The 244908-nt window shown below is 42.3% G+C and overlaps 1 protein-coding gene and 1 long non-coding RNA gene across 10 annotated transcripts; both read left to right on the top strand.

Annotated features, from left to right (window-relative positions):
• Positions 1-1351: 1351 nt before the first annotated feature.
• On the top strand, positions 1352-205896 carry MTHFD1L (methylenetetrahydrofolate dehydrogenase (NADP+ dependent) 1 like). Of its 9 annotated transcripts, none has more exons than XM_082405462.1 (28): positions 1352-4409; positions 9324-9408; positions 10576-10626; positions 10731-10784; positions 14984-15108; positions 17139-17239; positions 18661-18797; positions 33690-33801; positions 39889-39977; positions 41467-41564; positions 44282-44455; positions 59488-59624; positions 61103-61149; positions 63419-63526; positions 64410-64484; positions 66075-66177; positions 77308-77384; positions 83558-83698; positions 86138-86206; positions 90749-90860; positions 121910-122049; positions 127387-127428; positions 128498-128598; positions 129148-129325; positions 152467-152574; positions 154694-154846; positions 197251-197371; positions 205530-205896. In XM_082405462.1, exons 1-27 carry the CDS (start codon positions 4201-4203, stop codon positions 197338-197340), a joined length of 2916 nt encoding a protein of 971 aa, XP_082261588.1. In that variant the 5' UTR covers positions 1352-4200; the 3' UTR covers positions 197341-197371; positions 205530-205896. The 9 variants fall into 9 exon arrangements, 6 of the variants coding, with proteins under 6 accessions (XP_082261588.1, XP_082261589.1, XP_082261590.1 ...); XM_082405463.1 differs by lacking the exon at positions 205530-205896 and adding an exon at positions 203148-203521; XM_082405464.1 differs by lacking the exons at positions 197251-197371; positions 205530-205896 and adding an exon at positions 165818-176207.
• On the top strand, positions 44462-50947 carry LOC309634960. The gene is made up of 2 exons (XR_014248531.1): positions 44462-47854; positions 48229-50947. It is a non-coding gene; the product is annotated as an uncharacterized lncRNA (long non-coding RNA).
• Positions 205897-244908: the final 39012 nt, after the last annotated feature.

Genomic DNA, 244908 nt, shown 5'->3' with positions numbered 1-244908 from the left:
GGGTGGGGCCCAAGAGGGAGTTGAAGGTGAGCAGAGGACAGAGGCCTCCATGGTCATCCACGTGAGGACCTGAATCGGTTGAGTAAAATACTTGAACTGGCTTGATCAGCACAGGCATTTGCTGTCCTAGACCTTAAAGTGATTTCTTAAAATTACATATAAGATGACAGTTAATCATATCCTAATGGGACAGACCGTTGTTGACCATCAGTGTCAACACCTCAAATTTTTTAAGATTAGAAAGTATGTTAATTCAGTTAAAAAAACCAGAAAACAAAAAAACCACATGGCTTCTAGGTGAACTTTATTATACTTTTTTTTTGGCCCTGCTGCGCAGCTTGCGGGGATCTTAGTTCCCCAACCAGGGATTGAACCCAGGCCCCGCCTCGGCAGTGAAAGCGCCAAGTCCTAACCACTGGACCGCCAGGGAATTCCCTATTATGTGAGATCTAATTAAAAGAGATAGAGTATCGCTTTAAAGGTGTGGATTGCCCTAAGCTTTTGGTGACGACTGAAAACAGCCTCCAAAGTGCCTTCTTCAAGATGGCTTTGTAGCACATCTATATGGCCTGAGTCATTTCCATATTAGGGATTCCAGTAACAAATTGGTTTTGGTGGCTCACCCTTCCCAATCAATTTAGCTTAGGTGTACAGTTTTAAACTTGATCTTTTCTATTCAAACCTTTCTTCCATACAGAATAGTTCATGAGGTGTTGGGAAGTCTTCTTTGGGGCCCACTGTGCCATGCTGAGCCATGCAATTCACAAAAATGCCACACTTTTCCGTGCAATTCAGTATGATTGGAAGGGTTGCCTTTTTATATGAAGTTGTGGCTGTGTTGTTTCTTCTCCACTTCCCTGTGCTGTTTCTTCTCCACTTAACATTTTTAGCAGTTATAAATTTTCTGAGAACTGCTTCTGCAAAAGGTTACAGGTAAATATTGCCACCACAGGTGTGGCCCCGACTGACCATCCTATCCCTCCCCCAGCACATAGAAAGCCTTCAACACACAGCTACTGAACAAGCGAACGAAAGAATGTTATTTCTCACACCAAAACTGGAAACAATACAAACAACATCAGGAAAAGGTAAAATAAATTATGGTCTATCCACAATATAGATTGGGTTATAATATATAGCCACTATAAGTCATGATTTCGAGTACTATCCCTTCCCAATTTCATGAAAACAGATACAGCAAGTGAAGAAGAGACCTATATATATAATATGGTCACAGTCTTGTAAAACAAGTTAAAATAAAATTAAGAGATCAAAATGAACAGTTATGACTTGGCTATAGTATTGTGGGTGATTTTATTTTTTACTTTATGCTTTTCTCTATATACATTATAAATAAATAGTATATATATTTGAAAAACACACTCAGCTCCAGCATCGGATCCTCTGGTGTTTTCTCTGATGCTCCTCCATAAACAGTTAAGCATTTCATTTTCATCACCTCAGAAAACAACCCTGTACCTATCAGCTCTAACCTCCAATCCCTCTATTTCCCCTGCCCCCAGCCATAAGCAAACCCTAGTATTTTATGTCTCTATAAATTTGCCTATTCTGGACATTTCATATAAACAGGATCATATAATATGTGGTGTCCACAGTCTTTTTAAACATCACTATGGTTGGCACTCATCAGATGGACTGACAAATTGTCACTACTCTGGTGGAGTTACTGTTGGAAACTCCTGAGGGTAGAGACTGGATAAGTTAAAAAAAAAAAAAAAAACAACTTTTTTTTTTTTGAGCAGTTTTAGGTTCACAGCAAATTTAAGAGGAAGGTATGGAGATTTCCCATAAACTCCCTGTGGACTGGGTGATTTTCATCTTCATGGCCAGTGGCCTGTGTTCAGCAGTGTCCAATGAGTGCCCATTGAATGAGTGGTCCCCAATTTATAATGAGACAAGCCTCTAAGGGTTTTATGACTTGCCCAAGATTATCAGGACAGTAGGTGAACGGGCCATTCAAGTCTCCTTTCTGATGTTTATATGCTTGTGTAACCAAGCAGGACACTATGGGGCATTCCCAGGACAGGTCCCCCTGACCCCCCAATGTCCTCCACCTGCCTCTTGCTTGTAGAAAAATTTTAACCTCCTAAACCTTCCTCAAGTTCCAAAGAATAAACTTAATCAGAGAAGTGAGAAAGTGCAGAAACAAAGCAAAACAGTCAAGCAAGACAAAATCATAATAGTTTAGTCATTAGACAAATTCAAGGACCCTTAGTCCCTCCTCAAGGGCTATAGATAATATTCTGAACCATATCCTTTGAGCTGTTCTGTAGATACTGAACCCCCCACTAGGGATGTTCATGGGCTGATCATGCATTCAAAACCCTCTTCCTCACCCTGTCTTTAAAAACCTTTCCCTGAAAACCACTGGGGAATTTAGGTCTTCTGAGCATTAGCTGCCAATGCTCCTTGCATGGCACCTGCAGTAAACCCTGCACTTTCCTTCACCACAACCTGGTGTCAGTAGATTGGCTTTACTGCACCCTGGCGAGTGGACCCAAGTTTAGTTTGATAACACTTGTACAAGACATAACTTCTGTGATTTTGTTTCCTCTTGTGTAAAAAGGTGGTAATGAAACCGTGCACCTCAGACTGGGACTTGAACCCCTGTGCCAGGACTTGAACCCGGCCAAAACCCAGGCTGGAACTTGAACCCACACGGCCGGGACTCGAACCCAGCCAAACCCCACAGTCTTCCAACTGAGATCACACACCTGGTTTCAGGACGTAATGAAGTTCAGGTTCTTGATGTCTCATCCCACAAAGAATTCAGTGAGAGACAAAGTGATAGGTAAGAAGTGGATTTATTTAGAGAGAAACACACCCCATACACAGAGTGTGGGCCATTCCGGAAGGTGAGAAAGGCACCAGGGTATGGGGTTGTCAGTTTTTATAGGGGTGGGTAATTTCATAGGCTAATGAGTGGGAGGAGTATTCCAGCTATTTTAGGAAGGGGCGGAGACTTCCAGGAAGTGGGCCACCGCCCACTTTTTGATCCTTCTGGTCGGTCTTGTAACTGTCATGGCGCCTGTGGGTGTGTCATTCAGCTTGCTGATGTGTTACAGTGAGCCCATACTGAGGCTCAAGATCTAGTGGAAGTTGATTTGTCTGCCATCTTGGACCCATTTGGTTCTAATCAGTTTACGTCATGTCCTTGGGCTATGTCATTCTTTCAAAGGTTTTGCCCTGCCCCTTCCCTCCTGTTTCAGTAATATCTACCTCACAGGTTTGTGAAATGTTAGCTATTGCTGTACCCTCATGTGTGAGATGTGGCAATCAGCCTTACAATGAAAAATATAGACAGTAGCATGCGATTAAGACATGATCAATGAAGGCAGGCAAACCAAACTGACCTCTCTGGACCCAGTTTCCTCGAGGCTGAAAATCAGGACAAAACACATTACTGTTTTTTAGGATTAAATTCAGTGTCTCTCCAGAACCTCCTACAGGGTTTAGCTGATGGAAAGCCAGTGTTTATAATTTGTAGTTTTATTCCCACTTTACTTGGGAATTATAAACCTGATAAGATTATAAACAATGTATTTCGTTTTGAGGCAGCTAAGCTTCACAGAGGTTAAGTAACTTGCCTACGGCTACAAAGTCAGCTTTTGAACTCCAAGGCCCACACGGTGTTCACTGTTCGGCCGCCTCCAGCCTGATAAATCCAATCCCTGGTAGCTAAACCAATTGCCCTTCCAGGAAGCAAACTGCCACTCGAGGGCAGGATGTTATTGGCAGCCTAGGCGGAGGAAGAAGGTACTGTCTCAGGACAGGGCGGGAGCCCCATCCTCACGCCCCACCCTCCTCTGATATTTACCCCTAGCCAAATTTCGAGTCTGTGTTTGGAAGTGCCAGAAAGTGCCCGTCCCTGACGTCAGGCAACTCGAACAGCAGCCCCGCGCCCCACAGGCCCCCGCCTTCCCAACGTCACGGCCACTGAGCGCAGTGCCCCCTAGGGGCTCCTCTCCGCTGAGGAAGAATAGCCAGGACCTTCCTGCCACTGGCCCGTTACCGGCCGGGTCCGGTTCTCCCGCCTGGCGCCCGCCCCGCCACCCCCAGGAGGGACGTGAGCCGCTGCGTCTCTGAGCTCAGCCGCCGCATCTCCGCGTCGCGGGAAAACCCGCGGCCTCCCGCTTCCGCCGCCTCGCCGCGTTCCCGCTGCACTGCCCGCGCCTCGCCATGAGCGCGCGCCTGCCGCTCGTCCTGCGCCGGCTCGGCCGCCTGCAGCCCCCCGGCCCGCCGCGCCGCCTCCGAGAGCTTTGTCGCGCCAGCAGCGGCGGGGGCGGCGGGGAGGGCCTGCTCGGGCAGCGGCGGCTGCGGGACACCCAAGCCGGGAGCAGCCGGGGCCCGGGCAGCCGGGCGCCCCCAGCGCGGGACTCCATCGTCCGGTGAGTGTACGGCGCTAGCCGCCGCCCAGGTCCCCGGCGGCCGGGGGAGACCCAGGAGGTGGGGCGGCCGGAGCTCTCGAGTCTCGGCCAGGGCCCGGGGGCCTCCGTGGGGGCTTCGCTGAGCACGGGGTCGCGAGTGTTTGGTGCCAACTTTTAGGGGTGACGGCAGCTGGTGGGGGACGGGCACCGAGAGGGCGGGCTGGGCGCGCCGGAGGACGGAGACGCTCGGGGCCGGCCCAGGTCGGAGGGGCGGGGGGTCGGGAGGGCGTGGGCATCCGCGGCGGGTGCTGAGCAGCTCAGACCGCGCGCCTCGCTCCACGTGCACCTCCCGCCGCCTGCTCTGATGCAGCCGCTCCGGGCGCGGCCTGGGCAGGAAAGGGGCGGTGCGGCGAGGGCTGGAGCCCCGAGGGGGAGGGGCGCCCGCTCCCGCCCGCCTGCTGGTCGGATCCGGGGTGGGGGCCAGGGCGCTGCGGGCTTGCGGGGCTGCGGCGGCTGCACCCCGAGCCCAGCGATCGGCGCCTGTCTGCTCAGGGGCTCCGCCTCCGGGAGGCTGGCTGCGGGCGGCGTACAGTGACTGCGGTGAGGTCTGCGCTCCCAAAACGCCGCAGCCTTATGCGCGTGGGAGGGCTGCGGCCCGGCCCACCCAGTGACGCGCGGAGGGCGGCCGGAGAAGTCGGGGCCGGCTCGTTCCCAGCGTCGCTGCACCGTGGGTACGGAATGCCCAGCGCAGCCTTATTTCCAAAGTTCTCTCCCGAGCCAGAGGCGAACTCTGCCTGGGAGCCCCGGGCCGGCCTTCCGCTGTCCCCACCGGAGACGTTCGCGGGTCCCCCTCCACCCCCGTACCCACCCGCCTTGATCCTCACACACACCCTAGCCGCTTCTCCTAGCCCTTCGGTGGGAGCGAGGGGAAGTAGAGCCTTGTCTACCTCTTTCTGGAGAAGTGTGTTAGCTGGGGACCCAGAGGGTGTAGAGTGAAGCGCTCAGGACATGCCTGGGGGTCGCGGGAAAGCCCTTTCTTCCCTTCCGTAACTAGAATTCCTAGTTCCAGGATGCCATGTTACGGAGCGAGCTCTTCACGTCCATCCACTGGCCTCATCCTCTTATGTTTTCCTTCTAGCCTTCATTCTGAAATGAATTTACCTTTTTACTCCCTCTGTTTCCAAGGCGCTTCATGATGTGGCCCATGACTCCAAGGACTCTTTAGTTTACCTTGTCTTCTCTCCGGACGTCGCGGTTAGGTCTCTTCTGGTCATTAGATTTTTTTTTTTTAATTAATTTATTTTTATGGCTGTGTTGGGTCTTCGTTTCTGTGCAAGGGCTTTCTCTAGTTGTGGCAAGCGGGGGCCACTCTTCATCGCGGTGCGCGGGCCTCTCACCATCGCGGCCTCTCTTGTTGCGGAGCACAGGCTCCAGACGCACAGGCTCAGTAGTTGTGGCTCACGGGCCCAGTCGCTCCGCGGCACGTGGGATCTTCCCAGACCAGGGCTCGAACCCGTGTCCCCTGCATTGGCAGGCAGATTCTCAACCACTGCGCCACCAGGGAACCCCCCGGTCATTAGATTTTAAGCAGTGTACAGCTGAGCTCATCTTAAGGGGTTACCAAACCGAACTGGGGTACCCTCGCCAGATGTGCAGCAAACCCAGTCTACTGACACCGGGTTGTGACGTAGGCAAGTACAGTGTTTGTTGCAGGGTACCAAGCAGGGAAGTAGGGGACAAGCCTCAGATCCACTCCAACTTGGTCTTTGAGATAGAGGTTTTGGGGTTTTTTTGTTTGTTTGTTTGCCGAGCCACGGGGCATGTGGGATCTTCCCCGACCAGGGATCGAACCAGTGCCCTCTGCGTTGGGGGCGGGGAGTCAACCGCTGGACCACAAGGGAAGTCCGACATTTCTTTTGGCAGTCGGGATGTCTCTGGTTTATGCTTCTCTAGCCGGGTGGTCCTTGGCCAGAGGTCTGTTAGCTCATCTTGCCCTGGAGAAACAGCTTGAGTTTGTAGTTAATGAAGATATCTATGATAGCATTTTAGTATATTAACGATGTTACGAACAACAGCAATTTTAGTCATCTGACTCCGGTTGGTTGATTATTGCTCATTTAGCACAGGATTAAGGGGACAAGAAAAGGAATAAAGTTTTGGATAGAGAGATTAATCATAAACTGGATAAGAAGTTTTAGGGGGATTTGGTTTCAGGGTAAGGGTCCAAAGACAGTATAGGATGCAGAAATCACCTTCCAACTAGAAGTTGAGGAGGCAACTTTTCTCACCCAGGGCAGAAAAACCTCTGATGAGAAACATCTTTGCTACCTCTTAGACTTCTTGAGCCTGGTAACTCCTTGCTTGCTTTGCTTGGCACTGTAAGAATAATGGAAGAATAAGGAGTAACCCCAAAGAATGAAATGTTACACATGTAACAAGTTGTGGGAGAATTAGCCAACTTTATGAGCTGAGTTGGTGACAGGTGTCAGCTTCTACAGTCGTGTGCCCTTCATTTTATTGAGGGGTAGGTGCTACAAGTGTTTCTGGGAAAATTGCTTTTGGAAGGAGTGTTTTTAGTGTTCAAGTGTAGCTTTGAGGCCCAGAAGAACGCTGTACAATTATAAGAACAAAGGTAGAGCCCTTGTAGTACACCTGCTCTACAGATGAGGAAGCGGGTTCCTTAGTGGCTCAATGAATTGCCCGCGCTAGTCAACCAGAGGCCTGAGCACTGGTCCTCGGCTGTTTCCACTGAGTGCTTCGGGGCCACCCAGACTCCTTGTTGAAAGCACACATTCCCAGGCCCCATGCAGACTTAGGGAGTTCAACTTTCTGGGCTGAGTCACAAAGCCTTTCTCTTTACCAAGCTTTCCAGGTGACCCTTATACACATTGCCAAGAACCACGTGGGACCCGCACTCCAGTGCCTTCCCACACTAGCCAGAAATGAGGACCCAGTATGGCCCAAATTCGCAGCCAAGAAAGGCAGAGAATCTGCATACAGCATGTGGTCCTCAGCCGCATGTTGTTGGACAGAAGATTCTTGCTCATTTATAAGGTGATTTGTGAACTTTCACATATAGTCTGGTTTATCAACACAACAATACAGTTGTTTCACTGGAAATCAAGTTGCTTTATCCCAAGTGTTTAAAAACAAACCAAAACCTTCCTGGGTTGTACACAGCTGCATGCCCATTTACTCTCTCTTCTAGCCCAGCTGACTGTGGGAAGGCTCCTCCTGGTTGAGTTTTGAAGCCTTTAAACGTTTTCTGAGCACCCTTCTCTCCTCATCCACCTACAAGAGCAGTGCCTGCCAGCTACATTCGTCAAATTCTTCTCTAAAACTGGGAGGAGTTTTGCCCCTGGCCATTTTGCCTTTTCCCTTTGCTCATGGCCATTTATTGCTGATGGGATCTGGCTGGAAGTTCCCCTTGCATTTTTTGAAAGCTGTTGTGCATGCAAGACCCTGATGGAGACAAGAGATGATACTTAAAGGTGGTCTTAAGCACTGAAGCATGGGTACTGCCTTGGCTAAGCCTTTTGTCTCTTATTATGAGAGGAAAAAGAGCCAACTTTCTTTTTTAAATTTTTTATTTAATATTTTTTAATTAAAAATTTTTATTGAAATATAGTCGATTTACAATGTTGTGTTCCAGGTATACAGCAAAGTGATTCAGTTATACATAAATGTCTATATGTATATAGATATATGTATAGATATATCTTTTTCAGGTTCTTTTCCATTATAGGCTGTTACAGGATACTGAATATAGTTCCCTGTGCTATATAGTAGGTCCTTGTTGTTTGTCTATTTTATATATAGTAATGTATATCTGTTAATCCCAGACTCCTAATTTATCCCTTCCCCCTCTTCCCCTTTGGTAACCATAAGATTGTTTTCTATGTCTGTGGGTCTGTTTCTGTTTTGTAAATAAGTTCATTTGTAAGAGCCAACTTTTTTTTTTTTTTAATACATTTATTTATTTATTTATTTATTTATTTATTTATTTATGGCTGTGTTGGGTCTTCGTTGCTGCGCGTGGGCTTTCTCTAGTTGCAGCGAGCGGGGGCTACTCTTTGTTGCAGTGTGTGGGCTTCTCATTGCGGTGGCTTCTCTTGTTGCAGAGCACGGGCTCTAGGCACGCGGGCTCAGTAGTTGTGGCACACGGGCTTAGTTGCTCTGCGGCATGTGGGATCTTCCTGGGCCAGGGCTCGAACCCGTGTTTCCTGCATTGGCAGGTAGATTCTCAACCACTGTGCCACCAGTGAAGTCCATTATCTCTCTTTTAGAGAAAATATATTTATATGGCACATTTCATCTAATGAGCCATATTAAGGAGAAAAAAATTAAAAAAAGAAAATTACTGCTAACATCTAGTTTGTTTACCTCTGCTTATTTTGAAAATTAGAGATTGTCATGTTCTATGCTGGATTTTTTTTTTTTTAATAAATTTATTTTATTTATTTTTGGCTGCATTGGGTCTTCATTGCTGCACACGGGCTTTCTATAGTTGCAGTGAGCGGGGTCTACTCTTCGTTGCGGTGCGCGGGCTTCCCATTGCAGTGTCTTCTCGTTGCGAAGCACAGGCTCTAGGCATGTGGGCTTCAGTAGTTGTGGCGCACAGGCTCAGTAGTTGTGGCGCACGGGCTTGGTTGTTCCGCGGCATGTGGGATCTTCCCGCAGCAGGGCTTGAACCCGTGTCCCCTGCAGTGGCAGGCGGATTCTTAACCACTGCGCCAATAGGGAAGCCCTACGCCAGGTATTTCATGATTGTTCTCCTCCCCCTACCTCCACCTTTTCCACACTTGGAGGAGCCCGTCCTTGTGCTGTCTAATTAGTTTCATTTAGAGTAGCAGACCTTCTAAGAACATGTGTTGTATCCATCCTTTCTAGTCATTAACCTAGACCTGACTATGTTGTTTTTCTTTCTCAATGCAGAGAAGTCATTCAGAATTCGAAAGAAGTTCTGAGTTTACTGCAAGGAAAAAACCCTGCCTTTAAGCCGGTTCTTGCTATTATTCAGGTAAGCTGAGAATGTGGTTCTGTCCTGCTATTTTAGGATGTCTTTTAATTTAGAAGACAGTTGTACACAGGTCACCAGCTGCACTTCTTGTCACAGAAGTCCCACTCGGGCTTAGGGGAGGGAGGAGAAAGCTCAGGTGGAAATGTTGTCGTTTCCCCCTTTATCTGCTCATTTTGCTGCTTCAGGGTTACAGGTTAGGTACCACTCTGTTTGAGTCTGTCTCCTTTTGGTGCGGATAGCTTCCAGAGGTCAGGAGGTAGGCGCTCACGTAAGTTGCATTACACAGGATATATTGTGGTCCATTATAAATGCTGATCAGATGTGATTTGAGTGGGATGGGAAAAAACATTCCCCTTTGTTTCTGTGGAAGGCAGATGCTTGCCGAGACATGGTATTTGGTGATCTTACTACTCAGTCTTTTAAAGCCTACGATGAGTCTGAGGGGCCAAAAGCCATGGCATGGCAGAAGGACTTGGAGTTCCATGTCTATGTTCTGGCCACGGCCCCTTCATTGCCAGCTGCAGTTGGCACTGTTTGCCACCCTTATTGGCACACCCAGATGATGCAGGTGCAGGGAAGTGGTGCGCTGAGCCAAGCCTGTAAGGTCACACAGCCCAGCAGTTGAACTGCCTCTGTTGTTTTTGGTGCATGCTTAATGTATCAGAATAGCAGCCTCTAGTTTCATCAGTGCTGTAATTTCAAGACTGGAGAGCTATGCTCAAGTCACTTTGGGGTCTGCATTCTTTGGGGTCTGTTTCCGCACCCCCTACAAAGATAAGCAAGTGAGACGAGTAGGAAGAAAAGCAAAACAAGAGCCTGGCCTCCTGGAATTCTGCTCATTGGTAGCTTTTCACCCAAGGGCAAGTCATAAACACCCGTCTTAGGCGTCCTCACTTAGAAAGGAATGCTGCCTATGTGGCTGTATATGCCCTATGAGGAGTATTATTTTCAAAAGTGATATATCTTCAAGCCTGAGAAACTGACATGTTAATAAGTACCAGCCCTTAGTCCCCTTTTATGAGCAGTAAGATTCTTTTTCTGCATTTCCCTTGTCATCTTTGTAGTCAGGTAATGTATAATCACAAAATTAGTCTTTGTATTTTGTTTTGTACCTTTTCAAGATATTTTTATGTTGTTACATTCTCCTTCTTGCTCTCCTTCCCCAAGGCAGGTGATGATAACTTGATGCAGGAAATAAACCAGAACTTGGCTGAGGAGGTAGGATTGTTGGTTTTTTGAATGATTTTAAAAATTCATTTTAATTTTAGGATGATAGATTCATTTTCTCTCAGTGACAAAATCGCCCTATGTTCTCTTTGCAGGCTGGTCTGAACATCACTCACATCTGCCTTCCTGCAGATAGCGGTGAAGATGAGGTAATACGGCAGCACACTTAACCCTTATTTTGTGTTCCTCTTCAGTCCTAATAGACCTCTTAACGTCTCTTAGTTGTGGTTGGAACTGAGCCAGCCTTTTCTTAGGGCTGAACTTTTAGAGGGAAGAGTTCACTTTTTCCACTAGTGTAGATGCTGCTTGATCTATCTGCCCCATACCATGTTTCTTTTTTTTTTAATTGAAGTATAGTTGATTTATAACGTTGTATTTGTTTCTGGTGTATAGCAAAGTGACTCAGTTATACATATATATTTATATATTCTTTTCCATTATGGTTTATTACCATATTGAATATAGTTCCCTGTGCTATACAGGATGACCTCTTTGTTTATCACCTTACCATGTGTTACTGTTGACAATGTGACCTATGATGTGGGGACTTCGGTTGTGTTTCTTCAGCTGTAGCAACAGCGTCGTCTAGTGGAAATTATCAGTGTCTGGAGGACTAGTTCTGGTTTGCAGTGTCCTGACAGGTTGTTTGACCTTGCTTGGACCATTCTTTGGTTTCTCTGGGTCTCAGTTGCCCTGTCGATAAAATAAAGGAGAAGATCTTTTTCAGGCTAACCTTGTGTGAATCCCTCAGTGGTTTTGGGGCAGCTGATGAAAAACCACCATAGGGTTCTTTCGCTGCTATTGTATGTGCTTTAGTTGTTTCCACCAGCAGGGAAGACCAGTCCTCATAAGTGTCATCTCAAGCCTGGGAGAAGCAGTCACCTCTATAAGTAGGGCCTGGGAAACTGGACCATGGGCCATCCTGGTGTCTCCTCCTTCTGTGGCTAGGTTTTCTTCAGACTGGCTATGGCAGTGATGAAAACCTTAAGTAATCTGGAATAACACAGAAGTTTTTTGTATGTGAATATAAAGTTTAGAAGTAGGCAGTCCCTGGCTGGTGTGGTGGCATCACTGAGTCGTTAGGGACTCAGGCTCCTTGGATCTTGCTGCGCTGTGGTCTTTGTTGTGCTGCCTCATCCAAGATGGCAGATTCAGCACTACAGATCACATCCACATTCCAGCCAGTGTCAAAGAGAAAATAAATCCAGACTCAGTGAGGAGAGACATAATCTGAAAGGATTATTGCAAGGTGGGGAAAGGGACTGCCCACTCTGTCTGTAAGCTCGACACACCTTTGAGAGGTAAGCAAAAGGCTTCTCTTCTATAGGGAGGAAAGAACCCAGTGTGAGAAAAGTGGGATGAAAGGGTGGCTTGATGGGATAGCAGATTAGAGAATGTTTTACCCTGAGGCCAGCCTGTTCTCCCGGGGAGGTGGGGTGGTGGTAGAGCTGTTGACCAATCAGACCGAGGGTAGGTCAAAGTTTAGGAACCTGGGGGGAAGGAAAGAAGCTTACCCGAAGTTTGATGAACAGGCATTTTGTGCTGATGGATCAGTGGAGACAAGCAGTTCAAGTAAATCATTTATGAACAAAGAGTAGAACTTTGTGGGGTCTGTAGACTAGGGAGCATTGGATGGTCTTGTCAGAATCATATGGGGAAGGTGGTTCTTTGCAGTACACGAAGGATGGGGGCATTTCTTAACCATCCCTGTTTTCCAGGATCACAGGGCTTAGTTCAGCAAGTTCTTATCACCAGCAAGAAAAAGGAGGGGCTAAGACCAAAGTCAGGGTCCCAGTCTTTCTTCTGAAAGTCACAATTCTGCTTCCATTCCACTGGCCTGAGCCTAATTGCTTGGCCTTTTTTGCAAGGGAGGCGAGAAATGTGGTCTTTATACCAAGTGGCCTTAGATCATTTCTTAGCACAGCTAAAAATTAAGAGTTCATTACTAAGAAAGAATAGAAATTGGATATTGGGCAAACAGTTTCTACCACACTTGCCATTGTAGGATATTACAAATATTGACACGTGTCCTACCAGTACTAACAAAGTGCAGAGAAATTTGTTTTCCCTTTGCAGAAGGACACTCATTTTCTGCAGTAGCATTTGCATGTTCTTAGATTGTTTTGCCACTGGTATTGATAGCCCTTGACTTTTTTTTCCCCCTTGGCTTATTTAATTTTTTTCATTCAAATGTTTTTTTTTTTTCAGTTTGTCACAATATTTTCTTTTACATTCTTATTGGAGTATAGTTGCTTTACAGTACTGTGTTAGTTTATACTGTACAGCAAAGTGAATCAGCTATATGTATACATATATCCCCTCTTTTTTGGATTTCCTTCTCCTTTAGGTTCCCCTTGGCTTATTTTTTTGACAAGGAGTCACTTATTCACTCTTTTTCTTTGAAATAAATGGGAATTTATATGATGGTGTTATTATGTTGGAAAAGAGTAAGGATCTTAATTTATTAAGATTTTGTCGTTGTTACCTCTAACTACCAAATCCTAGTTAGAGGTAACAATAGTACCCTCACTTCATTCTGGCTGGGCTGTGTGTATAGATGCCACCCCCTCTGACCACCCCCTACCCATCATCACTCCATATCAATTTCAGAGATTATACTATTATTATTGTTGTTATATTTTTTTGTAATTTTATTTTATTTATTTATTTATTTTTTTGGCTGCATTGGGTCTTTGTTGCTGTGCACGGGCTTTCTCTCTAGTTGCAGCGAGCGGGGGCTACGCTTTGTTGCGGTGCACGGGCTTCTCATTGCTATGGCTTCTCTTGTTGTGGAGCACGGGCCCTAGGCAAGTGGGCTTCAGTAGTTGCAGCACGCGAGCTCAGTAGTTGTGTCTCACAGGCTCTAGAGCGCGGGCTCAGTAGTTGTGGCACACGGGCTTAGTTGCTCCGAGGCATGTGGGACCTTCCCGGACCAGGGATTGAACCCGTGTCCCCTGCATTGGCAGGTGGATGCTTAACCACTATGCCACCAGGGAAGTCCCTGTTGTTGTTGTTATTGGTCTTGTCTTCTGTACTAGAATATAAGCTCCATGAGGGCAGATATTTTTTTACAACTGTATTTCCTTTACTCAGAACTGGTACAAGGTAGATATTCAAAACATTCAACATTTGTTGAATGAATGACAGAATGATGAATATTAAATGAAACAGAATTTTCTTTCTGAGTTTTCTGAATATATCAAATAGCTTTTTCTTCTCTTACCAGCTAGAAATACCATCATGATTTTTGCTAGATAGTAAAACAGAAATGGTAAACCAACACTTCTCATAGTGAGATCCACATCTACGAGCTAGAATCTCTCTTAATTATGAACAAGTAACATTGCTCAGTGAAATCCTGGCATAAAATAAAGGTAAACAGAGAGGCCAGAGCATTGCTTATTTAAAGACATACCTGGCCATTCAATAACGGTTATATTAGCTTCCCAAACTGCTTTGGTCTTTTTCATAAAGAGCAAATTATTTTAGTGTTTCCTGTAAAATGGAGCTATCTGTGCTTAGAGGTTTTCTGTCATAAGCCTTTGGAAATGCTTTCTACATGCCATTCTGGTCCAGAGAACAGGAGGGCCTGAGTGTCATGATTAGTAAGCTTTGGTTAAGCACAGTGTGCTTGAAACACAGGCTTCTCTGGGCCAGGTTGGAATGCTCGAGGTTCCTGAGTCCTGGCCTCCCTGAAAGTTGGCATTACATTGGACTCAAATCTGATTGTGGACAGGGAATTGTCTTTTGCTGATCTCAACTTTATTCACTGTTGAGCTTTGGTTTTGTTTTGTTCTGTTCTGGCAGAGAATAGAGCGGTAAGAAAGACTTGAAGTCACTAAAAAATTCAGCCAAGCTTTTTTTTTTTTAATTAATTAATTAATTAGTTTATTTATTTATTTATGGCTGTGTTGGGTCTTTGTTTCTGTGTGAGGGCTTTCTCTAGTTGTGGCAAGCAGGGGCCACTCTTGATCGTGGTGCGCGGGCCTCTCACTATCGCGGCCTCTCTTGTTGCGGAGCACAGGCTCCAGACGCGCAGGCTCAGCAATTATGGCTCACGGGCCCAGCCGCTCTGCGGCATGTGGGATCTTCCCAGACCAGGGCTCGAACCCGTGTCCCCTGCATTGGCAGGCAGACTCTCAACCACTGCGCCACCAGGGAAGCCCCAGCCAAGCTTTTATAAAAGTGGTTAGAAGGAACGTAGACTTCTTCATTCCACTTTACACCAGGTCTTCAACAAGGAGAAAAAAGAAACTAAAACAGATGCATTTTTATGAATCTATTTTTTACATAAAGCATCTTTTCTTGGGTCTTATTTTTGCAAAACTGACTTTAGTTTTCACTTCAGATTATAGATGAGATCCTGAAGATTAATGAAGACACCAGAGTACATGGCCTTGCCCTTCAGATCTCCGAGACCTCATTTAGCGACAAAATCCTCAATGCCTTGAAACCAGAAAAAGATGTGGATGGGTGAGAACATATAAAAGAAAACAATCGACTCATTGCTAAACTAGTTTTTCTACTGTGAATTTTTTAAAATTCTGCTCTTTCAACTATGTCAGTAATTGAGCCATGAATGAAATCATTTTAAATATTTCAGGAGTTGGAGGGCTTGTAAAATTATGCTTAAGAAAGTACGTATTTGAGAAAATACACTTGCCCTTTTGTAGTGCTTGGGTGCCATTTTGGCCAAGTCATACTCATTTGAGAAGTTCCTGTCTGACCTACAGAGTCCTTAGCCAGCTCTCCTCTTCTGATAGCTTTTCCTTTTCCTTGATAAACCAGAGAAAAAACCCAGGGACCTGCTTCACCACAGTAGCACATTCTGCCTTAGTCCCAGGCCAGCAGAGAAAAACAAAGCAAGCACTTACATTCATAACGTGAGGTTTTATTTGAAAGTTGAGGGGAAAACTATGAATATCAGGTGCTCTGATATTGGTCTTGACTCATGTCATGACGTAAGTTTCATGGGACAAGGAACACTGACCATCCCTATGGGAGTTCATGATGTTTCCTGGAAGTTAAAAGCCTCATCTTCCTACATGGAAATGAGAAATTTTTGTATCGTGACCAAAAAGAACATGATATATTTAGCATTCCAGGGTCGTAAGCAAATTTATAACGTTAGTCTTGTAGGGACTGGATTGAGTGACCACCACCTCACTGACATTCCCAGGTTCCCCCATTATCCTAGCCTCCTGTTGTGACTTAGGGCAGACTCAAACGTGGGTAGAAAATTGTCATGAAAATCTCCGATCCTATAGCAGACAAACCATAAAGGGGGAAGAGGCTCTAGTCAATTAGAAAACATCCAGAATCCCCGGGTATCAGGGTGTAGTTTCCAGTCTTTCATAAAAAGAGAGAATTATGCAAAACTTTTCCAAGTATCTCCATTTTGTTACTAACCTGTATTGAGACCATCAATTTAAGCTCACTAGTTAGGGACTATTTTGTCCTGGGTTTGACCGAGGAGGAACACAGAAGGCATTGAAAGGATATGGTCCCTCATTTTTTTCCTTGATCTCCTTAAGGAGATAAGTACCGATGTCAAGTGGGGATCAGTCTTGCTAGGTCACCCCTGATTTCTAGGATTGGTTCTGGACTTTGATGTTGATGGAGATGTAGATTTCCTCAGGATGAAGTGGCTGCAGGACCTTGGCATTGCGCACGTCCGGGGCCACCACTGCATGTAGTCCATTGAACGGAGCTCTGCAGCGCTGTGCAGTGAAGCCCCACGTGGCCTCCAGCTGCGGTCCTGCTGTCCAGGCAGAGCCAGCACGCCCAGTGTCATCCTGAGTCATAGGGACCACATCGGCGTTGCCTGAGGGGCTGCTCTAGAAGCTAATGACCTCTATTCCTGCCCGCTCTTTCATTTCTATTTAATAATTTAATATATCCTACCTATCTGTCGATGAAAATTCAATTAACTATCAAGTTAAGAAGGAAAAAAGGGAACTTAATTCAAGCCAAACCGAGGATTATAACCCAGGAAACAGATTCTCAGGAAGCTCTGAGAACTGTTCCACCTGTTAGAAGTCGAAGGCACAGTCATATACATTTCTGAGAGAAAGGATTGCACATCAAAATGACGTACTGATGTTTTACATAAAGTTCATCAAGGATATATAGTCCAGGTAAGCATGTACAAAGTGAGCAGCAAGTCACCATGACCCCCTACAGAGCTGGGAAAGAACAATGTTCTTTTAAGAAGTTACATCGCTAGTGTCAGAAGAAAAAAATAAGCAGGCATTCTCATCTTTGAGGAGCTCTGGTTAATGTTTAACCCAGATACACACTGCACATGAGGGAGGGAAGAGGCCCAAACAAACACACAGAGAGAATTTTATATGTAATTTTTTCTTGTCCTGCCTTAAAAGATAAATGTTATTTCATCATATCAAATATTGACTTGGATGTTATTTGGGATTAATACATGTGAATTACAGATGAGTGAGTTTTGGCCAAGCTTGACTTACTTGTTCTCTTATTTTTGGATTCAGAGTAACGGATGTAAACCTGGGGAAGTTGGTACGTGGGGATGCCCATGAGTGTTTTGTTTCACCTGTGGCCAGAGCTGTAATTGAACTTCTTGAAAAGTCAGGTATGATGCTCCTTCAGAAATGTTGCTATTTTCTATTTTTTGTTATTTATGTGAATTTTTAGTAAGGATTTGTTTCTGGAAGATACTTATTGAAACACAGAAGCGATATTCAGTGTCAGCTTTATTTTTCTCATCTTTTAGGAGATATGAATGACTGGCAAATTTTTCTAATAGGATTAACTGTATTATAATTTTAAAGAGAAATTTGTAAAGATGAATGATTAACCTGTGTTTTCTCAGTTTCTCTTATGAAACCCTCAAAATAACCACAATGAAAAATGTTTCAAGTTTCAACTTCTCAAATCTGTCAATATGTAAACCTAGATAAGTTTTATATTTAAAACTTAAATGAAGAAGCTGTCAGATATAGTTTAGGGTATAGAAACCTAGATTAGGATCTATCAGTGAGCAGTATCTCTTTCAATAATCAGTATTTAATTTTTTCTGTACACCAGCTTGAGTGAAAAGGAGACAATGCCCCTCCCCTACACCCAAACATGAAATGATTGAACAGAAATTCCAAAATATATACCAAAGTTCTATTAGAAGATTAACTTTCAAGATATACCTTTAGGACATTAGCCATTAAGCTCAAATCTCTGAGATAATCCATATAGACAGTGTTTTTCCATCATATGGATAATTAGGATGATGAGTCTAGGTCACTCTACCATAAAGTTTGCAAAGAAGGAATAAGTTACGGCTTATAGTCATTGTAGGTTTGGGGCTCAGAGGGCCAAGTTTTAAAAGGCTATTTTTTTGCAGCCAATTAAGCCCAACCCTGCTCTTTCCCCCGTGGGAGCCCCGTGTGCAATGGCTGCAAACAGCAGCCTCCTTGGTAGTGCACACAGCCTCTTGCCTGTATGGGTTGCCCTAAGGGACTTCGAGACAGCCCTTTCCAGTGGACATTCATGTCTGCCATGCTGTCCCGAGTCTGGGCTCCAGACAGGTATGTGCGGTGCCCTTGGAAAGCCCCAGGGCACAGTGGCCTGGGTCCACGTTGGCCAAATCGTAATGTCCATCCGCACCAAGCTGCAGAACAAGGAGCATGTGATGGAGGCCCTGCACAGGCCGAGTTCAAGTTCCCTGGCCGCCAGAAGATTCACATCTCCAAGAAGTGGGGATATACTAAGTTTAATGCAGATGAATATGAAAACATGGTGGTAGAAAAGTGGCTCATCCCAGATAGCTGTGGGATCAAATACATCCCTAATCGTGGTCCCCTGGACAAATGGTGGGCCCTACACTCATGAGAACATAGGCGCTGTCCCCTCCTTACTCAGGCCCACCAGTAAATACTGCTTTCCTGTCCAAAAATCAAATTAAATTAAAATAAAAGCTATTTTTCCTTACATTAAAGCTGTATGGGAGGAAGACTTTGAAGTTTTGATTATAATACTGAATTTCCATTTGGTGGGTAGGTGTCAACTTAGATGGAAAGAAGATCTTGGTAATAGGAGCCCATGGGTCTTTGGAAGCCACCCTGCAATGCCTGTTCCAGAGAAAAGGGTCCATGACAATGAGCTCCCAGTGGAAAACACCTCAGCTTCAAAGCAAGGTAAGCATCTTCCATGTTGGAAACATATCCTTCAATGCCTATATTAGAAAAGGAGGACTGAAATGCATAGGCTGATCGTTTAACATAAAAAGTTAGAGAAAAAAACAGCAGAAAATCTCAAAGGATGAAAACAAAAGAGCAGAGATTACTGAAATAGAAAACAAATATGTAATATGAGAGATTATTAGCAAAGCCAAAAGGTGGTTCTTGGAAAAGTCTAGTAAAATAGACACACCACTAGCCAAAATAATTAAGACAAAAAGAGAGAACACCAGCAATGTTAGGAACGAACAAGGGGACATAACCACAGAAGCAAAAATTATTTTTTAAGAAGGAGAATATGAACAACTTTATGCTGATAAATTTGAAAAATTGTATGGAATGAAAACTTTCCTAGAAACTGTAACTTACAAAATGGATTCAAGTAAAATTGAGTAGTCTTATATACATTGAAGACATTGAATCAGTCTACCCTGCAAACAAGCAAACAAAAAAGGCACTAGGTCATTTTACAAATGAGTTACCACAGTAAAGAACATTTTCTCTGGAGAATAGAAAAAGAACATTTCCTAACTCATTGTATGAGTGCCCAGTGCAGAAAATGACAAGATGCTAAAGGATAATTACAGGCCAATTTCATCTATGAACATAGATGAAATAATCGTTAGCAAAATAGAAAACCAAATCCAGTATCCCATTGGGACTATCATAGGATTGCAGGGGGGTCTAACATTAAAATCTGTTAAAAGTATTAATGTAATTCACCACATTATCAGATTAAAAGCTATACTGTCACCACAGTAGATGCAGAAAAATCACTAGATAAAATCAAATGTTCATTATGATTTTTTCCTGAAAAAAAATTAGACTAGGAATTTAAGGAAATTCCTTAACAAGATAAAACATCTATAAAAACTTAGAGTGAAAAATCTCATTTAACAGTGTAATATTAGAAACATTTTCTTAAATTAGCAAAGACAAGGGTGCCTGTTATTAGTACTCCTAACCAGCATTGTGTGGGAATTCCTAAACAATGCAGTAATATGAAGAAAGAAAGGAAGAAAATTCATAGTGATCGGAAAGGAAGACACCAAACTGTCATCAATCCTGGGTAATATGATTACATAAAAAGTCCAAAAGAACCTATTAAAATATCAGAATTAGTAAGAGTTCATCTGGGTTCTTGGATATAAGATCAACATGCAAAAATCAATTGCATTTCTAAACACTACTCCCCACAGTTAGAAAATTAAATTTTAAAGAAATACAATTTATGATAACAATGAGAATATAAGGTATCTAGGAATATATTGAACAAAAGTTATTTCTGACCTTTAGAAAGAAATTATATAATTTTGATGAATGTCATTAAGAAGACCCAGTTAAAAGCAGAGATACCATATTCACGGATAAGAAGACTCATCTTTTTTTTTTTAATTTTTTTATTATTTATTTATTTATTTATGGCTGTGTTGGGTCTTCGTTTCTGTGCGAGGGCTTTCTCTATTGCGGCAAGTGGGGGCCACTCTTCATCGCGGTGCGCGGGCCTCTCACTATCGCGGCCACTCTTGTTGTGGAGCACAGGCTCCAGACGCGCAGGCTCAGTAGTTGTGGCTCACGGGCCTAGTTGCTCCGCGGCATGTGGGATCTTCCCAGACCAGGGCTCGAACCCGTGTCCCCTGCATTGGCAGGCAGATTCTCAACCACTGCGCCACCAGGGAAGCCCCAAAAAGACTCATCTTAAAGATACTAATTCTCCCCAAATCAATCTATAAATTTGAATCAGAATCCTGACATAATATTATTGTGTAGACGTTGACAAGCTGATTCCATTTACATGGAAGCACAAGGACAAAAACAAGACAATTTTGAAGAAAACTAGAGCTGTAAATATCAACAAGAAGAATTTTTAAAAACAGCATTCATTGGAAAACAAGTTGCAGAAGGCTGTATTTCATCTAACACCATTTATATAGGGTTTTTTGTTTGTTTGTTTTTGTTTTTTTTTAAAAGCAGATTCCCAGTTACCCTCTTTTTTTAAAATTTATTTTATTTTTGGCTGTGTTGGGTCTTTGTTGCTGTGCGTGGGCTTTTTTTTTTTTTATGTGCACTTTATTATTATTATTATTTTTTTAACATCTTTATTGGAGTATAATTGCTTTACAATGGTGTGTTAGTTTCTGCTTTATAACAAAGTGAATCAGTTATACATATACATATGTTCCCATATCTCTTCCCTCTTGCGTCTCCCTCCCTCCCACCCTCCCTATCCCACCCCTCTAGGTGGTCACAAACCACCGAGCTGATCTCCGTGTGCTATGCGGCTGCTTCCCACTAGCTATCTATTTTACGTTGGGTAGTGTATATATGTCCATGCCACTCTCTCACTTCGTCCCAGCTTACCCTTTCCCCCTCCCCATATCCTCAAGTCCATTCTCTAGTAGGTCTGTGTCTTTATTCCCGTCTTATCCCTAGGTTCTTCATGACCTTTTTTTTTTTTTTTTTTCTTAGATTCCATATATATGTGTTAGCATACGGTATTTGTTTTTCTCTTTCTGACTTACTTCACTCTGTATGACAGACTCTAGGTCCATCCACCTCACTACAGATAACTCAGTTTCGTTTCTTTTTATGGCTGAGTAATATTCCATTGTATATGTGTGCCACATCTTCTTTATCCATTCATCTGTTGATGGACACTTAGGTTGCTTCCATGTCCTGGCTATTGTAAATAGAGCTGCAATGAACATTTTGGTACATGACTGTTTTTGAATTATGGTTTTCTCAGGGTATATGCCCAGTAGTGGGATTGCTGGGTCGTATGGTAGTTCTATCTGTAGTTTTTTAAGGAACCTCCATACTGTTCTCCATAGTGGCTGTATCAATTTACCTTCTCACCAACAGTGCAAGAGTGTTCCCTTTTCTCCACACCCTCTCCAGCATTTATTGTTTCTAGATGTTTTGATGATGGCCATTCTGACCGGTGTGAGATGATATCTCATTGTAGTTTTGATTTCCATTTCTCTAACGATTAATGATGTTGAGCATTCTTTCATGTGTTTGTTGGCAATCTGTATATCTTCTTTGGAGAAATGTCTATTTAGGTCTTCTGCCCATTTTTGGATTGGGTTGTTTGTTTTTTTGTTATTGAGCTGCATGAGCTGCTTGTAAATTTTGGAGATTAATCCTTTGTCACTTGCTTCCTTTGCAAATATTTTCTCCCATTCTGAGGGTTGTCTTTTGGTCTTGTTTATGGTTTCCTTTGCTGTGCAAAAGCTTTTTTTTTTTAAGTTGCGGTGAGCGGGGGCTACTCTTCACTGCCGTGTGCGGGCATCTCATTGCGGTGGCCTCTCTCGTCACGGAGCACTGGCTCTAGGCGTGCGGGCTCTAGAGCGCAGGCTCAGTAGCTGTGGCTCACAGGCCTAGCTGCTCTGCGGCATGTGGGATCTTCCTGAACCAGGGCTCGAACCTGTGTCCCCTGCATTGGCAGGCAGATTCCTAACCACTGTGCCACCAGGGAAGCCCTATGTAGGGTTTTAAATCAATACCGCGTATATATTTTTAGGGCTGCATACATATAAAGTAAAAGTATAAAGAAAGGAGTGGAAACTGTGAACCAGATCAGGAAAACCATGACAGAACAAAGATGTGCAGGTAGGTAAGAGGAGACTAGGGGACCTTCCCTTGTGTTGGTCATGCCTTTCCTTAAACTAGGCAGTGGGCGGGATGTCCAGGTGTGTTATGTTATTCTTTTACATTTTTGTGTCTGAAATAGTTAATAAAGTTTTTAATTTCAAAAACTGACAATGAATTTCACAAATTTCAAGCAAAGTGAAGTTAAATTAAAAGTGCATTAAGTACAATAAATTACTAAAATCTAAAAATACCTGTTCTTCACTTCGCAGTGTGAGGATGGAAACAAACAAGTTGTAGTCCTGTCCAGGGGAGACGGGCCTCTCGACTGAGATATGTAATTTTTCAGTGGCAGGTGGATCTGCTGTACGTAATTCCTTCTTGTTTTAAAATAGCCCAGCAGCATGGTCTTGCAATTAAACTCAAACCTATGTGCTTTTTTAGTGGTCACCACGTGGTGGCAGCCTATTCAAGAAAATTCAAGGACAGTGTTTCACACTTTAGAGGCCAGGATTTTAGGTTGGGAAGCTTAGTAGAAGAGGACAGTAAACTTGCCCTGAACTGAACAGCTGTGACGAAAAAGAGAAAAATGCCTTCATTGGCAATTCATTGTTTTCGCAGCTGTCACAGATACTTTTGCTAGTTGTATCTGTATTTTTGAACAACAAAGACATCTTTCAAAGTGCCTTTTTTTATTATGGAAATAAATCACCTTGACTCTTTTGGATAAAGCTCACCCTAACTTTGAGAAGATGATTTCGAGGCTTTATTCTCTAGAGAATCTAGAAATTGAATAACATTCTTGTTCCCGCATGTCTAAGAAGGCTCTTTTCAATAGCTGACATTGCACACACATTTTGTTTTCTTAAGTCCTTGGCACTTAACAGTGGCACCACTGTGAATCTTATAGGCCGTCAACTTCCACTCTTTTTATTGCTTCAACTTTATAGCCAAAAATAGGGAAGGATTCAGGGCTCCCTATACTTGGCTTTAAAGTTCATTTGGTCTCTGGTGTTTGGCCCTCTCTACCTGGCTTACTTACTTACAACAGGCTCCCCTCACACCACAGGATAAAGGCTGTATCTTTCCATTTTTTGGTGCTAGCAGCCAACTTCACTAGTCACCTACCTCCCGCTGATATGCCTCCGTGCTTCTGCCTGACATTTGACTTTTCACTATTCCTGTATTTTATTTCTAAAACACAGGCCATTCCTGGGCCTGGTTTCAGAGGGTCAGTGCGCCCTCTGCAGACCACAGTGATGGCACTTAACGTGGTGCAAAGAACACCAAGACACACGTTAGTGTCCTAGGACACCTGAAAGGGACAGGCTGTGTCCACCCTTGGAAAACCTTCACTGTGAGAATCCTTGAAAGTATACATTTAACAACAGATTTGGATTTTTGTTTTCTGATTCCATCAACAATGCATTTTAAGATTATAGTGCATTATAAGTGCATCTTAACATTGCATTTTAAGATTATGGCCCATTTAGCTTCTCATTATCAACAATGCTAAGTATCAGGGAGAGAAAAGAGCAAGCAAAGGATTATAGCTATTAGGTCACAGGACGTTATCTTTGAAAAGCATTTCTTACCTGCTTATTTGTACCTGACATGGGACAAGACCCCCTGTTGGCCATCTGGTGGCAGATTTCCAAAACCAGGGGGGTGAGGGTTTGGGAATCAGGGGGTGACTGTAACACTGGAGTCCTGTCCACCACCTCCTAACTACATGTAGCCTTTCAAGTTTGGGATGACCTTGAAGCAGTCGCAGCCTGCTGCAACCAGTAGGAACTGTCTTTGAAGGTCTGGAGTCAGAGACATTTGTGTTCTCGGGAAGCAATAAAACATAGGCATTGGTGGAGACAGCTCTGGATTCAAGCCTTATCTGTTGTTTAACCTCTCTGAGCCTGTCTCCTTATGTGGAGAATGGGGATCATAATACTCCCTGCCTCATGGGGCTGCTGTGAGAATTCAATGATCACATAAGTTTGCTTAGCACAGGATCCCTGGTAGTAGCTTGGCTGTTATTGATGGTGAGTCAGGAAGGACACTGGCAAGTTTCACCATACGGATGTGCAATTGATCCTCAGTGTGGAAATGGAAAGGCCAGTGGGTCATCACATTGTAAGGAGGTACTAAAAACTCAGGACCCAGGGTTCCTCATTGGAGGAAAAGTAAGAGACAGTGTCCCTGAGAGAGTGGGTGCCCAGCTTTGGCCAGTCCGGGCTCTCCCTCTGGTCCTCACCTCCAGGGCTGTGGACCTCTTCCTTCCCTGATGCCTGTGTTACCCAGAAGCCGCTCCACTTCAGAGCATGTCTCCTGGGGATTCCTGGTTTACCAATCACTCCTTCCAGGAATAGTAGTCCTTCCTACGATTTTGAGGAGTAGTTACATTGAGTTACAGTCAAATAGAAATGGATCCCTTCTCTAACAGCCTGCCTAGATCTAAAGATAGTCTTTGGATACTGATTACGCATAAAATCTCATGGAGTCTGAACATGAGAATTGAGATTTGCCTTTTTAGAGAAGTACAGAAAAGAGAGTTGACTTCTGTATTTGGTAGCTTGATAGTTTATGCCCCTCTGAGTGTATGACTGAAAATCAAGAATAGGTTTCCTGCTTTGTTCTGCAGCATCAAAACAAAGGTGCATGCTGCTTTGAGATGCATTCTGCATTTACGGTGGGAGAGGGGAAGAGTGTCTGGGCACTGATCCAGATTAGCTGCACAGCTTGGAGCATCAGCTGTTGGTACCCCAAAGCACTGGGTGTGATGTTTCTGGGTCCAGATAAGGAATCGCCCTCCTTCCTCCGCCCAAACGAAGGCCCCTCACTCAGCTCCCCAGGCTCCTGGAGTGGAATGACACCCTTATGTAGGAGGGGACAGCCATCCGCCCTGTGAGAATTGGCCTAGATTTGGAGATGTCCTCTTCCTCACCCCAAGGAGTTCACTCTGGTACCAAAAGCAAATGTTCTGCATTTAGTATTTATGAGGCGGAGTGGTACCCCTCTCCAGGTAAGAGAGGCTGGCAGGCACCCCGGGGCTGTGCTCACACGCCCTCACTTGCTCCACTGGCTGGAAAACCTCTTCTGAATCTGCAGTCGGGCGCAGCTGGAAGATGATGGCAAAACGGCCTCCAGCTGCAACGAATCAGGTCAATCCCAGCTGCGTGTATAAGAAATAACCCCGGAATAAGAGAACCGTTGTATTTTGTTTGTCTCAGGGGATCTTGTTTCTCCTGAGCACAGAGATCGTCAAAACTAGCACTAACAGAAGAAGGAAAAAATACAGGTCTTTCACACTTGAAGGGTCAAAGTAGGCTGTTTTCTTGAGCAAAGCTAAATTATCACAAAGTCATTTCCGCTTTAAATTCGGTACATAGCATGGCTTACAAAAGGCCTTAAAAAGGGAATTGGAAAATTCTAAATATATGTGTATTATACATATGAGATCTTGAAAAAGTAATCTATTTTCCAGAGACTGTGGGGAAAACCCTAGCTTTTGTTTTTTGGCCGAGCCACGTGGCTTACAGGATCTTAGTTCCCTGACCAGGGATCGAACCCGGGCCAACGGCAGTGAAAGCGCCAAGTCCTAACCAGTGGACCGCCAGGGAATTCCTGGAAAACCCTAGCTTTTAAACTGGACTAGATTGGCAAGTTACACGAGTTTTTTTTTTCTTTTTTATATTTATAATTTTTAATGCATTTGTCTTTTAAATCGGGTAGGAAATTATAAGTGTAGTTTCAAACCAAAAATACAAGAATACTGGCTTTTCTGGAGATCTTCATTTCTTCACACAGCTTGGAGTTATGACTAGTGTCTTTTCACTTCTTGTAGAGCAGGTCTAATGGTAACGAACTCCCTCCACTTTGTTTAATATGCAAATGTATTCATTTCTCCCTTTTTTTTTTTTTGAAGTACAGTTTTGCTGGATATAGAATTCTCAGTTGACAGATCTTTTTTTCTTCAGGCACTTTAAATATGTCATCCCACTGCCTTCTGGCCTCCAAGATTTCTGATGAGCATGATAATTCTTTTTCACCAGAGAGGCTACACTTAAACCAGTAACATACGGTAACAGCAGTAAGGAGAGCTAATAATCATTGAGTTAGTGGCTACTATGAACCAGGACTGTCCCTCACTTGTGTTATCTCGTTGATTCTGCAGCCATCCTATTCGGCAGGACTCTCACTCTTCCCATATCATAGATGAGGAAACTGAGGCTCGGAGAAGTAAAGAGACTATGCAAATGTACATAATTTAAAAATGATAGAGGTGGCAGTACAGCCAGTATTTTTAGCCACTATCCCATGTCAGCTCGTATTCCAGATAATCACAAAACCCAATCTTTAAAAGTACCTTTAAAGTCTAATCTTTAAAACCCAAAAGTATCTGACAGCTCGCATGGGGAACATCAGCGGGACCAAGGCCCAAGACATTAGACTTGGGTTGAGTTCACCATTGTTTCATTCCCACAGTTAATAGTCCCACAGATATCTTCCTAAGATAAGGAAGCCAGTTGCTCCCTGAGCCCTGGGCTTCTCACCACCCCTCCAGGGGCACCCTTCAGAAGGGATGTGTCCACCCTCTCGAGAGGGCAGGGTGGGGGGCACCCTGGTCCGGTGTGTGGACACGCAGTACAGCCTCATTGATGTGAATCCCTCCCCCCACCCCACCCCCCTGTAGTGGCTGGGTGGAGAAGATAGATACCACCGACCCCGGGGCACCACAGATCTTGTGCCAAGCAAATACCAAGGCTACTGCGTAATGTGTGATTAAGTGACCTGGATCGTGTAGCCCCCTGAGTTTCTTTGACAGATTTTTCAGTGTTCATGGACTGAAAATGCCTTTGGATGTCAGCTCCCATTCTTCTCACTCTTGCTTCTGCCTGATCATTGTCTGGCTTATCAGCACCAGAGAAGGAGGTGAATAGAATTTTTTAAAAAGCCCCCAAATCAGGCCATTTATATTTAGCAGCATTGAGAAAGGGATCTGAGAGAGTCTCTTGAAACTTGGCGTGAGATCCGAAGGGGGCGTGTGAAGTCTCAGATGGTTCAAGGCAGGTACTGCACGAAGGAAGTGCTCCAGGCTGTGTCCTGCAGAGATCAGGCCAGTGACATCACCTCCCGTCCCCCTGCAGACGGTCCCTGCTTGCCTGTCCGCACCATCGGCAGAGCCTGGCTCTGTCTTTTACCCCCTCCTCTCCAGTGTAAATGCTTCCTAAGGGTGTAGAATTAGAATACTCTAGTTGGTAGGTCTTAACATAATCTATAATGATAAAGCACCTTACATTTGTGTACAGATTTCGTTTTCAAAGTCTTTTCATATTCTAGCTCACTAGCGTTATATCCTGAAAGCAAGGTGTTACGTGTGGTGCCTTGACCCTGGTTGTCAGTGAAAAGGAGCAGAGCCTGGATATGAATCCGGGTCTTATAAACCCCACCTGCCACGCTCTTCCCTCTGCACCTCAATTCCTCTCTGTCAAGTGCAGCTTCTTCACTTCTCCAAGGAGGCAACTGAGGCCAGAGAGTTACTCAGGGGAAGTGGGATGCAGAAATCCTATGTGCAGCCCAGGGTTCAGGATTGGAAAGCACAAGTATGGTGGGAAATGCGGCGCAACGCTGAATTTCCCACAGTCACATCAATTCACCTTAACTTCAACACGGCATAACCATAAATCATAAGGCTGTCCTGCCTCTGTGAAGTGCGGCTTGCCTCTCGTGGATCTGGGGACCATAACTTGGTCTTTTCCACATTTTTGTGCTACGTGGTTCTGAGTCTTTGTCATATTAGATTATCTCTCATCACACATACACACACGCACAGACACACACACACACACAGACAGGTGTGAGCTCACGTGCTCTCTCTCTCTCTCTGTGTCTCAGCCCTACTTTTTAGTTTTATTTCTTCCTAGGGTGTGAGAAAGGGAATTATTCTTGATGAATCAAAGTATATCCATTACTGGATTTGAGGTTGCATTTTCCTTTTATCATCCATCATAATTTATGTGAGAATCAAGTAAACTTGAAGAGGGATTAACTGTCTTTTCTGTAACATTTGGGACACAACTGGCTATCTTTGATACACTCTTCTCATACGTTGAGCAGTAAATATGTTGAATGATGAGGTAAGACATGAACTTCTTAGAAAAAGGAAGGTCATTTATTAACCTTTGGGGGAAAAATTGGGGAGATAAGTGCTGTGATCATACTCCCAAATTATCCATTTGGCTTGTAGTCATTCTGATTTATGAAATGGGTCTTAATTTTAAAAGCCAGTAATGTCCTACTGATCACAGATGAGAGTGGAAAAAAGAAACATAGGCAATTCCAGAAAGGAAAAAAAATCTCTGGGATGAGATCACTTGCTGAAGTGGGGGAGGTACCTTTTGCTGAGACTCATTCTCTTATCTTGCCAAAGTATTACAACAGCTGAATGAACATGGTTTGACATTCTTATTTTAGAGTGTTTACACAGTTATTTTGCTGGTCTCATTTGATAGTATGCTTAATATTGCAAGAAAATATGTATATTTATCCATGGGTACAAAGCAAGAATCCTTTGGTAGATATTCAGTTAATTCGAATAAAAAGTTAGACATTCTAAGTTTGAATAATTTATGGATAAACAGGGACTCTGCTCATGAAAAACTCTGCCTCAGTGAAATCTCCATAGGCAGGGAACACACTGGACTCAAAGGGCAAGAGTTTACCCAGGCATGGTTGCCAATACCCATGTCTATAATAAAGTCACTGATGAGTTCCTAATTGCCAAAAACGGAGTTTTTTTGCTTTTAGCTTGCTTAGCCATTAGGCGTCATTGGAACCGGCTGACCACACCCTTTCCCCTTAGCAGCCTGCTTGAAGGCACCCAGTCCTCCTTCCTGTGTCTGGGGTCGCACCAGAGTCATGTCATTTATTCCCTTCTTTTGTCATTTAAGATGAGTGCTCCCAAGGGATGCATTAAACACCTTTTTCTCCCTATTCTCCCTGTTTCCCTCGGGGATCTTGTCCAAGCTGCTAGTTTTAACTATGTCTATAATGCTGGCAGGTCCCAGCCTGCACCCCCATCCTCCTTGACCTTCCTCGGTTCCAGGCATCTAGCTTCCCACCAGACCTGCCCTCCGCCTGCTGCAGTGTAATGCTTTCCCTCTCAGCCACTCCGATCCCTCTCAGTCCCGCCTCCAGAGTAATCTTCCTAAAACACAGCTGATGGTGTGAGGGCCACCAGAGTAGCCCGGTCTGACAACTACTTATCTGTTATCAAGAAAAGGCCAGCAAATTCTGGAATTTGGCATTTATTGAAAGAAAGTGACATTTAATAAAAAAGAAAAACACTTCACTCTTTTTAGGACTTTGCCATGAGATAGCCACGGGGCCTCCACGCCACATGAGATTTCACAGACACGCCCTGTCATTGCAGAGCACTGTGAAGACTCTTCTGCGGAACATGATGTGATCTGTAAAGCCACTCACCCGGCTTCCACTAACCACAAAGTGTCCCAGCTCATTGAAAGTGAAAGAATGAGGGCCGGGTCACCTCCCACCCTCCCTCCCTCGGGGCCCCTCCCTGTACTTAACTGTGTGTGACAGCTGCCGGATGTCCCTGTCACACAGGGACTGCCGGATGTTAAACACTAGCAAAGTTTTAAAGTATTTTACCAACTGTGTGGGCAAAAGAAGTAGAAATCGAATGTTTAATTGTTTCTTTTCTGTATTCCAGTGGTTTGCCCTGCGCCTCCATCTTGAAGATCCCCAGCTCTCAAATCCTGTAGGCAGGGATTTTTATATTCTGATCCTCAGCAACCTCAGTGTCTGCCCCAGGCGGCACTTGAGAGATGGCAGGTGAATGAGTATATTCACTAAAGAATCCTGGATCTCTTTTATTCTCTTCAGTCACTGTAATTTGAGAAGCGTGTCTTTGCTGGAGAAAGTACCTATTTTTTTTTTTTAAGTATTGTTCTTCATTTTGAACTTTATTTTCTGAATTGTGTTGATAACTTTTGAAGGATGTAGAAGCAGGTTTGATAGGTCTCAGGTAATTCAGTCACGATGCTTCAGGACATAGCTCCAAACCTTTTTTTTTTTTAACCTGTCCTACCTTTTGTAGGCATGCAGATCTCATGCCTGAGATTCATATATGCCCTTTCAAAACCGTTGATAGCATAAGTCCTGTCTTCTAACTAGGAAGGTGGGGCTGTCCTTTCTGGAGTTTCCATTTTAAAATGCATTTCATTTGCTAAATACAAAGTTGTGAGGTTCCTTATAACTCTGCAAGTCCTATCTGTCCTCCATCTCCCCCTCCGTATTCTGAGACCTGTCCCCCACCCACACTCCCTGAAAAATCAGTGACTTCAGAAAAGTAGTTTTCATGGTATCTAAACCCTCTGCATTCCCACGTGCTCCACACTAAATGCCTGCATATCTGTGTCTTGCGATTGTTTTAACATTTGGTCTTCTGCCTGGGGAGTGGGCGGTTCGCTGAAAGCTGCTTCCACTCAAGTCTCAGCAGAGAAGGCAATATTTTGTTATGAGTAAAGTTTCAAGCCAGGCTTTGGCCAGGGTCCTTCCCATTAGGGAGGAAGAAAGTAGAAACAGCCAGTGAGATGATAATTCTCCTTGAATCATTAAAAACCTCGCCTGGGTCTCCGTGGGTTATTTATTGATTTAAGCATCTAGCACTTTTCCTTTCCAGAAAGATTAGCATCTCCGATGCGATCACGGCTGGGGGAGGAGATTTTGGCCTTTTCTCTGTGGGATCAACTGCCCCCCCCAGTTGCTTGTTAGCACAGCCCGCTTTCGAGCTGAGTCTAGGTACACAGTTAAGGGGTCGGAATGAGATTTCCGAGATTTATTGGTAATGAAAAGAACAGGTTGTACCGAAGACACCACATGTAGGAAACTAAGTGCTCTTAGGGGACTCAATTAAACCTGTGATCCTTGGCTTTTTCCAAAATGAACATTGCAGTCTTGTACATATTAACTTCCTTTTTGTAGATGTTTTAACATGTTCTGTTTTTGCCGCCGTCGAGTGTGGAAAATGCAGCGAAATGGCGTTTCTTATCCGCTGATCATTTGCCACACGCTAAGCATCTGTGTTTCAGGTCTTACTGTGGTTGAGTGTCTGCAGTGGTAAAGGAACACAGATATTTTCTTATCAGATGTTTAAAATCCTCTTTCCGTAAGAACACATTTTTCCCCTAAATATAACATCACCTGCAAGTCTAGCTGCCTTTCAGCTCTATCTGTACAGAACCCATGGGACATTAACGCACTAGATTGCTGGGAATGTTGGCTGTAAACCTCTTAATTCGGGTTCACAGTACTGTGACTTGGGCATTAAAAAAGTGGTTTTTCCAGTAGGGACCTCTTTTTGAATGTGACTAATACAGACTCACAGAGATACCATTTTAACGTATTCCTCTTCCTGTGCCTTAATAAAGGGCGGTGCTGAAAAGCAGTGAGCACCTTCGGGCCTCGTTAGCGGTACTCACTGAATTGCTCTCCCCTATTTGCATGATCCAGCTGATCAAGTGTTCCTGGGATGTTAACCTGTAAGAGTTGGCTTTATCGGCTCGTTGAAAAGACGTGCATTTAAATTTTCACCATGCTTCTCCTCTATCACGGGAGCTCGGAGCTGCTCTAGATCTTGTCTTTTTTGTTCCCAAGATTCCTGAGACTTTAGCTGATGCAGCCTCTTGCCCAAACAGTGTTATGGACTCGGGCTGAGGAGCTGGCCTGGTCCTTCCCCACGATCTTCAGCCATCAGCACGTGCAAGCTGAGAGCGGATGAGGACCACTGGAGCCCGTTCACTCCCTGGGCTGTTGGGTGGTTGGGTGAGGGTAGTGGCACTGGGGGAGTTTTTGTGTTTTGTCTTCCGTTCCTGTTTGTTTGATTCTGAAGAGTCTGCAGTCAGTTGCAGGGCATTGAAGTCTGTGGAAAAAGCAATGGGGGAGGGGCCATCAGCGCTACGGAGTGGAGGGCTGTCAGCTTCCCTCTCTTTCTGCCTCATAGAGTATTGAGTATTCCAAGGCTGGGTTTGCTAGGGAGACAGGACATACCATAGGGGTACTTACACTCCCTGAGCCTCAGTTTTACTTGTCCATTAAATGGGTATAATGACATCAACCTCACGTATTTGTGAGCTGACATGCGCAGTTGTTGGTATTTTCCCCATGGGTCTAAGATTCCTTCTTCAGTCCTCTCCCTCCACATATGGATCCACTTTGAAGTCTTTGGTTGCTTAGTTGGTACTGGGACAGGTGGTCATTCTTCTGTTGAGGCCAGAGCCAACCTCTTACCCTACTTCATAACTGTCCTTCCAGACATGTTCCTCCTGTGCTGTGTTATCAAAGTACAAACAGGGCAGACATGTGAATGTCTTTTGTAGTAGTGGTTGCATTGTTTCCTTTTTCTTTAAGAAAAAAAAAAAAAAAAAACAGTTTGACAAGAGACTAACCAGGACCTCAAGGAAAATGAGATTCTTGCTTGAGCTCTTGAAAATCTGTCCATGGATCTAGTAAAAGTTCCATATGGGTCTAATTTTGATTATGCAGTTGTACAGGCCGGAAGGCTCCCTGCACTGGTCAGATCTTCAGGTGGCTTCATTGCGACCCGCACTGTCTCCCCCGTAAGTCAGGATGCTGCAGAAGTCAGGATGCTGTCCACCCCATTCGGCTTGCAGTCTCCTCCTCCCATCAGTGCAGCTTCCTTGGCCCCATCCTTTTTCTTGATATTATAGTTAGCGTTGAAAACATGTAAATGATAAGACTACACGTAGTATGTATGCTGAAGTAACTGCCCCGAAGAAATTTTTTTTTTTTAATAAGAGTAAACACTTTATTTTCTTTGTTGCCGTACAGATCACAACGACGGAATTGTCCTTCTCTGTCTCTCTTTTTTGTGGCCATGCCATGCGGCACGTGGGATCTTAGTTCCCCACATGCCACATCCCAGGGATCGAACCCGAGCCCCCCTGCAGTGGAAGCACCGAGTTTTAACCACTGGACTGCCAGGGAAGTCCCCATTGAAGAAATTTTTAAAGCTTCCTTTTTTTTCCTAGGATATGATGATCACATTTGGTTTGTACTAATATGAGCTACATTATTAAATTAGTAAAGTGATTCTGTCAGTGCATCCGTGTGGAACTGAACTCTGAAGATTGTTGTCTGTTACATTGAAGGCATTTGACGTTGATCGTCACGTCTTTATGCTACCGTTGAAAATGTGTGTGGTGTTTTTCTTTTTCTTTCTAGCTTCATGAGGCTGACATTGTGATCTTGGGCTCACCCAAGCCGGAAGAGATTCCCCTTTCTTGGATTCAACCAGGAACTACTGTTCTCAACTGTTCCCATGACTTTCTGTCAGGTAAATGTCTTCAAATTGGTGCCAGGCCACTGATCAAAATAGGTAAGATTGCTATGAGAAAAGTTAATCTTCTTCAGAAGAGTATATTCCTGAAATGATGGTTGCTGTCAGCACATGTGCACAGGTCATGTCATGTGCCTGCCTTTTGGGTTACTTGGTATGGGAACCATATTGTCGGGCAGAGAGCAGCCAAGATGCCAGCTGCAGTCAGGCCCTCTCCTCCTCCTCCTCCTCGTTCCGTTCTTCCCCCTCATCAGCACGTCCCCTGCTGACCTCCACCATCAAGCAGTCAAGTCGGTTGTGACCTAAAGTAGGAAATTTTTACATGTGTGAGGTAAACTAGAAACAGTGGTTTTCACAGTCTTACAAAAACCAGCAGAATCCTTTCTCCTAAAGCAGTCTTAGATGAACCTCAACACGTAAAAGCAGATGAAAACACAGCTACCAGAGGGATGGGAGTGGAGACTAGCTCCCCTGTGTTTGTAATTTCCCTTTGCAGTGACCCCCTCAAGCACTCCCTTGGAGCCACAAAGTCACTTCAGAACACTGTGAAAGTCACCCTTAGAAACAGAAGAGGTCTTAGGATAGGTGCTGATATTTGATGGTGTTTGCCAAGGGACCCAGGAACGTCCTGGACCACACATCAGGTCACCCTCAGGGTAGCTGAAGCTGTGCCAGCCCCAGGGCACTCAGCCCAGGGACCAGCAGGAGCTGGCCCAGCAGGGATACCCTTTTCTCATTCACAGAAAGACACTCGGGCTAAGAGAGCTTTAACACACCCAGCCCACCCCCTCAAGTCCCTGAGTGACATGTGTATGCAAGAGACAATTGCAGAGGGAGACAGAGAACCCTCTTTGTTACCCGTGGCCTCCAAATTTCAACATGTGGTAGGGGAGGCTATACTGAACTGTCCAGGAGGATGGCGTTTTTTTCCCTCAAAGCTGGTCAGAACTTGGGCCAAAAGGAGTAGAGGTCTCTACCGGTACCACACTGGAGTTCTAGACCTTGAAACTTAGGCAGCCCCGGAACACAGAGTGAAATAGAGAATAGTATCAAGGAGAAAATAAATGTAACTTCTGATCCAGTCACCTTGAGATAACCATTTTACACTTTTCCATTAAAAAAGCACTGAACTTAATTTTATTGAAATACAATGGAAAGAAAAGAAAGTAATATGCTAAAAGCTCTACTGAAATTCATTTAACTCTTTCTTCAAAAAGAGAAATAATGCACCTTCCTCTCTGGGAAATATAGCTCCTCCCAGAATCGACCAATCAGATTAAAAACCCCTTGGAGCTGAAGGGCTAGGGGGTTGTTTGGGGCGCTTTGAAAGGAAGATGCTCAGGAATTTCCCAAAATGCTCGTGTACTCAGTTCACAGATGAGCACACACATGAATAGAGCAATTAGAGGTACAATATAATACGAATGTGGGATTAATGGCTCTTTTTAGCATACAGAAAGCATGTACTAAATTACTTTTTTGAAATATATGTAATTTCTGGGTACAACTTCTTTTTTTTTTCCTGAAAAAAACAATGCCTAACCCATTAACAGTGGACATGCACGGTAGATTTGCTCAGAATCCTCGTTGGACTAGGATAGTCAGTTATGACTTTATTATTATTTTTTTTAATGAATGTTTCCTTGCTACAATGTTTACTTGCTGTTTTTTATTAGAGTTTATATGTTTAGGACGATTTTGGTACAATCCTGGCAGGAGATAGGAGAGTCTGCTTCAGTGTTCTTTGGGAATCCCCATGAGCCATATGTTTTATTGGTGAAACGGTGCCCCATTTCTGATGTTTCTTTTTAGAACTTTTATTTTTTAAAGGCATTTTAAAAACATTAGATTTAGATGTAGCAATTCTCTTGAGGGAAAAAAAATAAGACCAAGCATTATGTTTTAACAATTCTGTATGTAGACTGATTGCAGTTAGTTTATTTTCAATTTATCTGGTCCAGTAGTAGTGGTTTTATTGATTTTTGAATGCCCAGTGCCCAGAACAGTGCCAGACACGTAGGAAGGGGTCAGTAAATACTGAGTGAATAAACATGGACTCAGAATTGTACTCTAATTGATTGCACTTTTAAGTTAGTTGCAGATATAGAGACATTTCCTTGAACTTGCATCCCACTTAAAAACAGGGCTGACGGCACAAAAGCAGAGATGAAAAATGCTACACTGATTAAATGGATGAATGTTTTCCAGTCGGTACTATTTATAATAGCATTACATTTCTCAATTGTCAAAAGTTTTTTTGTTTTGTTTTGGTTTTGCTGCGTTGGGTCTTCATTGCTGCGCGCAGGCTTTCTCTAGTTGCGGCGAGCAGGGGCTACTCTTAGTTGAGGTGCACGGGCTTCTCACTGTGGTGGCTTCTCTTGTTGTGGAGCACGGGCTCTAGGTGCGCGGGCTTCAGTAGTTGCAGCATGTGGGCTCAGTAGTTGCGGCACTCGGGCTCTGGGGCAGGCTCAGTAGTTGTGGCACACGGGCTTAGTTGCTCCACGGCATGTGGGGTCTTCCCGGACCAGGGCTCGAACCGGTATCCCCTGCATTGGCAGGTGGATTCTCAACCACTGCGCCACCAGGGAAGTCCAAAACTTTTAATTTTAGCAACTTTAATTAGTATGAAATTTTAATCTATGAGTAAATTGGAGAAAGGCCTTTTCCCTCTCTTTTATATATAATTTTCCACTTTAAACAAATGAAGACCTTTTTCAAGCATTATTAAAAGGAAAGTTGCTTTTATTTAAACTTCAGAGAAAAAGAATTTTTAATATACTTATGACTGGGTGAAGGCAGGGCTTTATGATGAAATTTTCATAGTCATCTTAACGGTACAGGGTTCCCCTTCCCCCCCCTTGTAAAAATAGATAGGATATGGTGATTTATGATGAGGTAATTCTATAGAGGCATTTTATTGAATACCTAATCCCCAGAGAGATTTTCTTGATGGCTGATATCCCAGAAGCAGTGCTTGGAAAACAATTACACCTAACTTGTTGGATCTGTTCACTCTTCTATGGCATGAGTCTAATGTTTAGATTGAAAACAGGGACATAGCAGTGCTCAGTTTTCTAGCTATAAGCATAATTTTATTTTTTAAAAAATTATTTCAGATGAAGGAAGTGGGCTGTGATTTTGTAATGCTCTGCTTGCTAAAGGTCAGGATTCATCCTGAGCAAAACCACTGTGCACTCTAATATTCAAACTTATTTTCTGATGTACCAAATGGGACGAAGGAGAAACTGGTCTTAATACTTGGGCCCAGAGAACAGGATCAAAACAGCAACTTTACGCGTCAGAGTAGTTCACAGCGTCGTTTTAAGCAGACATAAGTCAGCAGGGAGCCCTGGGCTGCATCCCAGGACTCATGCTAATCAAAGTTGCTAAAATTCCCAGGGTGGCCTCGGAACAGCTCCTGTCAGAAAAGGATTGTCCTGATTTCCAGGGGAAGTATTGTAACACTTGAGCCTTAAATTTTCCGATTGTGGCGAGTTTGGATATTATAAGAAAACTTATAAATGAAAGGCCATCTTTTAAAGTGATTCACTGACTTGTCCCTGGAGGAAGGAACTGTGAGTTAATGGGGAGTGGTCAGTGGGAAGTGAAAAGACCCATCTGGTTTGGGACGGGAGCCCGGCTGGACCCACAGCCTGAGTGTGGACACCCCTGCGGGTGGGGCCCTGCTTCTACATAGGCAAGGGGGTGACGCAATGATTTCCTCCTGCAGTTCTCCTTAGCCCAGAAATTCATTACGAATGTAGTCCTGAGTCACTGAGTTACCATCTTAGTTGCTTCAATTCCTCCAGGTTCAGAACTCTCAATCCATATTAAGATCGCATTGATTCCTACTACAAAAGTGATACAGTGGTTATGATAGAAAATTTTTGAAGTATACAATAGAAAAGAAGAAAGTGAGTAACTTCTGACCCAGTCAACTTGAGATAACCATCTTAAGATTTTTTCCTATGAAAAAATTACACTCAGTTTTATTGGATGGAATATAGTAGAAGGAAAAGAAAATAACATACTAAAAGCATTGCTGGAATTCAGATAACTCTTCTTCAAAAAGAGAAATATTGCTCCCTACAAGATTATCCTACAGTTTGAAATATGAGTGTATGTGTCTTTTGTGTTGTGTTTTAAAGTCTTCATTCGTTTTAGCCATGTTCTATTTTATGCAAGACAGTGGCTAAGAGTATGGGAGAAATTATTCACTGTGTAATTCTGTAGGTGAAATAGTCTTCATTCACATGGGTATTTGTGATTTATTCCTGTAACATGCATTTATAAGTTGAGATCACATCCTAGAATGTAGCTTTTCCTTATTTCTCCATCATTTAAAGATAGAGGTAAGAAAGAGGGAAGCATATTTCTTTTCCTTAGTGGCTGGATAAGACCTTTAGATCAGATCTCTAGTGGTTCAAACAAAAGAAAACAAATCTCTCTCATTCTCTAGACTCTTGGCTTTTGCCTAAATATGATTTATAAAACTGAAGTGTTGCTAATCTTTAAACAACACCTGAGGGATATGATTTTCCAACACCCTTAATACATTTGACAATAGAACATCACAGAACACTTACTTTTGTTTCATGCTCTTTCTTGCAAAGAACTTCCAGGAAAATGGATAATTTAAAAGTAGAGTGGTCATGGACTTCCCTAGCGGCACAGTGGTTAAGAATCCGCCTGCCAATGCAGGGGACACGGGTTCGACACCTGGTCCAGGAAGATCCCACATGCCGCGGAGCACCTAAGCCCGTCCGCCACAACTACTGAGCCTGCGCTCTAGAGCCCGTGAGCCACAACTACTGAGCCCATGTGCCACAACTACTGAAGCCCGCGTGCCTAGAGCCCGTGCTCCGCAACATGAGAAGCCCTCGCACCACAAGGAAGAGTAGCCCCCACTCGCCGCAACTAGAGAAAGCCCGCACACAGCAACGAAGACCCAACGCAGCCAAAAATAAATACATAGTTAATTGATTTAAAAAAAAAAAGTGGAGTGGTCCAATATATACACTACCAAATGTAAAATAGATAGCTAGTGGGAAGCAGCTGCATAGCACAGGGAGATCAGCTCGGTGCTTTGTGTCCACCTAGAGAGGTGGGATAGGGAGGGTCAGAGGGAGACGCAAGAGGGAGGGGATATGGGGGTATATGTATACGTATAGCTGATTCACTTTGTTATAAAGCAGAAACTAACACACCATTGTAAAGCAATTATACTCCAATAAAGATGGTAAAAAAAAAAAATAGATAAATAGATAAATAAATAAATAAAAAGTAGAGTGGTCCGAAAAAGAAGAAAATAGTTTCTTACTTCAAAAAAGTTACTATTAGCAATGTTTCTCTTCTCTAAGAGAGGATGTAGACTAAAGCATTTTACGTGTGTTTACTTTTCATAAACTTCCTAAGTGCCAACCACAGTAGAATTCTTATAAAATGCCTCGCTCTTTTGAAATCCAGGTAATCCTCAAAATTAATGCCCTAAAATATAATTTCTCAGTTTTGATGGAAAATTGTCTCTGTCACTTTTATGACAGGGATTTAAAAAATTATCCAAGAAAGCCTGGTCGTTCACAGAACACTTTAACTGGGCTTGTCCTGTAGGTGTTTTAGGTCTCCTTTTTAATATAGCGTTGGCCAAAAAGTTCGTTCGGGTTTTTCCGTAAGATGTTATGGAAAAACCCAAACGAACTTTTTGGCCAACCCAATACTTTGTATTCACACATGAAATTGCTTTGATTTTTTAATTTATTGTTTAAACATGCATACAATGTGACAAGCACTTTACATTACCATATCACATTCAGTTCTCACAAAACTCTACAAGGTTGAACAACATTAATTAACAGGCCCAGAGTAACAACTGCTAGTAAGAGGTAGGGGCAAGATTTTAAGCCAGTCAACACTCTAAACATGAGGCCCAATTGAGAGCCCCAAGGCTGTGCCAGGACCTACCTGGTAACCTATCTGTAGCTGTGCCATGACATCCTAACTTCCTTGGTTGAAAACGAGAACATCGTTGAACGTCCTGTCATTTTACAAGGAACAATATGCTGAAAGTCTTTTTTTTTTTTCCAGGGAAGCTTGGATGCAGTTCTCCCGGTGTCCATGGTACTGGTCCCATCGCAGAAGATGTGAGTCTCCTTGCTGCCGCTCTGCGGATTCAGGTTTGTCTGACACAGCTATTTGAGAATTTTTGAGTTTGGAGCTTCAATGAATAGTTGCTAACATTTGGAAGTGTTTTCTGTTGAGCAGACACAGTGTCAAACACTTTACAAACATGGTGTCATTTAATTCTCACAACAATTCCTGTAAGATAGTGTGATTCCCATTTGATAGATGAGAAAATGGAGACTTGGAGAAATGGTCACATGACAAGTATGGGGCAGGGACCCACATCAGGGTCCTCTATTAGTTATCTATTGGTGTGTAATAAATTACCCCCCAGATTTAGCAATTTAAAACAACAAACATTTATTATCTCACAGTTTCTGTGGGTCACATATTTGGAGCCGCACAGCTGGATGGTTCTGGCTTGGAGTCTCTCATGTGGTTGAAATCAAGATGGCGGGGCTGTAGTCATCTGAAGGGCTTGACTGAGGCCAGAGGAGTCAAGATGGCGCCCTCACATGGCTGTTGGCATGTGGTATTTAGATCCTCTTTGGCTACGGGCAGGATGCCTTTGTTCCTCATCACCTGGATTTTTCCATGGGGCTGCTCACGATGTGGCAGCTGACTTCCCCCAGCATGAGGGATCAAAGGAGAGAGCAAGGAGGAAACTGCAGTAGGTTTTATGACCCACTCTCCAAAGTCACATGCCACCACTTCCTCTTTTCTTCTTTGCTAGAACTGAGCCACCAATCTAGTTCACAACCCAGGGAAAGGGAACTGGGCTCACCTCTTGAAGACAGGAGTGTTAAAGAGTTTGTGGACATCTTTTCGAACCACCGCTATCTGTGTGACCTAAAGCCCAAGATCTCCGGCTCCCCACTGCTGTGTGCTAGGCTGGTGCTGAAGCCTGCAGTGAGGGTGCCGGCCAGCAGAGGTGTTAAGTAGCGGTAGAGAAACCTGAGCCTCTAATTAAACAGAAGCAGGTTTTAGTTCATTTCTTTCTTAATACATGCAATACACAATTAAAAATTTTACTTCAAAATGGGGCGTAGTGCATTTCTGTAAGGCATCTGTTACATTGCAACTAAAGGCAAATATGTGTGTGTGTATGTAAATATATATATGCGTATCACCGATAATTCGGTTTGCTTGTTCTATTATATCAGCTGTAGAAGGATTATGCTTGCAGTGGTGCAAATTTTTGGTGAAGCTGGGCCTCCCAGCCAGCCAGGCGTGCATTCTCATATTTCCCTCATTTTTCTTCTCTGAGGTGATGCTGTAATTTTAATCCATGTACTTGATGACTTTAGTGAATACAAACGTTTTTAATAGTACTTGTATCTCACATTTTCTTTTTTAAGAAAGATCTGCACATTTAACTACATGTGAATAAAATTAGTCCTGATGTTCACTTGGATTACTGTGCAACTTTTACTCCTTTTCATGACAATATCCCTGAACAATATTCGATATTTTCATAGTTTAGATGTGTAACCTGTCAGCTTTTACTTTTCTGACATGCTTTCCTTCCTATCCCTATTGAAGAACATGGTTAGTAGCAGAAGGAGATGGTTCCGTGAGCAGCAGTACAGGAGGTGGAGACTTCACTGCTTGAAACTTCAGCCTCTGTCCCCCGTACCAAGGTATTCAGGTGATTTGTTTATACTGACATTGGCTCACCAAAGTGCCTTAGATGTCCAAAGTTACCCATTGGATGGGGGCACAACTTGTGGTGTTATGGCTTTGATGGTGGATAATTTTCTCTAATCAAATTGCTGCACTATTTTTTCTTTTTTTTTTTTTGGGCCGCGCTGTGCGGCCTGCAGGACCTTAGTTCCCCGACCAGGGGTCGAACCATGCCCCTGGCATTGGGAGCGTGAAGTCTTAACCACTGGACCGCCAGGGAAGTCCTGCTGTACTATTTTTTTCTGTCCTTTAATTCCTCCAAAATTAAATGATAATGAACATGTTGACCATATTCTATCAGTTCTAAGATGTAGATTTTTTAATTTCTGAAATCAGGATGCACCTTATTGTCAATGATGTACCCTGTATTCAATAGCAGTGTTTTTTCTTAAAATAATGGTATCTTAGATTTGGCAGAATACAGTAATGTAATATTTGGAATATGCTTTTCAGTGTTAGAAATGCCCAAACACACGTCAGCTTGGTCTTCAGGGCCTCGTAGGTTTCTACGCTGCGGGTAAATGACCAACCAAACCAAAGGCCATTAGACGTGGGACCGGAGCTCTGCCTTCTTCAGAACGTGGTGGTATCTGCTCTCTGACAGGACACTCTGGGAGGGTCCAGATGGATATTTTCTTCAGCGTGGTATTTAATGAAGTGTAAGCTACATATTCCCTCTGTATAAATTTGGAAATACAAACTGCAGGACAGTCTCAGCATGTGATTTTGGAACAATTCTCTAGATAAGCTATCTGAGCCAGGGAAATGCATTTTCCAGCCTCCTAGTGAATCCCCCATGGCCACCCCTCCTCCTGTGAATTGGCCCAATCCCCTTCCTACAGGGCGCCCGTAAGTCCAGCGCTTAACCAGGTGATGCCGTCTGCCAGCATGGAAAACACAGGACGTAGGAGATAACACCACCCGGAATTGACTCATTTTTCACCTGATAACCAGTTGCTTTTCAGAACTGACCTGTGTTTCCTTGGGCCACAGCCCAACACTAAGGTTCGATTATACCCACCAGGCTGGTGAAACCCTCCAAGCTATGTTTTCACGCCTCAAATAGACTAAACATCTTAGTCATCTTCTGTGTTCACTAATACATAAATTCCAAGAAATGTTCTTTGTAATATCAGCCCTGTAGTTGTGCAATCTGTTTCATAAAATAGTTTTTGAGGCTACTTATGTTGTTATAGAACCTTCATTTTTAAAGCTCAATGAGTAAATGCTACTTACAGAGAGCTAAAAAAACTTGAGAGGGACTCTGCCAAATTGTGTACAAATCCAAATAAATTCCCCTTGGGGGGAAAAGCCCCTAAATTGCTTAACCAAATTTGACTCCTACAGCCACTGGGGAAAGAAAGGCAGGCTGAATAGTTTATAAATCACTCAGAAAATCAAAATGATGTCACCATCACTCTTCAGCTAGTGAAGAGAAAACCGTGGAGGCTTTCCAAGAGTAGGCTCTTCAATTTAGGAGATTGTGGGAGGAGAGAAACAGAAAAAAAGGTGTAGCCAGGAAGGTGAAATGAAGTGGGAGCACGGACAGTGGAGGCTGGGGTGCAGTTGGCGGGGGGAGAATCAGAAAGGACAATGCAGGTGGACCCGGGGAAGGGGTTACCTAGCTGCAGGTGCAGAGCTCCGCCCACATCTGGGCAGAGGCACCCTTCCCCCTCTCCCGCTCTAGTGGGCATTGGAAGTGGGTTTACTGTTACCTCTTGCACCAGAGTCAGGCCCCATGGGGTCATGGGGGAGAACACAGGGTAGCATGAGGACTGAGAGATTGTCCGCAGTAGCAACAGAAAAAAATAGAGCAGGGGGCTGCCTACCAGTGGAGAGACCGCTGCGCCGCAAAATAGGGACCCCAGGGTGAATCAGGAAACTGCTGCATTGTCAGACATCAGCCCTCAAGACCAAGTCACAGACAGATGGATGGGCCAGACCCCCAGTAAGAGCAGCGGCTGAGCTCAGGAGCCCCAAAAGACTCTCTCTGAGAAGTCTTTTGGTTTGCATAGCACTCCTGTTAAGATGAGCAGCAGCATGCAGATCTTAACCAGTGAAATAGAATAGTTCAGTTGTTTGCCCAGCGACACTCTGGAGTTCCTAAGATTTCCTGTGTCTGAAGTTGAGCCTCGGGCACTAGCTCCATTTACCGACAGTTATGTAATTAATGAAATATTTTGAAATGTGATTTTTGACTTGAGAGGGAAAAATATGGACACAGATAAAACAAAAGAGTATTTCCACATTTTTGAATTGCCAAGAGACACATGTGGCTAGCCCAGTAATAAAGCATTATGCAACAACCCGTCCATTCCTGGTTAAAGAATTCAGCGATGACCCGTAAAAAACACTGGGCTCTATCCTGTAGTTATCTTTAGGGGTGGCCTTCGGACACATTGTAATAATCCATCTCCTTTCCTGTGGCAGAGGTGTATCCTGGCACCTGGGAAGAATTCTAGAATCTAGTTTTTAAGAGTTGCTTCTCTATCTAAAGCAATGTACCGTTTTCTTATGCACTTTAATTGTTAGCAGTTGTACTTAATCCTACTTGGGAAAAAAGACCACGAAGCCATTTGATCTAATTGTTGGCATGGTGTACGGCTGTTTTCTACTCTAGCAGCGACCACCTAAGCTGAGCAGACTCTCTTGCCTCTTATGTTTCCCCACCCAGTGATATCGAGATTTCAAGAGCACAGACTCCAAAAGCTGTGGATATCCTTGCCAAGGAGATAGGGTTGCTTGCAGATGAAATTGAAATCTATGGCAAAAGCAAAGCCAAAGTACGTTTGTCCCTGCTAGAAAGGTTAAAGGATCAAGCAGATGGAAAATACGTCTTAGTTGCTGGGTAAGACTACTTTTAAAATCTCTTTTACTAAGAAGACATTTATAAAACTCTCTTCCCTGTTTATATCTGTCACCACACCCCTCAAATCCATCCTCTTCTCCAGCTTGACATTATTTTGTCCATTTCACTTGGCAGTCCTTCATTTGACATGAGGTAAGTTTTTATTTTCAGTGTAAAGCAAATAAGTCTCCTCCACAGAATATAAAGTGTAACGAGTTCCTAATCCAGGACTTTGCTTTTTGTTTCTCATATTGTGTTTTGGTCACCCTGGTTCTGCCTTGGATTTTTCATTTCGCTTTTCATGATAAAAATTAAAATAAGAATTGAAAGTAAAATATTTTGAGCTGAATGGGTTGTTTTTCTACTTAGAAATAACATTGGAAAATGAACAGATCATTGTGTGAGACTTAGACTTTTCGATTAGTATCCTTAATATTTATGAATTTGCATTACAGAAACTCATTTCTCTTTCTTGCATTTCAGAATTAATATTGGGCCACTTACATTTATGTTGCTCGTTTTACAAAAGGCAAATGCACAGTTTTTGTGAAAAGGAGCATTTGCTTTATTTTGCCTCTTTTTTAAAAAAAGAAACACATTCACCAGCTGAAAAACAATAGAAAACAAGGGATTTCAAATATTTATTTAATGTGACCCAAGGGCACATCAGGAGACCATATAAATTCCTTTGTTGTCTTGAAATGTCATTACATTGACTTACTAATGATATATAAGCCAAGGCTTGGGGCACAAAACCCTATTTGTTAACAGAGACATTTTTGTAACTGGACTTGACTCATAGTTAACTTGGTTTTTATATATCTAATTATTTGTGTAAGTGCGTTATTTCTTTTTCTGGTTATGAAAGTCATGCATACTTGTAAAATTATTTGAAAAATACAGAAAGTAAAAACAAGAAAGTATAAACGGCTGTTCACATTTGAGACCATCTTGACACAGATGCAGTCTGTCATAAATGAGATCATTGTACACATGCTATTCTGTAAGCAACTTGATTATTAACAATATGTTGTATACCTAGCTCCATGTGAGTCAGGACAGAGCTATGTTATCATTTTGCATGACTACCTAACATGCCACTGCTCACATCCCTGATTCTTCAATGTGCTGGGGGATTGGGCTTGGGGGGAGTGGTAAAAATGCCTGGGATGAGGGTGGGTCCCATTCTACACATCTTCCCAGCACCAAGAAACGTAGCTGTGGCTCAGCCACTGATAGTAAAGCATGTTTCTAATTCTTCTTCAAGTGTATTAAGGCAGAAAAAAGGTTTGAAGATGACATAGAGATGTCCCACAATTTATTTAACCAATTCTCTATTGATGGGCTCTCAAATTGTTCCCCATCTTTGGCCATTACAAACAGCGCTGAAATTAACAACCATGGGCATGCATATTTGTGCATTTATCCAATGATCTGCTTAGGAAAAATCCCTAGAGATGAATTCAATTTTTCATACCTACAAATAAAGATAAAACTGCAAATAAAGCAAGATAACATCCATAATATCACCTCTTTAATGGTATAATAATTTCTTCATATCTCTTCCCCTTTTTCCTTTAGCCTCCCTCTACCCCCCCACCTCACCCCCCATCCCACCCCCCAGCTCCTCCTTCTCCATCTCCTTGTGTTACTGTTTTCTAAGAGGGATGGACAGCTAGAGTCATTCGGTGGCTGTGTTTTTAAGGAATTCATACCTTGCTGCAGCACCTCAGTTGCCTGTGGCTTAAACCTCTCTCAGACTTCCAGGTTCACTACCGCTGGATTCCCAATCCTAATGGGATCCTCTCCAGCCTAGGACCCCAGCCCTGATGTCCCCATAACTGAGCTGTAGGAAACCTCTTTGAGGGGAGATTTGGCCTCACCTGAGGCACCCTCTGGGGGCAGATCTGTGAAAGGAGCTGGCTGATGACAGGGAGTGGGTACTCCTGGGTCCCAGAGTTTGGAGCAAACATCTAGTCAGTCAGTGTTGCTTTTCTGGAAATGTGCTTCATGCAAGTTTGTTTACAGTGAGTAAATTAACTCTGAGACATAAAGAACTTCAGAAGCAAATTTAGCATCTTATCCACAGACTTGCTTCCCTTCTTCCAGGATTTAGGTGCTCTTGGTAGGTGGGTTTGCTGGTTTTCTCACCCTGTTTAAGGTAGGAAGAATTAGGAAAACTCAGGAGGATGTGGTCTCAGTTTACTAAGGAAGAATCATGCAGCCATTTTTCACATGGAATGGCTGTGATTTACTCTGTTTTGGGCTCGTCAGTATTGGAAATAAAAGCGCACATCTACACATGGTCCTGCCCTTCACTGGGAACACAGAATTGATACTTCTAAAACAAAACCTGTGTTGGTACTGTTATCAGATTCCTAACCTGAAGTCGTAACCTGGCCTCCAGCCACATGCCAGAGAGCGACCGCCAGCCTGGCCGCCTAGGATTGCCACTACGTGTTGGTCCCTACCCAGTAGAACATCGTTCCACTCTGTCTCTGCTGGCCTTTATGTGTGTAACTGAGCGGAAGAAGCCAGGCTGCCGTGTTATACATAGAAGCCAAAATTAAACCTGAATTCTCAAATACAGATTTAACCCCAGGACATCAACAGTTCTTTTTCTGAAATCGTGGTATAAATTCCCTTACATAACGAAGACCTATGAAGGAACAAAAATCAAATTGTGTTGCTTTCACCTGCATTGAAAAAGAAGCTGGGGCTTCCCTGGTGGCGCAGTGGTTAAGAATCTGCCTGCCAACACAAGGAACACGGGTTCGAGCCCTGGTCTGGGAAGACCCCCCATGCCGCGGAACAACTAAACCCGTGCGCCACAACTGCTGAGCCTGCGCTCTGAGCCCGCGAGCCACAACTACTGAGCCCGCGTGCCACAGCTACTGAAGCCCGTGCGCCTAGAGCCCATGCTCCACAACAAGAGAAGCCACTGCAGTGAGAAGCCCACACACTGCAACGAAGAGTAGCCTCCGCTTGCTGCAACTAGAGAAAGCCTGCATGCAGCAACAAAGACCCAATGCAGCCAAAAATAAATAAATAAAATAAATAAATTAAAAAAAAAAAAAGAAAAAGTGGCTGTGAGGGTAGGATTTTGAGATGTATATATGTATCTGTTTCAGAGCTTGGAGGTTTTTAGAAAAGACATATAACAGTGTATTCTATTAGAGAGGAATGAACTCCCCTCACCAACACAACAAGAGATATTTTTTAAGTGTGTAAACTGCCTTTGTTATCTAATCTTTTGATACCTGGATGTTTGAAATCACTTTAAAACAGCAAGACAATCGTTTATAATCTAAAATGACAACTTCATTTGAAATAAAATCACCTTTAATTTTTGTCAGGTCAGTTATGGAAAAGTGACATTATCAAGCCCTTATACACATGGTTGCAACTTCTTTTTTTTTAAAGAATCACATTGAAGTGAAACTTTGCTGGTTTTTTTGTTTGTTTGTTTTGTTTTGTTTTGTTTTTTAATTTTATTTATTTATTTATTTATTTATGGCTGCATGGGTCCTCGTTTCTGTGCGAGGGCTTTCTCTTGTTGCGGCAAGCGGGAGCCACTCCTCATCGCGGTGCGTGGGCCTCTCACCATCGCGGCCTCTCCCGCTGCAGAGCACAGGCTCCAGACGCGCAGGCTCAGTAATTGTGGCTCACGGGCCCAGTTGCTCCGTAGCATGTGGGATCTTCCCAGACCAGGGCTCGAACCCGTGTCCCCTGCATTGGCAGGCAGACTCTCAACCACTGCACCACCAGGGAAGCCCGCAACTTCTTAAGAAATATAAATTACCCATCCACATAATTCAAAGAGTCATGTACCACAATGTTTACTGCAGCACTATTTACGATAGCCATGACATGGAAGCAACCTGAGTGTCCATCAACAGATGAATGGATAAAGAAGATATAGCATGTATATACAATGGAATATTACTCAGCCATAAAAAGAAACGAAATTGAGTTATTTGTAATGAGGTGGATGGACCTAGAGACTGTCATACAGAGTGAAGAAAGTCAGAAAGAGAAAAACAAATACTGTATGCTAACACATATATGTGGAATCTAAAAAAAAAAAAATAAAGGTTCTGAAGAACCTAGGGGCAGGACAGGAGTAAAGATGCAGATGTAGAGAATGGACTTGAGGACAGGGGGAGGGGGAAGGATAAGCTGGGAGGAAGTGAGAGAGTGGCATGGACATATATACACTACCAAATGTAAAATAGATAGCTAGTGGGAAGCAGCAACATAGCACAGGGAGATCAGCTCGGTGCTTTGTGACCACCTAGAGGGTTATATGTATATGTATAGCTGATTCACTTTGTTATAAAGCAGAAACTAACACACCATTGTAAAGCAATTATAATTATACTCCAATAAAGATGTTAAAAAAAAACAACTCAAAAAAAAGCAGAACTCAAAAAAAAAAAGGATGTGGTGCATATATACAACAGAATATTACTCAGCCATAAAAAAGAACGAAATAATGCCATTCGCGGCGACATGGATGGACCTAGAGATTGTCATACTGAGTGAAGTAAGTCAGATGGAGAAAGACAAAAATCATATGATATCGCTTATATGTGACATCTAAAAAAAAATGGTACAGATGAACTTATTCGCAAAACAGAAATAGAGTCACAGATGTAGAAAACAAACTTGTGGTTACCAGGAGGGAAAGCGGGTGGGAGGGATAAATTGGGAGATTGGGATTGACACATAGACACTACTACATAAAAAATACATAAGTGATAAGGACCTACTGTATAGCACAGGGAGCTCTTCTCAATACTCTGTAATGACCTTCATGGGAAAAGAATCTTAAAAAGAGTGGTTATATGTATATGTATAACTGATTCACTTTGCTGTACAGTGGAAACTAACACAACATTGTAAATCAACTATACTCCAATAAAAATTTTTTTAAATAATAATAAAAAAATAGATGGCTAGTGGGAAGCAGCCACACAGCACAGGGAGATCAGCTCGGTGCTTTGTGACCACCTAGAGGGGTGGGATAGGGAGGGTGGGAGGGAGACCAAGAGGGAGAGGATATGGGGATATATGTATACATATAGCTGATTCACTTTGTTATACAGCAGCAACTAACACAACATTGTAAAGCAATTATACTCCAATAAAGATGTTAGAAAAAAAAAAGAAATATAAATTACCTGTCCATTAAATGAAGAATTTTTTCCTTTTTTCTGAAAGGTCTTTTTTTTAATCTGAAAATAATACTGACCCATTGAATAAAAATTAGCGTAAAGAAAAGTAAAAAGAAGGAGAAAACGAAATCTCTCATTACTCAGAAGTATTCAAAATTTTTATATTTCCTTCCAGGATTGTATCTCTGCATCTATCCTTTTTACACATTGAGATCATGCCATAAATACCATTTTGTGTCCTGCTTTTATCCCTGAATACTATAACATAAGTCTTCTCTCATGCTTTAGAAGAATTCAAATGCCCAAGTAATTTTTCAGTAAACCTAAATAACAAAATATTATTGCACATTTGAGTTCATGTATAAATGTGATTTGAATATATCAACAGTGGGATTAAAATATTAAAACCATGGGATTAAAAAAACCTTCTACTATTAATAACCCAAATGCAAAACAGATTAATTCATTTTAAAAAGCTATTCTTCAAACTTCAGAATTTCTTCTTCCGTCAGAGTCATCTGTATTTCATCAGCTACACTTCACATGGTATTTACACCTACACATCACTTTATTTGCTCTGCCTGACAAAATGAAAAGTATTGGGAATTGTTCAGGGAAATATGCCAAAAGAATCTTAGGGTCTCCTGAGTTTTACATATTTTCCTAGTTACACTAATGAAAAGGAATTTGTTTGAGAACTTGACTCGGAGTGCAGCTGCAGGGCATTGAAAGTGTATGCAGAATGGGTCTCCATCCGCCCTTTACTGATTTCCATGCAGAAGTTTTTAGAATTTCTCTGAATCGCTTGGACCCAGCAGTTAAAAAAGAAGCCCAAATTCAAAGTATGAATAGACTGAATTTCACATTAAAGGAAAATATTCCCATCACTATTTTTTTCTCTAGAGTGCCAAATACCTGATTTTATTTTATTTTTGTTTATTTTTTAATGTTACAAACCATTTTGGTCAGTGTAAAAATAACTTCTTTTGATTCCTCTAAGATTTCGATTTTCTGCCCTGTGCAACTATCTAAATATCTGTGAGCTTTTCTTCTATTTACATTAGTGGTAGAGCTGAACAAAGGTATTTACAAGCGGACAGGGACTTTGAACTATTTGCCTTAGTCAAGTGTGATGGGAAACAACCAAATGGACCATGGCTATCCTTTTTTTTTTTTTTTTTAAACAGACTTTATTATTTTTTTTTTAATGACTTAGGACAAGCTTTACTAATTGTTTTTTTTTTAACATCTTTATTGGAGTATAATTGCTTTACAATGGTGTGTTAGTTTCTGCTTTATAACAAAGTGAATCACCTATACATATACATATATCCCCATATCTCCTCCCTCTTGCATCTCCTTCCCACCCTCCTGATCCCACCCTCTAGGTGGTCACAAAGCACCAGGCTGATCTCCCTGTGCTATGCGGCTGCTTCCCACTAGTTATCTATTTTACATTTGATAGTGTATATATGTCCATGCCACTCTCTCACTTTGTCCCAGCTTACCCTTCCCACTCCCTGTGTCCTCAAGTCCATTCTCTACATCTACGTCTTTATTCCTCTCCTGCCCCTAGGTTCTTGAGAACCTTTTTTTTTTTTTTTTTTTAGATTCCATATATACATGTTACCATACGGTATTTGTTTTCTCTTTCTGACTTACTTCACTCTATATGACAGACTCTAGGTCCATCCATCTCACTACAAATAACTCAATTTCGTTTCTTTTTATGGCTGAGTAATATTCCATTGTATATATGTGCCACATTTTCTTTATCCATTCATCTGTCGATGGACACTTAGGTTGCTTCCATGTCTTGGCTATTGTAAATAGTGCTACAGTGAACATTGTGGTACATGACTGTTTTTGAATTATGGTTTTCTCAGGGTATATGCCCAGTAGTGGAATTGCTGGGTCGTATGGTAGTTCTATTTTTCGTTTTTTAAGGAACCTCCATACTGTTCTCCATACTGGCTGTATCAATTTACATTCCCACCAACAGTGCAAGAGGGTTCCCTTTTCACCACACCCCCTCCAGCATTTATTGTTTGTAGATTTTTTGATGATGGCCATTCTGACTGGTGTGAGGTGATATCTCACTGTAGTTTTGATTTGCATTTCTCTAATGATTAATGATGTTGAACATCCTTTCATGTGTTTGTTGGCAATCTGATATCTTCTTTGGAGAAATGTCTAAGTCTTCTTCCCATTTTTGGATTGGGTTGTTTGTTTTTTTGATATTGAGCTGCATGAGCTGCTTGTAAATTTTGGAGATTAATCCTTTGTCAGTTGCTTCATTTGCAAATATTTTCTCCCATTCTGAGGGTTGTCTTTTCGTCTTGTTTATGGTTTCCTTTGCTGTGCGAAAGCTTTGAAGTTTCATTAGGTCCCATTTGTTTATTTTTGTTTTTATTTCCATTTCTCTAGGAGCTGGGTCAAAAAGGATCTTGCTGTGATTTATGTCATAGAGTGTTCTGCCTGTTTTCCTCTAAGAGTTTTATAGTGTCTGGCCTTACATTTAGGTCTTTAATCCATTTTGAGTTTATTTTTGTGTATGGTGTTAGGGAGTGTTCTAATTTCATTCTTTTACATGTAGCTGTCCAGTTTTCCCAGCACCACTTATTGAAGAGGTTGTCTTTTCTCCATTGTATATTCTGGCCTCCTTTATCAAAAATAAGGTGACCATATGTGCGTGGGTTTATCTCTGGGTTTTCTATCCTGTTCCATTGATCTATATTTCTGTTTTTGTGCCAGTACCATCCTGTCTTGATTACTGTAGCTTTGTAGTATTGCCTGAAGTCTGGGAACCTGATTCCTCCGGCTCCGTTTTTCTTTTTCAAGATTGCTTTGGCTATTTGGGGTCTTTTGTGTTTCCATACAAATTGTGAAATTTTTTGTTCTAGTTCTGTGAAAAATGCCATTGGTACTTGGATAGGGATTGCACTGAATCTGTAGATTGCTTTGAGTAGTAGAGTCATTTTTACAATGTTGATTCTTCCAATAAAAGAATATGGTATATCTCTCCATCTGTTTGTATCATCTTTAGTTTCTTTCATCAGTGTCTTATCGTTTTCTGCATACAGGTCTTTTGTCTCCTTAGGTAGGTTTATTCCTAGGTATTTTATTCTTTTTGTTGAAATGGTAAGTGGAAGTGTTTCCTTAATTTCTCTTTCAGATATTTCATCATTAGTGTATAGGAATACAAGAGATTTCTGTGCATTACTTTTATATCCTGCTACTTTACCCAATTCATTGATTAGCTCTAGTAGTTTTCTGGTAGCATCTTTAGGATTCTCTATGTATAGTATCATGTCATCTGCAAACAGTGACAGCTTTACTTCTTCTTTTCTGACTTGGGTTCCTTTTATTTCTTTTCCTTCTCTAATTGATGTGGCTAAAACTTCCAAAACTATGTTGAATAATAGTGGTGAGAGTGGACAACCTTGTCTTGTTCCTGATCTTACAGGAAATGGTTTCAGTTTTTCACCACTGAGAATGTTGGCTGTGGGCTTGTCATATATGGCCTTTATTATGTCGAGGTAAGTTCCCTCTATGCCTGCTTTCTGTAGGGTTTTTATATAAATGGGTGTTGAATTTTGTCAAAAGCTTTTTCTGCATCTGTTGAGATGATCATAAGGTTTTTCTCCTTCAGTTGTTAATATGGTTTATCATACTGATTGATTTATATATATTGAAGAATCCTTGCATTCCTGGCATAAACCCCACTTGATCATGGTGTATGATCCTTTTAATGTGCTGTTGGATTCTGTTTGCTAGTACTCTGTTTAGGATTTTTGCATCTATGTTCATCAGTGATATTGGCCTGTAGTTTTCTTTCTTTGTGACATCTTTGTCTGGTTTTGGTATCAGGGTGATGGTGGCCTCGTAGAATGAATTTGGGAGTGTTCCTTCCTCTGCTATATTTTGGAAGAGTTTTAGAAGGATCGGTGTTAGCTCTTCTCTAAATGTTTGATAGAATTCACCTGTGAAGCCATCTGGTCCTGGGCTTTTGTTTGTTGGAAGATTTTTAATCACAGTCTCAATTCAGTGCCTGTGATTGGTTCTGTTTACATTTTCTATTTCTTCCTGGTTCAGTCTTGGAAGGTTGTGCTTTTCTAAGAATTTGTCCATTTCTTCCAGGTTGTCCATTATTGGCATACAGTTGCTTGTAGTAATCTCTCATGGTCCTTTGTATTTCTGCAATGTCAGTTGTTATTTCTCCTTTGTCATTTCTAATTCTATTGATATGAGTCTTCTCCCTTTTTTTCTTGATGAGTCTGACTAATGGTTTATCAACTTTGTTTATCTTCTCAAAAAACCAGCTTTTAGTTTTATTGATCTTTGCTATTGTTTCCTTCATTTCTTTTTCATTTATTTCTGATCTGATCTTCATGATTTCTTTCCTTCTGCTAACTTTGGGGTTTTTTTGTTCTTCTTTCTCTAATTGCTTTAGGTGTAAGGTTAGATTGTTTATTTGAGATGTTTCTTGTTTCTTGAGGTAGGATTTTATTGCTATAAACTTCCCTCTTAGAGCTGCTTTTGCTGTATCCCATAGGTTTTGGGTCATCGTGTTTTCATTGTCATTTGTTTCTAGGTATTTTTTGATTTCCTCTTTGATTTCTTCAGTGATCTGTTGGTTATTAAGTAGTGTATTGTGTAGCCTTCATGTGTTTGTATTTTTTACAGATTTTTTTCCTGTAATTGATATCTACTCTCATAGCATTGTGGTTGGAAAGGATACTTGATGAGATTTCAATTTTCTTAAATTTACCAAGGCTTGATTTGTGACCCAAGATATGATTTATCCTGGAGAATGTTCCATGAGCGCTTGAGAAGAAAGTGTACTCTGTTGTTTTTGGATGGAATGTCCTATAAATATCAATTAAGGCCATCTTGTTTAATGTATCATTTAAAGCTTGTGTTTCCTTATTTATTTTCATTTTGGAGGATCTGTCCATTGGTGTAAGTGGGGTGTTAAAGTCCCTTACTATGATTGTGTTACTGTCAATTTCCCCTTTTATGGCTGTTAGCATTTGCCTTATGTATTGAGGTGCTCCTATGTTGGGTGCATTATTATTTACAATTGTTATAGCTTCTTCTTGGATTGATCCCTTGATCATTATGTAGTGTCCTTCTTTGTCTGTTGTAAGCAGTCTTTATTTTATAGTCTATTTTGTCTGATAGCAGAATTGCTACTCCAGCTTTCTTTTGATTTCCATTTGCATGAAAAATCTTTTTCCATCCCCTCACTTTCAGTCTGTATGTGTCCCTAGGTCTGAAGTGGGTCTCTTGCAGACAGCATATATATGCGTGTTGTTTTTATACCCATTCAGCCAGTCTGTCTTTTGCTTGGAGCATTTAATCCATTTACATTTAAGGTAGTTATCGATATGTACGTTCCTATTACCATTTTCTTAATTGTTCTGGGTTTGTTTTTGTAGGTGTTTTCCTTCTCCTGTGTTTCCTTCCTAGAGAAGTTCCTTTAGCATTTGTTGTAAAGCTGGTTTGGTGGTGCTGAATTCTCTTAGCTTTTGCTTGTCTGTAGAGATTTTAATTTCTCCGTCTAATCTGAATGAGATCCTTGCTGGGTAGAGTAATCTTGGTTGTAGGTTTTACCCTTTCAGCACTTTAAATATGTCCTGCCACTTCCTTCTGGCTTGCAGAGTTTCTGCTGAAAGATCAGCTGTTAACCTTATGGGGATTCCCTTGTATATTATTTGTTGTTTTTCCCTTGCTGCTTTTAATATTTTTTCTTTGTATTTAATATTTGATAATTTGATTAATATGTGTCTTGGCGTGTTTCTCCTTGGATTTATCCTGTATGGGATTCTCTGTGCTTGCTGGACTTGGTTGACTATTTCCTTTCCCATATTAGGGAAGTTTTCTACTATAATCTCTTCAAATATTTTCTCAGACCCTTTCTTTTTTTCTTCTTCTTCTGGGACCCCTATAAGTCACATGTTGGTGCATTTAATGTTGTCCCAAAGGTCTCTGAGACTGTCCTCAATTGTTTTCATTCTTTTTTCTTTATTCTGCTCTGTGGTAGTTATTTCCACTATTTTATCTTCCAGGTCACTTATCCGTTCTGTCTCAGTTATTCTGTTATTGATTCCTTCTAGAGTATTTTTGATTTCATTTATTGTGTTGTTCATCATTGTTTGTTTGCTCTTTAGTTCTTCTAGGTCCTTGTTAAACATTTCTTGTATTTTCTCCATTCTATTTCCAAGATTTTGTATCATCTTTACTATCATTACTCTGAATTCTTTTTCAGGTGGACTGCCTATTTCCTCTTCATTTGTTTGGTCTGGTGGGTTTTTGCCTTGTGCCTTCATCTGCTGTGCATTTCTCTGTCTTCTCATTTTGCTTAACTTACTGTGTTTGGAGTCTCCTTTTCACAGGCTGCAGGTTCGTAGTTCCCGTTGTTTTTGGTGTCTGCCCCCAGTGGCTAAGGTTGGTTCAGTGGGTTGTGTAGGCTAGTGCCTGTGTTCTGGTGGATGAGGCTGGATCTTGTCTTTCTGGTGGGCAGTACCGCGTCCAGTGGTGTGTTTTGGGATGTCTGTGACCTTATTATGATTTTAGGCAGCCTCTCTGCTAATGGGTGGGGTTGTGTTCCTGTCTTGCTAGTTGTTTGGCATAGGGTATCCAGCACTGTAGCTTGCTGGTCATTGAGTGGAGCTGGGTCTTATCATTGAGTTGGAGATCTCTGAGAGAACTTTTGCCGTTTGATACTGTGTGGAGCCGGGAAGTCTCTGGTGAACCAATGTCCTGAAATTGGCTCTCCCACCTCAGAGACACAGGCCTGACACCTGGCTGGAGCACCAAGACCCTGTCAGCCACACGGTTCCAAGCTCCGGAAATCCACACTCCAGAGGCACTCCTTTCAACGTACTGCCTCTCCCCTTCCACGCAAGTCCTGGTTATCCATTTTTATTGTTAGTTTAAAAAGGTGTTAAAAGACCTTCCAAGCAAAGAGTGTTGGAGTTCATGGTTCGACCCATGGCTAATGGCAATAATACTGTCCAACAGGATTCTAGATTTTGAGAACGGATCGGTTTTATGACTTCTCTCTGCATAAGCAGTCTCTTTGACCTTTGAGCAAATGGTAAGCTTCTTTTAGTACGTGTCCAAGTTGTCACAGACAATTGATTCGTTCAATTCATTTTTACTGTAGTTGACAGTGAATAGCATTTGTCTTAGACAAGGTGTCATTCCTTTTTCTAATGTTTTTTGCTCATCTATGCCTGGACATGTGACAGAAACGCAATGGAAATAGTCCTTCACCTCAGCAAGCTTGTAGTCATAATGCCCCCTGAAAAGTTAGATAATAAGCACGAAATGAGTCCTGTGGGAAGTTGGAGGGAGCAGATAAATATCCTAGGAGAAGACGAGGAAGATAATGAGCAGAACCCACAGCTCCATTTCCATGAACTCCAGGCTCTTACAGAAAAAAAAAAATTAGGTTAACATGCTGCTCTTTCTTTCCTCAGTCAACTTGATAGTTTGGAATGTGAGCTAAGGATCGTGAGACGACAATTAAGCCAAATTTTGATGCCAAATGTAGGAATGAGGTGAAATAAAATTTTTATGGTAGCTCTCCTTTGATTGCTCCCCATAAATACTTCCTACTTTCTGATTTTCCCGAATTGTATCAGTTGGCAGAACGCTCCGCAGTCCTGTGTTTCTCATTAAGAGTTGGATGCTTAGCTGAAGTTTTTGGGAGGTCATCTCTGGGTGTGTCTGCTTTTGGCTCTCTCCAGCAGCATTGTGAGCGTATCCTTAGGGATGAAAATGTAATCCTTCATGTGACACATTTAAGTAAAGCCTCTATTCCTTTGCAAGAAGTAAATACCAGTACAGTACTTAATCCACCCTACATCTGACCTGCATTTTCTTTACGTAAGATCGTGATGCCTGTGGCTCTTGGTTGGAAGTGTACGTCACCGAGGAGCATTCCAGTGGGATCACTAGCTCCCTCCCAGTGGCCTCCTTGTTGCTAAATCCAGTGACCGCTTTTCACTGGACTGCATTTGAGTCTGTGGACGCTTCCATGGCTCCCTTCGGAGATTCCCCTGCCACACCTCTGCCTCCAGTCAGGGTTTCCCTAACTTAATACTGCTCCTTCTTAGTTTCCCTTTGCTCTCTTCTAGCTATTCCCCATGAGGCAATGTTCTTAACAATTCTGTCTTTATCCCTTTTGTACTCTGTTCACTCCACTGACTGATCGTCCCCATTCCCATGCTTTAAATTACTCATTATCGATAATGATTTCCATCCATAGAAATAACCTAGTGAAGTCAGATGACTTGCCTGGGTTTAATTTCCAGCTCTACTGCTTACTAATTGTGTGGCCTTGGGCAGGATACTTAAAATTCCTGTGCCTTAGTGTCCTCATTTATCAAATGAAGATTAACGCAACAAATATAAAGCACAGAACCTAGCATATTAACTACCCCAAACCCACCCTCACTTTTATCTGGCGAACGCTTATTCATTTGTCAGGTCTCAGCTTAGATGTTACTTCGGCCAGGAAGCCTTCCCTGCTGTCCCAAGTCTACTTAGATCGTCCTCCTATGGGCTCTCATAATATAGTGTAATTGCCCTGTTTCCTCTGTCTCAGTGTTTCTCACATTCATTGCAACTGCCGATTTATCTCTCCACGTCTCCCATCGGCCATAAGCTCTGTGAGGTCAGCAATGGAGTCCAGTGTGGTCATCACCGTGTCCCCGGGGTCTACTTACCTGGACACAGTGGTACTTAAGAAATATTTGCTGAAAGAGTGATTGATTGTATTGCTGTGGTGGACGGAGATAGTCGTATTACTTCTTTGTGGTCACACCGCTGGGTTTTATGGGTCAGAAAACTCTGTCATCAGTTTTGTTGTGGTTGAGTGTCCTAGACAATCTGGCTCACAGCATCTAACCCACAGAAGACTAAATTGTAAGGCAAAATAAGTTTTTAAACTTGTAACAGTGGTTAGAATATGCCAAGGAACAATTTCATGGGTCTTTACTTGGGAATGTAATATACGCCTGTCCCATTACTTAATTCTTTGATGTTGTGAGCCTCTGATGCTTGGCTTTGTAGGGTGTGTGCTCAACAGTGAGCTCCCAGGGCAGAGTTAACCTCCTTAGTGTGCTTAGGAGCTGTGGACTTATTCCTTCCAAATACTGGAAGGGTTGTTGTATGGGAAGGGAGAAGCTGAGTGTGTCTGTAGGAAGCTACAGGAATGCAGATATCTCCTCTTTAGGACAAAGAACTTGTCTAACTGTAAAAGCTATCAGGAAATGAACGGGCCACCCTGGAGGTAATGAGCCTCCAGGACAGCTTATGTTTAAACATGGCTGGACAAGCCCCGGACACTGATATCTAGAAGGAGATGGATGAATGGGGACATTAGAATCCCTTCTAAAATGAGAGTCTGGCCATGCCCCACCACCCACGGACCATTGACTTAGGCCTCGTGCCCACTTAATGCCCTCAGTAAATGGCCCTGGAAGAACAAATGCCAAATTATCCATCAGCAAGAAAATGACATCAGCTTAATTATTTAAATCATTTTGATGGATAATTCTTTGCCATTTCTTTAAGTTGATAGTGTTATTGGCACTACTGCTGAATAACTTTTCTTTCTTGGCACTCTTGGTAAAGGTATGTCTATATCTTGACTTTAGCTTAAGCGCGGCCTTTGTGACGTGGGTAGACCATAAAAAGATCCAAGGAGGTTGAATGATTCAGTGATTCTGGAGTGGCCTGGTCTCTACCGGTCTCCTCCGAGTTGGTTCTTGTACCACAGATTGATTGTGCATAGGTTGTCTAGAAAATATGAAATTTACTATTCTTTTTCCCCCAAACCAGGATCACACCCACCCCTCTTGGAGAAGGGAAAAGTACAGTTACCATTGGGCTCGTGCAGGCATTGACTGCGCACCTGAACATCAACTCCTTTGCCTGTCTGAGGCAGCCTTCTCAAGGACCGACTTTTGGAGTTAAAGGTAGCTTGTTTAACTAGTATATTTTTCAGAGCAAAATTTATCACCAACAAATGTGGAATTACAACTTACTAGATGAGCTGGTACATTTCATCTCTACGTGCACTCCCGCAGCCCTCCACCCCTCACCCGCCGCCCTGCACATTCAGTAGGTCGCCCCAACATGATCCTCCCGCAGAGAGAGCTTCAGGGGGAGGTCTCAGCGGAGCCCCTCCGGAAGCCGATTCCCTTGCTTCCCTTGAGCGATGGTTGGGCTCTCGCTCAGGACTCCAGCCTTGAGCAGAAGCCTTCCATTTCATCAGTACCTTCTTTGCCGAGCGGTTTTGAAACTCTGCTGTTCATATTGATGTTTTGTCATCCCAGCCAAGCTAAAAGGTCTTTCCATCCAAACCGTTCAGAGATCCCTTAGGTCAGCCCCAAGCCTCATGTCGTCGGAGTTGCTGCGTGGGCCCTGAGGAGCTCTGGAAGCTGGCTGTGGACCGGGAGATGTGATGAAATTCCTCTGTGGCTATGGTTGCGCTAAGATCTGGCACCTCCACAGTCACTAGTCTTTCTTCATGGATTTATTGTGAATCATTCTCCAGCTCACTTTATAATAGCCTTTACTGCTGCAATTACTGCTTGTTCTTGGTACTTTGTGGTTTTTAGCAGTATTATATTTATATTACTGTTACAAATATTAACAACTCCTAACTTTAAGTACTCTTAGAATGTCATACATTATGTAGTGCAGTGAACACTAGACGTGGGCAAGAAGGCTGGGGTTTTATTTGTGGCTGTGTCTCTTACCGCTGTGTGACCTTTAGCCAGTCATAACTTCTCTGAGCCGCATGTCATAACTTCTCTGAGCCGCATGTAATAACTTCTCTGAGCCGCGTATGTAAAAGTGTAAAAGGTATATAGTACTAGGCTTACCAGATTATCGGGAGGCAAAATAGTGTATAAAAATAAGGTCAACTGTAAAATGATGTGGACACAGAAGGTATCCTTGTTTTAGGATAGAGAAGTCTTTTTAATGTAATAACTCTACTATTTTGAGGGATAAGCAGCATGACAAATCATACATACTATTAACTAAAATAAACTGACAGAAGTCTGTAATGTGTAAGTCTGTTGATCAGGTAGATTTTATTTAGGAGTTTTTTGGTACTTTAAATGCATGTGCAATTGAGGTGAAAGCATAGCCACATAGATCTAATAATAAATTAACAAAAGAATCTCATGTTCGCTGTAATGACGTTTGCTGTATTCTGCTTACCCCCCTTTTAAACAAAGGGACCAAAGTCCTTAAATTATATAGTGGGATGTAGGGTGAACTTTCTTCACCTTCTGTTCTGCTTTGCCTGAGAGGTATTATTTCTCACTGCCTGTTTTTATTACATCTTGGGGGTACGTGCCTCCCTGTTGGGCTTGGGGGGCTGTGTCCCTGGGGCTCCTGTACTTGGCAACTCATTTCAAATGGTACCTGCTCTGTTGTTTAGGAGGAGCTGCAGGTGGCGGATACGCCCAGGTCATCCCTATGGAAGAGGTAAGATTCCAAGAGACATGTGTCTTGTGTCACTGTTTTTCCCTCCTTGGAACGTTTTCTCTGTGCTTCTATAAATACAGGCCCACAGTACTTTATCCTCGATCGCAAAGTTCTGAAGGCTCTGAAAACCGGAAATGTTTGCCTGACCCATTTGGGGGAAAACCTGACATTTACTGTTAATGAGCTACTTATGGATTTTGTCTATGCCGCTTGGTGTAAATATTCATATATTTTGCTGCAGAAATATTATTTTTAATTAATGGATGCTGACCTGGACCCTGCTTGGAATGTTTTATAAATAAATTATGTGTCCATCACACTACCTTTCTACATTCCAAAAAATTCTGAATCCCAAAACCCACCTCAAGGGTTCTGGATGAGAGGATGCAGAGCTCTATCTCCATCAATCATCTGTTATACTGCCAAATTCAGGAAGGCCTGGACTCTTCACTTCTGTGAACTGAGACTCCAGAATCAAATCCAGTCGCTCATCTGTATCCACAGGTTCCACATCCATGGTTTTGACCAACTGCAGCTTGAAAATACTCAGGAAAAAAAATTTTCCAGAAAGTTCCAAAAAGCAAAACTTGAATTTAATGCACGCTGGTAACTATTTTTGTAACATTCACATTGTATTGAGTATTATAAGTAGTCTAGTGATGATTTAGATTATACCGGAGGATGAGAGTATGTTATATGCAAATACTACACTATTTTACATAAGGGACTTTGAGGGTCTGTGGTTTTTGCTATCTGTGGGGTCCTGAAACCAATTCCCCATGGATACTGAGGGACAACCATAGTTCCAAAAAAAAATGGTCCAAATAGGCCAATGGTGTCAATTCGTATTTCTACAAGACCAGTTTCTACAACCTGTATTAACACTTCCTTGTCCCCTGGATTTAACCAGTGACCAGGTCTTGTCAGTGCCACTCTCCACATCAGCCTCTTGGTTCAGGTCCTGAGAAGTCTTCTTAAAGCCCATGTCCTTTTCTGTTGCCTGTGTTTCAGCAGTTACTCCATCACTCTCCGTCCAGCACAGCACGGCCACTCCCTGTGTGCTGCCGCTCTGGCTGTCTCTCCGCCCCCAGTGTCTCAGGTTCCCACGCCACCCTCCCTCTCTCCACCCTGTCAAACTCCTTGCCCTGTTGTCTCTTGGTTCCAAGCCTGGAATGGTCTTCCCTTCCTTTCCTGCCTTCCCTGCTCAGCTCACATTTCAAATGGTACCTGCTCCGTCGAGGTTCTGTTCCATCCCACAGATCCCCTTCTGCTCTGTGTTTACCTCCGTGTGGTTCCATTGGCCGTGAGGAGTTAGACCCCCTGGGCCCCAGCACTTAGCAGTGTGCCCAGCACGTAGGAGGTGCTCACTAGGAAATATTTGTTGATTTTGTTGAAGGAATAGGAAAGGTTTTTTTTTTTTACCCACAGAGATGTGAGCATCATGGAAGCTAGAGGGAAATTTTGGATAATTGTCAAATATTGGGGGTGGGAGTGAGAAAGAATAGTCAAGGCTTGGCTGAGAAAAATAGTCCCAGGCCTCACATCTGCAGGAGGATGAGTAACAGTCACAAGCCAGGAAGCTCCAGAGCCAGGGGGCCAGGTTGGGGATGGAGTGTAAGGAACGTGGCCTGGGGAACAGCTCAGGGTTGTGCCATCGAGTACTGAAAGGGCGCTGGTGACCTGCTGTCATATGGCATCACCTGCATGGCCCAAGTTGGGCCAAACTGAGGGACAGGGTAGTTAGAACTATCTGAAGAAGTTAGCAAATTACAAACATGCTGATTCTACAAATAGTAATCATGTGTGCACATAAGATTAGAAGAAAAATAACAGAAATAGAGAGTTGTGAGAGTGATACTTTTTTTCTTTTTCTCAGGCTGTCACATTCTGTATTATTCTATTGCTACTGTGTGTTTTATTCCCTGCCTTATTCCAAAGTATATTTGATATGGTACTATTTTCTTAATTATAAAACAGTACATGAAAAAAGAAAACCAAAATAAGGAATCCAATCATTAAGTCCATCAGAATTGTTTCACTCTTAACCTGAGAAAGGAAGAATTTGCAATAGAAAGTCTGTGCAAGTGTTCTTTGTTGTCAAGTGGAAGACTCTGACATTTTCTGATCTTCGGATTCAGGCTATATAAAACATATCCTAAGCATTGTAAGGGTATGTCATTAGCATAATATTTTGTTTATTCGGCAAGTCCTTCAGTACTGCAATGGTTGTTTGAAACAAGTAGGAAGGTGTTTTCGTTTCATTCTATAGTTCAACCTTCACCTGACTGGGGATATCCATGCCATCACCGCTGCTAATAACTTGTTGGCCGCTGCTATCGACACAAGGATTTTGCATGAAAATACTCAAACAGATAAGGTGAGAAAGGCTCCTTGTTGGCCATTTTGGGCATCTTTTCCTGGGATTCCTGGATTAAGGAATTCATGAAAAAACTTTTGGAGTCCGAAAGTTCTCTGAAATTCTATTCAAAATGTTGTGAATTGTATATATGTCCTTATTTCTTAAGGAGAGGATCTATACTTTGGTAAGATTCTCAAATGAGTTTATGACCACTACCAAGTTATTGGGAGAATTATGCTAGTTGCACTTTTTAAGCCAAGTTGTCTTCAAGACGAACCTTTACTTTTAAAGGTAATTGGTAGACAAGTTCTCTTAGTTTTGCCCATGGGTGTAATCTCTGGTCTCTGCTAAGGGGGTTGGAGAGATATCTTTTTAAGATTCTGATGTTACAGGCAGCTATCCTAGATGCCCTGCTAAACAGGTCAGACCCCCTTTTTGGGCCTCAGGGCTGTAGGGTCTGAGAGGTAAATCACACACCTGAAGGGGACAGACTACTAGATGCTAATTCCTCATAGACATAGGACATGGATAAAAATGGGAATTTCTGACACATTTTACAAAGGTCCTGACATTCTCCAATTAAACTAACTCCCTAGTGAGTTTTTGAAGCCAAAAATAAATATAGAGATAAATTTTAATTTGATAGTTATAAGGCCGTAGATCAAGAAATGTATTTTCATACAAGCTCTTTACAATGTGCATTATTGCAGATCTAGTCAGATTTATTAAAATGACAGAACTTCAGTCTAAATTGTTTACATTAACCAAGAATTTTAATAGGGTCTGTAATCTAAACAGTTTGGTTATAAATGTAATGAACTTTGTCATATTCTGTAAATTGTCCAAGTTCATGGTTGGTCCTTAAACTTTTGTGAGTTTTGTTTTTATTTTGCGTTTCTAGGCGCTGTATAATCGACTGGTTGCTTCAGTGAATGGTGTTAGAGAATTTTCAAAAATTCAACTTGCTCGGCTGAAAGTAAGTTTCTAGTTAATGGTTCTTTAAAAAGAAAATACCCTGGAAACATCAGAACCAGAAATTTTGAACTTGGTTTGATTTTGGTTTTCAGTTGCTTTTTTTGGATATTGAACTCTAAATAGACAGAACAATGTAACAGAGATTGCCCAGAACTAGATGCCTGAGGCCTTGATCCTGCACCAAAAAGCAGGTGGACAAATTAGTTCACCCTTATAGATGTCAGCTTCTTCATCTATAAAACGAGAGCACCGCTCTGCTGAGAACTCTAGTCAACTAACAAATGAGGATTTGCCAGGAGTCTTCCTTTCTCATGGCATTTCTTAATGTTCTAAGAAAGACTTTGAAAATTCATCTATTTCAGTTTTTATTGTAGCAAGATTCTAAGATTGTATTTGTGGATGTGCTCTTAATTCTTATCCATTTTACCATTTTCTAGTGCTGTTTGCTACTTAATGCCCTACTATCACATAGATTTTCCCTTTGCTTTTTTTCAGAGGTTAAAAAATAACTTTAATGGTATAATCTACAGCCACTGGTTGGTGAGAATTGGTTTAAAAAATTCATCCCCTGGCTTCTTACTGAACCAACTTCAGTTTGTTGAGAATAACGCACAATATGGTATCCTCAGCAGCTCCAACGTTTATAGTTTGTTTCCCAGATTCTTTTCTTATACTTTATCAAAAACCACTTTGTTAGAGTGTTTTCTTTATAGAAAGAGATGCTTTAAAAGTTTTAATTTCTTTTCTTGTGGAATTAGAAATAACTTGAAAACGTAGACATAATTGTTACTTAAATTATTGGTAGGGACTTCCCTGGTGGCACAGTGGTTAAGAATCTGCCTGCCAGTGCAAGGGATACAGGTTCGATCCCTGGTCTGGGAAGATCCCACATGCCTCGGAGCAGCAAAGCCCGTGTGCCACTACTACTGGGCCTGAGCTCTAGAGCCTGCGAGCCACAACTACTGAGCCTGCGCTCTAGAGCCTGCGAGCCACAACTACTGAGCCCGTGTGCCACAACTACTGAAGCCCACGCGCCTAGAGCCCATGCTCCACAACAAGAGAAGCCACTGCAACGAGAAGCCCGCACACTGCAACGAAGAGTAGCCCCCGCTCGCCACAACTAGAGAAAGCCTGCGCATAGCAACGAAGACCCAACACAGCCAAAAATAAAAATAAAATAAATAAATAAAAGAGGAAATTGTTAAAAAAAAATTATTGGTATTTGTATCTGAAAAGAGCAACTAGTGAACTGGAGCATCAGTTAGATGGAAGTTTTATGCCCCTTCTGTGCATGGCACGTGGTGACCACGTAGAGAGCCTCAGGCCATGACAGACAATACGGCACTTATTCTTTGCGTACTGTCACCTGTTTTTCAAAGGGTGTATTATTACAAATATCTGTGTCTCCCATTTTAGGAGGTGTTTGGACCCATTCATTTATGAGTTAGACTAACCTACCATTTACTTGAAGTTCAGCTTAGTTTTTAAAAAGGCTTTACTAGTCATGGAGAAGGTAAAAGTAGAGGGATAATTTGGTTCCATCTTGCTTTTTATTCCTTCTAAAACATATTTTGTTCTTCTTAATCATTAGAAACTGGGAATAAATAAAACTGATCCAAGCACTCTGACAGAAGAGGAAATGAGGAAATTTGCCCGTCTTGACATTGACCCCTCCACCATCACCTGGCAGAGAGGTAGGTGCTGGTGGCTAGATGGGGAGGGTGACGTGTCTTCCAGCTGGAGCTCTTCATAAACGCACAATTGTATTTCTTCCCACTGTCTTCCTAGCTTGTGTTACATAATCCCTCCATTTATTTCGGTCACTTATTTTACCAGCCTCTTCTCTCATCCTTGCCTCCTATTTAGGAGAAAAAGCTGTACCCTTAGCTCATCCCATTCACCCCATCTCTTCCAGATTTCCAAGGAAAATTACTTTTTTCCTGTCTCATCTGTGGCCTCCTGTATTCTCTTTGGAGGTAAAAATGTCTGTGTCTCTCCCCTTAATTGTCCTGCTGCCCTCTCTACCCGCCATTCTAATTTCTTCCTCTCTTCCTCACCACTAGCTCTAAGCAGCTTAGAAATTTGTATTTTCAGTGCAGAATCTTTTCTCTGAGTCTAGTGCTTCCAGCCACTTAGTAGAATCCCCTTCAGCACTTCAAATGTGGGGTAGAGGGACATCTGTCCTGACCTCCCTGTCTTCCTCTTGGCTGTGACACCCCTCACTTCTCCCGCACTGCCCTCCACAGGGGTGGGATAGTGGGGAAAAGCACTAAATGTGGAGTCAGGAGCGTTGAGTGGGTGTCTACCCCTCAGCCAGTCACATACCTATTCTGGGCCCCGGTCTCTTGGAGGTGGAAATGGAGGTGGTAATATATAATTACAGGCATGTGGTAATAGCACTTGATAAAACCTACCAAAGAGTTAGATGGTGTGTATTCCTTTTTTTTTTTTATTTTTTTATTTTTAGAATTAAATCACAACTGCTATTACTTTAGTACCAACTATGACAAGATTTTTTCCAACTTTTTTTTTTTTGAATTTTTGAATTTTATTTTATTTATTTTTTTATACAGCAGGTCCTTATTAGTCATCAATTTTATACACATCAGTGTATACATGTCAATCCCAATCGCCCAGTTCATCACAGCACCACCCTCACCCACCGCTGCTTTCCCCCCTTGGTGTCCATACGTTTGTTCTCTACATCTGTGTCTCAATTTCTGCCCTGCAAACCGGTTCATCTGTACCATTTTTCTAGGTTCCACATACATGCGTTAATATATGATATTTGTTTTTCTCTTTCTGACTTACTTCACTCTGTATGACAGTCTCTAGATCCATCCACGTCTCTACAAATGACCCAATTTCGTTCCTTTTTATGGCTGACTAACATTCCATTGTATATATGTACCACATCTTCTTTATCCATTCGTCTATCGATGGGCATTTAGGTGGCTTCCATGACCTGGCTATTGTAAATAGTGCTGCAGTGAACATTGGGGTGCATGTGTCTCTTTGAATTATGGTTTTCTCTGGGTATATGCCCAGTAGTGGGATTGCTGGATCATATGGTAATTCTATTTTTAGTTTTTTAAGGAACCTCCATACTGTTCTCCATAGTGGCTGTATCCATTTACATTCCCACCAACAATGCAAGAGGGTTCCCTTTTCTCCACAACTCCTCCAGCATTTGTTGTTTGTAGATTTTCTGATGATGCCCATTCTAACTGGTGTGAGGTGATACCTCATTGTAGTTTTGATTTGCATTTCTCTAATAATTAGTGATGTTGAGCAGCTTGTCATGTGCTTCTTGGCCATCTGTATGACTTCTTTAGAGAAATGTCTATTTAGGTCTTCTGCCCATTTTTGGATTGGGTTGTGTGTTTCTTTAATATTGAACTGCATGAGCTGTTTATATATTTTGGAGATTAATCCTTTGTTGATTCGTTTGCAAATATTTTCTCCCATTTTGAGGGTTGTCTTTTCGTCTTGTTTATGGTTTCCTTTGCTCTGCAAAAGCTTTGAAGTTTCATTAGGTCCCATTTGTTTATTTTTGTTTTTATTTCCATTACTCTAGGAGGTGGATCAAAAAAGATCTTGCTGTGATTTATGTCAAAGAGTATTCTTCCTATGTTTTCCTCTAAGAGTTTTATAGTGTCCGGTCTTCCATTTAGGTCTCAAATCCATTTTGAGTTTATTTTTGTGTATGGTGTTAAGGAGTGTTCTAATTTCATTCTTTTACATGTAGCTGTCCAGTTTTCCCAGCACCACTTATTGAAGAGACTGTCTTTTCTCCATTGTATATCCTTGCCACATTTGTCATAGATTAGTTGACCATAGGTGCGTGGGTTTACCTCTGGGCTTTCTATCTTGTTCCATTGATCTATGTTTCTGTTTTTGTGCCAGTACCATATTTTCTTGATTACTGTAGCTTTGTAGTATAGTCTGAAGTCAGGGAGTCTGATTCCTCCAGCTCCGTTTTTTTCCCTCAAGACTGCTTTGGCTATTCGGGGCCTTTTGTGTCTCCATACACATTTTAAGATTTTTTTGTTCTAGTTCCATAAAAAATGCCATTGGTAATTTGATAGGGATTGCATTGAAGCTGTAGATTGCTTTGGGTAGTATAGTCATTTTCACAGTATTGATTCTTCCAATCCAAGAACATGGTATATCTCTCCATCTGTTGGTATCATCTTTAATTTCTTTCATCAGTGTCTTATAGTTTTCTGCATACAGGTGTATTGTCTCCCTAGGTAGGTTTTTTTCCTAGGTATTTTATACTTTTTGTTGCAATGGTAAATGGGAGTGTTTCCATAATTTCTCTTTCAGATTTTTCATCATTAGTGTATAGGAATGCAAGAGATTTCTGTGCATTAATTTTGTATCCTGCAACTTTACCAAATTCATTGATTAGCTCTAGTAGTTTTCTAATGGCATCTTTAGGATTCTCTATATATAGTATCATGTCATCTGCAAACAGTGAGAGTTTTACTTTTTCTTTTCCAATTTGGATTCCTTTTATTTCTTTTTCTTCTCTGATTGCCGTGGCTAGGACTTCCAAAACTATGTTGAATAATAGTGGTGAGAGTGGACATCCTTGTTGTGTTCCTGATCTTAGAGGAAATGCTTTCAGTTTTTCACCATTGAGAATGATGTTTGCTGTGGGTTTGTCATATATGGCCCTTATTATGTCGAGGTAGGTTCCTTCTGTGCCCACTTTCTGGAGAGTTTTTATCAGAAATGGGTGTTGAATTTTGTCAAAAGCTTTTTCTGCATCTATTGAGATGATCATATGGTTTTTATTCTTCAGTTTGTTAGTATGGCGTATCACATTGATTGATTTGCTCATATTGAGGAATCCTTGCATCCCTGGGATAAATCCCACTTGATCATGGTGTATGATCCTTTGAATGTGTTGTTGGATTCTGTTTCCTAGTATTTTGTTGAGGATTTTTGCATCTATATTCATCAGTGATATTGGTCTGTAATTTTCTTTTCTTGTAGAATCTTTGTCTGGTTTTGGTATCAGGGTGATGGTGGCCTCATAGAATGAGTTTGGGAGTGTTCCTTCCTCTGCAATTTTTTGGAAGATTTTGAGAAGGATGGGTGTTAGCTCTTCTCTAAATGTTTGATAGAATTCACCTGTGAAGCCATCTGGTCCTGGACTTTTGTTTGTTGGAAGATTTTTAATCACAGTTTCAATTTTGTTACTTGTAATTGGTATGTTCATATTTTCTGTTTCTTCCTGGTTCAGTCTTGAGAGGTTATACCTTTCTAAGAATTTGTCCATTTCTTCCAGGTTGTTCATTTTATTGGCATAGAGTTGCTTGTAGTAGTCTCTTAGGATGCTTTGTATTTCTGCAGTGTCTGTTGTAACATCTCCTTTTTCATTTCTAATTTTATTGATTTGAGTCCCCTCCCTCTTTTTCTTGGTGAGTCTGGCTAATGGTTCATCAATTTTGTTTATTTTCTCAAAGAACCAGCTTTTAGTTTTATTGATCCTTGCTATTGTTTTCTTTGTTTCTATTTCATTTTTTTCTGCTCTGATCTTTATGATTTCTTTCCTTCTGCTAACTTTGGGTTTTGTTTGTTCTTCTTTCTCTAGTTCCTTTAGGTTGTAAGATTAGATTATTTATTTGAGACTTTTCTTGTTTCTTGAGGTAGGCTTGTATAGCTATAAACTTCCTGCTTAGAACTGCTTTTGCTGCATCCCATAGGTTTTGGATTGTCGTGTTTTCAATGTCATTTGTCTCTAGGTATTTTTTGATTTCCTCTTTGACTTCTTCAGTGATCTCTTGGTTATTTATGAACGTATTGTTTAGCCTCCATGTGTTTGTGTTTTTTACGTTTTTTCCCCTGTAATTCATTTCTAATCTCATAGCGTTGTGGTCAGAAAAGATGCTGGATATGATTTCAGTTTTCTTAAATTTACTGAGGCTTGATTTGTGACCCAAGATGTGATCTATCCTGGAGAATGTTCCGTGCGCACTTGAGAAGAAAGTGTAATCTGCTGTTTTTGGATGGAATGTCCTATAAATATCAATTAAATCTATCTGGTCTGTTGTGTCATTTAAAGCTTCTGTTTTCTTATTTATTTTCATTTTGGATGATCTGTCCATTGGTGTAAGTGAGGTGTTAAAGTCCCCCACTATTGTGTTACTGTCGATTTCCTCTTTTATAGCTGTTAGCAGTTGCCTTATGTATTGAGGTGCTCCTATGTTGGGTGCATATATATCTATAATTGTTATACCTTCTTCTTGGATTGATCCCTTGATCATTATGTAGTGTCCTTCCTTGTCTCTTGTAACATTCTTTATTTTAAAGTCTATTTTATCTGATATGAGTATTGCTACTGCAGCTTTCTTTTGATTTCCATTTGCATGGAATATCTTTTTCCATCCCCTCACTTTCAGTCTGTATGTGTCCCTAGGTCTGAAGTGGGTCTCTTGTAGACAGCATATATATGGGTCTTGTTTTTGTATCCATTCAGCCAGTCTATGTCTTTTGGGTGGAGCATTTAATCCATTCACGTTTAAGGTAATTATCGATATGTATGTTCCTATGACCATTTTCTTAATTGTTTTAGGTTTGTTTTTGTAGGTCCTTTTCTTCTCTTCTGTTTCCCACTTAGAGAAGGTCTGGTTCAGTCTCCCCTGGGGTCACTGCTCCTTCCCCTGGGTCCCAATGCGCACAGTACTTTGTGTGTGCCCTCCAAGAGTGGAGTCTCTGTTTCCCCCAGTCCTGTCAAAGTTCTGCAATCAAATCCCACTAGCCTTCAAAATCTGATTCTCTAGGAATTCCTCCTCCCTTTGCCAGACCCCCAGGTTGGGAACATGACGTGGGGCTCAGAACCTTCACTCCAGTGGGTGGACTTCTGTGGTATAAGTGTTCTCCAGTCTGTGAGTCACCCACCCAGCAGTTATGGGATTTGATTTTACTGTGATTGCGTCCCTCCTACCATCTCATTGTGGCTTCTCCTTTGTCTTTGGATGTGGGGTATCTTTTTTGGTGAGTTCCAGTGTCCTCCTGTCCATGATTGTCCAGCAGCTAGTTGTGATTCTGGTGTTCTCGCAAGAGGGAGTGAGAGCACGTCCTTCTACTCTGCCATCTTGGTTCCTAATTGATGGTGTGTATTCCTGATCCTTCCTGTGTTGTTCTTCTCAGACCTCCCCTCCCGCCACCTTTCCCCATTTCTACACACTTCCAGAACATTTTTATTATATGCTTGATTTATTACAGTTACCTTTTTTTTTTTAACATCTTTATTGGAGTATAATAGCTTTACAGTGGTGTGTTAGTTTCTGCTGTATAACAAAGTGAATCAGCCATACATATACATATATCCTCATATCTCCTCCCTCTGGCGTCTCCCTGCCACCCTACCTATCCCACCCCTCTAGATGGACACAGAGCACTGAGCTGATCTCCCTCTGCTATGCAGCTGCTCCCCACTAGCTATCTATTTTACGTTTGGTAGTGTATATGTGTCCATGCCACTCTCTCACTTCATCCCAGCTTACCCTTTCCCCTCCCCGTGTCCTCAAGTCCATTCTCTACACTGAAGTTACCTTTCAACACATTTTCTTGCTTCCATTTCCAACCCCCAATTCTGTAGGTTCATAGTGTAGAGAGAGATGTCTTGTCACCTCCTCGCTCAGAAGCCTCCAGCCGGTATGGTAAAATTGCCATCACATAGCATGGCCTTCAGGACCACCACCATAAAGCCCCACATACCTTTGCTTCCCGTCTGCTTTGTCCCTCTGCCCGCCCCTGCTCCACCCCATCTCCATGTCTGCCTTCCCAGACACACCTCAGGCCCCCTCGATCCACGAAACTTCCCTCCTGGGAATCCATTCAACCTGTTCACTAAGAATTTAGTGAGGTGGGGAAGCAAAGACCAGGGGACCAATCGTGGCTGTGCCATTTACGAGCCATGCAGCTGTGGACAAATGACTTACTTTCCTCATCTTTAAATGGAGTCGTAATAGCAGGCTTTCCCTTGTGCGGCTCTACTGCGACATGAGACTACTTTGCAAACCCTGAAGTGCCACCCAGATGATCACAGACGCCACTCTGGTATTAGTTGTGTGAAGTAGTTTTTCTGTGTATGTGTGTCTCTCAAACTCCTAAAGGAGAGTAAAATCTCTTTACAAACTTTTGAAGATTTTTTTTTTTTAATTGTAAAAGTGGTAACATTATACAGATTTTGGAAATATCTAAGAAGAATCAGAAACATCTTACTGTACTAATAAAACTACCACTCAAATTTTTTTTGTGTATCTATGTTTTGTGTATAACTTGAATTATAATTAGTGGTGTAGATTTTATATCCTACGAGTTTCATTTATATCATAATAAGCATGTTTTGTTATGTGATTTGTTAGTGATTTGTTAGTGATTTGTGGTAATGGTCATTTTAAATGATTCCAGAAAAGTCTTTTGTGGATGGATGAACCACAGCTTATTTAAGCACGCCTCTATTATTGAAAAGAACAAGATTATTTTTAATTACCGATATGAATATATTCAGCATTTTATTGGGAAGTCTACTACCTTTTTTTTTTTTGGCCGCATTGGGTCTTCATTGCTGTGCAGGGGCTTTCTCTAGTTGCGGCGAGCAGGGGCTACCGTTTGTTGCGGTGCACGGGCTTCTAGTTGTGGTGGCTTCTCTTGTTGTGGAGCACGGGCTCTAGGCATGCTGGCTCAGTAGTTGTGGCTCGTGGGCTCTAGACCACAGGCTTAGTAGTTGCGGCGCACGGACTTAGTTGCTCCGCGGCATGTGGGATCTTCCCTGACTAGGGCTCGAACTGGTGTCCCCTGCATTGTCAGGCGGATTCTTAACCACTGTGCCACCAGGGAAGTCCTAACTTTTTTTATAACTAGGATTAATTATTACTATACCATTATATCTGAAATGCATAGTCAGCTTTTTCAAGGCATTTGTGAGGTTGTGTTACTCTTAAAACATTTTTGTGAACAAAAAATTAATGCAGGTGGAAATCGGTGTATTTTTTTTAAATTTAATTATTTAATTTATTTATTTTTGTCTGCATTGGGTCTTCGTTGCTGCGTGCGGGCTTTCTCTAGTTGCAGCGAGCAGGGGCTACTCTTCATTGTGGTGTGTCGGCTTCTCATTGTGGTGGCTTCTCTTGTTGCGGAGCATGGGCTCTAGGCGCACGGGCTTCAGTAGTTGTGGCACGGGCTTCAGTAGTTGTGGCTCGCAGGCTCTAGAGCACAGGCTCAGTGGTTGTGGCGCACAGGCTTAGTTGCTCTGCGGCATGTGCGATCTTCCCGGACCAGGGCTCGAATCCGTGTCCCCTGCATTGGCAGGCAGATTCTTAACCACTGCACCACCAGGGAAGCCCTGGAAATCAGTGTATTTTAAACCTAGCATGGGGATATGCTAAAAAAGAAATTTTTACACAAGGGGCGTTCTTCCACATCTGCATTGTGGCTCCAGCTGAGGCAGCCACCAGAAATAGGGCCACGATTCATCCAGTGGGCCTTGGAAAAAGAAAGGTTACACAATCCCTCATATGTATCCAGGGCCACCTTGCAGATTGCTTTTTCCCCAAGAAGCATGAAAAGACTGACGCATACCGTGGTTGCAAATCACTTTTAATGTGAGTGATAATGTTAAAAAATTACTCCAGATAAATACTAGAATTGTATTATTGTTTAGGGCACTAAAGTGCTAGTTATTGCTGTAGACAAGCCACCTAGGTCAGAGGAGTTTGGAATGACATTTGATAGCTAGTTTGGCTCTTATTCCCATGAATTAATATAAGAAATAGGACTCTCCATCAAATAGATTGAGGTCATTTAATAGTAAGATTTTTTTGTTGTTCTTTTTTTTAAAGACAATATTGGCTCAGAGCTAGAAAGAGTATAGCCTTTGGGTGAGATTAGATGCTTTTATAATTTGATAACTAGAGAGGGGACACTCAGTGACCACATGGGGCTAAAAAACTCTTCTGAGACCATAGATGTCGCATATTTAATGCTCGCCTCTTCCCTTTTATCCTTTGTAAGAAATTTAACTCGTGGTTGTTTTCTCCTATGCTTCCTGTCACTAGCTTGAAGGCCTCATAAGTGCCTGTTAACAGGGTGGAACTGGGAGCCGATAGAGTATTCCAGAAACACATAGTATAAGCAAAAGAAACAGTGGACATCAAGTCATTTTATTGTTCCTCGAAGGAAGTGAACCCTGCTTTTCTGAGTATCAGAACCCCTGGGGCCTCACAGGCCGTTAGACCGAAGACCAAGAAGCCTCAGTCTCCAGGGAACTGACATCCAGTTACTAGTTCCCAGCACTCGCCTACAGCCTTGCAGGGAATCGGTACAGTTCTTCTGCCAAAGCCAAAGTAGTGGGCCTAGCCTCGATGTCCTACCCTGTAATTCCCAGTCGCTGAGCTGGTGCTGCCCCCTCTGCACACCTACCTGCACTCTCCATCTCTCCCCTTGCCAGTGAGTGCCTTCCATCAGAGAATGATGCCTTGTCCGTCTTTGTATCCCTGTACAGCTTGCACAGGACCTGCCACAAAGTTGGCCCTCAGTAAATAGCCCTGAAATGAATAAGTATGTTTCTCATTCCATCTTTAGCTCTATCACTTAGAGGGCAGGAATTCCGTATCACTAACTTAGCGTTACTTTCTGTTATCCATCTTTCTTGTGTAACAGAATTTAATCTTCACATTTCTCTTATGTATCACTGTCATTTCACACATGTCTTTCCATGGACATCAAAAGCCTGGTGAGATGCCCTGTTCTACCAGGGCTGTGCTAATAAACGCACAGGTGGCCTTCTGATGCCACTGATTATAGTTGATCTTACTAAGTTTTTTTTGGGGGGGGGGGCGGTTCTTGTTTGTGTTTTCTTTGCTAAATAAAAACCAGCTGAAATTCCAATAAAAAGATCACATTAAGATTGTGTATACTACACATGAGAGTAGGAAATATTTTTACTTTATATGATTCTGCACCATTGGTCTTGGGAATAAAGTACTAGCTAGTGGTAATAGTGAGAGGCATTCCTTTCTCTGTATGCCCTCTGCTTATGCCTTAAAGTCATAGAGAGGTTTCTGTGTGCTTGAGGAGGGTTGCCTGGGTGCCCGTATGGGTGTGCGGTAATGTGAATGTATATATGTATGTGTGAGAGAAAGGAGAGGGTTTGTTTGTTTTTGTTTTTTGGGGGTTTTTTTGGCTGCGTCGGGTCTTCGTTGCTGCGCACGGGCTTTCTCTAGTTGCGGCAAGCAGGGGCTGCTCTTCGTTGCAGTGCGCAGGCTTCTCATTGCGGTGGCTTCTCTTGTTGCAGAGCATGGGCTCTAGGCGCATGGGCTTCAGTAGTTGTGGCATGTGGGCTCAGTAGTTGTGTCGGCCCCCAGGCTTAGCTGCTCCGCGGCATGTGGGATCTTCCCAGACCAGGGATCAAACCCCTGTCCCCTACATTGGCAGGCGGATTCTTAACCACTGCGCCACCAGGGAAGTCCCGAGAGGGGAGTATTGTACGTAGAGAAAGAGGCCGGCAGCGAGTCAGGGAACAACAGAGGCAGGCAAGGTTGGCAGGTCTGTTCGTGCTTCGTGTGTGGAAGAAAACAGTCACAATTTCATCCTACAGATGCTTGTAATCCCCAAATACACAATTCCCGCCACCATTTTTGTCAGAGCCATATTAAACATTTAGTAAATTGGATCTAAGTTGTCAGTGTGGACGGCTTGCTATTTGATGCGGTATAAATTATTAGTGAAGTCTGTGTCCTTCTGGCTTTACTTTCTGGCATTGTAGATTCGGTTTTCACAAACAAAATGTAAATCAATGCAATTCATACAGGCCAGTGAAAAGAGTAAAGAGAATTGATACTTACTCGAATCATCATTGACTTCTCCCCCCACATATACTACTTTATTTATTTGGGGGTTTTTTTATGGTAAAATATACATAGCATATCATCTTAATCATAAGTGTGCAATTCATGGCATTAAATATATGCCACGAATGGCATATAGGCCAAGGCTTGGGATGGTTACACCATCACCACTAACTACACCCCAAACCTTTTCATCATCCTCAACAAAAACTCAACACTCCCTAAATCATAAGTCCTCACCTCCCCTCAGCCCCTGGTAATCACCATTCTACTCTCTGTCTCTATAAATTTGCCTATTCTAAGAACCCCATACAAGTGGAATCATACCGTATCTGGTTTATTTCATTATGCATAATGTTTTCAACGTCCGTCCATGTTGTATCATAATATATCAAACGTTCACTCATTTTATGGCTGTATAACATTCCATTGTATGTCTGTACCACATTTTGTTTGTCTATTCATTTGTCAGTGGACACTTCGCTGTTTCCACCTCTTGGCTGTTGTGAATAACGCTGCTATGATCATGGGTGTGCAATAGCTGCTTCCAGTTCTATTGGATATATACCTGGAAGTGGTGGGTCATGTGTTCGTTCAATGTTTAACCTTCAGAGAGGCTTAATTGGCTTCTTCTGGTGCCTCAGGTTTCAGTGTAAAAAGGACACTCCTTCAGAAATGCTTTTCCTTACTGCCCGTTCAAGACGGCACCCCACCCCAAACGCCTTTCCGACACACGCCGTCATATCCCCGCCTTGGTCTCCTGAAGGCACTTAGCGCTAGCTGGGTGATCCCTAGTTTATTTGACCCCTGTCTGTGCCCCTCCCACGGGGTCATCAGCTCAGGGAAGCCAGACCTGATCTCTTGCTCTCTGCTGCCTCTGCAGCACCCAGAACAATGCCAGACACACACTGGGCGGCCAGTCCCTGCTTGTTGATGCTCTGTTCTCTTCTCTTCCAGTCATGGATACAAATGACCGATTCCTACGAAAAATAACCATCGGGCAGGGAAGCACAGAGAAGGGCTATTCCCGGCAGGTAGGTGGTGTTTTCTTCAGGGAGGGCTCTGCTGTCGCACTTAAACCAGCCCAGAAGCTGGTTCCCCACATTTCTCCTCCTGTCCTTCCACCCGCCGTAACCAGTGGGCCCCTGATGAGTCAAGGTGTTTCTTGCAGTCCCTCAGCAGGACTGGGAAATCATCAGGAGACAGAAAGTCCCCAGTATTATTTTGCCATCCTTTTTCTGTGTGATTTTAGTTGTGTTTCTGGTAAGAGCCATTCAGGGTGTCCCTTGAATATACATTCTAACATGTTTTATTGCCAACCCACCCAGTTAGTACTATATCTGCATAACAACTGAAAAATGAAAATCTCAGACACATTACTCACGTTTCATAAACCAAAGAGCAAACACCCAGTTATTTGGCTTAATAGCCTGAGAAGTTGTTAAGGATAATGTCTTATTAGCCACATCCAGCAAATGTAGAAGATAAATTATGATGTCCACCTTCATTTTAATAGGTCTCCAGTGTGGGGTGATGGTGCTTAGTGAATATAAATTCATTCTATGATTTTTCAGCCAAGCCCAGCAGGCCTCTAAATTATTATTTTTTGTAGTAAACTTTATAGCTTAAGACACTTTTAGATTTATGGCCTTTACATTGTTAAGTTTTTATTAACCTAAAAAGAATCACTTTTACTATAGTATTCAGTCCTCATACCAAATAGACTTTTGGATCTTTTGAAATATTTGAATTAAAAAGTGAATCTGAACAACAAGGTCCTACCCTATAGCACAGGGAACTATTATTCAATACCCTGTGAGAAACCATAATGGAAAAGAATATAAAAAAGAATGTGTGTGTGTGTGTGTGTGTGTGTGTGTGTGTGTATAAAACTGAATCACTTTGCTGTACAGCAGAAATTAACACAACATTGTAAATCAACTATACTTCAACTTAAAAAAATTAAATTAAATTTTAAAAAGTGAATATGAGGATTGAATCAAGAAGACAGGCTAAGCCCCTACTCCATCCCTCCTCCAAATCCTGGAACTTGCACACACAAACAGATTTCAAATAGTCAATATCCTTGCTAGAAAACCAGAGTGATGGCCATACTCTTTGGGAAAGCTTCTGAAAGATAGGAAGATGGATTGGTGGAGAAAAGCACAAACCAAAATATGGTGGAAGTACTGGAGGGGGTCGCTAAATTCAAAGGCATTAGACACCCTACTTCTCAGATACAGGAGAGGGATGGGGACAGCTCCCAAAAAACTGGTGCACAGGCACCTTCCTGGGACACCTGTGTTGAGACACAGCCAGTGGATACATTGGTCTCAGCCTCAGGGCCCAGCCGTGGGGGGCGGCTTACATCAACGTCACAGATTTGCTTGTGTACCGTGCTTCCCGGCTGGCAGTGCAAGGAAAAGCAGTATATTGTGACACTTAGGAAAGGGCAGCCTTTTGTCATTTGCACAGTGGGCAACCTCAGGACGAATCCTGTGAGAGACTGCAGGACGGGAAGCCAAGGAGCCACATGTCCTATTTCCTACTGTCTTGAATGTCTAGAGACAGGGTGAGGTTGTCAGAAATCAGGTCCCCAGACAAGGAAAAGAGAGCATCAAAGCCAGGAATCGTCCGTATTAAAGGAAAACCCATATCATGAACATGGACACCAGACACAGCAAAGAGAAGCTTAGATGCCCTAGACAAGATTGCAGATCAGATAGGGGGGACTTTGAAGAGATTACCATCAGTATTCTCAGAGGCTTAAGGGAGCTGTCCTACAAGGATTGAGAATTAGCTGTTGTGGGGAAAAAAATGGGTTAAAATCTTGGAAATAAAAGTGTAGTGTCAAAATAAAAATCCAGTTAGTGGATTGAATAAGAATAGGGTTAACTGAATGAGAGAGGAAAGTTCAATCCAAGAAACTCTCTCAGAACATACTACCAAAAGGAAAACCATAGAAAATATAAAGGAAAAATCAAGAGACATACGAGACATACTGAGAAGTTCTAATACTCATCTCAAGTTACCGGTGAAAGTACCAGAGAATGTAGGGAAGAATGTATTCGAGGAAATAATAAAAAGGGGATTTATTGACTTTAAGCAAAATTTAGAATTTTCATATTAAAAGACTTAACAAGTGCTGAGCAGCATAAATGAAGTAGACTTACACCCAGACACATAATGTTGAAATTTCACAATGCTAAGGGTAAAAAAAAAAAAAAATTCCGAAGAGCTGCCAGAGAGGAAAAAAGTCTTGATGAGTCACAAAGGAGTAAGATTCAGATTGTCATCAGACTTCTCATTGACAGCACTGAATGCGAGGTGACACTGGGAACACTGATTTGGAGTTCTGAAGGAACAGGATTTTCAATCTAGAATCCTTGAGTAGAAAGAAAGAAAAATTTGGAACAGAAAATACAAAATAAGCTGGAATAAGTCAAACACAGTAGTTTGGCCTAGTAGAATTGGCACTGACATAAAAAGCAGAAACTCTAATGAATAGATAATTTTGACATAAATAAAAATTAAAATCTTCCATATGGAAAAATGATTTACAAAATCAGTAAAAGACCAGTAACAGTCTAGGAGAGGTTATTTGCAGTATAAATATAACAATGGGTTAAAGTGCCAAACATAAAAAGAATTTCCATAAATTAATACTCTAATCCTGCTCTCAGCAAGGCCTTCACTGGTCACCTTCTTTAAAACTGCCCCTGCCTGTCCCCAAGCTCCCTCTTTCTTTCCCTGCTATCCTTACTTATTTGTTTATTTTCTGCCTCCCCTCACTGAGATGTGAGTTTCATAAGGGCAGGGGTTTTGGTATGTTTTGTTCACTGCTGTATTCTCAGTGCATAGGACTTTGTTACATAGGAGTAGTAGGTGTTTAATAAATCTATACTAAAGAAATGAATAGGATAAGTAGAAGATAATAAGACTTATCTATGAGCTCGTTAAAACATAAATAAATTAATATTAAACGTTAGTGAGGATGCAAAGAAATAGAGACTTTTATACAGTATTGGTGAGAATATAAATTGTAAAGCCTTTTGGATGATAGTTTGTTAGTATTTAAAATTTGAAATGTCAGAACAATTCTAACTTCAGGACTACAGATTTTTTTTAAAAAGGGGGGGAGGGCTTCCCTGGTGGCGCAGTGGTTGAGAATCCTCCTGCCAATGCAGGGGACACGGGTTCGAGCCCTGGTCTGGGAAGATCCCACATGCCGTGGAGCAACTGGGCCCGTGAGCCACAATTACTGAGCCTGCGCGTCTGGAGCCTGTGCTCCGCAACAAGAGAGGCCACGATAGTGAGAGGCCTGCGCACCGCGATGAAGAGTGGCTCCCACTTGCCACAACTAGGGGAAGCCCTCGCACAGAAACGAAGACCCAACACAGCCAAAAATAAATAAATAAATAAATAATTTTTTAAAAAATTAAAAAAAAAAAGGGGGGGGGGATATTTACTCAGGTACAAAAAAAATCTATATATAGGATACTAATTGCAGCATTTTTTGTAATGGTGAACATTGGAAGCAATCCAGTGTTCATCGTTAGCGGTGATTACATATATTTGGTATATCCTTTTGCACAACAGAAACAGGTAGCCGTTGAAAATGATAAAGTATATATCGGGGGAGTGACATAGAGCTCTCATACAGATTGTGAAATTGAAAGTTTGTACATACAAACGTATGGACACCAAGGGGGGGAAAGTGGTGGTGGTGGTGGGGGTGATGGGATGAACTGGGAGATTGGGATTGACATGTATACACTGATATGTATAAAATAGATAGTAAGAACCTGCTGTATAAAAAATAAATAAAATAAAATTCAAAAAAATAATAAAATAAAATCTTGGAAAAGAAAAAAAACACACGTTGAAAGAAGTTGGACTAAAATGAATATAGTGTAATCCAGTTTATGTTAAGAAAAAGCCAGCATACGTCTTTATATGTGTAAAAACACATAAAATGGAAGCTGGAAAGCTGTTCACCTTCTGAAATCAGTGACTTCTGATTTCAGAAGAGGAATAGTAAGGAAGTTCTTTCACATTTTCTCTGCGTATTTTTGTACTCTATCTTGGCACTAGAGAGATGCAGGATTAACAATTGCTGTGATCTGAATGCCTATTTTGTGCCTTGTATTGGTAGGCCCATTACATACGTGAGCACATTTAGTTTGTAAATCTGGTTTGCAAATGAGAAAAGTTGCCATATTGTGTTAAGTGACTTGTCCAAGGTTATGTTCTATATTGCTTTATGCATACATATTGTTAAGTAAAAAGGGATTATATCTAAGAGGTTTAACTGCTTATTTTCACCTTAAAACTATTGAGGACATCTTTTTATGTCAGTAAATGTAGATCTATATCATCTTTTTTGGCTTGTGGGACCACACGGCTTGTGGGATCTTAGTTCCCCAACCAGGAATCGAACCCGGGCCTTTGGCAGTGAAAGTGCGGAGTCCAAATCACTGTACCGCCAGGGAATTCCCTATATCATCATTTTTTTAATGCCTATATAATGCCACATCTTGTAGATGTACCATAATAGACACAACCATTTCGCTGTTAATGGACACTTAGGGTGTTTGCAGTGTTGGGCTATCATAAATAAGCTGTAACATACACATGATAAACAGATCCATAATTGCAGAGCCAAAGGGGATTCGCATCCTTGTCAACATGGCTTTTTGTCTTTTGTCTAAATCTGTGATAAACAATAAGAATAATCTCATCTACACCTTTATGTGATTTAGAAGTATTTTATTTGCAAAACAAAAGTGAGCAGCCCTCTATTAGCTCTACCATTCAGGCATAAAATGAGTAACTATATATTGATCCTTGTTTCATTCTGATGTTGCTAGAGATGCAAAATTTTGAAATTGTAACGATTACAAATGAAGAACTTATGGGTGTTATACATTCCACTTATCACTTACACCGTTAATATTTTAAGAATATTTCTAGCCTCAGGTTTTGCACAGAAAGTCTCATCATTTTTAGTTATTTTTCATAGGTACTGTTTTTAATGGAACGGTGGTGTAGAAAGCCCTAAATTTCATACAATGAAAAACCACTTAGGTTTGGAATGGGTTATATTGAGAATGTAATAGTTGAGTATAGGTGCATTTGCCTTTCAGGTAATGTGTTTTCACTAAATCAATGACTACTGAAATCTCAACCAGGAAGTAGCCAGAAAGCTCCTTCTTTCCTTCACTTCCTTTCTTGTGGGTGCCGGAAATGGACAATAAAATATCTCCTGAGGTGATCCCTCCAGGGCACAGCCATTTTCTATGTAAGACTGAACTTGTCTGGCTCACATGCCCCTTGGGAAGGAGTGTCATGGAGTGGTTTTGTCCAGTGGCTGAATGCAGAGGGGGAGGCCACGCGCGGTCGTTGTGTCTCTTTTGGTTCCTGTCGGGTTGTGTCCAGCTTGGAATCAGAGCCAGGAGCGGGAATAGGAAGGCCAGGAACATTTCTTAGGAAGTAGCCGCTCTCCAGCATTCATGGCTGGACAATTCACGATCTGATGTGGCCAAGCCTCCGTGGACAGCTCAGAATTGATTCCACGTCACCTTATGACCGGGGGGATAACAGCAGTCGAGGGTCTCCTCACCGCTGTGCTGAGCTCGAAGTCTGGGAAACTGGCCTCAGAACCCGCTTTTTTCACGATCTGCTCCTCGCCTCTTTGCTGGGCAGACACATGCATCCCCCTTGACACACATAAACAACAGCAGGGGTAGGCAGCAGACTCTTGCTTTATTTTGCCGGTATGCATTGAATGCCTCCTGCATTTCACACTCAGGCCTCCAAGCTGGGGACGCAGGAGCAATCCCTCCCCAAAGGGTCCCTGCCTTCACGGCACTTACAGTCCACTGGTGGAGCCGTGCGTCCATCAGATCATCACGTTAATAATGACAAGGCTGAAACGTGCTACAGAAGCAAATCTCATAGCGCCGTGAGCTGCTGTAACGGGGGGGCCCAGCCAGACCGTGCTCAGCACAGCAAATGGAGGAAGGGGTGGCCTCCCTAGGGAGCACTGATCCCAGGACCGGGCATGTGCTGGCAACTTGTGCCTCTGAGAACGGCCCATCGAGGGTTAAACCCCGGGCCTGCAGGAATTGCTGCAGTACAGATCCCCATGGAAATGGCCATCCAGGTGGAGCTGCAGCTGACCAGTACCTTGGCTTTGCCTTTTCAGGCGCAGTTTGACATCGCCGTGGCCAGTGAGGTCATGGCAGTGCTGGCTCTGACTGACAGCCTCGCGGACATGAAGGAGCGACTGGACAGAATGGTGGTGGCCAGTGACAGCAACGGGCAGCCCGTGACGACAGGTGATTTGGTACGTCCATCTCAGAAGCTCCAGAGAGCTCGCTGCCCCTGTTCTTTTGTGATCAGGAGAAGGAAGGTTTTCTTCCTCTTACATCACTGGGTAACAGTGGGAACTCAGAGAGTTTCTGCGCACATTTTCCTGCTCACAATCCCGTTTGTCTTACAGCTTCATCGCGTTCTCACAGGCGTTTATAACATGCTTGTACCTGACTGCAACCAAAGCATATGAAATCTATCTCATGAGCTTTTCACGATCCTTTCCAGTCCTGATCTCTGCTCTGCCTGGGGTGCGGTCATCCTGCAGCCTGTGGCTTTTTTAAAAAAGTGTGATCTATGCTGGCTTTAAGTTGAGGGCAAATCACCTTTCCAAGGAATAAGAAGTGACTCCACCTTCATGAAAGGGAAGGTTAAGTTAAAAATGGCACATTTTTGCCTCCAGCCTGCTCCCTGGGCGCCCTGGCTTGTTTAATTTTGTGCCTTCGACTTGGGTTTCACATTATAAAAGCAGAGCTCCCCCTTAATCATTCTTACTCATGTAGCTTTCTGTTGCGTGGAATGATGCTTCTTAACAAAGCTTTCATGGTACCCTGGCACACCACCACCTTTCTTAGTGCTTTTTGTGATTTGGCATGCTAATCTTTTTTCCTTTTTTTAATAACCAACTTTACTGTTAATCCCCATCAATGGTGTAGCTATTTCATTTGCTTGTACGTGTTTATAAGCACATAGTACTTAGTACAACGTAGGCAGCCATTACTCTAAATTTAAGCTTACTTTCCCACATAGCGAGTCACGTACCATAATGGAATCTTAAATGCACACTGATGATTGAAAAACAGTTGTGAAAAGAAGACAGGCAAATTAATATTTTATTAATTCCAGGGCCTTGGGATATAATTTTAAACCTTTGCCAAAATGTCTTTGTTAACTTTTGGCTCTTTTGAAGAGATGAATCTGAATGACTCGAGTCATTGTCAAGTAGATTAAATAGATATATTTATATCAGCAGCCCATGGAATGCTTAGTATAAGGCTTAAAGAGAAAACTCAAACCCAGGTTGCTGTAAAAGTACTGCTTTTTAAAAATTATCGACATCTCAACATTTCTCTCTAAACTTGCGTATAATAGTTTCTGTATAAATATTTATCTGTATCTTCTTAATCTTAGGTATCAATAAATATGTGCCAGGAGTAGTTTGAAACTTTATCCACAAATATTTCCCTAAACTTACTCTTTTGGTTTGTAATAAAACTCTTGGATCTGGACCAAAAAAACCCAGAGTTAACTCTTTTTAGTTTTCTTTTGTGTTTCTTGTTTGCAGAAGGTACCTGATTTCTTCATATATTTATAATAGGAAGGTTACAGTTCTTGCAAGGTTTATTTTCTGCAATAAAGTAGAAAGTAAATTCAATTTTTAAAGAAATCTTCAATGATTAAATATTATAAAAATACAAAAATAGAAACTGATCATATACAAGAAACACTTAACATTGTTGGTGATAGAGGTAGAAGGAGAAAGTAATGAACGAATGCACCTTGGAGAGCTGAAGAGTCTCTAGATTCTACCACCTGATCTGTTAGGATCTGTTGCATGCCGTATTTATTTTTTCAGGGCCACGTTCACATGCATTTGCTCGTATTATGGCCTTCCAATAACTGACTAATCTGTTGAAAGGTACTTGCCCAGTGTCTTTAGAAAAGGTGGAAGGGAGTTTTTTAAAAAAAGCTTCCCCTTGTGGCCTTCTTTGGCACAAATAGTTTCCCCAGTAGCTCTCAGACTTCATCCCTGCTGTGTCTCTTCCTCTACCTCTTCTTTTCCAGGAATGGGATAGGGAGCTTCGAGAGAGCCCAGCTCAAGCATTATAGGATTGGAAGGAAGCAGCCACAATCTGTGTACAAGTGGCATCAGCTCCATTCTAGGCAGACATAGCACGAGAGACAGAAAAGGAGAAGCCTTTCCAATGCAACAGTGTTCTGAGTGCCTTCTGTTATCTGTGGGTTGAGAGGTCGAGAGAGGGTGGGAAGCCAGAATGGGTGCCTTTAGACACGTCCCTTTCCCTTTCTTCGTTCCCTCTGTGTAACAAGCCTTGTTTTTGTTCTTCATCTGATTTCTTGGGTCAACAGTGTAATCTCTGGTAATGAAAAATGATGTGCATAATTGCAAATTGAAAGGTATGGCAAGCCTCTTATTTCCATCACAGGAGGTTTTTTAAAAAAATGCAATGACTACTACTTCCCCATCACATCTTAGAAGGGTTGGCATCCATTCAGGTGGAGGAGAGATGGACAGAGGCAAGAGCGCTGTGTCACCTGTAGCTCAGAGGTGACGGCGGCCGGTGGGGATGCCCACGTAGGAGGTAGGATGGTGAGAAAAGGCTGAGAGACCCTTGTGCGAACGATTTTTTGTCAATAATCTGAATAAGTGGGCTTTTTTCTTCCTTTCCTTTAGGGAGTGACAGGTGCTTTGACTGTTCTGATGAAAGACGCGATAAAACCAAATCTGATGCAGACCCTAGAAGTAAGTGATTTTCTTTTCATAGACATTGTCGACAGAGTTGCATTAATTAGATTGCTTGTGCGTTCCCACACGTGAGCATTTCCAGCCAATGTGAGCCCATGAGGAGCATCAGAGTAACTGTTTGGTCATCCCCCCAAAAGTTCAGAGTTCTTTGATATGATTCATATCTTGGCTAATGAAGTACTAATTGACCAGAGGAGAAACTTAGAAACTCAGTGTCTGATATCTCAGTAACTTGTGTAGCCATGTTTATCACGTTTACATGATGTTTTCTATGTTGCTTTTTTTTTTTTTTGACTCAGCTTCTCATAATCCTTAAATTTGGGGAGTTTAGGTTTGTTGTCTTTTTTTTCTCCAAGCAAAACGCAGAGTATTCAATGAAATTAAACATACACACACACACACACACACACACACACACACACACACACACACATGAGTAATGCTGAGTAATGTTTTCCAGGAAAGTGTGCTGTGCTCCACTTTTTTAAGAAGGTCATTTTTTGTATATGGCTTGCTCAGTGGAGGCTGACACAGCCAATGCTTTTCCTTCTGGAGCGCTTGCTCTCTTGCTTTTGACGCCTTGCTTTCCTGGACCTTCTCAGTGGCCTCTCCTCCGTCTCTTTCACTGCCTTCTTCTCACTTCTCCAGCTGCGCTTTCCTCCAGTATCAGCCGTGTGATAACCCTTGAACTCTGGTTCTGAATCTCCTGACCTCAGCATTTCAGACTTGTAGGTATGGTTACCAAGAGCTGCTAGGGTGGGTAAAAGGCATTTCAAAGTTATGCATAAAAAAAGCATCTTTGATTCCTATCCACCTCCTACCTCCTCCCAACTCGTTCCATCCCCCAAACCTGGTCAGTGGTTCAAGCCCAAAACCCACCTTCTTGTCATTTTCTACATGGCACAAAATATTATCTGAGAGCCCCTATTTCTTTGTTTGTTTACTGTATTTCTCCTCCCACCAGGATGAGAGCAGGACTTTTTCCATCTTGTTCACCATCATATCGCCAGCTCCTAGAAAGTTCCTCACACATATTAAGTGCTCAGTAAACACTTGCTGAAGAATTAAATGGATATTTATTGTTTTTACTCCATTGCTCCTAAAAATATATACATGTTAAATAAATAACTAAATGAATGAGAAAAAATGTATAAAGAGACATGATACTGCTTCATCATAACACTTCCCCCTCAAAAATGAACACATTATCACCATCATTAGGGATGATCAACTTACTGTTTTAAATAATTTGGTAATTACAATCATTGTTGCTTTTGTTGTGGTCATCCATTTACAATGCTTGGTGTCAGTCTATTTATCTCTTGTAAAAATAAAATACAGTGTATGTGTGTGTGAAAAAAAAACAAAACATAATTATGGATGAACTTAGTACTTATTATAAGTTTAGGCAGAAAATAGATACTTATATACTAGAATCATATTCCTGTTTAATCTTTTTCTAAGATAAATAATACTTTGGGTTTAGTCTTATTATAACTATTTAGAAAAATTACCCCAAACTTGGAAATACCAAAAAGAAACTTGCATATCCTCACAATGTCATTCTAGAGTAGTGTCACAGGCTTATCTAAGAACTTTATGACTGTAGGTTAACTTGAGGATTTCTGTCCTGTAGAGATACAAATGTCAAGAAGAGATCACTTTAAAGGTTATGGTTCTATCCCCCATAAGGGCATAAACTAATTTTGTCTCAAATTTAGAAAAATTATTTTGGTATAAACTACATAATCATTTTCCTCTTCTTGTATTATCTTGCTGATTCCTTTATTTAAAAGCTAAATAAAAAATAATAATAATAATTGTCTTTCTTAGATTAAAAATTACTCCCACCTTTCATACATATCCCACTCTAAAAGGCTAGTTTCTTGTTAGTTGAATGAATTACTGGGTTGGACTCCCCCTAAGCAGCTCTTATAGTGCTCACATTTGTGACGTCATTTTGATGTCACAGGCAATGGGCATTGTTTGAAAAATGAACACAGCATTCAGTTAAAATATCTGCATGTATGAACTCTGCTACCTGGGTCCTAAATATTCATTCCACATTAACCTGGCTAATCAGTGGCAGTAGGAACCTAAATCAACAAATGATCTAAAAATCACTGGTTAATGTACAGATTCTGCTTTAGTGCTCATGTTTGAACACACTTGATTGTTAGTCCCAGAGAAGGTTATCAAGGGTCCCATTGCTGCAAGGTGCCAGGAGACCAGTAGTTCCCAACCCTGGCTGCACATTAGAATCTCATGGAAAGATTTAAAGATGCTGATGCCAAGCTCTCCCCCAGACAAAGTGAACTCTAGAATGTCTGGCAGGTAAGGCTTGGATACCCTGGGTGATTTTTATATACATATAAGCTTGAGAACTTCCCTGTGGAAGAGGGAGAATAAGAGATCTTAACATTTTACCATGGGTTAACTGTGTGCAGTGTTGAGGAAAACACCTACTTGCTGTGGTCTTTTGTCCAATATGGGAGCTACTGGCCACTTGTGGTTATTTCAATCTAAATTAGTTTAAATTAAATAAAGTTTAAAATTCAGTTCTGCAGTCATACTAGTTCTATTTCTATTTATTTATTTATTTTCACCAGCCACATTTTAAGTGCTCCATAGCCACATGTGGATGGTGGCTATTGTATTGGAGAGTACAGATACAGAATATTTAGAGCACTGCAGAAAGTTCTTTGGATCATGCTGTTTTAGATCTCTGGTCAGCAAAGAGCAACTGAAGTTTTAATCTTATGAAATGTTTAAAAAGTCCATTATGGAGAATATTCACAGCTTTGTCATCATAGAAACCAAGATAGTTCCTGTTATTACTTTCCTAAGTGTTCTGCATATAAAATAAAATATTGAACTCAGGATAGATATTTTTATGTCTTTGGGTTAGTGATAGAATTTCTTAAACAAAGTATTAGCTCAGTATACTGCATCATATAAGTATAAATATCAGTTGAGTGTGTGAGTATTTGTGTCTGTGTTTGACTGTCCAACAGTGATGGTCTAAGAATTTTTCTATTTAAACCACATACTGGGAGTTCAAAACCCAGGGCTCTAATACTGCTTTCGTGATTAATGTGCTGTGTGGCATTTAATTTCATTTTAAATTAAAATTAAATGCTGCCCATCTAGTCCCCAGAATGGTTATCCCAGGAATAGCAATGTGTTTATGCTGATCCAGCCATACCCTGTCACCTGTCGCCCTGGAGACTGGTGCCCGGTGCTTCTCAGACAGATGGCCAGGATGAGGGTTGCAGGGCATAGGAGAGTGAAGCCAGCCGCGCCCCCCCCCCCAGGGGTGGAGCCTGTGACCTTGTCTCTTTAAACGTTTCTCATCGGCTCCGCTAGCTTTCCACAGGCGGCCACGTCCTAGGACTGGCAAGGCTAGGAGGTGATGGAGGCATTAATACCTTTTAAACAGTGTTTCCGTCAAAGCACTTAAAAGGCTTATCTGCATAGAAGTGAGAAACTATAGATGGATAGACAGGTGGAGATCTAGACAGTAAACATGCATGTATGCATTTCCATAAACACGTATCCCAGTGTATCATTTCCACAGACATTTGTATGGCCGTGTCCGTACTCTGTGACTGTCCCTCCTGAGGACTTTGGGGGGAAAAGTAAACAGAAAACTGAGTGGCTTTGATAAATTCTTTTTCGTTCTCAGTGATGATTTTTCTTTCACTGCCTTTCTTCCTGCTTTTGTTCACCCCTCTCAGCTTTGAAACACGTTCGCCCACAGCCCATCCTGGTTCATGGGGACTTTCCATGGCTCCCAGGCCCCATCCTCGGCATCACTCCCTGCCTTCCCCATGTCAGTGAAAGGGCAGCCTGTATTTTCACAGGTGGAGCCAAGGCTTCACACACACAGACCTCAGTGGCCCTGGCTGACTCTGAATGCAGCCTAAACAATTTAATGCATGTGGGTGATTTCTTTAGACAGGGCTACAGTCTCTTCTCTTTGACAAAAGAGAAGTGTAGAAATGAAAGTAAGAATGACTATATGACAGATTTTGTTTACATAATTAAAATCTAAAGTTTTTGAGAATTCCCTTATTTTTTTTTTTGCCTTTTTAGTAACTAACATTTTAGCATGGATGAATTTTTTTCTTTTGTTTTAATAATTACCAGGTAACTTAACTTAAAAAATTAACAGGTAAGAGAAACAATGAGAAAGACAAAGTTTTTAAAAATCAGAATAAGATTATTATTGTAAATATAAAAATGGCTTATAATAAAATGTACTTGCCCTGCCATGATTCCCACGATTCATTTATTGTGTTGATTTTGTGATTGGATTTTTCTTGAATTGGTTAATTTCTTAATGGGGTAAACAATTTAAAGAAGCCTCTTAGACCATCAAGGTTTAATTCCATTCTTTGTAACAATATAATGCAGAATAATATGAAATAAGGTTTATTTCATGGTCACTGAGACAGCTAAAACAGTGGCTTATCAAAATTATAATAGGAAATAACTCATTCTCATAGCTTTTTAAAATTTGCTCTTCCGCTTCCACAGGGGACGCCTGTATTTGTGCATGCTGGCCCCTTTGCCAACATTGCCCACGGCAACTCTTCAGTGTTGGCTGATAAAATTGCCCTGAAACTGGTTGGTGAAGAAGGATATGTAGGTAAGTCACTTTTTTTAAATGTAGTTTTTGAAGAATATTGAAGAAATCTGAAAGGTGATGGCTGGAACAGAGTGAGATCCATTCTGACTTGAAATATATTCTTGTAAGCCCACCTTTCAGAGATGGCCTCAGTACTGGAAAAACCCTAAGGTCTGGGCTGTACTAGTGACATGACATTGTGGTTGAACCATAGATTTTGATGTCAAGTGCATGTGGTTTAGAATATAAGCTCTGACACTTGCTGACGACGTGACTTTGGGTACAGTGTAATGACCTCTGAGCCTCAGCTTTCTCAGCTGAGAAATGGTGATAACAATATTGTATCAAACCTTATAGGGTTATTTTGAAAACCAAATGAGATTATTTATTCATTCAACAAATATTTATTGACAACCTAACACATACAAGGCATGCGACTCAGAGCTGTGGCTACGCGGTGAGCAAAGCAGAGGCCTGCTGGAGCATACTGTGTGTAATTTAACAGGAGAAAATGCTCATTAAATGTTAGCCAATACTAGCAGTAATAGTAATACTGATTACTTGAAATGAAATCAGTCTGCTCTTCGTTGAATCCGAGTGTGGTTTTGTGGCCTAATGGAGGGGAGATTCCCAACCATTAGACTAGGACATTTTTATTAGTAGGGCCTCAGATGTGTCGCTGCTGTGAAGCTCTTCTCTGTGGTACCTGCTTCTCTCTGGCTTTTGTTGGATATTCCAGCCATAAAGAGGGGGACACTGCCATAGAGTTTGCTCAGTCCATGCCAGCCCCAATCCCACCCACAATATTAAGGTTGTAAGAAAGAAAAAGATAAACAAGGATTCATGGAATATCACCTTAATTTGACATCTGAGGCATTACACTGGCAGATTTTCACATGCCAACAAGTAATTTACATTCACTGCGTGAGTGTCTATAATCAAGTCTAGCAATTGCTTTTTTCACACTGATCATTAGCCTTGTATCTCAGAAGTGAGTTATTTTACACGAAAAGATTCTGCTGGACAGAAGATCTTAGCTCTGCACTTTTACACTCGGCCATTAAAAAGATCACTCAGGGTGGTTGAGTCTGTTTTAAGAATTCCTTATAGACATACAATCAGGATCAAATGAGGATTTATATAGTTCATTTCTCAAAGGTCTGCATTATACAGCTCTCGTGTACTTTGCTGCTTGGGTACCAAATCCACTATGAGAGTAGCTAGACATGCCGTCTAAGTGGATTTGCTCAATTGATCACAGCATAATTGTGGAGCTAATGGAGGAGGTTGAGTAAGGGCAGGCACTGAAAAGTTGGATGCTTACGTGAAGTGTAGGTTCTAAAGCATCAACTCCACAAATAAAAGAGTTTCTAGAAGAAAGCACTCTATCTTATGCTGACAGAGCTCTCTGCCTCTGTGCTAATCCTTCCTTTATCAACACATATTTATAGAATATGTGTTGTCATGGCTAAGGATTTTTAAAGGCATAGGCTGGTGATGTATGCAGAACATACTAGCTCTCTGTGTGACCCTGGACAAGCCATTAGCATCTTTGGGCGTGTCCCTTGTAGACAGTCTCATCTGAAAAATGAGAAGCTGGACTAGACAAGGAATTGGATCTGGATAGTTAGCCATGGACCCAGAGTTAGAAGCTGTGGAATCGGAACCCTGCCTGGTAACATGACTTGAAGCCATTTACTTAACTTCTCTAGTCTCTGTGTCCTCTCTGATAAAAGGAGAATACCTGTGCTGCAGTATTTTAATGAGTAATATCAAAAGAGAAAGTGCTTTTAAACCTAGAGAACTATGCAAATGTCAATAATTATGTGAATTATTTCTATGATCTCTTCTAGTCTAAGAGGCTGTAAATGGGAGATAGTTCAGTGACAGTGAAATCTGTCCACTGCCGGAGGTTTAGAAGGCTAGTTCTAGAATCAGAGTATCTCTGTCAACTCCTTTCAAGTTGTGTAACTTTAGGCAAGGTAACCCTTCTGTGCCTCAGTTTCCTTATCTGTAAAGTAAGGATTTTAATAGGACTTGCCTCACAGGTTTGAAATGAGGATTAAATGACACCATGTATAAGTCCTGGCATGGCACCTGACACATGGTAAGACAGGATAATTCTTAGCCACTTCTCATTATTCACTCCATCAGTGATACATGACTAATGGAGGTTAAATTTCCTTTTTTATTTAGTTTTTATTTTCAACTGTGGCAAAATGCTTAGAACATAAAATTTATCATTTTAACCAATTTTTAAATTTTTATTTATTTATTTATTTATTTATTTTGGCTGCGCTGGGTGTTAGTTGTGGCATGCGGGATCTTCAGTTGCGGCATGTGGGACCTTATAGTTGCAGCATGTGAACTCTTAGTTGTGGCATGCATGCGGGATCTAGTTCCCTGACCAGGGATCAAACGGGGGCTCCCTGCGTTGGGGGCATGGAGTCTTACCCACTGGACCACCACGGAGTCCCCACTTTAACCATTTTTAAGTGTACCACTCAGTGAAATGCTTTCACATTGTTGTGCAACCGTCACCATCATTCATCTCCAGGACTCTTCATCGTGCAAAACTAAAACTCTGTATCCGTTGAACAACAACTCCCCACCTCTCCAGTGCCTGAAACCACCCTTCTACTTTCAGTCTCTGAACATCACTATTCTAGATAATTCATACCAGTATTTTTCCTTTTGTGACTGGCTTATGTCACTTAGCATAATGTCCTCAAAGTTCACCCATGTTGTAGCATTTGTCAGAACTCCCTTACTAATTAATTAAGGCTGAACAATGCTCCATCGTATGTATGTAACGCATTTTGTTTATCCATTCATCTGTCCATGGACACTTGGGTTTCTTCCACCTTTTGGCTGTTGTGAATAATGCTGCTATGAATATGAGTGTACAAATATCTCTTTTTATATTATTTTTAATATATAAAGATCATGGTCCATTATGTGTAACTGTGTAACACCAGTGACTTAGATCAGTATAGACCACAAGACTCAAGACCTGTGGTGTTAAACTCTCACGAAGGTGGCAAATTGATGCATGAAATGCTGGGAGCAAAGTCAGTGCCCTGAACAGTGGGAATAAGGAGGAACGCTCTTTCCCCATTGCCTGGTCAAGCCCGCTCTGTGGGCTGGTTCATTCCTTGCACTTGGAATAAACTTATGGTAGATTGCTCCCGCTCCCAGTTAATATCTGGTTCCTTTAAAATATTTTTTAAAACACTCCTCTAGTCACTTTGGTCACAAAAATAGTCGCATTTTGTTAAAAGGATATGGGTCCAGTCTCATGAAAGCTCCAAATCTCATTCAAATTGAAGCTTCACCCTGCCTTCCTGGGTCTGCCTGTGGGCGGCAGTGGGAAGGGGAAGGCGGCTGCTTCTCTGACCCCCCTCACCTTGCACTTAGGTCGGCTCTGGCCCCTCCAGGGTTGAAGGTTGGCCATTCGATGGTACCAGTCTGGCCTCTTCCGCACTCTTGGCAGAAGACCTCTGGCCTGTATATCTCCCTTTCAGAAAATCCTGCTGCTGTTTGCACACCTGGTCTCCGGGTACCGCAGCCCTTCGACCTCTGACCTACCATCAGTGGGAACGCAGTTACGTCTCTCGCACAACCCTGTCACGGGCTGTTTCTTTTCAGCTCATGGACGTTTTTCATACCCCAGTCCACCCCTGTGTCCCTGATGGCAGTGTCACTCTTGATTCTTTGCGGTTGTTCTGCTACAGCCTCACTCACTAGCTCCAGAAAAGGGGGCAGCAGCTCTGCCTCCTTCCCACTGGAGGCGTGGGGTGGGACTGGCACATCCATAACTTTCTTTGAAGAAATCCTTCCCCGGGATTCCTTGTCAACCCCTTTCTTTGAAAGGTATCTCTTGGACTAAGGGATGCAAAGTGTATTTTCAAACAGTTCCTTTGCACGTGCTGCTAGGTCCAGCATCGTCCTTTGGCATGTGAGCAATTGACATGGTTTTGGGGTGTCAGGCCAAAGACCCCCATTTTAACATCCTTCTGCAGAAGTTAAATGCAGTAGTACGGGTTTGTCTGAAGTCTGAGTATGAATTTATGTCCATAGAAAAGTCGTTGTATATAGGAGACTATCTCTCTTAAGATACAAAAATGCTCAAACTCAAAAAGATTGGTAATTTGGATTACATTTAAAAAATAAATTATTCATGATAAAAGGTACAAGATTAAAAAGGCATGGGACAGATTGGGAGGAAACATTTTCAAAGATAACAGACAAATGACCAGCCTTCAGAATAGATAAACCGCCATGGACTACAGATTGATTTTTTTTAAAAAGGGACTTCCCCTGGTGGCGCAGTGGTTAAGAATCCACCTGCCAATGCGGGGGACACGCGTTCAATCCCTGGTCCGGGAAGATCCCACGTGTGATGGGAAATTATTAGAAGTCATGCCCCCCACCCCAATCTCATTTCTCTGCCCTCCCCACTAGATGTGCCCACCGTCCTGGATTTGGGGTGTTGATGCTCAGGTGTTTAGTTATTGCTGCTAACTTACATATATTCTTTGGTACGTGTCAACGATTTTCATAAACTTTTTTAAAACTTAGGAGTAGGACCTCTTAATTACAGGTCACCAAATTTTACAACCTGATCTTCCAATGCTTGAGTGGAATTCACTTAGAATAATATTAAGTTAGACTAATTTGGGGGGGGGGTATTCATTTTGATTCCAGTATGGTTTATTGGTCATTTTCTGCTATAATACTGAAAATCCAGGTAATGGAGAGCAACCACATGAATTAGATTGCAGGCTTCAGCCGCCTGGATTTGAATTGCTCTCTGCTGCGTGCCCACTGTGACCTTAGGTAGGTCGAGTAACCTCCCCGAATCTTGGTTTCTCCTTACCTAACTCAAGCCTTGTTTTCAGGGCTTAGTGCAGTAATGCTGGAAAAGCACAGACCCTGGTGACTCTGGCCCAAACAGAACAGTGGATGCCAGCTGCTGTTACCACGTTAAGATGCTAACGATCTTTACTTTTAAGATAAACCTTCACAAATACTAATGCATTCTTTCAAGTGAAGAATATCTGTGTTCTGACGATGGAAAACACTACTGCTTGTTCCCTTCTCAGACAAAGGTGTTTAGGACCATTATCCATAGAAGGGATCTGAGATTCTGAGCGAATCTGATGACTCCTTTGGGTTAGGGGAATCCTTCTGGAAATATGGGGATCCTTCTGGAATCCTTCTGGAAATGCTGTGTAGTTACCAGGGAGAAAGCAGAGTGCCTTGGAACCCAGCAAACTCACAGGTGCATGATATCCAGTACGTTTCCCTCTTTAAATTTTAAAGTCTTACTTGCTCACTACTGAAATAACAGGAAAAAGATTTTAGAATTTACAAAAGTAATGTGGTGTTGTATCTTCTCTAACCAGTTGCATCTAGCAACGATGAATATACCACCACTTCTCCGTTCTCTTGTCAACAGATACTTAGGTTGTTTCCAGTTGCTGTGTTATTATAAACAGTAAATGTTGTGATGAGCAGACATTCTTGCTCTTATCTCCTGGTGCACTTGTGCAAGAGTTTTGCCCTAGGAAAGGATTAAATATGCTGGTAACATCCTACATGTGAATAACATAAAACAAGAATTTTCCCTTGTTAAAGCCTCTCGCCCTCCTCCAGCTACTCCTTCCTCTGTAGTCTCCTTTGCTGAAGCACCGTCCCGGTGCCTGGGCTCATCCTCAGATCCTTTCTCTTGCTGCCCTGTACTTTCACCCTAGAACCTGACTGACCATCCCCACACGTAGCCAGGACCTTTCCTTGACCACCATATACCAGATGCCTCCTCACACTTAAAAATTTCTAAGCCATATTTTTGATTCTCTTTCCATAGGTCCCAATCCTGTTTCCCCATCTCAGTTGATGACAGTTTCATTCTTCTGGATGCTTTTGTCAAAGGCCTTGAAATCATTCTTCCTTCCTCTTTTTTATTCACACCCCAAACCCAGTCCCTCAGAATGGATGTGACCCAACCACGCCTGGCACATGGCTGCCCCACCTGGTTCAGGTCACCACCCTCTCTCTCCTGGGGTTTGTGACAGCCACCCCTCACCGCTCCCTGACCACAGAGTCTGTTTCCACAGTGCCACCAGAGGGGTCCTGTTGAAGCCTAAGTCACACTCCATCCTGACTCTGCCAAGACCATCCAGTTCTGTATCTTTCAGAATAAACCCAAACATAATCTCTTCCACCATCTGCCCCTCTGATGTCATCTCCTGCCCTGCCTTTCCCCCAGTTTGCTGAGCATCTGGCGTGGGTGCTCCCCGCCGCCTTCCACATCAGGGCCTTTGCACGTGCTGTTCTCACTCTCAAAGCTCTCTCATAACCACATGGTTTGCTCCCTTGCCTCACTCAAGTCTCTGCTTATGTGTCAGGGAGGTCTTCTGCATGCATTCTAGCTGAAAGAGCATCCGCCCCCTCCCCCCAGCACCCCCCGTCCTCTGTGCTGCTCCACTAGACATGCAGGCATTTGTGTGAACACTGTCTGTCTCTCCACTGAATATAAATCCTTTAAGGCACTGGGACTTTGGCCCTTTTGTTCACTGCTATATTCTGAGCTTCTGAGTAAATATCTAATAAGTGACTCCCCAATTCAAAGAACTCCGTGGAGGTGGGGAGCATCCATTAATCTTCCACCTCAGAAGTGTAAGAATTACAAACGTGCATTCTAAGGACAACCCTGGTTCAAATACCGGCTCTGTTCCTTATCAGCTGTGACTTTGAATGAGTTATGTAGCCCAGTGTGTTCTCAAACTCAGCATAGCCATTCCCTCTTTTTATACCAAACACTTGACTATCGTAAATAAAACTCAGGTACTATAACCTTGTACAGGTAATTTCAAAACACAACGTAATGTGTTAGTTGTGATATAAAAGTATTTTATGGTAACATGATATGTGTTTCAGTCTGTATTACTTAGGAGAACTATTTCGACTACACGAAAAGATAGAGTTCTGAGTAGCGCTTGCACGTGCACAAGAATTCGTTCACAGGACAGCCACAAGTGCAGAAGGATTAGGCGTGTTTCGGCAACTCAGATGTCACAAGTGGTTATTGGCGTTGGTGATGCAATTTTCTGCAGAAGTGAACATCTCTTGGCAAAGTTCCAAAGAAAACAAAGTTAACCTTCCTTCAGTTTGCACTCTTGTTTGCATTCCTTAAAAATGATAGCTATTGATAGCTTGATTTGGAGTTTTTATGTAAAACAGATTGCGGGGAGGGCTCTAAGGTCATATAATCATAATCAGGTTTTCCAACTACGAGAGTGGAGGGAAAATCATGTGGGGCAGGGGACAAATCTTTGTGGGACTGTCCTGCACGGTGCAAGGTCTCCAGTATCCCGGCCCCGCCCACATCTTGAGGACCTGCTGTGTGGTGGGCATCCTGCTGGGGACTTTCTCTGTGTTTTATGTATACGTTAATATGTCTTATACCAACCCTAGGAGGCAGTTGCCATAATACACCCCATTTTACAGGTGAAGAAACTGAGTTAGTAGTTGCCCAAAGGCTAACAGCTAGTGCAAGGGGGGAGCAGAGATTTGAGTCTAAGCCCCGGCACCGAGCCTTTGCTCTTTGCACTGTGCTTTACTGCTTCCTAAATGTTCACTTTCATTCTGTATCACCATTATCACATACCCCTATGCTTAGCACATAACTGGCACTAAATAAATGTTTTTTTTAATGAAAAGTTAATAATACACATCAGTTTACTGAATAACTTATCCACTGGTAAACATGTCTGAATTTCCTCTAGGCTTTTTATGGTAAACATTGGCATATTTGCCCGGTGGTTTTTTGAGGCAATAATTCATTAATGAAAAGAGTAGTTAAATAAGAAGAGTAAACAGTTTTGAAAGGAGTTTTGAACTTTAGGAATGTCTAACCTGACCTTGACTGTTTCTTTGTGTGCCACAAAATGCAAATTTATTTTCAATGAGTTATCTAGCCTATCCCTACTTAGAATTTATGTGTATTCTAAATAATGTGGTCGTAATGTAGTTCTGCTTACCATCATAAAACATGGAGTTAAAATAAGACCCCTGTCAAAACACTGTCTTGCAGGGATTAGTGCTGTGAAAGTTAACATAAAATGATTTTAAAATGCATAGGCTTTTTGAGGATTAAAAATAAAAATATCCACTATGCAATGACTTTAAATTTATATTATTTGACTACTATCTTACCCCATCTTGGCTGTGAACTTTCAGCCTGCTGATAAGATGTCCAACTACCCTTACTTAATGTATAAATTGTAGTTTAGAAAATTGCAGTTATATGAGGTTGTTCTTAAGCTTTTAGCAATGTTTGATATAATTACAATATTGCGCTGTTCTCATGCAAAGAAAACCTAGTAGAACTTTGATTAAGGAATATAAGGAAGCTGACTGTCACTAAATGAGTAGTGTATTCTTGTGTGGAACTTTTTATATATTTTGGGGGGAGGGGAGAGAAAATTGGATTTTTAGGGCTTTCTAAAAGTCTCAACCTCTTGCTAGCTTCAACCATAAATGTTCTTTTAGCCATTAATGTTTTGATGTAAGTAACATAAATTTTTAAAACTACCCGAAGTTTAAAAGAACTATGGCAAGTTACAAAGTGCTTGGTTATCCAGTTCAAAATAAAGCAGAGTAAAGAAGTAACTCTTTACTTGAAGAAAGAGGTATCTCAGTGTAATGATAAAGACCTCATGCAATAGAAGAATTTAAACAGATTTGAAAAATGGAAACTAACAGTCAGCATCATATTAAATGTTGAAGTCCTAAATGTACACGAATGTATTCAGGCCATGACAAGAATACTTTTGATGATCACCATCATTATTCATCATTATTCTGCAAGTATTAGCCAATGTAATAAAACAAGAACAATACAAAAGTATAAATATTAGGAAGTGATAAATTTTCCACTATTTATATACAGTATGATTGTATAATAGAGTTCAAGAAATTTAAGTAAATTGGTTGATTGGTTATTTGGATGCAATGTAAGTATGTAATAGTTTTTCTTTATATCAGCAATAAACAGATACTGTAAAAGGGGAAATATCCTATTTATATGTGCCCCCAAACTATAAAATACCTAGGGATAAATTTAACAAGAAACAAGCATATAGAAAGAAAACCATAAAATGTTATTGAAAGACACAAAGCAGGACTGTTGAGTCTGAATCATTGGTGAGACATACGCCATGTTCTTTTTTTTTTTTTTTTTAATTTTTATTGGAGTATAGTTGCTCTACAATGTTGTATTAGTTTCTACCGTACAGCAAAGTGAATCAAATATATATATATATATATATATATATATATATATATATATATATATATACATATGTCCCCTCTTTTGGATTTCCTTCCCATTTAGGTTACCACAGAGCATTGAGTAGAGTTCCCTGTGCTATATAGTAGGTTCTCATTAGTTATCTATTTTATACATAGTATCAATAGTGTATATATGTCAATCCCAATCTCCCAATTCATCCCATCCCCCCTTTCCCCTATCGTCTATACCAATTTTTCAGATTCCACATATACACGTTAATATATGATATTTCTTTTTCTCTTTCTGACTTACTTCACCTCTGTATGACAGTCTCTAAGTCCATCCACGTCTCTACAAATGACCCAATTTCGTTCCTTTTTATGGCTGAGTAATATTCCATTGTATATATGTGCCACATCTTCTTTATCCATTCGTCTATCGATGGGCATTTAGGTTGTTTCCATGTCCTGCTATTATAAATAGTACTGCAATTAACATTGGGGTGCATGTGTCTTTTTGAATTATGGTTTTCTATGGGTATATGCCCAGTAGTGGGACTGCTGGGTCACATGGTAGTTCTATTCTTAGTTTTTTAAGGAACCTCCATACTGTTCTCCATAGTGGCTGAATCAATTTACATTCCCACCAACAGTGCAAGAGGGTTCCCTTTTCTCCACACCCTCTCCAGCATTTATTGTCTGTTGATCTTATGATGATGGCCATTTTGACCGGTGTGAAGTGATACCTCATTGTAGTTTTGATTTGCATTTCTCTAATGATTAGTGATGTTGAACATCCTTTCATGTGTTTGTTGGCCATCTGTATATCTTCTTTGGGGAAATGTCTATTTAGGTCTTCTGCCAATTTTTGGATTGGGTTGTTTGTTTTTTTGATATTGAGCTGCATGAGCTGCTTGTATATTTTGGAGGTTAATCCTTTGTCAGTTGCTTCGTTTGCAAATATTTTCTCCCATTCTGAGGGTTGTCTTTTTGTCTTGTTTATGGTTTCCTTTGCTGTGCAAAAGCTTTAAAGTTTAACTAGGTCCCATTTGTTTATTTTTGTTTTTATTGTCATTACTCTAGGAGGTGGGTCATAAAGGATCTTGCTTTGATTTATATCATAGAGTGTTCTGCCTGTGTCTTCCTCTAAGAGATTTATACTGTCTGGCCTTACATTTAGGTCTTTAATCCATTTTGAGTTTATTTTTGTGTATGGTGTTAAGGAGTGTTCTAATTTCATTCTTTTACATGTAACTGTCCAGTTTCCCCAGCACCACTTACTCAAGAGGCTGTCTTTGCTCCATTGTATATTCTGGCCTCTTTTGTCATGGATTAGGTGACCATATGTGCGTAGGTTTATCTCTGGGGTTTCTATCCTGTTCCATTGATCTATATTTCTGGTTTTGTGCTAGTACCATACTGTCTTGATTATTGTAGCCCTCTAGTATAGTCTGAAGTCAGGGAGCCTGATTCTTCCAGCGCTGTGTTTTTTTTTCTTTTCTCAAGATTGCTTTTGCTATTCAAGGTCTTTTGTGTTTCCATACAAATTGTAAAATTTTTTGTTCTAGTTCTGTGAAAAATATCATTGGTAATTTGATGGGGATTGCACTGAATCTGTAGATTGCTTTGGGTAGTGTAGTCATTTTCACAGTGTTGATTCTTCCTATCCAAGAACATGATATATCTCTCCATCTGTTTGTGTCATCTTTGATTTCTTTCATCAGTATCTTATAGTTTTCTGCATACAGGTCTTTTGCCTCCTTAGGTAGGTTTATTCCTAGGTATTTTATTCTTTTTGTTGCAATGGTAAATTGAATTATTTCCTTAACTTCTCTTTCTGATCTTTCATTGTTGTTAGTGTGTAGGAATGCACGAGATTTCTGTGTATTAATTTTTTATCCTGCAACTTTACTAAATTCATTGATTAGCTCTAGTAGTTTACTGGTGGCATCTTTAGGATTTTCTATGTAAAGTATCATGTCATCTGCAAACAGTGACAGTTTTACTTCTTTGCCAATTTGGATTCCTTTTATTTCTTTTTCTTCTCTGATTGCCATGGCTAGGACTTCCAAAACTATGTTGAATAATACTGGCGAGAGTGGACATCCTTGTCGTGTTCCTGATCTTAGAGGAAACGTCCTCAGTTTTTCACCGTTGAGAATAATGTTTGCTGTGGGTTTGTCATATATGGCCTTTATTATGTTGAGGTAGGTTCCCTGTATTCTCACTTTCTGGAGAGTTTTTATCATAAATGGGTGTTGAATTTTGTCAAAAGCTTTTTCTGCATCTATTGAGATGATCATATGGTTTTTATTCTTCAATTTGTTAATATGGCATATCACACTGATTGATTTCCGTATATTAAAGAATACTTGCATCCCTGCGATAAATTCCACTTGATCATGGTGTATGATCCTTTTAATGTGCTGTTGGATTCAGTTTGCTAGTATTTTGTTGAGGATTTTTGCATCTATGTTCATCAGTGATATTGGCCTGTAGTTTTCTTTTTTCATGGTATCCTTGTCTGGTTTTGGTATCAGGGTGATGGTGGCCTCGTAGAATGAGTCTGGGAGTGTTCCTGCCTCTGCAGTTTTTTGGAAGAGTTTGAGAAGGATAGGTGTTAGCTCTTTTCTGAATGTTTGATAGAATTCACCAGTGAAGCCATCTGGTCCTGGACTTTTGTTTGTTGGAAGATTTTTAATCACAGTTTCAATTTCATTACTGTGATTAGTCTGTTCACGTTTTCTGTTTCTTCCTGGTTCAGTCTTGGAAGGTTATACCTTTCTAAGAATTTGTCCATTTCTTCCAGGTTGTCCATTTTATTGGCATATAGTTGCTTGTAGTAATCTCTTATGATCCTTTGTATTTTTGTGGTTTCAGTTGTAGCTTCTTTTTCATTTCTAATTTTATTGATTTGAGTCCTCTCCCTTTTTTCTTGATGAGTCTGGCTAAAGGTTTATCAATTTTGTTTATCTTCTCAAAGAGCCAGCTTTTATTTTTATTGATCTGTGCTGTTGTTTTTTTCATTTCTATTTCATTTATTTCTGCTCTGATCTTTATGATTTCTTTCCTTCTACTAACATTGGGTTTTGTTTGTTCTTCTTTCTCTAGTTGCTTTGAGTGTAAGGTTAGGTTGTTTGAGATTTTTCTTGTTTCTTGAGGTAGGATTGTATTGCCATATACTTCCCTATTAGAACTGCTTTTTCCGCATCTCATAGGTTTTGGGTTGTCGTGTTTTCCTAGCCATATGCCATGTTCTTGAATGGGAATAGTCAGTGTTAATCATCATTCCTCTGTCAAACTAACATGTAAATTACTATAAAATTACTGTGCTATATATCATACCATATTATGGTATAGCACAGTAATTATGCTGGGGAAGGAAAAAATTTCCCTCTACCCTTGTAGGTTTTTCTGGCTGGCCTAATAATTACATTGACATGAGACAGATTAACAGGAGAAAAACCAAATTTAATCATGTACGTACAGGGAATCAGAACATGAGAGATTCCAAAGACAGTCAGGTAAAATGAAGTATATATTTCATCCTGGACTAAGGAGAAGGGTGTAGGGTCTGGGACCTCATAGGTTATGAAGGCAATTCACAGGAAGATGAAAAAACAAATGTTTGGTAAACAAATGTTTCCTTGATTATGCAGAGACAGTGGAACACAAAGAGGACTTTGATCTCCCTGCCGAGTACCCCCCCACGTACACCTGACCCATCCATATTCTTTGTAGGTATCTCTGGTGAACGTGCTCTTCCTGGATCAAGCCCTTTATCTAAATTCTTTCAGGCAGTTAAGGAGGAAGTAAAAAGAAAGAATTCCTGAGTCTTCTGTTTCTTAAGAATAATCAACATAAAATAACCCTCATGTCAGAGACACATTTTGGGGTGGAAAATTTCGCTCTCCTATGGTTACTGTAAAAATAGAGGAAGATGAGCTTCATAGTTAAATCAATAGCAACATTTGTTTAGATTCTAAAAGAATAAATCATGAGGATAGACAAGAAAAAAAATTTAAAGAACAATGATGGATGATTTACCTAACTAGATATCAAGATAATACTGCCATAACAATAAAGAGGAATAAACAAAGAAAACTGGTATCAAAAGAATACCTGAGTGTCCTTAATCAGACTTACTGCATTATATGTAGATATTAATAACTTGATAAAGATAACATTTCAAATCAGTGGCCAATGGATGTATCACTGATTAAATGATGTTCAGACATTTGACTATTAATTTTTTTTTTTTTCCATCCAGCCACACTAGTCTTCTTGCTATTCCCCAACACACTGGGTGCTTCCACCTCAGGATCTTTGCACTGGCTCCTCGCTGCCCGGAGCTTTTTTTTTTTTTTTTTTTTGGCTGCCCCACAGCATGCGGGATCTTAGTTCCCCGACCAGGGATCGAACCCATGCCCCCTGCAGTGGAAGTGCGGCGTCCCATGACTATTAATTTTTAAACATAAACTTTAGAGTCCTTCATCACAATTTATTCCGAATAAAGATGGATTAAATTTTAATGTGAACGTTAAAACATAAAGCTTTAAGAAAAAAAGCAAAAAGTATGGTATTATTGGTGTAACATCAAGGTTATTAAAAAGAATAGATGTGTATAGAACGTGGAAAGAAGTTCACAATATATAAAGTAAAAGAAATTACGCTGCCAAGCAATATTTATAATGTATTTCTTGCATTTTAAAATTATGAAATAAATATATACCTGCAATGAAAAGGTATGAAAGAAGTATATCAGATGATTACTTTTATTCATCTGTGGGAAATGGGGTCATGGTGACCTTCACTGTATTCTTTACGTATTTTGGTATTCTTGAAATTTTTACAATTAGTGTGTATTACTTTTGTGATTTTTTAAAAAAGGAAAAATTGATTTAAAATCTGAAGTTATTTGACACACAGAGTTAGGGAGAAATGGTTTTTAGGCAGAGTGCACAGAACAAACAAATGAATGTGGATGGGAAAGAGTTAGTGGGTTCTGAGGATAGTTTAGCTGGAGTATAAGACGTGGGGGAGATGAATTTCGTGGTTAGATCAGGTCATTTGGAGGGGAATAAATGCCGATCTGAAATGTTATGCTTTCAATTACTGGTAGAGATAAATGGACAATTCTTCAATAGTGGTTCCATTAAGATTCCCTTGAGAAGATGGCGTTTGAGGGAGGTTTTGAAAAAAGTTTAAGATATAATCCAGTAAAGGGGGACAGAGGGGGAAAGGTCAGTATGTGTTCAGGGAATCACCAGGAGTTCATCCAGCTCAGCGATATGGCAGCGAAAACAGACTGGACATGTATTTTCAACGTCCTTAAAGGTCATGGAGAAGAGCATACAGTTTCTGATCCATGAGAACTTCCGGAATGATTTTGTAGTGTTACTGTTATCAGGACTCCACTGGAAGATGGGGTTTCTTCCCAAACTACCCCTTTCCCATCAGGTAAGACAGTCCACCTTCCTGACGAGAACGATTGAGGGGGAGGAGAGGCCAGAGGGTTATCTAATTGGGCCCCTTCCCCAGGAAAGGACTCGGTTAGCAGTTACAGATTGTGGGTGCTTCACAACCAGCAGCACTCCTTCTGGGCATTTCCGCAAGGTAAGAGCTCAGAAATACAATGTTGAGTGAAAAAGCAGCTACTGCAATCGTAAATACAGTCTCACACACTTAAAAAACATACAAACAGCACTGTATTTTGTTTATGCCTTTGGACATGCGCAGAAGAATGAAAACATGACCCGCATAAGCACCAAGTTAATAAGAATTGCTGACTGTGAGAGGAAGGGAAGGAGCTGAACTGGGTACCCGTGCATGAGGATAGCCTTCAGCTCTATCTGTGCTGCGTTACTTCTTAAGCAGTTGTGGCAAAATGTTAATGTTTGTTATTTATGCAAGGCGGGGGAGGAATATAGGTTGGAATTGAGGAGACAGGCTGAGGCTAGAGGCATAGATTGGCAGTTGTCATTAGTATGTGGTCAAGTCTTTACTTTTTTGAGAGCTAAATCTGGACGCTGACAGTCATGTTTAGTGGGTCAGGGCCTTCACATTGCTTTCTGGCAGGAGCGATGGTTGTGTATAGCCGTCCATGCTCTTCCGTCTCCCTTGATAACGGGCATGGTAGAGATGCGGACAGTGGCTGACCTGAGGGATGAGACAGCCTGAGCCCTGGCGAGACTTTCTCTCTACAAACCCACTGGGGAGAAGTGAAGCGATTGTCCAGAGGTTGCCCTTGTAGCCTGCTGTCCAGAGGCAGTGAGGATGGCTTATTCATCCACTAAAAACTCCTTCTTCCCCACTGAGATGTTCAGTTATGTCCTAAAGAATGAGGTTTTTTTTTTAATTTTTATTTTTCATATATTCAAGTGTTTATGCACACAGACATACTGAATTTTAGACACCAGTGATATGAGTACCTTCTTTTGATTGCCCTCCGCCCCAGCCCACCTCAGTCTTGTTTAGTCCTTTGTTGTTTGTTTTATACAAGTGCATGAATGTTTTGGTCGACTGGATTGTTTTTACTTTTTAGGGTCAGGCAATAGTTAAATAATAAATTCTAAAAATATTTAAAACAACTATGAAAATAGGTTTTTTTGCCTTCAAAGAACACTTCTTTGTTTAGCACATACACAGAGGAGATAGAATTTAGAGTGGGAACAGTTCTGAAAGTCAGATGAACAGGAAACCCTCTTGAGACCTACTGTGTGTCCTCTTCTACTGCAGACTGACATACCAGTTTCTGCTGTCTTGATTTTTAAATCTGTGTCTGGAGCTTTCGATTAGACCCTCTCTCACTTACCTTCAGTGGCATAGCTTTGGGGCATCTATCAAAGAGTTACAGCCACTCTCAGCCTCAGAAATTTTAGCTTTTTCATCAGCAAAACTTTGAGCCAATCTCACATCTTTTCTAAATTAGAAATGTAACCTTGTCTTTAGTCCAGAGTTACTGTTGTGCAGAGAAAGAAAACACTGCATAACGTTCAAATTATGTGCAAACTGAAATGATAGAAATGAAAAATGCTATCACGTTTCTAAGTAGGCTTTATTTTCACAAAGGAATCAGCTAGGATTAGGTTCACCCACACATAACAGCAATGGTGAAAAAAGTGGCCCAAAGCAAATATAAGTTTATTTCTCTGCCATGTAAAAGAAATCCAGGGTAGACAGTCTCAACTGGTATGTCATCTACTCAGTCATCAGGGTGTGCCTAGTAGCCCAGGATGGTTGCACAGGCCCCAGCCATCACATCTGTAACCCAGCCAGCAGGAAGGAGAATCAAAGGCATATCACCTTTTCTAGAGCCTTACTGGAAGTCATACAACACTTCTGTTTACATCTTATTAACAACCTTGGTCTCATAGCCATACCTAGCTGCAAGAGAAGCTAAGACATTTTCTGATTCTGTATGGGCTCCTTTAAATAGAATGGTGAGGTTAGCATGACATAGTTCAAGAGGTTTTCCCAGACTCAGAATCAAGTTAATGCCAAGTCATCCATGTCACTATACCTCACTCTCTCTCTCTCTCGTGTGTGTGTGTGTGTGTGTGTGTGTGTGTGTGTGTGTGTGTGTGTGACAATATCTGCCAGTGTTTAGAGAGAGTAGACCTTTGACTTCTTTGACTTCACTACACAAACATGCTTAGGATTATCTTCTAAATCAGCCAAACCGACAGGCCCACTTTCATTCTTAAGTAAATCAAAGATCAGTTTTTTTCTTGTGTGATACAAATAATCATGTTTTTATTATTGGTACTTAACCCAAGTTGGACCCCACTTCTAGATATAAGGCCAGGCTGGGGACATACCAAGAGCAGGAGAAAGAAACAGGGGTGGCAAATGAGGGTTTGTTCTTTGTTTATACAAAATAAGAATGATACCAAACTTCAGTATCAACTCCTTCTGCACATAGGGATGGGGTAGAGGTGCAGAGGTGGGAACATGAGAATTATTCCTGACGCTTTGTTACCTTTGTTACCTTTCCCTTATAAACTGTGTTTACTTGGACATCTCAAGGGCATATTCCGTGGTCAACAGTACAGAGAGATTCAAGGACATAAATAACAGCGAAAACGGTTAAAAGGGCCTGATATATTTTCTCCTTCACATCAGATTTTCCAGTAATCAATAATATGTTTCTACTCATATATATTCATTTTATAGACGGAACGGATTATTTTTTAAATAAGCCAAGGAAAAAATATGCTCATCCCTCCTTTCGGGGCAATTATCTTTACTTTGAGTTTTTTAGACTTGTAAGGAGGAATTACTGGCCTTTTCAGTGAGTCCTCATTTATTCTGTTAAATCGAATCCTTTCAAGATCTTGTACCACTGGACAGGCAGGGGGGCTTGTCTATTGCTAGTGACCAGGTCAGACACACTGAAGAAAACATGGAAAGAAGGACCATAGAGACCATTTCTGCCCAAAAGAGCCACTGAATCAGTGAGAGTAACATTGCATCTGTGCCCCTAAATGTACTGGAAATGGCTGATACCACTGAGGTTAGGGTCGTCATTCCTTTGAGCTACCTGTGCCGTTTGTCCCAGTGCTGAGCAGAGTGGGACCAGGTCTGGATAATCATTAAATTGATCTTGTGAGAAACCAGTGGGGCTAGACATGACTGTAAAACCAGCCGGTCTGTCTCCCTTCCTAGATAAGAAATCTGCAGAGTCTGGGCCAGTGGCTCTTGGATGTTTTGACTGAAACCCAGAGCATAAAGTACATTTTATATCACAAAATGCATGTGCACACGTGCACACACGTGTGCAAAAATGGAATCAATGTCTTATGAAACAAGACTACTTTCTCTTATCATATGTCATGTATCCTAATATTTCCTATCCTATTTCTTCTTCTTTTTTTTTAAATTCTTGTTGCAACCCAGTAAATTGATTATGTAAAACACTAATGGGTCTCTACCTTCAGTTCAAAAATTCCTGCCCTGCCTGCTTTTATTTAGTTAAGTATGTTGTAGAATCTTCCAGCTTTCAAGTTTAGAATGTTTTCCTTCCGTCTTAGTTTCTTTTTCTATAATAGAAGTTGTCATACTAGGAATGTTGGTAGATTTAATTTGTTTCCAAACTCAGGAATCTTGGTTTCTCTTGCTGGGTTTCTTGCAGTCGCAGAAGAAGCTAATACAGGTTTTTGGATGTTGTTTTTTTCCCCTGGGAACCTTTGAGATAAAACGTATTTACCTTTTGACATTTATGCTTTTTTCCTCCTTGGCTTGGTTTTCATCAACTGCTCGATGAAAAATGTTCTATTTCATCTTTCCATTACTTTAGATTAAGGCATGTTGTTAGCAAAGACTTTCAGAATTTGTTTCAAGTTATTTTCCTAGTGTCCGGTTTTCAGGAGCTGCAAGAGAACAGCTCTGCCCCAAGCAGTCATCCAAAAATCCAGGCCCTTAGCCAGAACTTTGGCTTTAGCAAACCACAAACCACAGTTTGCTAAAAATGGAAGGGTTAAAACCTTGATCAAAGCAATGACATTGTACAAGTGCTCATGATCTGTACAAGAAGATGGCATCTTTGGATAATGAATTTATGAATTTAATTCAGTTGGATTTTTTATAGAGGAGGTAAAACGTAGCATGTATAATTTAATTTTCATCTAAGCATTTTTTTCAAAATCAGATTTCACTTTGGTCAAAATCATTTTACAAAACAAGATGTATAACGATGGGTTCAAATAACGGGAACCAGTGTCTGTACCTAATTAATTCTCTGGAAGAAGGAAATTCTGGATCCTGATACCAGCGTACATCTAAGTGGCATTACTGGTATTTTCAAAGTTTTTATTACTACCAAAAACAGATAGTTCATGTGGACCTATGTCCTTTTTATACTTTCCTTATCTTCTCTTTCCTTTTCTCCTAATAAATCCCCTGTAACCTTCTCATGCTTCTATATGACTACCAAACTTCCCCTAATGTGTGTAAGCACTGCCATCACCAAAAAGGTAAGAAAGAGGAAAGGCACATGTTAATATTAATATTTTTTTTCTTTTTTAATTGGTTTCTTTTTCCTTTAAGTCTCCTAATATGTGCCCAGTTAAATCTGTATACTTGATGAAAATTTGACCCTAAGACATTTAATAAAACCGAAGAGCAAAGACAAGTCCAAAAGAGCAGAAAGGATTTAATTTTTTGTAGAACTTCATAGACTTAAGTTGGATCCTTAAAATTAATACATTCTAGGGCTTCCCTGGTGGCGCAGTGGTTGAGAATCTGCCTGCCAGGGCAGGGGACACGGGTTCGAGCCCTGGTCTGGGAGGATCCCACATGCCGCGGAGCAACTGGGCCCGTGAGCCACAACTACTGAGCCTGCGTGTCTGGAGCTTGTGCTCCGCAACAAGAGAGGCCGCAATAGTGAGAGGCCCGCGCACCACGATGAAGAGTGGCCCCCGCTTGCCGCAACTGGAGAAAGCCCTCGCACGGAAACGAAGACCCAACACAGCCAAAAATAAAAATAAATAAAATAAAGAATTACAAAAAAAAAAAAGAGGAAAATATTAAAAAAAAAAAAATTAATACGTTCTAAATCAAGTCCCCCCACCCTTTTTTTTTCCAGCTGTAGTAATAATACAGAGCTTCCCCTGTCATTTACTGATTCATCCTGGTTTACTTAGTTTCCTTCTAGTCATTGAAAAAATAATTAAAATCCTCGAAGGCCAGCAGCCTACCTTGAGCTCCAATTCAGAGTTTATGTGCTTCTGTGACTCTGAACTCCACTTGCCCTGAGTTTATCTGTAGACAGCTGCAGCGGAGTAGACATGTTTACATAGGATAGAAAAAGGCAGTTTGAAGAGTCCAGTTTCCATTCCTTTAGCATTGTTCAGGAATTATAGCCCACAGTGCTTCAGAATGAAGCCTAGTCCGGCATCTACCTTACTTCTTCCTGTACAAAGGTTTTGTTTTCATTTCTGATTTGTCGTGAGAAAGTTAAGTGCTAACTGAATGAAAGCTATGGTTTTATTTCTCCCTCTGTTTACTAGAAATTCTTTTGAGGATTAAGTTAGCAAAATCTGCCCTGTGCAGACATACTTCTTATCTCAACCTATTTTGAGCTAAACTGATTGCAAAGGCTAGTTCTTCTGTGAGGCCTCTAACAGTCCATAAATTCAAGTTCATGTCCCAAAGTAATGGGGACTCACTAGGTTGTGTATTTGATGTGTATGTTGGTTGCATGTATCATGGAGAGAAAAATTATTAGCATTATAAAGTGGCTGTGAAATCTGAAAATCCTAATCTTCTGAGTACACATGGAGTAAACCCTTAGTGACACAGCAAGGTGGAAATTCAATTTGCTATGGTGTAGTGACAATATTCAGGTGTCTCAAGTAGCCAGAAACTCAGGGACAACTCTTGGTGCCTCAATTTAACTCTATCTCAGAGCCTAAGGAGGGTTTTCCCCAGTGTAAAAGCAGAAACGAGAATTTCAGATCTGAAGTATTTGTTGCCTTTTCTCCCACCGTGGTGTGCAATTTGGAAAGGAAAACCGAAGCAAGAGAGTTGGGGCTGGTCATTTCCCCAGCCCGTGCTGGAGGGTGGACGCCTAGCTTGGAGGAGGCTGGGAAGACCCATCTTGGCATCTGACTCATCCAGCGAAAGGTGGTGAAATACCCCGTGACTCCCAGAATACCATCTGGTTCTCAAGAGGCCAGATTGCAGAGCAAGTATTCTCTACCTGTGACCTGTTTCTGCTGGTGTTGGATACCAAACCCAGATGGAGCTGGTCCTTGCAGCTCTTTCTTTTTCACCAGTATACTGCCCGCCACTGCCCAGAACTCAGCACTGTAGGCTGAGAACTGGGAGAGGATGAGATCCATTATCCCTAAATGAATTGCTCTAAGAGAGAAAAGAACTTCCTGAATTGAGAGAGAGAGAGAGAGAGAGAGAGAGAGAGAATGGAGGGAAGGAGGGAGAGAGGGAAGGAAGGGAGGGGAGAAATATAATAGAGAGGAAGACTGCAGATTACTTACTTTCTTTTATCACAGCAGGGCCACATTGCAATTAGAAAACAAGCCTAGGGTTCAGGAAAAGAATCTTAGAGCTACATCTTAGATATCAAACTATTATTGAAGTACAAGGTGTTGAGATTTCCATCTTGGTACACAACTTGCCAAACAGCTGAGTTAAAGAAACGCTGCAGGATCAGTTATACGTGGACAGGGCAGGATGGAGTAGGGGCCTAGCCTGCAGTCATATGGGCCATGGTTTCCATCCAAGCTCTATCGCCTTCTAACTGTGTGACCTTGGAAAAAAATTATTTAAACTTTTACATCTTTAGCTTCATAATCTGTAAGCAGAGGATGAAGGCGATAAAAAGTGAAATGAGATGAAGAATGTCTAGTGCATTGCCGGGCACACAGGCATGTCAGTAAATGTCAACGTCTGTGCCTCTCCCCAAGCCCCAGTCTCTATTTGAATAGCTTTTCCCCATCATATATGTTTGTTCTTAGTAGTACGACAGATCATTGCCATCACCCGCGTTGTCCTGTATTCCTCGCCTCCTTACGAAGTTGGTGCGTCAGTCACCTGTGAGACACTACTTTTCATCACCAGGAACTGCCATGTTGTAGTAAACACATCGTTGGCACAGCGCATCAGACTTTGCTGAGTGGAGTTTTTACTCACATTCCAGGGTCTCATATGATTATCGTTAACATAATCTTGTACAGCCTTTTGTTCTAATGCAGCAAATGCGTTTGTAACGTTCTCATGAAGAGTGTCTAGAAAGTGCAAGGCTCCTTTGTCCTGCTTGAACTAGGGCAGAGTGTCTACCTCTTTGGGCATTTTGGGTAGATAATTCCAGGTGGGTTTTTTGGTGGTGGTGTTGTTTTAAGCGGGTGTGCGGCTGCCCTCTGCATTCTAGGATGTTTAGCAGCGTCCCTGGCTCCTACCTACTAGATGCCAGTTACAATAACCAAAAGTGACTCCAGATATTGACACGTGTCCCCAGTTGAGAACGACTGAACTGCACTTAAGATTGTGATTCCACAGAAACAGGTTCAATAAACGTACTAACCCATGAGATCATCTAGAAGTAATTGCGAAAGAGAGTTGATTCAAATTTGCCTACATACTGATAGATAAATAAACATTTTGAAGTATCAAAGGGAATTCAAGCAGGAAAAAAATGAAAAGAAAGGTTAGAAAGATGTTCCTTTGTTATTAGGTAATGAATGAATCTTCCTCATCTGTGTCTTGTTAAAAATGTGCTGGCTGGCTTCCCTGGTGGCACGGTGGTTGAGAATCCGCCTGCCAATGCAGGGGACACGGGTTCAAGCCCTGGTCTGGGAAGATCCCACATGCCGCAGAGCAACTAGGCCCGTGAGCCACAACTACTGAGCCTGCGCGTCTGGAGCCTGTGCTCCACAACAAGAGAGGCCGCGATAATGAGAGGCCCACGCACCGCAATGAAGAGTGGCCCCCACTTGCCGCAACTAGAGAAGGCCCTCGTACAGAAACGAAGACCCAACACAGCCATAAATAAATAAATAAATAAACCCAAAGTTTAAAAAAAAAAAAAATGTGCTGGCAGCCCTGTTTGCTCACTAAGTGAAGGCAAGGGCACACTGATAAATGCTTAGATGCCTGGCAGGGTAATAGAGGTTCAGTAATTATTGAATGAGAAGAAACAAAGGTTTTTCCTAAATTCTGGGGTGTATATGTCTAATCAAGAGTGCTTTTGGGCAGAATGGCAGAGAGTATGTAATATAGAAAGGAGCGCTCTGGGCCAGGCATCAGAGGGACCTGGGACAGCATAGCAGGTTCTTCATTGTTATCTCAAGAAGAGAGCTTACCTGGCACATAGGAGTCCTGAAGAGGTTAGAGTATGTTATCCCTAAAGGTCCCTCATAGCTCTAGAATTTTATGAACCCATGGCTTATAGGGCCTGCCTATGATGTCATGACGTTAATGCTTTTTTTTTTTTTTAAGGTAGCAGATCAGTGATTACTCTAAAATCTGAGTCCCGATTGTCACTGCAACTTCTCTGTGTATAGCAAGTTGGGGATGTGATAGAATAACTTAAATATAAGAATCATTCTCTCTGCCTCATTGAAGAATTTCGTAGATAGCAAGTGTGCCTGTCAGTAGTGGGTTTTTTGTTGTTATTGTTTCTGTTCAGTTTGTACCATGTGACTCGGGGTGTCCTAGCAGATCAGCATAGAGAGCCAGCCACCCAGTTGTCCATTATTGGTTTTTACCCAGAGCTGTTTCCTGTGCAGGTTATGAAGAGTATTTGTCCAAATAGTCCCTTCCCAGAGCAGACCCACTGACAGTTCCTTTCTGAGCAGATTATGGGTTTTGAAGTTTAAATCAAGCCAGGCTACAAAATCCCTATCTATGAGCTTCTGTGCTCACACAGAGTATCAGTCAGCATTTCCTGTTTCCATTCACGCTGCAAGTTGAATAGCTGTAAACAACCCCCTCGCCCCTGGCCCCCCCCCAAAAAAGAGATTGCCAAGACAAATAATTCCTGTGGCATGGGCAGTTTCTCACAAACCTTTTAAAACATGCAGCTTGCAGAAGTCTACATTATGTGCTCTTCAGGATTGCTAAATCATAGTAAATGTACTTGCTTCATGACTCAAGACCAAGTCTATGCTACAGGCCACATTAAATAATTCCTTCTCCCGTATCTGTTTTAAAATTTATAGAGAGCAGCAAAGACAGTAAGGGAATAAATTGCTTATTTCAGGTCACTGGGAAAACTTAACTTATGGGTTTTCGATGTCGACCAGTCCCAGGGTTTGCCTAGGAAATGGAACGTGCCCCCTTATCACAACCAGACACTGTCCCCCTTGCCCGTGGGACTAAGACACAGATACACAGCACTGCACGGTGGCCATGTCGAAGTTCTTGTTGATGACACCGTATTAAGTGGTCCTTACTTTTGGAATTACTGACCCACCAGCGTACCTTCTGTTTTCCTTAACAGTCTGATATTTGCAAACAAATAAAAATACATGCAGTATTTCCAGTTTTCAACGGATAAGAATCTGGCACTTCCTCCTGTTTTCTTCATATTGTTTGCCTCCATATTTCCTTTGCATTTTGGAAGCCACAGTCCTAGACCTTTATTACCGCATCCTGTTTCCTTCCCTAACTGAAGTTCTCTTTGTTACTGTGCTTCCTCCCTCCCAATAGGACATTAATCTTGTCTAGCTTATGTAGACATTTGAGGTGGTCTATCTTTTTCAGATGTGACCTTTATAGCTCTTATTAAAATGGTTTTGGTATTTTAAGAAAAAAAGATATGCTAGGGAGCTGTAAGAAAACCATTAATTCTGTTTAAATTCTGTATTATGTATATGTCTATCTACCTTTCTCTGTTGAATGATAGCTGGCTCCCTCTCTGATAGTTTCTTCTTTTCTTTGTTAATTCACTCATTTTTTTTGCACTTGGTACTAGAGATACAAAGGTGAATAAGATCTGGCCCCTGCCCTCCACATGGGAGGTGACACATACGTCTAATTAGGATGCTACATGCAGAGATAGATGTGGGCTCCGTGGAGCAACAAACCAGAGGGCTAGGAGGGGCAGAAAGGGTAGCTTCCTCTGCCTGAGAAGTTCAGAGCAAGCTTCCAGGAAATGAGACATCTGAGCTAATAAGGCTTTAAGGGAGAGGGGAGAGAAGAACATTCCAGATGGGAGAAGAGGGGTGAGGATGACAAGTCACATGGTTTGTGTGGGCTCTCCAGGAAGTGGTATTACTCAAACGTGAAATTTGAGGCAGAGGGTGAGGAAAGCGAAGGTAGTTACATTAGGGTGGCCTTCGGTTTTACGTTAGGGATCTTGGGAGTTTTTCCTTTGGCAGCACTGAGCTGATGAAGGTAGGAGAACTTGGTAACTATATGTGAAGGCTGAGGAAGGGAAGAGTTCAGGTTTTTTGAAGAAAATTTGAGCATGCAACTTTTGCAAGGGAATTACACGTTTATAAATAAAATGTGTTACTAATATGTTAATAACACAATAAAACAAGTGTTTTGACCAAGTGTTTTGAAACTTTCTATTGCCTTTTGTTTGGTTTGGAGGTATATACGTTAATTCAGTGCCTACTATGTGCCTTGCAGTGTTAACAGACATGGTCCCTATCCTCATGGAGTTTACAGTCTAATAGGGGAGCTTCAAGTGGACATGTGCATGCAATTGGAAAGACTAGAGATCACTTGATCAAACCCCATTATGTGAAATGTACATAATAGTCTACTTCTAACTATAGGGTGACATTAAACAGTTTTTAAAATATCATAGCATAGCTACATCGCTTGTTCAAAGGAAATATAGTAAAGGGGAAGAAAATGACTTGTAGCTATGTTCATTCCAAATTGAATACTTTCAAAGGAATGTTTTTCAGTTTGTCAAAAGCGTATCAACAGTCATAAAAAAATTTTATACCCTCTGGCACCATACTCTCACCCTTGGGAATTTATTCCAAGAATATAATTTGAAAGAGATTAAAGCCCATATGCACAGCTATTTTGCAGCATTATTTATATTGGAAACAATCCAAACATCTAATAACAGGGGGAACAATTTTGCAAATCTTGGTACATAAACAACAAAATTATAAGTTGCCACTTATAATTCTTGGAAGTTTGTAGTACAGCAAGAAAACCCTGATAATTTTAAAGTAAAAGAGCAGACTACAAAATTCTACCTATTCGTTAAAAATTATATAGGAATTTGAGGTACTAAAAGGAAACCATAAAGAATTAGGACAACTAGTTGACTAAAAAAGTCAAAAAGAGTCTGAAATTATGTGTGATGTTTTCTTTTTCTTTTCTTTTTTTTTGAATTTAATTTTATTTATTTTTTTATACAGCAGGTTATTAGTCATCCATTTTATACACATCAGTCTATACATGTCAATCCCAATCTTCCAATTCATCACACCACCACCACCACCCCCCACTGCTTTCCCCCCTTAGTGTCCATACATTTGTTCTCTACGTCTGTGTCTCAATTTCTGTCCTGCAAACCGGTTCATCTGTACCATTTTTCTAGGTTCCACATATATGCGTTAATATACAATATTTGTTTTTCTCTTTCTGACTTACTTCATTCTGTATGACAGTCTCTACATACATCCACGTCTCAACAAATGACCCAGTTTCGTTCATTTTTATGGCTGAGTAGTATTCCATCGTATATATGTACCACAACTTCTTTATCCATTCGTCTATCGATGGGCATTTAGGTGGCTTCCATGACCTGGCTATTGTAAATAGTGCTGCAGTGAACATTGGGGTGCATGTGTCTTTTTGAATTATAGTTTTCTCTGGGTATATGCCCAGTAGTGGGATTGCTGGATCATATGGTAATTCCATAGTGGCTGTATCGATTTACATTCCCACCAACAGTGCAAGAGGGTTCCCTTTTCTCCACACACCCTCCAGCATTTGTTGTTTGTAGATTTTCTGATGATGCCCATTCTAACTGGTGTGAGGTGATACCTCATTGTAGTTTTGATTGGCATTTCTCTAATAATTAGTGATGTTGAGCAGCTTTTCATGTGCTTCTGGACCATCTGTATGTCTTTGGAGAAATGTCTATTTAGGTCTTCTGCCCATTTTTGGATTGGGTTGTGTGTTTCTTTAATATTGAGCTGCATGAGCTGTTTATATATTTTGGAGATTAATCCTTTGTTGATTCGTTTGCAAATATTTTCTCCCATTTTGAGGGTTGTCTTTTCGTCTTGTTTATGGTTTCCTTTGCTCTGCAAAAGCTTTGAAGTTTCATTAGGTCCCATTTGTTTATTTTTGTTTTTATTTCCATTACTCTAGGAGGTGGATCAAAAAAGATCTTGCTGTGATTTATGTCAAAGAGTGTTCTTCCTGTTTTCCTCTAAGAGTTTTATAGTGTCCGGTCTTCCATTTAGGTCTCGAATCCATTTGGAGTTTTTTTGTGTATGGTGTTAGGGAGTGTTCTAATTTCATTCTTTTACATGTAGCTGTCCAGTTTTCCCAGCACCACTTATTGAAGAGACTGTCTTTTCTCCATTGTATATCCTTGCCTCCTTTGTCATAGATTAGTTGACCATAGGTGCGTGGGTTTACCTCTGGGCTTTCTATATTGTTCCATTGATCTATGTTTCTGTTTTTGTGCCAGTACCATATTGTCTTGATTACTGTAGCTTTGTAGTATAGTCTGAAGTCAGGGAGTCTGATTCCTCCAGCTCCGTTTTTTCCCCTCAAGACTGCTTTGGCTATTTGAGGTCTTTTGTGTCTCCGTACAGATTTTAAGATTTTTTGTTCTAGTTCCATAAAAAATGCCATTGGTAATTTGATAGGGATTGCATTGAAGCTGTAGATTGCTTTGAGTAGTATAGTCATTTTCACAGTATTGATTCTTCCAATCCAAGAACATGGTATATCTCTCCATCTGTTGGTATCATCTTTAATTTCTTTCATCAGTGTCTTATAGTTTTCTACATACAGGTCTTTTGTCTCCCTAGGTAAGTTTATTCCTAGGTATTTTATTCTTTTTGTTGCAATGGTAAATGGGAGTATTTCCTTAATTTCCCTTTCAGATTTTTCATCACTAGTGTATAGGAATGCAAGAGATTTCTGTGCATTAATTTTGTATCCTGCAACTTTACCAAATTCATTGATTAACTCTAGTAGTTTTCTGATGGCATTTTTAGGATTCTCTATGTATAGTATCATGTCATCTGCAAACAGTGACAGTTTTACTTCTTCTTTTCCAATTTGGATTCCTTTTACGTCTTTTTCTTCTCTGATTGCCGTGGCTAGGACTTCCAAAACTGTGTTGAATAATAGTGGTGAGAGTGGACATACTGTCGTGTTCCTGATCTTAGAGGAAATGCTTTCAGTTTTTCACCATTGAGAATGATGTTTGCTGTGGGTTTGTCATATATGGCCTTTATTATGTTGAGGTAGGTTCCCTCTATGCCTGCTTTCTGGAGAGTTTTTGTCATAAATGGGTGTTGAATTTTGTCAAAAGCTCTTTCTGCATCTATTGAGATGATCATATGGTTTTTATTCTTCAATTTGTTAGTATGGTGTATCACATTGATTGATTTGCCTTTATTGGAGAATCCTTGCATCCCTGGGATAAATCCCACTTGATCATGGTGTATGATCCTTTGAATGTGTTGTTGGATTCTGTTTGCTAGTATTTTGTTGAGAATTTTTGCATCTGTATTCATCAGTGATATTGGTCTGTAATTTTCTTTTTTTGTAGTATCTTTGTCTGGTTTTGGTATCAGGGTGATGGTGGCCTCATAGAATGAGTTTGGGAGTGTTCCTTCCTCTGCAATTTTTTGGAAGAGTTTGAGAAGGATGGGTGTTAGCTCTTCTCTAAATGTTTGATAGAGTTCACCAGTGAAGCCATCTGGTCCTGGACTTTTGTTTGTTGGAAGATTTTTAATCACAGTTTCAATTTCATTACTTGTGATTAGTCTGTTCACGTTTTCTGTTTCTTCCTGGTTCAGTCTTGGAAGGTTATACCTTTCTAAGAATTTGTCCATTTCTTCCAGGTTGTCCAATTTATTGGCATAGAGTTGCTTGTAGTAGTCTCTTAGGATGCTTTGTATTTCTGTGGTGTCTGTTGTAACTTCTCCTTTTTCATTTCTAACTTTATTGATTTGAGTCCTCTCCCTCTTTTTCTTGATGAGTCCGGCTAATGGCTTATCAATTTTGTTTATCTTCTCAAAGAACCAGCTTTTAGTTTTATTGACCTTTGCTATTGTTTTCTTTGTTTCTATTTCATTTATTTCTGCTCTGACCTTTATGATTTCTTTCCTTCTGCTAACTTTGGGTTTTGTTCATTCTTCTTTCTCTAGTTCCTTTAGGTGTAAGGTTAGATTGTTTATTTGAGATTTTTCTTGTTTCTTGAGGTAGGCTTGTATAGCTATAAACTTCCCTCTTAGAAATGCTTTTGCTGCATCCCATAGGTTTTGGATCGTCGTGTTTTCATTGTTATTTGTCTCTAGGTATTTTTTGATTTCTTCAGTGATCTCTTGCTTATTTAGTAACGTATTGTTTAACCTCCATGTGTTTGTGTTTTTAATGTTTTTTTCCCTGTAATTGATTTCTAATCTCATAGTGTTGTGGTCAGAAAAGATGCTTGATATGATTTCAATTTTCTTAAATTTACTGGGGCTTGATTTGTGACCCAAGGTGTAATCTGTCCTGGAGAATGTTCCGTGCGCACTTGAGAAGAAAGTGTAATCTGCTGTTTTTGGATGGAATGTCCTATACATATCAATTAAATCTATCTGGTCTATTGTGTCATTTAAAGCTTGTGTTTCCTTATTAATTTTCATTTTGGATGATCTGTCCATTGGTGTAAGTGAGGTGTTAAAGTCCCCCACTATTATTGTGTCACTGTCGATTTCCTCTTTTAGAGCTGTTAGCAGTTGCCTTATGTATTGAGGTGCTCCTATGTTGGGTGCATATATATTTACAATTGTTATACCTTCTTCTTGGATTGATCCCTTGATCATTATGTAGTGTCCTTCCTTGTCTCTTGGAAGGTTGCCTATCTCCACTTCATTTAGTTGTTTTTCTGAGGTTTTGTCTTGTTCCTTCATCTAGTACATAGCCCTCTGCCTTTTCATCTTGTCTGTCTTTCTATGAATGTGGTTTTTGTTCCGCAGGCTGCAGGATTGTAGTTATTCTTGCTTCTGCTGTCTGTCTGCCCTCTCTATTTTTCTTTTCTTAATTTTTATTAAAATGTGTGTATTCAGTGAATGCTGGGGACAAATATCCTCATTTATTCACATGTTAAATGGTTTTTATTTTATCTTAGTAAATTTTTTTTACTGCCTCTTCCTATTTCTGCCATAAATTATGGCCTTGGTTGTACTGTAAGTATATAGTGCATATTCCATAAATATTTAATATCTATTACATTAATAGTATTCCTTCCCTAGAGCAGTGTGCTTCTCAAATTTTAATGGGCATTCATCTCACTAAGGGATCTTTTCAAAATGCTGGTTCTGATTCAGTAGTTCTGGGATACAGCCCAAGAGTCTGCATTTCTGATAAACCCCCAGGGGCTGCTGATGTGGCTGGTCCAGAGCTCCGCTTTGTGTATGAAGATGATGCAGCTTACCCAGCGTCAGGAGTATTATCTTGGAAGGCAGTGTTGGATAGTCTCCCTGCTATAGCCGTAACTGCCTCAGTAACATTTTTAGCAATTTGGGGGCAGGGGAAATGATGGTTAAAGATGAGTGTCCTCTGTGGTTATGAAGTAAAGATACCATCTTATTATCAAGCCTGATGATCAACCTCCTTAAACGGCTCAACTAACTTCAATTTTGTCCATCAATAGAAATGGCCAGATGGAATGAAAATAAGTGATTCTGTATGTATCTTATAAAGAGTAAGGAAAGATCTTCCATACTAATCATACCAGCAATGTTCTTTGACACACTTTGGAACCTGATTAAAAAGTTGGAAATCCCATCTGTGTTAAGAAAAGCTTTGCCTTGACCTTCTATACTAGAAGAAAAATGTTGGCCATGGCAATGAATCCTTAAGGAACAGTGGTGTGAAGCAGAGTAGAGAGTCATCTTTTTATGGAATGTAAGGAAGTAGGACATTTTCTAAAACCATGGAAACATCTTTTTACCTTTGTATATGAACAGGATGCAGTGGTGTATAGTAACCTTGAACGTGGAGGAAAATTTGTCATCCTTTGAATTTGAACCACATCAATGATTGTCAAAACCTACTGTTGTTTTTAGAAGGTAATAGCAAGTTTCAAACTTGATTCTCCACAGTGACTGAAGCTGGCTTTGGTGCTGATATTGGCATGGAGAAATTCTTCAACATCAAGTGCAGAGCTTCTGGCTTGGTGCCCAGTGTTGTGGTGCTGGTGGCGACGGTGCGGGCTCTGAAGATGCACGGAGGTGGACCAAGTGTAAGCACCATGCTTCCTTTCTAATAAAACAGAAGGAAGCAGAATTGAACCTTGGAAACATCCAAACCTGCTTCATAACTGCAGTTTTCTAGAATATCTCCTTTTTCACAAATCACCATTACAGGGCACTTAGAGTTCAGTTCGATCAAGTAATTAGTAACACCCACAAAGTTATTTCTAAGCAATATTTTGGAAAGGAGCATAATGTGACCATTTTTTAGTTCTAAGAGTCTAAACTGAAACTTATGTCAACATTTTATAACCCTGTGGTAATGGGAGGATAGAGGCTTTGGTTCCTGAATGAAGAACAGAAGGGTTAGAGTGATTGCTTTTGTGGGTGAGGTTGTTCAGTGCTTGTACGGATAGTTTTTTGGTTCACTGACGCTACATCTCATCAGATTTCATCTAGCGCTATTTTCCTTCTGTTTCTGTTTATTATGATTTCATTTTATAATTCTGTTAGAACACTGGGTTATTTCTAAGAGAGCTTTGCTTAGAAAACACAAATTCTATTTTAACTTTTTTAGAGACTTTATCATGTATAGCATTCACACACACCTGAAAGGAAGTTTTCACCTTTCCACAGCAAAGATATAGTTTTTTGGGTTTTTTTTTTTCTTTATCTTTTTCATTTTTAGGGATTTCCAAAGAGAGAATAAGAAATGTTGTACTGATTAACCATTTTTGAAATAAAATCATTTAGAGTTTCTTTATCACTTATACTATTGATGTATTACACAAACTACCAAATCTGATTTCTTAATTAGTATACTGTGTATGCAAATATCACACAATGATTAATTAATATAGCATAAACAAATAACAAGTTTGCCATGATGAAACGCCATAATGTGCACTGTTTAATCATCTTAGCAATTCTTTGTCCTAGGAGAGGCAGACATTATATCATTTTACAGATGAGGAAGCTGAGGTTTGATGTGTTTAGGGGATGTCACCAGGCCAGCAGAGAGCCAAATCTCAAGCCTGGGGCTGAGATACAGATTCTCCACTTTTGTCAGGCATTCAGAGCTGAATACGAATGAAGGGTAAACCTTTTCTGAATCCCTAATCTGCTCATTAATACCAGACACCTGAGCACTTCATTTTAGGCTAGAGCTTCACCATTATATCAAAGGCAAGATTGACACAGCAGGTATTATAATATAGTAGTGCTAAAGAGTTCTGATTTTGTTCAAAACACCAATTGTTGCTACCAATCACTCCTTGAGTTCAGACTCTGAAGCTGTATCAACTTCCATTTTCAAAAAACGATCTCTACCTATATAAGATAAATTTGAAATTCCCCCTCCCTGTTTTGCACCCTGAAAATTATAAAAGCAAAGGGCTTTAATACTGGAAAGGGCTTAGAAATTAGTCTGGTTCAGTCTTTGCAAAGATAAAATTACTGAGGTGCTGGAGGATTCCGGGTCTTGCTTAGTATCCTCCGTCTATTTAGGGCACTGATCAGACATGAAATCAAGGTCTCCGGACTTCTAATCCAGTGTTTTTGCACACTCCAATCTCGTCTCTGTCCTATAAAAATTCACTACATGATTTATAATCCTGTTTCAGTTCATCTTAATGTGTGTGCTCTGTTGTACAGTGGTTGCATTTTCTGCTCACCTTAATCCTTGGTACCTCTTTCAGTTCCCCTTCATGTCGTGTTTCCATGCTAGTGATGATTGTAACAGGGCTCGAGATTAGTAGGCACAGATATGGGTGGAGGATAATGAAAGGGGAGGGTCAGGAAGCCAGGTGAAGCTTAGCATTCCTCTCCTGGACTCCAGTAGTGCTTCTGCATCATATTATTTTATGAATGTCTATATGTGTACCTCCCCACTCGACTCTGAATTCCTTGAGATTAAGGACTATATCTTATTAATTTGTGTATTCCTCGTGCCCGGCATACTCTGTATCAAGGAAATGTTTTCAGTAATTGAATAATACATGAACTTTGATCTTCTTAATCCTGTATTCCACGTTATCCACCTCAGTGTCATTCCTTCTTACTTGAAACAACTCCATAGTAATGTTTTTGATCCATTATAATCCTTACTTCCTTTTGATATCATTACACAAATAACCACGGCTGCCTCTTATGTTTATTCAGCTTGTTTTTTTACATAATTTATGCAGTGGAAAATCCTATGACCCTTGAACTTGCCCATTTTAGCCCCAGTCATATCCTGTCTTCCAAAATGCTGGCCATTCTTGGTGCAATGGAAGAACTAATACATTTGGATTCAGATATGTCTTTTATAATTAGTTCTTTAAACATAGTTTCTCAAGGAGGGTTCTCCATAACCAATAGGATGTGTATTTATATAAAAAGATTTGTTATAAGTAATCGGCTCACACAATTATGGAGGCTGACAAGTCCAAAAATCTACAGAGTGGGCCACTGCTGGAGACTCAGGAGAGCCAGTATTCCAGTCCCAGTCTGAAGGCAATCTGCTGGAAAATTTTCTCTTGCACAGATTCTTTTTGTTATAGCAGGCCTTCAACTGATTGAAGTGGCCCACCCACGTTATGGGGGGCAGTCTGCTTTACTCAGTGTCCATCAATTTAAATGTTATTCTCATTCAAAAACACCCTCACCAAAATACCCAGAATAATGTTTGACCAAATATCTGGGCATCCCATCACCCAAGCTGACACACAAAATTAACCATCGCCCTCATTACTGATTTTTGGTGTGTGGTGTAATGACCAGACCTAATTTTATTTTTTCTGTGTTAATAACCAACTGGCCTAGCACTATTTATTTTGATTAGTCCCTCCTTTCTCATCTTCAAGCCTACTTTGTGATAAATCAATTCTCCGTACATGTGTAGGTGTTTTTCTGGGACCTTCGTTTGGTTGCACTGGTCTATTTACACATAATTGTGTCTGTGCTACACTAAGTTTGTAGTGCAATCTCTCCCTGGTAGTTCTCTTTCTTCATGGGTGCCCGGCCTTTATCAGTCCTTTTCACTTCCATATGTATTTTTGAACTAATCATAAAGTCCCATAAAGAATCTTTATAGGATTTTGGGGTTTTTTTGGAATGTCATTAAATCAGTAGATCAGTTTTATATCTAGGAACTTGGGATATTCACTGATTTAGGTCTTTTGAAATATATTTTAATAAACATTTACAGTTTATTGCCCAAAGGACTTCTACATCCTTTTACCGATCTGTTCCCATGTGCTTTATATTTTTAAATAGTTTCACAGGTTACTTCTGGATTCTTATATATATATATCCAGTGACCTGTCTAAATTTTTTAAGGTATAATTGACATGCAACATTATATTAGTTTCAAGGTATACAACATAATGTTCAGTATTTGCATACGATGTAAAATGATCACCACAATAAGTCATTAACATCTGTCACCATACATAGTTTAAAAAAAATGTTTTTCCTTGGAATGAGAACTTTTCAGATCTACTCTCTTAGCAACTTTCAAATATTCAGTACAATATTTTTACCTATAGTCACCATGCTCTTTATTAAATCTCTATAACTTAAAAAATTATCTTATTAATTGTACTAATTTAGCTGTAAATACTTTAGAGAGTTCTATGTGGACAATCATATGAAAATAATGACAGTTCTGTTTCTTCCTTTCCGATCTTGATACTTTTTTTTCATCAGTAACCATATGTTTCTAGTTGCAATGCAGTATTAAATAGTGTTGATAGCCAGCATCCTACTGTTATTCCTTATCAGCAAGAGAACACTTTTAATAGTTCGCCGCTAAGTATGATGTTTTCTGTAATATTTCAGTATGTTTTTTATCAGGCTAAGAAAATTGCCTTCTGTTGCTATTTGTCAAGTTGTTATACTATATGTTGAATAATTTTCTTCGTCTATTGAGATGATATGATTTTTCTCTTTATTAATGTTGTAAATTATATTACAAATATTAAATGAACCTTTCATTATCTTTTTTATGAATAACTGAATTTTGCTTATTGATTCTTTTTTATATTCTCATTAAGGGATTTTGTAACATTAGAATAATCTATTTATTCAAAGATGGGAAGGAGCCACCTATAACACTCCCTGGGCCTGTTGCTTATTGGTGAGGGGTAGGTTTTTAACTACAAACCTAATTTTTTTTAATGAGTAGAGAACTGTTTAAGTTCTCTATTTCTTTCTAAATGAGTTTTATATTAAAACTCATACTAAGTTTCTCTATCTTTTAAAAAGTATTGGTATAAAGTTTGTCCCAGTATCCTATTAATTCTGTCTACAGCATGTATAGTTATAATTTTTTTTTCATTCCTTTTTAAAAAAAACTCTTGCCAGAATATTATCAATTTTGTTAAGTCTTTAAGAACCAGCTTTGGTTTTGTTGATCCCCACTACTTTCTGGCATTTGCATACAATCCATTTTTCTTGATTTTGCCTAATTTTTGATTTTGCAGAACTTTGCATATGTTCAAGCTCAGCAGTACTTTATGTTCCTTTTTTAATCCAGCATTTTGGTTGTTCCAACTGAAGGGTCCACTGTGTGTTTTAGTTTATGCTAATGCTGAAAAAAAAAACCCATCTGAAAATACCTTGTGATGTTTCCTCACAATCTCAAAAAACAATCTGTCATAGAGGTAACTTTTCAAAGGATTTCTAATATTCTCAAGACCTCTTTCGCTGAGAGGAGAATAAGTCACCACGTCCTCAGTGAATTAAAATGTTGTCTAGGGTTTCTCACTGAAACCAGTTGCAGGCTATAGACAAAAAAAAAAACAATGGGGAACTGTGAAAAGGCACTAAATTGGGGTTTCAGAACCCTATTATACTCATGCCCCTGTTCTGCCTCTCATTTGCTGTGTAACTGTGGGCAAGATACCTGCCTTCTGTCACCTTCAGTTTCCTTATCTTTAAACTGCCAACCCCATCGGCTTCTGTAAGAAACTAGGCCAAAAAAAGGGGAAAATTAATGGCAATTATTTTTAAATGACTTAGAATTTATTTAGAACGATTATGCACTCTGTATAAATCAGGTATTAATCATACTGTGAGTTCCCTTTTATGCTAGGATAATGGGCAACAGTATGAAAGTTCTTAATATTAGCTCAAATTAGAATCACCTGAGAAGTTTTTAACCATCACTGATCCTGGGTCCCACTCCCAGCAATCCTGGTTTAATTGGTCAGGGTAGAGCTAAAGCATCAGTGATTTTTAAAAGCACCCAGAAGACTTTATGTTCAGCCAGGGCTGCCAGTTACTGGTTTAAAAGCACAAAATGTGGTCCCAAAAAAGGACCATGATTTGTTTTTCTTTCAGATCTTAATCAGAGTAAACAGTTTGATAGGATTATTCTTAATTTTTGTCTTTTCTTATCTCAGGTAACTGCTGGGGTCCCTCTTAAAAAAGAATATACGGAAGAGGTAAGAGTGAAGAATTATTCAAATCCAGTTAACCATTGACTAGCCGTTGAATCTCAGTCAGGGAATAGGTCCTCCACCAGTGGCCTCTTACAAAAGTGCTTTTCTAATAAACCAAGAGGAAATGGGTGGGGGAAGGGATAAAATCCATTCAGTTAACTCTCCAATCTTAAGAAAAGATGGGTGTAGGCTTTCTGTCCAGTTCCTACCCCCTGGGCAGCCATCAGAGCAGGCCTCTTACATCCATGTATTCTTTTTTTTTTTTAAATAGTAATCTTTTATTTATTTATTTATTTTTATATTTTTTATTTTTGGCTGTGTTGGGTCTTCGTTTCTGTGCGAGGGCTTTCTCTAGTTGCGGCAAGTGGGGGCCACTCTTCATTGCGGTGCGTGGGCCCCTCACTATCGCGGCCTCTCTTGTTGCGGAGCACAGGCTCCAGACGCGCAGGCTCAGTAGTTGTGACTCGCGGGCCCGGTTGCTCCGCGGCATGTGGGATCTTCCCAGACCAGGGCTCGAACCCGTGTCCCCTGCATTGGCAGGCAGATTCTCAACCACTGCGCCACCAAGGAAGCCCCCCCCCCCATGTATTCTTTTGATGTAGCAGATACTGACTTTTGGAAGATATACAATTGGCTTTATGACTTGCTTGAGTAAATAGACTTTGATTGACTGGCAACAGTACCTCTTAGCTCCTACGGGTGGCGCCAGGGACTTGAGCAGGGAATAGCTGGACGGTGCTCGTCGCCCTCCCGGGACCTTACGCCTTCTGGTCCACCAGCGCACAGAGCGTGGGCATGTTGCTGACGTCCTGGCCACCAGTCTGCAGCAGAAATAGCTGCCTGGCTCAAGACCCACATATGCCATTGGATCTAGAATAATTTTAGACTTTATTTGGAAAATGAGCCTCCTCCTTCTGCAGCCATCTTTTCTTGGAGGGAAAAAGTGATTGATGGCTTGAGTATAACGTATAACGTGAGTATAGATAGACCCAAAACCTGCCAGAGTGGGCCTGCCTGTGTAATTTGGCAGGTTGGATGGGAGGTGATACATGGGGGCCTGGTTTTCTTACAGAACCTCCAGCTGGTGGCAGATGGCTGCTGTAACCTAGAGAAGCAAATTCAGATTGCTCACCTCTTCGGGGTCCCTGTTGTCGTGGCTCTGAATGTCTTCAAGTAAGTCAAGTGTCCTACTTTAAATGTGGTCATATCGCTGGGCCACCCTGTGAACTAACTGCATTTGTGTTTTGAGGATGTTTGACCTTTTCTCTGCTTCATCTAAAAGTATAGAGAAATACTCTGCTCATTCTATTTGTTTGATTTTCTTTGAATTGGTTTTACTTTAGCAGAAATGTTTTCAAATGTTATCAGGGAAGTGAAATCTATATAGTGAGTTACCATTTCTTTGGCTTTTTTTTTTTTTTTCTTCTTCTTCTTAATTCCACCCAGCATTTCTGACGGAAAGACTGTGGATGATCAAAGGGATATGTTATGGAATTTTCTCAGTAAAACCCTTAACAACTTGAAATATTTGAGTCATGTTGGAGAGGATTTTTCCCCCATGCTTTTCTTAAGGTCTGATTTATTTAAGCACAGTGTAACCACTTTTGATGTTTAAAATATATTCAGTGTTTGGGAGCAAAGTTCTGTATAAGCAGTTAGTCTTTCTTTAAAAACATTGCTAAATGAATACAGATGCAAAACCACAAACATTTTCATCACCAGGACCGACACCCGAGCGGAGATTGACTTGGTGTGTGAGCTTGCAAAGCGGGCTGGCGCCTTTAATGCAGTGCCCTGCTATCACTGGTCGATTGGTGGGAAAGGGTCGGTGGACCTGGCTCAGGCTGTGAGAGAAGCTGCAAGTAAAAAGAGTCGTTTCCAATTCCTGTATGATGTGCAGGTAAGATCCAGCACAATGATAATGGTGCCTGACGGGTCTGGCACCTTAACTGTATGCCAGGCCAGCGCTGAGAGCTTCACATGGGTTGTCACAACAGCTCTGCAGATAAGAAACCGAAGGTTAAAGAGGTTAAGCCATCTGACGAGGTCCTATTGCCAAGGGGCCCCAGCTCCTTGCCCCCAAGCCTGTGCTCTACACTCAGTGCAGAGGGGTTTTGGAGTACAGGGTTCAACAGGGTTTGCACAGGAACAAGACTTTTGAGCAACTTCATAAGGCATGGGATATCACGGGCAATATTTTCCTTGTCCGTTTCTACTATAGCCCATTTGCACCATGGTTTTCTTGAGCTATGCCTCGTATATTTTTAAAATTTTTTGAATTGTGGTAAAATACATCATAACATAAAATTGACCATCTTTACCATTTTTAGGTGAATAGTTTACTAGTGTTAAGTAGCTTCACATTGTTGTGCAACCACCCTCCTTCTCCATAGGTCTTTTCAAATTGCAAAATCGAAACTCTGTGCCTGTTAAACACTAACTCCCCATTTCTCCTTCTCCTCTGTTGCTGGCTCTCTCATACCAGTAAGCCATAAAGTTTGTCCCTTTTTTGACGGGCTTAGTCACTGTCTCAGTCCTTTCAGGCTGCTATAAGGAATACCACAGTACTGGGTGGCTTATAAACAACAAATTTATTACTCATAGTTTTGGAGGCTAGGAAGTCTAAGATCAGGGCATCAGCAGATTTGATGTCTGGTGAGGGCCTGCTTCTTATTTCATAGATGGGAGTCTTCTCACTGTATCCTCATATGGTGGAAGTGGGGAGGGATCTCTCTAGGTTATCTTTTTATAAGAGCACTAATCCCATTCATGAGGGGTGCACCCACATGACCTAATCACCCCAGAGCCCCATCTCCTAATGACATCAACCTAATCACTCCCAAAGGCCTCAGGTGCTAATATATCATCCCATTGGAAATTAGGCTTCAACATACCAATTTGGGGGGACACAAACATTCAGTCCGTAGCACTTACTTAGCATAATGTCCTCAAGGTTCACCCACGTTATTGCATATGTCAGAACTTCTTTCCTTCTTAAGGCTGAACAACAGTCCATTGTATGTTTATGCCACTTTTTTGCTATCCATTCACCTGTCAGTGGCCACTTGGGTTGCTTCCACCTCTTGGCTATTATAAATAATGCTGCTATGAACATGTGTGTAAAACTGCTTCCAGTTCTTTTGGGCATATACGCTGAAGAGGAGTTGCTGAATTGTCTAGTATATTTTTTAAACACAGCTGGATAATGAGGGTTCAGTCAGAATATCTGAACTTCTCGGGACCTCACTCTTCTTGGTTCATCTTTGCTGCCACCCAAACATCTCCATTCTGGATTTGCTGGCTCCAGCTCTGGCTGTTGGATTTGTTCTCATAGGTAGTTCCTGGTTGCCAGAGTGCTCAGGCTTCAAACTGGTGGCTTCTCTGGTTCCTTCATCCCTCACAAATTCCGTTAGTCTTGAGTCTAGAGTTACATCATGAAGAACACGATGATAACTTTACGTCTAAGGAGGACTTGTTGTCTGCCAGGCATACGGGCACTTTGTGCTTGTTAACTTCTTTAGTCCTTACTTCCCCGACGGGTAGAAACTGTTGCTTTTCCCATATTTTACATACAAGGAAACTAAAGCAAAAAGAGGTTAAGTAACCTACCCTATGTCCCACAGCCAGACAGAGGCAGAGCTGGGGGAGTGTGTGTGGAATGATGGAGGCCATCATCCTACTCTGTCATTCAGAATCCAGTACTGTGTTCAGAAGGGGCAGTTGGGATGGGGGGATTCCTCTCAAATGGGCAACAACTGAGTGACCCACCTGAAGAGGAAGGACCATGATGGGCAAAGCATCCATGCCAGATGGGGTCACTGCAGGTAGTTGGTAACTGTCGGAGGAAGGATTTCAGGAATGAATTGGGATGGTTAGCTCAGAAAAAGTGTGTCGTGTTCAAAGGTCATTTTATGAGAGACCCTAATGTTCTGTCTTATAGAGGTGGTGGTGATCAACTGGGGGCAGGATGTGGCAGTGGGGAGGGCGGTGGGCTTGGGTTCTACAGGAAGAAAGATGTCCTAATTAGAAACTGTTCTTTGGAGATGCTGGGCATAATATAGATGCAGCCCTGCAGTGGGCTCATCACGGGGAAGGAAGCCAACTCAGATGGTGGCTGGCCAAGGTAATCTTGTGTTCCTTCCTGGGCCTTGATGCCCAGGGAAGCCTTGCTGGGTTGAGGGTGATTAGGTCATGAGGGTGCAGCCCTCATGAATTGGTGCAGCTCTTGGCCCTTTTACACAAACAACTGTCAGGAAACCCTCAGACCACTGCCCCACTCTGATCGTGAACCACCCCACTCTGAGTGGCAATGGCAGTTTTTTTGTTTGTTTGTTTGTTTGTTTTTAATAAATTTATTTATTTATTTATTTATTTTTGGCTGCGTTGGGTCTTTGTTGCTGCACACGGGCTTTCTCTAGTTGCGCCGAGCGGGGGCTATTCGTCGTTGCGGTGTGTGGGCTTCTCATTGCGGTGGCTTCTCTTGCTGTGGAGCACGAGCTCTAGGCGCGCGGGCTTCAGTAGTTGTGGCACGCGGGCTCAGTAGTTGTGGCTCGCGGGCTCTAGAACACAGGCTCAGTAGTTGTGGCGCACAGGCTTAGTTGCTCTGCGGCATGTGGGATCTTCCTGGACCAGGGCTGGAACCCGGGTCCCCTGCATTGGCAGGCGGATTCTTAACCACTGCGCCACCAGGGAAGCCCCGCAATGGCAGATTTTAAACGAATGATTTCACAAAGTGTGGCTTTTTCAAGGAAACCATCCAAAGTGAAAAGGTCAGTAAATAGAAGCAATGTTTTGTGAGTTGTGCTGTCTTAAACATGTACTATCCCTAAAATGAACCCTTTTCCTTTCCACCAATATCATAATTTTTTTTTCCTGAATTCCCATTTTTTGTGGAGATAATGCTGTTAAAATGTCTGCTCTTCTGTGAAAAGGGGAACAATTTTATAATAATGTGGTCTAAAGTCATATTTGATAGGATTCTTGCCTCCTTTGCCATACACAATTCCCTTTTCTTATAACACAGAAATTTGATGTGAGCTGCGTAATTGCTTCTTAAAGAATCAGCAGCGCAGCCTATTATTGCTACGTGACAGTTTATGAAAAGAGCTGTTGCTGCCTCTGGCTCACTAGGGACTGTCTCCTTGATAGCTCTGTCGCTCTCGCTGGCGAGTCGATCTTCGATAATATAAGACCATTTACAATCTTGTCTTGTAACGGTGTAGAAATCTGAAGTCATCATTGCAGGCGGTAACAGAGCTCAACCTCCCTCCCGCCACAATTACGTGCATAGTCAGTGTTGGTGAGCCTTTGTGGACTGAGTAATGGTTTTCTTCCTCTTTTTTTTCTTTCTTTTTTGTTTTTAATTTTTATTTAAGTAATAATGGTTTTCTTGAAACCCTTTAATTCCCTTTGTTTTCCCCCCACGACTAGCCCTTTGATGCTGGACAGCTCAATTAGGTATCAGGCTGCCCTGCAGGAAAAAAAGAAGTGACAAAATGCTTTTGGATAAAACACGCTGCTGCCTTTGCTTCTCTGCACAAACTGGGCTTCTGTGTGCCTTTTGCTATCATCCCAGACTCTATTCCACCAAGAACGTATTCAGCGCAGGATTGATGGCATCTTACTTCCTGCTCCAGCCCCGCCCCAGTCTCGTGTTACAGAAGAAAGACACCTGAGCTCATTGGAGAAATTGGAAATAAGTGTCGGAGCACAGGGCATGATTGCTTTTGTGTGGGGAGTAGAAATCGCCTCAAAACCCCAAATGGAAAGAGGAACAGCTAGAGAGAAATAGTGTTTACCTGACCTCAGTGACACTGTAAGGCCGGACAACTCACAGAGCATGAGGCCTTCTGATGACGGTTCCATTAGTTAAAGTGAGAAACAAGCTGCTCTTCTGACTCGGGAGTCTGTGGTGAACTTTGAAATATTGAGGGAAGCAGCCACTGTTCTCTAGAGAAAATTCTGCACCTCTTTTACCAGAGTAGCTTCTAATTCAAGAGGAGGCAACTTTTGTTCATGGTACTAGAGGTGGCTGTTGATTATTTCAGAATAAAAAAAATTTTTTTAATACAGCAGGTTCTTATTAGTTATCTATTTTATACATATCAGTGTATATATGTCAATCCCAATCTCCCAGAATAATAATTTTTTAAATACGGAATAGGAGGCAGTGGCCTAATTGTTCAGAGGAAGTTTATCCTGTGAGAATTGATATATTTAGACTTGAACTACACTGCGTCATTTCCTCTAAACCGTTAATGATGATCATAGCCCCCTTTCCTTTTAAGGAGCAGTTAGAAGTCCTCCCCAAAACCTATCTTTTCTATTATTACTTTTGGCAATTATATCTTTACAGGTGACCAATATATCTCCATATCTGCAAGCACCCAGGAAAACAGTATAGCAGATGAAAAAACGAATCTGTATTTACACTTTATTAGCTAACAAATCCCTCTTCCATACATAATTTCAAGTATATCTGATCCAATCCCATGGGGTGTGTGAGCTCAACTCTGTATCTTAAATGCAGAAATAGGAATTCAGAGAAGGTGAGGGGCGTGCCCCATGACAAATGGACACTTGATGGACGAAGTAATGTACTATAGTTAAAGGGGTCATTCAGAATTGAGTTCAAATCTTTTTTTTTTTTTTAATTGGCATATAGTTGATTTACAATGTTGTGTTAGTTTCAGGTATACAGTAAAGTGATTGTTATACATATACAGATATTCATTCTTTTTTAGATTCTTTTCTCATATAGGTTATCACAGAATATTAAGTAGAGTTCCCTGTGCTATACAGTAGGTCCTTGTTGGTTATCTGTTTTATATAGAGTAGTGCATGTATGTTCATCCCAAACTCCTAATTTATCCCTCCCCCTTCCCTTGCCCCTTTGGTAACCATAAGTTTGTTTTCCATGGCTGTGAATCTGTCTCTGTTTTGTAAATAAGTTGGTTTGTGTCATTTATTTAGATTCCACATGGAAGCAATATCATGTTATTTGTCTTTCTCTTTCTGACTTACTTCAGTATGATAATCTCTAGGTCCATCCATGTTGCTGCAAATGGCATTATTTCATTCTTTTTTATGGTTGAGTGGTATTCCGTTGTATATATGTACCACATATCTTATTTATCCATTCCTCTTTCGGTGGACATTTAGGTTGCTTCCATGTCTTGTCTATTGTAAATAATGCTGCTATGAACTTTGGGGTGCGTGTATCTTTTCTAATTAGAGTTTTCATCTTTTCCTGATATATGCCCAGGAGTAACTCTATTTTTAGTTTTTTAAGGAACCTCCATACTGTTCTCCATAGTGGCTGTACCAATTTACATTTCCCACCAACAGTGCAAGAGGGTTCCCTTTTCTCCACACCCTCTCCAGCATTTACTGTTTGTAGACTTTTTGATGATGGTCATTTTGACCTGTGTGAGGTGATAGCTCACTGTAATTTTTATTTGCACTTCTCTGATAATTAGTGATGTTGAGCATCTTTCCATGTGCTTTTTGCCATCTGTATGTCTTCTTTGGAGAAATATCTATTTAGATCTTCTGCCCATTTTTGATTGGGTTGTTTGTTTTTTTGACATAGAGGTGTATGAGCTGTTTGTATATTTTGGAGACTAATCCGTTGTCGGTAACTTCATTTGCAAATAGAGTTCAAATCTCGATGGGACCTCCCAGTATGGATATAAATGTGGACAACTCTCTGAACCTCAGCTTCCTAATCTATAAAATAGTGTCTGATATTAACACCAACTTCACCCAGTTGCTGTGAGGACCAAATGAAATGTCCTGGAGTAAAATGCTGGGACATAGGAGGCTGGTAATCTATGTTAGCACTTCCTTCTGTCACTTTCACTTCAGGAAGAGAGGGGGTTTCCTGAATTGACCTTCAAGAATTGTCTTGTAACTCAGGTAACCTGGAGGTCGGGCTCCAGGGTTGGTTTCCTGTTCAAGTGTGTTAAAACCAGCAATTAGCAGCCCCTAGTGCACCAGGAAAGAAAGGCACTCCCAAATTAAAGTAAGACATTTAGCATTCTTTCTCCATTAGAATTGGGAACTATTAGTGATTTAATAGAAAGTCAGTAGCTTTTGCAAAGAATGTATGGCACCGAAAGTCCATCTGAATATTGTTTGTTAAATCAGGAGTAAAGGTTGAAAACCATCTCCACATCCCTCCATATCCTTCCTCTAAACTTGTAAACATTTAGAGGTGTAACCTTGACAGCATGAGAAGATGGTGTTTGTTTTTATTAAAAGGTCTTTCCTGTTCCTTGTGTGAAGCCATTCTCTTGATCACAGCAGGGCTAGAATCAAGGGAGATCAAAACAGACCAGGAAGACTCCATCTAGGGCCACAGCCAGCACCGCAGATTTCTGAACTATTGCACTTTCACTGCCTGTGTGTTTAGGAGTGTTTTCTCCCCTGCTGGCAGGGGATCGAGGGGTGAAGGAGTTCGTTGATTATTGAGGAATTATGTATGTTATATTTTTTAAGGATTCAAACCAGTTGTTGGTAGGGTTTTGAGTTATCCTTTAAATGGACTCCGGGCATCAGCCAGCAAACAGAGCCTCAAATTTTAAGGAAATAAATAAAAATGCATACGTATAGGTACCTGTATGTATGTATATAGAGTATATGTGTTTGTGTGTATATGTGTATAGTTTTTTTAATTGTGGTAAAAAATATATGTAAAATGAAATTTTCCATTTTAATCATTTTTAGATATATACAGTTCCATGTATTTAGAATATATAAAAATGTATACATAAATACTATATATGTAGTTTTAATTCATAGAACTTAAAACATACATCTCTGTATGTCTTTTGTATTTCATAGTAATTGCTAAACAACAGTCTAAGGAGAAGGGATGACCTTTCTTTTTCTATTTTTAATTAATTAATTAATTTTTGTTTTGTTTTTGTTTGAATTTTTGAATTTTATTTACTTTTTTATACAGCAGGTTCTTATTAGTCATCAATTTTATACATATCAGTGTATACATGTCAATCCCAATCACCCAATTCATCACACCACCACCCCACCCCCTGCAGCTTTTCCCCCTTGGTGTCCATACATTTGTTCTCTACGTCTGTGTCTCAATTTCTGTCCTGCAAACCGGTTCATCTGTACCATTTTTCTAGGTTCCACATATATGTGTTAATATACGATATTTGTTTTTCTCTTTCTGACTTACTTCACCCTGTATGACAGTCTCTACATACATCCACGTCTCAACAAATGACCCAGTTTCGTTCATTTTTATGGCTGAGTAGTATTCCATCGTATATATGTACCACATCTTCTTTATCCATTCGTCTATCAGTGGGCATTTAGGTGGCTTCCATGACCTGGCTATTGTAAATAGTGCTGCAGTGAACATTGGGGTGCATGTGTCTTTTTGAATTATGGTTTTCTCTGGGTATATGCCCTGTAGTGGGATTGCTGGATCATATGGTAATTCTATTTTTAGTTTTTTAAGAAACCTCCATACTGTTCTCCATAGTGCCTGTATCAATTTACATTCCCACCAACAGTGCAAGAGGGTTTCCTTTTCTCCACACCCTCTCCAGCATTTGTTGTTTGTAGATTTTCTGATGATGCCCATTCTAACTGGTGTGAGGTGATACCTCATTGTAGTTTTGATTTGCATTTCTCTAATAGTTAGTGATGTTGAGCAGCTTGTCATGTGCTTCTTGGCCATCTGTATGTCTTCTTTGGAGAAATGTCTATTTAGGTCTTCTGCCCATTTTTGGATTGGGTTGTTTGTTTCTTTAATATTGAGCTGCATGAGCTGTTTATATATTTTGGAGATTAAACCTTTGTTGATTCGTTTGCAAAATTTTTCTCCCATTTTGAGGGTTGTCTTTTCGTCTTGTTTATGGTTTCCTTTGCTCTGCAAAAGCTTTGAAGTTTCATTAGGTCCCATTTGTTTATTTTTGTTTTTATTTCCATTACTCTAGGAGGTGGATCAAAAAAGATCTTGCTGTGATTTATGTCAAAGAGTGTTCTTCCTATGTTTTCCTCTAAGAGTTTTATAGTGTCCAGTCTTCCATTTAGGTCTCGAATCCATTTTGAGTTTATTTTTGTGTATGGTGTTAGGGAGTGTTCTAATTTCATTCTTTTACATGTAGCTGTCCAGTTTTCCCAGCACCACTTATTGAAGAGACTGTCTTTCCTCCATTGTATATCCTTGCCTCCTTTGTCATAGATTAGTTGACCATAGGTGCGTGGGTTTATCTCTGGGCTTTCTATCTTGTTCCGTTGATCTATGTTTCTGTTTTTGTGCCAGTACCATATTGTCTTGATTACTGTAGCTTTGTAGTATAGTCTGAAGTCAGGGAGTCTGATTCCTCCAGCTCCGTTTTTTCCCCTCAAGACTTCTTTGGCTATTCGGGGTCTTTTGTGTCTTCGTACAAATTTTAAGATTTTTTGTTCTAGTTCCGTAAAAAATGCCATTGGTAATTTGATAGGGATTGCATTGAAGCTGTAGATTGCTTTGGGAAGTATAGTCATTTTCACAGTATTGATTCTTCCAATCCAAGAACATGGTATATCTCTCCATCTGTTGGTATCATCTTTAATTTCTTTCATCAGTGTCTTATAGTTTTCTACATACAGGTCTTTTGTCTCCCTAGGTAAGTTCATTCCTAGGTATTTTATTCTTTTTGTTGCAATGGTAAATGGGAGTATTTCCTTAATTTCCCTTTCAGATTTTTCATCACTAGTGTATAGGAATGCAAGAGATTTCTGTGCATTAATTTTGTATCCTGCAACTTTACCAAATTCATTGATTAGCTCTAGTAGTTTTCTGATGGCACTTTTAGGATTCTCTATGTATCATGTCATCTGCAAACAGTGAGAGTTTTACTTTTTCTTTTCCAATTTGGATTCCTTTTTTTTCTTTTTCTTCTCTGATTGCCGTGGCTAGGACTTCCAAAACTATGTTGAATAATAGTGGTGAGAGTGGACATCCTTGTCGTGTTCCTGATCTTAGAGGAAATGCTTTCAGTTTTTCACCATTGAGAATGATGTTTGCTGTGGGTTTGTCATATATGGCCTTTATTATGTCGAGGTAGGTTCCCTCTATGCCTGCTTTCTAGAGAGTTTTTGTCATAAATGGGTGTTGAATTTTGTCAAAAGCTTTTTCTGCATCTATTGAGATGATCATATAGTTTTTATTCTTCAATTTGTTAGTATGGTGTATCACATTGATTGATTTGCCTATATTGAAGAATCCTTGCATCCCTGGGATAAATCCCACTTCATCATGGTGTATGATCCTTTGAATGTGTTGTTGGATTCTGTTTGCTAGTATTTTGTTGAGAATTTTTGCATCTGTATTCATCAGTGATATTGGTCTGTAATTTTCTTTTTTTGTAGTATCTTTGTCTGGTTTTGGTATCAGGGTGATGGTGGCCTCATAGAATGAGTTTGGGAGTGTTCCTTCCTCTGCAATTTTTTGGAAGAGTTTGAGAAGGATGGGTGTTAGCTCTTCTCTAAATATTTGATAGAATTCACCAGTGAAGCCATCTGGTCCTGGACTTTTGTTTGTTGGAAGATTTTTAATCACAGTTTCAATTTTGTTACTTGTGATTGGTCTGTTCATATTTTCTATTTCTTCCTGGTTCAGTCTTGGGAGGTTATACCTTTCTAAGAATTTGTCCATTTCTTCCAGGTTGTCCACTTTATTGGCATAGAGTTGCTTGTAGTAGTCTCTTAGGATGCTTTGTATTTCTGCGGTGTCTGTTGTAACTTCTCCTTTTTCATTTCTAATTTTATTGATTTGTGTCCTCTCCCTCTTTTTCTTGATGAGTCTGGCTAATGGTTTATGAATTTTGTTTATCTTCTCAAAGAACCAGCTTTTAGTTTTATTGACCTTTGCTATTGTTTTCTTTGTTTCTGTTTCATTTATTTCTGCTTTGATCTTTATGATTTCTTTCCTTCTGCTAACTTTGGGTTTTGTTTGTTCTTCTTTCTCTAGTTCCTTTAGGTGTAACTTTAGATTGTTTATTTGAGATTTTTCTTGTTTCTTGAGGTAGGCTTGTATTGCTATAAACTTCCCTCTTAGAACTGCTTTTGCCACATCCCATAGGTTTTGGATCGTCGTGTTTTCATTGTCATTTGTCTCTAGGTATTTTTTGATTTCCTCTTTGATTTCTTCAGTGATCTCTTGGTTATTTAGTAACGTGTTGTTTAGCCTCCATGTGTTTGTGTTTTTTACGTTTTTTTCCCTGTGATTGATTTCTAATCTCATAGCGTTGTGGTCAGAAAAGATGCTTGATATGATTTCAATTTTCTTAAATTTACTGGGGCTTGATTTGTGACCCACAATATGATCTATCCTGGAGAATGTTCCATGCGCACTTGAGAAGAAAGTGTAATCTACTGTTTTTGAATGGAATGTCCTATAATTATCAATTAAATCTATCTGGTCTGTTGTGTCATTTAAAGCTTCTGTTTCCTTATTTATTTTCATTTTGGATGATCTGTCCATTGGTGTAAGTGAGGTGTTAAAGTCCCCCACTATTGTGTTACTGTCGATTTCCTCTTTTATAGCTGTTAGCAGTTGCCTTATGTATTGAGGTGCTCCTATGTTGGGTGCATATATATTTATAATTGTTATATCTTCTTCTTGGATTGATCCCTTGATCATTATGTAGTGTCCTTCCTTGTCTCTTGTAACATTCTTTATTTTAAAGTCTATTTTATGTGATATGAGTATTGCTACTCTAGCTTTCTTTTGATTTCCATCTGCATGGAATATATTTTTCCGTCCCCTGACTTTCAGTCTGTATGTGTCCCTAGGTCTGAAATGGGTCTCTTGTAGACAGCATATATGTGGGTCTTGTTTTTGTATCCATTCAGCAAGCCTGTGTCTTTTGGTTGGAGCATTTAATCCATTCACGTTTAATGTAATTATCGATATGTATGTTCCTATGACCATTTTCTTAATTGTTTTAGGTTTGTTTTTGTAGGTCCTTTTCTTCTCTTGTGTTTCCCACTTAGAGAAGTTCCTTTAGCATTTGTTGTAAAGCTGGTTTGGTGGTGCTGAATTCTCTTAGCTTTTGCTTGTCTGTAAAGCTTTCGATTTCTCCATCAAATCTGAATGAGATCCTTGCTGGGTAGAGTAATCTTGGTTGTAGGTTCTTCCCTTTCACCATTTTAAGTATATCATGCCACTCCCTTCTGGCTTGTAGAGTTTCTGCTGAGAAATCAGCTGTTACCCTTATGGGAGTTCCCTTGTATGTTATTTGTCATTTTTCCCTTGCTGCTTTCAATAATTTTTCTTTGTCTTTAATTTTTGCCAATTTGATCACTATGTGTCTCGGAGTGTTTCTCCTTGGGTTTATCCTGTATGGGACTCTGCGCTTCCTGGACTTGGGTGGCTATTTCCTTTCCATGTTAGGGAAGTTTTCGACTGTAATCTTTCAAATATTTTCTTGGGTCCTTTCCCTCTCTCTTCTCCTTCTGGGACCCCTATAATGCGAATGTTGTTGCGCTTAATGTTGTCCCAGAGGTCTCTTAGGCTGTCTTCATTTCTTTTCATTCTTTTTTCTTTATTCTGTTCCACAGCTGTGAATGCCACCATTCTGTCTTCCAGGTCACTTATCCGTTCTTCTGCCTCAGTTATTCTGCTAGTGATTCCTTCTAGTGTATTTTTCATTTCAGTTATTGTATTGTTCATCTCTGTTTGTTTGTTCTTTAATTCTTCTAGGTCTTTGTTAAACATTTCTTGTATCTTCTCAATATTTGCCTCCATTCTTTTTCCGAGGTCCTGGATCATCTTCACTATCATTATTCTGAATTCTTTTTCTGGAAGGTTGCCTATCTCTACTTCATTTAGTTGTTTTTCTGGGGTTTTATCTTGTTCCTTCATCTGGTACATAGCCCTCTGCCTTTTCATCTTGTCTATCTTTCTGTGAATGTAGTTTTTGTTCCACAGGCTGCAGGATTGTAGTTCTTGCTTCTGCTGTCTGCCCTCTTGCTGGTGATGTGATTCTATATATATAAAATTCAGCATACTGCTAGTGTTGGACGGTGTCCTGCAGAGGCTGGGGGTGGCTGTGGCTCACCGAGAGGACAAGGACACTGGCAGCAGAAGTTCTGGGAAGTACTCCTTGGTGTGAGCCCTCCCAGAGTCTGCCGTTAGCCCCACCAGAGATGATGACCTTTCTTTTTATGCCCTTATCCCTTTACTATTGTGTCCTTCTCAAGGCCTTTGACCTCCTCTGGCTCTTTCCTGCCTGTCCTCAGACCTGCCCTTGGTCTGCCTGTTCCCACCAGTCCCTTCTTCAGCTCTCTCCTTTCCTCCTTTTGTGCAATTGAATGTTTGGCATGTTTTATAGGAAGCTGTCCCTTATATTTCCAGTCAGTTAAGTATCTCATTCAGAATCCGTGTCTCTTCCCTGTGCTCTCATGTGCTGCTTTCTTATTTATGGTTGAGCTCTGGTCATCCATGCTGAACTGCTTCTAGCCCTTCCCTCATCAGCCTCTTCTCCTCTTGCCTCCTTTTCATGATTCAGCTCCAAATTCCCACACTGCCTCAATACCACATCCTTCTGCAAACACATCTTAGATCGCTATCAAAACTAGATTGTTCTCCAACACTGGCCTCTAGGTTCTTTGTCCAGACTCCTTTGGACAGCAGTGTATCACCCACCTCCTTGGCCTACCCCTACTGCTGCCTCACCCATCTGTGTTTGACAGGTCTCTTCAGATCTGAACCTATTGTTAGATCCAGCCCAACTTTCTCAATGCATCCTATTCAGCCCTTTGTGATTCTGGCAAAGCATCCCGCAGCTTTGTCTCCTTGAAGCTAGAAATAGCACCTGATGAGAAAGAAACAGTGGTCTATATCCATTTCACTTGTACATGTCACAAGGATTCCTATAATTTCATTTAAGTGCTTCTAACAAAAAATGAAATGTCACTATGGCAAAACTTTCTAGAAATGCATTATTTCATCCAAAATTATGGGCCAAGCAAGAAAGACAGGGATGTAAAATGAACTGTCAGTGTCCCACCACGTGTTAGCTAGTCACCTTCTGCCATCACTCCGTCCATCCCTTGGTCTTTCTGACTTAAATTCAGATGACACGAGAGGACTTAGTAGGGAAAGCATCCATTTTCTCAGCCTGAAAAGCAAGCAACATTATTTCAATATTATCACAGGTGTATCAAAGACCACTTCAAAAGGAAAACGACAACCTTAGGACTGGAGGGGGAAATCACTCAAAACAGCACAGGCTTCCAATCACCCCAGGATCTGAGAGGTTAGGGATTTGTCTTAGCAATTATTTTATTTCAGAAAATGATTTATTTTTCCTTTCATGAAAGTAGTTTACTCCACTCTTGAGTGAGACTTTTAATCTTAGACCAGAAGATTTTTCCTTGACAGCACTGCTCCAGTAGATGAATGAGGGAAGTATGACTCCTGCCCAGGAATACAGAGGCCAGGCTACACCTCATGTTCAATTCATATTAGTCTTACAACACACTGAGGTTTGCGAGTAACTTCATGCCAGGAGGAACAACAGGTGTGTCATACATGCATATCATTAGGCCAAGCAAGTGCTCGGGCCACTGCCAGTCCTTCCCCCTCCTTTGGGTGAGATCATTAAAATCACCTATTCCTCTATATTGCTCTCTTTTGGCGTTGCTGTAATGTTCTGTTTAAGAGTATACAGCACAGGGAACTCTGCTCAATATTTGTAATAACCTAAATGGGAAAAGAATTTGAAAAAGAACAGATACATGGGGGCTTCCCCGGTGGCGCAGTGGTTGAGAATCCACCTGCCATTGCAGGGGCCACGGGTTCGATACCTGATCCGGGAAGATCCCACATGCCGCGGAGCAACTAAGCTCATGTGCCACAAATACTGAGCCTGTGCTCTAGAGCCCGTGAGCCACAACTACTGAGCCCGCGTGCTGCAATACTGAAGCCCGCGTGCCTAGAGCCCACAATGAGAGAAGCCACTGCAATGAGAAGCCCGCGCACTGCAACGAAGAGTAGCCCCCGCTCGCCACAACTAGAGAAAGCCCACGTGCAGCAACGAAGACCCAACACAGCCATAAATAAATAAATAAATAAAAATAAAATTAAAAAAAAAAAAGAACAGATACATGTATATGTGTAACTGAATCACTTTGCTGTACACCTGAAACTAGCACAACATTATAAATCAACTATACTCTAATATAAAATAAGAATTAAAAAACAAAAGAATATAAATAAATAAATATAAAAAATAAAATAAACATTTTATTTTTAAAAATAAATTTTTTAAAAATTGTTTAAAATTAAATTAAGAAATCAAAAAAGGGAATAGTGAGGAAAAAATCCTCAACTAGGAGTAAAAATCTAATATTGTCCCACTAGATGAAACAAAATTAAAATGAATTCATATTCAATGAGCAAATTTTAAACCCAAGGCTCTGTATATCACTCGAGATTGCTCTGTTAGACACTATGTTGATCCCTTTGCATATTTGGTCCTATGAAATATAGTCCTCAAGATGTCCAACTACAGAAAATTGGACAAAGAAAATTCCTGTGACCTGAAATAAATCAAACTGAAGGCAAAAAACAAACAAAAACGAGTATACAAGGTCACCCTTGTGATTTGAACGTGAATTCCTTACCATCATCATTTCAGATGGACAAATGCAGACTTTCTGGCGATGAGCCTTTTTTCCTTTCCCAGACCCCAGCGATCTCCGACATGTGTCCTGGTTGTCTTAGGAGAGCGAGATTCTTCTGGGATTCTTCTGGGTTGACCTGTTGCTCAGGACCAACACGCCAGCGGGACGAGCCACTCAGGGAGCTGGCTCATGGCACTCAGCACGTACACCTTGGGTAGCTCAGATGTGCTGGTTTCCAGCCAGTGACATGCTTTGTGTCAAAGACACAAGGGTCTGTTGTTCTCACTCACAACGCAGAGCTGCTCCCATGACACCAGGGGGATGTTGTAATGAAGCCCTTGCTCCTGTTGGAAGCTGGTTTCACATTACATACTTTTATTTGAGGTACAGGAAAGGCCATTTACCAAACTGCACTTGTAGATCACTGAAAATTCATGTTTCATTTTAAATACAAAATACAAATTGAAGTAATTACTGTATGTCCAGAGATTTTTATTCGACTTACAAATTTACTAATTGATTCCTCTTTTTAAATATTTCATGAGCATTGAAGTACTTCAAGCCAACATCACAGCATAGGAACACTTAACTTATGTGAATTCCAGTCTAGGCTTTGGTAAAACAAAAGAACAATGTAGTTTTCATTCAGTGTAATGGCTGAGGAAACAGCAGTGTATTTCAACACTTCAACAGTTATGTGCTTAAGAGATAGTGGAATATTGATAATAGAGTATTGTGTCATGTTTTCATGGGTCTTTTAAGAGATCTTCAGGACTGCTGACTTTAGAACCTGACATCTAAGTAAGATGAGATGCCACTATATTATAAAGCCTTCATACTTCTTTATTTTCCTCAACTCTGTCAGCTTCATTGTTTTTAATTGAAGTATACTTGATTTACAATGTTGGGTTAGTTTCTGGTGTACAGCAAAGTGATTCAGTTTTTTATATATATATATACATATATACACACACACACTCTTTTCAGAAAAGAATATATATATTCTTTTCAGACTCTTCCATTGTTATTACAAGATATTGGATATAGTTCCCTGTGCTATACAGTAGTACCTTGTTGTTTATCTATTTTATATATAGTAGTGTGTATATGTTAATCCCAAACTCCTAATTTATCCCTCCCTGCCTTTCCCTTTTGGTAACCGTAAATTTGTCTTCTTTGTCTGTGACTCTATTTCTGTTTTGTTAATGAGTTCATTTATATCATATTTTTAGATTCCACATATAAATGATATGATATTTGTCTTTTTCTGTCTGAATTACTTCACTTAGTATGATAATCTCCAGTTCCATCCTTGTTGCTGCAAATGGCATTATTGCATTCTTTTTCATGGCTGAGTGTGGTATTCCATTGTATATATGTACCACATCTTCTTTATCCATTCAACTGTTGATGGACACTTAGGTTGCTTCCATGTCTTGCCTATTGTCAGTAGTGCGGCAATGAACATTGGGTGCATGTGTAATGAGTCCAGTGGTCTTTTCAAGAAGGATATGCCATCTAACTTTGAGTAACTTAGCTTCTATGAGCCTGGATCACCACATCTACACAAGGAATGTGGTAAAGAGTGAAGACCCCTACATCCTCCAGCCTACCTTCCTGGTGTCACTCAGCCAGGATTCTGGGTGGGCATACTCTAAGCAAAAGACCATAGGCAATACGACCCCCCAGTCAGGGTTCTTTTCTAGAGCTAGAAAGAACTGCTGCCCAGTTCAGTAGCCACTGGTCATAGAAAGCTATGGACATTTAAATTAACTAAAATTAACAGCTCATTTCCTCGGTTGCACTAGTCCCATTTCAACTACTTACTAGCCACATGAGGCTGGCGGCTACTAGCCTGGAAAGCATGGTTGTAGAACATTCCCATCAGCACAGAAAACTTCCATCGGAAAGCTCTCTTCTAAAGTATTTCAGTTATTTTTATATGTTTAAGAGGTTTGGGAGGAAATTAATGAAGAATATGTTCAGAATTATATTGCTGGTGAAGATGGAGATTTAACATAGTGTTAGTTCCAAAATGATCAAAGATCCTAGTATAGACACCAGGCTTTGTGAAGTAGCTTATATGAGTATGTTGAGCATAATACAAATAGAGTAGTCCCTCTTTCCAGAAAAAGCCTTGTCTTTGCTGCCATTCACACCTTGATGTGTGCCATTCTCCTTGTGTGAAATAATCTTTCCTTTTATTGCTTATTAAAATCTTTCACATCCTTCAAGCACCATTCAAGTTCCTTTTTAGGTCTTACCAACTTATGCTGACTTCCATGCTGTCCCCTGCAATCTGTGATCTTCCAACTTGAGTAGTAACATAGAGGCGGAGGCTTTATCACACACTCCATTCTGTCACACTTTACTGTGTCATTGTCCCCACCCCATCAGACATTCTTTGTACACAAAATCTCTGAAACTCTTTGTACACCATGACATCTTGAAAGTACTTGCCACAGATGGTTGTTCATTCAGCAGATGTTTGTGGAGGGCCTACTGATTGGAAGTTACCATCCTAGACATCAGGGATGTAAGGAGGAAAGAGGTGGCAAAGAGATAAATTTGTAAATATTTAGGAAGTTGGAGCAAACCCAGGGTTGATTAATGCATACCCATTCATAATTTATTTTACCATTTTATTTGTTTTATAAAAACTACCACTTAAAATGAGCAGTACAAGTGAATGTCAAGTTCAGATCAAGATCACTGGACATGAACTTGGCTTTTTTCTTTTTCTTTAAAGATGACACTGCTCCCCAAAATCGAGCAGAGAAACAGCAGGAAGTTCCTTTCCGGCTGTCACAATATAAATAGATGGTATACAGTGAAGCTGCCTTATCAGGGCAGGTTTTAGTTTTTATATTAAACCCAAAAGTTGTGTTAACTGAGATGTTCTTTTTATTTATTCACTTGTACACACAGGTGAAAAAGAATAATTGTAGCAAGAGTCCCAAGAGAATTTTGGTCTTGGGATTTCTAGCTCCATGAGCTGAAGCACATTATTTATCCAGTGTGGGGCTGTGAGGCACACACCAGGTGGTGATGGTCCCTCTCGTAGGCTCACGGTGGACAGCTTTGTGCATGTCGAGGCCGGCGAGGGAGTGTCGTCTTCTCTGGGGCTGGCGAGGCTGAGGTTGGGGCATGGGAAGTGCAGGATACCAGGAGCTGGTCGTGGTGACTGCTGGGATGCCCCAGGCTCTGGCACGTGCAGGTAAGGAGGGGAAACAAGTCTCCTGACCGGGACTCACTCGCACCACCAGCCTCTTCCTGCTTCCCTGCTTTGCCTTCTGTTTGAGTCATCCTGTCATGTGTGGTTGCAGTTTTCCTATAGGAAATAAGACCACAACTACACAGTTCACAAAGTCAGCCTGGCACCTGCTTGAAATTTCCGCAACACTTTCAAATAAACATTAGACAGGGGGCTTCCCTGGTGGCACAGTGGTTAAGAACCCGTCTGCCAATGCAGGGGACACGGGTTTGAGCCCTGGTCCGGGAAGATCCCACATGCCGCGGAGCAACTAAGCCCGTGCGCCACAACTACTGAGCTTGTGTTCTAGAGCCCACGAACCACAACTCCTGAGCCCACGAGCCACAACTACTGAAGGCCGCACACCTAGAGCCCGTGCTCTGCAACAAGAGAAGCCACCGCAATGAGAAGCCTGCGTGCCGCAACGAAGAGTAGCCCCCGCTCGCCTCAACTAGAGAAAGCCCACGTGCAGCAACAAAGACCCAAGACAGCCAAAAATAAATATAAATAAAATAAATAAATCTATTTTAAAAAAGAAAACATTAGACAGGAAGGCAGTTTAGTTGTTGATAAAAATGTATATTTCCTTATGCCCCAAAGAATTGAAGTCTGGAAGAGAAATATTTGTCTGTCCCCCCCCACCCCCGCTTTTAGCATAGCAGCATTATTCACAATAGCAAAAGGGTGGAAACAACCCGTGTCCAACAGTGGATGAATGGATTTTTTTAAATGTGGTATGTCCATACAGTGAAATATTATTCAGCCTTTAAAAGGGAAGAAATTTGTAACATGCTACATCATGGTTGAACCTTGAGGTTCATGCTAAATAAAATAAGCCAGATGCAAAAAGATACATATTATATGATTCCACTTATATAAGGTACCCTGAGTAGGCAGATTCATAGAGACAGAAAGTAGAAAGGTGGTAGCAAGGGGCTGAGGGGAGGACAGAATGGGGAGGTAGTGTTTCATGGGTACAGTTTTAGTTCTGCAAAATGAAAAGGGTTCTGGAGATTGGCATCACAACAACAGGAATGTGCTTAACAGTACAGAACTGTACACTTCAAAATGATTAAGATGGTAAATTTTCTGTTATGTGTATTTTACCACAATTTAAAATTAAATATATGTATTCCTTGAAAAAAAATTTCGTGTTTAAAAACTAAAAGTAAGTCAGTTAAATACCCACTCACACTCATTCCTTCATTGTCATCCATTTACTATTACCTTGTTCACGTGTGAGTTTTTTTCAATTATTATCTTATAGAAAAGTCACGCTCACTTTTCCTTTTCAGATCAATCTAGAGTTCAGTAAATAGTGCATTCTGTTCATTCAGTGTGTCATGAGTAGTACTAATCTGTTTTGTTGTTGTTTTGTTTCACTTCCAGGGAAAACATAAATCTTTAGTTAGCCCTATTGCCCTCACACCATCATAATAATATTACTTAAGGTTTGTGCAGTGTGATATTTGTAACACACTGCGTGGCTTCAGTGCTTGCAGTAAAATGAGTACAGCAGCATATTCACATCTCCCGCTAGGAATGAGGTTGCATGATTCAGCCAGATCTGAGGGGCTGTGTTCTTCCTTTGCCCTCCTGTCCCACAGCAGCCCACAAACCCCCCACCTGAGCTGCTCTGGAGGGCTGGAGGAGCCAAGGTGAGCCAGGTTGCTTGGGACCTATCACACTGCTTGGGTGACACCATATTCTGTGAGCTGCCTTCCCCTGAAAAAGCGTAACTGTCACATCACATGGAATCCTTGCTTTGTCAACAGGAAGGTCAGAAAATATTTATTCATTTATTCAACTGTATATTGAGAGCCTACTCTGTAGTCCAGGGGCTGTACTGTATCCCACCTCTACGTGAACAAGAGGTGGTCCTTGACCTCAAAGAGTTTATGGACTATTCTCAATTCTTCAGCTAATGAACATGGAATCTTTTACATTAGAAGTTACACTCGAGGTTTTCTCTAGCCCAGACTCAACTTTGCACTCATGCGGTCATTCTCCTGCAACAACCCTGGAGCCATACTCGGTTTACCCTGAACTCTGCCAGAGTAAAACAGCTCTGGTTATTATAGCTTTTCCTTAAACATTTCCTTCTGATTTCTGTCCTTGCTTCACCTTCTGCCTTCCTGGAAAATAACGATCATTTCTTTCTAGAGTTGTCCCTTCTAGAGGTGGAGATTCTTCTTTTTTTTTTTTTTAAAGAATCAACTTTATTTATTTATTTTTGGTTGCATTGGGTCTTCGTTGCTGCGCGCGGGCTTTCTCTAGTTGCGGCGAGCGGGAGCTACTCTTCGTTGCGGTGCACAGGCTTCTTATTGAGGTGGCTTCTCTTGTTGCGGAGCACGGGCTCTAGGTGTGGGCTTCAGTAGTTGCGGGCTCAGTAGTTTCGGCTCCCGGGCTCTGGAGCACAGGCTCAGTAGTTGTAGTGCACAGGCTTACTTGCTCCGTGACATGTGGGATCTTCCCGGACCAGGGATTGAACCGGTGTCCCCTGCATTGGCAGGCGGATTCTTAACCAGTGCGCCACCAGGGAAGTCCTGAAGTGGAGATTCTTCTCTGATTTCTCTTATGACATGTTTTACAAAAGGCCCCTTGCCACCCGGTAGATTTCAGCATCAGAGTTTGATCCTGGCACTGTTACCATCCGAGGTCCATCAGTGCATCCCAACAGGGCGTGGGCTTTGCTAGCAGCCACTCATTGCCAGGCCCTGCTGAACCTCTGGTGCCATGTAACACCCAGGTCAGAGCATTACAGGGCTATCGGATGGCAAAGAAGAGAACGCCCGTGTGCTTAAGGAAGGTCAGTACAGGCTTCCTGGAGATGCTGGCCTTTGAGATAGATCTTAGAGCACTCAGGGAGTTTTAGCAGAGGTGATCTTGAGTTTTTCTTACTTAGGGACATTTTAAGAAGGTTAGACTTGCAGTAGAGGTGAGGGTGTGTTAGAAGTGAAGAAACCAGTTAGGAAGCTTTCATGGTAGGCGAGACCTTTAACATCTCAGCCAAGAGCACTTGGAAGGGTCATCTTCCCCACATCCTCACCCACACTTGATATTCTCATACTTTCAGTTTTGCTGATCTCACGGTTGTGAATTGGTTTTTCATCATTTTAATTTGCCTTTCCTTGATCACCAATGAGATTGGGCATTTTTTCATATTGTTATTAGTCACTCTTTTGCCTAGTATTTGTCTTTTTCTGAATTTGTGGGAGTTTTATGCATTCTAGTAACTAATCTTTTAAATATTTGCAAGCATCTTCTCCCAGACTTCCTTATGCTTTACCCTTATTTCTGATGTCTTTTTTTTTTTTTTTTTTAATACAAGAAACTTTAAATTTTGATGTCAGGTCTATAAATCATTTCCTTTAAGGCGGAGTTTGTTGTTACCTTGTTTAAGAAATCCTTCCGTACCTCAGGATAATAAAGAGAGTTCCCCGATTTTTTTCCCCAATATGTAGAGTTTTGATTTTGAAGATTTTGCCTTTGTTCCATATTGGACTTATTTAGGGGCCTGGTGTGAGGCAGGAATTTAATTTTATTTCTCCAGCCAAAAGTCAGTTGAATAGTCAGTCCTTTCCCTGTTTTGTGCCATGTCTACTATATACTATCCCACACCTGCTGAGGTGTCCTTCTACGTTCTTTGTTATCTTCCCTTGATTAATCATCTCGTCCTGTGCCGATACCACATGGAATTAATCAGCATAGTTTTGTAGTATGATTGATAACTGGTATGGCAGGCCCCTTATCTTTGTTCTTTTGGTTTTATTTATTTTTGAAGTTATCTTACCTATTTATGCCGTTACTCTTCATTATGAATTTTAAAATCGGTTGGCCAAGTAACCTAAGTGCTCTTGGGATTTTTTTTGGAATTGGATTGAACTAATAGATTAAGTTTGAGAGACCGACCTCTATTCAGTATTGCGTCTCCTCATCCATGAACAAAGTATTTCTCTCCATTGATTCAGATCCTCTTTTATGTCCTTCAGCGAAAGATCATAATGACTTGCACCTTCATTTCCTTTTTATTTGTTGAAACATCCAATATTTCAGTTCCAGACCACAGAGCGACTCTACAGTAATAAAAACTGTAGTAATAAAACACATTTTAAAGCAATTTGGGGTACTATCAGATTGGCAGAGCAGAGCTAGCTTTTATTTTCTCCTGTTAGGTAACTCTCCTCCTGTATATATCAGCAGTAATTCATGCAAATGTACCATTTGCCACTGCCCAGCAAAGTCCTTGAGGTGGGCCATGAGAGGCTTCTGCCCCTTGGTTGATGTCTGTTCCATCAGCACTTGGTCCAGCAGCCCTTCACTGAACAGTAAATCCACCAACCGTCTTCATTATGCCTACGTGTTTTCTACCCACAGTGAAATTAGGAACAATTCTGTCAAATGCTTTGCTTGAATTAAGAATCACTTTATCCATGACACATTCCTTTCCTAATGAACCATCCTTGTTTCTGAAGGCCACTTTTAGTATTTTACTAGCAACCTATATCCAAGTGTTGCATCCAACATTGTGGAAGGTTTTTCCATCTCCTCCCCACACACTTATTTGCCCATATCTAGTCTTCTCAGATTTTTCCCATTCTCCTTGTTGTCTCATAATTTGCTAAAGTGACACTAGGTTCAACCTCTGGTTTTCCAGTCAAGTGTTTGATCACATTAGCATTTATATTAAAATCTCAACCCATTCCTGCTCACCAAAAAAAAAAAAAAAATTTGTTCTTTAGAACTGCTACATTTCTGTCATATAACCCAAGTTGAGACCCACTTAAACACCAGCACTATTTAGTTAGGAGACTTTTGTTCTGACTTAAAAGATCACTAAAAAGCATAGTATAAACTACATTTTTTAAAAGGATGCAGTGGATAAGAATGATTTAACTAGATAAGCAGCCTCTGAACTGGCTGAACATCTAAGGCTTCTTACTTGCTAGTTGATCTCTGATCTGAAAATTTCAGTACATTAAGGATGATAGAAGAGAAAAGTGCTTCAAATACTACAGTTGATGAGGAGGGAATCTGGTAGTGAATTTTAAGCAATTACAGAAAATCTCACTAAGCTCTCCCTTAATTCTTTAACCAGATTGAAGTTAACGATTTTGTGGTCATTTGTGTTTTTCCAGCTTCCAATTGTGGAAAAGATAAGAACCATCGCCCAGGCTGTCTATGGAGCTGAAGATATTGAACTCTCTCCGGAGGCACAATCCAAAATAGATCGTTACACGGAACAGGTAAAAGTTGTGCATCAAGGGGGGAAAATCCAGCTTAGGCTTTTGAAATTATTCGCCTTGACTTGAGAGCTGGTGTATGTCCCAGCAGCTGAACTTGGCTTAATCTACTCTGTGGTCTACAAAAATTGAATTAATGTCCTTGGGTAGGACGTTAACTGTAATTATGGTGAGAGTACATACATCATTGACTTTTATGGTTATAAATTTGTCTAATATAGGTGGTGTCCATGTTTATCTGCGTGTGTGATCTTTAGCCCCTGCTAGTCAGCCAGAAACATTGAAACTGTTCTTGGATGTGCAGCAGTGGAGTCAAGAGTTAAATAATCTGTAGTGCTTCCTCTTACTGTCTTAAAAATGGTAGCATGGTGCCAGGTTAGTCAAAGAGGACTGCAGCACATGAAGTTGGCGGTGCTTGGTATTCTTTCTTATACAAGTGCTTCATTGGCTTGGTACTGAGATTGTCCACAATGGCTGAAGGCTCCATCACCTTCTGCCGTGCACATGGCCAAGATTCAGCAGCGAGAGTCTAGTCCTGTAATGGTTTTGTCGAATAGGCTCCACTGCAGTGTGTTCGGCCACCTTAACCAAAGGGGCCATGTGCCTCAAACACCCCCTCCAGTTTGCTGTGATCAGATAGAAGTCAGAGCTCTTCAAGAGCTTGCTGGCAAAAGAGCTTCATGATGAGTATCGCTGATCTATTTTTTTTAATCCCCCAACTCCTAAATTCTGTTTTTAAAGCATATTTAATATTTTGTCCTATGCTACCAGCACTAGCCAGAGTATTCTCCCAGGTTTGGTAAGATAGTCAGCAATTCATTTCTTCTTAGGATTTTCCAAGAGCTTAGAATGCTCTTGGCTTGTGCTTTTTAATAAATGATTCTCAAACATTGCTGTACACACTGGCATTGTTCTGCAGTGAAATTTTCATTCATCTGCAATGAAATGAGTAAAATAAGGTCATTGTCATGAGGTGTTTTTTTTTAATAAGTTTTTAATAATGCTATTTAAGGACTGTCATTGATTCTAATATTAGGTCCTTCCTGATGTTTTTCAGGCTTAAAATCTTCTTTCTTTTATGAAGTAATATGGTGATGGTATATAGCATATTGGGTTTTTTAAAAATATATTCTTACTGGCAAGCTTTTAAATTGGCAAACCTATATCAGTACATAAAAATTATTTCAATATTTGATTGATCTCTGAAACCCAAAATTCTGGGCACCATTTCTGTAGAGCAATTGTGATCGCCACCAGCAGATTTCTGATCCGTATCTGAGAGTAAAGGGAACACCCCACCCCCAACCCCAGTTGATAGTACTCTGAAATCTTCCAAATAGTTCTACGTTGAATCATAAGAAATTCTGTGTGGGTTACCTCTGAAGATTGCATTCCTTTTATCCCTGTCTGTCCACCGAGGGAATGTTCCTTAAAAGTTACGCGTCAAGTATGTGGTTGCAGTTAATTAGCCAAGTCTCTAAGGAGCCACTGTGTGCCCTTAATCGGGACCAGGCAGCGAGGACACTGTCCTTTTTGTGAGACCCCACATGTGACTTCCTCCCCTTTCACCTTTGGAACTCTGGGTCAGGCATCGCCTTTGGTCCTTAAAAATAAGAGGCTTAAATAGTGACCTCATCTTAGTTCATATAATGTAATCGCAGATCAAATAGCCATGATTCATAAAACAACACAAAGAGGCTCTTTGCTTCCTGACAGCCTCTAAGAATGAACGAACAACGGGACTAAAAGCCTTCTTACAAAGCCTTTCTCCAGATTACCTTTCTGAGTGCCGGATATTAATATCCTTAGAAAGTGGTTTCTACAGCTGCTGCTGCTGCCGCCCCTTTGCCTGCAAATAACCACCTTTTCTTCAGAGACACACATAATGCTGCCTTTCTGTAGCAAGAATTATCCAAAATAAGTAGTAGACACCCTCAACTTGCCAGGTGATGATCTCGTGCAGATGAGTTTTTGTCCCATCTTCTTGTTCAGTGAACAAGCAGTAACAAGCACTATTGTGTGTGTGGATCTGAGTCGTGGGGATTCTGTGGCGTGCGGGTCACACAAGTACAGGAGATGAACGTTTATGCTCAAGGAACACCTTTCCTTTCCTTTCTTACAGGGTTTTGGAAATTTGCCCATCTGCATGGCTAAGACCCACCTTTCCCTGTCTCACCAACCTGACAAGAAAGGCGTACCGAAGGATTTCATTCTACCCATTAGTGACGTACGGGCCAGCATAGGCGCTGGGTTCATTTACCCATTGGTTGGAACGGTGAGTGTGTAACATTCTCCAGAAACCTTCCCCAGTCTGTGTTGTCATGATGCCTAAAATCCTTATGCTCTGGGAACGCCTTACAGATCGGGTATTGGGAAGTAATTAATAGTATTTGCTCTTTTCCTAAATAACCCTCTTCCACCATGAAAAATGCACCTGCCATCAGGGTTTGGATTTTTCTTTTCTTTAGATCACATGTTCAGGATCCCTTGAGTCATAAAATCAATTCCCCCCTCATAGAACATGGAAGAGAATAATTTGGGAGGAGCCAGTCTGCTGTTGAAATGGTGGGGTGTCTTAGTGTAGGGCTTCTGGATCTTCACATCACTGCGCTCAGAATGATAAGACTTCACTGCGGTGGGATACATGGAGGCCACCACCATGTCCAAGAGACAGGACCAGCCCCCCACCCCAGGGCTGGGGAGATCAGTCTTTCACCCTTCACCTCTTTGTCAGCACATTAAGGGGGGAGGGAGCTCTGCCTTAGAAAATGAGCAAATCACATGAGTTCTCGTTTTTGACCTTGTTGTGAAGGGACATTGTTGCTATGGGATGGTTATTGTTATTTCAGAGCTTCTCCTTGGACGGAGGGGAGATAGCACGGAAGTGAAAGCTTGTCAAAGCGCTTAAAATCCACGATGATAGGCTTAATACATAAAATGCTTCATTATAGCCACACAGAGATGTGGTGGTTTCCCTTGGTCTGTCTTCTTATCATGGGACACTCCTGGATTAGACTCAGCACAAAAAGTCTTGATCATCTCTGTTGCTGTCATTGTTGTTACAAGCTGATCCAAGTCCAAACAGGAAACATAACAGTTTTTAAAATAAGCCATGTGGCTCTGTTGTTTAAGCAGTGGATGGGTAGAAAGTGCATAATGAGTACAGAGTTGCTTGCCTTCATGTTTACACGTTTCGTCTGATACCGGGCAAAGTGTTTTCAATAAGCGTTTTTTGAATTCTTAATGCCTGTGACGCACAGAGGTACTAAGACGAGCGCTGGGTTGAACAGCACAGAGGCATCTAGTAAGTGTGGTGTTGGTGTTGGCATTTGAAATGCTCTCAGGGCACAGGGGAGGCAGTAGGTATTTCTCACCAGGTTGGGGGCAGAGGGTGTGTGGAAGAAAAAGAGAATCAACCTCTGAACTCGGGAAACAGTGACTCTTGACTCAAAGGCACAGAAGTACATGGTGCCCTTCGCAGCGTGGTCCAGTGTGGCTGGAGTTGGACAGGGGTTGAGAGGCTGAGAAATGGGATTAGGGTAGCAACACCAGGCCAAACTGTTAAGGACCTCAGCTGGCCGCTTAAAGACCTTGGGTTTTATCCCATGCACACTGGGAAGTTACAGTAAGGTGGGTTTTGTGCCTGGTTTTTATTCTTTCTCTTTGTTCTTTTTTTTTTTTTGGCCACGCCACGTGGCTTGCGGGATCCTAGTTCCCCCACCAGGGATCGAACCTGCGCCCTCAGAAGTGAAAACACAGAGTCCTCACCACTGGAAAAGAAAAATGTCTGATTTATAGTTTAGAAAAATAGCTCTGGTAGCAATGTGGAGAATGTTTTAGAGGAAAGAGAACCAGACCCAGGGAGACATCGGCTGAGGCCAGAGGTAATCAGGGTTGGCGTGGCAGCCGTAGAAGTAAATATGGAGAGTAGAGACGAATTCGAGGTGTATTTTGAAGGTAGCCACCTGCACGTGGGGCTCGGGGGAAGGGACACTTCTAGCCTGAGTGTAGACGGTGATGGTGTCCGTCGTGGAAGGAGTACAGTCAAGAAGACAGATGGGCAGGGCCAGAAATGCGTCTGGCCAGGACGTAGACAGCTGAAAGGGCTCATAGGATCTATAAAATGGTCTGTGAGTCCATGAGAAATACAGACACAACACTCAGAAGAAAGGAACAGGCAGGAAGAAGGCCCTGAGAGCTTTAAGAATATACATGAGGGTGGACACGGGGGAGAAGCAAGGATATGCATGAGAGAAATAAGCGGTAAAGGATGGTACTAGGAAAACAGCCATGTTTCTGGAGCCAGCGGGGTAACAGGAGCCCTCGAGGGTGTGGGCAGAACCATCGTATGTGGCACGGGGAGACCAGAGAGTAACCACAGGAGCTGGCGGTGGAGTTTCCCATTGAGGGAGGCTTAGCAACGGTGCTGGAAGAGAGAGAAGGGTTCAAATAAAACAGGTTCTGAATGGTAATTTTAGAAAAGGTGCAACTGAAGGTAAAAAAAATTCAGATCAGTGGTCCAGGGGGCAGAGGGGGGAGGGGACAGATTGCAGAGGGGCACCAGCGACCTTTTGTGGGTGATGGAAATACTCTGTATCAGCGGTCCCCAACCTTTTTGGCACCAGGGACCAGTTTCATGGAAGACGGTTTTTCCACGGATGGGGGAGGGGGATGGCTCAGGCGGTAATGCGAGTGACGGGGAGCGATGGGGAGTGATGGGAAACGATGGGGAGCGGCAGGTAAAACTTCGCTCGCCCGCCTGCCGCTCACCTCCTGCTGTGCGGCCCGATTCCTAACAGGCCGCGGACTGATACCGTTCCATGGCCTGGGGGGTTGGGGACCCCTGCTCTATATTTTAATTGTGGTGATGGATCCATGACTGTATACATGTGTCAAAGCTCATAGACCTACACGTTTTGTTTTGTTTGTTTGTTTTTAATTTATTTATTTATGGCTGTGTTGGGTCTTCGTTTCTGTGCGAGGGCTTTCTCTAGTTGTGGCAAGCGGGGGCCACTCTTCATCGCGGTGCACGGGCCTCTCACTACCGCGGCCTCTCTTGTTGCGGAGCACAGGCTCCAGACGCGCAGGCTCAGTAGTTGTGGCTCACGGACCTAGTTGCTCCGCGGCATGTGGGATCTTCCCAGACCAGGGCTCGAACCCGTGTCCCCTGCATTGGCAGGCAGATTCTCAACCACTGCGCCACCAGGGAAGCCCGACCTACACGTTTTTAAAGGGTAAAATTTATTGAGTATAATTTAATCCTACCTCAGTTAACAAAAACACGAGGAGAGCTTGCTTTATATTCCTTAGAAGGGCCTCCCTGATGGCAGCCCCTCAGGGCCAAAGATCTGGTCTTCAGTCCATGAAGGCCTTTGCTTAGCAGAGCACAGCCGGCTAGTACCCGCCCAGAGGGACCAGGGACAAGCGGCCACGAGGGTCCCAAAGAGCATGGAACAGTGGACACAACTGAGGAGGGAATTAGCCGAGTTCCTAATCTGCCCTGTCTTGTCCTGCACAGATTTGAAATCCCACAGCAGTTCTCCCAACACATTCATTCATTCATTCATTCATTCAGGGAACGTGCACATGGCCCTGTGCTCCATGCCGTGGGGAGCCCCCAGTAAAGCAGCTTTCTCCACTTTAGGCAGCTAGTAAAGGTCGATAGAAGGGAATTAACAAAGACAATCGTTTGGTGTAAAAATTGTGAGTCAGTAAATGATACCTTCTGAGTATCTGAGCATTTAAGAGTCATTAAATACCAATCATAATTTTAAATCTGTGGGGTCACTAAGCAAATAGATGCTGTGAGTCTCCTCCCACCTCAACTGATACCCTCACATCCACAGCCTTGAAAGACCAGTTGTGGAAAGCCAGCATTCCGTCAGCCACAGCTCGTGTGTGTGTTCATGACCCCTAGTCCATCCCTCCATCCCTCTGCAACTCCTTGAGGCCTGACTAGTCGTTAGAAGATGAAGGTGTGAGCGGTCCTCGCGGGGTGGCCTCCGGCTGCCTGGGCTCCCTGAGGAGGTCCCCGTGCCTCCACCCCCGGGTGGAGCCGTAAGCAGCAGGGCCCCGTGGTAAAATCCTCCAAAACAACCGTGTGAGGAGCGAGGAAGGAAGAAGTTCCTGGAGGTCAGGAAGCATCACGTGGAGGCAGTGACCTGCGGTCTGCTTTCTGTGACAGAGCAGGAAGCCGCTGGTGTCCGGGGCAAACGCACCGCAGGAGGCCAGGATCGCCTAATAAGGGCTGGTATTTACTTTTACTTGACCCCGTCCGGGGCCCTGCCACAGTCTGTGAGAATGCTTGTAAGATTCATCATCCGTGTGGGAGACACAGTGTAGTAATTTCCTGCTGAGATGACCGAGGCAAAGGGGGATGGGGACACTGGGGTGACTGGCTCCTGCAGGTGGGAAAATTCTAGCCTGATGAATCACCCTGACTCAACACGGGCTTATGTGAGCGCCTCTGAAGCACACATCCGTCTCTCCCCTCCAGGAAAAAAGCCCAGACTGAGACCTCAAAATCAGAAAGCCCTTCAGTTTTGCTGCCTTGCTCGTTCATTCATTCATGCATTCATTTATACCTGTCGGGTGGGAGGTGCTGTAAACCACCTGGAGGTGAACAAGCTCCAGTCCTCTCCTGAGGGGCCTTATGGCAGATGCTGGCAAATAAAATCGTACACGTGCAGAACACCGTGGGCTTTATAGCAAAGGAGAAATCCCTTACGGTGTGTCCTCAGGGGAGGCCCGTCCTCCTGGCTACCTCGTAGGTCTAAAAGTGGAGGATCTCAACATAAGCATGTCCCTCCTCAAACAAACATCTCCAGCTTTGCTGACTTTGGGAGATCGCACGGTGAAGTGCTGGAGAGTTCGGTGTTTTCCCCTCCAGGTTTAGTTTTCTAAATATTTACTTTTACCTTCCATCCTTACTTATAGGCCAGAGTTTTCTACCACTGAATGATTTCATCATGTGTTATTTAGTTACTGCTTTAATTGGAGTTGATCACCAATTTGTGACCTCCAGTTGGTGTAGACACTTTACCAGTACATTTCACTTCCTGGTGCTGTTTTTTATGGAAGCACCCAGTCGTACATGGGTTCCTCAGCTAGGGCCATCTAAGACCTTTGCCCCATCCTTAGGTGCACTGGCAGTGTTTTCTATCTCATTTTTCCTTCCTAAAATATCTTCATTCCTACTAAGCTCCGTGTGTATCCTTGCCTCTCTTTAATGACATTATTCTTGTATATTCTTTCCATCGTATTATTGAAAGCTACAAAAGAGTATAAAATCCTTGACCAACACACCACCACTTAGTACATCTCCTTGTAAGAAATAGTTTAGCAAATCCAGATCTTTGATGTGGGGAGAAAAGAGCAGGCGGTTTTTAAGATTTTCCAACCCTATATTCTACAGATTACCCTGTTAAGTTTCCAAAAATTCTTTCAAAGCTTATGGTTTAGAGTGCTCAATAAATCTCGTAACTTATAAAACTTCTCCAAAACAATCTCATTCCCCACCCCTTCCCCAATTTAGTAGGTGGTCTTTGTCTGGTGGTCCCATTGCTTTGGTATTGTCTTTAGGTTTTTGTAATTTATCAGGGCTGTTTAATCATTTGACATAAATTTCATGACATAAAAACATTAATATGTAAGCAAAGTTTATGAAATTATATTATTGGGAAGTAAATTACATTCCATATAGAAAAGACTAAAAAGACACCAAAATGTTGACAGGGGGCTGTGATATTATGAACAGCTTCTTTTCTTTACTTTTCTGCTTATTTCAAATTACTGCATCAAGTATATGTCACTTTCATAACATGAAAATACAATAAATAGAGAAATGGTAAACTGAAAGTACTTGGGGAAATGTTTAGCCAGGGCCAGTTAGTTGCAAGGGAGTCAGAGTACACGTATGGCAGGCGGAATTAGGCTGGTAGAATCATCTTGCCCTTCCTGGCTGTCTTGTAGTGTTTTAACACCTGAAAATTGGGACACCAAAGAATGGACAAAAGAGCTGGAATGTTCCTCTAAGAAGTGCACTCCTGAGTATGGTTTGTCGAGTCTTGTCAGATGTTTGCTGGCCCCAAATTCTGTTAAGGAAATGCAAGATCGTTTTTTGCATGTTAATTTGTTTTCTTGTGGGGCTTCCTCATAGAGTGACGTGTTGTCAGAACAGTTGGCTTGGAGAGGTGTCCAACCAAGTGTGAATTCCTAGCAGAAGTCCATTTGAAGGTAGTTTTTGGTGTATCGGACTATTTTCCTTTGATATCACTTTGAGGCAATGAGATTGGCTCCTTAGAAGAACTTAGAAGTCCTCTTGAATATGAAGTCTTCTTTATTGACAAACTTAGGACATAAAATTAGGACCAAATGGTTATTAAGGACAAGAATATGAGCTGGAATCTTGGGCTTAAGCCATCCTGCAGTTTACCCTGAAGGGATTAAGACTTCCTACAGCGTTTACATGGTGTTCAGTGCCAGTTAGAGCCTTTCTGGGGGACACAGTGGCTACTTGAAACTGTAGAGAGAATCCTAGTGCTTTGGCCTCACAGACCAATGGGGAGAGAGAAGCATCTAGGCTGGGGGCTGTAAGATGCAGTGCGTCAGAGCTCCGAGTCCGTCTGGAGCAGTGATTCTCACTGGGCAGTTCCCCTCTCCCTTCCTACACCCTTCACTTTGGTCCCTGTGCTCTTTCTGGAGCAGACTGTGTGATCCTGGGCACTGAATATGTGTACATGCCATGATTGGTCTGGGCTGGCCCCATCAGAGCACGGAAATCTGTCCAAGGAAAGGGGACTGAAAAATCAGTAAAACAAGCAGCTCATTGAACGAGCAAACAGGCCCTGGTGTGGCCTTCATTTCCACTCTGTGACCTGACCTGGCCACATCTCTACCCAGGTGCCCCACTGACAACCTCGCTTGGCTTGACCCTGGAAAGCAGGAAACTGCTGGAGCGTGTTTGGGAAATCAGTGATGTCATCCACAGCGAATGCTGGGTGGAGAGTTACTGGTCTGCGGGGAACGGGGGCCAGTGAAAGAGCAAGCTGGGGCCCCACCCAGCCAAGTCATTGCCGTTTTCTTTCTCACATTTCAGTTAAGCTCACTTTGTTTTCCGTTCTCCTCCCTCTCCTGTAAAAGTATGTACTGAATGTTTTGTTTCCGCTGCATCTGATTCAGGTCGTGATGAAGTTATTCTGCAGCTCAGTGGGGAGGTGTTTTCTTCCTGGCACACCGACCCTACTCAGGGATGCATAGTCATAAACTCGGTCCACCTGGTTAGGCATGAATTAATTCAGACCTTGTAGGTTTCAACCCAATGCACTACTCCTCACATTTTCCAGAGATTCATGGCCAGGTACACACACTCACTCCTCAAGCTGCCTTTATTTTTTTTAATAAATTTATTTATTTATTTTATATTTGGCTGCGTTGGGTCTTCATTGCTGAGCGAGGGCTTTCTCTAGTTGCAGAGAGGGGGCTACTCTTGGTTGCGGTGCGCAGGCTTCTCACTGGGTGGCTTCTCTTGTTGCAGAGCCCGGGCTCTCGGCGTGCGAGCTTCAGTAGTTGTGGCGCGTGGGCTCAGTAGTTGTGGCTCGCGGCCTCTAGAGCATGGGCTCAGTAGTTGTGGCGCACGGGCTCTAGAGCGCAGGCTCAGTAGCTGTGGCTCGCGGGCTCTAGAGCACAGGCTCAGTAGTTGTGGCACACCAGCTTAGCTGCTCCGCGGCACGTGGGATCTTCCCGGACCAGGGCTCGAACCCGTGTCCCCTGCATTGGCAGGTGGAGTCTTCACCACTGCGCCACCAGGGAAGTCCCCCCAAGCTGCCTTTAAATGAGATGGCTAAGCAGTCGTGTTGTAAAGAGCTTCCCATCCTATGAGATCACACAGAAGGTCTGTCGGAAGCTCAGTATTGGGCATATTTCCTGCAAAATAATCCACTCCTCCTCTCTCCTTTCCCTCACTCTCCTCTTGCCTTACTTTCCCCACACACACACCACCCACCCCCCGACAAATAAAGAAACTCTTAGCTTATTTTTTAAAAGTCTCTGCAAGTAGCCTTCCTAACTCCCATGTTCCCTGGCCCCAGTTAAACCGACACCTGAAATCTCTGTGATTAGTTTGAAATAATCCAGACTCACTGCACAAATGGCCGCAAGCCTCCCCTCCCCATCTGGCCTCACTTTCTTTGTATCGCTGTGTCCTTTCACCCCATTCGTGGGGACCTGGTCGGGTTCCTCTTCTCCACCCAGCTTGGGTCTCTCTCCCACTAGTCTTCTTATCTCTACATCAGAATTTCCTGCTTTCTTCCAAACGTGACCTTCCTCTGGAGCAGGCACCCCTCGCTTCCTCTTATCCTGACGTGGCTGCAGCAAGTGACCCAGTTGCTTTGTGACCATGCCCCCTTCCCGGTGTCCAGAGGAGAGGCACACGTGTGTCTGTCTCCAGCAGGAGAGAACTCGTCACTGCCTTTTCAGTATGGCATGTTTCAGCGAAAGGAAAGTGACCAGCAGCATTCTCGATTTCCAGAAACTGTTTATCAGATTGATGACACACAGGAAGCTTTGTGACTCAGGAAAATGTTTGCCCCTCTGCCACATACTGTTATCTAGGTCTAATCCATTTGTTTCAAGGACGTTTTCTCCCTGAGTTTGATGCTAATGTTTTTTTTTTTAAATAATGTGGGTTTTTACATTTTATTTATTTTTATTTTTTGCTTCGTTGGGTCTTCGTTGCTGCGCGCGGGCTTTCTCTAGTTGCGGCGAGCGGGGGCTACTCTCCGTTGCAATGCAAGGGCTTCTCATCGCTGTGGCTTCTCTTGTTACGGAGCACGGGCTCTAGGCACGCAGGCTTCAATAGTTGTGGCACGCGGGCTCAGTAGTTGTGGCTTGTGGGCTCTAGAGCGCAAGCTCAGTAGTTGTGGCACATGGGCTTAGTTGCTCTGTGGCATGTGGGATCTTGCCAGACCAGGGCTCGAACCCGTGTTCCCTGCACTGGCAGGTGGATTCTCAACCACTGCGCCACCAGGGAAGCCCAATGCTAATATATTTTTAGCATAAATATAAAATTACTTCAAATGAACTCAGCCTCAGCCAGGGAAACGTGCTGAGTAATAACGTTACCAGATATTTTTATTATTGAGTTAATTTTTTTTAAATTGGGTTAAATTTGTAACCTACCACTATTAATCCCTATGTGTAGGCTCTGTCTTTCCTATTTTCTGTGAACCTAGAGAAGGGTACTTGTGATGCTTAAGTGTCCACCCCTATCATCAGGATATTGACCTTTTGTTTTCTCTAGGGATTGATGAAATTGGCCCATTCCTCTTCCACTTCCATCTCTAGCCTACTTGTTTCCTGCCACATTTAGTAGTTTGGATTCAGAGCATAAAATTGCCAATCAAGATATACACAAGTCAGAAAGACATCCATAGAAGTATCTGGTACTCAGGGCACTTCTCTTTATTCTCCACCTCTTTGTTGCATTCGTTTACTTTGTTATCCTAGTCTTTACTAAGAGGCATATAGTTGGAAGCAGCTAAGCAGTTTAAGAAAGGGAAATAAAATTAATACAAACCAAAATACCAGCTTTCAAATTAAATAACTGCGCCACCCTTAGAGTCAGTTTGAGCATTTGGTGGGAATGAATGAATAGGAAGAAAAGCTAGATTTAGAAGAAAAATATGGCACTTTCAAACTGGGATTGTAATTTGAGGGAGGAATATAGTTGATATTATCTGGAACTCATAGCAGTTCACAGGCTTAACTACGTATGTGTTCATCAAAGTATCCTCCCATGGACATCAGATTAAATGTCAAAATAAAAATAGTATATGTCCCTGTAAAACATTTGTGGTATACTGCTTTTGGAAAAGTTGGTTCCCCCCTGCTGTTTTCTGGGTATCATTGAAAATTCAAAACATTTTATACCAGTGACTATAGCCAGATCTAATTAAATCAGGGAACAAGTATAAAGTAGGTATTAGAGAAATAATTTATGTTGGGTTAAGTGATCAAACGGAGGTATTTATATATATAGTCCCTGGAAGACCCAGAATGAAAATTCATAGCCACATTGCCACCCTTCTGTAAGGATTTCCAGGGGTGCCTGCATTACGTATGTGCCCTTGGCCAGTCTGCTGAGGGGGAAACCTAGGGCTAAGAATACAAGCTGAATCCATAGTGTATGTCAGTCTCCTGTTTGAGACTTAAGCCAACCCCAAGAATCAGCTCTGGGGAGTGTGAAGCCTGTGAAAGTCACTGGGTGACCGCCGTGCTTCTTTGTACCTTCCAAAATCCATCATCCAGTTCTCAAATTTATCCGCGTTTCTTCTCTGAAGACATATTTACTCACTCCAGAACCTGCCCCCAGGACTGGCATTGTGACCCCCTACTCACCTCCCAACACTGCATTTCTCCCTCAAGCACACCTCTGCTTTTGTGCTGCCAGCTCTACCCAGCTAAGATCTCTTGCACTTATTTCCTTTGGGTGTCCTGTCCTTTATCAAGTCGCCTTGCCCAGTGTCTCCTGTTAATCCAGGCCTCCCCAGGGTAGAGACCCTGCCTTTGGTTCCCTTGATCTGTCCACACTGGGGAGTCCAGTGTAGAACATAGGGCTGAGCCAACCCAATGTGAGGGGGTCAGCCAACTGCGCGGAGGGCACGGGGATCCTTAAGGTGTCCTCTGCCGATGTGACCTCACAGTATCAGGATCTCCACTCAAGTCCCAGTCTAGAAAAGCACATCTTGTAAGAAACTAAGAGGACAGGCTCAAATGCCCACCTATCTTATCTGCTCGTAACTCCAGCCTTTCGGGGTCAGTGCTGTAGCCCTTCTTTTCAAACCAGTTACTGACCAGCAAGGCTATAAAACCAGGTCTAAATATATTTTTCTTAACGTGTTTAGATATGGACTTATAGATCGAATATCCCATCAAGCTGTATCACTTGGCATATGGCCGTTTGTGTGGAAACTGCTTGTTAATGAATCTCAGCCCTCATTTCAGTGGGAATAATAATAGCAGTAATAATAATAATAATAAATAATAGCTGTTATGACTACAGGCCAGACACTCTTCCCAATGCTTTAAATAGATTAACTCATTCATTACTCCTCGTACCAGCCCTGTGAGCCGAGTTAGTGATAAGTGGCCAAGGAGGGTTCTAGCGCTCCATGAATATTAAGGCTTATGAGATCTTTGCACAAGAATAACTTAAATTTTGATCATCTTGATATTTTCTTCTCAGTAGGTCAGTCAGTGTGTATTCCCGGTGCTGTGTGTGCTACACGCTGAGACATATAACAAAGCATAAAAGGTGGCGCCACCCTCCAGGGACAGCAGGTGCTTGGATAATAGAGCATCAACACCAGGAAATTACAGCAAATGGTTTGTGCAGTTTGCTCGCCACAAGGAAGGCGTAAATGATCCATGCAGTAAAACCTCGAAGAAAACCAAGACCACAGTGGGTCTTTGCGTAGGCTGGGAAGGTTGGTTAGAGACTGGGGCCTTGAGTGACATACTGGGGCATACCAGGACGTTTGAGATTTTGTGGGTGGAGGACCACCTGGCATCAATCACCTGAAGGAAGTAGAGACAGGTCAGGAGCCCTTGAGTGCATGTGGTAGGCCCAGGATGGGGGCAGTAATGGTAGAAATGGAGAGGATGGTGTGTGGCCGGGAGACCACTAGGAGTCACAGAAACCGAACATGGATGGAATATGAGGAGGGGGTCCAGGGTGACTCCCGACGACCTGGAAGGAAGGGCTCACGAAGAGCAAGCTGGTGTCTCAGTGGAGGTGACTGGGAGCACCATGTTGTTTGCGGTGCCTGTTGCATTTCCCTGTCAAGTCATCCATCAGCCAGTTAGAAATTCGTTTTTGGAGCTCAGGAGAGAGGCCAGAGCAAAAACATGGAGACTTTTTTTACATTCGGGTGATACACAGTCTCCAAGTTCCCTTCCAATTCAAAACATTGTTGCGTGTCTGATATCCACTATGCACTGGGTGACGGAGACGGGAAAGACCCAATCCCTGCCCTGGACGCTTAGTGCTGACAGACTAATAGATCCAAGCAAAGTGTTGAAGGTGCCGGGTTGTAGGGAGACACGAGGAAGGGGTGCTCGCTTCTCCCGAGGGAAAGGACAGCCGTGCAGAGAACCTGCCTGGAAGTGCCCTGGGTGTCCTGAAAAAGGGCAGCGTTTAGGGGGGAATCATTCCAGACAGAGCAGTGGGCAGGAACCTGACTGCAGAGGGCCTTAGACCCTGTAGTTAGGAGTTGAACTTGACCCTGAAGGCAGTGGGAGGGAGCCCTTAACCAATGGAAGGATGTAATAAGACCATTCCAAGGCCTCCGCCTTGACAGCTCCAGGGGGCTCTTCACAGCAGTAAGTGTGAGTGGTTGTCCCTGGGCATGGGCAGGGCCACCTCCTGCATGGCCACAACACAAGGTCTCTGGGTCATTCTCTATTGCCTTTGAGGCAGAAAAACAAAACTTCCAGCAGTTTCCCTTGCCCAGGCTGGTGAGCCCTGTTCCAGGATGGACCTTGTACTAGGTAAACAGGAAAGCCAGAAGTGTCAAAACGGGCAGCTCCAGGCTGTGTCTGGGGACAAATGAGTTGTTTCTGCACTCTATGTGGTCGCCTGTAGTGAAGTACTATTTCTGTGTCCATTTAGTCATTAAGCCTCAATAATTTGGTTTCTGAATGGACCGTGATTTGCTGCAGGTCAGAGGCTTTTAAAGTTGTTTCAAGCTACATTACACAAATAAAGAGAATTCTCCTAAAAATAAAGGAAGTAATCTCTTCTCTGTCTGAGACACCATGCATAATTTGTCGAACTTGCACAAATATTTCCAGCCCATTAGAATCCTCTATTTTCAGCGTGTTTGTGGCATTATCACAATTATTGTAAGCCCATGGGGACCAGTAACCTGGGTTTCCACTATCTTTGCTCTTTCTTTTTATGGAGTGGTTCAGTCTGCTTACAGGTGGCAAAGAGTTAACTTGTCGTCAAAGCTATAAAATCACAATGATATGTGAAAAGTTCTCCCTGAAGTGTAAATCCCAAGTACTTGCTCATATTAAGAGACAGTTTTTTGTTTGGGCCTGAAAATAATTATAACAAGGACTCTTCTGCAAAAGGTCGGTTCTCCAAGTTGCATACGGTCGGTCCACCTCCCAGGTCCGTGATGTGGTTGGCGTTCCCTCCAAAGTTTATAAAATAATGAATTTAGTAAATGACTCATTTGTAGTCCTTTATGCCATCTAAAACCCATTTATTTAAAGAAATAGTTTTCACATGGGTAAAAATCATTGCATAGGTAGCCGTAAGTTCTTTATTATTTACAATAACCACAACTGACTTCTTTTTTTTTTTTTTGAAGTTGTTTTGACAGCCAGAGGTTGTTATTTTAATTTTGATAAGTTTGTCCAAAAGAATGGAATGTGCTCCATTTTAGAGATGGAAAAGTTTGGGCAGGGAGAGAGGAGAGAGGCACCACCTAACAATGGGATTCCAAAAGGAGATCTATTTGACTTCTTTGAAGTGCTTTTAGTTTTCATTTGAGGCATAAATTGGAACCTGCTATCTTTCTTTGGAGTAGAATGCATTACAGACAGAAAAAATATATATATCGCTGCAAACACATCACTGGAAAAAGAACGGAAGATTTCAGGAAGAAGAAGAATGTTAAGTGTATGGATTAGAATTTCAGACAGAGTCTTCTTGTCTTTGGACAATAAATAGTTAATGGTACATGGAAACCCTGATGGGGAATCTCTGCAGCACTGAAAACAGAAATGCCCATAAATCCCTCTTTAGCACTTCCTTGTGATCACACATTCAAGCTGAGGACAAGGGTGGAATGTCCAGTTCATCTCAAGTGCACCGGGCTACTCTGCATCTTACCCTGACATCCTGTCCTCCTTCCTGTGTTATCAACATGCAGGCACTGCTCTCTGTGTGTTATTAAACACAAACAAACAAAAACTCTGTCTACGGTAGTCCTGTACGTTTTCACAGATCTTCTATTGTGATTTTATTTCTTCCGTATCTTCTCTGTTGAGCACATAAGCTCACATCTTTCTAGCCCCCAAAATAATCCATTCTTTTCCCCCAGATGCAATGTGTGATGCGAAAAGGAATCATTGAAAGGAGGGTTAAAGATACTAATGTCTGGATAGTTTCAGGACCAGAATGTTGTCTCTAAATATATACAGCGGCTATATGCTTATAATGTTTAATGACTTGGAGAAATAACTGGTTTGTTTAGTGGGAAAATAAATGGGATTCATAGACTATAATGTCAACAGTGTAAAAATGCATAGAAAAAGCAAGTAGAAACAAAGGGATGTTTACTTAAATTACAATGATAAAAATTAAAACTGTAGGGCTTCCCCGGTGACGCAGTGGTTAAGAATCCGCCTGCCAATGCAGGGGACACGGGTTCGAGCCCTGGTCCAGGAAGATCCCACATGCCACGGAGCAACTAAGCCTGTGCGCCACAACTACTGAGCCTGCGCTCTAGAGCCCGTGAGCCACAACTGCTGAGCCTGCATGCCACAACTATTGAAGCCCGCGTGCCTAGAGCACATGCTCTGCAACAAGAGAAGCCACCGCAATGAGAAGACCGCGCACTGCAGAGAAGAGTAGCCCCCGCTCGCAGCAGCTAGAGAAAGACCGCACAGCTACGAAGACCCAGCGCAGCCAAAAATAAATAAATAAAAATAAATAAATTTATTTTTAAAAAAAATTAAAACTGTAATCAGCACTAACATCAGAGCCAGACAGCGTTTTCAGCAGTATATATCAACTCATTTAATGCTCACTGCCCCCTTCCAGGTAGGTAACATCACTGCCCTTGTTTACACAGAGGGAAACCGAGGACAGAGACATTAAGTAAATTGCCCTGATCCTGGAGCCAGTAAGTAGTAAAACCATGATTCAACCCCATCATTGCCTCCTCAGAAATATTATATCATCTTTCTGCTGATTATATGGTCTTATTTTCACATCCTATCCATTACTGGACATGAGCCTTGATTCTGGTAGCTGTCCAATTAGAAAGAGTGGCTTCAAACGATCTATTCTAAAACTAATCCCATTATGTGAGAAGATGGTATCCAGAACCTTATTGCTTGATAGCCGTTAATTCCATTCTAGCTTTAAAGTTGTAGTAACTTAGGATAAACTGTCTAACTAAACTTTTGGTTGCTTAGCAGAAAGCTGTGTTGCTCAAAGGTAAATTTTTCATTGTGACATGTTGAGATTTTTCAACCAGGCTTTCCTGGTTGAAACTATTGCCTTGAGTATCTTCTAAATCAGAATAATGTCACCTATTTTTTTTTTTTTTGGTGTGGATCTTGGTGTTTCTGTCACCCATTAATTAATGTGCTTTAAAAGGTTAAAGAGGTCCAGAATTGTTTTCTACTGGCCTCTTTCTCTCTTTGGGATAGGTTGGTCATCTCTTTAGGTGAGAGACTTGATTTGGTTCCTTAATTTCACAAAAGTATTATCAACCCTACCAGCCCAATGATTGATCTGCTAGGCCGTAGGAACCTGCTCAGCCAGCGTGATAGAATAGAGTCAGTCCCTGCTGTCACTGGAGATTATAACCCTGACCTGTCGGCTGCCAGGCCCAGCGCTTGGCACACAGTAGGTTCTAGTTACTGAATGAATTTCTTCCGATCATAAGTGACAGTAGTATTTTGGGGTTATTTACTTTGTTTTCTGTGCTGCTTTCCCAAGGGAATGAAAATACCTTTTCAAGACACATCGTTGGCCTGAGTGCCTGAGTGTTCTCCCCTTTTTCTTGGGTTGTCAAGAAGCTCTAAAACTAATAAACAGCTCAGTTCTAATAATTGTAGGATGCCTGGACCACACACCTACTTTCTAACAGGATCTTGACGTTTATTCAGTGTATATTTTCCTGATTTCTGTCAATCTATTTCTTAAACTTTATTTTAAAGTAAGCCTCCTTAAGTTGTTTGCTGAAAACCTCCACCTTCTGAAACCAGACTTCAGAAGATTAGGGGGCAAAGTCGAAATAAAGATACCACCCAGAATGCTCCAAGGCTAGAGAGATCTAGACTTTCCAACACACACACACACACACACACACACGCACACTCATACAATATGTATACAATAAAATGTGTTCCTACCATGTCTTTCTCAATTCAGACACTGCCCAGAATAGTCTTACCTTTGAGGAAAGCAGTACACAAAATCCTTATTTTCATTGCCATTCAGGGACAGCCCATGGCTTATAGATTAGCGGTTTCAATTTCTTCTTTCCTTGTTTCATTTCCGTACCCAGTAAGAGCTTAAGCTGATTTACCGCACTGACGTTTTAATGAAATATAAATAGCTTCACAGAGAGACAAGAAAGATATGTATCTAATGCAGCTTGAGACTCTGGGAAGGTCAGGACCATGTTGGGTTTCGTAAAGGAGCAGGAAGTATGGAGGCACTGATTCTTGGGGTCTGTCACATCCATTTTTGGCCTTTGGTGGAGGCTGCTTTTCTGATCCTGCAGAAGCTTGTTGGTACTCTTTGCAGAAATGTGCTATTTGCTTGCTTTTAAGGATGACCTACAGGCTGACAGCCAGCAAGAATCATGAACTGCATTATACACTTGCAAATTCTTCAGTGAGATCGATGATAATTAGCCTACAGAAGCCCATTTAACCCTCAAGATAGAGCTGTACCATGAAAATTATGCTTTGTGGGGTACGTGTAATTTGTCCCCCACCTCCCCAGAAGGGAGAGCCACGGCTCACGCACATCCCCAACCCTGTGCCTGCAGCAAGGCCCTGGTCCCCTCCTTTCCAAGGACTCCTGCCCCCGTCTGCATGGCTGGGCATGGCCTGGCCAAGTGAGTTGTCTAAGAGCATCTGCAGGTGTGGACCATGGGTTGTTTTTACTGTTTTCACTTATTTGATGACACTTGAACCAATATTGCGCCTTTCTCAAAACTTTGGAAGGAATTTTTTTTTTTTTTTTTTCACCAGAAGTGAGACAGCATCAGGATGAAGGGCAGGATGGTGCCGTGGTGAGCACCCTAGATAAGGCATTGCCACATCTCGACTTAAAGTCTTGCCTCTGCCACAGGCCAAGGCCCTTCACCTCGCTGATGGGATGATGGCCTCTGGTCTCTGTCAGCTCCAAGGCACTGTAGTCCTAAACTGGATGTTGATTGGGTTTTTTGTAAAATCAGAGTATACAATTTGAGCATGTCCTTCTCTTTTGTGAGAAACGACAAGTACTAAATGATGCAAATGTTCTAAAAGCTATCAGGTACTTACCTAAGTATTAAGGCCCTTCTCTTACCATTTTGTTAAATAATTTTTATTCCTGAAAACTAACCGAGATATTAAGTATTCTTGCTAATCAAAGCACATAGATTGGCATTTGCCAGAGCAGTTTCTCAAGTTTACCTGACCCTGCACTTCAAACACTCAGCCTGGAGGTTGGCTGTGCTCTCTGTCCTGAGGCCATGTGTACAGATCATCCATGAGATGGTAAGGAAGGGCTCTTCCTCGGCACGTTGCGTAATGCACCGGGGAGTCATCAATTTCATTTACAGGTAAGTCAGTGTTTCCAATGGATTTTGGCTTTGCTTGGTTCCAAATTCAAATCCTTCATATACTGTAGGAAGGGAACAGTAGAGACTTGAAGATGGACATTAGGATTTAAGTGAAGGGCAAGGCAAGCCACGGTCAGCAAGCGGATATCTCTAAGATAAACAGCACTGAATTTGTGGGAAGCAATTCAGAGAAATCTGCTGAAAACACTTCAGTTAATATTTGCATAGTAAAGAATCATATGCATTGCCCCGGGGTGGGTTATGGCCAGAAGGTAGAGGACCACATGGGTCTGAGAAAAGGGAGCTCTGGAGAAGACGATTTTATTGTCATCACCAGGAGAGTCCCGGGCAGAGAGTTCTGTCCTTGGCAGTGACTAATCCTCTTCCTTTAGATGCACTTCAGATACTCAAGCTAATGGTGATGATTCATCAGGGCATTCGAGCTTAATGAATGCATCACTGTGCGACCACACAAATGCCTTATTTCTGATTCACTCATACAATATTTATTGAAGAGTGCCGTGCACTAGGCCATGAGAAGAAAAACAAACAAAACAACAAAAGGACTGGGCCTTGCCCTCATGGAGTTCACAGGCTAGTGAGGGGCAGCAGTTAAATATATTAACACCTAAAAGAGCCGAGAGCTCTTTCCTTCCGAGAGACAGAGGGATGCAGAGGTGCCCCAGGGCCCATGCGAGCCGATGGCACTGGGAGCTGGCAGGGTTGGGGAGCTCAGGCTGGGCGTGGGGTTGCCTCATCCCACTTGTGAGGGATGAGAAGAGGCTAGTCAGGTGACGTGGGGCAGGAAAAGAGCAATACATACAGCATCAAGGTGAGACAGAACGTGGTCCTGTGGTGATGGTGCGTGCAGGCAACGAGAGATGTGGAAGGAGCGCGCGCAGTGACACTGGGCAGGAAGCTAAGGCCCAGCTCATGCGAGGCCTTGAGGGTCAAGCTCAGGAAGCAGAACTTAATTCTGCAGGACCTGTGGATTTTAAGCAGAGCAATGTCATCACTGTGTTCACAGTTTAGAGCCATCTGGAGAGTAGTTGGAGAGAAAGGAGACTACAGGCATGAATACCTAGTTAGGAGGTGGTAGTACTGATAGTTAGGAAGGCAAGAAACGCACCGCCTAGCCTGCAGCAGAGCCAGTGAAGGTGGAGGAGGACGTGGGTACCAGAGGGATTATGGGGGTAGAATGAGCTGGACTCAATAAGCAGGATAGGGGAGGAGAGACTTCAGAAATGGCTCAAATGTCTGACTTGTTCCCCAGGTGGGTCTGGTTGTCATTTACTTAGATAAGCAAAAAAGGAGGAAAAACCAATTTTAGGAGGCAAATAATTGTGCTGGGGGAACCCAGACCACCCCCAGTGATTCACTAGAGGGACTCAGCATATAGTCGTACTCACAGTTACAATTTATTACAGCAAAAGGATACAAAGCAAAATCAGCTAAGGGAAAAGGCACGTGGGGTGAAGTCCAGAGGAACGTAGGCACCCTCTGCCTGGCACTCACCGAATTCCAGACTCCCACAAGAGAAGCAGGTGTTCAGTATAAACCCTTTCAAAAGCCAAGTTCCCAGACACCAGCCTTGCAAACAGGTCTAAGGGTAGTTTTCTCTCTTCCGCACAATAGTGAATTCCGTTTTGAACATTCTGAGTCTGAAGCATTTGTCGTAAGTTCAAGTGAAGATGTCCACTGGGCAATTGGTTATTGGGTCTAGGGTTCGATAAAGAGATCTGGGCTATAAATGAAATGCTCTGGAGTCATTAGCACTACTAAAACCAGCGTCACACAGAGAGGAAGCCCATCCCTGGATGTCTCCCAACCACCGTGCTGGAGATCGTCCAGTTCAACTCTCTCATTATATAAATGAGGAAACTAGGACCCTACTATGGGGCTTGCCTGCGCTTTTTTCTGTTTCATGTCTGTTGCTCTTTCCATCACTCTGCAGTGCCTTCTCAAAATGGCTAAGTCATACCTCACCCAAAATGAATAAAATGGGATTTAGATTATAAAACAGACTTTGTAAGTTTGCTTAATGCAACTTACTTCACAGTGAATCCTTGGACCCAAAAAAGTCGAGTTGATCACATCGAGGCCTCCACACGGAAGAAATTTCTAAGCAGCCGCTAAGTCAACCATTCATGGTCAATCCTTCTGGATTATCAACGGGCAGTAAATTATTAGGACCTTTCCCATCTCTTTCCTCTTGTGTCCATTCAACAAATTTTTGTGTTTCCACTTTGTTTGCCACTAGGAATAAAAAGGTAAATGTGGCAAAGTCTTTGCCTTCACGAACTTATTCCCTAGGGTCAGGAAAGAGAAAAACACAATATATTAGGGGTGTGTCAGGGGCAAGAGTGTAGGCAGGGTGACCTCTTGGATACGGGAAATGAAAAGAAGTCAAACTCAAAACATGTTAGTTTTTTGCTTGAAGCTCTGATAAAGGATAAACTGGAACTTGAAAACTGTCAAATGAGGTTGCTGCATATTTTCTTAGTTTTGGATTTCATTCCTGGGTGGCCTTAAACTTGGATAGACAAGTACTAGAAAGCAATGTGACTGTAGTTCTGTAAGACATCCATTTAACTCAACACATGTAAGTCGGCTTTGGTCTTAGAAGTTAACTTTGGTGCCTAAACAGGTAACCTCCTCTGATGCCCCCTCGAGCCCTTTTATGGCTAGATTGAATGCATTCCATGTGTTTGCTGCTTCTTGTGTGATTATTAATAGTCAATTTTGTATTATTCTAAGTTGTCTCAGGGGATATCATGTAATATGTACAGAGTCAAACTTAATGGTAGAATGTCGATTTTAAAATAAGTTGCGGGCCATTTGTATAGTCTCAAAATGCATATTAAAAAAGAAACAAAATATTTTCCTCTCGAATCTTTATTCCTATCTCAGCTTCATTTACTGCCTCATTTGTCATCTAAACAGTCTTTGTTCTTTCAGCTTTCAAACATAATTAACTGATGGTGTGCAGCGTAGCATAAGAAAAAGACTGAATATTTTGTAAGATGAGTAATCAGGTCAAACACCCATCTTTCTTTTCTTTTATACTTTACCAACAAATATGTCTTATGTGGATGTAAGGGCAGTTTGCTTATTTCCCTGTTCAGAATTTTTGTGCTTTTAGCATAATGTTTCCTTTCCATTAAGCTAGCCAAATATAATATTGACAAATTCATGGAGCCTTCCATCTGATACTGTTGTAAACTTATGCAAATATATTTAGACAGTTAAGCGAATAGGATAATTAAAAAGCCAGATGTCAAGAATGGGAAGTGGCAATGTCCATCACGTTATCTGGGCTCAAGCTGGAAGTTAATGAAGTGTTTGAAAATATACCTTCAAAACCAAAGACTTGAATTTGTGCTCCAATTTTTTTTTCAAGAGGGCAATAATTTGAATAAAACGCAGTGTAATATTATAGTTGTTGCAGGGAGTTATGAGTATTTCTGGGAGTGTTCGTTTCCAGCACATGCTACTTAGAATTTGAAAAGATATTCAGTGTCTCTTTGTCATGAATCTTTCCACTGGGACCAGGCCACTCCTGGATGAACTCACAGATTGAGAGTTTCTCAAAATACATAATCAAATTGTTGGTCTTAAAAATATACTATTTTAAAGTCTTGAAAAATCAAAGAATGAAAATAAGGTTAATATTTGGCAAAAACAGTCAATTTGAGGAGTTGTCTCTTTCAAAACTCTGATTTCACTTACAGAGTTCGCTTCCAAAAAAATTCACTTCGCATGTCATAAATTAAAATTGTTTCTCTTTATGCCATTCCTTAAATTCCTGATAAATTTCCTTGAAGTGTTAAATTGTTTTTAACTTGTTGGGAATAGAGGTTTGGTAGGTTTGGGGTTTTTAAGTGCGATTTAGTGAAGACTGGTTTAATACTCACCATAGTTCCAAACAAAAACCTTAAAATATTAAACAAAATCATAGCTTATAACTTTTCAAGGTAGCAAATGTTTGCTAATCTTGAAAAATGTGTTAATGGTCGTAAATGACCTCCTGCACATTTCTTTACACTTTTGGACCTCTGGTGTGGTTTAATTTAGGAGCGTCTGCAGCACCACTCCCATCTCACAGCCACGGGTAGGGGCGCCTGTGAGCAAAGGAAGGGCTGCTCACGCACGCGGTTGAGCACAGACGTGCCGACCCTTGTTCTACGGGAAGAGACGGCCTGCCTGGGACTCGGGCCACCGTGGCTTCACCTCCCAGTGCTCTCCCACGTCCCCCACAGGGCCCGCCCCACCGAACAGCCCCTTCTCCAGGCTGGGGGCCTAGGCAGGGGCTCCTGGCCAGCGAAGTCTGACCCTCACTGTGCTCGTCAAAACTCGCTTTTCATGGCAGTAAGAGAAACTCAACTCAAGTGTATACAAAAAGAAGAACTGACCCAGATAACGAAGTTCTAGGATTGTCTGGCTTTAGCCACTGCTGCCTTCTGGCTTCTGCTGTCCGTTTCTCAGCCCTGCCTCTCTGGAAGGGATGCCCTCCATATCACAAAGTGACCTACTTCCAACGTGAAACCCTCTTTCCCAGAGGAAGACGAACCTTGTCTCTCCCACCAACTGCCTATTGGTACGGTTGACCCTTGAGCAACACCAGGCTTAGGGGCGCCAGCTTCAGCACAGTGGCAAATGCACGTATAGCTTGTAGTGGGCCCTCTGTGTCTGCAGTTTCACATCCACAGAGTCAGCCAGCCACGGGTTGTGTAGTCCTGTACCATTTACTATTGAAAAACAGCCCTGTATAGGTGGGCCTGCTGCAGTTCAAACCCGTGTCGTTCAAGGGTCAGCTGTATTCAGGAATCCCCTGACGGCCCTGTTTGCCACACATCCCCATCCCGACCCACCAGCGTGTCCAGCCAGGGAGTGACTGTCATGCCCATCCTGTGGGCGAGGCAGAGGCAGACCCCCCTGCACCACATGGAGCTGCCCCTACGGTTACCGAAAAGCCGGGGTAAGAGTGCCGGTCAGGCACGACCCCCAAAGGCTACTGCTCAGACTGTGCGTGGTCTGTAGAGTGAATAAATCGTGTCTCCCATGGGCCAAAACTACCGTTTGTTTAATTATAGATAGAGGTTGGCATGGATGAAATACAAAGTCATTTAAAAACATAACTCTCAATTTATAGTCGCTCCTTCTCATTATGCATTTTCATGTTGAATGGACTGTACCCCATGGGAACCATTTTGTACTTCAAAGAGAGGTCTCCATACTCACAGCGATTGGGTAGCATTGGGTTTTTTTTAAATAAAGCTTTGGCTTGAAAAGAACCACAGGAAAAGTGCGTTGGGCCTTAGTCTGCTGCTCGCCTTTCCCCAGAGTGCATCCTTTTTGTGATACTTGAGCCCGCCATCCTCACCAACCCCCCCTAACCGCGTCCCCTCAAACTTGAGGTTTCTCATCTTATTCCTGCAGAATTTCTACAGTTATTCATCGCATTCCTCTCCTGTTCAGCTCATTAAAGCAGTGTGTGTAGGTCTTCGTAGTCCACATTAGTGTTAAAGACGTATCAATTTGATTATTATAAAATCAAATTATATTAGTTTGATCAGTTTAAAATATCAATATTTATTTAAGCAGTTCTTTACATCGTAATTTTTGTTAAGCTCATAAATAATAGATACCAGCTTATGACACTGGAAATAAGATTGCGTGTTAATAAAGTTTAAGGTGGGTAACGTATATACACACACATATTTCCATGTACTGATGAAGTGAAATCTCTCAAACCCAGTGACCCAGGCTTACCATGTGGTTGACTCTTCTCCAGGAATTGGAACACGGTGGCCGCTTGCCAGCTTGGCATCACCACTGATTCCTTTTCTTTCTGCCAATGTTGTGCGGACACCAGCCAAATGAACTCTCCCGTCCCGTGTATCGCATGTGGACTTCTGGTGCATGTAAACCATGGACGCTTATTCTTGACTGCATGTCTGTAACTCAGTGAGGCTCTAAGGGAGACGCAGGAGGACTTGAAAGGAGCATTTGAATAACAAGTTTATTTTCAGGGATGGCAACATAAAAGAGATGAGAAATGCTAATAAACACGCAACACAATTCCAGTTAACCCCATTGGCAAGAGAGGAGGCTTTGGGTAAACAAACCAAAATAACAGCTAGAATTCAGATCTGATAACTGTGTTTTGATTAAGTCAAAAGATGGCAAAAGATCGTTTTTGCTACTCCTCCTACTGCAGCAACAGAGGCTCACCTCCCCGACCGCACCGAAGTGGAAACACCACATTGTGATTCTGCGGGGACCTGGTGCATTTTGCCCAGTGACCCATCAAGAGGAACTTGAGCCAAGATCTTATCAGTGATTGAGATGGAGACACCTTAGGGTTTTCCAGTATCGTTTTTCACTTTTTCTTCTTCGACATGGTTATTAACGCTACCAGATCTTTCAAATCCTGAGGTATTTTCTTGTGGCTCCAAGTAGCTGCTACGGGTTAGGTTCTTGAACTGAGGGTCCAGTTACAACATCCATATGCTTCCCAGCCCACTCTCTGACCTTCATTCCTTTTCAGTACTTTTTCAGACTTTTTAATGTTTCCATCCACTAATCCCAGGAGACTCAATATTGTGAACCCTCAGCCCAGTTCTTTCTTTTCCAAAAGTTAAATAGAAATTAAGCTTGATATGGATTGCATAACTTTTTTAAGTTAAAAATCCTTTGCTCACAACCTAAGACAGTGAATCTTGACAGCATGTAAATGCTAAAAATTTAAGAACTTCCTTAGGTAGGCCAGAACCTTACCACTTCCTCCTGCACTTAGTGGTGTCAGCAATGATGCATCTGCAGGAGGGATCGTCAGTGTCCTTAAGAATAATATCAGTACTTGTCCACAGCCTTATTTCTTTTGAACTCTGCTCCATTTCTCTGAAGCACTGATCACAGGATCCAGCTTTGATTCCTTTCGTGTGGACTTGTGCCAGTTTGCCTGATTTCATTAAGTTTTTGGAAAGGGCTAAAACTATGGTATCGTTTCATTGCAATCCTCACATCAATCATAATTTGGGATGGTCTTGGTGAAAGATGAGGAATTCAGACTGGGAGGCTGGAGCAGGCTGGTCTAGTGGTGAGGGGCTGGGGTACGGGGAATAATGATTGCATGTTCCAACTCCAGGCACCTCTACCTCAGGGTTTTTTAGTTGTGGCTTCACTCCAAAATGATTGCAGTTATAAGGCCCATACCCAGGTATATAGAAACCATGCAATTTTTTAAAAAAAATTTTAATGAAGTATAGTTGATTTACAATGTTAGTTTCAGGTGTACAGCACAGTGATTCAGTTATATAGAGAGATATATATATAGATTATATATATATGTTCTTTTCCCATACAGATTATTACAAAATATTGAGATATTGTGTATGGTTCTCTGTGCTATACAGTAGGCCCTTGTTGGTTATATAGTAGTGTGTATATGTTAATCCCAACCTCCTAATTTATGAAATCATGCCTTTTTTTTTTTTCAGGCGGGGGGCTGTGTTGGGTCTTCATTGCAGTGCACGGGCTTCTCCTTGTGGTGGCTTCTCTTGTTGCGGAGCATGGGCTCTAGGCACACAGGCTTCAGTAGTTGTGACTCGCGGGCTCTAGAATGCAGGCTCAGTACTTGTGGCGCACGGGCTTAGTTGGTCCACGGCATGTGGGATCTTCCCAGACCAGGGATCAAACCAGTGTCCCCTGCACTGGCAGGCGGATTCTTAACCACTGTGCCACCAGGGAAGTCCATGCCAGTTTTAATTAGGCACTTATCCTCTCTCTCTCTCTTTTTTTTTTTGAATGGGGACCCCCTGATCTTCCAGGTTTACAGCCAGGAATGGTAAGGTATAGCCAAGGATAAGCAAGTTACTCCCTTGCTGACTTGATAGGCCAGAGGACTTTTAGATGATGGCTGTTCATCACAGAAGCTAAATACCATAAATTCTAGCTTACTCCGTGTTTTTTCCCTTTACTACTCTTCACCCTTGACCAAATTTTCCATTGTATTGTTTTCCTGTTGCAATCCTCTCCTCTGGATTTATAACTTTTCATCTTAGGAAAGTGCCCCTCCCCCCCCCCCCTTACCCCCCATTATTAGCTAAACCACTTTGCTATGGCAACTTTATTTTGTCCAGTGGGCCTCAGTGTTTCTTTTCTACGAGTGTCCTTGGTTCTATTTAACTGCCTGTCCAGGGATCACTTTCCCTCTTAAGGTCCCTCTGGTGACCCTCTTGTCTCAGAGCCCATCTGGGCCTTTGGTGCCACTTGCCCATCAATCCACATTACCAGGACCAGGTCTAAAAGGACATCAGCAAGTACTAGATCACCGCAGCTACAATTTCAGAGTTCTCAGATCATTGATTCCTCAACAAGTCTCATCGATACATTGAACATGCCATAGAACCTGTGTTTTCTCTTTCAGTGCATAGTAGAACACTACCTCTTCAATATCAGTGATACACAGAGGACCTGGTTGGTCAGTAAGAGTTCATCCTTTCAGCCTTCAGATGACACACAGATAGATAGGCTTACCACCTCTAACCCAAGTAGAACAGAAGGTTTTGCCCTCTGGTGCAGCATGTCACATCTCTAAGAACTCAGGTGTTTTCCCAATCAAAGAAAAGTAGACTTCAGGGAAGCTCCCTGGGGTTCCAGTGGTTAGGACTCAGCATTTGACTGCCATGGTCAGTCCCTGGTCGAGGAACTAAGATCCCGCAAGCCACATGGCACAGCCAAAAAAGAAAAAGAAAAGAAAATTAGACTTCAAGTAACACGTTTATCTAGAATCTACAAATTAGGTGTTATGAATTTTATTCTGCAAATGAGAACTCCATGAATTACAATCTTTGAAGTAGATTCTAAGTAAAAAATACTATAACATCCTACCACTAAGCATCTTTTAAACTGAGAATGACTGTCCCCCAGCAGTCTCCCAAAACATTGAGAATATGCCAGGTTAGTGCCCTTGACCTTTCACTTTTGGAAAATGTGTTCTGTTGAACCAGTAATCTAGATTCAAACACCATCACCCGCCTCTGTCTTTTCAGTTGACACCTCTACTTTACTAGTTATAAAATGTTTTTGGTGTCTTTAGGGAAAGTTAAAGAATATCCACAATCAAATTCTTCATCTCTCTTGGTTTTCATTAAATCCTTTTGTCTGTGACATTGTCTTTTAAAACAGAGATCAACAAACATTTTCTGTAAAGGGCCAGAGAGTAAATATTTTAGGTGTTGCAGCCCAAACAGCCTCTGTCCTCACTACTCAACTCTGCTGTTACAGCACAAAAGCAATCACAGACAATATACAAATGAGTGTGTTCCAATAAAACTTTATTTATAAAACTAGACAGCTGGCCTGATGTATGGTGTATGGGCTATAGTTTTCCAACCTGTGATTTAGAAGAAAGGAGAGGTCCATGAAATTTCCTGTTTGAGTAATAAGGCACACAGAACTGTCTCAGGACCGCCTAACCTCTTTCCCATTGGGAACTGTTTTGGGTTTCCCAATGTCCCTAAGTACTGGTGTGAATGAAATGAAAAGGGCTGAGATGCTGTTCCCTGAGGCAGATAGCCAGCCCTATTCCTTTCCCCCATGGAAATCCCCATGGGCTGCAGGGAGGGGAAACAGCTGGTCTGGGAGCACCCAGCCAGCCCCAGTTTATAGAAGGAATTCAAAGCCCTGCTTTAGGTCACTTTGCCTCAACTCTGAAATATAACAACATATGAAATATAAATATTATTTGTACACTTGCCACGTCTAGTAGACGTAAGTGCTTGAAATTAAATTTTCATAGAAAATTACATCATGATAGGTAGAATGGTTGTGGAGGTGGGGATAGAAGGTGGAGGAAGTAGAAATTGGAAGGTGAGATTGTAGTCAGAAAGGGACACCACACAAAGCTGGCAGACGTGTGGTACTGACGGAACTGTTTTCGGATGTAAAGTGCATCCACATTGATGCTTTGTGTTATTTATGTGCAAGTACATGAAAAATTCAGGCTTTATTGGCTGGGTGTCTGTGGGAAAATAGCTGATGGACTGATGGTATCACTCTCCTTCAACACGCTAGAGAATTACTCAGACACTCATCAGATGCCTGGGCCACATATTTATTTGAAAACGTGCCATCATGGGAAGCTTTCATTCACCAAGGTCACTGAGAGGGCAGCAGAGGGAGGCCTACTGAACTTCAAATGGTTCTTGCCGCTTGTGTCAGTAGCAAAGCAATGAAGGAAGGATCTGACTTGCCAAAAGAAGAAAAGTTCAGAGAAAACTGACTTTGTTTTGATTGAGAAAAGCAGATAGCTGAGCAGCAAGTATTCTCTTTTTTATTCCTGTTTTTCAGTTTATAAACATAAACAAAATGTGTATTACCTTATTCCTAGTCATTTCTACAATTTTCTCTATTTTTTTTCTATTAGTATAATTTTATTCTTGGACTACTTATTTTAAAATCAAATTCTGTCATTATATGTAATAATATGTTTCCAATAACCTTGCTCTTTAATTAGGTACACTGAGTGGTGTAATCTTTAAAACCTCCATCAAAGGGAACAGTGCATAGCTCCCACACAGGGCCAAGAAGGTCTTGCCTCAGTAGTAGGGGAAAAAGTAATCCTAGACTAAACACAGTTCTGGTCCCACCCAACAAAGCTTTAAAAGAAAAACCCCCCAAAATCAAGTTGTTTCCAAGTAACTAAACTGTATCCCAGGACAGAGTATAAAATATTTATAAATACAAAAAATACAGTATGAAAAAAGATAAGATGTCTGACATCCAATTCAAAATTAGCAGGCATGTAAACAAGCAGGAAAATACAACCTATAATGAAAAAAATCAACCAAAATTAATGCTTAAATGACACAGATAATAGAATTAGGAGACAGGGACATTAAAACAGTTATGACATTTTTTTTTTATGTTCATGAAACTAGAGGAAAGAAGAAAAGATTAGTTAACTTGAAGACATGATGATAGAGACTATCCAAAATGAAGCAGGAAAAGGCTGAAAAAAAATGAAAAGAGCAATCAGTGAGCTAGAGTCCCATAGGAGAGAAAGGAGAGAACTGAAAATATTTTAAGATATAAAGGCTAAATTTTTTTCTAATTTTATGGAAACTACAAACCCACAGATTCAAGAAGCTTCAGGGAATCCCAAGTACAAGAAATGTGAAGAAAATTAGAGCTAGTCACGTCTTAATCAAATTGCTTAAAACCAGTGATAAAGAGAAAATGTTAAAGGACAAAAGACTTTATATACAGAGGAACAAAGATAAATTGACAGCTGATTTCTTGTCAGAAACAATGCAAACTGGAAGACAGTGGGGCAACATCTTTAAAGTACTGAAAGAAAATTCTCCACCTAGAATTCTCTACCCATTTAAAATGTCTTTCAAAAACTAAGCTGAAAAAAATAATTTTTCAGACAAGTAAAAGCTGAAAGAATTTATCATTAGCCAACCTGAAGTATAAGAAATGATAAAAGAAGTCCTTCTGCAGAATGAAAATTATACCAGGCAGAAACCTGGATCTACTCAAAGGAATGAAGAGGACCATGAAATAGTAACTACGTGGGTAAACACAAAGATTTTTTTTAAATTTTTATTTATTCATTTATTTATTTATTCATTCATTTATGGCTGTGTTGGGTCTTCGTTTCTGTGCGAGGGCTTTCTCTAGTTGCGGCAAGCGGGGGCCACTCTTCATCACGGTGCACGGGCCTCTCACTGTAGCGGCCTCTCTTGTTGCGGAGCACAGGCTCCAGACGTGCAGGCTCAGTAACTGTGGCTCACGGGCCCATTTGCTCCGCGGCATGTGGGATCTTCCCAGACCAGGGCTCGAACCCGTGTCCCCTGCATTGGCAGGCAGATTCTCAACCACTGCGCCACCAGGGAAGCCCAAACACAAAGATTTTTGAAGTCTCTATGAAAGTTAAGTGACTCTATAAAGCAAAAATAATAGAAATGTAATGCAGGGTTTCTACAATACATGGAAACAAAATAAATTACAGCAACAGCTCAAAGCCTAGGAGGAGAGAAATGGCCCTATATTTTTTTTTTAGATTCTTACACTGTATGTGGGGGAGTAAAATATCACTTGAAGGTAGACTGAAAAGTTAAATGTGTATCATAAGGCCTTCCCTGGTGGCACCGTGGTTAAGAATCTGCCTGCCAATGCAGGGGACGTGGGTTTGAGCCCTGGTCTGGGAAGATCCCACATGCCACGGAGCAGCTAAGCCCGTGTGCCACAACTACCGAGCCTGTGTTCTAGAGCCCACGAGCCACAACTACTGAAGCCCACGCACCTAGAGCCCACGCTCTGCAACGAGAGAAGCCCGCACACAGCAACGAAGACCCAACGCAGCCAAAAATAAATAAATTTTTTTTTAAAAATGTTTATCATAAACACTAAGGAAACCAGTAAAATAACACCAAGAGTTATAGTTAATAAAACAACAAAGAAATAAAATGAAATCATTAAAAATGGTCTATCCAAAGAAAGCTGAAAAAGGAGAAAAAGAACAAAGAATAGATAGGACAGAGAGAAAAAGAATAGCAAGACAGTAGATTTAAACCCAGCCATATCAGTAATCACATTACATGTAAATGGTCTAAATATCCAAATTAAAAGACAGAGATTGTCAGATTGGCTAAAAATGCAAGATGCAGCTATATGCTGCCAACAAGAAACCCACTTTAAATATAAAGACATTAGTAAGTTAAAGGAAACAGGCTGGGAAAATGCTAATAGCGATCAAAAGAAAGCTGGATTGGTGTCAGAATAGAACTAGAGCAAATAATATTAACAAAGATAAAGAGGGTTGTTTCATATTTGTAAAGGGGCCATTTCATCTACAGGACATAACAATCCTAAGTGTTTATGCATCTAATAACAAACCTTCAACGTAGACGAAGGAAAACTACAAGGAAAAAGAGACAAAGCCAGAAATACAGTAAGAGATTTTAAAACCCTTCTCAGAACAAATAAACAGAAAGTTAATAAGGATATTAGAAGACTTGAACAGCACTATAATCCAACTTGACCTAACTGGATTAAAAGAACACTCTACCTAACAATAGCAGAATACACATCCTTTTCAAATGCAAACAGAATATTTACCAAATAGACCATATTCTGGGCCACAAATTAATTTTCAGTAAATGTTGAAGGATTCAAGTCATACAAAATATCTTCTTTAACCAGAGTGGAATTAAATTAGAGATCAACACTGAAAGACATTTGGAAAAACCCCAAATATTTGGAAACTAAATAAGCCACAGAAAAGGAGAAAACATTTGCAGATCATCTATCTGATGAGGACTTGTATATGGGTAATTAATACATGAAAATGTGCTTATCATCATTAGTCATTAGGGAAATGTAAGTTAAAACCATAATGGGATACCACTGTATAGCTATTAGAATACCTAAAATTAAAAAGACTGACCATACCAGATGTTAGTGAGGATGTGAAAACAATTAAAGGCTAAACATGCACCTACCGTATGACTAAGCCATTCCATTCCTAAGTGTTTACTCAAGAGAAATGAAATATATGTCTGTACGTGAATGTTCACAGCAGCTTGTTTTGTAATAGCATAGAAGAAACTTTACACTTGAACACATGCAGCTTATCGTATGCCACGCTGCTAAATAATTCACTCTGTTTTTAAAATTAAGTTGCTGAAAGTAGAAAAACAAGAGAAAAAAAATTTAAAAGAGAAAGTTAAGTCCATTAATTTTTTTTTAACTTTCTATGCTGCATAACAAATTACCAACAAATTTAGCAGCTTTAAAATAACACCAAACCCAGCTTAGCTAAGTTGCCTGCTTCAGGCTGCAGTACTGCCATCAGCTAGGGCTGCGGTCTCATGTGAGGCTAGGGGTCCTCTTCCAAGCTCACAAGGTCGTTGGCAGATTTCAGTCCCTTGCAGTTGTAGGACTGAAGGCCCAGCCTTTTGCTGGCTGTCAGCTGGAGGCTACACTTAAGTCTCAGAGGCTACATGTGATTTTTACCACCTGGCCTTCTTAGACCCTCTCATGGCATGGTAGTTTATCAAAAGCCAGCATGGGGGAAAGTTGAATCTGCTAAGACAGAAGGACCCCATCACTTTTGCCATATTCTCCTGGTTAGAAGTAAGTCACAGGTCTCACCTGCACTCAAGGAGGGGGAGTTACTGGGAGTCACCCTAGTGTATATGAACCGCAATACGGTACAGCACATGGAAACAGAGACAATAGAAAGGAGTCCCCAGGATCATGGCAAAGGGAGATGCCACCATCAGCTGTTTAGTAGGCCTACAGGAAGAAGGGCGCCCGCAGGATGGCCACAGGGATGACTAATCTCATGTGTGGGCATATGAAGGGATGACCAAGACTGTCAGAGTGCATTAGTGCATGAATGATAGGCCTATAGAAAGGTAAACTAATGAAGATACAAGACAGTTATTAACTCTAGGAGAAACAGGAGTTGTACAAGAATGAGAATGTAATCAGAATATGTATGATGGCCCTCCTGTGAATAATATTTACATTGTCCTAATAAATCCTGATCGGACCAAAAGTAATGATAGCTCTTTATTTGAGAGATGGAAAGTGGAGGTGGGGGAGCATGGGTAGTAGGATGTCAAAGAGCTAAATCCTCATCTTCTGTGTTAGAAAGCCAATAGGTAGCATCTGAAGTTGCAAATCAAGAAAGAGCAGAGATGATAAAAAGAAAGAGCTGAGAGGCCTTTCTCGCCTTCTGGGATGGCCCACACTCTGTCTGTGGAGTGTGTGTCTCTCTAAATAAATCCACTTCTTACCTATCACTTTGTCTCTCACTGAATTCTTTCTGCGATGAGACATCAAGAACCTGAGCTTCATTAAGTCTTGAAACCAGGGACTGAAGACTCCCAGTTCTGCTTCATAAGTAAAGGTTAGCCGGAAGCGCTCAACCACCAGATCAACTGGAACCTAAGGAATGATGATGTTGACCTTCTCTGATTCTTGTGATGTCAATCAAGTTTGGAGTCAGTCGATGTCCCAAGCCCCTTCATGAATATGCATGTACGCTTACCTTAAGACTTCCCCAGTTTTGCTGTTGGGGAGACATTGCTTTGGGAAAGATCCGCGGTGTTCTCTTTACTTGCTGCAAGTAATAAATCCATTCTTCTCCCAAAAAAAAGAAAGAGCTGAGAATTGCTAGTGGTTGCCTCTGAGGAGCTGGAATACAGCTGGGGTGGGGCAGCAGTGGACAGGGAACTGTCATTTTTTATAGTATGCCTTGAGGGCCAATGTGACCTTTTAAGCCACGTACATGATTTGCTTTGATAAAAATTAGATTTACAAAATAGAAATCCATCATGTTGCTCTCTTGATGTTTCTCCTTACTTTTAACACATGCTGTGTGTTTGTGAGAAACAGAAAGCGAGCAAGGTACATGATTTGTGAGGGACTTAAAGATACTTGGTCCGCAGTTTTCTTTTTCTTCCACGGCGTTAATCCAGAGGAAGCAGGTCTGGCAGCTGCAGCAACCCTGCCGTGTTGGGGAAGCCGGGTGAAGAAGGGGAAAAGGCGGGAGGGACGGCGGGGGGCTCACCTCCCAGGCAGGATCTGCACCCGCCAAGTCCTTTAATTATCGGCTGCCCTTGCAATGAGAAAAAGTGTTGTGTTTAGAGAAGCCTTTGCAAGTAGCCCAGTTAGGACTCTTTCCATCCAGGAATTGGAGAAAGGTAAAGCGGGGAAAACATGTTTTGTGGATATTCATGGAAGTATGTAGAGAGAAGGAAATACCCACATAAGTACATGTGCATTTGCTAGGCCTGCCATAGTAATGTACCGTGGACTGGATTGCTCAAACAGCAGGTTTATTTTCTCAAAGTTCTGGAGACCAGAAGACCAAGACCCAGGTGTCAGCAGGGTTGGTTTCTCCTGAGGCCTTTCTTCTGTGCCCATGCATCTCTGGGCTTTTCCTCTTAGAGGGACACCAGCCCTACTGGATAAAGGTCCCACCCTTATGACCTCATGTTGGAGGTTGGGGCTTGAACATATAGATTTGGTTGGGGGGTGGGGGGGACACAGTTCAGTCCATAACATCCTGTAAATCACTTATAGACCCAATCTGAGGTCCTGAGCATTCAGCTGGGATCTGGTCTGAACCACCTAAAAGAAAAAAAGAAAAAAAAAAAGAGAAAGAGATGGCAGAACAATATAGGCCTCTAGTATTTAAAATAGTTAAATTAGGTGGCAGGGTGGCCATGAATTCTTTCCTAATTCAGTTTCCTGGTCAAGCCTTGGCCAGCCAAGTGTCCGGTTAGTAAACATGAGATGAGATAACTCCTTCCCTCCCCCTCCTCCCAGGCTCCCCCAGACCACTCCTTTGCCTCTGTCCCAAGAGAGCCATAAAGGGGACATTAAAATAATGGATACAATTTCCCTCTGTCTTGTTATGTTTTCCTGCTGCAGCAGCTTATTATCTCTGGGGAGGAGCTTTGCCGGGGTTGGAGGAGGGGCGGGGGGAAGAAAAGGGAAATGCTAAATTACATGGGCAGCTGTGTCTTCGATAACAAGCTGGGTGAAGAAAAGGACCAGCTCAGCTAAGTCAAGGCGGTTTTCGCGACACCGCCCCCCCCCCCGCCCCGCCCTCCTCCTTCTCTTCCCTTCCCCTTCATCTTCTCTCTCCTTACAGGAGTTACAGAATGATGACTTAATTGCTAATAGGACCTTGGGATAAAACACACGCCCAGAGTATCACAGTTCATTTTCAGAAGATGAGCTTCTCAGAAACCAGCATTTGATTACTTAATATTGAGTTTCCAAACAATGAAACGTTATAAAATTGGTTTGTTTTGCCAAAGCTGGGGGGGTTCTCCTGGCCTGCCACCTGTCCATCGAAAGGCCGGAGAGGAGACACTGCAAAAGTTGCAGCCGAGAGGAGCAGTGTGTAAAGAACTGAATTTGTGCTTCTTCTCTTCACAGCATCTTCTTCGGCCTACGCAGAAAGAGTAATCCTCTCCTCCTAAAGACTGAACTCAGTTTAAAATCATACTTGTTTTTAGCTCCTCATCACACTTCTGAAGGTTTCTCTCTTAAAATAACATTGGTCATCAGTCAGAGGCCCCCGATTACTCGATATTTAGGTCTTGGTTATTGGGTGTAGCGTCAGATTTGATTGTCATTAGTAGGAACAACAGAAAGGGGCTCTCTTAAATTGTTTATAGAGCAGGAAACGATAGGGGGAAATCTCAAAACTAATGAACGTCTTTTTTCTTATAAAAGAAACATATAATTATTCACAGTTCAGATTTGTTTTCAAGTCTCCTTTTTCTGTTTCTATCATAAGTAACAGCACTGTGCTTCATCTAGACAATTATAGTTGTACCTTCTATAATAGAATAGCAATTGTATCCATTGTGTATTACACACTAAACTAGGGTCCTTTCTTACTTTATCTCATTTTAATTTTGAAACAGAGCCTATAACATAGATCTGTTTATATTCATAGTGTATTTCCAGGTAAAGAACCAAGACTCAATGATGTAACTTACCCAGGTACACAGGCAGTACAGGAATGGGGCCCTTCCCCTCACCCCTCAGAGTCACCTGGGTTACTGCTGCCCGTCAGACTTTGGTTACCTCTTCCAGCCTTTGTACTCGACGTTCCCATTCCTAATTGGTCCAGGGAAAGCCACACGACTGTCTTGAGGCCACGTCCACACCTCTCAGTGGGGCTGCGCAGACCTCTGCCGCCTCACCTGTCCCACACGGCTGTTGGCAGCCTCAGCTGTGGTCCTTATGGTGAAATGAGGAGAGATGGGGAAGAATCTCCCCAGCTCCCCAATGGATATGGAAGAGTGAGATGTGAACAGTGTAATACCTGTGTAGATATGACCTTTATCTATCATTTTGGCAATGGATAAGAACAAAGCATATGATGAATGAATAAGAACAAAGTAAGTGAGAGAGGAACCAAATTGGTTGGTCAGCAGTAGCAATGTTTAACAGTCACAAGGTATTATTTACTCACTGCTGACTACTGTGACTAAGATGTAATTTGGAAAGATACCACCCCGGGTGTAAGCTGTGTAACATTTTCTTGCATAAATATTAAAAGTTTAAAAGGAATCAAGACTAAAATTGTAAAGTAAATGAATCTGCTTTACAAATTCATGTAAATTTATTTACACAGATATTGTAGCTGAAATCTCAGTAGTTTGATAGGACGTGTATTCCCATTGCAAAGGCAGCTCATAACATTTCTTTGTGCAGTTGAAGCACACATGTTGCCACCGAGGGGCAGCGACACTAAATGCCATGATGTAAGGGAGACAGTAGGGATCAGTGGTTAGAGCTAGGACTTTGAGGTCACACTGTCTGCTTTTGAATTCCAGCTCAACCAGCTGTTAGCCATGTGATTTGTGTTATTATGCTTTTCCTCGTCTTATTTTCCTAATCTGCAAATTGGGGATAATGAAACTGTAATAACATGCACCTTGTGGAATTGTTGGAATTAAATGAGATACAGAGCATGGAAAGCACTTGGCAGAGTCCCAGAAGTATTACCATTGGGCACCAAACTATTGTTTTGAAAATTGGTAAATAAAAGAAAGGAATCAGGGGGAAAAAAATGAGTCACTGAAGGGGACATTCTTTCTCGCACTGGATATCACAGGGTGTGGCTACGATGTGGCCTGGAGCTGCCCACGCAGAGCAGAAAGCCTGGGGATGAAGCCAACACCAAGAGGACAATAGAGAGAAGCCCTGGGGCTGCATTATGCCACCTCTGGTCTTCCAGGCACGGAAACAGGAAGGACAGTGTCTTACTGAGCAAGCCAGCATGGGGCTTTCCTGGCAAGCATAGTTGAAAGCTGACTAACGATACTGTCCTTAAAATCAGAACAAAAAAAGAAAAATAAATTATATGGTGGGGAAAAAGATGCACTCAAATGCAGAGTGGTCTTTGAACTGAAAGCTCTTAGTCCTTTGTAACATTTGAGATGCATGAAAGGTGCCGAACTTCTTCGTTTCCTTTGTCAACATCCATTAGGTCAGACGCCCTGCTCGCATTTATTTTTCTTTTCTTCTAAAGAACTCTCCCTAATCTCTCATCTTCCAAAAGGCAGGGCGCATTGACTTTACAGTTGATCCTTGAAGAACAGGGGTTGGAACAGGGCGGGTCCACTTCTATACAGATTTTTTTCAATCTAAATATGACAGTAGTATTTCAGTCTCAACAATCCACGGTCTGCACTGGTTGAATCTGTGGATAGGGAGGAACCTCGGCTACCAAGGGCCAACTATAAATTATCCTTGGATTTTCAACCCTGCTGGGTATCAGTGCCCCTAACCCCACGTGGTTCAAGGGTCAACTGTAGAATGTGTTGGCAACAACTCTTCTTGGGTCTCCCCACTCCAGCCACATTCCTTTGTTTAGAAATTACCCCAGGTGCCTCTTTTAAGTTTTACTCTCCCTGAGAATCAGATTTCAGAATTGTACATGTGGAATTTTCCAATTTCTGTACGTAACTACATAAATACATGTTATATAGTCACATGGCTTATATAAGAATAGAAAATTTCTTGGGAGTTTGCACAAGACATTGTTTACAGGGGTCACCTCCAGGAAACAGTATTAGGAGAACAAGACTTGGCTTTTTACTTCTATTATTTATTACTTCTCAGTTGAAAGTATTTTCTTTTTGAAAGTGTTTTTTGTTGAAAGTAAGTTTTTTCTAACTAATGGAAAAGTTAGTTTGGAACAGCCTTCTTACCACTAAGACTTATAGTTTCCTTTACAAAAGAAGAGAGAAATAACTGTACTTGCTCAGTCTTTTATTCAACGCCATTGAAATAAATTGGAATCGTCGGAGCTCTGTAATACTGGCCCAAAATGTGAGCACGATAGAGTCATCTTTATAGTGATTGAACTTGACTTCCATCTTCGAAAATCAGACGTTAAGAATTTATTATGTTCATTCTTTTTATATGAAAAGCAAAGAATGAAAAAGATTTTTTTTTTTAACTAAAAAGTAAAAAGTGACTCGACCCAAATGATCTACTTAATGGTCTGTCCCTCTGGAAGCAGGGACCAGGTCCTGGTCACCTTGGTATCCCCATAGTGAGTGCTCAGCAAAGGATTGTGGGTTGAATGAAGCCTCACTGTCCTTTCGCACAGGAACAGGCACTCTGATAGGACACGCCCCAAGCACCCAGAGCATCCCTGGCAGTCACGGGCCGTGCAGGTGAATGTTACCTAACCCAGAAAGAAATCCCAGAGCCTCCATCGCCGCTAAGTCAGGCAAGTGCAATCCCAGTGGTAGCAGCACTGTTTTCATTATCATGATTTTTTTTAAATTTATTTTTATATTTATTTTTGGCTGTGTTGGGTCTTTGTTTCTGTGCTAAGGCTTTCTCCAGTTGCGGCGAGCGGGGGCCACTCTTCATCACGGTGCGCGGGCCTCTCACTGTCGCGGCCTCTCTTGTTGCGGAGCACAGGCTCCAGACGCGCAGGCTCAGTAGTTGTGGCTCACGGGCCTAGTTGCTCCGCGGCATGTGGGATCTTCCCGGACCAGGGCTCGAACCTGTGTCCCCTGCATTAGCAGGAAGATTCTCAACCACTGCGCCACCAGGGAAACCCCCTCATTATCATGATTTTTAATACTTCTCTTCTTTCCTTTCACTTGATGTTTATACCGGCCATTTTTCCTCTTGCACCGTCTTAGTTTAATTATCTAAATGACCATTAGATGTAAACAGTTCTGTCCCTCATGTCCAAAGAAGAGGGAGAAGGGAAGAAACAAAAAACCCAGTCCTCGAGAAGTTTTCTGTTTGTTTCCTCATTCTCTAATCATCCTCCATTTTACTCATCTGTTTAAAAAGATATTTAATGCAGGCCTAATATTGCCAGGCAATGTACTTATAATTCAGAAAATACTTTTGCTCAGTAGTTTAAATGTTTGAGTTATTATTTCATCAAAAAGAATCTTTTTATTTAAATTACATCATCGTGTAGTTAACCATTGTAGTCTCTTTGGTGGTTCTTTTTTTTTTTTGGCTGTGTTGGGTCTTAGTTGTGGCATGCAGGATCTTCGTTGAGGCATGCAGGATGTTTCGTTGCGGTGCGTGGGCTCTTCCTTGCAGCACTCAGGCTTCTCTCTAGTTGTGGTGTGTGGGTTTTCTCTCTCTAGCTGCGGCACGCAGGCTCCAGGGCTCGTGGGCTCTGTAGTTGTGGCACATGGGCTTAGTTGCCCCGCGGCATATGGGATCTTAGTTCCCTGACCAGGGATCGAACCCGCATCCCCTGCATAGGAAGGGGGATTCTTTACCTCTGGACCACCAGGGAAGTCCCTTTTTGATTGTTCTTAAATTTTTGGAACAAGATGATGGGTGTTTGGCCATATTGGTGGAGGAAAGAAATGTATAGAAGGGATTCCCTTTCAGATCATGAACTGAAGGAATAATGAGTTCAAATGCTTATTTCTTTTCTGAATTACAACAAATCTGAATGATTTATCCAGTAGGAAAAAGCAGTAGATTTAAGGAGAAGTCAGAAAAGAAATTATTTCACAAACACAACAAAATTAACTACAACGATATTTTGGTTAAGTGGTAAGTATGATACTATCACTTTATGAAACAGATTTTTAGGTAATTTTTCTACTCATTCTAAGAGTGTTTTACTCTTACTTCTGAATGACAACTTTTAGCTGTATGAATACTTTCTCTTTGCTGGTGTTAATGAATGTTTATAAAGGCTATTCCTATAACTCGTCGTTTCTCCAAAATAAGCTTAACCGGAAATCAAAGATTTGGAAGATTCATTGTAGTTAAAATTAGGGGCATGGAGGGCAAAAGCCCATGCTTTTCAGCCTTTGTAAAAGAATCCATTAATGCAGCATGACAAGTAAGTACAATTTAGTGGCCCCTCATTATTTTAAGCAGGAGGCCTTCTTCAAGGGCACACAAATAAGTCAACATAGATCACCACTGACCCCAGGCCTGGGTCCAGAGGTCAACTCCCAAGGGCTGTCCGAATTCTTCTTTCCTGTAGTGCCCTGCTGACTCTTGTCTGGGGGCTCCAATCCTTTGGAAGCAGAGTGTTTTTTATTGGGAGAGAATCTGATGCGAATGTGTAAGGTCTTGGTTAACATAATTCCATACTGTGTCTGCTCAGCAGGACTTTTATGTTAAACATAGATGTTCTGGAGGTGGCTTTGTCTCCAGGGCTGGGAGTCCCCCAGCTCTGCACACTCCACATGCTTCCTGGTCTGTTGTTGCTCATCATCCCGAATAAGTAGGGAATCTTGATTCTTGAAAGTGACGATTGCATCATTGGAAAGGAACATGGGAGTCTTCTGATTGATCTCATTTTTCTCCCATTTGAGAGAAGTAAGTTGAAAATAGAGGAAAGACATTTCATACTTCCTGGCATTTAATATTTTGGCTACTTTGAAAAGCTCCCGGTTTCGTGACAGTATCAGAATGACCCAAAGATGCACGTGCTGAGTCATTGCAGCCAGTGGTTCAGCTCCAGGAAGCGTGCGAATCACACTGCCTTTGTCGGTCTTGGTCTTGCACCAGCTAAAAGTGAATGGTGGAAAGCTGAGTTTTCATGTCTGTTAAAAAAGCTTGTAAACAAGCAGGCAGTGCAACTGTGTTATCCACAATAGGAGCTTCCATTATAACTTTGCTCAGATGAACCCAAATGCACTGCCTGCGGGGTTCTTCCTGGGTTTTCTCACCTCGTGTGGATTTAGATATGATCTGCCTCGTACTGAATCCTGCCCTGGAGTGGACAGTGTTGCAGCCTCAGGAGCGGCAGCAGTCAAGTCTGGGTAGCATCTTCACCCAGATACCTTCGACCCAGAGAATTATTTTACATTAGAGACGGAGCAGCTTCACGGTGGCTGAATGCGGTCACTCGCTTCTTAAACTATAAAACGCTGGTTCCTTTTTCCAAATCCATATCCCCGCACAGATTATAAAGGCGTCTTAAAATGCTCACGTCAGAATGCAGTTAGGTAGGAAAATTGTTGTAGAGTAACTGGTATGAGTTTGTAGCCCAGGAAACTGGAAAAAATATGAACAGTTCCCACCAATGTCCTTTGTGTTTGATGTTTCAGTGCTAAAACATTAAGTGTGGGTTTCTTTCTGGGGTCTCCTAGGAGCAGCGACTGTAGTAACCAGAGAAAAATGTTACCCCCCCCCCCCCGCTAGGAACAGAAACCTCAGGAGGATAAGTAGCCATCCACATACCTAAAGTTTTAAAGTACGGGAAATCCCCACCTACAAGCAGGTTGTGTGCCAGAACTTTATTTGTAGTTCATTGCTTGAAACGCAGAGCACATTTTCCTGAAGACATGCTGTCAGTGGCGCCTGTATTCCAGGCAGGCCTCAGAAGCCTTTTTAGCCCATAATACACTAAAGTGCAGTCCTGTGCCATTAGCAAGACAGGAGCTGGCCACCGTATAGCACAGTGTTCTATGTGTCTGGCCACGTGGACCCACCTCACTCACACTCTCATCGTCCAGGTGGTTATGAGGCCGCAGGTGCACAGGTTTCCTCCTCGACCTGGAGCTCGGGCCAGGAAGAAGTAGCAGCGCTTGGTCAGGGGTGAAAGGGCTTTCCTCTCCCCTTCCTCCTCAGCACCTCACCCCCTTCCCCAGGAGCTCCCTTTCCCAGGGCTAGAGGGAGTGGGGGGAAGCATCCTAGGCCGTATTGACTAAGCCAGGGCTTCTCAGATGGAAGCGTGCACGCAGATCTCCTGGGGATGTGCTGAAATTGCAGATTCTGATTCAGTGGGCCGCAGGTGGGCCCTGAGGTCCTGAACTTCCCACAAGCTCCTGGGTGATACCGACGCTCCTGGTCCACAGACCCCAGTTTGAGTAGCGAGAGTCTGTCAGCATCACAGGGGGGAAGAGTGGGTGTCAGAGAAATCCTGTCCCTACAAAAAAGGACCTTGAGAGTGAGAGGACGGAGATCTATGACAGAGGCCTTAATCTGGCTTCCTTCGGTGTTGAGAACTTTCAGCCTGGTAAGAAGAAGTGGGAATACTAAAACTGATAAGGAGCAGCTCGTCCACAGTCCTCACACTCCGGGTCCTAGACCCGTGTGTAGTGTGTGAGCATCGCCAGAGGAAACCGGCCAGCTTCCCCAGCTCACCGGGGGTCTCTGGTGCAGGTGGACAAAGAGCGCTTTTTGCAGAACCGATCTAGACACAGTGCAGCAAAGCAGTGAGAAGCACGGGCCTGGTTTTAATTCTGTCTCCACCACTGACTAGCTGTGTATTCTTGAGCCCATGCCTTTGTGCCTAAATGTCCTCTGTCCTCATCAGTAAAGTGAGGCTAAAATTAGTGCCTACCTCTAAGGGTGATGGGGAACTTAAGTTATTATCTATGTAAAATTCTGAGGATAGAGTGCCCCAACGGTGGTGGAGGCAGCAGTGGTGGTGGTGGTTATATGAGTAATTTGAGATTACAAACGTGGAGTCCAATTTTCCATTTTGCTGTTTATTACCTGTGTGGCCTTGGGCAAATGACTTAACGCCTCTAAACCTCCATTTCCTTCCTTGTAACATGGAAACGATAAAAGTACCTACTTCATTGAGTTTGGGGGACGATGAAAAAAAAAAGCACTTACACAGTGCCTAGCACATAGTAAGTTCTCAATAAACAACAGTTACTGCTAGTAAAGTAGGCCAGCTATCTGGAGAACAGGAGTTTTCAAACTGTGCTCCAAGAGTTGAAGATTTTACCGAAATGTGTCTTGGGGGTTATTCATTAATTCATTCCTTCCACACCCACTGTCCCCTTCAGCCAGAGGGGCTTATCTTTGTTGGGCTTCAGCATTAAGATTTGACTTAGAAAAAGAGTTTGAAAATCACTGTTTTGGAGCTATGATATGCTGTGGGACCATGGAGGGATTTCATTTCCTTAAACAAAGATGGAAATAGCAGATGGTGAATTTAAAAAGATACATGTATATATAACCCAAAGTCACATGAGGCTGAATTGAATCATATAGTTAATTTATGTCGTTAGATGTGCAGTGTCCGGAGTGGCCGCTCTGCAGCACTGGCTAATACATAATCTTTGGTTCCCTCCCCTAGATGAGCACCATGCCAGGACTGCCGACTCGGCCCTGCTTCTACGACATAGATCTTGATACGGAAACGGAGCAAGTTAAAGGCTTGTTCTAAGTGAACAAGATTTTCACAGGACTCAATTCAGGTAGGCTATTGTGCTTTTTACTTTTTCTTTCTTTCTTTTTTCCCTAGTTCAAATCTCTTTTAGTTTTATTTTGTTTGGTTTTTCTGATATTTATTACAGAAATGGTCTGATAAGTAATTTCCTATTACTGTGGTTGGTTACTGTGAATTCCTACCAGGTTACAGCCATGCCCGGGGTCACTCCTGGGTGTGGATAGGCAGTGACATGGTCAGGTCCTTGGTGCACCTGGACCCGATTCCAGTGAAAGTCAGTCACACCGTCTCTGAATATAGATTCGTTTTAAGGCATCTCTTGCTATAACAAAGGAGCCCTGTAAATTCATTATTCTTTTTCGAGAATTAAAACTAACATCTGCTGTCATTAACTATACCAGCTATACCTTCGTCCCACATATCTCTTGGTACAGAGTTAGAATCATGTGATAGAGGACTCCCAGCATGCTCGTTTCCTGGGGCTGCCATAACAGTGTCACAGCTGAGCAGCTTAAACAACAGACATTTGTCCTCCCACAGTTCTGGAGGCCAAAAGTCCAAAGTCAAGGTGTCATCTGGGCTATGCACTCTCTGAGATTCTGGCAGAATCCTTCCTGGCCTCTTCCTAACTCCTGGTGGTGCCCATTGATCCTTGACATTCCTCTGTCTCCCTGTGCGTCTCTGTCTTCCTTAAAGGACACCAGTCTCATTGAATTGCGGCCCACCTTATTGACCTCTTCTTAACTTGATTATATCTGCAAAGACCCTATTTCCAGTTAAGGTCACTCTCAGAGGTACTAGGGGTCAGGACTTCAACATACCTTTTGGGGACACAATCTAACCCATAGCACTGTCGCACAACAGGGGGATTGGGCTCTCATACCACCGGAAAGATTCATAGAGATGGGACAGATCGTCTAACTCCAAGGGCCCTGTGAGTCACAGGAAGGACAGGGCAGCAGAAATTAGAGCCCTTGATGATTCAGCGTCTGCGCAGTGTAACAGGGTTGGGCTTGCCTTGGCGCTGGCTTAGGCGGCCCACAGCAGGGGGCCTTTGGTCTCATTCATGTCTGTGTCTCGGTCCTGCAGCCGCAGGCACACCTGCTGGCTTCTGTCCTAGCTTCCCATCACGAAGAAGAAGGACCCCCCCCCACCCCCACCCCGCTCTGCAAATCCTCCTCCCTGGGAAACTCCCAATCAGAAGTCTCAGAGACTTGGAGCTGCTTTTCCCCATCCCATATATCAGACAAGCCCTCACCATATTCTCAAGACGCATTCCTTCCCCATAAACAACCCCATTCCTTCTTCCTACTCCCTCCTGCTCCTGTTCCTTAGCCCAGCACCCATCCCTCTTCCCAGTATATTCTGGGCCTTCCAGATGAGCTTGCTTGACCTAAAGACCCTTCTTTCCAATTGTCTCTGAGTTATGCCCTAAGCCAAGCACACAGGACTCTCACATTTGTTTGTTTGACTATCAGTAGTGAACATGGGGAGATTTTTTTTTTTTTTTTGCAAGTCTTTGTTACTAAAACACTGAAGACTTAGGCTATGATGAGAAAGGTAAGAGACACATTAATACAAGTTGTGGGATTGTTCAGTTTGGGTTGTGTGTGTGGTGTTTGGTGTTGTTTGTATGTGTTTTTTGCTGAGGAGTGGGAGCTGTATTTAGTTTTAACCACAATCACATTTCAAATCTTTGTCATTTCTGAAAAAGAAAACTCCAGAAAATGAACTAACGGAGACTAATTTAACAGAGAAGCCCATAAACTTGAGCTTTGATAACAGAGTTATTTTGGTCTTTTGATATGACTGTGCATGTGTATGTGTGTGTGAATGTCTTGGGTTTCCCAGCCAGGTCTTGGGAAAATCACAATATCATTCCTCTTAAACTTCGAGTTGACCCCTGTCCAGACTAATTTCCCTTGTCATATCAACCCATTATGCTACATTTCTGCCACTTGTCATTTTTCTCCAGAACAAGTGTGTGTAATTCTTTCATCTCTCTCAGATAGATGAGTATTTTTCCAGCCTTTTGGTCCATTTTTATTTGCTCTCCAAATAGGTCATATAAATGCATTTATGCCTTAATTCTTGCAGTTGGGACTCAGGTAATGCCAGGTGGCGTGTCCTTAGCTTTACCAGTACCTACCTCTAAAACCTTGTGTTCAAGTTCGCTGACAACTATCCCTCTGGACTTTGTTCAAAGACTGCGCAGGGGGACTTCCCTGGCGGTCCAGTGGTTGAGACTGCACACTTCCACTGCAGGGGGGCGCAGGTCGGATCCCTGGTCGGGGAATTGAGGTCCCGCATGTTGTGGGGTGCGGCCAAAAAAAAAGAGAGAATTAAAAACAAAAACAAAAAACAAAGACTGAGCAGGGGTTGGGGGTCAAGACACTTGCCTTTGGGGATTCCCTCCAATGGGCCAGGCCCAGTGCTAAGCACGTCTCATGGGCAGTCACTGCGCCCCTCGCAGGCAGGTGTCGTCCTGTCCCCTGTGGTCACAAGAGGGGGTAGCTGAGGGATGGCCCTGATCCACCAGATAGCAGAGGAGTAATACTGCCTTTCCACTACTCAGCCCTGCCTCTCGTTCCGTAGCTGTAGCAGGAAATGCTTTGCCATCCCCGGTCACATGTCATGCTGGCCTCAAATTTCAGAACTGCGGAAACTCTGGCCCAGAGACATCAACAACTTGCCTAAGTTGCACAGCTGATAAGTACAAAAGCCAAGACTCAACCCAGATCTGCTTACTCTCGGTCTCACCCCATCCTTTCTGCCCCAAACCAAAAGATTTTCACGGGGTAAATGAACTTTGGCCCATTCTGGAAGATGATAACCAGCTCTTTGAACAGACCCATAATTTGGGGACAACCAGGTGATGTTTTCATAACAAAAGATAATTGAGGGCTTCCCTGGTGGCGCAGTGGTTGAGAATCCGCCTGCCAATGCAGGGGACACGGGTTCGAGCCCTGGTCTGGGAGGATCCCACGTGCCGCGGAGCAACTAGGCCCGTGAGCCACAACCGCTGAGCCTGCGCGTCTGGAGCCCGTGCTCCACAACAAGAGAGGCCGCGACAGTGAGAGGCCCGCGCACCGCGATCCGCAGCTGGAGAAAGCCCTCGCACAGAAACGAAGACCCAACACAGCCAAAAATAAATAAATAAATTTATTTTTTTAAAAAAAAGATAATTGAGTATTAAAAGCTATGACTTTGTCAAAATTCTTTTCAGTCAAACTATACTAGAGCTATCTCTTACTTAAGTCTCTCATTGAATGTCATTTTCCCACTCAGTTATCCAACGTTCTTTCTTCTGTGTGAATTGCCAAACCTTGTTCTAGGCTTGGTAGGCAGTGTTTCAAAACCCATCCCTTGACCCTGCTTGAATAATCGCAAACCATCCGGTGCTGTAAGAGAAGACCGCTGTGCAAAGCACACGTTCCCTCTCGGGTGTCCTTCAGAATAACGATCCCGCAGACGTTCTTCCTGCTTCCTGTCTGCTCTCGCACACGGCAGGCAGGGACCTCTCCTACTAGCAGTCACAGGTCTGTGGCTATTAAAAACGCATAAAATACAAATGTTAAAGCTTGGATGATACTCGGACAGATTTGAGCCTCAGGAGAGGAAATGTCCGGTGGGCTGCTTTGCTCACATCGTGGTCAGACTCCAGCTCTTCCTCTGGACTCAGCCGCAGGACATCACTCTCCTTACTCCTCGCAGAACGTGTTGCAGACGTGACGTGTCCCACGTGGAAGAAGCCCCTCGGTTGAGGACTGCTGTCTTTCCTTCCGCTTCCTCACCTTCCCTGCTTATCTCACCCTCTAGGAAACGGTGTGAGACAATATGAGCCAGAGGTGCCAGGAAATCACCAGAATTTGAGCTCTTGCCTCTTCTTTCCAAAGCTTCCCTGTTGTGCTTTCACTATTGTTAGACTAAGGGCATGATTCATTCTTCTGGATGTTACCAAATAGAACTAATTAAAATGAGTTGTTTGTCCCAGTGAAACTGATCCTGTGACATGACTGGTCAGTCTTTTGTTTGAAGATGATTGGATTTGGAGGTTTGATTTACCCCCCTCCCTCTGGGTTTCTCATTTTGAAGCTTTATCATATTTCTGGGCCTTGGCAGGATTCAAATGAACTCAAGAAAGCCTGGCAGATTTCCTGAAGGATTCAAACACTCCCTTACTTTATTCTGATGTGCAAAGTTATGGTTAGTACGGAATCAAATTGACTCTGGCCCTGCTATAATTGTTTATCTTGAACTGCACACGCAAAAAGGAGTATAATACCAGCTCATTTCTTCCCTAAACGTTCTTTCGAGCCGAAATTTTCAGTGATATTTAATAATTATAAATTAATCTTCAGACGCTGCTTGTGGGCAGAGCCTCTTATCCCCAGGTTGTAAACCACAGAGTTTCAGGGTTTCCTGGGGGAGCTCCAGGGCTCTCTGATTTTAATTTTGAAACTCTGTCTTTTCAAGAAGCAGCTCAAAAATTGTTCATCACCGTTGTGCTTCAAGAAAAAGTCCTCAATTCCTCACCCCAAGCTATCCTTGGGACAGAGGGAGGCCCCCTTTTCCCACTCCCAGGCAGGAGCCAAAATAGGCTGGAAGCCCAAGCTACTTAAATAAACGATTGTGATAATTAAATCTAAAATGGAATCTTTAACATCTCTAAAAGATGGTGATAATTAAATCTCCCTTATCTAACTAAAATGGAATGTTTTGAGGCTTAACGGTTGTGAAATTCTTAATTAATTCCCTTTTAAAAGAAACTTCCCAGGAGGCAGTGGATCTAACCATCTTATACTTTTTTTTTTTAATAAACCAAGAAAAATAATATTTCATCAAATGCTGGAAAAATATGATTTTTCTAATAACTCTAAATTTATACATGGTTAATATAATATATAAGAAATTATAGGGCTTCCCTGGTGGCGCAGTGGTTGAGAATCTGCCTGCCAGTGCAGGGGACACGGGTTCGAGCCCTGGCCTGGGAAGATCCCACATGCCGCGGAGCAACTAAGCCCGTGAGCCACAACTACTGAGCCTGCGCGTCTGGAGCCTGTGCTCCGCGATGGGAGAGGTGGCGACAGTGAGAGGCCTGCGCACCGCGATGAAGAGTGGCCCCCGCTCACCGGAACTGGAGAAAGCCCTCGCACAGAAACGAAGACCCAACACACCCAATAAATAAATAAATAAATAAATTTATAATTTAAAAAAAAAAAAAGAAAAGAAAAGGAAGTTAAACACATACAGATTGGGAAGGAAAAAATATAGCTGTCTTTGTTTGCAGATGATATGGTTGTCTATATAGACAATTCTAAAGAATCAAAAACCAAAAAAAAAACAACAAAAAAAAACAAATAAAAAAAAAATTATAGGTCAATGAGGAAAGCTTGGATGAGCTTTTGGAAAAGCTTGGAAAGCTTGGAGAAAAGCTTCTGTTATGTCATTAGTTATAATCTACCAGTTGGTTTGAAAAAATTAGAACTTGTAAGGTAGGGTGAAAGTTTTAACCCAATGCTATGAACTTGAAATTTTCTCCATTTTGCAGAAGGCATTTTTTAATCAGACACTCAAGCGGGTTAATAAGCATCCAGTGACTATCATGCAGTTTCACTAATAAGAGAAATAAATAGACTTACTTCTCCTCAATTCAAAAGCAAATCTCAAAAAAAAAATTCATGATATAAATGATTCCAAATTATTCACTTTTCAGGTTTTAAAAAAATTGTCAAAATATGTCGCCATCAACTTTACAAATACTACTGAGGTTGACTTCGTTTTTACTTTAAATTCACTTTCAGGGGCTTCCCTGGTGGCACAGTGGTTAAGAATCCACCTGCCAATGCAGGGGACATGGATTCGAGCCCTGGTCTGGGACAATCCCACATGCTGCAGAGTAACGAAGCCCGCGAGCCACAACTACTGAGCCCACATGCCACAACTACTGAGCCCACATGCCACAACTACTGAAGCCCACACGCCTAGAGCCCATGATCTGCAACAAGAGAAGCCACCGCAATGAAAAGCCCGCGCACTGCAACGAAGAGAGTAGCACCTGCTCACCGCAACTAGAGAAAGCCCACGCGCAGCAATGAAGACCCAACGCAGCCAAAAATAAATAAATAAAATAAATAAATTTATAATAAATAATAAAGTCACTTTGGTAGCGTATTTAACTTTAACCTCTGTTATTCAACAGTGGGAACCAAAACAAGATGGTTGTCAGCAAAGAGAAGCCAAGAACCAAGTGTCATTACCAATAATTAACATAAGGGTAAATACAATGAAATTGTCTTAGTTTAATAAATAGGAGAGAACTCCCCTTATGGGGGGGGGGAAATGTGTGTGTGTTTTATCCCCATGGCTGCTATAACAAATCACTTGGTGGTTTAAAATACCAGAAATCGATTCTTTCACAGTTTTAGAGGCTAGAAGTCTGAAATCAGTATTAGCAGGCTGAAATCAAGGTGCCAACAGGCCACACTCCCTCCAGAAGCTCCAGGGGAGAATCCTTTCCTTGCCTTCTCCAGATTCTAGCGGCTGCCAGCAGCCCTTGACTTGTGGCCACGTCACTCCAGTCTCTGCCTCTGGTCATTCACGTTGCCTGGGCACTTTGTAATTTCTTATTATTCACATACCATGATTGGATGTCTTACATATTCTGTCTTCCAAAAGATTTAACACTAAATCAAATTTTTTTTAACATCTTTATTGGAGTATAATTGCTTTACAATGGTGTGTTAGTTTCTGCTTTATAACAAAGTGAATCAGTTATACATAAACATATATCCCCATATCTCCTCCCTCTTGCATCTCCCTCACACCCTCCCTATCCCACCCCTCTAGGTGGTCACAAAGCACTGAGAACACTAAATCAAATTTAAAAAATTTTTGCCCCACTGAATACACAATAAACAACTGATTCATTTGCACCTTCGCTATTGTGTTTCTGATTTTTTTTTTTAATTTATATTCAGACTTTCTATACCTTTAACCAACCCTTTGAGTTTTCTGAAAATATGGAACCACAGACTCTAAGCCTCTTTAACTATAAAACTGTTGATACCGAGGTCACGTGGTCAATCCACGGGTCTTCCACCGAGCCCACCCTCATCTCTCCCGCCACCCACCTTCCCTCCCCAGTAGTCACTGTGCCTCGTATCTAGAGTCACCAGAGCCACCGACGGGAGGCTGGCACGTCACTGAGAGGAGGGGCAAGGTCTGCACCAGGCAAACCTCCCTTCCTAACATCAAAAATATTTTCTTTTTGTTAATGTTTACTATGATTGTGATGCTTCTGTTTTCTGTTTACTTCCCTGATTTGAACCAGACATCGGGGAGTATTTGAAACTCCTAGTCCCCTGCCTTCATCACCGTCTTCTGTTCTGAAGCTAATAAAGCATCCCTTCTGGCTCCAGACCCTGCCCTCATCCGTGGGAGGCTGGCTCGCTGTATTCCAGCCGAGTTTGAACTCTTGGCCGAGTGGATAAATTCCTCCTTGTATAAATTCAGATCAAAGGCCAAGTGCTTGTATTTTACATTTCTCCTGATGAACACTTTTTTTTTTTTTTTTTTTGGTACTTAGGTGTTTTGTTTGCTTTTTTCTTTTTAAAATGTAGTTTGATCACTTCTTTTTCTAAAAGATTGGAGAATTCACAGTGACAGAGAGTGCTAGTATCCTTTGCGGGAAAACAACGAAGCTTTAACAATAATAAGAAATTCCAGATTCACTCACTTCCATTCTTGTCCTAAATGCATTTTTCAGACCTTGCTCTCTGTGCCTGCTATAAAAGAGAAACTGAAATCCAAGGCAACAGGATTGCTAATCTAAAATCCTGGATGTTCTCACTTGACAGGATCCTGGAAACGTGTAGATTCCAAATTTAGAAGTCATGGAATTTCAGCCACGGTCCCCAAGCAAAATCTTTTAGGAAATCAGAACTGCTGCCTGCCGTGTCCATGCTGGCTCGGTCCCGAGTGGTGCACAATCGGATTCTCCACTGCTCATAAGTAAAAAGATTCCAAGCAATGATCCCAGTCTTGCCTTGTGAATAGACTCACTTGTCTTCTCTTATATTTTCTTGTGGTCTCCAACTTCAGAGCTATAATATATGAACAGTTTGACACCAGAGGAAAAAAGCTGTTCTTAAACCACCGAAATATTTTTTTTTCCTGTTTTTCAGGCTCCACAAACACAAACTACTCCTTGCCTTTTTGCTGCAGTTGGAGAAGAAAGTGAATTTGAAATATGCTCTTACGCAATGCTGGGGAAATGGTGAAATAGGCCAAAGATTTATTCTTCGTTCAAGATGAATTCTGTTTGTAACAGAGTGTAGTGTTCAGGAAAAGGACCTCCACCAAGTCTGAAAGAAACTAATTTATTTTCTGTTTCTGCAGAGTTTACATTATTTCCCACTGCTTACACTTTAGAATGTTTATTTTATGGGGACTGGGGGATTAAAAGAGTGTGAACTAAAAGGTAACATTTTCCACGATGGAGTTTTCTATTTTGTCTTTGAACTGAAAATAAACATGTATGTAGAAAACCAACCAGCAAGCTTTCAGTGCCAGATAAGACTCACTGACTGCTCTCTAGAGGTAGCTTTTCATGGTGGGGTTGTTACCTGACACTGATTTCCTGGAAAATTGTGAATGCAATGAGAGCTTTATAAACATAACAAGGAAAAAATAACAGACAGAGAAATATCAGGTCAGTTGTGAAATCTTCTGACTGCTGGAAAGTGGTAATATCCTTTGGAACAAAATACATTTTATATCCAGAACTACTTTTCAGTGCCAGTGAAGTTTACATCACTTACCTAGAAACTGATGGGATTATGCTGGTTTCTTCCACCGATGAATGAATCTCAATGGCCATTAAGCTCTCGCAGGCCCATAGGGCAAGAGAAGTGACTCTTAAAGGTCGGGTGTTTGGCAAATGTTTTTTCATTTTTCCAGCCCTTAAATTGTTCCTGACCCTCTCTTGTTTCCATTTTTTCCCTACAATAATATAAAATTACATAAAAGTTAAGACAAAACCAAGGATTCAGGAACAAACAAGCAGTGATTGTCCTCTAAGCAGTATAAGTAAAATAGTCACCATAAATATCTTAAATGTCCCCCAGGCACATCCTGCAAAAGTCCTTGCCATCAGATCCTGCATGTTCTTGTACTGCACCCTCAGTGACCCTGCTTGTTAGCTGCTCTGCCCATAATGTATCTTTATGCGCAGTTTAATTTGTTCCAAAACACTGTTTAATAAGTAAAAAGCCTCCCCACGCAAAGACTGTCTGTCTGTCCTGAGAATAATTTTGCTTCATGTTTCTGAAGTGTCACGGTCCCATTGTCATCCAACCCACCCGCCCCTCTGTCCCTGCCTTTTATTTGCGTGTATGCCTCTCCAAATACACAGTGAACTAGCATCTCCGATGTATGAATCTATTTCAAGATTATGAGGGTTCACAGTCAATTGGTTCTCTATATAATGTGACCAGTGAGCAGCCTTTCTCACGAAATGATTTTTACTTAAATTTTTTTTTTTATTCTTTTCATTTTATTTTTTGGCCAAGCAGCATGTGGAATCTTAATTCCCCCACCAGAGATCAAACCTACGCCCCCTGCATTGGAAACACGGAGTCTTAACCACTGGACTGCCAGGGAAGTCCCCGAAGTGACTTTTAAGCAGTTCTCTTCTGCTTGTTATTTTCCTCTGCCATTTAAAGTTTCATTTTCTATTTTTGAAAATGTTTTAGGAAAAAAAAAAAAAAATCTTACAAACCTATATTCCAAGGGCTTTAGGCCAGAGACTTCTTTCCTTACCTGCTTTCACCAGGCAACTCACCAATTCATCAAAAAAAGGAGAGAAAAAAAAAGAGCATCCTGAATACAGATGTGGGAGAGCTTCTCAACACTCACACCGAAGGACGTATAATCCAGGTGTTGCTGGGAACTCCACAGTTTTCCCATCATGTGGGCTCGTCTTAACTGCTAGGTGTCAGAACTCATGTTCCGATGGATTGTTTTCTTTCATGCGCTAACCCTACCAGGATACACTCCTGCTGAGGGATAAGCAGCCTCCACTGAGAAGAAAGGTCTTTGGCAGGTTAAATAATGGGCTTATGAACTCATGATGACCGAGGCATTCATGGGCAGGAGAAGACGTTATTTTAGAAGAGAGCTAGTTACCTACCATCTCTTCTGAGGCCAAGGCATGAAAAAAAAAAAATCACATAACCTTTGGCATGGCGGGTTTTAGACAGAAATCTTCCCGAGAAGGGTAGATCCTGATTTCTCTCTGCCTCTATAACTGAAATGTAAGAAACTACTAACAGACCAGAAATGGTGAGGGCCACAATGACCACCATGGCACGCAGAGACGTATGGCCTTTTTTTTTTTTTTTTTTTTTTTTTAATAAATTTATTTATTTATTTTTTGGCTGTATTGGGTCATCGTTTCTGTGTGAGGGCTTTCTCCAGTTGCAGCAAGCGGGGGCCACTCTTCATCGCGGTGCACTGGCCTCTCACTATCGCGGCCTCTCTTGTTGCGGAGCACAGGCTCCAGATGCGCAGGCTCAGTAGTTGTGGCTCACGGGCCCAGTTGCTCCGCGGCATGTGGGATCTTCCCAGACCAGGGCTCGAACCCGTGTCCCCTGCATTGGCAGGCAGATTCTCAACCACTGCGCCACCAGGGAAGCCCGAGACGTATGGTCTTGCTCCCTCTCTGCTCAGGGTCCTGAAGTAACACCTGCAAGGGTTAAGACCCAGACCAGAAGGATATTCTGAAAGCCGACAGGGGAACGCACCATAGTGATTAACAAAAAAGCAAGGGAGAGATGAATGGGGACTCAGGAAAATAGCGGCAAGGCAATTAGCCAATCCATTCCTTAATATTCTTTTTATTTCTCTATTTCTGGGGTTATTCTCTTTGTTTTAACTGGAATGTGCTGACTCCATTAAAACGATACATCAGTGTTCTTCTTCACAACAGATATTCAAAGAGGATCCTCCTGTCTAACATTACCCAGGGGCTGTTTTTTAACATAATTTACACCTGCCGATAGATAAGATGGTGTAGGAAGCTTACTTTATTTATTCCAGAAGAGTCCACATACACATATTTGTCCATTGCTTTTGTATAAATGTATATGTACAAGGGAGTAAAAATTAAGTAATAAGTGCACTTTTATAGCATTTGTTACAAACCTGTAATCCATATCCACCGAAAAAGTTGAGCATTGTGGCAGAACAGTTGGTTACTAATCAGAGCCTCACTGGTTCCTTAGACTTTAATGCAGCCATGGATCGAGGGACCCCAAAAAAGCTCTTATAGCTACACTTTAAACAAGGGATAGTGCTGAAATCCAAGAGTCCATGAACTTGGATGGGGGGAAAAAGTACATCTTTGTATTCACTAACTTCTAACTGTAATGTCACATTTCCTTCCATTATGAATGTCAGCAGCAAATCACAGCAATATTCACAGTACCTGTGTCTGTCGCAGTAGAAATCACTGACATTCTAATATTACAGTTTCTGCAGAGAGTCACAGTAGCAATTATGCCCATCACAGTAGCACATCATCTAACAAGGCAGATGTGCCACTATCCTGTTATTTCATGTGTCAAGAGCCACATATATTGCTGTAATCAAATTTGATAACTTTTTCAACATTTTAATAACTGCATTTCACTGTTGTTCTGCGTTATAATCATACGTGGTATTTAAAGATATTCTGAGAAGGGCTACACAGCCTTCATCTGACTGTTTAAGGGATCTATGGCACCAAAATGGTGATGACCCCCAGGGACTGGATGAAATTCTAACCTCCTAAATCCTGCAGCCTGTTGTGATGCTCTGGGATGTTAATACATCTGCATCTGTGCTCCAAGCTGTCCCTAAGGGTCCCTGCTCCAGGGCTCCTGTATCTGAGGTCCTTGTTCCGGGAGTAGCCCAGGTAGCACCTGTCACTGGAGCCCTCTCAAGCCTAACTCAGATGAGAGAAGAAGCTCTGGAAACTGTAGAGTGCTGTGTCAATGTAGAGCTTGCTTAGCAACCCCAATCCCTGGGCCAGCTCCTGAGCTCCCACCTCTGCCCTGCTTTGGGGTCAAACTTTCCCACATGGCTTTAGACGCTGCCCCTGGCAACTAAGGTTCTACCTGACCTGGTCTCCCCAAGGCTCACACAGAACCTCAGCTTGCGTCCTAGTTCTGGGGACCACTGGCTCAGGGTAACCACAAATGCCATTCCCACAAAATTACAAGTTTTACTGTATGGTTTTCCTGATAAGGGATCTTACCATTGTTGAGTAACATTGTTTAATTCATTGACTTGTTCATTTGTTCTGCAAACCCCTATTGGGCAGCTACCATGTGTGAAGCAGAATGTCTTAAAAAGAAAAAGAAGTCGACGTACAAGGTCCATGACTGAAGGGAACGTGTTGGGGCATTCCCCACTGTATCCCAAACCCACAGAGTAGTGGAATGTAAGGTAGTAGTTGATCAGTAAGTATTTTCTGAGCGAATTCATCCGTCCACTGACTGAGCACGTGTCAGCCCACTTGCTGACACCAGTGATTGGTGTTGGAAGTGGGGGGCAGTCCTGTTGGTTGGGGACCCTGCTCTCTAACCTGTGGGGTCTGCACTAACTCTGGGTAGTGAGCGTCAGAACTGAATTGAATGGAGTTGTAAGACATCCAGTTGGTGTCGGGAATGTACACCAATGGAGGATTTCGTTAAGCAAAGGATTTTAGTTCATGTCGTGAAAAACTATCGAGATACATAAATACCAAAAGTTTCAGAAATCATGGGGCAGATTTCATGGCCTACATCATGTCCCTGACAGATTGCCCATAGGCCCCCATGTCACACTTTGAGAACAACTCTTACTCAGTTTTAGATTGAGCTATTGGTCAATTCGAAGATCTGATTTGGTTTCAAGCCCTTAGCCATCAAGAGATAGGCAAGATTTCTGCTAGACCCCATAAATTTCCTGAGAGCAAGCCAGTGTCCGCAGATCTGGGCAGACACCGTTGGTCACTGGAGATGAGACACTAAATAGCTATGTCCCTTCCTGAAAGGCCAGAGTCCCCCCTACCTGGCAGCTGTCCTTGGGATGTTACCCACAGTTGCACCATGTTCTGAACTTGCATTAAAACAACCATAGATTCAGGGGATTGTCCAAAGAACCGTTCTTTTCTTTCTTTCTTTGGCTGCATTGGTTCTTCATTGCTGCACGCAGGCTTTCTCTAGTTGCGGCGAGCAGGGGCTACTCTTCGTTGCGGTGCGCGGGCTTCTCACTGCGGTGGCTTCTCTTGTTGCAGAGCACGGGCTCTAGGCACACGGGCTTCGGTAGTTGTGGCACGCGGGCCCAGTAGTTGTGGCGCACGGGCTTAGTTGCTCCGCAGCATGTGGGATCTTCCCGGACCAGGGCTTGAACCCACGTCCCCTGCATTGGCAGGCGGATTCTCAACCACGGCACCACCAGGGAAGCCCCAAAGAATCATTCTTAATGATGACTCTGGGCCTTCCTTCAGGTCTCAGTAAGATGGTTGATTCTAGGACAAAAGATGAATGTCATGAACCAAGAAAGATGGCGAAAATACTTCATAAAAATGGAGTAGGACCATGTAGTTGAGCCGTCAACATGAGACAAAAAAAGAATGAAATGCTCTGCTGTGCCATCCTCCTGTGATCTCAGCCTTATCAATGTGGGTTGTCTTCCTAGTTAATCTAATGCTCTTCCTTTGTGCTGCTCAGGCTCTGGGGTAAGCATCCTTCTCAGGTCCAAAGTGTAGCCACCTAACCTAGCGTTGCTTTCCTGAGTCCAAGACAACGATGAACACTTTCCATGGAGCAACACCGTGACTGGCCACGGCCAGTGTATTCAAGGCAAGCTAAATCCATATGAGCTAGCTGAACATCGAAATCCTCTCTGGGCAGTTAATAGCAGACTCCCAAGCATTTGGGCTAGTTTTACTTATAGGTTTTAGAATCATGATTTTTTTTTTTTTAACTGGTCTCAGGACCATCTGCATTAGAATTACCTGCAATGCTTGTTAAAAATGTAGCTTCCCACCTCCACTTAGACCTAGTATATTCAACTCTCTAGAAATGATCCTGGGAATCAGTATTTTAACAATTCACTAAATTATTCTCCTGCATCCTAAATTTAAAAATTAACGCAGACTCCGCTTTTGTATCACCACTGTGCTTAGCACGATGCTTCACACCTAGAAGGTGCTATGCAAGGACTTGTTGAAAGCCTGAGTACACATTTCTAGCCGTCTGTCTCCTGGCCCGTGGCGGCCCTACCTGCATGTTATGCATCATCCCTACAGCCCTCTCAATTCCTGATACCCCTTCAGAGCCAAGGAATTAAGTTTTGGTTTTTTTCATGGCATTTCTCTCCTGCCTTCCTCAGCTGTGGCTTTTCCAGGCTCCCAAGCACCCCCCGCCCCAAGCTGAATCCTTAAACCATCTCAGGAACCACAGACCTCCTAGGAAGATTCAGTGGACAACGAAGAAATATATGAGGCCAGTCAAGTTCAGGATCTCTCATCCTAGACTTGTGTCTAATAATCCAGTATGGGTTGAGTGCCTACCCAGGCAAGGCCTCACACTCGGCTCTGTGGATTAACGAGGATGATCAAGGTCGGGGAGGGGCGCTGGTAAAATGGTCCCAGAAGCCACTGGGAGGATCCTGGAGGCATTGGGGGATGGCTTTCCACCCGTCTGCCAGAGGGAGTTTATACCCATGCTTTTGAGTTTTTCATAAACTCACACTCCGTGGCAAGGCTTCCCTTCTCTTTAGCACCCTAGGTTTGTATTTAAGTCTCCTGAAATGCTTTAAAAAATACAACCTTTCAGATACGTTGTCAATCATATTTCATCCCACGATTAGAATGAGACTCAAGGCAGGTTTGTTCTGAAAACAGCCCTTGTCTCCTCTATTTTGGCAGGGCAGAGCTCAGAGGAGGGCAATGGAATTGCCCAGACTGAGTCTGAGGTTAGAGTGTTTATGTAACAAATCCACTAAACTTAAATATTTCTCGTGGTGTGGTCAGGGCCGCAAACCTTTGCCCGGGCTCACCACGGTGAATGTCATCTGTTTACTCAAGCCTGTGTGGGCATCTCTGTTTATGTGAAAGGACCCTGCTAGCTTAAAGCCAGTTAATATGTTCGGTCATAGATCATGATGCTTACGTATTTTACAATAAGGATTGCAAAGACAATTTTTCAAAGTAATCAGACTGGTTAACATTTGTGTGTGCACTGAGCAGACATATTGAATGAATGTTCGCTTGGCAAAGTCTTACAATTAAGGAATTTTTCTTCCCCAGATAATTACATGAGCCCTGATAGTGTTCCTCCAAGCCAGCCTACCGATTACCTTCCCCCTTGATAGAGACAACGTGTACCAGACAAACAGCTGAGACAGACACCCCGAAGGGACTGGAAAGGCTCTCCTGGGGCCAGAATTAGTCAACTATATGAGAAGTGATGCTTTCCAACTTCATCACGGAGCTGGGAACCAAAGGATGCTTCAGGGGCCAGGGGAAATGATGCTGAATAACACCCCAACTCCTTCCAAGCCATTTTCTACTGTGGCTTCATTACTGAGTTTGAAATGTGAATTCCCAGAATATCAGACATCCCCAAACTCAAATGGGAGTACAGAAAGGCATTCCAAAGCCAAATGTAAATTATTTTTAAATTATTCATGCCACCTCGATAGCCATTAGAACAGATAATTGAACTAACTGTAAATATGTATGAACAGAAGTGACAGAAACAGAAACATCCACAACAAACTACAGATGAACAGAAAAATCCACTTAAGTGCTAAATAATTAGGGAGGAGAGAAGCCAGGGGAGGTGGGAAGCCATAGTTGTAGAGTGATGAGTGATTTGGGACTCAACTGGCAACAGCCAGCGAGATGGGAGCTGGCTTGAAGAAGAGGAGGGCTGAGCCTTGGCAGAGAGGAAGGGGGAGTGGTGAGGGCTGAGGAGGGAAAATAAGATGAATCTGTGGTGGGTTCTGGTTTCTGACAAATCTGAGCTCAGCGAGGCAAAAGTGACAGATGGAACCCCGGCCAACATGAAAAAAAGAAAGTACACACTATATGAGATATTTGAGGTCCTTCTGGAACCTCAGGACACAGCGCATGGAAATAACATTCCATCTGCAGCCTTCTACCCCAGGACTGGCCCCCTTCTCTACAGAGTGAGCTAGGGGTAAAAATGCTCTTAGAAGCAGCGCTCTCTTCCAGAGAGTAGCAACTGATTTGGGAGCAAGAATGTGTTACCTGGCAAATGGTTTGGGACTCCCCTATTTTAAAAAATTCAGAGGGTTTGGGAATTCCCTGGCCGTCCAGTGGTTAGGACTCCGTGCTTTCACCACCAAGGGCGCGGGTTCAATCCCTGGTTGGGGAACTAACATCCCGCAAGCTGTGCAGCATGGCCAAAAATAAATAAATAATTAAAATTTTTTTATAAGTTTATAGAAGCTGGTTTGTAGACGTGGTGACTCAAAACACTTTAAAAAGATTCAGAGGGTTCAAAGCAGCTAGTGAGAACACACAGGTTTTAAGTGTAAAAAAATGTGATGCTGTCCCCCCCCAAAAGGTTCCTGTTCACCACCACGGCGTGTTCCGGTGCAAACACAGGCAGGTAAATGATAGAGAAATTGCATTCAAACCCTAACGAAGTCGGCAAGCAACCTGAGAATGAAAGCCCCAAATTAGCTGGCGGTATTGATCATTCCTAAAGGAGACATCAAGCATGAAAAATTCAGTTCCTAGCAGATTCTGAAGCAGGAGCAGGGATTTGAGCAAATGTCCCTCATCCATGCAGACACCTGATGGTTGCTGGCAGGTCCCAGACCTGAGCCGCGTCAACTGTCCCGTGAGGACTGAGGGTGAAGGAGACCAGCCCTGTGGGGCGGATGAGGAACAGTCTAGATGAAGGCTCACAGCCACCTGGATAACAACAGACATAGGAGATAAGTGAGTAAAGGCCAGGGTCTATCGAGTTAAGCGCCAGAGAGGCTGTCTCCAATGTGTGTAAGAAGACAGTAACTTTACCACGGAGCTTGTGCCCTAGCTCACACGGCCCCCAACCTCTCCACACCAGGGCTTTCCCCTCAGTGTGACCAAAGCGGGCAAGTGTCGTCCTAGGAGGCAAAGCTGTCTCTACACCCTGTGACCAGAGCTCCCACACTGAGGATGGAAGCACAGGGCAAACCTACCAATCCCGCACAGGCTGCAAAGAGACATCACGGGCACTGACTCTGGTCCTAGACCTGAGTTATGGGATCAAAACAGAGAAATTAATGGCGAAATTGGTAATATTTCCACCCAGATATTTTTAGGATAATCGTGTTTAAAATTCTGTGGTCTTGGGACTTCCCTGGTGGCGCAGTGATGAAGAATCTGCCTGCCAATGCAGGGGACACGGGTTCGAGCCCTGGTCCGGGAAGATCCCACATGCCGCGGAGCAACTAAGCCCGTGCACCACAACTACTGAGCCTGTGCTCTAGACCCTGAGAGCCACAACTACTGAGCCTGAGTGCCACAACTACTGAGCCCGAGCGCCTAGAGCCTGTGCTCTGCAACAAGAGAAGCCACCGCAATGAGAAGCCCACGCAACGCAAAGAAGAGTATCCCCCGCTTTCCGCAATTAGAGAAAGCCCGTGCACAGCAACGAAGACCCAACACAGCCAAAAATAAATAAATTAATTTATTTTTTTAAAAAATTCTGTGGTCTTACAGAATTGTCTCTGAATCACTGTACCTAGAGATGAATAGCATCTTTTATAGGGTATTCGATTAAACTTAACAAACATTTTTCAGTGTTAAGTTCTTATCCTGTGCTTGGTACCAAGGCCAGGCTCTAGGCAGACACAGCCAGGATAGATAAGGACTTCACACAGCACGGGTAGGCAACTACACTGCAAAATGTAATGCACAACAAACGGATGATTCCTGATCATTATTACTGATAGTAGTATTTCTATTTCTGCTGTCAAAAATCCAGAAACGGGACTTCCCTGGTGGCACAGTGGTTAAGACGCCGCACTCCCAATGCAGGGGGCCTGGGTTCAATCCCTGGTCTGGGAACTAGATCCCACAGGCAGGCCACAATTAAGAGTTCGCATGCCACAACTGAGGAGCCCACCAGCTGCGACTAAGGAGCCCACATGCCACAACTAAGACCCAACTCAACCAAATATATAAATATTTTAAAAATCCAGAGACAGCTAAATTCAAACCATCAGATCAATAAAATGGTAATTAGTAAGAGTTTATTGTGCACATAAGGACAGTTCACGAACTGGGGGCTTTCAAAACAATAGTGGAATGGAGCTGAGAAGTATGTGTTATATAGGACAGCTTATATAGTGAAAATTTGGAGGCTGTTTATTTTTTACAGTGATTGGTTATAGCATTGAAGTTTTTCCTAATAATGGGGATTGGGTAAAATGTTTATCTTATGCCAATTTTGGAAAACAGTCTAAGTTTCATTTATGATTTTCAAAGGCATCTACAAGAAGCGACCCAAGCTAATGTCACTTGTGTTGCAGGATAAGCTAAATTAGTTTTTCCTTACATGGCTTAACTGGTTGTATCTGTTTAGGGAATTTTCAAGTCTGGTCTCCATTTTGTAGTTTATTTTATCACTGCTTAGTAGCCCATAGCAGGAGCTGCTCAAAATTTTTGTTGTTGTTGAATGAATGAATTAACCAATTCATTATCAACATGGACATTACAATTGCCCAAGATGGCAGCGGGAAACAGGACAAAGAGAAGAACCCCTAAGTCAGGCTCCATTGGGAAAATGGCAGGCTTGCCTTGGAGGTTGGTAGAAAATGGCAGTGAAGGATGGATACTTCACCTCACATTGACTGAAACGTGTCCAGGGGTCAACAGTAATGCAGAGAGAATAATTCATGAAGTTAAAGGAATAAGACTTTTTCCTTAAAGACTTCCTCCGTCTGCTCAAATACAGTTGACCCTTGAACAACATGGGTTTGAACTATGAGGGTCCACTTATACGTGGATTTTTTTCAGTAGTAAATGCTACAGCACTACCTGATCAGAGGTTGGTTGAATCCATGGATGCAGAACCAGATTCGAAGGGACCATGTATGTGAAGGGCCATGTAAATTATATGGGAATTTCAACTGCGCGGAGGGTCAGCACACTTAGCCACCCCCCGCCCCTGCGTCACTGTTCTAGGATCAGCTGTACTGTATCTAGGTTGAGGCTTGCGAGCCTGAGGGGTAGAATCTAGTAACGTGCTGGAGTCTGGATGGTGGGAAAAGGGAGTTGGAGGGAGCCCTGCAAAGTGCCTGCCGGCTCTGGGGTCCCTACCAGGGGTTGCCCCAAGCTGTGAGTGCAGGTGCCGCCAGGACCTCTGAGGGCAAAAAACTCCCACACAGGGAGCTGACCCCTGAGGAAAGAGTCCTGCCTGCTCCCTCAGAGTCCTCACCTTTTAGATGTGAAACCCACAGACGCGGACCAACGGGAGGGCCCGGCCTGGGCTCCCAGGAAAGCTGATGATGCCCTCCCCTGAGACAGCCCCTCTAGAACAATCTGGTCCTTGTCTGCCACCCAAGGCGCCCTGAGAAAAGGACTGGAGAGAAAAGGCACTCGCTGGTGCGCTTTATGAATGAATTTAATCCACTGTCACTTTATTACCCATCTGCTGAGGGTGTGTCGTTTTCACGTGACCTGGTTAGGGCTGTGCAGGCCGACAGTGAGGCATCAGAATGGCCACAGTTACAGCTGTGTCCCCAGAGACTCGGCCCCCCACCTACACACTGAGGCATCACAGGCAGAAAAAGTGCTTTGAACTGAGAAAAGAACAAAGCTCTGCCGTGATACTTCAGAGGCAGCAAAGGAGCTTGAGGACCCATCAGGTGGTTTTGCCAAGACAGCTCTTAGTTGCCTTCAGCAGTGGAATCCAGGGTTTTCCCAACAACACTGCTTTCTCAAACTCCAGATCACCAGCAGCTCTGAACTGTCATCTTTTTTTTTTTAATATATTTATTTATTTATTTATTTATTTTATTTTTGGCTGTGTTGGGTCTTTGTTGCTGTGTGTGGCCTTTCTCTTGTTGCGGCGAGTGGGGGCTACTCTTCGTTGCGGTGCACAGGCTTCTCACTGCGGTGGCTTCTCTTGTTGCGGAGCACGGGCTCTAGGCTCACGGGCTTCAGTAGGTGCAGCACGCAGGCTCAGTAGTTGAGGCTCACAGGCTCTAGAGCGCAGGCTCAGTAGTTGTGGTGCACGGGCTTAGTTGCTCTGCAGCATGTGGGATCTTCCCAGACCAGGGCTTAAACCCATGTCCCCTGCATTGGCAGGCGGATTCTTAACCACTGCGCCACCAGGGAAGTCCCTTTTTTTTTTTTTTTTTAATTTTTATTGGAGTATAGTTGATTTACAATGTTGTATTAGTTTCAGGTGTACAGCAAAGTGAATCAGTTATACATATACATATATCCACTCTTTTTTTAGATTCTTTCCCCATATAGGCCATTACAGAGTATTGAGTACAGTTCCCTATGCTATACAGTAGGTCCTTGTTAGTTATCTATTTTATATATAGCAGTGTGTATGTGTCAATCCCAATCTTCCAATTTATCCCTCCCCCACATCCCCTGGTAATCATAAGTTTGTTTTCTACATCTGTGACTCTACTTCTGTTTTGTAAATAAGTTCATTTGTACTCTTTTCTTAGATTCCACATATAAGTGACATCATATGATATTTGTCTTTCTGTGTCTGACTTACTTCACTCAGTATGACAGTCTCTAGGTCCATCCATGTTGCTGCAAATGGCATGATTTTGTTCTTTTTTTACAGCTGAGTAATATTCCATTGTATATATGTACCACATCTTCTTTACTCATTCCTCTGTTGATGGACATTTAGGTTGATTCCATGCCCTGGCTTTTGGAAATAATGCTGCAGTGAACATCAGGGTGCATGTATCTTTTCAAATTATGGTTTTCTCCGGGTATATGCCTAGGAGTGGGATGGCTGGGTCATATGGTAGTTCTTTTTTTTTTTTTTTTAAACATCTTTATTGAAGTATAATTGCCTTACAATGGTGTGTTAGCTTCTGCTTTATAACAAAGTTAATCAGTTATACATATACAATATGTTCCCATATCTCTTCCCTCTTGCATCTCCCTCCCTCCCACCCTCCCCATCCCACCCCTCTAGGTGGTCACAAAGCACCGAGCTGATCTCCCTGTGCTATGCGGCTGCTTCCCACTAGCTATCTATTTTACATTTGGTAGTGTATATATGTCCATGACACTCTCTCACCCTGTCACATCTCACCCCACCCCCTCCCCATATCCTCAAGTCCATTCTCTAGTAGGTCTGTGTCTTTATTCCCGTCTTGCCACTAGGTTCTTCATGGCCTTTTTTTTTTTTTTTTCCTTAGATTCCATATATATGTGTTAGCATACTGTATTTGTTTTTCTCTTTCTGACTTACTTCACTCTGTATGACAGACTCTAACTCCATCCACCTCATTACAAATACCTCCATTTCATTTCTTTTTATGGCTGAGTAATATTCCATTGTATATATGTGCCACATCTTCTTTATCCATCATCTGTCGATGGACACTTAGGTTGGTTCCATGTCTTGGCTATTGTAAATAGTGCTACAGTGAACATTGTGGTACATGACTCTTTTTGAATTATGGTTTTCTCAGGGTATATGCCCAGTAGTGGAATTGCTGGGTCGTATGGTAGTTCTATTTTTAGTTTTTTAAGGAACCTCCGTGAACTTTCATCTTTAATTCACTTGCAGCCTTTGGGTGGTCAAGGAGTAACTTCAGACAGAAGCCAGTGTTCCTGCTCCCCGCCAGCCTGCACCCGAGTCAGGGTCTCAGAAGTGCCCCTTCCTTCCACCTGCTCAGAACTGTGTCCTCCCTTGGCCAGGCCCCTGGCCTCCCAGGCTTAAGCCTCTCCCCGGGCCTAGCATCTCCCTACAAAATTGCTAGGGAGGCAGGGTCAGTTCTTCCCGCCTGTCTTTCAAATACCACCTCTAGAGCGGAGAGACTCTATCCTTGGAATACAACCACAGATTTCTAATAAGGCTGAATTTTAAACACAGTTTTTGTAACAATCCACTCACATCTTAACTTTGTGTTATCAAATTAAAAATATATTGTCAAGGGCTTCCCTGGTGGCGCAGTGGTTGAGAATCTGTCTGCCGGTGCAGGGAGCGCGGGTTTGAGCCCTGGTCTGGGAGGATCCCACATGCCGCAGAGCAACTAAGCCCGTGAGCCACAACTGCTGAGCCTGTGCGTCTGGAGCCTGTGCTCCGCAACAAGAGAGGCCGCGATGATGAGAGGCCCGCGCACCGCGATGAGGAGTGGCCCCCACTTGCCGCAACTGGAGAAAGCCCTCGCACAGAAACAAAGACCCAACACAGCCAAAAATAAATTAATTAATTAATTAAAAATATATATATATATTTAAAAATATATATATATATAGTCAAGAATATTCTTGCCATTCTAAACCACAAATGGGATTGTTTTGTTTGGTTTTTAATCATAGCAAGGAAATTTACTCTGTGCAGTTGCAGCATATCTCTTTTTTAAACCTATTTATGTCCATAGCAAGAAAAAAAAAAAGAAAATTCCTCGTAAAGTTAAATATAGAATTAACATATGACTCAGCGATTCCATTCCTACGTATGTGCCCAAAGAATTGAAAACAGGAACTCAAACATGTACACCATGGGGAATTTGGCGGTCCAGTGGTTAGGACTCCAAGCTTCTACTGCTGGGGGCATGAGTTCAATCCCTGGTCAGGGAACTAAAATCCTGCAAGCCACACGGTGTGGCCAAAAAAATTAAAATGTACACCAAGTTCGTAGCAATAGCCAAAAGGTGGAAATGACCCAACAAATAAATGGATAAACAAAATGCAGAATATACATACAAATGGATGAAATTTTGACATGTGCTACAACATGGATGGACCTTGAAAACAACATGCTGAGTGAAATAAGCCAGATGTAATAGGACAATAGTATATGATTCCACTTATATGAAATATCTAGAGTAGGCAAATGCATAGCGACAAAAAGTGGATTGGAGGTTAACAGGGGCTGGAGGTTGTTAATTCATTGGTAGAGTTTCTGTTTGGGTGATAAAAATGCTTGGAATTAGATAGTGGTGATGGTTACCCAACATTGCGCATGTAATTAATACCATTGAATTGCACACTTTAAAATGGTTAAAGTAATAAATGTTATGTGTGTTTTAGCACAATTTTTTTTAAATCAGGCTTTTTATTAGTATGACAGGTTTTGGCTACTAGAGCAGTTATACATCTTATTGGCTCATATTTAAAGTCTTGGTAATGATATTTACTCCCAACATAAAAATCTAGTTTTCAATGTCTTGTAGAACTTCGCCGACATGACCAATGTAACCAGTGCACACTGCCTGGAAATGCCCTTCTCAGGCACATGGGTCCAGAAAGAGTGGCAGACCTGGAGAAGCCTGGCCTTGTGTCCAGCTCTCTGCTTCCTGCTTCTGCGACCCTGCAAATCGCTTATGATCACAATGCATCAGTTTCCATATGGTACAATAATGACACTAATTGTTTCACAGGGTTGTTGTGAAGATAAAATGTGTGGGGAGTGTAATGTGCTTAATACAGTGCTGGCGCAAAGTCAGTGCTCATCATTAAGCTATTGTTCTTATTAATATTATCATGACAGAATTCAGGGCTTTGTTAAATGAGTGATTGAGATTTAAAGGGGAAGAGTGATTAAGAAGCACTAACAATTCCAAAGAGAGGAACCGAAGAGCATGGCTCGAAGATTTATGATGAAACTCAGTCCTGGTTGTTGAGAAAAGGCACGAAGCCTTCTTGAACATTCCACCAGCTGAGCCTGCAGTGGCACCTTGGGGCGGCAGGTGGAGCCCAGGCTGAGTCATTCTCAGGGGTCCCTCGGCCTGATCCCATGGAAGCCTCTGGTCCCAGCAGCTGCGAATCACAGCTGTGGGCAAATAGACCGAGTGTCTTTTGCTGTGATAATTGTTTGCTCTGATCACTTGCACTGTGTTGGTTTATGCTGCTGGGATGCATTGCCAGTTTAAGCACCTTAACCTTCTGTTTCCTTTAGCTCTCAACCTCTGAACAACCTTCCCACTCCGGACCCCAGTGACATACAGGGAGGTGTCCAAAATGGCCACTGGGACATTGTTGGTCGGGATCAACATCCGCTTTGAAGGTGTCAGGCCTGATATGAACCCAGTCTAGGGAGGGAGGGAGGGAGCGCGCCAGCAGGGGAACAACATATTTCACATAAACAGACCCTTCAGCCTTTGCAGCTTTGGTTTCCCAGGAGCGCAGCCAGCGGCAGGAGTTTGGTTTTGAGAAGTAAAGATTTAGCTTTAACAGTTGGGCGGTCACTGCATCCCGATTGCTTTCCTCTGTGGGAGTTGCTATTGCTGGTTGGAGGCTGTTATTTTCCTCTATGTGTTGTGTAGGATTCAGACCTTTCCTGGGAAGAGAGCGCACATTCCTTGCTTCCCTTAATCACTACTTTGGCATCAGTGCGGAACACTCTAGATAAGGGACCACAGTGCCTGAAGCATCCTGGAGAGGAGGGAGGGCAGTGGCTGGAGTGAGAATACACACTGTAAAGAGTGGAACCCTAGAGAGTTTAGGGCTCATCTCCTGCCCCCGGAGCAGAGCACGTGCAACCCGGGGGCAGGGAGCGGAAAGCAGAAAGCATAATAGCTGAAGGTGAAGAGGAGGAACTTGTGAGATTTTTAAGTCATAACTATATGCTAGGATACCCTGGAAGTTTATTTTCCCAATTCAAAATATTTTTTTTCTGACTCAAAAGTACATTAACGGACCTTACATGAACCAGTGGGGCAAGTGTGCTATGAAATGAGAATTTGATACAGCAGGGGTAAAAAAACAAAAAACAAAACAAACAAAAAACGTAATTTAAAAAAATATGTATATAACTTTTTTAAAAAGGAAATCAACAATTGTTTAATGGGTGCAGAGTTTCAGTTTGGGAAGACAGAAAAGGCTGTGAAGATGGAAGGGGGTGGTGGTTGCCCAACACTGTAATTGTACTTAATGCCACAGGACTTTATACTCACAAAGGGTTAAAATGGTAAATTTCATGTTATGTATACTTTGCCACGTTAAAAACAATTTTTAAGTGCTTTCACTGATACATATTTGTCTCCTCATTTGTATCCATTTTATGTCTGGGGTTTAGGTAAGCTCTGGTTCTGATTACTAGATTCTACTCTAGCTAGTTATGTGACCTTGAGCAAGTCATCTCACCTTTCTGGTCTTCAGTTGCCTCACTTGTAATAGGAGAAATTTGAAAAGAATAGTCCGTTACAGCTCTGATAGCCAAAGGTTAGTATTTCTTGAGGGTGTGCCATGTGCCAGGCTCTCTGCTACACATTTTATCAGCATGACCTCATTCAGTCCTCACCAGTATCCCGTGAGGCTGGTATAATTATCCTCATCTGAGAGAGAGAGAGAGAAGAATCAGAGGCTTAGAAGGTTCGGTGACTTGTCCACGTACAGCAAGCGAGTGGGATTTGGACTTAGGTCTGGGGGACCCCAGGGCCCAGGCTCTCAGCTGCTGTTCAGTACTGCAGCAGGAAGAACGTCAGAGCCAAACCACCACGAAGCTTTCTCCCTGGAAAAGCTATTAGCCTGGAAAATAAGACCGACGTCCAGCCAGGAGCCGGTTCTGCTGTGCTTTCTTATTCCACTTGGTGACGATGCTGCGGCCTCCTGAGAATGTGGGCTGAAGGGCGGGCAGGAAGCAGGACAGCAAGCTGGCCAGGCTGCTGGCTCCTGCAAAGTCAGGTCTCCACAGTAAGTTTCACTTTTTTGCCCTAAAGTAATTGAAATCTCCCCAAATTAGATCCCTCCTTATTTCAGCATAATTAAAATATGTATGAGAATAAAGGCATTCTATTTAGATTATGTTTCCTCCTATCCTCCACCACGAATATTTGTATTCATAATGCAATCAAGAGTTGGTTGCCTGAGAATCGGGTCCCTGAAGCAGACAACAGCTGACTCTCAGCTATGCAGTGAAGATTCACTGGTCTTCAAATATTCTCCCAGTCTGTTTTAACCATGATTGTTTCCGTCCCCGTTAACCACAGCATTAATTAGGGCACTTAGCAAGAAGCACATGGGGCATGTCTGCATGTCACCAGTGACCCTCGGACAGAGAAATAGAGAAAAAAGCAAGAAAAGACAGCAACGGTACAAGTGAACATTGGCTGCCCGTGGGATATTGCAAAACCATGGCATATTTGCATTTGTTGATGAAAATCATTGCAAATCAACCTAGGAATTAGATAACAACAACATCAATAAATCATTGGAACATCTGTACAATGACACTATGTAGACATTAAGAATGAGTCAGATCTCTAACAGAGCAAATCAATGGATGAAGCTTTGGAAGTTGAAGCCAAGTTGAGCAATCATCCTTGCGGGCACGGAGACAGGTCTGAAAACAGTAATGGGATCCTTAAACAAGAAGCAACCAATGCCACAACAAACAGCCTGGAGAAAGAATCGCAAGGACACCATAGAGGAGCAGCTCAGGTGCAAATAGCAGGAATGTAAACCCAAGCGTGACTTTCTCCCCAGCACCTGAGTGACTAAAGCTCCTCACCACGGCTTAGTGAAGAGGAACTGACGGCTGTAAGCAGAACTCTGCTGACCAGCATTTGTATTCTGTCATATGTACTTGTGCTTAAAACACTGAACACACAAACACACACACACACACACCTTTAATTCTTAAGATTCAAATATTCTCTTTTTTTCCTATAAAGTCCATAATTCCAAGGCCTTTGGTGGTACCTTCGCAAAAAAATTTCTGCATTGGATACTAACTACCAACAACCAAAATCTGTTACCTGGTACGGGTAAAACCCAGTAAACTGCACTGTATTAGTTAGTTATGGCCACATATCAAATTAACCCAAACCTTAGTGACTTAAAGCAACAATTATTTTTAATTATCTCTCATAATTTCGGTGGGTCAGACATGTGGGTCACAGAAGGAACACAGATTTATCTCTGCTCCACAAGGACTGGAGCCTCAGCTGGAAGGTTTTCGGGGTGTAAGCTGGAATCATCTGAGGGCTTGGTCACTCGCATGTGTGACAATTAATGCTGGCTGCCAGCTGAGGGCCTGACTGGGACTGTTGGTTAGAACCTCCACCCATGGCCTCTCTGTGTGCCCTGGGCTTCCTCACAATATGGCAGCTGGGATCCAAGGGCAAGCATCCCACAAGAGGGAACCAAACAGAAGCTCTGTCCTTGTTACGATCTAGCCTGGAAGTCACACAGCTTTGCTTCCACTGTACTCCATTGACCAAGGTGGTCACAAGCCTATGCCCAGACTTAAGGGGAATGAACACAGACCCACATCTCAATGGGACGGATGTCAGCCACACAGTAAGAAGGGCATATAGAGCGGGATACGTATGGAGGGGTGGCCATCTTTGGAAGATACAACCTGCCCTTACAGAATTCTGCTTTAAAGCCGATTTCTGTAGGAAAGTGCACCATGGTTTAAAGATTTCATGAACAGGAGAGTCTTAGGTGGATCCTGACACATAATTGGGGAATATTTGGTGTCCGGTGACATGGTGGGTGATAGGATTAGAAAGGTAATGTTAGGGCCAGATTTCAGAGAGTCCTAAATGATATATTAAAAGTGTGGTCTTTATTCCAGGGACACGGAGGAGCCACAGAAGTATTTTCACCAAAGATTTCTCTCGAGGCCCTGGAGAGAATGGATTAGAGAAAAGGGGAGGCAAGTCCAACTGGGAGCTAAGTAAAGTGGTCCAGGTGAGATATGTCAGCACTCTGGAGAATGACATTTACCTGCATCTTTGAGCAACCAGCCTGTACCTTCTGTCCACTTTGTTTCTCTCTGATGACAAATTCAGCGAGGACCCCAAATCGTTTCAGCGTCTCATATTAATAGATTATAGGTCTCAAAGACATACATTTGATATGTAGTTTGTATTTGTAATCATACACATACAGCATAAAACAGCTTGCCTTAAAATGACACTTCTCACATGGCTATGAAATTATATAAAGCATTCATTTTGCTTATAAGCCCCACAGACTTCCTCCTACAGCTTCTTTTCGGACTTGTTTTTAGTGTATCACTTGAATATATTGCTCGGGTCCCTCTGTCCTCCTTTTCTGTCTTTGCTTAGCCCTTAGCATAAATCAAAATCACAGAGCAAATCATGTCCCTGGTTCTCTAGAAACTTTGACTGATGGCTGAGCTATGATCAGAAGTTCTAGGGGTCCATGGGCTGGGAGGGGGGACAGGGACATGACACAGACATCTCTAAGAATCTGATGACAGTTCACAGGGAGTGTGGGCACCCCCAAGTGGACTTGTTGTCTCATGAGACGGCACGTAGCTTTGGGGTACTGGCTTGAATCAACAGGCTCCTATGAATCAGCTGGCGATCGTCACCTGGATGAGGTCAGAGTGGTCACAGGTACTCCGGCCCCTGAAATGAGGGCTCTGTCTGACTTGAAACAGTCATTCATCTCTTTGAACTTCAGTTTCTCAAGATGAGAATGGTAATGAAGACACTTATCCCCTGGAAGCAATGTCCTGACGTGCTGGCCATCAGCTTAGAAATCTGTGTTTGCTTATGTGCACGATCAAGGCAAATGTAACCTGTCCTTTCAGCCAACTCTGCTGAGGTTGCTTTTACAACTATGACTGGTAGTTAGGTTTACTCTTCAATTGCTTTATTTAAACTCGAATCTAGTTATATAAACATACCTCAGCACAATTTATAGGCTGGTGATTCTTTCTATCATAGCTGACTTGTTTTTCTTCTTGAAACAAACTCTTGAGTCTAGACTTTGTCAGGTTGATACATGAGGGTGGGGACTGTTTATACCGAAACCATATACACATTCCAGACACGTGCCTTGTTACTGATCCGAAATAAAGGTGATGAGCCTTTGACTTGTAAAGAGACACTCAAGAGATTGTTTGAAGTGCAAACTCTGATCTATTACTAGAAAGAGGCACGAAGAGTTCCTCAAAACTTTCTTTGCTGCTTTTGAAGAGGCGGGCGTTAGGGAGGCAGCAACTTTATTTTATTTATTTATCTATTTTTTTTGGCATGCGGGATCTTAGCTCCCCAACCAGGGATCGAACCCGTGTCCCCTGCAGTGGAAGCTCGGAGTCTCAACGACTGGACCGCCAGGGAAGTCCCAGACAGCAACTTTAGATCAATACAGGAGAGAACTTTCTCATGATATAAACTCTTCTACAATGAAAGGGGCTGGGGAATCTCTAACTAGTGACTTTTCTCACAGGGGAAATGCTTAAACAGAACCGATTGACCATCTTCAAGAAATGGTAGGAAAGGGTTTAATCAACCAACGGGAAAGGAGATGGATTTGGAGGTATCTTTCCATTTAAATATCCTTTCTTAGATGTCTCCAATAAGCCTATGAGGATGAAGATAAGATTTTGTTAATGGTTCAGTCCTAAAAACAGATCTTTGCAAACAGTGCGTGTGGATAGCCTACTGAGGGTGGGGTTTGTGCGGGTAGGGTGAGGATATGGGTGCATGTGTACAGTGCTATGCTGGGAGTTTTAGGTCAGGTGTGTTGTCCAAAGAACATATTTCTAAGCTTTCAAAACACAGACAAAAATTATGCTCAATAGGTCAGTATCCGGTGGCTTCTCCATTCTAGGGCTGAGAAAATAAAACTGGTAATGGCAAAGTTTACTTTGCCAGCCTGTCAGAGACTTCAGACTGTTGGGAGGGGGATTCTAGCAGAGACCAGGCCTAAAGCAGTGAGGAGGGAAGGGAAGGTCTTGGTCCTTCAGAGGGGACTGACCTTTATGGCCCGCTCACAGTCAGACTAGTGCTAAGGTACATGAGGTGCAAATCAGTCCCTGAAGCTCTATGGTGATGGTACATTTTCATTACAAATAAGCCTGAATGTCATTACTTGGTTTCTTCATAACAGAGGTATCACCTCACACCGGTCAGAATGGCCATCATCAAAAAATCTACAAACAATAGATGCTGGAGAGCGTGTGGAGAAAAGGGAACCCCCTTGCACGGTTGGTAGGAATGTAAACTGATACAGTCACTATGGAGAACAGTATGGAGGTTCCTTAAAAAACTAAAAATAGGGCTTCCCTGGTGGCGCAGTGGTTGAGAATCCGCCTGCCAATGCAGGGGACACGGGTTCGAGCCCTGGTCCGGGAAGATCCCACATGCGGCAGAGCAACTAAGCCCATGCGCCACAACTACTGAGCCCGCATGCCGCAACTACTGAAGCCCGCGCGCCTAGAGCCCGTGCTCCACAACGAGAGAAGCCACCGCAATAAGAAGCCCGCACACTGCAACAAAGACCCAACACAGCCAAAAATAAATAAATAAAATCAATAAATTAAAAAAAAACAAAAAACTAAAAATAGAACTACCATATGACCCAGCAATCCCACTGCTGGGCATATACCCTGAGAAAACCATAATTCAAAAGGACACATGTACCCCAATGTTCATTGCAGCACTATTTACAATAGCCAAGACATGGAAACAATCTAAATGTCCAACTACAGATGAATGGATAAAGAAGATGTGGTACATATATACAATAGAATATTACTCAGCCATAAGAATGAATGAAATTGGGTCATTTGTAGAGATGTGTATGGACCTAGAGTCTGTCATACAGAGTGCAGTAAACTAGAAAAAGAAAAACAAATATTGGGATTTTCCTGGTGGCCCAGTGGTTAAGAATCCGCCTGCCAATGCAGGGGACATGGGTTCAAGCCCTGGTCTGGGAAGATCCCACATGCCACGGAGCAACTAAGCCCGTGCGCCACAACTACTGAGCCTGCACTCTAGAGCCCGCGAGCCACAACTGCTGAGGCCGGGCACCACAACTACTGAAGCCCACGCACCTAGAGCCAGTGCTCTACAACAAGAGAAGCCACAGCAATGAGAAGCCCACGCACCGCAACGAAGAGTAGCCCCCGCTCACCGCAACTAGAGAAAAGCCCGTGGGCAGCAAATGAAGACCCAATGCAGCCAAAGATAAATAAATAAAATAAATTTATAAAAAAAGAAAAACAAATATTGTATACTAACGCATATTTGTGGAATCTAGAAAAAATGGTACAGATGAACCTATTTGCAGGGCAGGAATAGAGATGTAGAGAACGGACATGTGGACATGAGGGGGGAAGAGGAGGGTGGGACGAATTGGGAGATTAGGTTTGACATAAATACACTACGTAATGTGTAAAATAGATAGCTAGTAGGAACCTGCTGTATAGCACAGGGAGCTCAGCTCCGTGCTCTGTGACGACCTAGATGGGTGGGATGGGGGTGGTGAGAGGGAGGTCCGAGAGGGAGGGGATATAGATATACATATAGCTGATTCACTTCACTGTACAGCAGAAACTAACACAACATTGTAAAGCAATTATACTCCAATAAAAAAAAAGAACTTCATATGAATCAGCACATGAAGATTGATAAAGTTCAGAAGCTGTGTCTTCTAATAAAAAGGGCAACATATATATATATATATATATATATATATATACATGAATGAGTATATATACATATATGTGAATATGCATGTATGAATTATATGTATGTATATATGTATATATATGAATCAGTATATATGTGTATATATATAACGTATAAATATATATACATTATATAGACATTCATATATACATTTGTGTATGTATACATATATATACACATATATACATTTGTATATATACATATATGTTCATATATATATACATTTGTGTATATATGTGAATATCTATATTATATATATATATTTACATACAAATGAATTCCTTCCCCATGTACTACCAGAGAGTAAAAATACAGAGATGGAACTGTGCTCTCATCACTAGGGCTGGAAATGCGACCTAAATTAGGCTTGTGAAAGCCAAGCCTAAGACTTTGGAGAGTGGGGTTTCTGAAGGAACAAAGTACTAGTTTTTCCACTTAGGTTGCTGAGTTGGTAGGAGGTAAGCCTGGAACTGCCAGGGTACCACCTAGAGACTGGCATCTTGAGAATGAAGCCAACAGAAGAGAGGGTGGAAGATGGAGACAGGGACAATATCCGGATGGCATCCTGGATTCAGTTACAACTAAAGCTGTTCAGTTACTGAGCCAGTAAAAACACACTTTACGTTACACCCATTTGAGTTGAATTTCTTTGACTTGCTATCTCAAGAAACTTAATAAATCAGAGCAAAAGCCAAACTATAAAGATGCACTATGGGGCTTCCCTGGTGGCACAGTGGTTAAGAATCTGCCTGCCAGTGCAGGAGACAGGGGTTCGAGCCCTGGTCCAGGAAGATCCCACATGTGGAGCAACTAAGCCTGTGAGCCACAACTACTGAGCCTGCACTCTAGCCCGCGAGCCACAACTACTGAGCCCGTGTGCTGCAACTGTTGAAGCCCGTGTGAAGCCACCACAATGAGACACCTATGCACCGCAACGAAGAGTAGCCCCCACCCTCCACAACTAGAGAAAGCCGGCGCACAGCAACAAAGACCCAACGCAGCCATAAATAAATAAATTAAATTAAATTAATTAAATAAATAAATAAATAAATAAATAAATAAAAAGGTGCACTATGAAGAGTTCAGTCCAATCCCTGCAAGTGGCACATGCCTGGGTGTCCGGCTGGGCTGCCTTGAACAGGCCTAATGAGAAAGGTTCAACTTGGTGATAACTTTAAAACTTTCTGATTTGTGTCTTAAACCTTTATTCTCTGAGCTTCAGAGATACAACTGTATTTTTTTTAATATTATTTGCTTTCCAATAAGGAAGGCTCATGAATCATTGGGAGTTTGGTCTGTGTAGTGATTGTGGAAATATAAGTGGTTCAGCAAGTGACTCCCAATGCATCCCTGAGGAGTAACATTTTATAAGGAGCACTGAGATATAGCTATCTTTAAAAATAATGCTCATTTTAACTTGATTTTTTGCATTTGCCAAAGTAAAGCAGGTTTGCATGATCTCAAGTGAATTTGGTCCAGGCCTGGGCTCTCCATTCCTTTATCCTGTGCTAGCTCATGTTCTTTGTTCTCAATTTATGATGAAGTGTGGAAAACTTAGGAAAATTATCGCATGCTCAGGTCTAGTGGAAGCAGTTGGCCATATTGAACGTTGGAAAGTTTGTTTCCTCTGAGGGATTGTGGAGTTTCCAAATTCACTTTACTAAATATACCTATTTAATTTGCATCCAGTTAGAGAAAACAGCTGGGTAGAACCTGGAGCATGGGATATTAATTCATTCATTCAGGGGTTAGAGTGTGAGGTGATTCATCCAGATGAATGCATTTAAATTGCTCTAATCTACAAACTGGAGCCAATGCTCTGTACTTTGAAAGCTTGCAAATGTTTCCTTTACAACATGTTTCCTGCAACGCTCAGAATGATGGTGCTAATGCAGTCCCACTTGTTAGGAGCATGCTTTTTTAAGCAGAGGAGTGATGTGATCCGTTTTACATTTTAGAAAGATCGTTTTGATGCTGCCCAGAGGATGGACTAGAGAAGAGCAGATGGGGCAAGAAGGCCAGTTTAATGACAGTCCAGTCAAGAAATGACAAGGAGGTAGCCCAGGAGGGTGGGAGACAGTAACTAAGAAACTTCACTTAGTAGGGCGCTGGTAGGGGGTTAAATAACGCCCTCTCCCCAAAAAAGACATGTCTACCCAGACCTGTGAATGTGACCTTATTTGGAGAAAGGGTCTTTGCAGATGGGTTCAGAATCTTGACATGAGGACTTTCCTGGTGGCGCAGTGGTTAAGAATCCGCCTGCCAATGCAGGGGACACAGGTTTGAGCCCTGGTCCGGGAAGATCCCACATGCCACGGAGCAACTAAGCCCATGTGCCACAACTACTGAGCCTGTGCTCTAGAGCCCGCGTGCCACAACTACTGAAGCCCATGCACCACAGCTACTGAAGCCCACGCGCCTAGAACCCGTGCTCCGCAACAAGAGAAGCCACCACAGTGAGAAGCCCGTGCACCACAACGAAGAGTAGCCCCCGCTCACTGCAACTAGAGAAAGCCCACGCGCAGCAATGAAGACCCAACACAGCCCCCCCAAATTAATTAATTAATTAATTATTTTTAAAAGGTATCTTGACATGACATCATCCTGGATTAAGCAGGTGTATCTATTTGGCATCCATTCATCACAGGGCCAATGATATTAACTGTATTTTCTTATTTTCTGCATTCTTGATGGTCTGGCATCTGTGAGATTTCAGAGGGGCGTAGTAGCTTCATGTGGTTGCCAAGGTCCAAACTGCATCCGGGAAGCAGATTACAGAGCTAAAAAGAAACAAAGGTGACAAGCACCTTGATGTAGAGGATGTCAAAGAAGTGATGGGTTTGGGTGTGGAACCAGCTGTCCACATGCAGTGGAAATCATCCAGGATGGTGGTCGAAATAGACATGGAGAGAAAGTCTGAAACGGATTTTCAAAGCCCAGTGCGTAGGGCACAGTGATCCCTGTGGACGGAAGGAGAGAGACAGAGCTGGTGGCAGGGATGTGAGGGAAAACATGGACATTGGCAAGAAGGTTGGAAAAGTCAGCAAGTGAATAGTGGAGTGTGGGAGGATGTTTTGGGTAGAATTGTGTCCCCCCAGCATTCACATGTTGAAGCACTAACCTCCCTACCCCGGTACCTCAGAATGTGACCTTATTTGAAGATGGGGCTTCACAGAGGTAATCAAATTAAAACGTGGTCCTGGGGTGGGCTTTAATCCAGTATGACTAGTGTCCCTATAAAAAGGGGAAATTTGGAGACAGATGTACTTAGAGGAAAGCCACCATGAAGAGACACAGGAAGAAGACGCCCATCTACAAGCCCAGGAGAGGGGCCTGGAACAGATCTTTCCCTCCCAGCCCTCAGAAGGAATCAGCCATGCCAACACCTTAATCTTGGACTTCTAGCCTCCAGAACTGTGAGACCATACACTTCTGCTGTTTAAGTTGCCTAGTTTGTGATAAGTTTTTAAGAAGGTAGCCTCAGCAAACGAATACAGAGAACCATAGAGAAGTCTTCTGTCTATGCTGGAATTCTCCCAGAAACATGGGGCTACTCACACGGTTAAAAGAATTAGCTTGAGGCGAGTAATTGATCTGGTTCTCACACTTCGACCTTTTCCTCTTCTTCTCTCCTGGCAAATAAAGGCTTGTTTGCAGCCAGCCACCCGATAATTAAGGAGATGGGGAGGGAACACATCAAAGTGGCAAACCACGCACTGTCTTTGTTACTTGAGTGACGTGCTGCATACTCCTATCCTCCCAAGGGCCAGAGGAGTAAATGGCCCGCAGCTGTCTTTGGGGAGCATTGAGTACGTAAATTTGGGAGGATTTATCCATTTGGTCAAAGGAGCATCTTGAATACTGGTGTCTAGGCAGATGCCTCTGGTGTTTTTATTCCTGTAACCTCGGCTGCTTCACCAGGTTTCAAGTATGTGGCTTTCCTCCCACTCTCTTCCCCCTCCACTTTCTCCCAGCACCCCACCCCCACCCCAAGTCAGCTCTGCTTTGGGTGGGTCTTGGACAAAGCAAATGTAGAAGGCCCAGATCTGGGACAAAACTCCTCTTTTCTATTTGCCTTCCCTTCCAGTTCTGCCCTTCTCTCGTCCAGCCTTTTGCATCTCCACTTTAACTGAGGGATCCTGAGAGCTTAAAGACCATTTTCAAATCTCAGAGGAGGAAATCATAACAATGACAGATATCAGAACTCAATTCAGTCACCTCTCAGAGAAAGCAGGAATATTTAAAATCTGTATCAATATAGCACCAGAAAACAGATTTTTACACTGACAGATCGCCGCCTAGCATCTACTTAGACTATTATTTTTTCGTGATTTTTCTGTAGTTAACGTAACACAGATTGGAAAATTGATAAAAGGGAATTAAAATGCACTTGGAAAATATGAAGTTCTATATAAATTGTAATCATCCTTCTTAGCTGAGGTTGCTCTTCCATATCAGCTTTCATCCTCCATGCCTTTCATCATTTCTCGTTATCTTGCATTGAATGCAGCAGACTATTCAATTCTCTATTCTCTCTATCAGCTTTTAAGCTACGGATACTATGACTATACAGCTGAGGGAGTTTATTTTGCAGAAGACTTATAGAATCTTTGGGAGTTCCTCTGCTTCCATAGAACCCTTTGTGGGATGAAGGAGGGAAGAGATAGATTAGGCAGAGAGATACAGATATATAGCCCAAGGATTTTAAAATCATGGAAACCTCAGTTAAATTGTCAGGAGACCAGAAGGGGGCGCTCCCCCGTTCTGTGACAGTAACAGAGCCCAACAGGAAGAAGAAAGATTTCTCTTCTTTCCTGGCAAAGACTCAGCCAATGAAGAGCCATGGGCTCTTTGTTTACTTCAGCCCTTCCAACTTCCTTTTCCTCTCTATAAAAGCCTTCTCCTTCCCTTGCCTGTGGGGACTTGCTCAAGGCTGCAGACACTGAATTGCAATTCTCTACTGAATCTGAATAAACCCATAATATCTGCCAGTCTGTTTGTTTCAGGTCAACAATATAAAAATATCAATATAGACCAGGGCTCAGCAAACTTTTTCTGTAAATGTAGGCTTTGCAAGCCACATACTCTGCCACATATTCTTTGTTCTTATTACAACTCTTATCAGTGTAATAACCATTCTGAGCTCTCAGCCCATACAAAAACAGGCCACAGACCATAGTGTACCAACCCATGATATAGGCCATCCAGATGAAAAAATTTATTTGTATTTGGAGTTTCATAGAAAATGTTACCAACGATGACCGTGTGTCATGAGTAAGAAATAGGAAGATAGAAATGTTTAAAATGTGATGCATAATAACAATTAGGAATAATCTGATCTGAGCATTTTAGGACCAGTTTTTTTAAGCAAGTGCTTTAAATATTAAATGTTTAATATTTAGGTATTCTAAAGTTAACTTTTAGCCTAGGGCGGAAAAAACCTTCACTTGGCTTTTCTCATATCAAATTGGAATTTTACTTTCTTGTTTTCATATGTATCTTTTATTCATTTTCAAAGAGAAAAATGGTCTTCCCCACTGAAATTTCTTTCCTGATAGACTGAGTTGAGTAGAGGAAGAAGGACTGTGTTTCATCAAAACTTGTTGGTTCAGCAGAAAGACTAAAAGCCCAACAGTAGCAAGGAGATTTGGGTTCTAACCAGCCAATTACTAGCCCCATAAACTTGAGCAAGAATCTTGATTTTTTGGGGGCTCAGCTTCTCTCTCAAGAGTGTGGGAGGATCAGATTAAATCATATGCAAAAGGACTTTATGACTGTCAAAAGCATATATACATGTAGGTTATTACCTTTTCATTTTCCATTCTTCACGCCTAAATATGCCAGTGCTCAAAATGATTTCCAAAAGCCCGTTCAAGCCTAATGGAAATATTCATCCCTTTTCATCCCTATATCCATTCTTTAACAAACATGTACCAAGACCTGGGTACTGCAGTTGGTAAGAAAACAGAGTTTCTAAGGGCAGAAAACCCTGCCCTTAGAGGGTTTATAGCCTCAGGAATTGTTGCAATCATGGCTCAAAGGGAAGGGGAAGCGGTGCTGGGGCTCAACACCTGGCTTTTGATGTGGTGTTTTTTGGGCCATGTGAGATCTTAGCTCCCCAACCAGGGCTCGAACCCGGGCCCCGTGCATTGGGAGTGCGGAGTCTTAACCACTGGACCGCCAGGGAGGTCCCCATTGGTGTTGTGCTTCGCTTTAGGGATTTTGAATCTTCTGCGATGAAATAAGGTTAAAACGTACTCATCGAACAGGCATGGAGTGGCTAGTGAGTGGCTAGGAATACATTTAATAGGCAACGTTCAAAAGATACAAAAAAGCACAGGGAACTATATTCAGTATGCTGTGACAAACCATAATGAAAAGAATATGAAAAAGAATATATATACATATATATATATAACTGAATCACTTTGCTGTACAGCAGAAATTAACACAACATTGTAAATCAACTATACTTCAGTGAAATATTTTTTAAAAAGATATGAAAGAATCTGCAATCAAAAGGCACTGTGCTGGGTCACTGCAGTCAAAAGTCAAATAGGGTCTCCCCCCGCAAATTCATGTCCACCTGGAACATATGTATGTGACCTTATTTGGAAGTACGGTCTCTGCAGATGTAATCAAGTTAAGATGAAGCCAGTCTGATGAGGGTGGTCTTTAATCCGATATGACTGGTGTACAGACACACAGGGAGAACACCTCGTGACAACGAAGGCCAAGACTGGATTGGAGTAATGCACCTACAGGCCAAGGAATGCCAAAGATTGCCAGCTAGGAAGAGGCAAAGAAGGATCCTCACCTAAAACTTTCAGAGAGACACTGGCCTTACTGACACATTGATTTCCGAAGGCTAGAAGTCTGGAATCAAGGTGTGGCAGGTCACGCTCTCTCTCTCTGATGGCTCAGGGGGGATGGGGGGAGGAGGGATCCCCTCTACCTTCTGTGTGGTCAGCCATCCTTAGTGTTCCTGGGCTTGAAGCCGCATAGCTCCAATCTCTACCTTCACTGTCACGTGATGTTCTCCCTGTGTGTCTGTCTCTCTTTCCTCCCTCTTAGAAGGAATCTCGATACTCCTGTATGACATCATCTTAACTAATTATAGCAACAACAACCCTATTTCCAAATAAGGTTACATCCTGAAGTTGCAGGAAGAAATGACTTTGGGGGTGACGCTCTTCAACCCAGTACAGGTGGCAACTGTTTACGTGGAAGGAAAGCTCTGCGAGGTAGAGTGTGGAGAGTGAGAACCAGTGTAAACACAGAACTGTGGGAAACTCCTCCATGGTAGGGGAAGAAGGAGAGCCCACACAGAGACCTGAGGAAGGGTGGTCAGAGAGGTGGGAGGAGAAACAGGAGAGAGGGGCGTTCTGGAAGCCAGAGATACTGAGGGACGGGGAAGAGTTGACTTCAGTGACAGCAGTTTTTGTTGCATGATGGGGCCAGAAACCAGAGGACAGTGGGCTGAAGAGCAAATAAAATTCTTCGAGTTCCAAATGTGTACGTGTTGTTGATATCCTGTCATCTGTTTTTCTTTTTATGAAATTGTTCCTATAATTTGGTGCTAAAAGTGCTCACAAGGGAGGAGTTCAGGGCTGTCCAGGATGTGTTTTCCCACATCTCTGGCTGAGAGGTGAAGTCCAGTGAATCACGGCTCCTCCTCTTCCCTGCACCCCCTTTTCATAGAGCAACCTGGACTCTTAATGCCTTGGGTATCACAAACACCACACCTATAAATGTGACCCAGGCAAAAAATGTTAAAGGCAAGGAGAAGTGCATTTGGCCAGACCTTTTATGTGATGCGTGGAACTTCTACCCCCAGCTACCAATTTGGCTTAGGAAATTTTTAATCAAGTTCCCTTAATTCTATACTTATACACAAAAACGGTTTTTTGCAGCTTACAACATATATTGAAGTTTTATAGCTATTTTACAAACACCTTATTTGAACCTCAACACACATTTATTGGGAATTCCCTGGCGGTTCAGTGGTTAGGACTCTGTGCTTCCACTGCAAGGGGCATGGGTTCAATCCCTGGTCAGGGAACTAAGATCCCGCCTGCCCTACAGCACGGCCAAAAAAAACCCCAAAACGCCCACATGTTTATTAATTCCTAGTATTATCCTCATTTGAAAGCTGAAAAATTGAAGCTCCAGAAGTTATGTTAAATTGCCCAAAGTCAAACGGCAGATCGATGGGGAAACTGGGATAAAAGCCTAGGTCTTCAAAGCCAACCTGCGTTCTTGAAGTAGCCGGGGTTGTTCAATGGTAGCTCCGTGATCATGGGTAAAGCAAAATGGAGTCCCAGTTTCATCTCTTATCTTCAGTCCTCACCTCCTCCTCGTCCTCCTCCTTTCCTTCTTTTTATGGAACTGATATTTGATGAGTGACTGTCATAAGCCAGGCCTGTGCTAAGCTGGAGATAATAGTGGTGAACATGCCAGGCACTATTTATCCTGCTTCATGGATGTCAAGACGCCTGCAGATGGGCAGGAAGCTGGCAATTAGAGCACCGTGTGCTCAGGACCGCATCAGGCTGAGCCCAGGGGACCCAGAGGGCGTCAGGCAGGCGGTGCAGCCAACCCAGAGGATGGGCAGAAAAGGTTTCCATGAGAAATCACATCTGGGCTGAAGGGTAAGCAGTGAGGTGTGTCAGCCCCAGGCGCGCACACACACACACACACACACACACACACACACACACACACACACACACACACACACACACACACACACACACACACACACACCAGGGTCCCACACCTCCAAGTCAGGAGGGGCAGGCAGAATCTCACCAGCCTCTCCCTCAGGCAGCTCCTCTCCTGGGTGCTGGCCCCATCAGCCATCTCTTAGGCGGGCACACTTCCAGGAAAAGCAGAGGCCCAGGTCTGCAATACCTGTGCAGCTGTTATTTAATCCTCATCTCTTTCTAACTAAGAAGGGGAGGAACAAGAGACCTGGAAGAGCCCCTGCCTTGTTCAGAGCTGTAACCCAGATGCCCAGTACAGGGCCTGCACTCAAATCCCCTGGAGGGAAAATGAATCAGACTGATGCCCTCTCCCTTCAAAACTGGCCACTCTGATCATGGCGAGGAGGGTCAGGGAGGAGCCTTGGGTAAGAGAAGCTCCTGCATCACAGGGGTTTGAAAAGTCAGAAATACACCCTGCAGATGCTCCAGGTCTGTTGTCTGCCTTTGATCACCAGCCGTCACCTGGCACTTGGTGAATGTGCCTCCCCAGCTGGAAAGTTCCTCCCCAGTAGGAGAGATTCAGGTTGAACTAAACCCAATTGACAGTTAATGGGGGCATCTGGGCAAATTCAACTCCAGTAGCAATATTCTCTACTTTGCTCATCCACTAAATGGAGCTCCTACTGTCAAAATTATTCTTGCTCTGGGCGTGAAAGAAATGTGTACCAAGCACTACTAACCAACTAGTCACTCTTGATTGACAGTGACAGGCAGGTGATATCAAGGGCCCCCAAAAGAAATTTTAATCAAGTTTCCTTTAATCTTTGGGAAAATCTCACATGAAAAGGGTCCTCTATGTTCCTTGCACTGCTCTCCCCACGATGCCCGGCCTCTCGTGCTGTATCTGTATTTATTTTGTCCCTAGTTGAGTGCCAAGATTGCTCTGGTTGGGACAAAACTTGAGAGTGGCTGTTGTCCAAGCCTAAGGCTGTTTCCAGCTGGCCCTAACCCTCCAGATGTTTCTCTACAACAGCTGAACAGAGATGAGGAGTGGCCTGCACACTGTACTGCAGTTTCCAGGGGACCCTGACTGTCCGCTTCACGTGTTTGGGAACCTGCCATGCCCACCCCTAGTTAGAGATGCAGCCCTTGAACCACACCATCTATTGATAGTAATATTTATTGAGCACTTACTATGTGCCAGGCACAGTTATTCATCCCCGTTTTACTGATGCGGAAACTGAAGCATGGAGAGTGTAAGTAACTTGTCCAGAAGGTGAAGGACACAGAATTGACAGCCCTCAGGCAACAGAGGCGCCATGCTTATCTTTTTTGTTATGGCCATTTTGTTTAGCCAACAAGGAAAAAAATGTTTCACACTTGAAAGGGGTCTAAAGTGACTCAGTTACACCCTTTAATCTGGAAATTAAAACTGGTGAAATTCCAATCAAGACAAAGGCTGCACAGAAAACCCTCCTTTAAAATGCAAATGTGTTTGAGAGAATGACTTTGGGTTTTTTTGTTTTTGTTTTTTGGGGGTTTTTTTTGGCCGTGCTGTCAGGAATCTTAGTTCCCTGACCAGGGATAGAACCTGTGCCCCATGCAGTGGAAGCACGGAGTCCTAACCAGTGGTCCGCCAGGGAATTCCCAGTCATTCTCAAGAGAGAAATGACTTTGGATTGGAGAGGGAACTGGGTGAGGACAGGGACCTTCTTTATCTGTGTGCCCAGCACCCAGCAAGATACCAGTAGTGCATGCCCAGTAAGTGTTGAACAAATTTGGGGGAGTAAGAAATGGTATTGTGTCCTTTGTTTTCTGAGCCAAACTTGTTGAGTGATTGTCTTGCCCTCCTACTAAACAAGTTAAGCCCTAACTGTAGTAAAGAACAAAATCTAGTCCCTGTCTTAAAGGAGCTTCCAGCCTCCTGGGAGGATAGACCAGTACAGACAGTTATGGAAAGTAGGGCCACAGTTGGGTGTACAGAGCATCACACTATGGGAGCATGTGGTGGGTGCCCTAACCCAACCTTGAGGGGCAGGGTGGTGGTCAGGGAAAATTTCGCAAGGACATAACACCTAAGCTGAGGGCTGAAAAGGGGAACTTAGCTGTATGAAGATGGCAGAGAGCAGCCAGATCAAGGCCCTGGAGGTAAAAGAGCGAGGAAGGCACAGTGAGGAATTTCAAGTAGTACAGGGAGCCTGGCATCCGTGGGAGTGGGGAATGCTGGGGGTCCCAGGAAGAGAGTCTTTAGGGGACTCCAGAGAGGTAAGGAGGGGCCAGATCACAGAGGGCTGGTATACATCCAGCTTGGCCAGGTCTCGCCTATTTCTTGGCATAATTATTAATAGTGTCCCCGCCGCTCACTAAAGTCACTCACTATTTGGGCAATTATACAGACATAATATAGACTAAGGATTTGGCCTTTATCCATCCAGTTGCATTGGAAATGAAGAGAAGAGGACATACTTGAGAAACATTAAGATGATAAAATAAATAGGATTGCAAGGGACTTCCCTGGTGGCACAGTGGTTAAGAATCCACCTGCCCATGCAGGGGACACGGGTTCGAGCTCTGGTCCGGGAAGATCCCACATGCCGCGGAGCAACTAAGCCCGTGTGCCACAACTACTGAGCCTGTGTGCCACAACTACTGAAGCCCACGCACCTAGAGCCCATGCTCCGCAACAAGAGAAGCCACCGCAATGAGAAGCCTGCGCACCGCAACTAAGAGTAGCCCCCGCTCGCCGCAACTAGAGAAAGCCCACGCACAGCAATGAAGACCCAGTGCAGCCAAAAATAAATAAATTAAATAAATAAAATTTTTTAAAAATAGGATTGCGATTAGACCTGGGGGGAGAGGGAGAACGAAGAGTCCAGCTGTGCCCATGTGTAGCTGACCACCTGCTGTCAGTGGGTCTCCATCACAAATCACTTGGGTTTTGTTTTTTGTGTGTTTTTTGTTTTTATAAATTTATTTATTTATTTATTTATTTTTGGCTGTGTTGGGTCTTCGTTTCTGTGCGAGGGCTTTCTCCAGTTGCGGCAAGCGGGGGCCACTCTTCATCGCGGTGCGTGGGCCTCTCACTATCGCGGCCTCTCTTGTTGCGGAGCACAGGCTCCAGACACGCAGGCTCAGTAGTTGTGGCTCACGGGCCCAGTTGCCCCGCGGCATGTGGGATCTTCCCAGACCAGGGCTCGAACCCGTGTCCCCTGCATTGGCAGGCGGATTCCTAACCACTGCGCCAACAGGGAAGCCTTGTTTTGTTTTAACAAATGCAGATTCACATTAACCTAGAGCCCCACGATCAGAGTCTCCGGGTGAGAAGCCAGGAAACTTTAGGGTTAACAAGCTGCCCAGGTAGTTTTCCTGCAGATGAAGGATGGAAACCACAGGAACCTTGAGTGAGGGGGGTGGGGGGAGGGGAGCGGGGAGGACAGCAGGTCTGCTCTGGGGCGGGACTGCCTTGGGTATCCGGGCAGAAGTGGACCTCAGCCCCGGGGGGACTGGAGAGAACGTAAACTAAGAGCCATAAAGAGCTAAATACCACCTGCGCAGAGGCGCCTCGGCTGCCCTCACACTGAGTGACGTGTGCTGAGCAGAGGGAAAGACAACAGGAAGAAGGAAAGCAACAAGAGCCAGGTCTCTGCAGGGAGCAGGGGGGCAGGAAGGGAAATCGCAGGAGTGTCACCCCCACGCAGGATGTTCCCTTGCACTCCTGTCGGTCCCGGGCCTCCTGCATCCTGCACAGGTCAGGGCTGGACACCTAGCCCCCGCTGCCCTCTGCCCCCGAGAGCCTGAGAGGGAGCTGCAAATAGAGCCCATGCCTCTGGGTTCCCAAAGGCTCATTTTGGGGGGGAAAGAAAAGAATTTAGAAAAAGAAAAAAAGAAAAGCCCAACTTAGAATGACAGGCAGGCCTCGGAAACCTTGCGGGTTCAGTTCCAGACCACTGCAATAAAGCTAATATCACAGTAAAGGGAGTCACACGAATTTTTTGGTCTCCCGGTGCATAGAAAAGTGATGTTTACACTGTACTGTCATCTATTTAAGTGTGCGATAGCATCATCTCTAAAAAAACAATGTACATGCCTTCACTGAAAAATACTTTATTGCTAAAAAATGCTACCCATCATCTGAGCCTTCAACGAGTCTTAGCAGTGACGTCAAAGATCCCGGATCACAGATCACTACTGTAACACATATAATAATTATGAAAAAGGTTGAAATATTGCGAGAATTGCCAACACGTGACACAGAGACAAAAAAAGAGCAAATGCTGTTGGAAAAATGGCACCAATAGACTTGCTCGATGCAGGGTTGCCACAGACCTTCAATTTGTACAAAATGCAATACAGCAAAGCGCAGTAAAATGAGGTACATGTGTGTCGTCGACACACACAGGACAGGGAAGGCCAGGTAAGCCAGCCTGACAGGGAGGCAACAGCCTGGGAACAGCTCCTGCAGGTGGAGCTGAACACTCGCCTCCCTTTTAGGAAAGGGCTGGCTGTCTCCGCAGCGGTCAGCTCCAGGAAGGCAGCTGCTGGCAGGCTTCTTCTCTGTGCACCAGTACTTGGACTCAGATCGTGCTGGGCCGAAGCCTGTCGATGCTTTCATTCCCTTTGGCTTCCCCCCCTCACATAACATAATCGCCTCCTGTAATTGCTGATGGCCTCCATCCTCAGGGCCTTCTCCAAAATGTCTACATTCCTTCTCAAATGCAGAGCCCAAACGGCCATGAGTGGCCAGTCCACTCCAGGCTCCTCATCCTTATTTGCCAGACTTTTAATACTGTCTTAACACACTGCTTGGGTTCAGTTGACGGCTCCCGGGGAGCAGCCTGCCTTTCCCAGCAATCTAGGAAGTGAAAACATTCTGCCCCGTTTCTTATCTGGCTGGTTTATGCTTCTCACTTAATTGAACTGGTGCATGTCAGATACTATTCCAAAATTTCCCCAGCTGTGTTTCTCAGAGCATGAGTACTATCATATGTTCCTAGCCCAATGATCAAATAAGGTGGGAGGGAAATTATGTCCCCCTCTGTTCCTTGGAGATTTGCAGTGGCATGAGCACGCAGAAGGCCCTGAGAAGTCCTGCAGTTGTCTAATTTAGCGCCTCCTGCTTATTAGCTTACGCCTCACACTCTAACTGCCAGCATCAGTTTCTGACCTCCCAGGAGTAAGGGCTGTCCTGGTGCTGGATGGACCCCTTCCCAGGCCCGTCCCCCTAAAGCCTCCACGTGGCAAAATAACACTCCCCCTGACACCCCCATGTGGCTGATGACAAGTCTCAGGCTTTCTTCTTCCCCCAAATGAAGTGTCTTTCATTGCTTATTATTAGTATTATTCTCACAAATACTTTTCACTATTGTTATAAATTACGTATTAATTACAGACAACATAGAGAAGCAAAAGAACCTAAAACACCCACTTTCTCAAGGAAAACCACTGTTGACATTCCCTTCCAGATTTTTCTGTGTATATATACATAATACATGCATTTATCTTATTTTTTTAATGAGATCACACCATGATGTATTTTTTTTAATAAATTTATTTATTTTATTTATTTATTTTTGGCTGTGTTGGGTCTTCGTTGTTGTGCGCGGGCTTTCTCTAGTTGCAGCGAGCGGGGGCTACTCTTCTTTGCAGTGTGCAGGCTTCTCTTGTTGCGGAGCTCGGGCTCTAGGTGCGCAGGCTTCAGTAGTTGTGGCTCTCGGGCTCAGTAGTTGTGGCTCACAGGCTCCAGACCGTGGGCTCAGTAGTTGTGGCGCACGGGCTTAGTTGCTCTGCGGCATGTGGGATCTTCCCAGACCAGGGCTCAAACCCATGTCCTCTGCATTGGCAGGCGGATTCTAAACCACTGTGCAACCAGGGAAGCCCCATAATGTATTTTTATACAAGAAAATTGGTAACATCTTTCCACATCAATAGTTACATTTCTGTAATGTTATTTTAATAGTTACGTAGGATTCTTTTGTATGGCTGCACCATAATTTATTTAATTGATCCCCTCCAAGGCATTCAGATTGTTTCCAACTTTCCTTTATTCCAAACAGCACTGGGGTGAATATATTTAGCATTAAATCCTTGCATGTTTTCTTGGTTATTTCCTCAGGATAGACTCCCAGCAGTAGAATCATAATGTTCCTTTTAACATGGGGCTGAGATCACTGGTGTACACCAAGAATGGGTAGGTCTAAGGATTAGTAATGCGAGGAGTCAACACTCCCCTCCCTCAGGTATACTCAGATGCCTCGTGATGATTCTAACGAGTTTCCTGTGACTGCTGCAACAGATTACCACAAACTTGGAGGCTTGAAACAACAGAAATTTATCCTCTCAATCCTGGAAGCCAGAAGTCCAAAATCAAGGGGTCAGCAGGGCCAGGCTCCCTCTGAAGGCTGCAGGGGAGAATCTGTTCCTTGTCTCTTCCAGCTTCTGGGGGTCAGGCATCCCTTGGCTTGTGGCCGCATCACTCCTATCTCTGCCTCCGTCTTCATGTGGCTTTCTCCTCCTTTCTCTGTGTCTGTGTCTCTGCTGTCTCTTATAAGGACAGTTGTCATTGGATTTAGAGTCCACGCAGATAATCCAGGATGATCTCAGCTCCAGATTCTTAATTGCATCTGATAAGATGCTTTTTTCCAAATAAGTTCACATCACAGGTTCCAGGGGTGAAGGCAAGGGCATATCTTTTGGGGGGGGGGTCACCATTCAACCCACTGCAATGTTCTTCCAGACCATAAAGAGTGGTTTTCAAACTGCTACACGTGCACACACACACACACACACACACACACACACACTAGCAGTGGACTCTATTTTCTCCTACACTGTTAGTGGGAATGTAAGTTGGTGCAGCCACTGTGGAAAACAGTATGGAGATTCTGCAGAAAACTAAAAATAGAGTTACCATATGATCCAGCAATCCCACTCCTGGGCATATATCCAGAGAAAACTCTAATTCAAAAAGTTACATGCACCCCTATGTTCATAGCAGCACTATTCACAATTCTCAAGACATGGAAACAACCTAGATGTCCATGGACAGATGATGGATAAAGAAGATGTGGTACATGTATACAATGGAATATGACTCAGCCATAAAAAAAGAATGAAATAATGCCATTTGCAGCAACATGGATGCAACTAGAGATTATCATACTAAGTGAAGTAAGTCAGAAAGAGAAAGACAAATACCACA

The sequence above is a fragment of the Balaenoptera borealis genome (genome assembly GCF_965194805.1).
Source record: "Balaenoptera borealis genome assembly, chromosome: 9".
NCBI classification, from domain to species: domain Eukaryota; kingdom Metazoa; phylum Chordata; class Mammalia; order Artiodactyla; family Balaenopteridae; genus Balaenoptera; species Balaenoptera borealis.
This window is presented reverse-complemented; position numbering and strand designations above follow the sequence as displayed.

What these genes read in the sequence shown, in the direction of transcription:
- MTHFD1L (XM_082405462.1), top strand. Translation starts at nt 4,201, where the DNA reads ATGAGCGCGCGCCTGCCGCTCGTCCTGCGCCGGCTCGGCCGCCTGCAG. An exon ending in TGCACGGAGGTGGACCAAGT is followed by an intron (nt 122,050 to 127,386) that starts GTAAGCACCATG and finishes TTCTTATCTCAG; the next exon opens with GTAACTGCTGGGGTCCCTCT. An exon ending in GTGGCTCTGAATGTCTTCAA is followed by an intron (nt 128,599 to 129,147) that starts GTAAGTCAAGTG and finishes TTTCATCACCAG; the next exon opens with GACCGACACCCGAGCGGAGA.